This window comes from Mustelus asterias, assembly GCF_964213995.1.
Source record: "Mustelus asterias chromosome 26 unlocalized genomic scaffold, sMusAst1.hap1.1 SUPER_26_unloc_17, whole genome shotgun sequence".
In the NCBI taxonomy this organism is placed as follows: Eukaryota; Metazoa; Chordata; class Chondrichthyes; order Carcharhiniformes; family Triakidae; genus Mustelus; species Mustelus asterias.
The window spans coordinates 351587-639944 of record NW_027590084.1 but is presented as its reverse complement, the minus strand read 5'-3'; the positions used below and the strand labels follow the sequence as shown (position 1 = coordinate 639944).

The window sequence follows — 288358 nt, the reverse complement described above, 5'->3', positions numbered from 1 at the left end:
TCCGCAGCCGTTAAACTATCCTTGATTAACAACGCTACTCCTCCACCTCTTTTACCAGCTTCCCTACACTTACTTGAAACATCTATACCCCGGAACTTCCAACAACCATTCCTGTCCTTGTTCTACCCACGTCTCCGTAATGGCCACAACATCGTAGTCCCAAGTCGCAATCCACGCCCCAAGTTCATCCACCTTGTTCCGGATGCTCCTTGCATTGAAGTAGACACACTTCAACCCATCTTCCTGTCTACCGGTACCCACCCTTGACCTTGATACCTTCCCCAATACCTCACCACCCTCAACACTGACTTCTGGACTACAACTCCTTTTCCCACTCCCCTGACAAATTAGTTTAAATCCCCCTGAAGAGCCGTAGCAAATTTCCCTCCCAGGATATTGGTGCCCCTCTGGTTCAGGTGCACCCCGTCCTGTTTGTAGAGGTCCCACCTTCCCCAGAACGTGTTCCAATTATCCACGTATCTGAAACCCTCCCTCCTGCACCATCCCTGCAACCACATGTTTAAGTGCACTCTCTCCCTGTTCCTCAACTCGCTATCACGTGGCACCGGTAGCGTACCAGAGATGACCACATGTTTCGTCTTTGCTCTCAGCTTCCAGCCGAGCTCCCGAAATTCCTGTTTTAAATCCCCGTCCCTTCTCTTACCTATGTCGTTGGTACCAATGTGTACCACGACTTGTGACTGTTTCCCCTCCCCCTTAAGAATCCGGAAAACACGGTCCGAGACGTCACGGACCCTGGCATCCGGTAGGCAACAAACCATCCTCGAGTCTCTTTTGCTGCCACAGAACCTCCTATCTATCCCTCTAACTAACGAGTCCCCAATAACTATTGCCCTCCCGCTTACTATTGTTCCTGTACTTTCTGTAATCATTGGTGTCTTCATCAAAACGAAAGAGGTAGTGTTGGGCAAGAGATGGCAGGGGAAATAGCAAATGCACTAGTGGTAATTTAACAAAATTCACTGGACTCTGGGGTGGTTCCCGCAGATTCGAAAACAACAAATGTGATGTCAGTGTTTACAATATAAGGTAGATAAAGGCAGTTAACCATAGGCCGGTTAGCTCAGTTTCTGGAGTCGGGGGAATGCTTGAATCTACTATCAAGGTAGAAATAGCGAGACATCTGGATATAAATCGTCCCAATGGGAAGATGCAACATGTGTTCATAAAGGGCAGGTCATCTTGATCGAATCTGGTGGAATTCTTTGAGAACATTACGAGTGCAGTGAACAATGGGGAACCTGTGGATGAGGTGCATCTGAATTCCAGAAGGCATTTGGCAAGGCGCCGGACCAAAGTCTGCTGCATAAAACAAAAGTGCACGGTGTTACGGGTAATGTATTAGCATTAAGAGAGGATTGTTTAACTAACCGGAAGCAAAGAGCAAGGTTAAATGGGTGCTTTTTTGATTGGCGATCAGTGATGAGTGGTGTGCCTCAGGGATCAGTGTCAGGACCACAATTGTTTACGATTGACATAGAACATAGAACATTACAGTGCAGTACAGGCCCTTCGGCCCTCGATGTTGCGCCGACCAGAGGAACCAATCTAAAGCACATCTAATCTGCACTATTCCAATATCATCCATATGTTTATCCAATAACCATTTGAATGCTCTTAATGTTGACGAGTCCACTACTGCTGCAGGCAGGGCATTCCACGCACTTACTACTCTCTGATTAAAGAAACTACCCCTAACATCTGTCCTATATCTCTCACCCCTCAATTTAACGCAATGTCCCCTCGTGCTAGCCATCACCATCCGAGGAAAAAGGCTCTCACTATCCACTCTATCTAATCCTCTGATCATCTTGTATGCCTCTAATGAGTCACCTCTTAACCTTCTTCTCTCTAACGAAAACAACCTCAAGCCCCTCAGCCTTTCCTCATACGATTTTCCCAACATACCAGGCAACATTCTGGTAAATCTCCTCTGCACCCTTTCCAACACTTCCACATCTTTCTTTTAATATGGTGACCAAAACTGTACGCAAACCTCCAAATGCGGCCGCACCAGAGTTTTGTACAGTTGCAGCATGACCTCCTGGCTCCGAAACTCAATCCCTCTACCAATAAAAGCTAACACACCGTACGCCTTCTTACCAACCCTATCAACCTGGGTGCCAACTTTCAGGGATCTATGCACATGGACACCCAGATCCCTAGTCATCTATAGGTATGTCAGGAGTAAAAGAATGACTAGGGTAAGATTAGCGCAAGTCAAGGACAGTAGTGGGAAGTTGTGTGTGGAGTCTGAAGAGATAGGAGAGGCACTAAATGAACATTTTCCGTCGGTATTCACACTGGAGAGGAACAGTGTTGTCGAGGGGAGGACTGAGATGCAGGCTGTTGGACTGGATGGGATTGATGTTCATAAGGAGGAGGTGTTAGCAATTCTGGAAAGGGTAAAAATAGAAAGTCCCCTGGGCCGGATGGGATTTATCCTCGGAATCTCTGGGAGGCTAGGGAGGATATTGGCTTTGATCTTTGTGTCGTCATTGTCTACAGGAACAGTGCCAGAAGACTGGAGGGTAGCAAATGCTGTTCCCTTGTTCAAGAAGTGGAGTAGGGTAAACCCTGGTAATTATAGACCGGTGAGCCTTACGTCTGTTGTGGACAAAGTATTGGAAAGGATTATAAGAGACAGGATTTATAATCACCGAGAAAGGAATAATTTGATTAGGGATAGCCAGCACGGTTTTGTGAAGGGTAGGTCGTGCCTCACAAACCTTATTGAGTTCTTTGAGAAGGTGACCAAAGATGTGGATGAGGGTAAAGCGGTTGATGTGGTGTATATGGATTTCAGCAAAGCGTTTGATAATTTCCCCATGGTAAGCATTTGCGGAAAATACGGACACATGGGATTGAGGGTGATTTAGTGGTTTGGATCAGGAATTGGCTAGCTGTCAGAAAACAGTGTGTGGTGGTTGATGTGGAATATTCATCCTGGAGTTCAGTTACTTGTGGTGTACCACAAGGATCTGTTTTGGGGCCACTGCTGTTTGTCATTTTTATTAATGACCTGGATGAGGGCATGGAAGGATGGATTAGTAAATTTGCGGATGAGACTAAAGTCGGTGGAGTTGAAAACTGTGGAGGGAAGTGGCAGGTTACAGAGGGACATAGATAAGCTGCAGAGCTGGGCTGAGAGGTGGCAAATGGAGTTCAATGCGGAAGAGTGTGAGGTGATTCACTTTGGAAGGAGTAACAGGAATACAGAGTACTGGGCTAATGGTAAGATACTTGGTAGTGTGGTCGAGTTGGGAACCAAGTGTAGTGTGTCAAAATTCGCAAACAACACTCAAATGAGTGGCAGAGCAAAGAGCACAGAGCACACTGAAAGTCTGCAAAGGGATAGTGACAGTCTAAGTGAGTGGGCAGAAGTCAGGCAGATGGAGTATAATGTTGGTCAATGTGAGGTCATCCATTTCGGTATTCATAACAGCAAAATTGCCAATTATTTAAATGGTAAACAATTACAGAATGTTGTTGTGCAGAGGGACTTTAGTTTCCTTGAGCATGAATCACAAAAAAGTTGGTTTGCAAGTGTAGCAGGTAATTAAGAAGGCAAATGGAACGCTGTCCTTCATTGCTGGAGGGATGGAATTTAAAAAAAACAGCCAGTTTCTGTTGGTGCTGGTGAGGCCACACCTGGAGTGCTGTGCAGATTTTGATCTCCTTACTTGAGAAAGGATATACTAACATTGGAGGGGTGCAGAGGAGATTCACTAGGTTGATTCTGGAATTAAGAGGGCTGTCTTATGAGGAGAGATTGAGTAGACTGGGAACATTTACTGGAACGACGGAGGTTGAGGGGCGACCTGATAGATGTCTACTAGATTATGAGGGCTTGGACAGAGTGGGTAGTCAGAAGCTTTTTCCCAGGTTGCAAGAGTCAATTACTGGGGGCATATGTTTCAGGTGTGAGGGGCAAGGTTTAAAGGGGATGTATGAGGGAAGTATTTTACACAGAGGATGGTGGGTGCCTGGAACTCGCTGACGGGGGAAGTAGTGGCAGCAGATACGATCATAACCTTTAAGTGGCTTCTTGACAAATACATGAATAAGGTGGGAATGGACGGATATGGTCCACAGAAGGGTATGAGGTTTTAGTTCAGATGTGCAACATGGTCGGGGCAGGCTTAGAGCGCCGAAGAGCCTGTTCCTGTGCTGTAATTTTCTTTGTTCTTGTTCTTTATACTCATTGGAATTCAGAAGAATGAGGGGAAATGTTACGGAAACATATAAGATTATGAAGAGAATAGATGAGGTAGATGCATGGAAATTGTTTCCACTGGCAGGCAAAATTACAACTGGGGGCATGGCCTCAAAATATGGGGAAGCAGATTTCGGACTGAGTTGAGGAGGAACTTCTTCACCCAAGGGTTGTGAATCTGTGAACTTCCATGCCCAGTGAAACAGTTGAGACTACCTCATTAAATATTTTTAAGACAAGGATAGATAGATTTTTGAACAGTAAGGGAATGGAGGGTTGTGGTGAGCGGGCCCGTAAGTGGAGCTGAGCCCACAAAAAGACCAGCCATGATCTTATTGAATGACGGAGCAGGCTCCAGGGGCCAGATGACCCACTCCTGCCCCTAGTTCTTTTGTTCTTATGTTTATCTCCGGCACTCTAATTTCTTCATTCTTATTAATTTTTCAGACGTTCTTTGTTGTTTTCCATATGTTGCCAAATCTTCTCACCTGGCACTCAAGTTTTCTGAATGATAAGACGTTTCTTTCAATCTGATTCTCTAGTTAAGTTCAATAGTTAGCCACGGTTAGCCTCAGAGTCGTTTTACCTGGCTGGAATGTATATATTCATAATATTGTGACACATTTTTCCAAATATCTGCCACTTCATCTCTATGTTATATCTTTTAACTTTTTATCCAGTTGATTTTATTTGCGTATAGTCCCCCCTATCCTGTGAATACTGTTAGCCGACCTTGAAACCACCTCCACAAGTGAATTCTTACACTTAGGATTTCACAGCGATAGCGAAACAGATTTGAGATCCTAATTTCCAAAACTGTGATCAGTTCTCTCTATTTTCGCAATGATATTTTTATTTTACAGAATGAGCCCTCCAATTTTGCCCCAGCTTCTGGTCCATCCTAAATGCAACCTACGCTTGAATATTCAAATCACAGACTTTGTCATCTTAAATCCATGTATGTGTAATGGCTATCAATTCTGGGCTATTTATTTATATTTCGTTTCGTTCGTTTTTTTTGTTTTCTCCAGCATTATTTGCTTCTGCATTCTTAGGAAACTATGTTCTCTCCTGCCGCTCTCTGATTACATTTCCCTTATTGATAACCTGCTCTCTAAATTTTGTCTTCTCTTTTTAAATGATCCATCATCTCTGTGTCCGGCCCTTCTATTGTAATTCACACTCGGATCCAGCGTTGGGCCTTGTGACTGGCGGCCGATTAATACCCTCTGGAGCATTGCCCTGGGACTCGAATGGCTAATGCGGACACACCGAGTCACATCCCGTTGCCCATAACCCTGGCGTATTTACCACCATTAGTAGAGGTTGCGATGACCTGAACGTGTGGAGACATTGTCAATTGCCCACAAGGCAGATAAAAGTCTGAACACAAAAAAGATCCAACCTAATCCAAGATAAGGCACACGATGTTAGACAGTGCATTCCAAGGACAACCCTCTGAAGAAATTAAGCCCTATCTCTTTGAGACAGCTGGTCTTAGTGTCGAGGATGCAAACATGTTTTGGGGGTCCAAATAATTTGTTCCAGCCCCAGGATGGCGCCCAATATCAACGAGGCTACATAATGGGAGCATCAAGAAGGAAGATGCTCCATCTGGTGGCATGGTCTTGATTCTGACATGACAGACTTGTTTAAAAATGTGACCATCATTGGGAAAATCAAAAGTTCTCACTCTTAGCTTTCGTGCACCCATGGGAGTGGCCCTGCAGGGCCTGGGCTCATGTACCTGGGCTAAGTGCTTCTTTAGGGTTTTAGAATGAACTTTGATCTGGTTCGATTCTGGTCCTGCTTTCTCCAATACGATACGAGGGACCCATCGGGTCCATCCCCTAAATTCCGTACATGAACCAGTTCAGACATTGCAAAAAATGTTTTTGTCCTCACAGAATCAAAAATTCTCATTTGTTTTTCCTCTTGGGACTCCATCCACCCCGTCAAGTTTGGGAATAGTAGTCTCATATGGTCAGCATGGTCGCACAGTGCTTCGCTCTGCTGTCTCAGTTCCGGGTCCCGGGTCCATTTCCGGCTTCGGCAGCCTGTCTGTGTGGAGTTTGCACGTTCACCCCTTGACTGCTCTCGTTTCCTCCCACAGTCCAAAGATGTGCGGGTTAGGTTGATTGGCCATGTTCAATTGTCCCTCCTGTGAGGGAGACGAGCAGGCTAAATGCATGGGTTACAGAGATTGGCCCTGGGTTGGATTGTTGTCGGTGCAGGCGCGGTGGGCCGAATGGTCTCCTTCTACACCACGGTTCTATGGTATGAAGCTGACATCCCATTATCAGTTCCTTTGGGGTAACACGTCTTTTTGCGTGCGGTGTTGTCCTGTCATTCGGATCCACCCGCAGCACTGGCCAAGAAGATTGTCGCTGCCAGTGTTACTGCTCAGCTTGAAAGTAACTCTGCACTTGCTCCCTGGATAGTGAAGTTATGGACTGAGAGATGGAGGGTGAAAGTATTGGGCCTCCAGACTAAAGTAGAACTTGTGGATGAATCTGCATAGTAACCCTGTTTCTCTCTCTTTGATCAAGAAGGCCCCTTTTCAGTTTACAACTCATAACCCAGCCCCACCTTCAAAGGACCTCCGTAAAAGCAGCAAGCGATGGAAAGGATCTCTTGTGAGTGGAAGTGCTGGAGACGCACTGACCTGAGGGGTGGGGGTGATGTTGTGACGATCACGAAGGGCACAGGAGAACATCGGCTGATCTACCTAAGGGTTTCGTGGCGTGTGTGCAGCCTTATTGGCCGTGTAGAGACTCGCCCAATGGGAAGCAGCCAGCGGGGGATTTTAATCCAGTAACTTTACCTGGAGCAGAGTTGTAGGTTCCGTGGTGAAGACTCCCAGACTATAAACTGAAGGAGTGGTCTCTTCCATTGGTGTGCAATAAAGCTTTCGGTGATGGGAAACTGGCGCTTGGCAGAATTATTGCAGTAATATTCTAACATGTCTCTTTAAATCTCCTTGTGGCCTTGCACTTCCTCGAACTTCATTTCATCCAGTGCCATCAGCCAAAACCAGTAATCCTGGTGTGCTCTGTAGTTGCCTGCTACGGTTTGAGGAAGAATTCATTATTTTTATAATCCATTCCTTCTGAAACAAAGATAAACATTTACTTTGCTTTACCTATTACCGACTGAACCGGCTTTTTGTGATTTATGCACGAGTACCCTAAATATTTCTGTGCGGCAGGACTGCAGACATCTCCATTTTAAACATCTTCTGCTCATTTATCTTCCCACCAAAATGTATAACATCGCATTTTTCGACATTACAACCAACTGCCAAGGTTTTTCCCACTCACTCATCCGGTCTATATCCGTCTCTAAACTCTTTGTGCCACCCTCACCACTTGTCTTCCCAGCTGTGTTGGAGTGAGCAGGAGTGAGAAGATGAGAGATGTGAGGAATCAGACTCAGATAAATGATAAAGCCGCAAAGAGTGGTGCTAAATTGAAGAGACGGGATGGTGAAATTCGTTTGAAATGAAAGAGAGACAGAATCAGAAAGAGTAATTTGGGAAGAAAAGATGGCGAGGGAGCAGATGAAGAGAATTTGCGAAAATAATGAAAATCGAGATGAGGGATCGTTAATAAGAACAAGGACTGTGAAGGGAAATTTGTCAGCGAGGGGATTGGTCAAGGGAATCGAAAGCAGTGTCCATTTTTCAAATGTAAAATCCGTGGTGAAGGGCTTGGTTTGAAATCACCGACATTGCACAGTTGGCTTACAGTCAACATGTACCGCAACCCCAAAAGATTCATACGTTTTGCTACAATCCCTAATGAGATCGACAGAGAGAGAACAGCTGGTGTCAGCAGCTAGTTTGTTAACCAAACTGTGACTAATATCATTGGGGATGTGTGTATTTGTCATCACCAAGCAGCTATTTCACGATAAATAAACCCTTCATTTCCCTTCACTCTCTCAGTGTCCAGGAGGACTCTAGCACGGATCCTTAACGCACAGAAAATGCGTTGGACACCAATTTCAGAAGCAGCAGCTGTATACTATCCGATACTCGCAACTGTCGGAGTACCTGGTAAGTTACTTTGACCTCTTGAAGTTTTGAACTTGCTTCTGGTTTATTTTCTGTACCGGCTAAATATATTACGTTTGGCTGTGATTCTGAGTGAAACGTGTTATTGTTCTTTAACCTTGTTTATTTGAAGATAAGAATAAGCATCTGCTGTAGAATGATGTTCACGTAGATGTTTTGTCAATTCATCCCTTCGTACCTCTGCTGTTGTCTTCCCTACTGTGTTATAGTTTCATGTTGCTTTCCTTCCTTGCCCTTTTACATTTTGATATTAAAGTTTTCTTCTGAATAGTTATATTTTAAAATTTTTGAAGTATCTTTTCCTCCTCCCTTGGCACGTTATTGCCACTTGCCAGCTTCATTTTCAATGATAGACTGTCTTTATAATGTAGTGTAGTGTTTTCGTTCTGCTGCTTTAACCTCAGTTTCTTATCCGTTTATCCTGGTGGGTAACTTCTTCCCTGCTGCTTATATCATAGTTGTCTTGTTCCCTGGTGTTCTGTTCATCATTGGTAGTGTTTACTCCCTCAGCCCGTTGATCCTGGAGATTCCCACCTCTCCAGCTGTGCGTTCTGCTCAGTTTTATCTTAACCATTTGAAATAGCTAGAGATCGCCATCTATAGGCTCACACATAACATTGCAGCTGCAGGATGAGACATCACAATGTATGCCAACACCATGCACGAGATAGTCAGGATATTAACATAGAACGCCAGGAGTGGGGATTCCAGTACACTTAACTTCAAAAGAAAGTGATTCCTGCAGATTGCTTTAATTTTAGCTTCGACCAGTTATTGTAATGTCAATTCACCATTATTACCGGCCCAATATATTACTGTTTTCTCTTCTATTCCTCACAGTGAACCTCGTAACAATCGCCATCCTGTCGATCAAAAATTGTGGCCTGTCGAAATGCATCACCCGTTACCTGGTGGCGATGGCGACAGCGGATCTCATGGTCATTGTTTGTAATGTAATCTTACACCGCATTGCTCCAATGTATTTGTATGACACCAACCTGTTCTACACTCCCATTTGCAGATTCATTCTCTACATGTCCCCGGCTGCCATTGACATTTCTGTTTGGTTGACGGTCTCTTTTACCTTTGATCGCCTTGTAGCCATTTGCTACCAGAAGCTGAAAATAAAATATTGTACCGAGAAAACCGCTGCTGTGGTTATCAGCATTGTGACTTTGCTGTTCTGTTTAAAGAACATTCCCTGGTCATTCTCTTATTCTTCTTATTATAACTGGAGAGAGCACGGTTGCTTATTATCACCATTTTTTTATATTTTGCCCGCTTGGATAGCATTCTCTTGGATCGAGCAGATGTTAACCCCAGTATTTCCATTCTTACTGATTTTGGTATTTAACACTGTCACGGTCAAATGCATTTTAATAGCCAATCGTGGCAGAGTGAGGCTCCGGCATCACAACAATGACGGGCATGAAAAGGACCCTGAGCTGATCAATCGCAGAACATCCATTGTGTTATTATTTGCAATATCCAGCAGTTTTATCCTGCTCTGGATGACAGCAGTTATACATTTTTTATATTACAGAATTGCAGCAGCCTTCAATCGCAGATCTATATTAAATGCTTTCCCCATGTTCCAAGAGGCTGGAATTATGCTGCAGCTTCTGAGCTCCTGCACCAACACAGCTATTTACACAATAACCCAGCGAAAGTTCCGAAACATTCTACTCAATGTGCTCACGTATCCCTTTGCACTGATTTGGAAATCAATTAAAAATCGGGAGAGGGAACATCAGTGAAGACAAACTCCCATTCTCATTGTCACAGTAAAACTAGATCAAAATCATCGAATCCAATCAGCACAGTATCAAAATATTTTAAATGCGTGATTAAAATGCACTGTGTCTGTAAACGTAGCTCAACATTAAATTTACTATCACAGCAATGAAATAGATGGTAAATACATGTTATAAATTTATAAAGCAGACTAATTTTTCAACCTAGTTTCAAAACAATGTCAGAAATGTAATTGTCCACGTGGACTGCCAACGAGAGATATGTTTGTTTCCTCTAAACCAGTCGAAACATTTCACCCAATTTGCATCAATGTAGTGATTAATCCTCTTCACTCTTTCAGGACTTCCTTAATATGTAATTCGATGCCCGTGGTAATTTAAGAACCGCTAGTCCACTTCAAACCTGAAATATAATGTGTTAATCAGAGTCGAAATAACTTCCACTTTCAACAGATTGTTCTATCTTTGTTGAATAGTATCTGTTAAGTTTGAAGTCAATACTTTATTCAAAAGAGAGAAGTAAAATAGCACAAAGAGGAATTTCAGATGAGTAGATTGAACCAGCATGTTGCAGTCTATAAAAAATGCTGGAAATTTTCAGCAGACCTGACAGCATTTGTGGAGAGAGAATAGGGCTATTGTTTCGAATCTTGAGGACTCTTTGACAGAGCTCTAGTCTCTCTCTACAGATGCTGTCAGACCTGCTGAGATTTTCTCGCATTTTCTGTTTTTATTTCATGTTCCAGAATCCCCAGTATTTTGCCTTTAAATTATGATTCGGTTTATGTTTTGCTTTTTATTTTAAATGTGGGTGGAAATGCAGCAAGGCTGACTAGGTGAACAGATGGCATTGAAAAGAGGGGGATCAGTTTGGTTGGAAACATTGCCACAGAGAGAGTCATCAATTGATGAGGGTTGGAGGATGGAAGTGTGAGGAAGGTGGAAATAGGTTATTGAAGTTTTGATCTCTCACACATGGCAAACGATGAAGAGCCTTATATGTAATCAGTAATCACCGAAATAAACCAGACGGACAAAAATAAACTAGATGGCAACAGAGTGGCGAATGGAAATGTGAACGTTTTCAATAAGAACAGAGGTTCCTGAGCAAATGCATACTTTGTTGGTGGCAATGATCAGATGCGGGTTGTACGAAGAGCCTGAGAAACAGTATCACAGAGAAATGGAGCTGGGATGGATGTTGCATGATGAGTGGAGGATAGCAGTGGAGTGTAGAGGTGGCCATAGTACTGGTTGCAAGAGGTGGAGATAGGGGATAATTATATCATTGAATGGGCACCGGTATGATGGAAAACGTGTCGAGGATTTGATAGTGTGAAAGGCGGGGAGGTAGTGTGGGGAGGTCCTGGAATATATGTGGAGAGCAGAGTGACAAAGTAAGTGGTGGAATGAAAGGTTGCTGTTAAGGAGATGTTAAGGGTGATGTAAAAACTCAAAATAGTTTCGAGAAATTTGAAACAATTCGGGATTTAAGACATTAATAAATCACTAGCACTGGATGAAATGACCTCAGATCAGACTCACGGTCTAACAGGGGAACTATCTGCATGAAGGCAGCATGAACACAGTAAGAGATTTATAAACAAGTAAGAGATTTGAACGCGTATTTCTGATTTAAACATATATTTTGGATTTTAAAATATGCTTAGCTGTATTTTAAAAGACAGGTTACCGCACGGCATGATGAGATGAAGACTTAGTGAGATGCACGGCATTTATTGAAACAATGAAACCACAGAATGTGTATTGTTTTATCAGCAAAAGTTACGGATAGTATGATTCTGAAAACCACAGTATGAATAGGGCTGTTCGAGTTGCCCAGAGAAGACAGTGCTTCTCAGGCGTGAGAACTTTAAACATTTGGTTCGGCCATTGACATAACTGAGAGTTGGAACTTTGACCTTTGTATCTAAGCATCTGGGGTTGCTTAGCGACAGTGGGAAGAGCATTCAGATGACATGGACCAATGAAATCCCATGATGTCAGTGGGTAGAATATACTTGGCTAAGATATACCACAACTGTTAACAATGATTGATTGTAATAATAATGACTGGTTCATATCTACCTGGAAGGCGGGAAAAGAGAACTAGATGAATGTATAAGTGTTCTGGCGGATGCGTGGTAACCTCAGACTAGTACTGGAATGTCAGGGCCTTCTCTTCCAGAGAGGCCTTGGGCTTCCAATGCTAATCTCTCCCTTAGACCACTGGTCAAATAAAGATACGTTTTTAAATGGGACACTGAATTTCTGCGTCTTTGTATTGCCTAATGTCTTTGGTGATACATAGGGGACGATTCTCCCAAAAGTGCTGAATTGGCGGAAAAACTGTTCCAAATCCAGACTGTTCTGTCAGTTCAGTTTCTCACCTGAATCTCCGCACTCTGTGCACTGAACAGGACCCAGTCGTGAATTCGCTGGCCAGCCCTGACTCACCCCCCTCCCCCTCCCCACCTCACCCGTCCTGGAGCGCCCCAATGTCCAGGCCCCACCCCCCAGCAGTGGCGATCCCCCTACCTCCCTCAAACTCGCAGCCACCTCCCCCGCTGATCACCCCACCCCCCCCCCCACCCCCCCGGGGTCAGACACCCCAGAGGCAACCACACCCCTGGCCGACCAATCCCCGCTTCAGACTCCCCCAAAATCGCTGGCCTGCCTCCAGCCCCGACTGATCCTGTCTGCAGAGCGGCAGTGAGAACCCCGCCCCACCTATCGCCGTCGGCACCCCCCCCCCCCATAACAGGTCACGCATCCTTGGCATTGCCCGATGCCCGGTGGGCAGTGCCAAGGTGCCCCCTGGGCATGGGCACTTTGCGCCTTGAACAGTGCCGGGGGTACAGGCTGGCACTGCCAAGGTGGCCATGCAACGCGGGCAACCCCGACCCCCCACGTCCCGACCTCCTGGGGGGCCCGATTGCCCCCTCCCCCTTCATTCCAGCGGGGTCTCCCGCTACTTCCCCGAATGTGGGGAGCTAGTCTAAATCTCGCCAGAATTAAGTACTCCTGGCGGGGTGGGAGATTGGATCGGGATCTGAAAGGTCCCGATAATGACCTAATATGCATATTTATAACAGATTAAAAACCGATTTAAGTTACTTACCTGCCTTCCAGCCGGTTTCCAAAGTCGTCTGACTGCCGACTTTTTGCTGGAAGATGCACATGCATTCCAGGCGTAGGCGTGAATCCCTTTTCAATGCCTCGGATACGCGTGTCCCGCCGCGACCCGACAGAAAATTTGCGGGTCGCAATGGGAGAATCGCGGCCCTAATCTCTGAATATACCCCGTAAACAGTGGGTTTGGTCAAGAACTTTGTGGGTTGACATGTGACCATTTGTAGGGGTTGATATACTACTTGTATTTATGAAGCAGTGGGGTTGGTCGATATGGAGAGTCACGGGGATGATTGAATGGCAGTTTGCAGATTAGTTGGAGGAAAGTGGAACAAGTACGCTCAAGTGGTGCTGGATTTTCAACTTTGCAACACCTATGGACAGAAATCCAAAGCAACATTTTCCCATGACGTTGATATCCTCAGTGCCACCAAACGTCAGGGAGGTAAGCGGTGTGTCTGATGAAGGCCAGAAAGGGGAGGGTTTTGGTAGGGAGGCGTTCTGGGAGTGATTGGTAAGATTGAACTGGGGAATGTCTGAGCGATTGTGGACTTGTGGAGACGGGAATAAAAGCGATGGAAGGGTTGGAAATGTTAGGGGTGGAAAGGAAAAGTGATACTGAAGTGAGGGAAAATGTTTTGTAGAAACAGGATGCAGACGGGGGTAACGGCGTGAATAAGGGAATCCTGAAGTGGAGTTGAAGGTGGTACCTCTCTGGAGTTGCGCTGGGGGCGAGTGGAGAGGCAGCAAAGTGGTGTTAAGTAGGCAGGAGCAGTGTTGGAAATGTTTGGAATCGACAATCTGGACACGTGGAGCTGGACAGAGAGTGGGTGAAGTGGGAGATATGGAAATCAAAGTTGATGATTTTGAACAGGCGATGTGATGGTTGGGCGAACTGAGGGAAGTAGTCAGGGAGGCGATTGAGATTTTGATGGAGGACGGAATGGGGAAAATGCGATCAGAACAGATGCGCCCTTTCAGATGTTTCAGTGGGTCAGGGACATATGACGACGAGTGTCAGAGAATGATGGAAAATTGAAGTGATTTCTGAAGTGCGAAGAAACAGACTAGAAATTCCAAGGTGTTTTGTGAAGTTAGCCGAGAACCAAAGTTTTACATTCGATTTTTGGCATTGGTGAACATAAGGTTATCACTTCAGGTATGAATCAATTGACCCACTGGGATGCTTTTGACAAAGAAAGTTTATTTAAGAACATAGTTAAATTGAAACAAAATGAATTACCATAACTTTTACTAATTTCAAGAGTACAACACAACACAGTATAGTCCTTTAACAGGTACTTCACTATGTTTTTCCAAGGTAAAGCTACCCCACAGACCTACAGCCTTCATCGGGCGATGTTAGCACGACATGATCACGTGATGCAGGATTATCAACTTTGCAACACCGATGGACAGAAATTCAAAGCAGCATTTCCCCATGAGGTTTATATCCTCAGTGCCACCAAACATCAGAGAGGTAATCTTAATCTCGGACTCTTTCCAAAAACAGCCACACAAAGAACATAAACTCCAACTACAGAGACAGGAAAACACTCTGGTCTCTCTCAGCTTCAAGACACTTCTAACCTTGAATATTCTGTGGAAAAAACCCCAGCTTCCTCCGTCAGATGACCATGCCTTCCACTTATCACAATGAAACCCACCCTGAAAACATTCCAAGGGATCAGTTCAGATCAAAACAACATTCTAGCCATTAGAAACAATTAGGCTGCTGCAACGACAATGCAGCGTCCCAGTAGACTGGCCGGCACTGAGCGCATTCAGAACTGTTACAACAGATCCCGCATGAGTCAGGATTGAACTTGCTGGACCGCAGATTGGCAGACTCCTGCTCATATTCCTTATGATATTTTAAACGGCTACAACACTGATAGTATTTGTCCAATTCTACATAGAAACTTAAAATCATATAATCTACAGCACAGAGAAAAGCACTTCGGTCCAAACTGGTCCATGCCGATCAAAATGTCCATCTAACCTAACCGCATTTGCCTGCATTTCGGCCATATCCTCTAAACCTTATCCTATCCATGTATCTGTTGAAATGCCTTTTAAATGTTGTCAATGTCCCTACCTCTAACATTTCCTGGGGCAACTCATTCCACATCCGTACCACCCTCGTGTAAAAAAGTTGCTCCTCAGGTTCCCATTAATTATTTCCCCTCTTATCTTAAACCTACGCCCTCTCCACATTACACACTGTATCTGGCAGTGAATTCTGTATTTATTGCTGACAAATGTTCTCCTTGGAGAGACGAAGGATGAGAGGTGACCTGATAGAGGTGTACAAGATGTTGAGAGGTATAGATCGGGAGGATTCTCGGAGGCTTTTTCCCAGGGCTGAAATGGCTGCTACGAGAGGGCACAGGTTTAAGGTGCTGGGGGGTAGGTACAGAGGAGATGTCAGGGGTAAGTTTTTCACTCAGAGGGTGGTAGGTGAATGGAATCGGCTGCCATCAGTGGTGGTGGAGGCAAACTCGATAGGGTATTTTAAGAGGCTTCTGGTTGAGTACATTGGACTTAATAGGATTGAGGGTTATAGGTAAGCCTATATATAAGCCTAGGTAGGTAGGGACACGACCGGCTCAACTTGTGGTCCGAAGGGTCTGTTTGTGCTGTATTTTTTATATTTTCTCAATAACCTCACATTACACTGAAGCTGACTATCCTGTCACAGAGTGAGGCCAGACTGGGAAATCTGCTCCATTGAAAGTCCCTTGGCAGTGAGAGAATGAGACCAATTATTTCACACGTGTTCATTCCCAGACCGATACCCGACTCGGGAATTCGAATAGTGTCCCAAAGAATTTCGATATAAAGATTGTAAAACGTAAAAAATATTAAACATGATCAGCAAACTGTAAATCCTCACATGGAAAACACCTAGAAATTCGAAAGCCCAATAATCTCGTCAACTCACATCGAATCTCTGATTATACTTTGATAACTTTCCTCTGCATTGATGTTCATTCACGAAAAAAAAACACAGGTCCAAGTCTGTGTGCCTTGCTGCAATCTTTCAGTCTTTAACGCTTCGTAGTTCTTCACTTTCCCGCTCTATGAATCGAATACAACATTCGGAAAACACATACATTGTCACATTTCAAAGAGAAAAAGGAAGCATTTGTCAAAGCTCGGAGGCTGGGAACACATGAAGCAAATGTGGAATACAAGGAAAGTAGAAAGAAATTTAAGCAAGGAGTAAGAAGGGCTAAAAGGGGTCATGAAAAAGCATTGGCCAGCAGGATTAAGGAAAATCCCAGGGCTTTTTATACATATATAAAGAGCAAGAGAGTAGCCAGGGAGAGGGTTAGCCCACTCAAGGACAAGGGAGAGAATCTATGCGTGGAGCCAGAGGAAATGGGTGAGGTATCAAATTAGTACTTTACGTCAGTATTCACCAAAGAGAAGGACTTGGTGGATGATGAGTCAGGGAAAGGGTGTGTAGATAGTTTGAGTCATGTTGAGATCAAAAAGGTATTGGGGTTCTTGAGAAACATTAAGGTAGACAAGTCCCCAGGGCCTGATGGGATATACCCCAGAATACTGAGAGAGGCAAGGGAGGAAATTGTTGGGGCCTTGAGAGAAATCTTTGTACCCTCACTGGCTACAGGGGAGGGCCCAGAGGATTGGAGAATAGCCAATGTTGTTCATTTGTTTAAGAAGGGTCGCAAGAATAATCCAGGTTATTACAAACCGGTGAGCGTTACTTCAGTGGTAGGAAATTATTGGAGAGGATTCTTCCAGACAGGATTTATTCCCACTTGGAAATAAGTGGACGTATTAGTGAGAGGCAACATGGTTTTCTGAAGGGGAGGTCGTGTCTCACGAACTTGATCGAGTTTTTCGAGGAAGTGAAGAAGATGATTGATGAGGGTAGGGCAGTGGATGTTGTCTACATGGACTTCAGTAAGGCCTTTGACAAGGTCCCTCATGGCAAACTGCTGCAGAAGGTGAAGTCGCATGTGATCAGAGGTGAGCTAGCAAGGTGGATACAAAACTGGCTCGGTCAAAGAAGACAGAGGGTAGCAGTGGAAGGTTGTGTTTCTGAATGGAGGGCTGTGACAAGTGGTGTTCCTCAGGGATCAGTGCGGGGACCGTTGCTGTTTATAATATATATATAAATGATTTGGAGGGAAATGTAACTGGATTGATTAGTAAGTTTGCGGATGACACAAAGGTTGGTGGATTTGCGGATAGCGATGAGGACCATCAGAGGATACAACAGGATATTGATCAGTTGGGGACTTGGGCAGAGAGATGGCAGATGGAGTTTAATCCAGGCAAATGTGAGGCAATGCATTTTGGAAGGTCTAATACAGGTAGGAAATATACAGTAAATGGCAGATCCCTTCAGAGTATTGACAGGCAAAGGGATCTGGGTGTACAGGTACACAGGTCACTGAAAGTGGCAATTCAGGGGGAGAAGGTAGTCAAGAAGGCATAAGGCATGCTTGCCTTCATCAGCCGGGGTTTTGAGTTTAAGAATTGGCTAGTCATGTTGCAGCTTTATAGAAACTTAGTTAGGCCTTCTCATCTCACTCACATTCTGCCCCTTCCATTCACTCTGTGCTGCTTTCTGGAGGAGGGTGCCAGCTTTATCCGCCATAGAGCATCTGCCAACAAGAACATCAGATGAAACCTTCCATTCCCCAAGTCCCTCTTTCCTCTCTGCTCTTCGCTGTCTTTCCGGAGGAAATGGGATGGGAAGCTGATGGGAAAAGATTTGCAGGGCTCCAGGGACAAGGTGGAGCAGTGGGACTGGCTCGATTGCTCTAGCAGAGAGTCGACACCAGCTGAATGGGCTGAATGGCCTCCTTCATTCTGTGGCTATTCTATGGTTGACACACAATAGATAGTCAATATCTTTGCCCAAAGGTAGGGGAGCCTAAAACTAGAGGGCGTGGGGTTAAGGTGAGATGGGGGACATACAAAAGTGTCCAGAGGGGCAATCTTTTCACACAGAGAGTGATGAGCGTCTGGAACAAGCTGCCAGAGGTAGTAGTAGAGACGGACATAATTTTATCTTTAAAAAAGCATTTAGAAAGTTACATGGGTAAGATAGATGTAGAGGGATATGGGCCAAATGTGGGCAATTGGGACTAGCTTAGGGGTTCAAAGAAAAAGGGCAGCATGACAAGTTGGGCCAAAGGGCCTGTTTCCATGCTGTAAACATCTATGACACTATGACAACTTGTCATTTGGGTCTCAACTTCAAGTTTCTAGGTGTCCAGATCACCAACAATCTGTCCTGGATCCCCCATGTCAACACTATAATTGAGAAAGCCGACCAACACGTCTACTTCTTCAGGAGGCTAAGGGAATTTGGCATGTCAGCTACGACTCTCACCAACTTCTACAGATGCACCATAGAAAGCATCCTTTCTGTACCACGGCTTGGTATGGTTTCTGCTCTGTCCAAGACTGCAAGAAATTACAAAAGGTCGTGAATGTATCCCCGTCCATCACGCAGACTAGCCTCCCATTCATTGATTCTGTCTGCACTTCCCACGGCCTTAGAAAAGCAGCCAGCATAACTAAGGACCTCATGCACACATTCTCTCTTCCACCTTCTTCCGTCAGGAAAAAGATACAAAGTCTGAGATCACGTACCAACCGACTCAAGAACTTCCCTGCTGCCCTCAAACTTTTGAATGGACCTGCTACATATTCGATTTATCTTTCTCTACACCCTACCTATGACTGCAACACGACATTCTGCACCCTCTCTTTTATTTCTCCCCGATGTACTCTATGAACGGTATGTTTTGTCTGTCCAGCATACAAAAAACAATACTTTTCACTGTATCCCAATACATGCGACAATAATAAATCAAATCAAATCAAAATCCTCCCAACTCTTTCCTCCATGATAGATCGCAGCATTTAAAGAACACGCCCAGAGCCCAGTGCTGAGTCTGAGGGTATCTGACTGCAGTAAGGTGAGTGATACAGGAGGGTCTCATTGTCTGAGGGAGGTGAGTTTCAGCCGGGGGTGCATGAGTGACCCAGGTTAATCTGACACTCCAGGGACAGTTGGAATGGAGCTTTCCCCCGGGCTGTCCCCTCCCCGTGTCTGCGTGGGGTTCCTCCGGGTGCTCCGGTTTCCTCCCAAAGTCTGAAAGATGTGCTGGTTAGGGTGCATTGGCCGTGCTAAATTCTCCCTCAGTGTAAACCGAACAGGCGCCGGAGTGTGGCGACTAGGGGATTCTCACAGTAACTTCATTGTAGTGTTAATGTAAGCCTACTTCTGACACTAATAAATAAACTGAAAATGAAGGTCAAGGTGCTGCTGCGACAATGCACTCTTGGTTAAACACTCTGCAATGCTGAGACTGGGAGAAGTGACCAACAGGGGGCAGCATTGCAGCTTCTGTCCCCCTATTGAAACTGGGATTGTTGCTCCATCTGCTGCGCAATCCCAACCCCATCCACTGGGGGCAATCTGGACAATGGCCGCAGACAGACCTCACTGCGCACGCGCCGCAATGAAACCCCCCCCCCCCCCGCCGGCGGCCATTTTGCGTTGCCAAGGGAGACGGCCAGCGGCCATATTCCCTTGCCAAGGGAGGCGGCGGCGACCAACTTGCGGTTGCCAGGGGAGACGGCATCAGTGCGGCGGCGTCCCGCGCGCTGACCTCTGGGAGCATTCCCGTCCCGCACATGCGCACAGGCAGCCCCCGGGAGCGTTACAGCGACGCCTGGTGGCCGGGAAGGGAAATAGCAGCAGCACAGTCCCTGCCCAAAGGCTTCCCAATTCAGCTGCTCAGAGACACTGGGAATCTCTTCAAGTGGAAACTTCAGCTTCTCACATTCACCCCCTGTGTTCAGTCATTGTTTCATAGACAACCTCTGTAGTGACATCACTAACAACTTGTTCACATTGAAGGCCATGGGAATCTGGACCATTCGGCTTCAAAGCCATTGAGCTTTGAAATTTCAATTTAAATGTTGGAGATGAGAGTTTATAGATGCAAGTCATTTTGCATGTGGAAAGCTCATGATGCCGCAATTAGAGCGGTACAGACATCTCACAGGGTTGTGTGAGTGGAGGAGATGTCACAGATGGGGTGGTTAAATATAGAGGTACAGGGTCTGAAGCTAAGTTTTGGGTAAAAGATGGCAGTAATGATGTATATCTGCATGATATGGTGGAGTAGGTCCAATACCAATAGACTCATAATCGAGAAATCTGAACAAAACAAAGAACAATACAGCACAGGAAAAGGCCCTTCGGCCCTCCAAGCCTGCGCCGCTCATGTGCCCACTAGACCATTCGTTTGTATCCCTCTATTCCCAGTCTGTTCATGTGGTTATCGAGATAAGTTTTAAACGATCCCAGCATGTCCGCCTCAATCACCTTGCTTGGCAATGCATTCCAGGCCCCCACCACCCTCTGTGGAAAATACGTCCCCCTGACATCAGTGTTGAACCTTGCCCCCCCCCCCCCACCTTGAACCCATGACCCCTTGTGTTCGTCACCTCCGACCTGGGAAAAAGCTTCCCACTGTTCACCCTATCTATGCCCTTCATAATTTTATACACATCTATTAGTTCGCCCCTCATCCTCCATCTTTCCAGGGAGAACAACCCCAGTTTACCCAATCTCTCCTCATAGCTAAGACCCTCCATACCACTCAACATCCTGGTAAACCTTTTCTGTACTCTGTCGAAAGCCTCCACGTCCTTCTGGGCGTGTGGCGACCAGAACTGGACTCAGTATTCCAAATGTGTCCTAACCAATGTTCTATACAGCTGCAACATCATATGCCAACTTTTATATTCTGTGCCCCGTCCAATAAAGGCAAGCATGCTATATGCCTTCTTGACCACCCTTTCTACCTATGCTGCCATCTTGAAGGATCTGTGGACTTGTACACCCAGGTCCCTCTGTGTGTCTATACTCCTGATGGTTCTGCCATTTATTGTATAGCTCGCTCTTACATTAGATCTACCGAAATGCATCACTTCGTATTTATCTGGATTAAATTCCATCTGCCATTTCTCCGCCCAATGTTCCAGCCGAGCTATATCCTGCTGTATTCTCTGACAATGTTCATCACTATCCGCAACTCCTGCAATCTTTGTGTCGTCCGCAAACTTACTGATCACACCAGCTACATTTTCCTCCAAATTATTTATATAGATATATATATATATATATACATATATATCACAAACAGCAGAGGTCCCAGTACAGAGCCCTGAGTAACACCACTAGTCACAGACCACCAACCGGAAGAAGACCCCTCCACTGTTATCCTCTGTCTTCTATGGCTAAGCACAGTAAGAAGTCTCACAACACCAGGTTAAAGTCCAACAGGTTTATTTGGTAGCAAATACCATAAGCTTTCGGAGCGATGCCCCTCTGACGAAGGGGCATCGCTCCGAAAGCTTATGGTATTTGCTACCAAATAAACCTGTTGGACTTTAACCTGGTGTTGTGAGACTTCTTACTGTGCTTACCCCAGTACAACGCCGGCATCTCCACATCATGACTTCTATGGCTAAGCCAGTTCTCCACCCATCTAGCTAGCTCACCTTTTATCCCGTGAGATTTAACCTTTTGCACGAGCATCTGCCGGGATGGAGGTTCAAATTAAACCTCCGCAAATAGTGAAATTTAAATTCAATTCATAAAATGTTCAGTCTGTTTCTTTTTGAATCATTGGTGGGAAATGGGCGTCGCTGGCTGGCCAGGATTTATTGCCCATCCCAAGTTGCACTTTCAAAGGTGGGAGTGAGCCGCCTTCTTGAACCGCTGCAGTCTGTGTTGTGGGATTAATGTCGTTAGGGGAGGAATTCCAGAATTGCCCAGTATTTATTTCCCATGTATGCTGCACTTGCCAGGGAGGTGTTGTGCTGCCTTCCTGGATCACTGATTTTCACCCAGCAGCTGCGAAGGAAGGGCCATTTATTTCCAGGTCAGGACGATGAGTGGCTTGGAGGGGAACTTGCAGGTGCTGGGGTTCCCATGTAGGTGCTGCCCTTGTCCTCCTCGATGGAAGTGGTCATTATTACAATGGACCAAATAGTTTGCTTTTGACAGGAGACGGCGATTTCATGGTCATTATTCCGGAGCCTACGTTGTGTAACGTGACCATGAAATTGCCGTCTGGTGTCATGAACCTCGGCTAACACTCGACAAAATACAGACTATTTGGCATTCCCCACCATAACGATGAACATCTGTGTCAAGCTGAAGCGGGAGGGACTGATTTCCCAGACGGAGTTGCATGTCTTACATCACAGGTTGAGTGAATATAACAACTCAAATGAAAGGGATTGAATTGTGAAATTCCATTGAGAATTTAGGTCGGCAATTGTTGAAATATAGACTGATTTAATAAAACTTCACGCGAAAACACACATGAATCCGATTATTAACTGGCATTAATAGCACTTAATTGTGAATAAATACAGTAATACGGGTTGTAAAATGAGGAACATTCGCACCAATTACTGAGCAGCAGGATTAACCTTTAATTTACCAGACTCAATAGCATATAAAACACGTCACATGTGGAACAGATTTAACTTAAAACTAGCGCAGATCAGACAGCATAATCAAGCTAATTGTAAATGAAAATCACAGATAATACGAATGTCACTCCTCTCCCTTCTGTATTCTGTAGTTTCTGTCCAGCTCCTCTCCCCTCCACCCCCACCCCCACCCCCCGGGGGTCACTGTCCCCCGAGTCTTCAATCTCCAACAGTGCTCTTGCTCTCTTGCCGCCAGTTGTGGACATTTGCCTTCACTTGTCCTTTTCCTGGGGCACAAACACCTTGGTGGAGTGGGACAGCAGCTTCTGACCACTGCTGCCATCTGGCCTGTGATCTTTCCCATGACTCCTTCAGCAATTGGAGCAAACTCCTCAAGACCAGACGGATTGCGTCTGCATTGACAGTGGAGACAACATGAACCAGGAGCTCCTCTTCCAGCGGATCACTTGTTTCTGCAACAACTTCCTTCTCAGAAACTCTTTCAGCAAAGAGCCAGCCAAGATCTAGAAGCTCCTCTGTTGGATGGTCAGCGTATGTTTCTGTGCCTTCATTATCTCTGTTCCAGCCCCTCTGAGTAAGGAAGGTGAGAGACCTGCAATCTCCTCCTCTGGTCCAGTGGTTACCGGCTGCTCCAACCTTCTTGTGTAGAGCCAGGTTCAGTTATTTTCTCACTCAACGAGCCGATGAACAGATATTGGAAAGAAAAAGATTGGCGCAACATTAAACATGAGTTCAAAAATAAAGCTCAGATATAAAAAGAAACATCTTGCTGAGCAATGAACAAACAATTTTGAAGCAATAAATTGATAATGTTAAAACATGAGTAATAAATAATGATGACCATTCGGGGAAGAGTGTGTGTCTGTCCGTCTCACTCCCAATATCAGCGGGTGTGAGTGTGTGTTGGTGTGTGGCAATGCGGGTGGATGTGAACCCTCAGAGTGAGAGTTATCCAAAATATTATCACTCACTCACAAACACCTCCAACTTCCTCACATGTAAACACACACAAACACACTCTTACATTTACACATAAAGAGATACACACGCAAACATACTTCTCTCTCTTACGTACACACACACAAACACACACACACACTCCTCTCTCTTGCACACACGCGATCTCCCACACACACACACATTCTCTCTCTCACACATTCTCTCTGACACTCTCTCACACTCTCTCTCTCATGCACACAACTCTCTGACACACACACTCTCTCGCACACACGTGCTCTCGCACATACACACGCTCTCTCGTACACACACACTCTCACGTTTACATACTCTCACACACATACTCTCTCACACACACTCTCACACACACGGGCTCTCGCACACATGATCTCTGGCACACACTGTCTCTCGCACACTCTTGCACACACCCTCTGTCGCATACACTCTCTCTCTCTCACACACACTCTCTCGCACACACTCTCTCGCACACACTCTCTCTCGCACACACACACTCTCGCACACACACACACACTCTCGCACACACACACTCTAGCACCCACACACTCACACATGGACACACTGTCAGACATGCACACACTCTGTCACATGCACACACATCACTCTCACACACGCATGCTCACCCTCACATATGCTCACCGTCACACACACTCGCCCTCACACACGCTCGCCCTCACACACGCTCTCCCTCACACACGCTCTCCCTCACACACGCTCTCCCTCACACACGCTCTCCCTCACACACGCACTCCCTCTCACACACACAGTCAAGCACACTCTCAGGCACACACTCTCTTATGCCCACACTGTCACACACACTCTCTCCCACACACTCAGACAAACTCACACTCACTCTCTCACACACTCTCACACGCACACACTCTCTCACGCACACACTCTCTCGCACACACTCTCTCGCACACACACTCTCGCAAGCACACACTCTCGCACGCACACACTCTCGCACGCACACACTCTGTCATACGCACACACACTCTCTCTCTCACACACACACACATACACTCTCTCTCTCACATGCTCTACCTCACACGCACACTCTTTCTCAGACACACTCTCTCTCACACGTACCGCTCCCTCTCACACTGACTCCAGTCCCTCAACTCTCTCTCTCAGACACAAACATACCAGCTCTCTCACACACACACACCCTCCTCTTTCTCTCTCACACAAATATGCACGCATGCGCAGACACACACACACACACACACACACACTTCCCTCCCTATCTTACATTTACACACACATGCCAAAAATTGACACACATATACATGCACTCCACACTATCTCTCTCTCTCTCACACACACACACACACTCCTCTTTCATTCTTTCACACACACACACATCTTGTTTCGCTCACACATACAGGCTCACACACAGACTCTTCTCTCTCTCTCTCACACACACATACACAGACAGGCACATCTTGTTTCGCTCACCCATACAGGCTCACACACAGACTCTTCTCTCTCACACACAAACACAGCGCTCCATACTATCCCTCACACACCACACTCTCCTCTTTCTCTCTTTCACACACAAACACAAACTGTGAATGTGTGTGTGTGAGAGAAACAAGAGTTGCAATGTGGGTGAGCGAGAGTTTGAAAGGAGAGTGTGTATGTGTGTGAGAGACAGAGTAGAGCTGATATCTCTGTGTGTTTGTGTGTGAGAGAGGAGAGAGAGATTGGAATCAGTGTGTGAGCGTACATGTGTGAGAGAAACAAAGTGTGTGTGTGTGATAGAGAGTTGAGTGCTTCCATGTGTGAGTCAGAATGATGGGTGTGAGTGAGAGAGGGGGAGAGATTCTGTGTATATGGGTGTGTGTGTGATATAAAGAAAGACTCTCCTCCTTGCTCACACACATACAGACACAAGCTAACAAGCTGATCCCCAGTGTCCCTACCCAACCCGGCGCGCAGCACGGACTGGCCCCCCCACACTAACTCTGTCATCTCTCTCTCTCACACACACACCTCTTTCTTTATTCCACACACACACAGCCATACACACTGAATCCGTCTCACTCGCATCCCTCATTCTGACACATACATGCGCTCACCTCTCTATCACACACACACACACACAGTGTTTCTCTCACACATGTATGCTCACAAACTGATCCCAATCTCACTCCACTCTTCCATACACACACACACACATAAAGATACCAGCTCGCCTCTATCTCACACACATTCACACTCTCACTCACACACACATTGCAACTCTTGTCTCTCTCTCACACACAGATATTCACACTGACTCCACTCTATCTCACAGACACACACACACTCTGACAATTTCTCTATTTCACACACACTGACTCCAGTCCCTCACCTCTCTCTCTCACACACGCAAACATACCAGCTCTCTCACACACACGCACAGCCTCCTCTTTCTCTCTCACACACATACACAGCCTTCTCTTTCCCTCTCTCACACACACAGCCTCCTCTTTCTCTCTCACACACACACAGCCTCCTCTTTCTCTCTCTCTCACACACACACAGCCTCCTCTTTCTCTCTCTCTCACACACACATGCACAGATTGAGCTGGCCGAGCGCTAAAGGACACAGAGTGTCTGTGGCAAGTGAAGGAAACAACAAGAGGGAAAACGTACAAAACCTCTTCCTCACCAACCTGCCTGCCACAAATACATCTCTCCATGACAGCAGTGGTCGGAGTGACCATTGCACACTCCATGTGTAGATAAGTCCCATCTTCACAGTGAGTGCTGTGTGGCACTATCACCGTGCTGTATTGGATAGATTTGGGGTTTAGGATTGAAGTAAAAGTTCAGAATCTTGTTGTAAACTAATTTCTAATGAGAGTTACAGAATGATGGGGAAAGATCACAGACACTGCTTCTTAAAGGGACTCTGTGCTGGTTGGAGTCATACCTGACACATGGGAAGATGGTTGTGGTTGTGGGGCTCAGTCATCTCAGCTCCAAGACATCACTGCAGGAGTTCCTCAGGGTAGTGTCCCAGGCCCAACTATTATCTTTGCATCTAATTATAAACAATAAAAAGACAACCATTTCGGTCAGTATAATTAAAACAGGGAATAGTTTACTTAACGTCCTAATAGTTGCATAGTCATTCTAATACTGCTTCTCCAGCTTGTTCCCTGGGTCACCTATCCCGGTCTCTTAAAGGGGCTTAACACCCCAAATGACATATGTAACACTCCTCCCCTTTAATTTCAAAAAATCTCAGTAACAACATATGTACACAATTTTAAACATTATCCAGGCATTGGAGCGAACATATACACATGGTAAGAACTGCTTACAGGAAAACATGGAAACACATGGAAAACAACCACCCTCCACCTTAAGCATCATATCCAATCATTGGAGGACTTTGACATAACTACAACAAGGTCTCTCAACATCATAGGGCAGGGTGGGTGGGTGTTACTTGTTTCTTCGATTGTGAAGACCAATTCAAAGTATCTGTTCAATTCGCACGTCATATCCTTATTTCCCATTATTAATTCTACAGGCTCACTTTCTGTGGACAAACACTCACTTTCAGTCATTTCTGTTTAAAATATCTGTGGGAACTCTCAACATCTGTCTTCAGATTTGTGGCGAGCTTTCTACTGAACTCGAAACTTCCCCTCCTTATTCATCTTTCAGTCATTCTTTACTATTTTTGATAATCTGCCAAATCTTCTGATTTGTCACTCAAATATGTTTTATCTTTAACTTTGATACTGTCTTTATCTGTTCTAACTAACCACAGAGGGTGGGCCCTCCCCGGGAATTTATCATTTTTGTTTGAATATATCTAGTCTGTGGATTGTGAAATATTAAACTTATTTCAGTTGAGAATATTAGACTCAGATCCTCCCTCAAAATGAATGCTACATTCCATCACATTATGATGGCTGTTATCTCAGGGTGCCTCCACTATCAGGTAATTAATTAATCCTTATTTGTGTACTTTCCCAGGTCTAGTATAGGCTGCTCTCTCATAGGTGACAAAACATTTTGTTCTGATAGACTATCCTCAAAATATTTATCAATTCCTCACCTAGGCTACCTTTGTCCGTCTGATTTTTGTATTTATCTAGATTAAAATCCCGAATGATAATCACCCTCTCTTTCTGACAAACTCCTTTATACCTTGTTCCTACTGTGTGGTTACTGTTTAGGGGCCTGTCAATCCCACAAGAGACTTCTTCCCTTTATCGTTTCTCATAAATTTCTTCCTGAACCGTTTCTCCATCCAGGTTTCCTGAGCTTAGTCCATCCCTCTCTATTGTGTTAACACCATCATTAATTAATAGAGCAAGTCCTCCTCCACGTTTTCCTCACTTCCTGTCCTTCCCAAACATCTTGTACCCTTCAATATTCCGATCCCAATCTATGTCATCCTGCAGCATAAAACGGCTCAGATTATATTCATTTATTTCCATTTTTGTATTAAAAACAATAAAAACAAACAAAAAGCTAATGATCCAAAAACTGATGCTACTTCACAGTCTCACATTCACTCACTAACTCACTCTAGAAAGGTTACAGGAATAAAAAAGGAAATGTTCCCACACCACTTCTCTGATGTAATCTGATGATCGAAGTTGCAGTCCTGATGAGAGATTTCCTTTCGTGAAGGATCAGTGAAGGGGTTTTGACAGCCGGGGTAGAAGATGTTTGTTGGGATCCTCTTGAAAGGATGAAGTTGTTTTCTGGTCGTTTCTTCAATCGCTGAACAGTCAGTTCATGTGTGGGTTGAGGTTCAGGGAGAGATTCGTCTGCTCCTTGGTTTTTCACCAGAATGGAAGGATTCTTCTTGTGGTGTCCTGAGGCTTCAGAGACTGTGGCCAGAAAAGCAGTTTAATGGTTTTCCTGATGTGTCGTGTCTGGATCTCTTCCCTGGCTGTAGTCAGAATGCGTTTAATTGTTTTTACTCAAACCAATAACTAAGCTCAAACCAACAGTGATTGTGCTCAGATTTCTCCAGAATCTGCTGCTTCGCTCGGGCTGCTGTCACCGACAGTCGCATTCCCTTCTCTTTGTGAGGCAGTGAGTCAGTTCCCTGACTGGGTTCTGAGATCCACACAGCAGTGTCACCTGATGGTCAGAGGCAGTTTTGTGAACGCAGTGACCTCCTTTCTAACCTACCATTTTGACAGTTTCTCTGTGCAATGTCCATACTGAATAAGATCCATATTCTAACTGATGTGTGCCATGCCTTACATGGCAGCATCCTCTGTAGCTGGCATCAGACCAGCCCTGAAACCCAACCTCCCAGAGTGACCCCAAACTGATTGGCCGTGACCAGGGGTGATGACATGTCTCCAGGTGACATCACAAAGCAGCCAGCAGCCAATCACACGGCGGCCTGCAATGATGTCCTCAAGCGGCTGCAGTGGCCAGTTTGAATGGAGGGGGAGTTTGTGTCCGCTCCCAGCTCCAGGCACTGGACTCTTCAACAATCTCAAAACCATCAACAACTCAATGCAGCAAGAGATCCCTCACCCCTGACATTACTGGGCTGAGTGATGGTGTGTTTAAGAGGTTGCATCATCTCATTCACTGTTCCAAAAGGAAGAAAAATAAATTAAAATGGATTGAATTAAATTGAAAATTGAGTACAGCCACACAAAAAGCAGCACTCGTCAGCTTTTGATGGCTTCCCTCACAACGGCTCGTAGAGCTCTTGATACTTTGCTTTCAGAACAACTCAAAGGCCATTGTGAGGGAGTCCATCAAAAGCTGCTGAGTGCTGCTTTTTATGTCGCTGCACTAAATTTTCAATATCTAATATCTGTACTATGTTATCGATCTAGATAATAATATCGATATTATCTATTGGATAAAAACTGAGATCAGAAACCCAGACCAAACCAGTAGAACAGAGCATTACTCTGGGGACAATCTCCACAGGCTCCTTAACATCATGACTCATGCCCAAGGTCGTGGAATTGATGCCATGGTCATATCCTTCGAAGCTGAAAAGGCCTTTGACCAGGAATCATGGGTGTACCTATTTCAGACTTCAGACGAACTGGGGTTTGGACCCAACTTTGTAAGGTGGGTCCAGATCCTTTATTCAAATCCACAGGCCTCTGTCAGAGCGAATGGTCATATTTCTGAAGCCTTTGGTCTCAAGAGGAGGACACGACAGGATTGTCCTCTGTCCCCCCCTTCTGTTCACTATATGCATAGAATCCTGAGCACAAATGGTGAGAGACAGTCAGGACATAAAAGGTGTTCTCGCTGGAGAAGAAGAGCACAAATTGACATATTCTGATGACATCCTGCTATATTTATCAGATCCCACAACATCCGTATTCTTTCTGAAAAGAGAATATTATAAAGTTTGGCGATTACTCAGGTTACAAAGTTAATGTTGATAAAACCGAATAAATGGAAATAACTTCCTTGAAATGACTTCCCTGTTTTTGAGATCTGTGCCACAATTGATAACTTCCTCTGTAAATTTAGAAACCCTACAGTGCTGAAGGAGGCCATTCGGCCCATTGTGCCTGCACCGACAACAATCCCACCCAGGCCCTATTCCTGTTACCCCACATATTTACCCTACTAATCCCCCTGACACTAAGGGGCAATTTACCATGGCGAGTCAACCTAACCTGCACATCTTTGGACTGTGGGGGGAAACCAGAGCACCCGGAGTAAACCCACACAGACACGGGGTAATTCTCTCTGGACCCTCACCAGTGGTGACCAGAGCTGTACACTCAATCCTAACTGTGGTTAAATAGTGTTTGGTATAGCTCAAGCAGAACCTGCCCTGCTCTGGTAGTCTATACATCGGCCAGTAAAGGAAAGTATTCCGTCTGCCAGTCGCAACCACCTTATCGAGCTGTCCTGCTACCCTCAGGAATCAGTGGACACTCACTCTAAGATCCCTCTATTCACAAACAGGGAGATCATATTAGAGAGAGAGGGGGGGGGGATTGTTTTGGGAGATTAAAAGCCCAATGTGTCATATGGCCTCAATCTGATGTCTCTCTGCCTCAGAATTATTCAATACCGGCTCGGAGTGTGTGCATCACCAGAATCAAACACACACCGCTGTTCTTTACATCCAACTCTGTAGCTCGGCTGGTGTACCCTTTGCCACATCAGGGTGTGGTGTGAATTTGGATCTCTCCATCATATTGGGAGTCACCGGTAATGTCCAATTTCAGAATAAACTTCAACTTTGTTCCAATGATGTTTAACCTTGGACTGAGCCATTGTTTTAATGTAGACCTGATCACCGACCATCACTGAGATTGACCTGAACATGTCAATACATGTTCCATTGTTTTGTAAATAAATATTGTGACATTTGCAGCGTCTCTGCCTCTGGTTTGTGTCTCTGTTGGTTGTTCACAGTTGGCGATGGGGCAAAGTTAAATGGACAGTTTAATGGGATTGGATAACCATTTGGATTTATAAAAGTGTTGCCCCGGGGCTGGGGAATGGCGGCGATGGGGAAAGATTGGATTGGCCAGGGTTGCTTTGCTGGGAACACAGGAGGCTGAGGGGTGAGTGAACTGAGGTGTCCAGAATGGTGAGGGTGGGAGACAGAGTGGAGAGGAAAGGGCAGTTTCCCCCGAGCAGAGAGAGGTGACTTACCGGGGGGGGGGGGGGGTGGGGGCTGCCACAGATTGAAGGGGATTGCTGGCAGCATTAGAGGGGACATTAGGAAGAAGCTTTTCACTCAGAGGCTGCTGCCTGTCTGCAATTCGCTGCCTAAACTGGAGCTTCAGACACAAAGCCCTGGGCTTCACTCCATCAGCAGCCGCACCTGGAGCTGAAATGCTGCCAGCAGGAAACAGGGGGCTGGGGGCTGCCTGACTGGAAGCTGCGGTTACAATGGGCGGCTAGTTTCCATTCCCCAAGCTGCTGCCGCTCTGATGGGCTGAATGGCCTCTTTCTGCGCCGGGGGCCCGGCTTCCATTCCCGGTGTGCGGCTGCGCCACCAGCAATCACCGCCGGCGGCCATCTTGCGGTTGCCAGGGGAGACGGCCCGCGGCCATTTGCGTTGCCAGGGGAGACGGCTTCAATGCGGCGCCGGCCCGCGGGCGGCCCTCTGGGAGAATTCCCCTCACGCACATGCGCACTGTCAGGTACATGTTAATCCTTTTTTAAATGTTGATGGTTTTTATTCCTAATCCGCTCCCGGCAGAATTTGTGTTCATGCTCGATTCGGGAACGTCGCTTCTTTTTTTTAATTGCGTTTTTTAAAAGAATTCTGACCCGCGCGGTGCAGCCTGGGGGAACACACCGCGCATGCGCGGTCCCGCCCCGGCGTCTGGATATAAATATGGATTTGATTTAATTTTGATTGGGTTCCTGGCGGGGTTTCCTGCTCGGAATTTCTCTCACTTTCCCCATTGCTCAACACTCACTTTTTCCTTTTTATTTAAAAACAAACGGCGGCGGGGGAGGGGCTCGCCGTTACGTCCGGTCAACATGGCGGCGGTCCCGCCCCTCCACAGGCCCCGGATGTTCCGCCAACGAGCAGCGGCTCGGCCGGAGATGGCAGGAGACGACACTGGGAGGAGCAGCAGCAGCCGGGAGTGTTACAGCGACCCCTGGTGGCCAGGGAGGGAAACAGCAACAGCACAGTAGCTGCACAAATGGCTTCCCCAGTTCAGCTGCTCAGAGGCACTGGGAACCTCTTCAAATGTAAACTGCAGCGTCTCAAATTCTCCAATCCATCCATCTCACCCTCCCTCTATCTATCTCACTCTCCTTCCCTCTCTCCATCCATCCCTCTCCTACAACAAGAACCATTCATTCAGCATAACATCTTCCCGCTCATCATAGAAATCATAGAATCCCTACAGTACAGAAAGAAGCCATTCGGCCCATCGGGTCTGCACCGACCACAATCCCACCCAGGCCCTACCCCCATATCCCTACATATTTTACCCACTAATCCGTCTAACCTACGCATCCCAGGACACTAAGGGGCAATTTTATCATGGCCAATCAACCGAACCCGCACATCTTTGGAGTGTGGGAGGAAACCGGAGCACCCGGAGGAAACCCACGCCGACACGAGGTGAATGTGCAAACTCCACACAGACAGTGACCCAAGCCGGGAATCGAACCCAGGTCCCTGTAGCTGTGAAGCAGCAGTGCTAACCACTGTGCTACCGTGCCGCCCTCATTGCCCCAGTCTGTATTCCAGACTTTATCAAATCCACTCAGCTCCCAGATACTTTAAACCATTAGATATTACAATTCAAACATTATCATCTCTCCAATTTAATATTTGTCCAAGGCAATCACAGACAAAGGAAATTTGGCATGCCCACTACGACTCTCAACAACCTTTACAAATGCACCATAGAAAGCATTCTTTCTGGTTGTCTCATATTTTTTATGGCTCCTGCTGTACGTCTGAGGTCGCATTCCAACCCACTCAAGAACAGCTTCTTCCCAGCTGCCGTCAGACTTTTGCATGGACCGATCCAGTGGAAGAATGAGGTTCCCCCTCATTGTTCCACTGGAGCAAGCTGAGAGGGAGTGATTGGAGGCAGCAGTGCTGGTGAGAGATTAATTGAATTGTTTATTTATTTAATTAGTCAGCTAAGTGTGTGGGGTTTTTTTGGCCTTTACTTTTGCAGTAGAATTTTAAGTTTAAAGTGAAAACTGGAAGTGGGCTGCTAAGGAGTTTGGGAAGGGTTTTTTAAGCGCGTGAAGTATCAAAGGTAGGCTGCAGTATACAGCGGGCAGCGTCGGGAGCGGGCAGTGGAGTGTGTGGGAAGCAGAGTGTGAGCTATAAGGGCTTTGGCTCACAGGGCTTCGGCGAAGGCGAGGAAGGTTGTTTGTTTTTCTTCTGTTACACCCCCTTTTTTGTTTTATCTCCCAAAAACTAAAAAGGACATGGCTGGTATGAGTGGGAGGCCAGTATACTGCATTCGGTGTGGGATGTGGGAGTTCCTGGAGACAACTTGCCTCCCGGAACTCCATATCTGTGCCAGATGTGTGGAACTGCAACTCCTGAAGGATCGTGTAAGGGAGCTGGAGCTGATGCTCGATGAACTCAGTTTAGTTAGGGAAAATGAGAGATTAACAGATAAAAGTTATAGTCAGGTAGTGACACCAGGGTCTCGGAAGGAAGACACGTGGGTCACACTTAGGAGGGGTAATAGTCAGAAGGGTGATGTGCCAGAAAGTACCCCAGTGGCAGTCTCCCATAAAAGAAAGGGATGGGCAACAGATGGGAGAAGGGAAGGGAGTGAGCAGTCTGTGGAGGGATCCCGTGTGGTTGTCCCCCTCCAAAATAGGTATATTGTTTTGGATTCTGTGGAGGGGGATGACCCTCCAGGGGTAAGCCACGAGGACCAGATCGCCTCCACGGAGACAGGCTCAGGGGTCCGGAAGGGAAAGAAGGGGTTTAGGAGAGCGATAGTTGTGGGGGACGCAATGGTTAGAGGCACGGACAGGCGGTTCTGTGGGAGTGAACGAGAATCCAGGATGGTAGTCTGCCTCCCTGGTGCCGAGGTACTGGATGTCTCCGAGAGGGTAGGAAGCATATTTAAAAAGGAAGGTAGTCAAACGGATGTGATTATACACATTGGTGAAAATGATGCAGGGGGGTTATACGAGAGAAATTCAGGGAGTTGGGTGCTAGGCTAAAAAGTAAGTCCTCCAGGGTAGCAATCTCTGGACTGCTCCCGGTGTCTAGTGCAAGTGAGGCTCGGAACAGGGAGATTCTCCAGTTGAACGCGTGGCTAAAGGACTGGTGCAAGAGGGAGGGTTTTAAATTAATAGATAACTGGGAAATCTTCAAGTCAGGATGGCAACTTTACAGATAGGATGGGTTACACCTCAACTGGAAGGGAGCAAATATCCTGGCTGGGAGTTTTGCTCGAGTGTTTCGGCAGGATTTGAACTAGTGTGGCAAGGGGGTGGGGAACAAAACAGTAGGTCAGTAAATACTGAGGCTGGGGTTGAGCTGGAGGCCAGGGCAAGGATGGTTAAGAAGAAGAGCCCTCTGGAGGAGGATGACCTGAGTAGGCCTGGAGGTCTGGAATCCATCTGCTTCAATGCGAGGAGCGTAACGGGTAAAACAGACGAACTTAGGGCCTTAATGCTTATGCGGAATTTGGATGTGGTTGCGGTGACGGAAACTTGGTTAAAAGAAGGACAGGACTGGCAGCTGAATATTCCGGGTATGAGTGTTTTAGGCGAGACAAAGGAGGGGCTAAAAGAGGTGGGGGAGCAGCGATATTAGTTAAGGAGCATATTACCGCGGTGCAGAGGGTACACAACTTAGAGGGGTCATGTACTGAGTCGCTGTGGGTGGAACTCAGAAACAGGAAGGGTGCAGTCACTATGCTGGGGGTGTACTACAGACCACCCAACAGCCCACGGGAAGTGGAGGAAAGGATATGTCAGGAGATTCTGGATAGGTGCAGAAAAAATAGGGTTGTTGTAGTGGGGGACTTTAATTTCCCTGGTATAGACTGGAAAGTGCTTAGAGCTGGGGGTCCGGACGGGGAGGAATTTGTAAAATGCGTACTGGAAGGTTCTTTGGAACAGTATGTCGATAGCCCGACTAGAGAGGGGGCTATACTGGACCTAGTTCTGGGAAATGAGCCCGGTCAGGTCGTCAAAGTTTCGGTAGGGGAACATGTGGCAAATAGTGACCACAACTCTGTTAACTTTAGGATAGTAATGGACAAGGATGAGTGCTGTCCTACGGGCAGGGTGCTAAATTGGGGGAAGGCTAACTATAGCCGGATTAGGCAGGAATTGGTGGATGTTGATTGGGAGAGGATGTTCGAGGGTAAGTCCGCGTCTGGCATGTGGGAGTCTTTTAAGGAACTATTGATAAGGCTGCAGGATATGCATGTGCCTGTAAAAAGGACAGATAGGAAAGGTAGGATTCGAGAGCCGTGGATAACCAGGGAAATTGAGCATCTGATTAAAATGAAAAGGGAGGCGTATGTTAAGTCCAGGCAACTGAAAACAGATGGAGCTCTGGAGGAATACAGAGAGAGTAGGAAAGAACTCAAACGGTGAGTTAGAAGGGCAAAAAGAGGTCACGAGATGTTCTTGGCAGGCAGGATTAAGGAGAATCCTAAGGCATTCTATTCATACGTTAGGAACAAAAGACTTGTCAGAGAGAAAATCGGAACTCTCAGGGACAAAGGAGGGGAATTATGCTTATAACCCAAGGGAATAGGGGAGATCCTAAATGAATACTTTGCATCGGTATTCACGAAGGAGAGGGGCGACTTAACCGGGAGTGTCACGGAGGGAGGTGTTGACCCGTTAAAGAAAATCTCCTTTACAAGAGAGGAAGTGTTAGGTTTTGTAGGGAACATTAAAACTGACAAAGCCCCAGGGCCTGATGGCATCTATCCTCGACTGCTCAGGGAGACGAGAGATGAAATTGCTGGGCCTCTGACAGAAATCTTTGTCGCTTCTTTGGACACGGGTGAGGTCCCTGACGATTGGAGGATAGCGAATGTGGTCCCGTTGTTTAAGAAGGGTAGCAGGGATAACCCAGGAAATTATAGGGCGGTGAGCTTGACGTCCGTGGTAGGGACGTTGTTGGAGAGGATTCTTAGAGACAGGATGTATGTGCAATTAGAACGCAACAATCTCATTAGTGACAGACAGCATGGTTTTGTAAGAGGGAGGTCGTGCCTTAGAAATTTGGTGGAGTGTTTTGAGGGAGTGACAAAAACGGTTGATGAAGGAAGGGCCGTGGATGTCGTCTATATGGATTTCAGTAAGGCATTTGACAAAGTCCCACATGGCAGGTTGGTTAAGAAGGTTAAGGCTCATGGGATACAAGGAGAAGTGGCTAGATGGGTGGAGAATTGGCTTGGCCATAGGAGACAGAGGGTAGTGGTGGAAGGGTCTTTTTCCGGCTGGAGGTCTGTGACCAGTGGTGTTCCGCAGGGCTCTGTACTGGGACCTCTGCTATTTGTGATATATATATAAATGATTTGGAAGAAGGTGTAACTGGTGTAATCAGCAAGTTTGCGGATGACATGAAGATGGCTGGACTTGCGGATAGCGAAGAGCATATTCGGGCAATACACCAGGATATAGATAGGCTGGAAAATTGGGCGGAGAATTGGCAGGTGGAGTTTAATCCGGATGAATGCGAAGTGATGCATTTTGGAAGAAATAATGTAGGGAGGAGTTATACAATAAATGGCAGAGTCATCAGGAGTATGGAAACACAGAGGGACCTAGGTGTGCAAGTCCACAAATCCTTGAAGGTGGCAACACAGGTGGAGAAGGTGGTGAAGAAGGCATATGTTCTCCTTGGAAAGACGGAGAATGAGGGGAGATCTAATAGAGGTGTACAAGATTATGAAGGGTATTGATAGGGTGAACAGTGGGAAACATTTTCCCAGGTCGGAGGTGACGATCACGAGGGGTCACGGGCTCAAGGTGAGAGGGGCGAAGTATAACTCAGATATCAGTGGGACGTTTTTTATACACAGGGAGGTGAGGGACTGGAATGCGCTGCCAAGTAGGGTGGTGGAGTCAAGCACGCTGACATCGTTTAAGACTTACCTGGATATTCACATGAGCAGCCTGGGAATGGAGGGATACAAACGACTGGTCCAGTTGGGCCAAGGAGCGGCACAGGCTTGGAGGGCCGAAGGGCCTGTTTCCTGTGCTGTACTGTTCTTTGTTCTTTGATCTTTGATCTTGCATAGTGCATTGCTACACCCGAGCTATCACTGTAACACTACATTTTGCACTCACTCCTTTCCTTCTCTATGAATGTTATGCTCTGCCTGTCTTGCGTGCAAGAAACAATACTTTGCACTGTACGTTAATACATGTGACAGTAATAAATCAAAACAAAAGATAAATCATCAATTAAAATTCCAGCAGATGAGAAAGTGACTGGAAGCTGCATCTGAATCTCCTGTTGTTCGGTCAACCATGACTGACCAATCTGGGACATTGACATGTAATAAATGACTTTATCAGCTGAGTTTTATTTGTTAACTTCAAGGTCTTTGCCACATTTAGAAATTAAAATAATTTGTGCCACCAAAACCAGGGATGTACTGCTGAAGCTTTATAAGGCTCTGGTCAGACTACCTTTGGAGTATTGTGAGCAAATTTGGACCTGTATTAAAGAAGGTGCTGGCCCTGGAGAAAGTCCAGAAGAGGTTCACAAGAATGATCCCGGGAATGAAAAGCTGGAGGTTGGAGGAGCGTTTGAGGACTCTGGGTCTGTTCTCGGAGTTTAGAAAGGTGAGGGGGTCCTCATTGAAACTTACAGAATACTGAAAGGCCTGGATAGAGTGGACGTGAGGAAGATGCTTCCATTTGTAGGAGAGACTATGATCCGAGGGCACAGCCTCAGAATAAAAGGACGACCGTTTTGCACCAAGATGAGGAAGACGTTCTTCAGCCAGACGGTTGTGAATCTGTGCAATTCATTGCCATAGAAGGCTGTGCATGGCCAGTTCATTGAGTGTATTTAAGACAGAGATAGACATGTTCTTGATTGGTAAGGGGATCAAATGTTATGGGGAAAAGACAGGAGAATGGGGTTGAGAAACTTATCGGCCATGATTAAATGGCGGAGTAGACTCAATGAGCAGAATACCTTAAATTCAGCTCCTATATCTTATGGTCTTTTTAGTTTCACGCTCACTGTTAGCTACAGTATTTACACTAGTCCCCCGCTCTTTATTGGCTTCAGTGTATGCTTTAGTTTCAGCATTCCAACTGTGCAGTATTCAGTTCAAACTAGCACAGACCAGACAACACAATAAAGTTAGTTTAAATTGAAATAATAGACGACATGAAGAGTTTGTTCTGAAGAAATGATATTAATTTGAAAGTGATTAATTCATAGTCTTTGAAGAATTTCCCCGATTCAATGTGATGCTTTTGATAGTATAGAATATCTACCCACTATTCAGCACCGGCATCTGCAACTGTAGATGGATGAAAAGCAACAATCTGACAAACCCCAGGTAATATATGTCATGGTAAAATAAACAGTTTGATAAATAATGGTAATATCTGACATCATGCATCTGTCCTGAGATCTTTGGGATAATCCAAAATAAATCATACATTCAGAAATTAAATAAAGCTAAGGTGGGTGTGTAGGAACAGACTGCAATTGTGAATTCTACCTTTCTATGCTATAGCTCTGCATCTGCTCAGTGAGATATGAGAAACAAGGAAAGAGGGAATCGCATTTCCAAAGCTCTGATCCTGTGCAATGCTGCGCCAGTGTTGCTGTGTTGCTTTCGTTCTAGGGATGTCGGTTTCAGAGGAAATGCTATCACTTTTGTCCAACTTAAATTTACTTTGGTTACGGGGCGCTGAGAAGTCATTAACCGCTGTCGTGCATGAGTTTGTTCCTTGTAGTTTGTGATGTGTGTTTCTGTGGGTGTATGGCTGCGTGTTGTGTGTCTTTGAGAGATTCTGTGTTTCTCTCTCTGTAAGTCTCTCTGTCTATCAGTACATGGGTAAGAATGTGCAAGTGTCTGGGTGTGTGTGTTTGTGAGAGTGTGTTTCTCTGTGCCTGTGAGTATGTGTGTGTGTGTTTGTGAGTGTGAGGATGTCAGTTTGGGCCTGTGTGTCTGGAAATAGGTGCAGTTGTGTTATCTTGGAAACAGGAATTACAGAATGCAGCAGAGTTTACCCACTCCCATTCTGAATGGGATTAGTGTCTGATAACTGCACCAAATGTATACATTACAGTCTGAGATCATCCCCAACCACAATCTCCAGACAATATCTCCCATAGGGAATGAGGGAACAGAGTTCATGTACAGTGTCTGGTGATAAAAGGGTTAATTCACTAGCCGGGGTTCCTGCTGCAAACTCCAATCCATGTTAATATTGTTCAATATTCACACTGCAGTAACCGGTTCCCAGATGCAGACATGGGACTTCCTGAACTTGTCTGAGGCTCACAGAGAGCAGTGCCTGCAGTAGCTGTGAGCCGCCAGCAGATGGTGGCATTGTGTCACTTTAATCACCAGATAGTGAAAGAGGTTTTGAGGAGAGGCTGGTGGAGTCTTTAATTCATTCACAGAGACCGAGAGGAAACTCTGACAAGATTGACCAATCTGCCCTCTGCTGGGTACTGTCAGAATCACACACACTGTTCTCTCTCTGGAGAATTATCTCTGCTGCTCCCTTTTGAAATGAGGTTGAAGACTCTGTTGCTGAGAACACTGACAACACATTGCTGCTTAAACAATGGTTTGCAGCAATCTTTCCTTCAATGTGGAGACTAAAACTACAACAGTTTTCCAGCTGGGAAACCAGTGCCAGGCTGGAGGGGCTGATGGAATAGGGAGGGAGAGGGGCAGGAATGAAGGGTTTGGAAGGAGCTGTCGAAGATCTTCACAATTCAGGATTTCACTGTAACCGGTGGAGCAGCAATGTTTATAGATTGAAATGTTCACACTGTCACACTCAGTCCCCGTCTGGATCCCCGCAGCGACTCCAGATGTCTCTTCCCATTTGGACTGAACTGATTGCCGAGCAGCCTGAAACAGAGTAAAGATGAAACAGGAAATAAACAGATTGAACAACAGAGTAAACAACAGGAGACTGGAGTTAATGGGACAAATCTTCTGGTCTCTGGATCGCCAGAGACCAGACACACATCCGAAGATGAGCATCGGGACCCTGTGGATGTCCTGACGCACTGATCTACCTGGGAATTGTCCCAGAGGTATTAACTACTATTGGGGAACTCCCCTGCTGCAGTTAGAGTCAGATACTTGGGACAGATCCACAAAATTTACCTGGATTATTACTCAGGTTATGTTAGACAGCTCACCACCTGGGCTCATACCTGAATAGCACAACCGAGTCCCCCAATCACTTCCCACTGATCCCCATACCACACCTCCCACAATCTAATTAGACCCAATCATAGAGTCACAGAGGTTTACAGCATGGAAACAGGCCCAGCTTGTCCATGCCACCCTTTTTTTAAAAAAACCCTGAAACTAATCCCAATTACCCGCATTTGGCCCATATCCCTCTATACCCACAGTACCCATGTAACTATCTAAATGCTTTTTGAAAGATAAAATTGCACCTGCCTCTACTTCTGCCTCTGGCAGCTTGTTCCAGACACTCACCACCCTGTGTGTGAAACAATTGCCCCTCTGGACACTTTTGTATCTCTCCCGTCGCAACTTAAACCTTTGCCCTCTAGTTTTAGACTCCCCTACCTTTGGGAAAAGATATCAACCAACTAGCTGATCTCAGCCCCTCATTATTTTATAGACCTCAAAAGGTCACCCCTCAGCCTCCCACGCTCCAAGGAAAAAAGTCCCAGTCTATTAGCCTCTCCTTGTAACTCAACCCATCAAGTCCCAATAGCATTCTAGTAAATTTTTTCTGCACTCTTTCTAGTATAATAATACCCTTTCTATAATAGGGTGACCAGAATTGCACACACAGTATTCCAAGTGCACCATTTTGTATCTCTCCCCTCTCATTTCATACATTAACAGTCACAGTCAGAGCATCTAATCAGTGTCCATGGACACATCAACGGCACTGCCCTCATCTATCTTCTTGGTTACCCCTTCAAAAAACTCAATCAAATTTGTGAACATGATTTTCCACTCACAAAGCCATGCTGATCTTCCCGAATCAGTTCTTGCATCTCGAAATGCCTGCAGATCCTGTCCCTCAAAATGCCTTCCAACAATTTACCCACCACAGATGTGAGGCTCACTGGCCTGTTGTTTCCAGGCTTTTCCCTGCAGCCCTTTTTAAACAAAGGCACAACATTTGCCACTCTCCAATCTTCAGGCAGCTCACCCGTGACTATCAATGATTTAAATATCTGGGCGAGGGGACCCGCAATTTCCTCCCAAGCCTCCCACAACGTCCTGGGATATACTTCATCAGGTCCCACAGATTTATCGACTTTGATGCGCTTTGAAACTTCCAGCACCTCCTTCTCTGTAATATGTACACTCCGCAAGACATCAATATTTATTTCCCCAAGTTCCCTAACATCCATGCTTTTCTCAACAGTAAATACTGATGAGAAATATTCATTTAGGATCTCACCCATCTCTTGTGGATCCGCACATAGATTGCCTTGTTGATCCGTAAAAGGCCCTACTCTCTCCCTTGTTACTCTTTTGCCCTTTCTGTATTTGTAGAAGCTGTTTGGATTCTCCTTTGCCTTATCTGCCAAAACAATCTTGTGTCCCCTTTTTGCCCTCCTGATTTCTCTCTGAACTCTACTCCTCACCCCCTATACTCTTCAAGAGATTCACTTCATCCCAGCTGCCTATGCATGTCATGTGCCTCTTTATTACCCTTGACCAGGGCCTCAATATCCCGAGTCATCCAGGGTTCCCGACTTCTGCCAGCCTTGCCCTTCACTCTAAGAGGAATGTGTTTACCCTGAACCCTGGTTAACACACTTTTGAAAGCATGCCACTAACCAGACGTCCCTCTTCCTTCCCACAGACTCCCCCAATTAACTTTTGTAAGTTCCTGCCTGATACCATCATAATTGCCCTTGTCCCAATTTAGAATATTAACTTTTGGAACTAATCTATAATTCTCCATAGCTATCTTAAAACTAAAAGAATCATGGTCACTGGTCCGAAAGTGATCCCTCACTAACACTTCTGTCACCTGCCCTTCCTTATTTCCCAAGAGGAGGTCAAGTTTTGCCCCCTCTCTAGTCGGGCCATCCACATACTGAATGAGAAATTCCTCCTGAATACACTCAACAATTTTCTCTCCACCCAACCCTCGAATCCTATGGCTGTCCCAGTCAACGTGGGGAAAATTCAAATATCCGACTATTATCACCCTATTTTTCTTGGAGCTATCTGTAATCTCCTGACATATTTGCTTCTGAATTTCCCACTGACTATTTGGGGGACTATAGTACAACCCTATCAAAGTGATTTCCCCTTTCTTATTTCTCAGTTCCACCCATACAGACTCAGTGGCCGAACCCTCGGATATATCCCCTCTCAGCACGGCCGTGATGCTTTCCCTAATCAAAAGTGCAACTCCCTCTCCTCTTACCTCCTGTTCTATCTTTCCGATAGCATCTGTACCCTGGAACATTGAGCTGCCAGTCCTGTCTCTCCCTTAGCCATGTTTCAGTAATTGCTATAATATCCCAGTCCCACGTACCCATCAATGCCCTGAGTTCATCTGCCTTGCCCGCCAGGCCTCTTGCATTGAAATAAATGCAGTTTAATCTGGACTTCCCTTGCTCTCTGTCTTGCTTCTATCTGATGTGTCTGGTACTAGGATTACTGACACTGCCTTTACTAATTAATGTGCTCTCTTTAACTTCCGTGCTGTCCTCAAACTTCTCTTCTGTCTCCCTACTGCTTTGGATCCCACCCCCCTGCCAAACTAGTTTAAACGCTCCCGAGCTGCTCGAGCAAATCTCCCCGCCAGGATGTTAGTCCCCCTCCAGTTGATATGTACCCCATCCCTGTTGAACAGATCAGCCCTTCCCCAGAAAAGATCCCAATGATCCAAAAATCTAAATCCCTGCCCCCTGCACCAGCTCTCAAGCCAGTCATTCATCTGCCTAATCCTCCTATTCCTACTCTCACTAGCACGTGGTACCGATAGTAGTCCTGAAATCACGACCTTCGAGGTCCCACACGTTAGCCTTCTGCCTAACTTTCTAGATTCACATTTCAGAACCTCATCCCTTTTCCTACCTATGTCGTTGGTACCAATATGTACAACGACCTCTGGTGCGCACCCTCTCCCTTAAGAATGTCCTGCAACCGCTCAGAGACGTCCTTGACCCTGGCACCAGGGAGGCAACACACCATCCTGGGGTCTCGATTGCGGCCACAGAAACGCCTGTCTGTGCCTCTAACAAGCGAGTCCCCTATTACTACTGCTCGCTTGCTCTTTGCCCGACCCTGTCCCACAGCAGAACCAGCTGTGGTGTCACAGGCCTGACTACTGCTGGTATCTCCCCCTGACAGGCTATCACTCCCCTAAATCATCACTACCTCCCCTCCAGCCCGACTACCTCCCACTAGCCCTTGAACAAATCTGACTAAACCTCCCAACTTGGCCTCATCCGTCCCAACCTCTCCTGACCTGACATAGAAACATGGAAGATAGGAGCAGGAGGCGGCCATTTGGCCCTTTAAGCCTACTTCACCATCCATCACAATCATGGCAGATCGTCCAACTCAAAAGCCTAATCCTGCTTTCTCCTCATAACCTTTGATCCTGTTCGCCCCAAGTGCTATATGCAGCCGCCTCTTGAATACATTCTTGACTATATCTCTGACTTAAACTGAATATTCAAGAACCAACCCCAACCCACTACTCTCCAAAGCTATAAACCAATCTCAACCCCCGACCACGCAACCAAATCTAACTAGACACCCAACAACATTACCAACTCCCAGCCAACATCCAAACTGCTGATTAACCCTCCAACCCAACACAACACAACTCGACCACCCTCCCGGCACCCAGAACTAATCTTTGAACCTCTCCTCAGCTCCCTGACGAACCATTCATCCAGCGACACACCAACCCATTCACTCCCCCAATCAACTAACACTTCTGGAGACCCAGACACTGGCAGTGCCGAAGATCCTGGGAGAAATATGCAGCAGTTTCAGGTTGGGAGAATTTTTAAACGTACCGACAATCTGCTTACCATTGCTGCTGCTTGGAAGATTCAGGCCCATTTATATTTTAAATCCATTTATATTTTAATTCTTACACTAAATATTAACACAGACACCCACCAGATCTTCTCCAGACTCCTGCAGGTCAATATGAGGCGGCGGAGAGCAGGGGCAGATTGATCTGTGAAGGAGTTTGATTCCAGGGACAGAATCCTCAGTGACTGGTTTGTACAGAGAGTGGAGGCGAGATCCTCAGCACAAGAATCTGTGAGAGCGTTATCACTGAGACTGGAGACCAGAGAGAGGAATAACAGGAATGAGGCTCAATCCCCAGTGTTTTAAATAATACTGTTAATAACAATAATAATGTATTGTATCAGACATTCCAAAAACACAACCTGCATTTCTGTAGAATGAGGAAATACTCAAAGCTGAAAATGAAATGTAAATAAATTGGAAATGCTCAGCAGGTTAGGGAAATAGGGTTAGGGTGAATGTTTGAGCTTCCATTGGAACTGGGAACGGGCAGTGAATTGACAGGTTTGAAGTGACAGCGGTGGGTGGCTGGGAAAGAAACAAATAAAGGACAAACTGGAATTACAGGAGTGATTAAATGATAAAAGTGATGATGGGACAGGACCATAATCACAGGATCCCCATGTCCTTACTCGGAGTGGCTCGGGAGGGACATGGGATGGTCAGTGGTTTGGGAATGCAGTTTGTGGTGAGGTTGAAGATAATGCTGTGATTTTACCAGAAGCTCTGAAGTCCCAACATGGGAATTGGAAATGGGTGGTGTGTCCGTGTGGGCAGGATCGGCAGAGTTATGAAGGTGATATTGTCAGAGGGGGACAATTAACGGCTGGCAGGCGGGGGAACTGCCCACTGAGGCAGCCTGGGCAGGGGGCAGTCCCATTTCAGGCAATGCTGGCACTATCTCCAAAGGCAGCCAGCTGGACTTTCAAACACAGCAGGCCTGGAGGGAGCAGCGAGGGAGCTCTGCTTACTGAATGAGGGGCTGAAATGTCCGACAGCAGAGCTCGAGTTGTCACCCAATCATTAAGTCCTCCCTGGAGTGGCTCCTCCCGGCTGCTCGGGGTCAGCAGGAGGTCCTGTTCCCTCAGGATGGAAGGAGATTATCCCATCGGTACAAGCCAGTCTGGATGGAGATTGCTGGGAGGTGAGCAGGTTTCAGACACGTGGTTACAGAGTGGGAAAAGATCAATGTCCTGATGTGTTCTGCCACGGTGAGTGCAGCACAGCCTGATATGTGAATAAGGATGAGAGGGAAATTGTGGAAAGAACATCTCGACCCAGACACTGGCAGTGCAAAGGCAGCAGCATTGACTGTCAGAGACATGTCCGTTATGCTGGCACCAGCATAGGGTCGAGCAGGGTTGACCAACATATTCACTGGGCAAACACATGTCAATGTTTTTCTCACTCAAGGGGCCGATGAGTAAATTTCAGAATGATAAAGTTTGGCACAGCAGAAATTTCAATTAAAAACTAAACTGAGATATGAAAAGAAACAACTTGCTGAGCACAATAATGAGTAATAAATAAAGATGATTATTAGAGTTTAATCCTCATCAATCACAAATTGTTTCTCTCCCACATTTGCTGCAGATTGGCTCAAAATCCTATCAGCAGCAAACATGGGACAGAAACGGCATGTGAATGGAGTAGCAGCTCCATGCAGATTCTTCCATTCAAACTGAACTGTGTGACTGAGATTCTGGAAACTCGCTCCGGGGGCCGCATTGAGGGGCTTCGAGGGTCACATTCGCCCCTTGGTCCACACGTTGGACAACCCTGGGCTAGTGCATGTGTTTGATGAGTGAGTAACAATTTATGTATTTGGAAAGAGAGCAAAGATCATCAGGGAATGAGTGAAGAAGAGTGGAGACATCGAGATCTTGCCATCCTTACACCAGTGGAAGATGAAATGCTGGATCAGGAAGGCCTGGGGGCAGAGTGGGTAATTACTGCTGGTGAGATGGGTTGACTGGGTGGCCTAATGACTGGGCACGGAAGAACTATCGAGCTTGTCTGTCCATCAGTGGAGCAGACAGCAGTCTGAAGGACGTATTGGGATTACAGCAAAATAACAAGGAGTGGCAGAAGCCCTTTCAGCCCTTCGATCATACTCCATCACTAATTGTGATCTAAACTCTTTTCCCTGTCGCTCCCCCGTAACCCTTGATTCACTTCTCAATGCAAAATCATTCTGTACTCAGCCTTGAATATATTCAATGACTCTGCCGCCACTAGTCTCCAGGGAAGAGAATTCCACTGACCAGCCACCATCTAAAAAATAAATTGCTCCTCATCTCAGATTTAAGGGACTGACAATTACATTTTAAAATCTTTCCCCTTGTTCTGGTCTCTCTTACAAGAAGAAACAGCCTCTCAGCAACCACCCTGTCTAATCCCCTCAATGCGATCACCTTTTAATCTTCTGAACTTTCATAGATATTGCTCCAATCTGCTCACATTTTCTTCGTAAAATAAACTTCTCCATTCCAGGAATCAGCTGAGTGAACTTTCTCTGAACTTGTTCTAATACAATTCTATCCGTTAGGTAAATAGTACAACACTATATGCATTACTCCAGTTGTGATCTAATGAAGGTCATGTAAAGCTGCAGCAAAACCTTCCTACTCTTACCTTCCATTCCTATTGCAACAAGAACGTTAAGAAACAGGAGCAGGAGTCATCCATTATGTCCTTCAAATCCACTGCATCATTCAATGTGACCATGGCTGATCCTCTGCTTCACCACCGTTTATAGCATTATCCCTGCATTCCTTGATTCACCAGCATTCTAATGGGAAACAAATACCCCTCATCTCAGCCTAAATAACTGCCCCTTATTCTCAGACGGTGTCCCAGGTTTCAGAGCCTCCAGCAAGGGGAAACATCCTTTCTGCATTTGGCCTCTTGAACCCCGTAAAATAGTGTAGGTTTGAATACGTTCAGCTATCATTCTTCTGAAGGCCTGAGAATAAAGTGTTTTTTATTTCCCCATAGGACAACCCAACTGTCCCTGGACCTATTTTAGTGAACCTTCTTTACATGCCAAGTACATCTTTGCTTCGGTCAGGAGACCAAAACTGTTGACAATACTCCAGGTTGGCCTCAGTAAGGCTCCATATAATTGCAGGAAAACTTATCTTTCCTCAACTCAAATCCTCTTAGAATAGTGGCGAACATACCATTTGTTATCTTCATTGCTCGCATCTTAGCTTTCAGTGCCTCATGAACAAGGATGTCAAAATATCTTTGGAGTTGTCTTAATTTCTGTTTTTTTCTGCAGATTTAGATAACCTCACATTTTTCCACCTTTCAGTCCAGCTGGCAACCTTTTGGCCGCTCCCTGAGCCTCTCCACATCCCCTTGAAACATTTTTGCATCCTCCTCACAATTCAGATTTCCACCTAGTTTTCTATTATTCGCAAATTTGGAAATATTATATTTGATCCCCACATCCATATCATTGATATAGATTCTGAATAGCTGAGACCCAAACACTGATCCCTGCCGTACTCCACTAGTTAGTGGCTGTCAACCCAAAATAACCCATTCATTCCAACTCCTTGTTTCTGTCCACTAACCAGTTCTCAATCGATGCTGGTATATTCCTCGTAATCCTACGTGCTCCAATTTTCTTTAACAACCTCTTGTGTGTGAATCATCTCACTATAGAATCCCGAGTGTAGGAGGTCGTCATTCGGCCCATCGAGACACTCTGACGGAGTATCTTACCAAGGTCCGCTCCCCACAACCTCTCAAATTTACAAGGGCTAATCCACCTCACCGACACATCTTGGGACACTAAGGACGATCTTACTATGGCCAGTCCATATACCATGCATATCTATGGATTGTGGGAGGAAACCGGAGCACCCAGAGGAAACACACACAGACACGGGGAGAATGTAGAAACTCCACACAGTCACCCAAGCCTGGAATTGAACCTAGGCCCCTGGCTGTGATGCAACAATTTTAACCACTGTGTCACCGTGCCAGCCTTTCATAAATCCATGTTGGCCCTGTCTAATCCTGCCATTAATTTCGAACTGTTCTGTTATCACTTCCTTTATTATAGATTACTATAGGATTTCCATTCCATCAACGTCAGACTAATCGATCTGCAGTTGCCCGGTTTCCGGTAACCCCACATATTTACGCCACTAATCCCTTAAACCTACACATCTTGGACACTAACGGGCAACTTAGCATGGCCAATCCACCTAACCTGCACATTTGTTGGACTATGGGAGGAAACAGGAGCAGCCGGAGGAAACCCACACAGACAAGGGGAGAACTTGAGAACTCCACAGTCGTCCAAACCTGGAATGAATCTGGGTCCCTGACGCTGTGAGGCAGCAGTGCCAACTGCAGTACCACATCTTCGCTTAATCTAATGCAGTCCTTGAATTAGCAACGGCTGGAACACTTCTGCTGCTCTTCCCCACATGAGAGGAATCTATTTTTTGTTGGAAACGCCACACATTTGCACATCACCATGTCTAAAACAGTTTGTTTTGTGATTGGCACTGGAACGTGCTTCTCCAAGAAATTGCTTGAGTAGATTCTGTGAACTAATCTTCTATTCAACTTTTGACAATCTGAGCGATTTCTACAGTAAGTGGAAGAACCCATAGGAACATTGACCTACAGCGGGATCTGTGCGTACAAGTCTACAGATCACTGAAAGTGGCAATACAGGTGGATGAGGTGGTGAAGAAGGCAGACAGCATGCTTGTCTTCATCGACCGGGGCATCGAGTATAAAAGTTAGCAAGTTATATTACAGCTGCATGAAACTTTAGTTGGCCACATTTGAATATTGCTTGCAGTTCTGTTCGCCACATTATCAGAAGGATGTGGATGCTTAGGAAAGGATGTAAAGAAGGTTTACCAGAATGTTGCCTGGTCAAGGAGGTTAAAGTTATGAGGAGCGCTTGTATTAAGTCGGATTGTTTTCACTGCAAAAAAGGAAGGCTGAGGGGTGACCTGATGGAGGTATAAACAATTATGAGAGGCATCAATGTGATGGACAGTCAAAGACTTTTCTCCAGGGTGGAATGGTCAACTACAAGAGGGCACAGGATGAAGGTGAGAGGGGAAAGTTTAGGGGAGACGTGTGGGGAAGTTTTTCACACGGAAGGTGGTGGGTGCCTTGAATGCACTGCCAATGGAGGCGGTGGAAGTCGGCATGTTACCAATGTCCAACATGCATCTTTATAGACACATGAACGGGAGACGAACAGAGGAATAGAAACCGCGAATGGGCAGTAAGTACTGGGTCTGAATAAGGATTAGGAGTCAGGCTTGGTGGGCCGAAGGGCCTGTTACAGTGTTGCATGCTTCTTTGTTCTTCTTTGTATATGGAGATTAAAACCACCCGTGATTATTGCAGCATGTTTTTACAAGACCCCATTATTTTTCCTGTGGAGTGTCAGAGATTATTTCTATTGTTAGGGGCCTATAAATCATTCCACAAGTGACCTTTTAACTTTGTTAATCCTTATCTCTACCCAAACTGAACCTGCATCTCGATCATTGGAATTAAGTCCACCTCTCGCTGCTGTACTGACACCTGTTACTAACAGAGAGACTCCACCACCATGTCCTGTCCTCCATTTACTGTCATCCACTCAATCTCCCCCTTTTCACAAATCATTCGATGCTGTGTCTGGGGAGGGCTGTGCACATCTGAGGCGGAGGGGAGGACCTTGAAAGGTGAACCATAACATTATTCCCCCACACTCTCGACAAAGATTTGTGGGACTGACATCCTATTGCTCAGCGATCAGAGTGAGAAGCAACAGGAGTCAGAGTAAAAGCAATTTTCCTTATTCACAACTGACGCCAATAGTAATGGGCAGAATTTTTTGTACAAATACCAGTGGTGAAATTATATTGTTGAATATTCAGTTATTCTAGACACAATCTCAGAATCTGATACTTACTCCAGGTTCTGTATCTTACAGTCCGTATTCCTCAGAGCCACAGACAGCAGTTTCACTCCTGAATCTCCCAGTTTATTGTAACTCAGATTCAGATCTATCAGTGAGCGGTTTGTACTGAGAGCAGAGGCCAGGTCCTCGGCACAAGAATCTGAGAGATCATTATTCTGGAGACTGGAGATCAGAGAGAGGAAAATAACAGGTATCAGGCTAAATCCACAGTGTTTTTAAAAATCAGATCGTTAACAATAATAATGCACAGCGCGGGACATTCAGGAAACACAACGTCAGTTCATTCAGAAGGCAAAATAAGATTGATGCTGTAAATCTGAAATATGAATATAATATGCTGGAAACTCTCAGCAGGACAGGCAGTACCTGTGAAGATAGAAACAGATTTAGTTTCAGTTCAATTAGCTAAAATTAGAACTCGGAAGTAGCAGTGAATCAAATTTCTTTAAGTGACAGGGAGCTGGGGATGGGCGAGTGGCAAGGAAAGAACAAAATGGAAGTGCCGGAGTGATTAAATGTCAAAAAGGATTATGGTGAAAGAGAAAAGTACAGGATTCCCATGTCCTTACCCTGAGGGAGGGACATGGGGTGGTCAGTGGCTCAGGAATGGATTTTGTGGTTTTGTTAAAGATAACGTGAGGAAAACCTTTTTCACGATGCCAGTGGTACGGGTCTGGAATGTACAGTCTGGAAGTGTGGTGGAGACAGGCTGATTCGAGGCATCACAGAGGGCAATCGATGAACATTCGAATGAAACAATGTGCAAAGATACGAGGAGAAGGCAGTAAAATGAGACAAATTCCTAATCCTAGTTTGGTGAGCCGGTGCAGACACATTTAGCCTCGTGGTGCTCCGCAATAATTCTGTGAAGATAATGGTTGGAAATGTATCGGCATTGTAACTGGAAGCTGGTGATGTTGCAGTGTCAACAAGGTTAGGCAATTTAGCCAGTGTCCACAAAGGGCCATTGATATCTCTCTCAGATAGAATCAGAGAATTGTTACAGAGCAGAAGGAGACCATTCGGCCAATGCTCTCTGCACTGACTCTCTGAATGAACAATTTACTAAGTGTCATTCCCCCAAATTCTCCCCGTAACCCTGCACAATCTTCCTTTTCAGATCAGAATCCAATTCCCTTTGGAAATTTTCAACTGAACGTGTCTCCACCACACTCCCAGACAGTGAACTCCAGCCCTTAACCACTCGCTGCAGGGGAAGTCCCGGTTCAGGCAATGCTGGCACGGGCAGCACTTTGATAGGCGGCAGCCCTGGAGCAACCAGTGAGGAAGACCTGGTTACTGAACACAGGGCTGCAATGGGAGGAGAAAGGTTAAACTCTATTCAATGATGCACTTGGCAACACTCGGTACTGCTCCCCAAGGCTACGTGAGTTTGGAGCAAATTTCTGTTCTCTCCGGACTGGACAGTATCTGCCACATCAATCCAAGTATATCGGGATGGAGATTACTGGAGACCTGAGCAGGTGTCGGTTACGTGGTTGCATGAGGCAAAAGGATGAATAACTCGCTATGTTCTGACAAGGTGGTGAAGCATCTTATCCCATATAACGTGAGGCATATGGGGTTGAATGAGAATGAAAATGAAATTGTAGAAACGTCATCCCCACACAGACACAGGCAATGCCTAGAAAGCAGCATCGACTGTCAGAGACATGTTAGCCTCTCTCTGCAGGGTTCTAGTTAGTCAGATAACTCTAGCACTATGAGAATGGGATGGTCACAGGCAAGAGGCTTTCCCTGCGTAGACATGATGGTCAGTCAGGTTCTCACCAGCATAGGCTTGTGTCTTTGACGGGAGAGTAACAATGGAACTTTATGTGCCTGTAGACGAGAGCACGAAAAATCAGGAACTGAACTGAAAATGGTGGCAGCGTCCAGATCTTGTAATCTTTACACCTAGAATTAGCAGCGCTGCAGCTGGGAGACCAGCAGATAGTGTGGGAAATCGCTGATTGTGATACTGGTTGAAGTGGAGCTGAAGTGTGAAGTCGAATGGATAGGCACAGGAGACACTCTGGGACGCAACACAGCTTCCTTGCCCATCACTGGTCACACGGAACCGGCTGAGGAACGTGTTGGAATGTACATTTTGTTACAAACTATGCCTTCCACAAATATATTGAATATTGACGGATATTGAATTCGATGATCAGCCACAAACAAAATGATTGGTGGATCAGGCTCGAAGGGCCGAATGGCCAACTCCTGCTTCTAGTTTCTATTTGAATCATGTTTCTATGCAGGTTATGTTGTCGGCACGGCGCTATCTGTCGCCGGTTTCCTTTATTGTTACTGAAGCAGTATAATTGACATCATGTTGATTTTAATCTGAACTAATGCAGTGTTCTGTTGTTTCAGTGTTCCCCTGGGATGGCAGAGTAGCTTGATTGCGGGTGATTGACAGGTTATGTCATGTAACTGAGGGACAGCTATTTTTCACAGAGCATTCTAGTTTTAATTCTGCTTTCAGAAGCTGCTTGAAGTTAAGACAAACAGCAGTGCTGTTTCCCTCTCTGAAGTTGGAGTTTTTGCTGTTTAAGTGTTGCTGTGTCGGAAGCTGTCAGAGACTGGGGTTAGCTCTCTGCTGTTCGGAGGCTAAACACTTCCCTGAAAACAATTGTTGGTTGACTGTCTGGAAGTGTTAAAAAGCTGGAAATCGGCATCACGTGAGCTTACTTGTTTTTCTGCGAACTAATGTTGGAGAAGGGTGTATGTCTGTGAGTATTGCTTTATATTGGAAAAACAGAGATAGCTAGCTGTTAAGAGTTACACTGTGTCATGTTTAAGTCCTGCAATTGGTAATGGTTATGCTAATTCTTGTTGTTCTATTCTAACTGCATTCTTAAATAAACTGTGTTTGATAAAAGCAACCTAGTGCATCACTTGATTCATACCTGGAGTGAAACACCTCATGATCATCAATGCCAAAATCAAATGTAAAACCAAGGGTCCAGGCTAACTTCACAAAACACCTTGGAGTTTCTGGTCTGCATCTTAACAATTGCCTCCATTCACTCTTTTCTCTTCCTCAAGGGTTGTGTGACTGGGGGAAAATCAGTCCCCCTGTCAGCATGTGAACGGGTCCTCATAGAGTCACCGTCACATTATTCTCCTCCACCCAGGGCACAAAAATCAATGTGATTGACATTCCACTGCATTGGGATCAGAGAGAGAGGAATAACAGGAATCAGTGCAAATTCAGGTTCTGGTTCATAACGTCCAACCCCTGGGGCCTTTATAGAGTTTTTCAGCACAGAAAGAGGCCCTTCGGCCCATCTTGTCTGTGTCAGCCATCAAGCAGCAATCTATTCTAATCCATTTCCAGCACTTGCTCCATCGCCTTGTAAGCTGCGGCATTTCAAATGCTTGTCTGAATGCTTCTTACATGTTGCGAGTGTTCCTGACTCCACCACCCTTTCAGACAGTGAGATCCAGATTCCCACCACCCTCTGGGTGAAAAAACTTTTCCACAGAACCGTAGAATCCCAACTGTGCAGAAGACACCCAATCGCCTCATCGACTCTACACTGACTCTCCGAAAAAGCATCTTAACCAGGCCCACAGAACTGCTTAACACTGGAATTTAGCATTGCAAATCCACCGAAACTACACATCGTAGGACACGAAGGGACAATTTAGCACGGTCGATCCACCTAACCTACGCATCTTTGGACTTTGGAAGGAAACCAGAGTACCTGGCGGAACTCCACACACGTGGGGAGAACATACAAACTCCACACAGGCAAAAGGGACGGCACGGTAGCACAGTGGTTAGCACTGCTGCTTCACAGCTCCAGGGTCCCGGGTTCGATTCCCGGCTCGGGTCACTGTCTGTGTGGAGCTTGCACATTCTCCTCGTGTCTGCGTGGGTTTCCTCCGGGTGCTCCGGTTTCCTCCCACAGTCCAAAGATGTGCGGGTTAGGTTGATTGGCCAGGTTACAAATTGCCCCTTAGAGTCCTGAGATCCGTAGGTTAGAGGGATTAGCGGGTAAAATATGTGGGGGGTAGGGCCTGGGTGGGATTGTGGTCGGTGCAGACTCGATGGGCCGAATGGCCTCCTTCTGCACTGTAGGGATTCTATGATTCTATGAATCCTCTGAGGCCACAATTGAACAAAGTTCCCTGAGGTTGTGAGGCAGCAATGCTAACCACTGTGCCATCTTCAATTCTCCTCTGAAACTCCTGCCCAATACATTAAATCTATGCCCCTGGTTATAGACAGCGAAAACAAAGGGGAAAGGTTTCTTTCTATAAACCTATGTACGTCCCTATTAATTTGATACAACTCCACGATGTCGTCCCCCAGCCTTCCCTGTCTCAGTAAAACAACAGGAGCATTGACATACAGAGGGATGTGTGCGTACTGGTCCACATATCCCTGAAAGTGGCGACACAGATGTGTAAGGTGGTGAAAAAGCTATGCAGCAGCCTTGCTTTCATCGACCGGGGCATCGAGTATACAATTTGGCAAATTATGTTACGGCTGTATAAAACTTTAGTTAGGCCACATTTGGAATATTGCTTGCAGAGATGTGCGGGTTAGGTTGATTGGCCAGGTTCAAAATTGTCCCTGAGATGCGTAGTTAGAGGGATTAGCGGGTAAATATGTGGGGGTAGGGCCTGGGTGGGATTGTGGTCGGTGCAGACTCGATGGGCCGAATGGCCTCCTTCTGCACTTTAGGGTTTCTATGTTTCTGTTCACCACACTACCAGAAGTATGTGAATGCTTTGGAGAGGGTGCAAAGCAGGTTCACCAGAATGTTGCCAGGTGAAGGAGGGTTAAAGTTTGAGGAGAAGTTGGATTGTTTTCGTCACAGAAAGGGAGGCCAAGGGGCAACCTGATAGAGGTATACACAATTATGAGAGGCGCTGTCATGTTTGATAGTCAGAGACTTTTTTCCCAGGATGGAAAAATTAACTAAAAGAGGGAACAGGATGAAGGTGAGAGGAGCAACGTTTGGAGGGAGGTGTGTGGGTAACGTGTTCACAGAGAGGGTGGTGGGTGCCTGAAATGCACTGCCAATGGAGGTGGTAGAGGCAGGCACGTTTCCAATGTTCAAGGTATATCTTGATGGACACATGAACGAGAGACGAACAGAAGAATAGAAGCTGCGTATGGGCAGAAGTACTGGGTCTGAATAAGGATTCGGAGTCACCGCAGAGTTGGTGGACTGAAGGGCCTGTTACTGTGCTGTACGGTTCTTTGTTCTTCTTTGTTTATGAAGATTAAAATCACCCGTGATTATTACAGTATGCTTTTACAAGGCCCCATTATTTTTCCGGTGTATTGTGTCGGAGATTGTGACTGTTGTTAGGAGCCTATAAATAATTCCCACAAGTGATCTTTTAACTTTGTTAATTCTTATCTCTACCCAAACTGATTCTGCATCTTGACCATTTGAACTAATTTCAGCTCTCGCTACTGTAGTGTCATCTGTTACTAACAGTGAGACTCCACCACCATGTCCTGTCCTCCATTTACTGTCATCTATTCACTCTCTCCCTTTTCACAAATCAATGGATGTTGTGCCCGGGAGAACTGTGCACATCTGAGGAGGAGGAGAGGACCTCAGAGGGTGAAACATAACATTATTCCCCCACACCCTCGACATAAGGATTTGTGGGACTGACATCCCATTGCTCAGGGATCAGAGAGAGAAGCAACAGGAGTCAGAGGAAAAGCAATTTTCCTTATTCATAACTGACGCCAATAGAAATGGGCAGTGTTTTTTATATAAATACCAGTGGTGAAATTATATTGTTGAATATTCAGTTATTATAAACACAATCTCACACAGTCTGCTACTTACTGCAGTTTCTGTATTTTACAGTCCGGATTCCTCAGAGCCACAGACAGCAATTTCACTCCGGAATCTCCCAGTGTATTGCCACCCAGATACAGATCTATCAGTGTGCGGTTTGTACTGAGAGCAGAGGCCAGGTCCTCGGCACAAGAATCTGTGAGATCGTTGCTACCCAGACTGGAGATCAGAGAGAGAAAAATCTCAGGAATCAGGGTAAATCCACAGTGTTTTTAAGAATAAGCATATAAACAATAATAATGTACAGCGCGGGACATTCAAGACACAAAAGGCAAAAGTCTACTGATGCTGTAAATCTGAAATATGAATAAAATAAGTTGGATCCTCTCATCAGGTCAGGCAGTATCTGTGACGATAGAAACAAATTTAGTTTCAGTTCAATTCGCTAAAATTAGAAATTGGAATTAGCAGTGAATTAAATTGTTTTAAGTCACAAGGAGCTGGGGATGGGCGGGTGACCAGGAAAGAACAAATTGGAAATGCCAGAGTGATCACATGTCAAAAAGGATGATGGTGAAAGAGAAAAGTACAGAATTCCAGGTAAATCCAGTGTTGTAGCTGTACTGGAACAGCTTTGCTCGGGGAATGGCTAGTTTTGGAGCACAATTCTTCAGTACCATTGCTAGGGTACTGCCAGGCTGACAGATTTTGCAGTACGCAGTGCCTTCAGTCATCTCTTTACCTCACATGCAGTGAATCAAATTGTCATCTGTAATGTTGGGGACCTCAGGTGGAGGCCGAGATGAATCATTCTACTCAGCACTTCCGGCTGAAGATGGCACTGATGCTCTGGGTTCCCTCATCAGTAATGATGGAATTCTTGTGGCATGTTTATAGAATCATAAAATTCCCACAGTGTAAAAGGAGGCCCTTTGGCCCATTGAGTCTGCACCAATTCTTTGAAAGAATATCTTACCCAGGCCCTCTCTCTGTAACTCCACATATATGGCCCACTAATCCCCCGAACCTTCACACCCTCAGACACCTAGGGACAACTTAGCATAGCCAATCAACCGAATCTGCACATCTTTGGACTGAGGGAGAAAATTGGAGCAACCAGAGGAAACCCACACAGACACTGGGAAGATCTGCAAACTCTACACATAAAGTCACCCAAGGCCGGAATTGAACGCTGGTCCCTGGCGCTGTGAGTCAGCAGTGCTAACCACTGTGCCACCGTGTCGCCGAATCTGACCGGCATGTCCAACATTTGTGGCATGTTTAACACTACTTATGACTTGATATGACTGGATACAGCAAATCTCTGATCTGATCCATGAGTTTTGGTATGATTGAACTCGGACTATCATATGCTGCGTCTGCTCTCTGGTCTGGTGGCCATGTTTATCCATTTCTGGATAAACCCAAGTGTCATTTGGTAGTACATGGAAAGAAAATTAGTCATAGTAACACAGTACTGGTTGCTGGAGAAAGCCACTGTCAGCTTCCTATAAATGAAAAGTTACAGTTCACCTCTCCTGCCTGTTTCCTGTCACTCAGATAACTTCATATCCAGGCTGCCTTTGTCCCTTTTATTTCATGGCCTTCAACTTTGCTCCCAAGCTTATTATCTGTCTACTAATAGCGGGTAGTGTTTTAATAACACAAATACTATTAGCAATGGTACATTTAGTATCATTATTTGTGTTCTTAAAAACAATGTCTATTATTAATAGGGACATCATTCAGACTATTCTGCACTGTGATTACTGCCATTGCCAGCTGAGCTGTGCCTTGAACTGCTGGGCTGTGAGCTCTGGAATTCTCTTCATAACCCTCCCCACCTCCATCTCTGCATTCTCTTTTCAGATGTTCCTTAAGCTCCGTTTAACATAAATTTGAGAGTGGATACCTCGGCATAAAACTCATCAGAATTCAATGTAGTTTGTAATCTGCCTTACCAATATACAGCAGTTTTCTATGTTTAATCAAACGGAGAAGCCGACAGACATAAACATCTATAATCTGAATGACAAATTAAACTAAATTGAACATGTGACCAGCCATATCGGGGAATTCTATAAACATTTAAAAGTTTTCTCCATCTTTTTTATTCTCATGAATGGTTTTGAAAATAATTATAAATGATTAGTTAATTCTTTCACTCCTGAATCTCGCAGTTTATTGTAACTCAGGTTCAGACACATCACTGACTGGTTTGTCCTGAGAGCAGAAGTGAGAATATCTGAGGCTGTTACTCTCCAAACTGGAGATCAGAGAGAGAAAGGTTTCAGGAATCAGACTGAATCCGTGGTGTTTAACACGAATACTGACAGGAATGATGTGGAATGGTTATGAATGAAACTATTACTGACACTGAAAATAACTTACAGTGTCAGGCATCCACTGATTATTAACACAATCTCACACAGTCTGATACTTACTGCAGTTTCTGTATTTTACATTCTGGATTCCTCAGAGCCGCAGACAATAGTTTCGCACCTGCATCTCCCACTTTATTGCCACTCAGACTAAATGGAGAAAGTGAGAAACACATTGAATTCAGATTAATGTTCAGCAGGAAAAATAGCTGCATCCATGTGTCAGAAACTTTGCACCAGTGGTGAACTGATTCAAGTTACGCTACTATACCTCACCCAAGTTGATGTTTCTCCACACCCTAGCTGTGACTGTGAAACTACATTCTGAACTCTTTCCTTCCCTTCCCGATGTACGGTATGCTTTGGCACTAATAAAAGTAACAATATTAAGTCAAATAATATCAAACCCTTTCTGTTGAATGGAAAATGCAATAGTCAAATTTGAAAAATGATGAACAATTAACTCCCACTGGTTTGCCTACTGGGGGAAACCACTTTTACCCCTCTCAAAATGTATATTTTGTTTAATTGTCCATGGGATATGGATGTCGCTGGCTAGACCAGCATTTATTTCCCACTGCTAATGGTCCCTAGAGGAGGTGATGCCCACATCCTGTGAACAAGCAAGTCATTTTTAAACATGTTCCACATTCTGGTCTCATTTCCTGACCATCAGAATTACCCTCCTGATTCTCACTGACCCTGCTTAAGTTTCCGGAAATTCAAATCATTTCTGCTGTTACATAAATTCAGGATTTTCTGAGAATTGTACATTTTACTGAGGGTTAAATGATAAAGCAGTGAGAGTGGATCCCTCGGGATTCCCTGTACTTCTTAACTATTGACATTATAACATCTGTGTAATATTTCAGGGTGAGTTAAAGTGTGAAACTGTGCCAACTGTTGCTTTAAGGTCCATCCCCTAGGTTTTCTACAACAAGGAAAGATTATTCTCCCATTAGAAAGTTGAAATATTTATGTTTGATTAGTTTATAGGGGAGGTGTGTCTCCTGCTACATTCCACACTAAACAGGCTCTACATTTTCTGCAGGTATGGCTCGAGTTCTATTTCCGGGAGTTCCCTCTTCCCTGTAGACCCTCACATAGGAAAAGGATTATCAGAAAATCCTGTTTCATATCACTGACAGTTTGACTGGAGATTTTCCAGTAGCAGGTTTCCTCATTCAGGAAATTCTGGTTTCCTAGGCTCAGATGTAAGCTCTGCAGTCCTGCCACATTTAGCTGTGAATGATAGTGGATGATGAAACAACAGAAGGAGGAGGCTCCACAAATATCCCATCCTCATGACGGAGGAGACTCGCACATCAGTGCAAAAGATATGGTTCAAATATTAGTGACTAACTTCAGTGGCTGAACCATCCAGAGGGCCCCAACATCACAGATATCAGCTCATCCATTGACTCCACATGATGTCAAGAAATAGGTAAAGATAATGGATACTGCAAAGACCACAGGTCTTGACAATATTCCAGTAATTATACTGAAGATTTCTGCTCCAGATGTTGCTCTGTTCCTCGCCAAGCTGTTCCAGTAGAGCTACAACACTGATGTTTACCCAAAATAGTGGGAAATTGTCCAGATAACACAGTACACAAAAAGGAGAGAACAAATCCAATCTGTCCATTTACCACCCCATCAGTCTACTCTCGATCATCAGCACAGTAATGGAAGGCTAACGAGGTTAACAAGTAACAGTCAATTAGCCATGATCCTCTCGCTGACTCAGGGTCACTCAGCCCCCTACCTCATTGCAGCCTTGATGCAAACACGGACAACAGAGCTGAACTCAAGATGAGAGGGGAGAGTGTCTGCCTTGACATCAAGGCAGCATATGGCTACAAGTAGCAAAAAGGAGCCAGAGAAAAACTGAAGTCAATGGAAATGAGAGAATAAAACTATCTGCCGATTGGAGTAATACCAGCACAAAGGAAGACAGTTATGGTTGTTGGATGATCTACAAGATGCAGTGCAACAACTCACCATGGCTCGTTACACAGCACTGTCCAGTCTTGTGATTTCTATCCCTGGAAGGACAAGGGCAGCAGATGAATGGAAACATCACCACCTGGAAGTTCCCTTCCAAGATACACACCATCCTGACTTGGAAATATATCATCGTTCCTTCACAGTGACTGGGTCAAAATCCTGGGACTCCCTTTCTCACAGCACTGTGGGTGCACCTACACCACAGGAGTCCCGAAATGCAATTCCAGTGATATAATTGTGAGCATAGTTGCTTTCCAATACAGGTTTAATTCCCAGCTATCTCAGTTTGTTGGAGTGTGTGAAGACAGGGTCATCTCAATTCCAGGAAATGACTGCGGGAAGTTCTCAGGAGAGTGTCCTTATCCCAATCATCTTCAGCTGCTTCATCAATTACATTCCATCCATTTAAAGTCAGAAGTGGAGATGTTTGCTGCCTGCACAACGTTCAGCACCATTCTCGACTCTGCAAGATAGTGATGCAGGATGCGCCCATATTTAGCAAGGCTTGAACAATATTCAAGGATGGCTGACAAGTGCCAGGCGATGACCATCTCCACCAAGAATGAATACAATCATCTCCCTTTATATTTAATGGATTATCGTCACATGAATCCCGACTATCAGCAACTTGGATGCTACCATTGGCAAGAAACAGACTAGACATATCAATACTGTGGCTTTTAGAGAAGATTAAAGGCCAGGAACTTTGCGCAGAGTAACTCACCTCCTGAATTCCAAATACATTTCGAGCATCTACAGGACACATGTCAGGAATTTGATTGAATACCTCCACTTGTCTGCATGAGCGCAGCTCAAGATTCAGGAAGCTCATCACCATCCAGGATAACTCTGCTTGTTGACTGGTTCTCCACCCATCACCTTCAACATTCATTCCATCCACCACAGAGGTACAGAGCTAGCTGTGTGTAACATCTACAAGATGCAGAACAACAACTCCCAGTGGCCCGTTACAGAGCATGTGATTTCTAACCCTAGAAGGACAAGGGCAGCAGATAAATGGAAACATCACCACCTGGAAGTTCGCTTCAAAGATATACACCATCCTGACTTGGAAATATATAGCCGTTCCTTCACAGTGACTGGGTCAAATGTCCTGGGACTCTCTTTCTCACAGCACTGTGCGCACCAACACAACGAGTACCTAAGTGCAATGATGGTGATATAATAATGAGCATAGTTGCTTTCCAAGCAGTTGAAATGGATTCAATTCCCAGCTATCTCAGTTTGTTGGCGTGGATGAAGAAAGGGCCAGGAGGCAGTAACCACAACATAAGAGAGTGGGTCCATTTATTTTCGTCAAATCCGCGGCTCCAGACTGAAGCAGTAGTGTTAAAATTAGCCGAGGGTCGGAGTTGATCATTCAGCTACTCTGTGCCAGCCCACATTTAGTTCAAAAGGGAAATGGTGAATCTAATAGTGACACAGAGGAAAACTAAATTCATTGGTTAGTAAAAAAAATTGCCGTTTGCAACTTGCTTTATGTTGCTGTGAATTGGAAGATGCAACAGAAAGGGTCAATGACGGTTCTGCTGTTGATGTGGTGTACATGGATATTCAAAAATCATCTGATGCGGTGACACAACAGACTTGTGGCATAAGCTCATTAATAAAATGGGAAAGTAGTAACATGGATACAAAATTGGATGAACAAAGAGGAATGGATATTTTTAAAGCGAGAGGATGTCAGTAGTGGAGAACCCTATCGGTCAGTATTGGGATCCTTGATTTTCCCTGATATATATGATTGATCTAGGTGTTTGCTGTCTCGAGGAAAATTTCAAAGTTTGTTGATCACAGAAAAGTTTGAGGCATTGTAAATAGTGAGGAGGAGAGCTTGGTATAATAAAACAGACCATGGTGCAGTGTACAGATCGGTGGCAGATTAAGTTCAATGCAGAGACGGGTGAGGGTGATACTTTCAGGAAACATGCAATATAATCTAATCGGTAGAATTGTTAATGGATTGCAGGATCAGAGGGACTGAACACATATGTGCATCGATCATTGCCGTTGGCAGGGCAAGTGCAGGTAGCACTTAATAAAGAATACAGCATCTTGGGCTTTACTGTTTTGAAATGATTTACATTTGTGGGCATTCGAAAATAATTCATGAGTTTAAGTTTAATTTGTTTTTCTGTGCTTGTGAGCTCAGAAAGGGCCAAAACTTTAATTTCACTTCATGTTAAACAAAGCTGCCTGCCTGCCTGGTTTCACTTTAAACTGTGCCTGCATTTTAATTGAAGGTTTACGACATTGTCCGAGTTATAGTGTATAAAAAGGTTGCTAATATTCAGAGGCCCACAGTGAATGAAAGAAGCACTGAGTTTCAGTTGCAACCAGTTAATCCAAGAAACAAGACGGTGTTCACAGAGGCTGCCAGTAGAGGCAGCGCAATGCAGGGATTCAGAAAGCAGAAACCAAAAGATAAATTGCCATCAGAAACCAAGAAGGAACAGAGGAGTGCCAGGGACACAGAAGTCAAAGGGACAAAAAAACGTGAATCTGAACAATCTACAGATCCTGAATTTCAAGAGAGGAGCAGAGAGAGGCTCCCAGTTAAAGACAGAGCTGCTATGTGCGGACATGGTAAAGTTTGCTCACAAGAATCCAGATATCTGATATAATCCTAAAGTTGATCAAAGCTTCACACAGAGTATGAAACACTGGTGTCTGTTGGCATGGCTGAATATGAAGGAATAATGAAAGAAAACATTGAAATATTGGAGCGGGATCCTTGGTAAAGACATCTGAGAGAAAGGGTTGTTTGTGAAAAGATTCCAAAGGCTGCTTTTTTCATCTAGAGTGGAGCTTCTAGAGTGGAAGCAAGAGTCCCAGTGAGACTAGTTTTCTCACCGTGTGACAAACATTTGGAAGGATTTGAAGAAGAATCCACTGAAGTTACTTTGGGTGGAATCTGTCACTTTGTTTCAGAGCGTGGTGTATCTGACCACAGCTGGCTTGTTGGTTTACATTGACTGTGTGCTTACTGAAAACATTAGAGCATAAGATTTATTTTGTAACTTGTGTCATCCTTACAGATCTGTAGATATCTGTGAAGTTAGGTGGCGTGATGTAGTAGCGCAGCAATTTATTTATTTTTCAGTTAAATTTGGCTTAAAAATCGGAGGTGTTTTTCAAAACAGGGAGTAGGCCCAGGAGCAGCCTGGCGAAGGTTTTTTGGAGGGTTGAAAAGCAGGCGGCAATTTTGAGCGGGCAGCGTCTGGAGCGGGAAGTGGAGTGAGCAGGGAGCAGAGTGTGAGCTGTAAGGGCTTTGGCTCACAGGGCTTCGGCGAAGGCGAGGACGGTTGTTTGTTTTTCTTCTGTTACACCCCCTTTTTTGTTTTATCTCCCGAAAACTAAAAAGGACATGGCTGGTATGAGTGGGAGGCCAGTATACTGCATTCGGTGTGGGATGTGGGAGTTCCTGGAGACAGCTTGCCTCCCGGAACTCCATATCTGTGCCAGATGTGTGGAACTGCAACTCCTGAAGCATCGTGTAAGGGAACTGGAGCTGAGGCTCGATGAACTCAGTTTAGTTAGGGAAAATGAGAGATGAATAGATAAAGGTTATAGTCAGGTAGTGACACCAGGGTCTCGGAAGGAAGACACGTTGGTCACAGTTAGGAGGGGTAATAGTCAGAAGGGTGATGTGCCAGAAAGTACCCCAGTGGCAGTCTCCCATAAAAGAAAGGGATGGGCAACAGATGGGAGAAGGGAAGGGAGTGAGCAGTCTGTGGAGGGATCCCCTGTGGTTGTCCCCCTCCAAAATAGGTATATTGTTTTGGATTCTGTGGAGGGCGAAGACCCTCCAGGGGTAAGCCACGAGGACCAGATCGCCTCCACGGAGATCGGCTCAGGGGCCCGGAAGGGAAATAAGTGGTTTAGGAGAGCGATAGTTGTGGGGGACGCAATGGTAAGAGGCAGGGACAGGCGGTTCTGTGGGAGTGAACGAGAATCCAGGATGGTAGTCTGCCTCCCTGGTGCCGGGGTACTGGATGTCTCCGAGAGGGTAGGAAGCATATTTAAAAAGGAAGGTAGTCAAACGGATGTGATTATACACATTGGTGAAAATGATGTAGGTAGTAAGAGCAGGGGGGTTATACGAGAGAAATTCAGGGAGTTGGGTGCGAGGTTAAAAAGTAAGGCCTCCAGGGTAGCAATCTCTGGATTGCTCCCGGTGTCTCGTGCAAGTGAGGCTCGGAACAGGGAGATTCTACAGTTGAACGCGTGGCTTAAGGACTGGTGCAAGAGGGAGGGTTTTAAATTCATAGATAACTGGGAAATCTTCAAGTCAGGATGGCAACTGTACAGAAAGGATGGGTTACACCTTAACTGGAAGGGAGCAAATATCCGAGCTGGGAGTTTTGCTGGAGTGTTTCGGCAGGATTTAAACTAGTGTGTCAGGGGGGTGGGGAACAAAACAGTAGGTCAGTAAATACTGAGGCTGGGGTTGAGCTGGGGGCCAGGACAAGGCGAGCTAAGAAGAGGAGCACTCTGGAGGAGGATGACCTGAGTGGGCCTGGAGGTCTGGAGTGCATCTGCTTCAATGCGAGCAGCGTAACGGGTGAAACAGATGAACTTAGGGCCTTAATGCTTATGCGGAATTTGGATGTGGTTGCAGTGACGGAAACTTGGTTAAAAGTAGGACAGGACTGGCAGCTGAATATTCCGGGGTATAAGTGTTTTAGGCGAGACAGAGGAGGGGCTAAAACAGGTCGGGGAGTAGCGATATTAGTTAAGGAGCATATTACCATGGTGCAGAGGGTAGACAACTTAGAGGGGTCATGTACTGAGTCGCTGTGGGTGGAACTTAGAAACAGGAAGGGTGCAGTCACTATGCTGGGGGTGTACTACAGACGACCCAACAGCCCACGGGAAGTGGAGGAAAGGATATGTCAGGAGATTCTGGATAGGTGCAGAAAAAATAGGGTTGTTGTAGTGGGGGACTTTAATTTCCCTGGTATAGACTGGAAAGTGCTTAGAGCTGGGGGTCCGGACGGGGAGGAATTTGTAAAATGCGAACTGGAAGGTTTTTTGGAACAGTATGTCGATAGCCCGACGAGAGAGGGGGCTATACTGGACCTAGTTCTGGGAAATGAGCCCGGTCAGGTCGTCAAAGTTTCGGTAGGGGAACATGTGGCAAATAGTGACCACAACTCTGTTAACTTTAGGAGAGTAATGGACAAGGATGAGTGCTGTCCTACGGGCAGGGTGCTAAATTGGGGGAAGGCTAACTGTAGCCGGGTGAGGCAGGAATTGGTGGATGTTGATTGGGAGAGGATGTTCGAGGGTAAGTCCGCGTCTGGCATGTGGGAGTCTTTTAAGGAACTATTGATAAAGCTGCAGGATAGGCATGTGCCTGTAAAAAGGAAAGATAGGAAAGGTAGGATTCGAGAGCCGTGGATAACCAGGGAAATTGAGGATTTGATTAAAATGAAAAGGGAGGCGTACGTTAAGTCCAGGCAACTGAAAACAGATGGAGCTCTGAAGGAATACAGAGAGAGTAGGAAAGAACTCAAACGGTGAGTTAGAAGGGCAAAAAGAGGTCACGAGATGTTCTTGGCAGGCAGGATTAAGGAGAATCCTAAGGCATTCTATTCATACGTTAGGAACAAAGGAGTTGTCAGGGAGAAAATCGGACCTCTCAGGGACAAAGGAGGGGAATTATGCTTAGAACCCAAGGCAATAGGGGAGATCCTTAACGATTACTTTGCATCGGTATTCACGAAGGAGAGGGGCGTGTTAACCGGGAGTGTCTCGGAGGGAGGTGTTGACCCGTTAGAGAAAATGTCCATTACAAGAGAGGGAGTGTTAGGTTTTTGAGGGAACATTAAAACTGTCAAACCCCAAGGCCTGATGGCATCTATCCTCGACTGCTCAGGGAGACGAAAGATGAAATTTCTGGGCCTCTGACGGAAATCTTTGTCGCTTCTTTGGACACGGGTGAGGTCCCTGACCATTGGAGGATAGCGAATGTGGTCCCGTTGTTTAACAAGGGTAGCAGGGATAACCCAGGAAATTATAGGCCGGTGAGCTTCACGTCCGTGGTAGGGAAGTTGTTGGAGAGGATTCTTAGAGACAGGATGTATGTGCAATTAGAACGCAACAATCTCATTAGTGACAGACAGCATGGTTTTGTAAGAGGGAGGTCGTGCTTTTCAACTTTGGTGGAGTTTTTTGAGGAAGTGACAAAAACGGTTGACGAAGGAAGGGCCGTGGATGTCGTCTATATGGATTTCAGTAAGGCACTTGACAAAGTCCCACATGGCAGGTTGGTTAAGAAGGTTAAGGCTCATGGGATACAAGGAGAAGTGGCTAGATGGGTGGAGAACTGGCTTGGCCATAGGAGACAGAGGGTAGTGGTGGAAGGGTCTTTTTCCGGCTGGAGGTCTGTGACCAGTGGTGTTCCGCAGTGCTCTGTACTGGGACCTCTGCTATTTGTGATATATATAAATGATTTGGAAGAAGGTGTAACTGGTGTAATCAGCAAGTTTGCGGATGACACGAAGATGGCTGGACTTGCGGATAGCGAAGAGCATTGTCGGGCAATACAGCAGGATATAGATAGGCTGGAAAATTGGGCGGAGAGGTGGCAGATGGAGTTTATTCCATAAGACCATAAGACATTGGAGCGGAAGTAAGGCCATTCGGCCCATCGAGTCCACTCCACCATTCAATCATGGTTGATTTCAACTCCATTTACCCGCTCTCTCCCCATAGACCTTAATTCCTCGAGAGATCAAGAATTTATCAATTTCTCTCTTGAAGACGCTCAACGTCTCGGCCTCCACAGCCCTCTGTGGCAATGAATTCCACAGACCTACCACTCTCTGGCTGAAGAAATTTCTCCTCACCTCTGTTCTAAAGTGACTCCCTTTTATTCTAAGGCTGTGCCCCCGCGTCCTTGTCTCCCCTGCTAATGGAAACAACTTCCCTACGTCCATCCTATCTAAGCCGTTCATTATCTTGTAAGTTTCTATTTGATCTCCCCTCAACCTCCTAAACTCCAATGAATATAATCCCACGATCCTCAGACGTTCATCGTATGTCAGGCCTACCATTCCTGGGATCATCCGTGTGAATCTCCGCTGGACCCGCTCCAGTGCCAGTATGTCCTTCCTGAGGTGTGGGGCCCAAAATTGCTCACAGTACTCCAAATGGGGCCTAACCAGTGCTTTATAAAGCCTCAGAAGTACATCCCTGCTTTTGTATTCCAAGCCTCTTGAGATAAATGACAACATTACATTTGCTTTCTTAATTACGGACTCAACCTGCAAGTTTACCTTTAGAGAATCCTGGACTAGGACTCCCAAGTCCCTTTGCACTTTAGCATTATGAATTTTGTCACCGTTTAGAAAATAGTCCATGCCTCTAGTCCATAGTCCATTGGCTAGCGGATAGGAAACAGAGGGTGGTGGTTGATAGTAAATATTCATCATGGAGTGCGGTTACAAGTGGTGTACCTCAGGGATCTGTTTTGGGGCCACTGCTGTTTGTAATATTTATTAATGATCTGGATGAGGGTATAGTTGGGTGGATTAGCAAATTTGCTGATGACACCAAAGTCGGTGGTGTGGTAGACAGTGAGGAAGGGTGTCGTAGTTTGCAGGAAGACTTAGACAGGTTGCAAAGTTGGGCCGAGAGGTGGCGGATGGAGTTTAATGCGGAGAAGTGTGAGGTAATTCACTTTGGTAGGAATAACAGATGTGTTGAGTATAGGGCTAACGGGAGGACTTTGAATAGTGTGGAGGAGCAGAGGGATCTAGGTGTATGTGTGCATAGATCCCTGAAAGTTGGGAATCAAGTAGATAAGGTTGTTAAGAAGGCATATGGTGTCTTGGCGTTTATTGGTAGGGGGATTGAATTTAGGAGTCGTAGCGTTATGTTGCAACTGTACACAACTCTGGTGCGGCCGCACTTGGAGTACTGTGTGCAGTTCTGGTCCCCACATTACAGGAAGGATGTGGAGGCTTTGGAGAGGGTGCAGAGGAGGTTTACCAGGATGTTGCCTGGTATGGAGGGGAGATCCTATGAGGAGAGGCTGAGGGATTTGGGATTGTTTTCGCTGGAAAGGCGGCGGCTAAGAGGGGATCTTATTGAAACATATAAGATGATTAGAGGTTTAGATAGGGTGGATAGTGATAGCCTTTTTCCTCTGATGGAGAAATCCAGCACGAGGGGGCATGGCTTTAAATTGAGGGGGGGTAGTTATAGAACCGATGTCAGGGGTAGGTTCTTTACCCAGAGGGTGGTGAGGGATTGGAATGCCCTGCCAGCATCAGTTGTAAATGCGCCTAGTTTGGGGGCGTTTCAGAGATCCGTAGATAGGTTCATGGACGAAAAGAAATTGGTTTAGGTTGGAGGGTCACAGTTTTATTTTTTATTTTTAACTGGTCGGTGCAACATCGTGGGCCGAAGGGCCTGTTCTGCGCTGTAATGTTCTATGTTCTATGTTCTATTCTTTTTTCCAACGTGCAAGACCTCGCACTTGCCCACGTTGAATTTCATCAGCCACTTCTTGGACCACTCTCCTAAACTGTCTAAATCTTTCTGCAGCCTCCCCACCTCCTCAATACTACCTGCCCCTCCACCTATCTTTGTATCATCGGCAAACTTGGCCAGAATGCCCCCAGTCCCGTCATCTAGATCGTTAATATATAGAGAACAGCTGTGGCCCCAACACTGAACCCTGCGGGACACCACTTGTCACCGGTTGCCATTCTGAGAAAGAACCTTTTATCCCAACTCTCTGTCTTCTGTCTGACAGCCAATCGTCAATCCATGTTAGTACCTTGCCTTGAATACCATGGGCCCTTATTTTACTCAGCAGTCTCCCGTGAGGCACCTTGTCAAAGGCCTTTTGGAAGTCAAGATAGATAACATCCATTGGCTCTCCTTGGTCTAACCTATTTGTTATCTCTTCAAAGAACTCTAACAGGTTTGTCAGGCACGACCTCCCCTTACTAAGTCCATGCTGACTTGTCCTAATCCGACCCTGCACTTCCAAGAATTTAGAAATCTCATCCTTAACGATGGATTCTAGAATTTTGCCAACAACTGAGGTTAGGCTAATTGGCCTATAATTTTCCATCTTTTTTCTTGTTCCCTTCTTGAACAGTGGGGTTACAACAGCGATTTTCCAATCCTCTGGGACTTTCCCTGACTCCAGTGACTTTTGAAAGATCATAACTAACGCCTCCACTATTTCTTCAGCTATCTCCTTTAGAACTCTAGGATGTAGCCCATCTGGGCCCGGAGATTTATCAATTTTCAGACCTTTTAGTTTCTCTAGCACTTTCTCCTTTGTGATGGCAACCATATTCAACTCTGCCCCCTGACTTTCCTGAATTGTTGGGATATTACTCATGTCTTCTACTCTGAAGACTGACGCAAAGTACTTATTAAGTTCCTCAGCTATTTCCTTGTCTCCCATCACTAGATTACCAGCGTCATTTTGGAGCGGCCCAATGTCTACTTTTCCCTCCCGTTTGTTTTTAATGTATTTAAAGAAACTTTTACTATCATTCCTAATGTTACTGGCTAGCCTACCTTCATAGTTGATCCTCTCCTTCCTTATTTCTCTCTTTGTTATCCTCTGTTTGTTTTTATAGCCTTCCCAATCTTCTGACTTCCCACTACTCTTTGCCACATTATAGGCTCTCTCTTTTGCCTTGATGCATTCCCTGACTTCCTTTGTCAGCCATGGCTGCCTAATCCCCCCTCTGATAACCTTTCTTTTGTTTGGGATGAACCTCTGCACTGTGTCCTCAATTACTCCCAGAAACTCCTGCCATTGCTGTTCTACTGTCTTTCCCACTAGGCTCTGCTTCCAGTCGATTTTTGTCAGTTCCTCCCTCATGCGCCTGTAATTACCTTTATTTAACTGTAGAACCTTCACATCTGATTCTGCCTTCCTTCTTTCAAATTGCAGACTGAATTCTACCATATTATGATCACTGCTTCCTAAGTGTTCCCTTACTTTAAGATCTTTTATCACGTCTGGCTCATTACATAACACTAAGTCCAGAATAGCCTGTTCCCTCGTGGGCTCCATCACAAGCTGTTCCAAAAAGCCATCCTGTAAACATTCAATGAATTCCCTTTCTTTGGGTCCACTGGCAACATTATTTACCCAGTCCACCTGCATATTGAAATCCCCCATGATCACTGTGACCTTGCCTTTCTGACATGCCCTTTCTATTTCGTGGTGCATTTTGTGTCCCTGGTCCTGACCACTGTCAGGAGGCCTGTACATAACTCCCATTATGGTTTTTTTGCCTTTGTGGTTCCTCAACTCTACCCACACAGACTCCACATCGTCTGACCCTATGTCGTTTAGTGCTATTGATTTAATTTCATTTCTAATTAACAAGGCAACCCCGCCCCCTCTACCCACCTCTGTCTTTTCGATAGGTTGTGAATCCCTGGATGTTTAATTGCCAGTCCTGAACCCCCTGCAACCACGTCTTTGTGATGCCTACCACATCATACCTGCCAGTCACAATCTGGGCCACAAGCTCATCTACCTTGTTCCGGACACTGCGGGCATTTAAATATAGCACCTTTAATTCCCTATTGACCGTCCCTTTTTGTTTTCGTAGTGTGGTGGACCTTGGTTTACTGAGCCTTTCCAGACACTGTGTCATATTTTGTGAGATGGGGACTATCGTAACCTCTCCTGAGCGCTGTCTTTTCGTGATTTTTTGTAATCCTAAGCAGCTACGCTTCCCACTGATTCCTTCACCTCTTTGTTCCCTGACTTTCCCTTCCCCCCCAATCTCTCGTGTAAAGTCCTATTGACCACCCTATTTACTCTCTTCGCCAGAACACTGATCCCAGCTCAGTCCAGGTGGAGACCATCCCAACGGTATAGGTCCCCCCTGCCCCAAAACTGATGCCAGTGTCCCATGAAAAAGAACCCCTCTTTCCCACACCACTCTTTCAGCCACGTGTTAACTTCCCTTATTCTTGCCTCCCTATGCCAATTTGCACGTGGCTCGGGCAGTAATTCGGAGATTATGACCCTTGAGGACCTGTTTTTTAATTTGAACCCTAGCTCTTTATAATCTCTAAACAGGTCCTCTTTCCTAGACTTGCCTATGTTGTTGGTACCAACATGGACCACAACAACTGGATCCTCCCCGTCCCTCTCCAGTATCCTTTCAAGCCGGTCAGAGATGTCCCGCACCCGAGCACCGGGCAGGCAACATACTATGCGAGACACTCTATCCTGCTCACAAAGGATACTATCTATCCCCCTGATAATAGAATCCCCTACAACTACAACTTGCCTATTTACTTCCTCCCCTTGAATGGCCTGCTGAACCATGGTGCCTTGGTCAGCTGACTCATCCTTCCTGCAGCCCTGTTTGCCATCCACACAGGGAGCAAGTGCCTCGTACCTGTTGGACAGGGTCAAGGGCTGAGGCTCCTGAGTTCCTGACTGCTGGTTCCCTTTACCTGCCTGACTTGCAGTCACACCCTGCTGTCCCTGGCCACTGGCAGGATTTAAACTATTTACTCTGACAGGTGTGACTGCCTCCTGAAACACAGTGTCCAGGTAAGTCTCCCCCTCCCGGACGTGCCTCAGTGTTTGAAGCTCAGACTCCAGCTCATCAACTCTGAGCCGGAGTTTTTCAAGCAGCCAACACTTACTGCAGATGTGGTCGCTGTAGCTCGCAATGGGATCATAGAAATCATAGAAACCCTACAGTGCAGAAACAGGCCATTCGGCCCATCGAGTCTGCACCAACCGCAATCCCACCCAGGCCCTACCCCCATATCCCTACACATTTACCCGCTAATCCCTCTAACCTACACATCTCAGGACACTAAGGGGCAATTTTAGCATGGCCAATCAACCTAACCCGCACATCTTTGGACTGTGGGAGGAAACCGGAGCACCCAGAGGAAACCCACGCAGACACGAGGAGAATGTGCAAACTCCACACAGACAGTGACCCAAGCCGGGAATCGAACCCAGGTCCCTGGAGCTGTGAAGCAGCAGTGCTAACCACTGTGCTACCGTGCCGCCCCACTGTGCTACCGTGCCAGCTCCCACATCAAGCAGCTCAAGCACATCACCTGACCAGCCATCTCTAATTAATTAATTAGTTTAATTTAAGATTACGAGTTTAGCTGTGTTTTTTTTAAAATTTGGGGCAGATTTGCTATCAACCAATCAGATCACAGCTTCCCTCTGACGTCACTTTTGAAGAAAGAAAAAGTGGAAAACAGGAAGTTACCGTTAGGTTTTTATACTCACCCAGAGACTGCTCCTCCTCCTCCGAACTGCTCCCGAAACTAGGCCTCGATCCCCGGGTTAACATGAGTTTTTATACTCACCCAGAGACTGCTCCTCCTCCTCCGAACAGCTCCCGAAACTAGGCCTCGATCCCCGGGTTAACGTGAGTTTTTATACTCACCCAGAGACTGCTCCTCCTCCTCCGAACAGCTCCCGAAACTAGGCCTCGATCCCCGGGTTAACGTGAGTTTTTATACTCACCCAGAGACTGCTCCTCCTCCTCCGAACAGCTCCCGAAATTAGGCCATTCCGGATGAATGCGAAGTGATGCATTTTCGAAGAAATAATGTAGGGAGGAGTTATACAATAAGTGGCAGAGTCATCAGGAGTATAGAAACACAGAGGGACCTAGGTGTGCAAGTCCACAAATTCTTGAAGGTGGCAACACAGGTGGAGAAGGTGATGAAGAAGGCATATGGTATGCTTGCCTTTATCGGACGGGGGAAAGAGTATAAAAGATGGAGTCTGATGATGCAGCTGTATCGAACGTTGGTTAGGCCACATTTGGAGTACGGCGTCCAGTTCTGTTCGCCACACTACCAGAAGGACGTGGAGGCGTTAGAGAGAGTGCAGAGAAGGTTTACCAGGATGTTGCCTGGTATGGAGGGTCTCAGCTATGAGGAGAGATTGGGTAAACTGGGGTTGTTCTCCCTGGAAAGACGGAGAATGAGGGGAGATCTAATAGAGGTGTACAAGATTATGAAGGGTATAGATAGGGTGAACAGTGGGAAGCTTTTTCCCAGGTCGGAGGTGACGATCACGAGGGGTCACGGGCTCAAGGTGAGAGTGGCGAAGTATAACTCAGATATCAGAGGGACGTTTTTTTACACAGAGGGTGGTGGGGGCCTGGAATGCGCTGCCAAGTAGGGTGGTGGAGGCAGGCACGCTGACATCGTTTAAGACTTACCTGGATAGTCACATGAGCAGCCTGGGAATGGAGGGATACAAACGATTGGTGTAGTTGGACCAAGGAGCGGCACAGGCTTGGAGGGCCGAAGGGCCTGTTTCCTGTGCTGTACTGTTCTTTGTTCTTTGCATTATAGTTATTTTTAGCAAAGATTTCAGTCTATTGTTAATAGTTAATTGACTACCTTGTTATTCTGTTCATCTACATTTCTCAATATTAAAAAAAATAAAGTTACGTTCTACTGATCCGGTGTTCTGCTCTTAGACCTGACTGTCCAGTATTCACCTGGGATCATAACATTGTCAATAGGGGCATAGAGTACAAGAGCAAGGAGGCTGTGCTGAACCTGTAAAATACATCAGTTAGATCTCACTTCAGCGCGTCATACTTTAGGAATGCTCAGAACACATTGGAGAGAGTGCTGACGAGGTTTACAAGATTGGTTACAGTGTTGTGAAATTTTAGCCACGCGGTTCAATTGGAGAGGTTTTCACTGCTATTCTTGGAGGGAAGAATGTGAAGACGAGATTTGATAGAAATGTTCAAGGCAATGAGGGTGCTGGAGAGAACAGGTAGCAAAAAGGTTGCTGCTTGGACAAGGATCAAGAACAAGCTTTAACGTGGTTTGTGAAAGAAGCAAATGTGATGCGGGAAAAGCTTATTTGCTTCACACAGTGAATGGTTCAGATCTGGAGTGCACTGCCTTGAATTGAGGTGCAGGAGGTTTTACGAGGCTGTAGTCAGAAGCATTGTGCACAAAAACTCATGGGTTGCTGTAACTCAACAGGGAGGTTTGTTTTCACAAACCTTACGCACATAAGTACTAAAGCATAAGGTTTAGTACTTATCTCGCAGGGAGAGTCAATGATCAGGCACGCTGATCTCCCAGTATGAGGCTATCGCATTGCACTCTGGGTGTGCTGACCCATGCGATGTCCCAGTGCCGGATATTCGACTGCAGAATTTGTGGTAGTGGGGGACTGCGTTCGCACTCTGCCCCATTTATTTCAGGCAATGCTCGCACCATCTCCAAAGGCCGCCAGCAGGACTTTCAAACAGACCAGTTCTGGAGGGAGCAGTGAGGGAGCTTGGCTTACTGAATGAGGGTCTGAAATGACAGAAAGCAGAGCAAGGGTTGCTCCCCAATCACTAATTCCTCCATGGAGGGGCTCCTCCCGGTTGCTCAGGCTCAGAGGGAGGTCCTGTTCCCTCAGGATGGGAGGAGATTATCCCATCGGTACAAGCCAGTGTGGATGGAGGTTGCTGGGAGGTGAGCAGGTTTCAGACACGTGGTTACAGAGTGGAAAAGGATCAATGTACTGATGTGTTCTGCCACGGTGAGTGCAGCACAGCCTGATATGTGAATAAGGATGAGAGGGAAATTGTAGAAAGAACATCACCACCCAGACACTGGCAATGCAAAGGCAGCAGCATTGACTGTCAGAGACATGTCCGTTAGGCTGGCACCAGCATAGGCTCGAGCAGGGTTGACCACCATATTCACTGGGCAAACATACGTCAATGTTTTTCTCACTCAAGCGGCCGATGAGCAAATTTCAGAATGATAAAGTTTGGCACAGCGGAAATTTCAATTAAAAACTAAACTGAGATATGAAAAGAAACAACTTGCTGAGCACAATAATGAGTAATAAATAAAGATGATGATTAGAGTTTAATCCTCATCAATCACAAATTGTTTCTCTGCCACATTTGCTGCAGATTGGCTCAAAAACCTATCAGCAGCAAACATGGGACAGAAACGGCATGTGATTGGAGGAGCAGCTCCATGCAGATTCTTTCATTCAAACTGAGCTGTATGACTGAGATTCTGGAAACTCGCTCCGGGGGCAGCATTGAGGGCTTCGAGGGTCACATTCGCCCCTTGATCCACACGTTGGACAACCCTGGGCTCGTGCATGTGTTTGATGGGTGAGTAAGAATTGTGTTTGGAAAGAGAGCAAACATCATCAGGGAATGAGTGAAGAAGTGGAGACATCGAGATCTTGCCATCCTTACACAAATGGAAGATGAAATGCTGAATCAGGAAGGCCTGGGGGCAGAGTAGGTAATTACTGCTGGTGAGATAGGTTGAGTGGGTGGCCTAATGAATGGGCACAGGAGAGCGTCTGGTGAGGACAAAACATAGAGCTTGTTTATCCATCACTGGTCACAGAGAGCAGTCTGAAGGACGTATTGGGATAAGAACAAAATACCTAGGAGCAGCAGAAGGCCATTCAGCCCCTCGAACATACTCCATCACGGCTGTTCAACTTGTAGTCACAATTATTTTCCCACTCACTCCTCTGTAACCCTTGATTTCCTTTGCAATCCAAAATCATTCCTAACTCAGCATTGAATGTATTCAATGATTCTGCCTCCAGTAGTCTCCACGGAATAGAGTTCCACTCATTAGCGACCATCTAAAAAATAAAGTTCTCCTCATCTCAATCTTAAGGGACTGACAATTACATTTTAAAATCCATCCCCTTGTTCTATTCTCTCTTGCAAGAAGAAACAGCCTCTCAGCAACCGCCCTGTCTCATCCCCTCAGGATATAATTCCTCTCAATGCGATCACCTTTTAATCTTCTGAACTTTATAAACATTGCTCCAATCTGCTCACATTTTCCTCGATAAATAAACCTCTCTCTCCCCGGAATCAGTCGAGTGAACTTTCTCTGAACTGGTTCTAATACAATTCTATCCTTTCTTATGTGAAGAGTCCCACACTATAGACATTTCTCCAGTTGCATTCTAACGAAGGCTGTGTAAAGCTGCAGCAAAACTTCCCTCCTCTTACATTCCATTCCTATTGCAATAAAAATGCATGAAGAAACAGGAGCAGAAGTCAGCCATTCAGTCCTTCAAACCCACTCCAACATTCAATGTGATCAGGGCTGATCTTTTACTTCAACACCATTTTCAGCATTTTCCCTACATTCCTTGAACAAATACTCCTCATCTCAGTCCTAAATAACTGCCCCTTATTCTCAGACTGTGTCCCAGGTTTCAGACCCCCCAGCTCGGGGAAACATCCTTACTGCATCTGGCCTATTCAGCCCCGTAAAATAGTGGCTGTTTGAATGAGATCAGCTATCATTCTTCTAAAGGCCTGAGAATAAAGTTTTTTTTGTTCCTCATTGGACAAACAATCTGTCCTTGGATCTGTTGTAATGAACATTTTTTACATGCCAAGTACATCTTTCCTTCGGTCAGGAGACCAAAACTGTGCACAATACTCCAGGTGTAGTCTTAGAAAGACTGCATATAATTGCAGTCAGTCATATTTTTCTTCAACTCAAATCCTCTTAGCATAATGGTTAACATGCCATTTGTTATCTTAACTGCTCTTATCTTCGCTTTCACTGCCTCATGAACAAGATATCAAAATAAATTTGAAGTTGTCTTAATTTCTGTAAAATTGGATAACCTCACATTGTTACGCACTGTCGTCTACCTGGCAAACGTTTGGCCATTCCCTGAGCCTCTCCACATCCCCTTGAAACATGTTTGCATCCTCCTCACAATTCAGATTTCCACCTTATTTTCTATTAATCACAAATTTGGAAATATTATATTTGATCCCACATCCATATCATTGATACAAATTGTGAATAGCTCAAACTCAAACACCGATCCCTGCCGTACTCCACTGGTTAGAGGCTGTCAACCCAAAATAACCCATTTATTCCAACTCCTTGTTTCTGTCCATTAATCAGTCCTCAATCCGTGCTGGTATATTACACACAATTCCATGTGCTCCAATTTCCTTCAATAAACGCTTGTGTTTGAATCATGCAACTATAGAATCCCTAGGGTACGAGGAGATCATTCGGCCCATCGAGACACTCTGATGGAGAATCTTACTAAGGTCCGCTCCCCACAACATCACAAATTTACTGGGGCTAATCCACCTAAACTACATATGTTCGGACACTAAGAGCAATTTTACCATGGCCAATCCAGCTACCCAGCACATATTGGGAGTGTGGGTGGGACCAGAGCACACAGAGGAAACACAGGCAGATGCGAAGAGAATGTACAAACTCCACAGCGACGGTCACTCAAGGCTGGAATTGAATCTCGGTCCCTGGCGCTGTGATACAGCTGTGCTAACCGCTGTGTCGCCATGCCAGCCTTTCATAAATCCATGTTGGCCCTGTCTAATCCTGCCATTAATTCCTCTGTGTTCTGTTATCACTTCCTTTACTATAGATTACTGGAGCATCAATGTCAGAACATCAGATCTGTAGTTGCCCGTTTTCCCGTAACCCCACATATTTACGCTGCTAATCCCCCTAAGCTACACATCTTGGACACTAACAGGCAATATAGCTTGCCAAATCCACCTAACCTGCACATTTGGTGGACTATGGGAGGAAACAGGAGCACCCAGTGGAAACCCACGCAGAAACGAGGAGAACATGCAAACTCCACACAGACAGTCGTCCAAAGCTGGAATGAATCCGGGTCCCTGACGCTGGGCAACCGCAGTGCTAACCACGGTGCCACATCTTCGCTTCATCTAATACAGTCCTTGAATTAGCAACGGTTGGAACACTTCTGCTGCTGTTTTTCAAATGAAAGGAATGTATTTTTATTGGAAACGCAACACATCTGCACATCACCATGTCTCAAAACAGCTTGTTTTGCCTTTGGCATTGGAACATGCTTCTCTAAGAAATTGCTTGAATAAGTTCTGTGAACGAATCTTCTTTTCAACTTTTGACAATCTGATTCATGCAAAAGATCTAATTCAGAAGCGCATTATACAGTAAATGGAAGAATCCATCAGAGCATTGACCTACAGAGGGATCTGTGTGTACAAGTGTACATATCCCTGAAAGTGGCAACACAGGTGGATGCGGTGGTCAAGAAGACAGACAGCATGCTTGTCTTCATCGACCGCAGCATCGAGTAGAAAAGTTGGCAAGTTGTGTAACAGCCATATGAAACTTTAGGAAGGCCACATTTGTAATTTTGTTTGCAGTTCTGTTCGCCACACGATCAGAAGGATGTGGATGCTTTGGAGAGGGTGCAAATATGGTTTACCAGAATGTTGCCTGGTCAAGGAGGGTTAACGTATGAGAAGAGGTTGGATAAACACGGATTGTTTTCTCTGCATAAAGGGAGACTGAAGGGTGACCTGATAGACATATACACAATTATGAGAGGCATCGAAATGTTGGATAGTCAGATACTTTTTCCCAGTGTGGAATGGTCAACTACAAGAGGGCACAGGATGAAGGTGAGAGGGACAGAGTTATGGGGAGATGTGTGGGGTAAGTTTTCATACAGAGGGTGGTGGTTGCCTGGAATGCACTGCCAATGGAGGTGGTGGAAACAGGCACGTTACCAATGTTCAACATGTATCTTGATAGACACATGAACAAGAGACGAACAGAGGAATAGAAGCTGTGTATGGGCAGTAAGTACTGGGTCTGAATAAGGATTAGGAGTCATCACACTCTTGGTGGGCCGAAGGGCCTGTTACTCTGTTGTGTGGTTCTTTGTTCTTCTTTGTATATGGAGATTAAAATCGCCCGTGACTATTGCAGTATGTTTTTACAAGACCCCATTATTTTTCCAGTATACTTTGTCAGAGATTCTGAATATTGTTAGGGGCGGTTAAATCATTCGCACAAGTGATCCTTTAACTTTACTAATTCTTATCTCTCCCCCAACTGAATCTGCACCTTGATCATTGGAACTAAGTTCCCCTTTCGCTGCTGTACTGTCAACTGTTAACTAACAGCGAGACTCCACCACCATGTCCTGTCCTCCATTTACCGTCATCCACTCACTCTCCCCCTTTTCACAAATCAATGGATGTTGTGCCCGGGGAGAGCCGTGCACATCTGAGGAGGAGGAGAGAACCTCAGAGGGTGAACCATAACATTATTCCCCCAAACCATCAACATAAAGATTTGTGGGACTGACATCCTATTGCTTCGGGACCAGAGAGAGAAGCAACAGGAGTCGGAGTAAAATCAGTTTTCCTTATTCATAACTGACGCCAATAGTAATGGACAGAGTTGTTTATACAAATATCAGTGGTCACGTTAAATTATTGAATATTCAGTTATTATAGACACAATTTCACACAGTCTGTTATTTACCGCAATATCTGTATTGTACAGTCCGGTTTCACGAGAGCCACAGCCAGCCGTTTTACTCCTGAATCTCCCAGCTGATTGTAACCCAGATTCAGATCTATCAGTGAGCGGTTTGTACTGAGAGCAGAGGCCAGGTCCTCGGCACAAGAATGTGTAAGGTCATTATCATTCAGACTGGAAATCAGAGAGAGAAAAATAACAGGAATCAGGGTAAATCCAGTTTTTTCAATAAGATCATTAACAATAATAATGTACAGCGCGGGATATTCAAGGAACAGAACTTCAGTTCATACAGAAGTCAAAATACTATTGATGCTGTATATCTAAAATATGAATACAATGTGTGGAAACTCTCATCAGGTCAGGCAATATCTGTGAAGTGAGAAACATATTTAGTTTCAGTTCAATTAGCTAAAATTAGAAATTGGAAGTAGCAGTGAATTACATTGTTTTAAGTGAAAGGAAGCTGGGGCTGGGCGGGTGACAAGGAAAGAACAAAATGGAAGTGCCGAAGTGACAAAAAGGATGGTGGTGAAAGGGAAGAGCAAGGATTCCCATGTCCTTACCCTGAGTCACAGGGAGGGACATGGGGTGGTCAGTGGCTCAGGAATGGTGTGTGTGGTGGGGTTGAAGATGATGAGAGAGAAACCTTTTTCACACTGCCAGTGGTTCGGGTCTGGAATTCACAGCCGGGAAGTGAGGTCGGCTGCATCGAAGCAGTCAAAAAGTAATGAGATGATTATTTGAATATAAAGAATGAGCTAGGATACAAGAAAAAGGCTGGAGAATGACACAAATTCCTAATGCTAATTTGGTGAGCTGGTGCAGACACGATGGGCCAAATTGGCTCATTGTGCTCCATAACAATTCTGTGAAGATAATGGTTGGAAACGTATCGATATTTCAACTGTTGCTGCAGTTTGGACAGCGTTAGTAGCCAAAATCCTCAATGAAATATGAGTATTGCTCTCCAATAGAGCGAGACAATTTTTTACATGTACCATCAGGGATACAACTTAGTGAAAGCAGGGCAATGTGAGGAGGTGGCACTCCATAAACCCCCACAGTCACTACGGGGATCAAACCCACGACACGAGCATCATTCTATATCACACTCAAGGCACAGAAACAACCAAACTAACTTTACAATATTGCCAGAAGCGGCACATTAATATCTGACAGGCGAGGGGAATCCGTCCACTCAGGCAGCACAGGCAGAATCACAGAATTGTTACAGAGCAGGAGGAGGCCATTCGGCCCACTGTGTCTGCACTGACTCTCCGAATGAGCAACTCACCAAGTGTCATTGCCCCACCTTCCCCCAAAACCCTGTGCATTTCAGAGCTTAACCACTGGCTGCAGGGGAAGACCCCATTCAGGCAATGCTGGCACCAGATTAAAAGGCAGCCAGCAGCACTTTTAAAGGCAGCAGCTCGAGAGAGACCAGTGAGGGAGCCCTGGTAAATGAACAAAGGGCTGAAATGGCAGAAAGCAGATTAAACCCAATTCACTGACACTTCCCTGGAAATTCTCAAAGCTATTTCGGTTTGGAGGGAGGTTCTGTTCCCTCAGGACTGGAGGAGGAGTCCTGTCACATCAACCGAAGCAAGTCTGGATAGAAACTGCCGAGGGCCTGAGCAGGCAGCACGTGGCTGCAGTGAGGCAGATGGATCAATAACCTGATATGTTCTGACAAGATGAGCGTTAAACTTACAGGCTGATATGTGAATAAGGATGAAAGAGAAATTGTGGAACGAACATCTCCACCCAGACACTGGCAATGTCCAGACAGCAGCATCAATCTTCAGGAACATGTCAACCTCTCTGTGAAGGGTTCCGGTCAGTCAGAGATGACTGTTGCACTGCTGACGCTGAGTGACGAAACTGGTGGTCCCATGATGTTCAGTCTGGCAGCATCATAGGCTTGTGTGTGTCTTTGATGGGTGAGTAACAATGGAAATTTATGTGCTTGTAGAAGAGAGCACAGAGCGTCAGAGAAGGAGCCAAGAGTGACAGTGTCTGGATTGTGTCATCCTTATGTCAATGGAAGATGCAGTGCTGGAGCTGGGAGACCTGGAGGCTGGGTGGGCAATCGCTGATGGTGAGATGGGTTGTGGATCCAGAGAGAGAGTGAGTGAGTGAATGGATGGACACAGGAGAGACTCTCTTGCTGAGTCCATAACTTGGCGCTTGTGCGTTCATGATTGGTCACATGGAGCTCTAGGTTAGGAACAGTCTGCAGGACATGTTGGAATGTGCATAACCCTCTAACATTCTTCACTCTCTTGCACAAAACAACAGCTGCGATGAGCGGGAGACGGGCGTGCACCTCTGAAGATGAGGAGCGATCGTTAGATGATGGACTGTCATATCATTCCCCATAACATCTGACAGAGCAGACACTGTCTCACACGAGTCGCAAAGGGGTTCCAATCTGGCAGCAAAGAGCAGCACAGACAAACCCGAGCAGCTGATGAAGGCAGCAATCACTGAGTTCACTCACACTCTCGAGAGGACAGGTCATTGTCAGCTTCAGGAGGATGAAATGTGACTGGTGTCTTTAACAAGGCGGCAGATACTGGAGCTGCAGCGTAAGGTATTTTAACATCTGGTGGAGTTTCCAAAGGCTGTGTGTATCCATACACAAAGGATGGGGGAGTCAATCCAGGCCAGCAGTGTTACCATGTCTCAGGTATGAGCACAAATAGCATCCTCCACAGAGAGATTGGTGACTTTTATGGAGAGTCACATCCAACATATCACCCACAGGAAATCCACATTATCCTGCATGTTCTCAACACCTCCATGAGCTCTGTGAACATGGACTGCGGGAGAGGTGGGAAAATGTGCCTGGAGTAACTGTCAGGACCTCCCCAGCTGAGCAGGGAGGGTCCCGTTTGCCCTGAATGGATAGAGGAGCGGCTGCCTGCAGCATTTGGGAGCTCCTCTCAGGATGCCCCTGGTGTGGGCAATGGGTCCTCTTCTGCTCCGACTGTGACACGAGCATCTCACTAAGCTATGATGACAGAGACAACTCCAGCATCTGTGCAGAGGAACCGCAGTCGGTCGGATCCTTCCAGGACTCAGGAAATCCGAGGACAAAGGCCACGGTCATCGAAATTCCCAAAGGAGAGAGGTAAGATGCTGCCTGCAGCTCAGCGGAAAGTGCGGGGAAGGCAGTCGTTGTCAGGGTCGAGTTGTTTCCTTAGGTTTCACAGGGTTTTACTTTGTTGTTATCTGGCACCTTGTTATGTGTGTGGTTTTCATAAATTCAGAGATGGGGAACCACTGAAAAAATCCTTCACCACATTACAGGGTCTTTCACAGTTCACTGGGAATGGCAGATGGGAAATACAAGACTGAATGAGGTCAGTACATTTCCAATGTCCTTGTCACATGCAGTTACGTCTCCAGGGAAATTGTAAAACATTCACAGGAACAGCAACAGTGCTGGACATGGTGGAACATTTGTTACACTGAATGGCTGTGTGAGTTAAGGCTCATGGAAAACATGTCTGTATTACATATCTTGATCCTCACTGACATATATCCCATGTCCCTGGCCTGTGGTCCATGGGGTTCCTCATCATGAAGCATTGGTCAACATCATATGGCATCAGACTTTGTTCAAAGCTTCTCCACTCTAACTCCAGGTTATATAGAGCACAGCAAAACACCAGGACATTTCAGACCCTTGCTGGGTATATTGAAGGGTTGCACCAGATCTATCTTCAGAAACCCTCTGACCTGCTCAATGGTCAGTCAAGTTTCCCTGTCGCAGCTGTTGCTTCTCTCCTCTGTGACTATGTTTGGGTTACACAAAGGCACATTTACCCATCCCTTCAATGGGTAGCGCTGGTCTTTATTAATTATTGCATAGGATGATGGCATCACTTGCAATGTCACCACTTGTAGACCATCCCCAATTGCCCTTGAGAAGTGGGTGGTGAGCCATCTTCTTAAATTCTGCAGACTATCTGATACAAAGCCTTTCGGAAGGGACATCCGGAATTATGATCCCGCATCAGTGATGGAAAAGCAATATATTCCAAGTCAGAATGGTGTGTGGCTTGGAAACCAATCTGAAACTGGTTGGTGTTCCATTCTTCTCATATCCTTGCCAATCTCGGTGGTGGATAGTGCCTGTTTGGATGATGCTGGCTCAGGAACATTGGTGAGCTGCTACATTCCACCTTGTATGTGGCAAAATACTGCCACTGTCCGTCAGTGGGAGAGACAGTCAATGTTTATTTTGGTGAATGGCCAGCTGATCCAGTGGGCTCCTTTTCCATGGATGAGCTGCTTCAGTGTTTTTGAAGCTGCAGTCAATCCAGCAAGATGAGCGGATTCCATCACACTGCTGACTTGTGCCTTGGAGATGGTGGGCAAAAATTTGGGAGATAGGAGGCGAGTTCCTCATTTCCGAATTCCCAGACTGTGATCTACCCTTGGAGCCATAGTGTTTACAGTTCAGTGTCTGTTCAATGGTCCCAGTGCGCCCCTACCACTCAGGATCTTGATGGTCGAGGATTCAGCGATGGTGCTGCCATTCAATGTAAAGGGAATATGGTTAGATTCCCGTCTGTTGGAGATGGTCCTTGCCTGGCATTTGTGTACTGAAACATTACTTGCCATTTATCAGGTTAACCCTGAAGTTTCTTCAGATCTTCAGACGCCAGCTCTGTTGAAGAGTCATCCAGACTCGAAGGGTTAGCTGTTTCTCTCCACAGAAGCTGTCAGAACTGCTGAGCCTTTCCAGCATTTACTGTTTTGTTCAGGTCTTGCTGTTTATAGACATGGACTGCTTCAGTCTCTGAGGAATTGTGAACAGTACTGAGCATTGTGAAATCATTAGTGAGCATCCTCACTTCTGACATTATACTGGAAGGAAGGTCGTAAATAAAGTAACTGAAGGCGGTTGGGCTTCGGACATCACCCGAAGAAACTCCTGCAGTGATGGTAAAGAGGCAGTGGAAGGATTCCACATTTTTTGATGATCAAGAGCAGACTGATGGAGTAGCAATTCATCAGATTGGATTTGCCCTGCTTTGTTCCACATTGTCGGGTCGGCACACGTTGTAGCTGTACTAGAACAGCATGGCGAGGGGAATGGCTGGTTATGGAGCACAATTCTTCAGTACCATTGCTGGGGTACAGCCAGGCTGACAGAGTTTGCAGTATGCAGTGCCTTCAGTTATTCCCTTACCTCACATGAAGTGAATCAAATTGTCATCTGTAATGCTGGGGATCTCAGGAGGAGGCCAAGATTAATAGTTCTACTCAGCACTGATGGCTGAAGATGGCACTGATGCTCTAGGTTCCCTCATGAATAATGATGGAATTCTTGTGGCATGTTTATAGAATCATATAATTCCCACAGTGTAGAAGGAGGCCCTTTGGCCCATCGTGTCTTCACCAATTGTTTGAAAGCATATCGAACCCAGGCTCTATCTCTGTAACACCACATATATGGCCCACTAATCCCCGTAACCTACACATCCTGAGACACCAAGGGACAACTTAGGATAGCCAATCAATGGAACCTGCACATCTTTGGACAGTGAGAGAAAATTGGAGCACCCAGAGGAAACCCACGCAGAGACTGGGAGAACGTGCAAAATCCAGACAAAGTCACCCAAGGCCAGAATTGAACCCAGGTCCCTGGCGCTGTGAGGCAGCAGTGCTGATCACTGTGCCACTGTCGCCTAATGAAATCAGCATGTCCAACATTTGAGGCATGCCTAACACTGCTCATGACTGGATATGGTAAGACTGCAGATCTCTGATCTGATCCATTGGTTTTGGTGTGATTGAGCTCGGTCTATCATATGCTGCGTCCACTCTGTGGTCTGGTGGCCGTGTGCTGGAGCTTCACCAGGTTCACATCGCATTTTTAGATAAACCCAAGTATAACTTGGTGGTATATGTGAAGAAAGTTAGTTGTACTAACACAGTACTGGTTGCTGGGCAAAGCCACTGTCAGCTTCCTATAAATGAAAAGGTACAGTTCACGTCTCCTGTCTGTTTCCTGTCACTCAGATAACTTCATGTCCAGGCTGCCTTTGTCTCTTTTATTTCATGGTCTTCAAACTTGCTCCCAAGCTTATTATGTGTCTAATAATAATGGACAGTGTTTTTAATAACTGGATAACTGATAGGAATGGTTTATTTATTATCATTATTTGTGTTCTTAAAAACAATGTCCATTATTAATAGGGACATCATTCAGACTATTCTGCACTGTGACTTTTGCCATTGCCAGCTGAGCTGTGCTTTGAACTGCTGGGCTATAAGTTCTGGAATTCTCTTCAGATGTTTCAGAAGGGACAGGGTGGGAGGCAAAAGAGGTGGGGGAGTGGCACTGTTGATCAGAGATAGTGTCACAGCTGCAGATAAAATGGACACCGGGGGGGGGGGGATTGTGGGTGGAGGTTCAGAACAGGAAGGGGTCAATAACTTTACTGGTTGTTTTCTATAGGCCGCCCAATAGTAACAGGGATGTTGAGGAGCAGATAGGGAAACAGATCCTGTAAACGTGTAATAATAACAGAATTGTCGTGATGGGAGATTTTAATTTCCCAAATATTGATTGGAATCTCCCGAGAGTAAGGGGTGTAGATGGGGAGGAGTTTGTTAGGTGTGTTCAGGAGGGTTTCTTGACACAGTATGTAGATCAGCCGACAAAAGGAGAGGCTGTACTTTATTTGGTTTTGGGAAATGAACCTGGTCAGGTGTCAGATCTCTGTGGGAGAGCATTTTGGAGATAGTGATCATAATTCTATCTCCTTTACAATAGCATTGGAGAGAGATAGGATCAGACAAGTTAGAAAAGTGTTTAATTGGAGGAAGGGGAATTATGAGGTTATCAGGCAGGAAATTGGAGGCTTAAATTGGAAAGAGGTTTTCTCAGGGAAATGTACGGAAGAAACGTGGCAAATGATCAGGGAATATTTGTCTGGAGTTCTGCATAGCAACGTTCCAATGAGACAGGGAAGTTATGGTAGGTTACAGGAACAGCGGTATGCAAAGGCTGTAATGAATCTAGTCAAGAAGAAAAGAAAAGCTTCCAAAAGGTTCGGGGAGCTAGGTAATGTCAGAGATCTAGAAGAGTATACGGCTGATAGGAAGGATCTTTAGAAGGAAATTAGGAGAGCCAGAAGGGGTCATGAGAAGGCCTTGGCAGGCAGGATTAAGGAAAACCCCAATGCATTCTACAAGTATGTGAAGAGCAAGAGGATAAGACATGAAAGAATAGAACCTATCAAGTGTGACGGTGGGAATTTTTTTATGGAACCGGAAGTAATAGCAGAGGTACTTAATGAATAGTTTACTTCAGTATTCACAATGGAAAAGGATCTTGGTGGTTGTAGTGCAGACTTGCAGCGGACTGAAAAGCTTGAGCATGTAGATATTAAGAAAGAGAATGTGTTGGAGCTTCTGAAAAGCATAAAGTTAGATAAGTCGCTGGGACCGGATGAGATGTACCCCAGGCTACTTTTGGGAGGCAAGGGAGCTGATTGCTGAGCCTCTGGTGATGATCTTTGCTTCATCATTGGAGATGGGAGAGGTTCCGGAGGATTGGAGGTTTGCGGATGGTGTTCCTTTATTCAGGGAAGGGAGTAGAGATAGCCCTGGAAATTATAGACCAGTGAGTCTAACCTCAGTGGTTGGTAAGTTGATGGAAAAGATCCTGAGAGGCAGGATTTATGAACATTTGGAGAGGTATAATATGATTAAGAATTGTCAGTATGGCTTTGTCAAAGGCAGATCATGCCTTACGAGCCTGATTGAATTTTTTGAGGATGTGACGAAACACATTGATGAAGGAAGAGCAGTAGATGTAGAATATATGGACTTCAGCAAGGCATTTGATAAGGTGCCACATGCAAGGCTTATTGAGAAAGCGAGGGGGCATGGGATCCAAGGGGACATTGCTTTGTGGATCCAGAACTGGCTTGCCCACAGAAGGCAAAGAGTGGTTATAGATGGGTCATATTCTGCATGGAGTTCAGTCACCAGTGGAGTGCCCCAGAGATCTGTTCTGGGACCCTTACTATTTGTGATTTTTATAAATGACCTGGATGAGGAAGTAGAGGGACGGGTTGGTAAGTTTACTGATGACACAAAGGTTGGAGGTGTTGTGGATAGTGTGGAGGGATGTCAGAAGTTGCAGCGAGGCTTTGATGGGATGCAAGACTGGGTGAAGAAGTGGCAGATGGAGTTCAACCCTGATAAGTGTGAGGTGGTTCATTTTGGCAGGTCAAATAGGATGGCGGAATATAATATTAATGGTCGGACTCTTGGCAGTGTGGCAGGTCAGAAGGATCTTGAGGTCCGAGTTCATAGGACGCTCAAAACAGCTGTGCAGCTTGAGGCTGTGGTTAAGAAGGTGTACGATGTTCTGGCCTTCATCAATCGAGGAATTGAGTTTAGGAGGAATGTTGAGATAATGTTGCAGCTATATAGGACCCTGGTCAGACCCCACTGGGAGTACTGTGCTCAGTTCTGGTCGCCTCATTACAGGAAGTATGTGGAAGCCATAGAAAAGGTGCAGAGGTGATTTGCAAGGACGTTGCCTGGGATGAGGAGCATGCCTTATGAGGATAGGTTGAGTGAGCTCGGCCTTTTCTCCTTGGAGAGACGAAGGATGAGGGTGACCTGATAGAGGTGTATAAGATGTTGAAAGGTATTGATCGAGTGGACAGTCGGAGGCTTTTTCCTAGGGCTGAAATGGTTGCCACAAGAGGACAAAGGTTTAAGGTGCTGGGGAGTTGGTACAGAGGAAATGTCAGGGGTAAATTTTTCACTCAGAGGGTGGTGGATGCATGGAATGGGCTGCCATCAACGATGGTGGAGGTGGATTCGATAGGGTCTTTTAAGAGGCTTTTAGATAAGTACATGGAACTTAGTAAGATCGAGGGTTATAGGTAAGCCTCGTAATCGCTAAGGTAGGGACATGTTCGGCACAACCTTTTGGGCTGAAGGGCCTGTATTGTGCTGTAGTTTTTCTATGTTCTAACCCTCCCCACCACGATCTCTGCATTCTCTTTTAAGATGCTCTTTAAGCTCCGTTCAACATAAATTTGAGAGTGGATACCTCGGGATAAAATTCATCAGAATTCAATGTAGTTTGTAATCTGCCTTACCGAAATACAGCAGTTTTCTATGTTTAATCAAACTGAGAAGCCGACGGACATCAACATCTATGATCTGAGTGACAAATTAAACTAAACTGAAATGCGACCAGCCATATCTGGTAATTCTATGAACATTTAATTGTTTTGTCCATCTTTTTTATTCTCATGAATAGTTTTGAAAATAATTATAAATGATTAGTTAATTCTTTCACTCCTGACTCCCGCAGTTTATTGTAACTCAGGTTCAGACACATCACTGACTGGTTTGTACTGAGAGCAGAGGTGAGAATATCTGAGGCTGTTACTCTCCAAACTGGAGATCAGAGAGAGAAAGATTTCAGGAATCAGAGTTAATCCGTGGTGTTTAACACGAATACTGACAGGAATGACGTGGAATGGTTATTAATGACACTATTACTGACACTGATAATAATTTACAGTGTCAGACATCCACTGATTATTAACACAATCTCACACAGTTTGATACTTACTGCAGTTTCTTTATTTTACATTCTGGATTCCTCAGAGCTGCAGACAATAGCTTCACTCCTGAATCTCCCACTTTATTGAGACCCAGACTAAATGGAGAAAGTGAGAAACACATTAAATTCAGATTCATGTTGAGCAGAAAAATAGCTGGATCTATTTCTGTGTCAGAAACTTAGCACCAGTGGTGAACTGATTCAAGTTACGATCCTATGCCTCACCTAAGTTGATCTCTCTCTGCACCCTAGCTATGACTGTAACACTACATTCTGGACTCTTTCCTTTCCTTCCCAATGTACGGTATGTTTTGGCACTAATAAATGTGACAATAATAAATCAAATAAAATCAAACCCTTTCTGTTGAATGGAAAAGGCAATAGTCAGCATTGAAAAATGAGGAACAATTAACTCACACTGGTTTGCCTACTGGGGAAACCATTTTTAAACCTCTCAAACTGTATATTTTGTTTAATTGTCCATGGGATATGGATGTCGCTGGCTAGACCAGCATTTATTTCCCACTGCTAATGGCCCCTAGAGGAGGTGACGCCCACATCCTGTGAACAAGCAAGTAATTTTTAAACATTTCCCTCATTCTGGTCTCATTTCCTGGTCATCAGAATTACCCTCCTGAATCTCACTGACCCTGCTAAGTTTCCGGAAATTCAAATCATTTCTGCTGTTACATAAATCCAGGATTTTATGAGAATTGTACATTTTACTCAGAGTTAAATGATAAAGCTGTGAGAGTGGATCCCTTGGGATTCCCTGTGCTTCTTAACTATTGACTTTGTATCATCTCTATAATATCTCAGGGTGAGTTAATGTGTGAAACTGCGCTAACTGTTGCTTTAAGATCCATCCCCGAGATTTTATACCACAAGGAAAAAGTATTTTCCCATCAGAAAGCTGAAATATTTCTCTTTGATTAATTTATAGGGGAGGGGTGTCTCCCGCTACATTCCACAGTAAACAGGCTCTACATTTTCTGCAGGTATGGCTAGTGTTCTATCTCCGGGAATTACCGGGAGTTCCCTCTTCCCGGTAGATCCTCACATCAGAAAAGCGTTATCTGAAAATCCTGTTTCATATCACTGACAGTTTGACTGGAGATTTTCCAGCAGCAGGTTTCCTCATTCAGGAAATTCTGGTTTCCTCGGCTCAGATGTAAGCTCTGTACTCCTGCCACATTTAGCTGTGAATGGTAGTGGACGATGAAACAACAGAAGGAGGAGGCTCCACAAATACCCCATCCTCATGACGGAGGAGACTCGCACATCAGTGCAAAAGGTATGGTTCAAATATTAGTAACTAATTTCAGTGGCTGAACCATCCAGAGGGCCCCAACATCACAGATATCAGCTCATTCCATTCACTCCACATGATGTCAAGAAATAGTTAAAGATAATGGATAGTGCAAAGACCACAGATCTTGACAATATTCCAGTAACTGTACTGAAGATTACTGCTCCAGAAGTTGCTCTGTTCCTCGCCATGCTGTTCCAGTAGAGCTACAACACTGATGTTTACCCAAAATAGTGGGAAATTGTCCAGATAACACAGTACACAAAAAGGAGAGAACAAATCCAATCTGTCCATTTACCACCCCATCAGTCTACTCTCGATCATCAGCACAGTAATGGAAGGCTAACGAGATTAACAAGTGACACTTAGTTCGCAATGATCCTCTCTCTGACTCTGAGCTTGTGCTTACTCAGGGTCACTCAGTCCCCTACCTCATTGCAACCTTGGCAAGAACACGGACAACAGAGCTGAACTCAAGATGAGAGGTGAGAGTGTCTTCCCTTGACATCAAGGCAGCCAGCCAGGTCTTAAAGATACAGGCAATGTGAGTGGAGGGAGCATTAAGCACAGGTTAAAGAGATGTGTATTGTCTCCAGACAGGACAACCAGTGAGATTCTGCAAGTGCAGGAGGCAAGCTGTGCGGGTTACTGATATTGTGACATAAACCCAAGATCCCGGTTTAGGCCGTCCTCATGTGTGCGGAACTTGGCTATCAGTTTCTGCTCAGCGACTCTGCGCTGTCGTGTGTCGTTAAGGCCGCCTTGGAGAACGCTTACCCGAAGATCAGAGGCTGAATGCCCGTGACCACTGAAGTCCTCCCCAACAGGAAGAGAACAGTCTTGCCTGATGATTTGCGAGCGGTGTTCATTCATCCGTTGTTGTAGCGTCTGCATGGTTTCCCCAATGTACCATGCCTCGGGACATGCTTTCCTGCAGTGTATCAGGTAGACAACGTTGGCCGAGTTGCAAGAGTAGGTACCGTGTACCTGGTAGATGGTGTTCTCACGTGAGATGATGGCATCCGTGTCGATGATCCGGCACGTCTTGCAGAGGTTGCTGTGGCAGGGTTGTGTGGTGTCGTGGTCACTGTGAGAAGCTCCATGCAGATTCTTCCATTCAAACTGAACTGTGTGACTGAGATTTTTGAAACTCGCTCCGGGGGCCACATCCACCCCTTCGTCCACCAAGGGTTGGACAACTCTGGGCTAGTGCATGTGTTTGATGAGTGAGTAACAATTTATGTGCTTGGAAAGCGAGCAAACATCATCAGGAAATGAGTGAAGAAGAGTGGAGACATCCAGGTCTTGACATCCTTATACCAATGGAAGATGAAGTGCTGGATCAGGAAGGCCTGTGGGCAGAGTGGGCAATTACTGCTGGTGAGATGGGTTGAGTCGGTGGCCTAATGAATGGGCACAGGAGAGCGTCTGGAGAAGACAAATCTTAGAGCTTGTGTATCCATCACTGGTCACAGAGAGTAGTCTGAAGGACGTATTAGGATAAGAAAAATAACTAGGAGCAGCAGAAGGCCATTCAGCCCCTCGAGTATACTCCATCACAACTGTTCTAATTCTAGTCACAATTTTTTTTTCCACTCACTCCTCTGTAACCCTTGATTTTCTTCTCAATCCCAAATATTTCCGAACTCAGTTTTGAATATATTCAATGACTCTGACTCCACTCGTCTCCACGGAATAGAGTTCCACTCACGAGCGGCCATCTAAGAAATAAAGTTCTCCTCATCTCAATCTTAAGGGACTGACAATTACATTTTAAAATTCATCCCCTTTTTCGAGTCTCTCCTGCAAGAAGAAACCGCCTCTCAGCAACCACCCTGTCTCATCCCCTCAGCATATTATTCTTCTCAATGCGATCACCTTTTAATCTTCTGAACTTTATCGACATTGCTCCAATCTGCTCAAATTTTCCTCGAAATATACATCTCTCCATCCCCGGAATCAGTCGAGTGAACTTTCCCTGAACTGGTTCTAGTACAATTCTATCCTTTCTTATGCAAAGATCCCAACACTATAGACATTTCTCCAGTTGCATTCTAACGAAGGCTGTGTAAAGCTGCAGCAAAACTTCCCTCCTCTTACATTCCATTTCTATTGCAATAAAAAAACATGAAGAAACAGGAGCAGAAGTCAGTCATTCAGTCCTTCAGCCCCACGCCAACATTCAGTGTGATAATGGCTGATCTTTTACTTCAACACCATTTCCAGCATTATCCCTACATTCCTTGATGTTTTTAATCAGTAGAACTATATCCAGCTCAGTCTTGCACAAACTAAATGACTGTTCCCCACAGCTCTCTGGGGCAAAAAATCCAAAGGTTCACCAGCATTCCAATGGAAAAGAAATACCCCCCATCTCAGTCCTAAATAACTGCCCCTTATTCTCAGACTGTGTCCCAGGTTTCAGACCCTCCAGCTCGGGGAAACATCCTTTCTACATCTGGCCTATTCAGCCCCGTAAAATAGTGGCTGTTTGAATTAGATCAGCTGTCATTCGTCGAAAGGCCTGAGAATAAAGTTTTTTTTTTGTTCCTCAAAGGACAAACCATCTGTCCCTGGATCTCTTTTAGTGAACCTTCTTTACATGCCAAGTACATCTTTCCTTTGGTCAGGAGGCCAATACTGTACACAATACTCCATGTGTCGTCTTAGAAAGGCTCCATATAATTGCAGTAAGACATCTTTTTCCTCAACTCAAATCCTCTTAGCATAATGGCTAACATACCATTTGTTATCTTAACTACTCTCATTTTAGCTTTCAGTGCCTCATGAAAAAGATATCAAAATAACTTTGGAGTGGTCTTAATTTATTTTTTTCTGGAAAATTGGATAACCTCACATTTTTACGCACTGTAGTCGACCTGGCAAACGTTTGGCCACTCCCTGAGCCTCTCCACATCCCGTTGAAACATATTTGCGTCCTTCTCACAATTCAGATTTTCACCTAGTTTTCTATTCATCGCAAATTTGGAAATATTATATTTGATCCCCACATCCATATCATTGATACAAATTGTGAATAGCTGAGACTCAAACACTGATCCCTGCCGTACTCCACTAGGTAGAGGCTGTCAACCCAAAAATAGTCCATTTCTTCCTACTTCCTGTTTCTGTCCATTAATCAGTTCTCAATCCATGCTGGTATATTATACACAATTCCATGGGCTCCAATTTTCTTTAATAACCGCTTATGTTTGAATCATGCAACTATAGAATCCTTAGTGTAGGAGGAGGTCATTCGGTCCATCGAGACACTCTGACGGAGTATCTTACCAAGGTCCGCCCCCCACAACATCACAAATTTCCTCGGGCTAATCCACCTAACTTCCACATCTTTGGAGTGTGGCTGGGAACCAGAGCACCCAGAGGAAACACAGGCAGATGCGGAGAGAATGTACAAACTCCACACCGATGGCCACCCAAGGCTGGAATTGAATCTGGGCCCCTGGCGCAGTGATACAGCTGTGCTAACTGCTGTGTCGCCATGCCAGCCTTTCATAAATCCATGTTGGCCCTGTCTAATCCTGCCATTAATTCCTCAGTGTTCTGTTATCACTTCCTTTACTATAGATTACTGGAGTATCAATGTCAGACTAACAGATCTGCAGCTGCCCGTTTTCCCGTAACCCCACATATTTACGTTGCTAATCCCTCTCAGCTACACATCTTGGAAACCAAGGGGCAATTTTGAATGCCCAATCCAACTAACCTGCACATTTATTGGACTGTTGGAGGAAACAGGACCACCCGGACGAAAATCACACAGAAACGAGGAGAACATGCAAACTCCACACAGACAGTCGTCCAAAGCTGGAATGAATCCGGGTCCCTGACATTGTGCGCAGCAGTGCTAACCACGATGCCACATCTTCGCTTATCTAATACAGTCCTTGAATTAGCAACGGTTGGAACACTTCTGCGGCTGTTTTTCAAATAGAAGGAATGTATTGTTGTTTGAAACGCCACTCCAGGATATTGCTTGAATACATTTTGTGAACTAATCTTCGATTCAACTTTTGACAATCTGATTCTTGCAAAAGATCTAATTCAGAAGTGAATTATACAGTAAATGGAAGAATCCATCAGAGCATTGACCTACAGAGAGATCTGCGTGTACAAATGCACAGATCACTGAAAGTGGCAACATAGGTGGATGAGGTGGTCAAGAAGGCAGACAGCATGCTTGTCTTCATCGACGGGGGCATTCAGTACAAAAGTTGGCAAGTTATGTAATAGCCATATGAAACTTTAGTCAGGCCACATTCGCAATATTGCTTGCAGTTCTGTTCGCCACACTATCAGAAGGATGTGGATGCTTTGGAGAGGTGCAAAGAAAGTTTACCACAATGTTGCCTGATCAATTAGGTTGAGGTATGAGAAGAGGTTGGATAAACACGGATTGTTTTCTCTACATAAAGGGAGATGGAAGGGTGACCTGATAGAGATATACACAATTATGAGATGCCTCGGCATGGTGGATAGTCAGAGACTTTTTCCCAGTGGGGAATGGTCAACAACAAGAGGGTACAGGATGAAGGTGAGAGAGGCAAAGTTTAGGTGAGATGTGTGTGGTAACTTTTCACAGAGGGTGGTGGGTGCCTGGAATGCACTGCCAATGGAGGTGGTGGAAGCAGGCACATTACTAATGTTTAAGGTGTATCTTAATAGACAGTTGAACAAGAGACGAACAGAGGAATAGAAACCGCGTGTGGGCAGTAAGTTCTGGGTCTGAATAAGGATTAGGAGTCACCACAGGCTTGGTGGGCTGAAGGGCCTGTTACTGTGCTGTGCGGTTCTTTGTTCTTCTCTGTATAGGAAGATTAAAATCACCCGTCATTATTGCAGTATGTTTTTACAAGACCCCATTATTTTTCCTGTATACTTTGTCAGAGATTCTGAATATTGTTAGGTGCCTATAAATGATTCCCACAAGTGACCTTTTAACTTTGCAAATTCTCATCTCTACCCAAACTGATTCTGCACCTTGATCATTGGAACTAAGTTCACCTCTCGCTGCTGTACTGACATCTGTTACTAACAGTGAGACTCCACCACCATGTCCTGTCCTCCATTTACTGTCATCTATTCACTCTCCCCCCCTTTCACAAATCAATGGATGTTGTGACCGGGGAGAGCCGTGCACACCTGAGGCAGAGGAGCGAACCTCAGAGGGTGCACCATAACATTATTCCCCCACTCCCTCAACATAAGGATTTGTGGGACTGACATCCCATTGCTCAGCAATCAGAGAGAGAAGCAACAGGAGTCAGAGGGAAGGCAATTTTCCTTATTCATAACTGACGCCAATAGTAATGGGCAGTGTTTTTTATACAAATACCAGTGGTGAAATTATATTGTTGAATATTCAGTTATTATAAACACAATCTCACACAGTCTGCTACTTACTGCAGTTTCTGTATTTTACAGTCCGGATTGCTCAGAGCCACAAACAGTAGTTTCACTCCGGAATCTCCCAGGTTATTGTCACCCAGATGCAGATCTATCAGTGACTGGTTTGTACTGAGAGCAGAGGCCATGTCTTCGGCACAAGAATCTGTGAGATGATTACTTTTCAGACTGGAGATCAGAGAGAGAAAAATAACAGGAATCAGGGTAAATCCCCAGTGTTTTTAAGAATAAGATCATTTTCAATAATAATGTACAGCACGGGACATTCAAGAAACACAACTTCAGTTGATACAGAAGGCAAAATTCTACTGATGCTGTAAATCTGAAATATGAATAAATGTTGGAAACTCTAAGCAGGTCAGGCAATATCTGCGAAGGCAGAAACAGCTTTAGTTTCAGTTCAATTAGCTAAACTTAGAAATTGGAAGGAGCAGTGAATTAAATTGTTTTAAGTGACAGGGAGTTGGGGATGTTCGGGTGACAAGGAAAGAACAAAATGCAAGTGCCGGAGCGTTTAAATGACAAAAAGGATGATGTTGAAACAGAAGATCACAGGATTCCCATGTCCGTACCCTGAGTCACAGGGAGGGACATGGGAATGTCAGTGGCTCAGGAATGGAGTGTGTGGTGGGGTTGAAGATGATGTGAGAGAAATCTTTATCACACTGTCAGTGGTTCGGGTCTGGAATTACAGCCGGGAAGTGTGGTGGAGGTCGGCTGCATCGAAGCAGTCAAACATGAATTAGATGATTATTTGAATATAAACAGTGAGCTAGGATAGGAGAAACTGCTGGAGAATTACACAAATTCCTAATGCTAATTTGGTGAGCTGGCGCAGACACGATGGGCCAAATGGCCTCATTGTGCTCCGTAACAATGATGTGAAGATAATGGTTGGAAATGTATCGATATTTCAACTGGAAGTTGGTGATGTTGCAGTGTGGACAGTGTTAGTAGCCATAGTCCTCAATGAACTGTTATTATTTCTCTCCAATAGAGAGAGATAATTTGTCACATGTAGCTTCAAGGATACAACTTAGTAAGTGTGGGACAGTGGGAGGAGGTGGGACTCCGTGAACTCCACAGCCGGTACGAGGACCAAACACTCAACATTAGCGGCATTCGACATCACACTCGAGACACCGAACCAATGAACTAACCAACTCTACACTATTGCCAGAACAGGCACATTAATATCTGACAGGTGACGGGAATCCGTCCACTCAGGCAGCACAGGCAGAATCACAGAATTGTTACAGAGCAGAAGGAGGCCATTCGGCCCATTGTGTCTGCCCTGACTATCCGAATGAGCAATTCACTAAGTGTCATTCCTCTAACTTTTCCCAAAACCCTGTGCATTCCAGAGCTTAACCCACTGTCTGCAGGGGAAGACCCCATTCAGGAAAAGCTGGCATCAGTTTTAAAGGCAGCCAGCGGCACTTTTAAAGGCTCTGTAGGGAGCAGTGAGGGAGCCCCGGTTAATAAACAAAGGGCTGAAATGGCAGAAGGCAGATTAAACCCAATTCGCTGACACTTCCCTGGAAATTCTCAAGGCTATATTGGTTTGGAGGGAGGTTATTTTCCCTCAGGACTGCGGGGGGAGACCTGTCACATCAACCCAAGCAAGGCTGGATGGAAACTGCCGAGGGCCAGAGCAGGTAGCACGTGGCTGCAGTGAGGCAAAAGGATCAATAACCTGATCTGTTCTGACAAGGTGAGTGTTAAACTTACAGGTTGATATGTGAATAAGGATGAAAGAGAAATTGTCGAAAGAACATCTCCACCCAGACACTGGCAATGTCCAGACAGCAGCATCAATCTTCGGGAACATGTCAGCCTCTCTGTGAAGGGTTCCGGTCAGTCAGAGATGACTGCTGCACTGCTGACACTGAGTGACCAGCCTGGTGGTCCCATGATGGGCAGTCTGGCAACATCATGGGCTTGTGTGTCTTTGATGGGTGAGTAACAACGGAAATGTATGTGGTTGTAGAAGAGGGCACAGAGCGTCAGAGAAGGAGCCAAGAGTGACAGTGTCTGGATTGTGTCATCCTTATGCCAATGGAAGATGCAGTGCTGGAGCTGGGAGACTTGGAGGCTGGGTGGGCAATCGCTGATGGTGAGATGGGTTGTGGATCCAGAGAGAGTGAGTGAGTGAATGGATGGGCACAGGAGAGACTCTGCTGCTCAGTCCAAAACCTGGTGCTTGTGTGTCCTCCATTGGTCACATGGAGCTCTGGATTAGGAACAGTCTGCAGGACAAGTTGGAATGTGCATTACCCTCTAACATTCTTCACTCTCTCACAAAACAACAGCTGCTGCGAGAGAGAGAGACAAGTGTCTACCTCGGAAGAAGAGGAGGGGTCCTCAGAGGGTGCTCTGTTACATTATTCCCCATAACCTCCACCATAGCAGATACTGCCTCACACGATTAATGAAGGGATTGCAATCTGACAGCACAGGGCAGCACAGACAAATCCGAGCAGCTGATGGAGGCATTAATAGTTGAGTTCACCCACACTTCGAGAGGAGAGGACATTTCCAGTTTCAGGATGAAATGTGACTGGAGTCTTAAACAACGCAGCAGATACTGGAGCTGCAGTGTCAGATATTTTAACATTCGATGGAGTTTCGAAAGGCTGTGTGTATCCATACAGAAACGATGGAGGAGTCACCCAAAGCTGGAATTGAACCATGGTCCCTGGCGCTGTGAGGGAGCAGTGCTGACCACTGTGCCATCGTGCCGCCTAATGTTAGCGGCATGTTCAACATTTGTTCCATGTCTAACACTATTTATGACTGGATATGGGAAGACTGCAGATCTTTGATCTGATCCATTGGTTTTGGTATGAATGAGCTCGGTCTATCATCTGCTGCTTCCACTCTCTGGTCTGCAAGTGGCCGTGCGCTGGAGCTTCACCAGGTTCACATCCCATTTTAGATACACCCAAGTCTCATTCGTTAATATATGTAAAGACAATTAGCCATAGTAACGATGTACTGATTGGTGGGGAAAGCCAGTCTAACCTTCCCCTAACAGAAAGAGTACAGTTCGCCACTTCTGTCTGTCTCACAGATAACTTCATATCCATGCCGCCTTTGTCTGTTTCATTTCATGGTCCATAATTTTGCTGCAAAGCTGGTTATGTGTCTATTAATAGCGAACAGCGTTTCTAACACGAATATTTATCTCTATGGTATGTAATATCATCATTTGTGTTATTAAAAACACTGCCTATTATTAATAGGGACATAATTCCGACTACTCTGTACTGTGATTATTACCATTGGCAGCTGAGCTGAGCCTTGAGCTCATAAATTCATGAGTTCATCAGATACAGGAGCAGAATTAGGCCATTCGGCCCATTGGGTCCGCTCCGCCATTCGATCATGGCTAGAACGCTCCTCATCCCCATTTTCCTGCCATCTCCCTATAACCCTTCAACCCATTACCAATTAAAAATCTGTCTAAATCCTTCGTAAATTTACTCACTGTCCCAGCGTCCACCGCACTTTGGGGTAGCGAATTCCACAGAATCAGAACCCTTTGGGAGAAGTAGTTTCTCCTCAACTCTGTTTTAAATTTGTTGCCCCTTATCCTAAGACTAGGACTTCTCGTCCTAGGATACCCCACCAGCGGAAGCTACTTTATCCATACCTTTTATCATCTTCTATATTTCAATTTGATCTCCCCTCATTCTTCTAAATTCCAGAGGGTCTGGGCCTGAACTGTTCAATCTCTCTTCATACGAAAAAACCCTCATCTCTGGAATCAATCTCGTGAACCTCCTCTGAACTGCCTCCAATGCCACTACATCTTTCCTCAAATAAGGGAACCAAAACTGTGCACAATACTCCAGGTGCAGCCTCACCTTGTATAGTTGTAACAATACTTTCTTACTTTTATATTCTACTTCTTTAGCTATAAATGCCAACCTTAAATTCACGTTTTTAATTATCTGCTGTAGCTGCATTCTAGTTTACTGGGACTCAAGACCAAGGACATCCATATTCGCTGAGTACATCAACCAAGACGACAATGAGGTCCCAGAGGAAGACTTCCTAGGGAAGGAAAACATCCGCTCATGTGGAGTAGCGTTGGTTGCCGTACACAGGAGGGACCGGATGGAATGGAGCACATCAGAAAGTACCTCTTGCCAACGGGAGACTGGAAGACCCTTAGACTTCAACGCCAGTAAGACGGCCTTCCAGACTGTAGCATTTTCTCTTTTAACCTGCCCGTTATCCCTGGGGTTGCAACTCGTAGTTCTACTTGAGGCAATCCCTTCTGAGAGCAGGTATTGCCTCAAGTCGTCACTCATAAATGACGAGCCCCTATCTCTGTGGATATAGCTGGGGTAACCGAATAGGGTGAAAAGATCCCGCAATGCTTTGATAACCGTGGCAGCGGTCATGTCTGAACAGGGAATGGCAAAAGGGAATTGTGAGTACTCGTCAATCACGGTGAGGAAGTACACGTTCCGATCTGTCGAAGGAAGGGGGCCCTTGAAGTCCACACTCAGTCTTTCAAAAGGGCGAGTGGCCTTAATGAGGTGTGCCCTGTCAGGCCGATAGAAGTGCGGTTTGCATTCAGCACATACCTGGCAGCTTCGGGTTATTGACCTGACATCATCCACTGAGTAGGGTAGATTCCGGGCCTTTACGAAATGGAAGAGCCGAGTGATCCCCGGATGGCAGAGATCATTGTGGAGGGCCTGTATCCGATCCTCCTGCACACTTGCACATGTTCCACGCGACAGGGCGTCTGAGGGCTCATTGAGCTTCCCCGGACGGTACATGATATCATAGTTGTAGGTGGAGAGTTCGATTCTCCACCTCAAGATTTTATCATTTTTGATCTTACCCCGTAACATGTTGTTGAACATGAACGCCACAGACCGCTGGTCCGTGAGCAGGGTGAATCGTTTTCCCGCCAAGTAATGGCGCCAATGCCGGACGGCCTCCACAATGGCCTGAGCCTCTTTTTCCACCGCGGAGTGCCGAATTTCAGGGCCTTGGAGGGTGCGAGAGAAAAAGGTGACGGGCCTGCCTGCCTGGTTAAGTGTGGCGGCCAGGGCAAAATCCGATGCATCACTCTCCACCTGAAAGGGGATGGACTCATCGACAGCATGCATCGTGGCTTTCGCGATGTCAGCTTTTATCCCTTCAAAGGCTAAGCGAGCCTCTGCTGCTCGGGGAAAAGAGGTAGACTTTATGAGCGGACGGGCTTTGTCCGCATAATTGGGAACGCACTGTGCATAGTATGAAAAGAAGCCTAAGCATCTTCTCAGTGCTTTGATGCTAGTGGGTAGGGGAAGTTCAAGGAGGGGACGTATACGGTGTGGATCAGGGCCAAGGACCCCGTTTTCCACCACGTATCCGAGAATTGCTAGGTGGTGCTCGCTAAATACACACTTCTCCCTGTTGTAGGTCAGATTCAGGCGAGACGCAGTGCGTAAAAATCTCAGGAGATTGGCATAGTGGTCCTGCTGGTCATGGCCGCAAATAGTGACGTTGTCCAGGTACGGGAAGGTAGCCCGTAGCCCGTTTTCGTCCACCATTCGGTCCATTGCACGCTGGAAGACCGAGACCCCATTCGTGACGCCAAAGGGAACCCTTAAAAAGTGATAAAGACGACCATCCGCCTCAAAGGCCGTATATTTTCGGTCCTCTGGGCGAATGGGGAGCTGGTGGTAAGCTGACTTCAAGTCAATGGTGGAGAACACCCGATACTGCGCAATCTGGTTGACCATGTCCGATATGCGCGGGAGAGGATACGCGTCCAGCTGCGTGTATCTATTAATGGTCTGACTATAGTCTATGACCATCCGGGGTTTGTCTCCAGTTTTAACCACCACAACTTGCGCTCTCCATGGACTAGTGCTAGGTTGAATGATGCCTTCCCTGAAGAGCCGCTGAACTTCAGATCGAATAAAGATCCGATCCTCAGCGCTGTAACGCCTGCTCTTAGTTGCGATGGGCTTGCAGCCTGGCACGAGATTCTTGAATAAAGATGGTGGGGTGATTCTGAGTGTCGAGAGGCTACACGTGGAGCACGCTGGGCAAATTGGAGGCTGCTGTTCTCCCACTGAAAGTGGAGGGAGTGGCCCATCGTACTGCAGGGTTACACTCCTCAGGTGGACCATAAAGTCTAGTCCCAGGAGTATCGGAGCACAAAGGTGCGGTAACACGAGGAGCCTGAAGTTCTCATAAACTGTGCCCCGCACCGTTAGGTTGACCACGCAGCTTCCCAGCACAGTAACAGGTCGGGACCTCGACGCCATCGAAATTGTCTGTCTGACAGTCCGTACTCGGAGACCGCACCGTTTCACGGTGTCAGGGTGAATGAAACTCTCCGTGCTCCCGCTGTCAAACAAACAATGAATTAGGCGTCCATTTACCTCTATGCCCATCATGGACTTGTCGAGTCTGTGAGGCTTGGCCTGGTCCAGGATGATTGACGCCACCGTTGGGTCTTGAGTGCAACTGCAGGCAGCTGAGATGGCTGATGATGATGACCCCTGCTGGACGTCTGCGGTCGGTGCCGACCAAAATGGCTGCGCCCATGGATCGCACGTGGTCGGTGGCGCTAAAAGTGGCGGCCCCTGCAGGTCGCACGTGTCTTGCGTCTTTGTCGTCAGGAATGGCGGCGCTCGGGAATCGCACGTGGTGGTAGACCTCGAAGAAGCTGGAGACAAAGAGACAGGCTCTGGAGAATCACCCGCCGTGCTGCTAAGCTCCGAGGGTGGTTTAGCTCTGCATACTTTGGTATAGTGCCCTTTCTTCCCACACGCGGAGCAAAATACCGTTCTGGCTGGACATCGCTGCCGAGGGTGTTTCGCCAATCCACAGAAATAGCACCGCGGGCCTCCTGGAGCTGCCGCCGTCGTCAGGTCCGAGGTTGAAAGCACAATCACGCAGTTTTTCGGAGCCGCTGGGTAGAGTTGAGTCAGTGGCTGTATTTGCCACGATGTTCCCACATGGTCGGTGGGGTAAGTTTCTAGACTTCTGGAGGCCGTTTCCATCGTGTCAGCCAATTCCACTGTCTTAGCTAGGTCTAGGTTACCTTGCTCTAGCAGCCGCAGGTGAATATAAGATGAGCCGATTCCCGCCACGAACGCATCTCAGATCAAGTTGTTAGTATACTGGGCCACCGACACTGGCTTGCAGTTGCAGGCTTTGGCTAGCTGCTGAAGTTCGCACAGGTACTGTCCTGTCGTTTCGCCGGGCTGCCGCCGTCGAGTGGCTAGAAGGTGTCGAGCATGAATCTCGTTTGGCGGTTTGTTGTACAGTTTCTTAAGTAGTTCGATGGCCCCTTTGGAGTCTTGGGCATCGCGGATTGATGAGTATACAGTGTCGCTTACCCTTGCGTGGAGGACCAGCAGTTTATCGGCGTCATTTTGAATGGCTGTTGAGGCATCGATATAGTCTTGAAAACACTTCAACCAATGGTCGAAAGTGTTCGACGCTCCCGCTGCACGTGGATCTAAGGTAAGCCGGTCGGGTTTCAACATTTGCTCCATGGTTTTTTTTTACCAAAATTTGTTACTAATAAAATTGATGCACGATTAAATCACTCGGGAGGCTAGATCGTACCCGGGAAATAAATGCTTTTATTCGGAACAAGAATGGAGCATGCTATATAACAATATAATCCCAGACTAAAGGGTCACCAGGCAGTGCAGAGACCTTTATACTCCCCCAGGTAGGCGGAGCCAACTGGAGTGTACCACAGAACAATATCAACAGGTAGAACACCCCAACCCTAACCCCAACAGTGACAACAGTAACATATCTACAAGTACCCATAGTGCTGACCATTTATGGTTCAGTACCCATAGTGGTAACCATCTATGGTTCACCACACCTTGCCATTTTTCCAACCAAAATGCACGACTTCACACTTATCCACGTTAAAGTCCATCTGCCACATTTTGGCCCACTCTCCGAACCTATCTATATCCATTATTATTTCTGCATTGCAACTTACTGTCCCGCCTCCGGGGGTGTTAGAACTCATGCGTTCTAAACTCTGGAAATCCCTTCCTAATCCTCTCCACCTCGATCTCTGCCTTAACTTTTAAAATGATCCTTCAGCTCCGTTCAAAACACATTTGAGAGTGGATCCCTCGGGATACAACTCATCATATTGCAATGTCATTTGTTAACTGCCTTACCGATATACAGCAGTTTTATACTTTTAATCAAACTGAGAAGGTTACAGACTTAAACATCTATATTCTGAATGACAAATTAACTAGTTTGAACATGTGACCTCCCATCTATGGTATCTCTATAAGCATTTAATTGTTTTGTTCATCTTTTTTATTCTGATGAATGCTTTGAGAATAATTATAAATGAATAAGTAAAGCTTTCACTCCTGAATCTCGCTGCTTATTGTAATTCAGGTTCAGGCACATCACTGGCTGGTTTGTACTGAGTGCGGAGGTGAGAATATCTGTGGCTGTTACGCTCTGATTTGGAGATCAGAGAGAGAAAGATTACAGGAACTAGAGTAAATCCGTGGTGTTTAACAATAACACTAATACTGACAGGAATGGTGCGCAGTGATTATTAATGACACTATTACTGACACTGATAATAATTTACAGTGTCAGACAACCAATTATTATAAACAATCTCACAAAGTCTGGCACTTACCTCAGTGCCTGCATTTTGCAGTCTGGATTCCTCAGAGCCGCAGACAGTACCTTCACTCCTGAATGTCCCACGTTATTGCGATCCAAGCTAAACGGATAGAGTAAAAAACACAATAAAATCAGCTGAATTTTCACCAGGAAAAGAAACTGGGCCTATTTTTGTGTCAGAAACTTAGCACCAGTGGGGAACTGATTCAAGTTACGATGCTACACCTCAACCAATTGTCATTTCAGCTGAATGGAAAAGAAAATGATCAGCAGTGGAAAATGATTAAAACAATCGCTATCACTGGTTTGCCTCCTGGTGAAAACCACCTTTACACCTCAACATACATACTTTTGTTCAATTGTTCATGGATATGCGTGTCACTGGCTAAACCAGCATTTGTTGCCCACTGCTAATGGTCCCTAGAGGATGTGAGGGTAATTAGGGGCGGACAATGAACACCGGTCGAGCCAGCGATGTCCACATCCTGTGAACAAGCAAGTAATTTTTAAACATAACCCTCATTCTGGTCTCATTTCCTGATCATCAGGATTACCCTTCTGAATCTGATTAATCCTGCCAAGTTTCCGGAAATTCAAATCACTTCTGCTGTTACATAAATTCAGGATTTTATGAGAATTGTACAATTTTTCTGAGAGTTAAATGATAAAGCTGTGATTCCCTGTACTTCTTAACTCTTGACATTAGATTAATCTGTAAAATATCTCAGGGTGAGTTAAATTTTGAAGCTGTGCTAACTTTTGCTGGATGATCCATCCCCTGGATTTTGTACAACAAGGAAAAATTATTCTCCCATTGGAAAGCTGACATATTCCTGCTTGAACAGTTGATGGGGGAAGGAGTGCCTCCCACTTTATTCCACATTAAAAAGGCTCCATATTTTCTGCAGGTATGGCTAGTGTTCTATCTCCGGGTACTCCCGGGAGTTCCCACTGCCCAGCAGATCCTCAAATCGAAAAACGATGATCAGAAAACCCTGTTTCATATCACTGACAGTTTGACTGGAGATTTTCCGGCAACGGATTTCCTCATTCAGGAAATTCTGGTTTCCTCGGCTCAGATCTAAGCTCTGCAGTCCTGCCACATTTAGCTGTGAATGGTAGTGGACGATGAAACAACAGAAGGAGGAGGCTCCACAAATATCCCATCCTCATGACGGAGGAGACTCGCACATCAGTGCAAAAGGTATGGTTCAAATATTAGTAACTAACTTCAGTGTCTGAATCATCCAGAGGGCCACATCACAGATATCAGCGAATTCGATTCACTCCACATGGTGTCAAGAAATAGCTGAAGGTACAGGATACTGCAAAGATCATGGGTCTTGTCAAAATTCCAGTAACTGTACTGAAGATTACTGCTCCAGAAGTTGCTCTGTTCCTCACCAAGCTGTTCCCGTACAGCTGCAACACTGAAATTTACCCAAAATAGTGGGAAATTTCACAGGTATGACCATACACAAAAAAAGAGAACAAATCCAATCTGTCCATTTTCCATCCCATCAGTCCACGCTCGATCATCAGCACAGTAATGGAAGGCTTCATCGAGACTATCAATTGGCATCGAATTAGCAATGACCTGCTCGCTGACTCTGAACTTGTGCTTAGTCAGGGTCACTCAACCCCCTAACTCACTACAGCCTTGATACAAACACTGACAGCAGAGCTGAACTTAGGATGTGAGATGAGAGTGTCTGCCCTTGACATGAAGTCAGAATGTGACCACATGTCGCAAAAAGGAACGAGAGAAAAACTGAAGAGGTAGGAAATAAGAGAAAAAAACTCTGCCAGTTGGAGTTACACCAGCACAAAGGAAGATAGTTGTGGTTATTGGACCATCTACAAAATGCAGTGCAACAACTCACCATGGCTCGTTACACAGCACTGTCCAGTCTTGTGATTTCTATCCCTGGAAGGACAAGGGCAGCAGATGAAGGGAAAGGTCATAGCCTGGAGGTTCCCTTCCAAGATACACACCATCCTGACTTGGAAACATAACGCCATTCCTTCACATTGACTGGGTCAAAATCCTGGAACTCTCTTTCTCACAACACTGTCGGTACATCTACATCACAGGAGTCCCTAACTGCAATGATGGTGATATAATAGTGAGATAGTTTCTTTCCACACAGTTGATACGAGTTTAATTCCCAGCTATCTCAGTTTGTCGGAGTGGGTGAACAGAGGGTCATCTCATCTCCAGGAAATCACAGCAGGAATTTCTCAGGGGAGTGCCCTCGGCCCAACCATCTTCAGCTGCTTCATCAATTACATTTCCTCCATCATCAGGTCAGAAGTGGAGATGTTTGCTGATGACTGCACAACGTTCAGCACCAGTCTCGAGTCTGCAAGACAGTGATGCAGGACCTGTCCATATTTAGCAAGGCTTGAACAAGGGAAGGGCTGAGAAGTCCCAGGCGATGACTATTTCCACCAAGAGAGAATACAGTCATTTCCCTTTCCATTCAATGGGATTATCATCCCCATGAATCCCCAACTGTCAACATCTTGGGTGTTACCATTGATCAGAAACAGATTAGCCAGATCAATATTGTTGCTAAAAGAGAAGGACAAAGGCCAGGATTTCTGCGCAGAGTAACTCACCTCCTAACTTCCCAAATACATTTCCACCATCTACAAGACACATGTCAGGAATTTGATTGAATACCATCCACTTGTCTGCATGAGCGCAGCTCAAGATTCAAGAAGCTCGCCACCATCCAGGATAACTCTGCTTGTTGACTGGAACGCCACCCATCACCTTCAACATTAATTCCATCCACCACAGAGGTACAGAGCTAGCAGTGTGTACCATCTACAAGATGCAGTGCAACAACTCCCAATGGCTCGTTACACAGCACCTTCCAAACTTGTGATTTCTATCCCCAGAAGGACAAGCAGATGAATGGAAACATCTCCACCTGGAAGTTCCCTTCAGGATACACATCATCCTCACTTGGGAATATATTGTCGTTCCTTCACAGTGACTGGGTCAAAATCCTGGGACTCTCTTTCTCACAGCACTGTGGGTGCACCTACACCACAGGAGTCACCAAAGGCAGTGATGGTGATATAATAATGAGCATAGTTGCTTTCGAAGCAGTTGATACGGGTTTAATTGCCAGCTATCTCAGTTTGTTGGAGTGGATGAAGAGAGGGCCAGGAGGCAGTAACCACAACCAAAAAGAGTGGGTCAATCCAATTTAGTCAAGTCTGCGGCTCCAGCCTGGAGCAGTAGTGTGAAACTTAGCTGAGGGTTGGAGGGTCAGTTGATCATTCAGCTACTCTGAGCCGGCCTACGCTGAGTTCAAAAGGAAAATTGTAAATTTAATAGCGAAACAGAGGAAACTAAATTAATTGGTTGGTAAAAAAAAATTGCCGTTTGCAACTTGCTTTATTTTGCTGTGAATTGGAAGATGCAACAGAAAGGGTCAATGATGGTTCTGCTGTTGATATGGTGTACATGGATATTCAAAAATCATCTGATGCAGTGACACAACAGACTTGTGGCATAAGCTCATAAAATAAATGGGAAAGCGGCAACTTGGATACAACATTGGATGAACAAAGAGTAATGGATATTTTTAAGGCTGGAGGATGTCGGTAGTGGAGAACCCTATCGGTCAGTATTGGGATCCCTGCTTTTCCCTGATATATCTGAATGATCTAGGTGTTTGCAGTCTCGAGGAAAATTTCACAGTTTGTTGATCACAGAAAAGTTTGAGGCATCGTAAACTGTGAGGAGAAGAGCTTGGGTTTGAAAAACAGACCATGATGGAGTGTACAGATAGGTGGCAAATTAAGTTCAATGCAGAGACGTGTGAGGTGATACGTTCTGGTGACATGCACATGAACAAACAAAATAATATAATCAGCAGAATTGTTAACAGAGGGACTGAACGTATGTGCGCATTGATCATTGCCGTTAGCAGGGCAAGTGTAGGTAGCAGTTAATAAAGAGTACAGCATGTTGGACTTTACTGTTATGAAACAGTTTATGTTTCTGGGCATCAGATAATAATCCATGAGTTTAAGTTTTATCTGTGTTTCTCGGCTTGAGTGCTAAGAAAGGGCAAAAACTTTAATTTCACTTCATGTTAAACAAATCTGCCTGACTGTGGGGTTGTGCTTTCATTTGGAACTGTCCCTGCATTTTAATTTAAGGTTTACGACGTTGTAAGAGTTATAGAGGTTTAAAAAAATGGTTATTTATATTCAGAGGCCCACAATGAATGATAGAAGCACTGAGTTTCAGTTACAACCAGTTCATCCAAGAAGCAAGACGGAGTTCACAGAGGCTGCCAGTAGAGGCAGAGCAATGCAGGCATTCAGAAAGCAGGAACCAGAAGATAAATCGCTGTCAGAAACCAAGGAGGAAAAGAGGAATGCCAAGAAGACAGAATTCAAGGGACAACAAAACCTGAATCTGAACAAGCGACTGCTCCCTGAATTTCGAGAGAGGAGGAGAGAGACTCCCAGTTAAAGACAGAGCTGCGAGATGCAGACATGGTAAAGTTTGCTCACGAGAATCCAGACATCTGATATAGTCCTAAAGTTGTTGACACCTTCATACAGCCTATGAGACGCTGGTACACTGTTGGCATGGCTGAGTATGGAGGAATGATGAAAGGAGACATTGAAATATTGGAGAGGGATCCTTGGTGAAGGCATGAGAGAAAACGTTTTTTGGGAAAAGATTCCAAAGGTTGCTTTTTTCATCTCGAGTGGAGCTTCTAGAGTGGAAGTAAGAGTCCCAGTGAGACTTGTTTCCTCAGTGTTACGAACATTTGGGGGGATTTGAAGAAGAATCCACTGAAGTTACTTTGGGTGGCATCTGTCACTTAGTTTCAGAGAGTGGTGTATCTGACCACTTGTTGGTTTACATTGACTGTCTGCTCACTGAGAATATTAAAGCAATCTTATGCTATTTTGTAACTTCTGTCATCCAAACAGATCTGCAGACATCTATGAAGTGAGAAAGGGTGAAGTAGTGGTGCATTATAGTTATTGTGTTAACAAAGGGTTTAGTCTTTTGTTAAAAGTTAATCGAATACTTTGTTATTCTGTTCATCTGCATTTCTAAATAATAAAAAAAATCAAATTATGATCTCCTGATTCGGTTTTCTGCTCTTAGACCTGACTGTCCAGTGGTCAGCTGGGATCGTAACATTGTCAATAGGGGCATAGAGTACAAGAGGAAGGAGGCTGTGCTGAACCTGTAAAATACATCAGTTAGATCTCACTTCAGCGCGTCATACTTTAGGAAGTCTAGAACACATTGGACAGAGTGCTGAAGAGGTTTACAAGATTGGTTCAGGGTTGTGAAACTTCAGTCACGAGGATCGATTGGAGAGGTTGTTCTCCTTGGAAGGAAGAATGCTAAGAGGAGATTTGATAGAAATGTCCAAAATAGTGATGGTGCTGAAGAGAACAGGTAGCAAATGAAAATGTTGCTGCTCGGACAAGGCTCAAGAATCATATTTAAAGTGATTTGCAAAAGATGCAAATACAGAGAGAAAAAAGCTATTTTTTAAACGCAGCATGTGGTTCAGGTCTGGAATGCACTGCCTGGAATTGAGGTGGAGGCTCTTTTATACTGGGCCTTTTATGAGGCTGCAGTCAGAACCATGGAACAGAAAACTCGTGGGCTGCTGTAACCTAACAGGGAGGTTTATTTTCATAACTGCACACTGTAAGACTGAACCTCCACTGCGATCCTGACTGATGTTACCAGTGATCACATGATTTGTAAAGGGACACTGTCCCGTTATAACACACGCCATCTATAAGACAGAACAGAGGCATCATGCAGGAAAATGATCCTGATAATAATTAGCCACAAACGGTAGGTTGTACCGAACACAAGAGAAACAAATTTCTTTCGAGCATCATTTCGAGCAGTCACTATGCTGGAGGTATACTACAGGCCGCAACAGCAACAGCCCAAGAGAAGTGGAAGAACGGATATGTCAGGAGATAATGGATAGGTGCAGGAAAAATAGGGTTGTTGCAGTGGGAGACTTTAATTTCCCTGGTATAGACTGGAAATCGAGTAGGGCTGAGAGTCTGAATGGGGAAGCATTTGTATAATGTGTACAGGAAGGTTCTTTGAAACAACCTGTAGATAGCCCGACTAGAGAGGGGGCTCTACTGGACCTAGTACTGGGGAATGAGCCCGGTCAGGTCTTCAAAGTTTCTGTCGGGGAACATGTGGCAAATAGTGACCACAATTCTGTTAGCGTTCGGATAGTGATGGAAAAGGATGAGTGGTGTCCCAAGGGTAAGGTGTTGGATTGGGGGAAGGCTAACTTTATTGGGATCAGGCAGAAATTGGCAGCTCTTTATTGGGAGAGGCTGTTTGAGGGTACGAGAACCGTGGATAAAGAGGCAAATTGAGAGATTGGTCAAAAAGAAAAGAGTGGCGTACGTTAGGTCCAGGCAGCTAAAAACGGAGGAAGCTCTGGAGGAATACAAAGAAAGTAGGAAAAAACTCAAACGAGGAATTAGAAGGGCAAAAACGGTTCACGAAATGTCCCTGGCAGACAGGATTAAGGAGAATCCCAAGGCATTTTATTCATATGTTAGGTACAAAAGGGTTATCAGGGAAAAATTCGGACCTGTCAGGGACAAAAGTGGGGAATTATGCTGAGAACCCAAAGAAGTAGGGGAGATCCTAAATGAATACTTTGCGTCGGTATTCACAAAGGAGAGGGATGTGTTGACTGGTAGTGTCTCGGAGGGGAGTGTTGACCCGTTAGAGAAAATCTCCATTACAAGGGAGGAAGTGTTAGTTTTTTTTTTAGGAAATATAAAGACTGACAAATCCCCAGGCCTGATGGAATCTATTCCAGGCTGCTCAGGGAGACGAGAGAATAAATCGCTGGGCCTCTAATGCAAATCTTTGTCTCGTCACTGGACACAGGTGAAGTCCCAGAGGACTGGAGGATAGCTAATGTGGTCCCGTTATTTAAGAAGGGTAGGAAGGATAACCCGGGAAATTATAGGTCGGTGAGCTTGACATTCGTGGTCGGGAAGTTGTTGGAGAGGATTCTTAGAGATAGGATGTATGCGCATTTAGAAAGGAATAAATTCATTAACGATAGTCAGCATGGTTTTGTGAGAGGGAGGTCCTGCCTCACTAACCTGGTGGAGTTTTTTGAAGAAGTGACTAGAATGGTTGACGAGGGAAGGGCCGTGGATGTCGTCTATATGGACTTTAGTAAAGCGTTTGACAAAGTCCCTCTTGGTAGGTTGTTGCAAAAGGTTGGATCTCATGGGATAAAGGGGGAGTTGGCTAGATGGGTGGAGAACTGGCTTGGTCACAGAAGACAGAGGGTGGTAGTGGAAGGGCCTTTTTCCGACTGGATGCCTGTGACTAGTGGTGTTCCGCAGGGCTCTGTATTGGGACCTCTGCTGTTTGTGATTTATATAAACGGTCTGGAAGAAGGTGTAACTGGGGTGATCAGTAAGTTTGCGGACGACACGAAAATGACTGGACTTGCGGATAGTGAGGAACATTGTCAGAGGCTTCGGAAGGATTTGGATAGGCTGGAAAAGGGCAAAGAAATGGGAGATGGAGTTCAATCCAGATAAATGCAAAGTGCTGCATTATGGTGGAACGAACGTAGGGGGGAGCTATACATAAATGGCAGAACCATAAAGGGCGGAGATACGCAGAGTGACCTGGGTGTGCAAGTCCACAGATCCTTGAAGGTGACGTCACAGGTGGAGAAGTTAGTGAATAAGGCATATGGCATGCTTGCCTTTATAGGACGTGGAATAGAGTATGAACATTGGGGACTGATGTTGCATTTGTATAGAACGTTGGTTCGGCCGCATTTGGAATACTGCACCCAGCTCTGGTCGCCACACTACCAGAAGGACGTGGAGGCTTTAGAGAGAGTGCAGGGGAGGTTTACCAGGATGTTGCCTGGTATGGAGGGGCTGAGTTATGAGGAGAGATTGGGTAAACTGGGGTTGTTCTCACTGGAAAGATGGAGGATGAGGGGTGACCTAATAGAGCTGTATAAAATTATGAAGGGCATAGATAGGGTGAACGGTGGGAAGCTTTTTCCCAGATCGGTGGTGACGTTCACGAGGGGTCATAGGTTCAAGGTGAGGGGGGGTGTGGAGTTTAACACGGATATCAGAAGGACGCATTTTACACAGAGAGTGGTGGGGGCCTGGAATGCGCTGCCGGGCAAGGTGGTGGAGGCAGACAAACTGGGAACATTTAAGACTTATCTAGATAGCCACATGAACGGAGTGGGAATGGACGGTTACAAAAGAATGGTCTACTTTGGACCAGGGAGCGGCGCGGGCTTGGAGGGACGAAGGGCCTGTTCCTGTGCTGTATTGTTCTTTGTTCTTCTTTGTTCTTTGTATACATAATCAAACGGTTTCTGTTGGGAGAGTGAAATATCCTTCTTTACAATTTTGTAGGGAAGCCTTTGAACCTCTAATTATTTAAAATTTATGCCAATAATGCTTTTATTCACTCAAGGAATGTGATCATCGCTGGTTATGCCAACATTTAGTGCCCATGCCTATTTGCCCATGAGAATCTGCCTTCTTGACCTGCTGTAGTTTTATCAGACAATCAGATTTATTACAGGTTCAGGAGGAGGCCAATCGGACCATCATGTCTGCAGCTGCTCTCAAATGAGCATTATTACTTTGTGCCATTCTCCCACACTTTGTGACCATTGGACATTGTTTCTCTCTTGACTTCCTCAACTGAACATGCCTCTGTTTTATTTGGAACAAACGAAATGGCTTCTCAATGAAAATACCAGGGACGAGACCAAACAAACAGTTACCTCAATTCCTGACACTTGTGCAGAACGGGTCCCAGCCGCTGGAGCCCTTCACACTGAATGTAACATCGCTGTAGATCGAGGTGTTTTATTGTATCACAGAGTCCAATGACATGAGACAGGACCGCACAGTCAATCGGGGTCAGTCCCAATCCACGAAATGAAAGTGTTCTCAGAGATCCCACTGTGTTCCGAGCCAGTGCTTTATTCTGAGACTCAAACAGGTAGTGGAATGCGTTCAGGAGGTTCCTTTTCCCAGTTCTACTATTTGTGTTTGTAATCTGCCCTTCAACCTTCTCCTTCACCCAGTCAATCACTCGGCAGGTTGTTTGATGAAGAAATGGACCCAGAAATTCCTCCAGGGGTCGAGCTGACTGTGGGGAGGACAGACCAGCAACAAAACGGAGAAATATCTCAAATCGCCCATCTTCCTTGCTGTGGGCTTCACTGAGGAGTTTCCCGATCTCCCCGGGATCTGGAGTCAGGAATTGTGAGAGTGCAGCTACAAACTCTTGGATGGTGAGGTGTGGGAATGTGTAAACCACACTCTGGGCAGAATCATCTTTCTCCAAAAGTTCCATCAGGAACCCAGACAGGAACTGGGAAGGTTGCAGATTGTACTCAATCAAATCTCCATTTCTAAACACAATCTTCTTCTCGGAGACTCCTGTGTGGGCCATCTCACCAAGCTTCAGTAACACATCACGGGGGTTTTCAATCTCTCGGCCATGGTTTTTCAGAATGTTGTAAATATAGTAGGAATATAGTTGGGCGATGGTCTTGGGAACTTGCTGCTGTTTCCTGTCTCTTTGTGTAAAGAAGGGACCCAGTGACAGGCCGAGGATCCAGCAGTAGGAAGGGTTGTAACACATGGTGTACAGGATCTCGTTCTCCTCCACGTGTTTGAAAACAGCTGCTGCCACCGTCTGATCTTCAAAAAACTTGTTGAAATATTCCTTCCGTTCATCACCAACAAATCCCAGGATTTCAGCCCAGACACTGATCTCAGCCTTTTCCAATAAATGCAATGCAGTGGGGCGGCTGGTCACTAACACTGAACATCCTGGGAGCAGCTTGTGCTGTATTAAACTGTACACAATGTCAGACACTTCACACCAGCATTCGGGATCTGTGCACATGGACTGAGGTTCTGTATTTCTCCGATTGTCAGCAAAATCAATCCTGTCCTTGAATTCATCCAAACCATCGAATATAAACAGCAATGCCTCTGGGTTCTTCCAGAGCTCTCCCAGAATATTCCCAAAGTAGGGATACCGATCCAATATCAGATTCCTCAGGTTTATTCTACAGTTAATAGTGTTCAAATCCCGGAATTTAAAACTGAAAACAAATTGAAAGTGTGGGTATATTTTCCCAGTGGCCCAGTCATAAACAATCTTTTGTACCATTGTTGTTTTTCCAATTCCCGGCACTCCGCTCACTGCTGCTGAATTCCCAGATTTGGATTCAGAATGGGATTCCTGGAATAATCTCCTAATTTTCTGCAGCGAACTGCCCGTCAGGGAAAAGCTACTCTGAAACAATTGATCAGTTCGGATTTTTTCCAGTTCTCTCCGGAGATGTTTCTCTCTCCATTCTTCATGGTCTCGGCCTCTTGCCAGCAGTTCATGTTCGACAAGTGTCCGATCTCGAACAGTAGAAATAACCGTTAGCTCAGCGTATCGATCAACCAGCTGGAAAATCTTAACCTTCTCCTTTATGAGGATAGTGTTCACTCTCAGTGTTTCAGTTTGTACCCGGAGTGTCGCCTTGTGTTTCTGCTGAAGATCTTCAATTAGAACAGAGAGAAAATGTTAGTTGCATTAAAACACCATCTTTGCTGAATTGCGAGACTTACTTTACAGTGTCAGTCAAGGTTTGTGCAGGAATTGAAATTAAGTTATTGGAAACCTCGCTTGACAAACAACAATTTTCAATTAAAGTTTCAGACTTAACGCTAATATTTCCATAACTTGTCCATTTTATAAAGGTGATGTTTCCTCTCTGATGGTTAATGCTTTCCAACCTGCCCTTAATACAGACACCTCACTGGGAGTCTGCAAGGATCATGGTTACGTGACAGACGATTTTCAGGTCTATCAGTCTGTGAACTAGTCGGTGTTCCCAATCTGCTGCAGAAATGGTAAATGGGATATTGGGTATGAATGGCAGATGGAGAGATTGTAATTGTTCAGGAGTCTCACTGTGACTGCATCCCACCTTCAACAGGTTCCCTTTCATACTGTGTGAGCATTGGAATACCAACAGTTTTGAACATGGAAAGTTTTCCTATTCTATCAGGCTGTTGCCTCGTCACCCATGTTACTGGGGAGCCGGTTGGCTCAGTTGGTCAGATTGTGGGTCATATTGTGTCAGCAGCATGGGGTCCGAATCCCCGTTGTATCTGGGGCAAATTCAGGACCTCACTCCTTACCTTATCCATGCCGGAGGTCATTTAGCCGTGGTTCAAACCTGCCTTCAGACAAAAAATTCAAAGAATACCCACCGCTTTGTTGTAGTGTATTTCAGTAATCATTAACTATTTTTCAGCAGTTGTACATGTAGATACATTAACTGTGTTTTGATAACCGTTCTGCCATGATGGCAACAAGAAACAGAACAAGGAACTACATTACTAAGTGTAATATGAAATCAGTAAACATTCACCGTTCATTTGAACTGTTTAACAATAATTATAATGCACGGTTAATTATGATTCTTGTTTACTATAACATAGCTTTGGGAAATGGAAAATATATTTATCTTAGTTCTTACATTGGGTTTGAAGGAAACCCCTGAATTAAAGGATTATTCTTTCAGTAGAATAATGTACTCTAACTACCATTAGGAAACTAACCAGTAATTTCGCATTAAGCCTAAATGTTCCCTTTTCCTCAGAGACATTCTTCAGATTAATTTTCAATTGTACGAACACGTGTAGATATTCTCATTTTTATCAAAGATTTTCTGACCTCTCAATCTGTTCTGATATGGTAAAAAATTATTGAGGGCGATTCTCCCATCCCGGACGCGCTAATCTTTTTGCGCGGTGGGTTGGGAGACTCACGTGTGGGCCGATTTGCAGGACTCTCACGTGCTTTCCCAACGCGTGCGGATCTCTGAGTGCCGGATATCCGGCATGGTCGGGACCGTGCCAGAAACCAGCAAGTGATTTTAGTCTAGTTTTCATCTCACTTCAATGTCATTAACGGGACCGGGACTGATGTCTCCGGACCCGTGAGCATCTCCCACCCCATCAGTGCAAATTCACTCCGGCAGGGTTCGGACTAACTCCCTACTTTCGGGGAACCAGTTGGCGAACTCCCGGGAGTGAATGGGGCCACTCGTGGGGCCCCCTGGGGGTCTGGCAGCAGGGGTTGGTGCCCCTTGGGCATGGGCACCCTGGCAGTGCCAGCCTGTGCCCCCGGCACTGCCAAGGGGGCCTCTGTGGGTGGGGTCATTGCGTCGGGGCGGGGGGGGAGCGGTGAAGATCTAGGCACTCTGGGATGGGAGGGGGATCGGGGCTGGCCCGGGAATAGACGGGAGGCTGCAATCGGGCTGTGGGCGGCGGAGAGGGGGCGGGGGGCGGTGGCGGGCAGCACTGTGAGGGTCCCGGGCTGACCAGCAAACTGCAGGCTGACAGTTCGGGGCCACAGCGCATGCGCATAGTTCAGAAACTGTCAGCCTCTGGTGTGAAGAGGCCCCGACCCCGCCAAACTTTTAATGAGATTCACGGTTGTGACCTCTGCATTGAGCAGAGGGCGGGAGATTCGAGTGCGACTTCCCACTGAAAAAACAATCGTGATTTACACCAGCTTTCCAGCCAATAATAAGAGCTGTTCTTTATGATTTTTGCGAAAGGGAAAAGACCATAAGAAATTCACAACAAACTTTCACGATTTTCCCTAAACGTTTAGCCCTACATGGGTAAATCGGAGCTGGGAAACGATCAACCTGGCGTTCGTTACCAAGTGGACATTGCAAGGGATAATATAAAGTTTTCTTTATGATCACTGGGAAAGGGAAGAGACCGTTAGAAATTTACAAAACAACTTTAAAAAAGTTCAAACTGCTGGAGTTTGAGGAAGTGAGTAGAATCGTAAATGATGGAAATACAGTGGACATTGTTTCCCTAGATTTTTCAAAAGCCGTTGATAGGTTTCCTTGCCTAAGAATATTATACCAGTGGAAATTTGAAACTCTGCTTTAGATTTCGTCTTCAATGTTGCAACTAAAACTCAGTGGACCAGGTGTAGTTTGGCTTGAAGACATGTCACAAATGATCTGAACAGAAAACGTTGGATAAGATCAGCATCCATGGAGACAGTAATTATCATTTTGTTTACATATGACGCTACTTCAGAACTCAGTCACATTGGACTCAAACTGTTAACTATCGTTCTTTCTCCACAGATACTGCCAAAACTAAGTCTATCTCACATTTTTTTAATTTTACTTCAGATTTCCACCATCCATATATTTTACTGAAAATGATCTTCTGTGGGGAATTAGCCCGAGACTCACTACTCATCACAGTCTGATATTCAAGAGCTGAACAAGGTTGAACATATGAACTAGGAGCATGCAGTATTAACGTGATGTGTCTACAGTAAGTCTACAGATGCCAACAATACTTATACAGGATTAACATAGTAGAAGGAGTGAGATAAAGAAACATTTAGATCTGCGATCACAGTGGGTGCACATTGTTCATAAGTTCATAAGATAGAGGAGCAAAATTAGTCCATTCGACACATTTGGTCCACTCCGCCATTCGATCATGGCTGGTATGCTCCTCATCCCCATTTTCCTGCCATCTCCCCATAACCCTTCAACCCATGATCAATTAAAAATCTGTTTAACTCCTCCTTAAATTTACTCACTGTCCCAGCATCCACTGCAATTTGGGGTAGTGAATTCCACAGATTCGAAAAGCAATGTTTTATTAAGATAAATGTATCTCAAACATAGTGGTCGAGACAATATTGAACAGATGGATTCTTTGTGTGAAAGATAGTAAAAGGGCTCGGTGCTAATGTACACATATCACTGGAGGTGAATGTTGAGAATCTGTAGTTAAAGGTAACACAATATTTGGTTACTTTAATGGAACCAATTCGTATTAACGAGAAAAACGGTACCTAGAGGAGAGTAAGAGGAGAGGACAAGGGCATTCAACAGCCTTTAGTGGAGAGGACGAGAAGAGAACACTGGGATATTGTGACAGACCACACAACCTAGAGGAGAGTGTTAGAGGAGGACACTGGGAGAGGCAGTCAGCAGCACCTAGAGGAGAGTGAGAGGAGAGAACACTGGAATACTGGGATAGTCAGCAGCACCTAAAGAAGAGGGAGAGAGGAGGACACTGGTTCAGCAGCACCTAGAGGAGAATGTGAGAGGAGGACATTGGGTCATCGGGACAGATAGTCAGCAGCACCTAGAAGAGAATGAGAGAGGAGGACATTGGGTCATCGGGACAGATAGTCAGCAGCACCTAGAGGAGAATGTGAGAGGAGGACACTGGGTCACCGGGACAGACAGTGAGCAGCACCTAGAGGAGAATGTGAGAGGAGGACAGTGAGTCACCGGGACAGACAGTGAGCAACACCGAGAGGAGAATGCGAGAGGAGGACACTGGATGACCGTGGCAGATAGTCAGCAGCACTAGAGGGGAATGTGAGAGGGGAGCAATGGGTCACCAGGACAGACAATGAGCAGCACCGAGAGGAGAATGTGAGAGGAGGACACTGAGTCACCGGGACAGACAGTGAGCAGCACCGAGAGAAGAATGAGAGAGGAGGACACTGGGTGACCGGGGCAGATAGTCATCAGCCCGAGAGGAGAATGTGAGAGGAGGACTCTGGTTCACCAGGACAGACAGTGAGCAGCACCGAGAGAAGAATGAGAGAGGAGGACACTGGTTCCCCGGGACAGATAGTCAGCAGAACATAGAGGAGAATGTGAGAGGAGGACGCTTGCTGACTGTGGCAGATAGTCAGCAGCACCTAGAAGAGAATGAGAGAGGAGGTCATTGGGACAGACCGTCAGCAGCATCAAGAGAAGTTTGAATATAGAGCAAAGAGTGCAGTGAGAAATTTGAAGCTTTGAGTTTGGAGATGCAGTGTTGACATCAGGATTCAAAAGTGGAGCGGGGCCAGGGGAAGCAGCTGATTGGGTAAATATGATCGGGTAAGTTTTTATTGGTTTTATCACTTATGGTTTCTAAAGTCTTTATTTTGTGGTTTCTCGCTTGTCCGTACCATTACGCAGAAACAATGAACCGAGAAGAAGGCCGCAGAGTAATTGCAATTATTTAAATATCATTCAAAAGTTAAAGGGCTAGGTCATGGCAGGAGATCTCAAAGCCATGGTGTGCTCCTTGTGTTCCATGTGGGAGGCCCACGTGTACAGCAAGTGGCTCCAGCTGCAGCTCCGTGTTTCAGAGCTGGAGGGCGGCTGGGACACTATGGAGCATCCACAAGGCAGAGAGTATTGAGAATGGCACATATAGACAGATGGTGACACCGCAGGCTAAGTTACAACAATCAGGAAGGGAATGGGTGACAACCAGACAGAGCAGGAGGAGTAGGCAGGCAGTGCAGGAATCTCCTGTAGCCATTCCCCTGCGAATCAGGTATACCGCTTTGGAAATGACCTCTCAGGGGAAAACAGAAACAGACAAATCTGTTGCACCATGGTTGGCGCTGCTGCATAGAGGAGGAGAAAAAAGTGTGGGAATGCAATCGTTGTAGGGAATTCAATTGTATGAGAAATAGATAGGCCCTTCTGTCGTCACAGACAAAATTCCTGGATGATATGTTGCCTCCCTGTCTCAAGAGTCAAAACGTGTTTCATGGACAAGTAAAAAAAGACAGTAAGGGGAATAAGAAAAGCGATCGCCAGATAAATCAGTGGCCAAAATCAAACAGGGCCACAGTGAAAAAATAGTAGGAATGGGACAATTGACAAATTGACAAAAATACTTTGTGCTTTAACGCACAGAGAATTCAAAATAAAGTGGATGAATTAATTGTGCAAATCGATGCAAACAGGTGTTATGTAATCGGGAATACGCAGACATGACTGCAGGGTGACAAGCGATGGGACATCCAGCCATGTTCATTATCTAGGAAGGACAGTCGACAAGGAAAAGATGTTTTGCTGGTTAAAGAGGAAATTAGCTAAATTATGAGGTAGGATATTAGCTCTGGGTAGTGCTGAAAAGGCTCAGCGATAACACAATTTTAACGTGGATAAGTGTGAGGTCATGCATTTTGGTCGCAAAAATGGGGAGGTGACTTATTATCTAAATGGGGAGAGACTTCGGGGTGCTCCGTTGCAGAGGGATCTGGGTGTCCTCGTTCATGAGTTACAGAAATCTGTGGGTACAGCAGATAATAAAGAGAGCAAATGGAATGTTGGCATTTATAGCTAAAGGAATAGAATATAAAGGGAAGGCAGTATTGTTGAAAATATACAAGGCATTGGTGAGGCTGCATGTGGAGTATTGTGCACAATTTTGCTCCCCTGATTTGAGGAAAGATGGAGTGGCATTGGAAGCAGTTCACAGGAGGTTCACTAGATTTATTCCAGAGATGAGGGGTTTGTCGTATGAATACATTTTGAACAGTTTAGGCCCATACCCTCTGGAATTTAGAAGAATGAGGGGAGATCAAATTGAGGTATTCAAGATGATTAAAGGTATGGATAAAGTAGACATGAAGCAATGCTTCCGCTGGTGGGGCATTCCTGGACAAGAGGCCATAGAATTAGGATATGAGATAGCAAATTTAAAACAGAGTTGAGGAGAAACTACTCCCAAAGTGTTGTGAATCTGTGGAATTTGCTACCCCAAAGTGCGGTGGATGCTGAGACACGAGTAAATTCAATGAGGAGTTAGATAGATTTTTACTTGTTAATGCGTTGAAGGGATATGGGGGAAAGGCAGGAAAATGGGGATGAGGAGCATATCAGCCATGACCGAATGGCAGAGCAGACTTAATGGGCCGAATGGCCTATTTCTGCTCCTATATCTTATGAACGTATGCAAAATGCTAATGCGGGTTCTAGATAGACCCACAAACTGTAGTGATGAGGCTGGGGATGGCACTAAACAGGAAATTCATGACGCATGTGATAAAGGAACATCAGTAATTGTGGGTGATTTTAATCTGCATGTAGACTGGCCAACTGAAATCAGACACAATAACGTAGAGAAAGAATTCCTGGAGTGTATACGGAATGGTTTTCTGGAACATTCTATTGGCAATGGGGACAGTGCTATAGTTCATTAATAGCAGAGCACTTAAAAACAGTGGCAGGATCGGACAGAGTCAGCATGGATCCATGAAGCGGAATTCTTGCTCGACAAAACTACTTGAATTTTTCCAGGGAGTAACAAGTAGAGGTGATGAAGGTGAGCAAATGGTTGCGATTTATTTGGACTTTCAGACGGCTTTTGACACGGTCCCAGGTAAGAGATGAGCATGCAAAATTCAATACATTGATTTGAGGGCAGTGTATGGAGATGGACAGAAAATAAGCTGGCAGGCAGGAAACAGAGTAGCAATAACTGGGTCTTTTTCCAAATAGCCGACTGTGGCTAGTGGGATACCGCACGGATCGGTGCACCGCACGGATCTGTGCTACGACCCGACTGAAAGGGGTTAATAATCACACAAGCTGCGATGAAAAAAAAGTTATTCTGATAAAAGTTTTCACAGAGAAGCAACAAGAAAAGTAGTTTAAGGTGACTGTGATTGGTTTTAATATCTGAATGATGTGAGCTTAATTAATAACTGAGTGGATTGAGGTAACTCCAAAAATGTGATTGGTATATGCTAATTACCCGTGACTGAATTTGAAACTATAATTGTTTATATATTTAGGAATTCTGTATTCTGGCTCGTTACAGACTGTGACCTGTGACTTTCCAGAGTCCTCGCTGTACAGATGATTAAAACAGCTGTCAAGAGAACTCCGTGACTTGGTCCAACTACTTGAAAGACAAAGTTATGATCAATTAAAAGGCGGATATCAGTTATCACAAAACCACTTATTCAAGATATATATTAAGAATTTAGACGAAGAAATTAAATCTAACATCTCCAAATGTGCAGACTACACAAAACTGGGTGGGAGGGTGAGCTGTGTGGAGGATGTGGGCAAATGGCCAACTCCTGCCTCCATTTTCTTTGTTGCTGTGTTTCTCTAAGGTTCATGCTAAGATTTACAGGGTAGCGGGATTCTGCAAGGTGTACACAAGACTTCCAAAATAATAGCAATCAGCAACTTAATTAAGTGGAAAAATGCAACGATTACAAGAGAAATCCTGTGTACTGGAATGAATCTTTGTTTAGTTGAGGATCAATGACAAACCCCAATCATGTTCAGCACTGTTACCCCAGGCTTTAACTTTCTAATTCCCAGATTTTCGCAACCTCTTAAACAAAGGTTGTAATCAATCATTCAGATTCTCAGAAGTGAAATAGTTTATAATCTCCATTTTATCTCTTACCTTTCAGGTGACTGGATAATTCAGATAAACCATGTGTGACGTTCATATAATCAAACGAATCACCACCTGTTTAAATAAATGAACTTCCATGAAATGAGCTCTGTGTAATATTACAGTGATATCGACAGTGTTTCAATGTGAAATTTAATTCACTGTGATTTTACCGTACCAAGCTCCTGTATTTCTTTCAGTATTTTATTCAGCTTTGGGACTCCGTGACGCATTTTCACAAAGGATTCCCACATCAGCCTTCGAGCCCGAGATCCTTTTCCCATCACCAGATTGAGGAGAAGTTTGGAACTGTCCGCCCGGTTTCCCTTATCCACAAGCTCAGTGACTTTCTACGAAGAATAGTAATGAAGAATAATGAGACGCAGAGTGAAAGATAAACACTGAGAATGAGAAGGAAAGGATCTGCTCAGTGATGGGATTTCCCAGTTGCATCAGCTCAGAAATCAGTCACTGGGCCGGGTCCTGATCCATAACGAACACGGACTGAAAATCTCCTCACATCTTACTGCAGTCATTAACGACAAACAAATGTGAATTAACTAAACTAGAATCAAAAATATATTTGCAGAGAGTGAGGAATCACTGAGATTCTGCAGCATTTTAATGTAATTGTTTGCCTGTCTCTCAGTGTCTGACTTGATATCAGGCTCCTGATGAACAATTTGACCCACTTTTCGCTGAAGCCTAATTCCTGCTGCCTCACTGTGTGATTTACTCAGAAATCCAGAGGTGATGAGGCAAAGTCTATTTTCTCTGAGATGGTCAAGAGTCTTTGGAACTCTCTTCCTGAAAAAATGATGGAAGCAGAGTCTTTGAATGTTTCTCAGACAGAGGTAGATGGACTCTTGGTATCAAGGGGCTGATATGTTACAGAGGATAGGGGGGATGCAGATTTGAGGGTATTATTATAAGCCGAAAGGTTATTTAACAGCAGGATAGTATCGAAGAACGAAGTGGCCTATCCCTGTCCCCCATGTGTATGCGAATAAAACAGCGCAAATTAGAACTCAGATGGCAGAAAAATGATTATTCTGATCATTAAGTTATTTAAGTAGCAGGAATTGTAAAATGAAATTTGACTGATAAAGTACCATTGACTAATCCAAGTACCGACTGATGATTTATGTCAGGGAAATGAGCTAATAATAATGGTGAAAAATCTAATCACTTAATCAGTTCTGCACAGTAACTCAAATGCCAGAGACAGAACTTTAAAAAAAAACTAGTCTGTATGAAAGCTCAGTAAGGACGATTGAGGAGTTAGATACTTTTTGACAGATAATATTTAGCTCCTATTCTGGGGCGTGAAGGAGAGTCTGCTGCACAATGTCAGAGTCAGAGCAATGGAGAATTTCAGACTGGAGTTTACAAGAAAGGAAAGGTTCAAATTCATTGACTCGGGTCAAATAGAAGAATGGACATTTTAAATCGAAGGCATCTGAGGACTGGAGCCTATTATAGGTTTATGAGCACACAGTGTTATCTGGAGCATAGTGGGAACACAGTAAAGGCAGCAGAATCTGAGTGGCTGAAGATAAGACGGAATGTAGGAAAACATTGGAACAGCTGAATCTGGGGTGAACAAAGACATGGAACAGGATTCAGCAGGCGCTGTGCTGAGGTAGGGGTACAGACTTGCAGTGTTACGTGCAGAGAATAAGGATATTTCTGCACTGGCAATTATGCAGGAAATGGAGTTCTGCTTGATACTGTATGCTGAAATCACAGATAGTCTGGCTCGGTCTCAGTCAGAGTCTGGGAGAGGAATACAATCAAGTGGTTTGGAGATGGAGTCTGTCGGGGGAACAGGGAATGGCTTCAATCCTTCCCATGTTTAACGGGATTGGGGGAGGGGGTATATAACGTTCCCAAAGCAGAAAATCACAGTGAATAAATTCAATTTCCTGATGTTCCCCCATGAAGAGTGAATTGCCACGATGAGAGCACAGGGACAGCATTTTTTTAAAAAAAATTTCACAAGATGTGGGCATCGCTGTCTCGACCAGCTTTTGTTAGAGCAATATTGATCAGTTCATTCCTTTTCCGCTACATCCTGACTTTTTCCTCTGGTCTCTCCAGTCCCACTCAAACTCTTGCCTTTTTTCTGCCAGTCCACATGAGAGTTAAACCTGAACTGTTCCCCTGTTCTTTGTACAGATACCGACAGATCTATTGTCACCTTTCCATATTGTTTCAGATTCACAATATGTGCAGTGTTATTCACATTTTGTCCTATTTTCCAGCTTCTATTCTATAAAATTCTGAAATTAAAAGATTATTAATACCACTTGTCACTTTGGGAGTAAACTTAATGTTGCGATGTATTAAAAGAGCAATATTGAACCAAGAAACTGAGATACTCCTGTCTCTTCGTTAAAAACATTGGTGGGATCACATTTAGAATATTACATTCAATTGTGTTTAACTCAATACAACAAGCTGATTGCAGCTTCTGATGAGAACAACTCGAACCCATGAGACAATGGTGGGGGTGAGTGGGAGCCAGTGTGTAAAGTGAACATGTCCTCACTGGAAAATAAAAGTTTGAGGGGTGATATGATTGCTGTTTTCCATTGAGTCCAGTTTTTCCAAAACTCAGATGCTACATAATTTAAAACGCTGTCTTGATGTGAACGACAGGCACTATCATCTGTAATTCTTTTAGCCACGTCTGAACCAAAGGAGCTCTGGAGCAGACTGCAAACTCCGTATCTGCGAGCAGGTAATTGCTGAGCAAATACCACTTCAAAACACTGTCGATATACCTTCCATTGTTTTGATAACTGTAAGTAGACGAATAAAATGGTAATAACTCGATTGCATTTGCTCTTTCTATCATGGTCTTTCCTGGGATTTTTTTCCATATTATTGGGTAAATGCCAGTGTTGTAGCTGCACTGAACAGCTTGGCTCACATTGTGACTAGTCCTGGAGCACGAACCTACAGCATTACAGCCAGGATGTTGTCGGTGTCTCTGCACATCATGCCCTCAGTCAATCCTTTATATCATGTGGAGGGAATTCAATTGGCTGAAGACTAGTTTGTGCACTGATGGGGATCTCAGGAAGAGGCGGAGATGAATCACCCAGTAAACACTTGTGGCTGAAGGTGGTCGTGGATGCTTCAGTCTTGTCAGCCACGAGCTGGGATCTGCTGTTTCTGATGTCAATGTTTGTGGAAACCCCCCCAACACATTTGTTGTCTAATTATCTAACATCATATGACTGACATGGCCGGACTGCAAAGCTTTATGCTGTTAGTTGTGGCTCAAGTTGTTTCTCTCTCTATTCCATTGTGGCTGGTTGTAGATTCACCAGGTTGCCACATCATTTTTGTATATTCCTGGTGCTGTTCCTGCAATGCTCTCCGACACAACTCACTGAACCAGGACTGAGCCTCTGGTTTGATTGTAATGCTGGTTTGGTGAGTGTGCTATGCTATTATCTAATAGATTGTGGGGAAATACAATATTGTGACTGATGGCCAACTGTCAGTTTAGAAACAGTCGATATTCAATATCTATTAAATTTAGCACGGGGATAACATCGCAAACAGCAGAACCACTTGTCAGTTTGAAGACAGTACTTCATCTCCGCCAAGGACTGTGCGGTAAGTCTCACTGATACTGTCATGGACTGGTGCATTTGCGACTGCCAGATGGATGGGAACAAAACTAGGATTTTCCACGTTCACTTGCCAAGAGCCACAAGCTCAGTCTGGCTGATCTGACTTTCAAAACTTGTGAAATTCAGTCAGTAAGTGTGCTACTAAACAATCTTGACTGGAAAAATTAAACCCTCTATCCACCGCCCTGCCCCGTCAGCCCCACGAGTAAATTTTGTGCCTGTTATTTTTTTTATCACTTTGTCATGGAAAAGTCCATTTTCATCAACTGAAGGAAGGCAGTGATCAGTAGGAGGTTTTCTTGTCTAAGTTTGACCTCAGGACATAATATTTTGTGGGCTCCAGAGATAATATTGAGGACTCTCCACGTTTATACAATATCACTGGGCTGTAATTTCTGGCAGATCCATCTGGTGGGAACATACACATCCAGGAACAGTAGGGGAGGAGTCTGGGACATTGTTTGATCATCATAGTTACAGGATCATATTGAAAGCGGGTTAGAGCTTGACATGTCTGCGGGATGGGTTCTGCAAAATGTGCTACAAGTCCACAAATGTTAGTGAGGACTTTGCAGGGTCGACTGGGCCATGTAACCGAATCCAGTCCAGCGTGGTGCACCCAGTTTAGTTTATTATATCTTACTGTAGTTAGTTTGCCTCATTTTCTAGGCCATTTCAGAGGTCAGTGAAGAGTTAACTGTGTTACTGTGTATCTGGAGCCACATACAGGCCAGGTTGAGTAAGTGAAGCAGATGTGTTTTGTAATTAACTTTGTTCAAATTCGCAAACAATGAGATTGAACTTGCGTCTCTGGATTATGTGTTCAGATCTCCGTTTGTTCATCCAGTAACATAGCCACTCTGCTGCTGTACCCGTGTGGGGTAAGTTGTGCATCCTTAGAAGAAACTGATGGCTTTAGGTTCCCAAAGCTGTCCATCTCTGAGGTTGTCCTCACCTCATACCTGGGTCTGGTGCAGACTAATAACAGGATTTTCACTGGTCAATAACTTCATTATCAGTGCAGCATCTGATTCCTTGTCTGCTAGAAGATGATGTAGACAGAACTAGCTCTTTCATCATCATTTGTTAATACATCCTGACCTCCTCCCTCCCACTTACCCGATGTTCCTGTCCAGTGAAAATCCTCTCGTATGTTAACGATAAGCTGAACCAATCCACTCCTCCTTCAATCGCCTGTTCTAGTCTGTCCCGGTAGAATTTGGTCAATTGGAACAGTTGGTAATCATCACATTTTGTCAGGAACTGAGTGATTGCGGAGTTCGGATCTGAAAACACAGGTGGAGAAAAATAAACACATTTCTGTCAATGAAACTTCCCTTTACAGGAAGCAACTGAAGGCTCGTGAGCCTCATTATCGAACACCTGTGGGAATACAGAAACATTCAGCAATAACATATTTCACCTTACTCCCAATAACCACCTTTGCCCCAGACCCATTAGTACCCATGGTTAACAAGAGACTACCAATTTCAAAAATAAATTCAATATTTTTTAAAAATCAGTCACTGGATGTGAGGGTTCCTGGCAAGGGCAGTTTGTTGTGAATCCTTAATTGCCATTGGAAAGCTGGTGAGGCACTGACTTGAACCGCTGCAATGTACCTGGTGTATGTACATTCAATTTTGGTGGGAAGGTAATGACAGAATCTCTATCCAGTGACAGTGAAGGCATGGCTCTCTGGTTCCAAGTGAGGGTGTTGTGTGGATTGGAGGAAATCTGTAATCAGTGAGAGTGATCTTCCCATCTTTCTGCTGTTATTGTCCTTCTGGTTGGGCAGAAATCGCAGGATTGGAAAGTGTTGTTAAAGGCGATTTGGTGAGTTGCTGCAGTCCATCCTGTAAATGATGCATATTGCTATCTTTGTGCATTGGTGGCAAAGGCAGTTATGTGGAGAATGGGCTGCTGATCAGGTGGGCTACAATCTCCTAAGTGGTGTAGAACTTCTTGTGTGCTTGTGAAGTCACAGTTATCAGGCAAGTTGCAAGTTTTCCATTACACCTCAGTTGGGCAACACAGTGGCGAACACTCCTGCATCACAGTGCCAGGGACCCAGGTTCGATTCCCGGCTTGGGTGATTGTGCGGAGTCTGCATGTTCTCCCCGTGTCTGCGTGCGTTTCTTTTGGGTGCTTCGATTTCCTCCCACAATCCGAAAGACGTGCTGGTTAGGTGCACTGTCCATGCTACATTCTCCCGCAGTGTACCTGAACAGGTGCCGGACTGTGGCGAGCAGGGGATATTCACAGTAACTTCATTGCAGTGTTAATGTAAGCTTACTTATGACACTAAAAAAATAAACTTAAAAGAAACATTGTACTTTGTGGATTGTTGACTCTAAGGAGACAGGAGGTGACTAACTCTCTGCAGAATGCCCAGACTCCAACCTGCTCTTGTTGCCACAGCATTTATATAGCTGATTAGTTTCTGGTCAAAGGCAAGGTGACCAACTATGAGGTAAGGAAATAGCTTCGGCATCAGAATGGGGGTGAGGGTGGGGGGAAGGATGCTTCCAAATCTCTAGTGCTGGGGCAGGTATAGGGGGATGGGGCAGGTCACTCCCAGACATGTCAGAGCTACCTAGAACATAGAACAGTACAGCACAGAACAGGCCCTTCGGCCCATGATGTTGTGCCGAGCTTTATCTGAAACCAAGATCAAGCTATCCCACTCCCTATCATCCTGGTGTGCTCCAATTGCCTATCCAATAGCCGCTTAAATGTTCCTAAAGTGTCTGACTCCACTATCACTGCAAGCAGTCCATTCCACGCCCCAACCACTCTCTGAGAAAAGAACCTACCTCTGACATCCTGCCTATATCTCCCACCATGAACCCTGTAGTTATGCCCCCTTGTAATAGCTCCATCCACCCGAGGAAATAGTCTTTGAACGTTCACTCTTTTTATCCCCTTCATCATTTTATAACCCTCTATTAAGCCTCCCCTCAACCTCCTCCGCTCCAGAGAGAACAGCCCGAGCTCCCTCAACGTTTCCTCATAAGACCTACCTTCCAAACCAGGCAGCACCCTGGTAAATCTCCTTTGCACTCTTTCCACATCCTTCTTATAGTGAGGTGACTAGAACTGCACACAATATTCCAAATGTGGTCTCACCAAGGTCTTGTTCAGTTGGAGCATAACCCCACGGCTCTTAAACTCCAACCCCCTGTTAATAATCCCTTAATAATCTCTCCACTCATGCTGTTTTCTTTCTTAAAGACTTGATTAGTTGTAAGTATTCGCATTCCAACCATTATTCATGTAAATTGAGTTTGTGTCTTTATATGCTCTGTTTGTGAACAGAATTCCCACTCACCTGAAGAAGGGGCTTGCAGCTCCGAAAGCTTGTGTGGCTTTTGCTACCAAATAAACCTGTTGGACATTAACCTGGTGTTGTTAAACGTCTTACAATAACAGCTAACACACTATAGGTCTTCTTCACAGCTCTAGCCACTTGAGTGGCAACCTTCAGAGATCTGTGGATGTGGACCCCAAGATCTCTCTGTACCTGCCAGAAAAGCTGCACCTCGGTTAACACACACAATGCATGTGCTGAATTTGAAGCACAAATTACAGGACAACAAGCGTCCAAGCAGGAGACAACCCAGAGACACAGGGTTCATATATGCGACGGTCCCGAAAATCTGGGATGGTTGGTCACCCTGGTCAAAAACAATGCCCAGAATATCAATAATGGCCAATATAGTGATGGTAATGCTGAATTGGCTGCCAAGTGGAGGTGGCATGTAACATTTGTGTCACACAAGTGCCATGGTGTAATGATGTCTAACAAGAGAGAATCTGAGCACATGCATTCCCTCCTGAACCAAGGCAATATGTGGCATCCACAAGGTGTGCTGCAACAACTCACCAATGATCCATAGAACCATAGAATCCCAACACTGCAGAAGGAGGTTATTCAACCCATTGAGTCTGCAGCAACTCTTCGCAAGAGCATACTCCTTTGGACCATTGCCCTATCCCTGTCATCTCACACATTGATCATCGCTAATCCACCGAACCTAAACATGACCAATCGACCTAACCAGCACATCTTTGGAGCGTGGGAGGAAACCAGAACATCAGAAGAAAGCCGCACATACACGGGGACAACATGTAAACTCCATACAGTCACCCAAGGCTGGAATCGAACTTGGGTCTCTGGCGCTGTGAGGCAGCAATGCTAATCACTGTTCGATATCATCTTCCAAAACCATGACCTCGATCTCCTGGTAGCGCAGCGGAGGCATGGGAACACATCACCTGAAGGTCCCCTCCAAGCTATATATCCTGACTTGGAATTATATCCTGCCTCACTCCCTGTTACTTGGTCAAAATCCTAGAACTCCTTTTTCAATATACCGTGAGTGTCCCTGCACCACATGGACTGCAGCATTTCAAGGTAGTGGCGGTGAATCATCACCACCTTTCAAGGGAAGATAAGAGGGGTAATAAATGCTGGCCTCATTATCAAGGCTCAGATCCCTATAATGAATCCGAGAAAAATGCCTCACCTGCTTTGCGGACGGCAAAGTGGTACAGTGACAAGCACTGCTGCCTCACAGCGCCAGGGTACTGAGCAAACTGCAGGAACTATGGACTGACAAATCTCCAGGTCCTGATGGACTTCATCCCAGGATCTTAAAGAGGAGGCTAATGAGGCAGCAAATGTGTTGCTGTTAATTTCCTACAATTCCCTAGCTTCTGGAAAGATTCCATCAGGCTGAAGAACCAGTAAATTTAACCTGTGTATTCAATAAGAGATGGAGGCAGAAAACAGGAATCTACAGGCCAGCTAGTTTGACGCCTGTCGTGGGTAAGGTATACAAATCGATCACTAAGAAGATTAGAGCCGGGTATTTGAAAAACTCAAGGAAATTTGAAAAACTCAGGATGGTTTTGTGCAAAGAAAGTTGTGTTTAACTGATTTATTGGCATTCTATGAAGGAGTAATGTGCTCTGTAGATAAAGCAGACCCTGCAGACACGCTGCACTTGGATTTCCAGAGCCCATTTGCGAAGGTGCCATGTCAATGTTTTGCAGAAAATAAAAGCTCACAGTTTAGGGGGTAACATATTAGTATTGACAGAAGATTGGCTGACAGAAAACATAGAATATTTATGAATGGGTGTTTTTCTGATCGGCAGGATGAGACAAGTGGAGTCCCGCAGGGGTCTGTTCTGGGGTCTCAACTTGTTACAATTCAGATCATGCAATAAATGAAGTGAAGGCATCACGGCTAAATTTACAGAAGACACAAAGATTGGTGGGAAAGTATGTTGTGAAGGATTTCCCTGCCATGCTCGCCCCAATGCCGGAAAATCCCGCCTGAGGTCAACGGACCTTTGCATGATCCATGTCCCGCCTGCTCCGATTCCTGTGACAGGCAGCACGGGAAAATTCCACCAAAGGAGGTTGCGCATAGTTGAGTGAGTGGGTTACATCTGACAGATGGAATATTATGTGGGAAAATGCAGAGTTGTTTGTTTTGGCAGGAAGAATAAGAAAGCAGAGTATTGTTAAACAGGAGAATGGTTCCAAAATTTAGAGCTGCAGACATGAGTCACAAGAAGTTAATATGTAGGTGCAGCAAGTAATGAAGGCTAATGGAATGTTCTCCTTCATTACGAAGGGAATTTAATTCCAAAAGGATATTATGCCTTAGCCATGCAGGGAATTGGTAAGACCACATCTCGAATATTGCATGCAGTTTTTGGGCTCCTTATTTAAGGAAAGGATGTAAAAGCATTCGAGGCGATTCAGAAGAGGTGATTCCCAGAATGAGCGGGTTGTGTTATGAAGAATCGTTGCATAAACTGGGACTGTTTCCACCAGAGTTCAGAAAAGTGAGCAGTGACTTAACTGAAGTATTTAAGATGCTGAACAATATTCTCAACAAGGACATGAAAATGATTTGTAATCTTCTGGGGAAGTCCAGAACTCGGGGGCACTGTTTTATCATTAGGATCTGGCTTTTTACGTCAAAGATGAAGAGATTTTTTCTCTCAGAGCTGATGTGGCCCTCTGGAACTCTCTGCCTCAGAAGTGGTTGCAGGTGGCCGGTCATTAGATATTTTAAATTGGAGGTGGATACATTGTTGTTCTGCAAGTGAGCCAAATGTTATTGAGGATAGATGGGAATGTGGATTTCAAAACACGAATAGACCAGTGAGCTTATCCTCCCGGCCCCGCCGCACCTGCCCAACACCAGCCTTCAGCACACTGTTCACTGCTCCACCAATGATAGATTGCTTCTCTCCTTCGTTAGCTGCTGATGCTCTCACTAGTCGGCCGATCAGCAGCAAAAGGGGGAGAGAAACAACCTCTGAATTTTAATTGGAACTCAGCTGCTTGACAACAATTTGAAAATGGTCTCTGGAACCATGTAGAGGAGCTTCACGGGTCACACCCGGCCCCTGGGCCAAACCTTGGTTAAACCTGCTCCAGATGGTCACGCACTCCAACTTTCTACTCAGTCCCTGTCCCGTTCCCTCTTCCTGTGTGAGCTGCAGACAGGATTGGAATTATATTTGTATTGCTTTGTGATCCTACCTGTGTCCATGCCAATTCTTGTTGAAGATGTTTGATATTCTCCCCTGTTTGAAGCTTCAGCCATGATATTGACAGACGTTCCCTGAATCTGAGACTCTGTAATGAGGATAATATCAATGTCAGGGTCAGATGTTAATACGAAATCAGAAGCAGAGGGCTGAGATCTTTACTGGTGTGTAAGATATATTTCAGAATATTACAATCTTACGTGTTACCGCGATATTAGTAGCAGTGGTAGCGGCGCAGTGGTTAGCACTGCTGCCTCACAGCACCAGGGATCCGGGTTCATTTCCCGGCTTGGGTCACTGCACGGTCTGCACTCCAAAGATGTGCAGGATAGATTTCTTGAGAACCTGTAAACCGATACAATTTACAGCTGCCTTGGCAGCACGGTGGCACAGTGCTCACAGCGCCAGGGACCCGGGTTCAATTCCGGCCTCGGGTGACAGTGTGGAGTTTGCACATTCTCCCCGTGTCTGCATGTGTTTCCTGCGGGTGCTCCATTTTCCTCCCACACTCCAAAAGATGTATGGGTTAGGCTGATTGGCCATGCTAAGTTGCCCCATAGTGTCAGGGGGATTAGCAGGGGAAATATGGGATAGGGCCAGGGTGCAGGCTCGATGGGCTGAATGGCCTCCTTCTACACTATTGGGATTTTATGTTCTCCCAATGTCTGCATGGGTTTTCTGCGGGTGCTCCGGTTTCCTCACACAGTCCGAAAGATGTGTGCTGACTTGCGGACTTTCACAGTAACTTCATTACAATGTAACGTAAGCCTATTTGTGACAACAATAAATAAACTTTGAAAACTCTGAGATTTGACAGCAGTTTCACAAAATACCAGTCGTTCTCATCAGATTCCTTGAAAAATCCACCCTTCACTCTGACAAGCCATTGTCCCATCTCCAGTTTCCCCTTCCCTCTTCCAAGTAATTGAACATGTTGTTACCTCCCAAATCCATGACTATTTTTGCAATAGCACCACCCAGTCATGTTTATACCCTGTCACAATGCCACCACTCCTCTTAAAATCACAAATACTATCGTATCCGACTCTGACAAAAGCCAATGAAATATCTTCATTCACCCGTCTGCAGCCTTTACCATGCCAACCTTCTCCAATGCCTGTCTCTTGTCGTCCAGCTGAGTAGAAATGCATCAAAGGCACTTGGTTCAATTTTTACCTGTTACTTTCCATCCAGTGAATCAGTAACACTGGTCTCTCCCACACCATTATCTTTATCATTGGCCCTCTTCTATTTCTCATCAACCTGGAAGCAGGTTCCACATGTAAGCTGCTGATATCGAGCTCTACAGTCTCACTGCTCTGAAACTCTGCTTCCTGAATCCTAACTCGCACTAAGTCTCATTCCCTTCACCTTTATACACCACTGACACTGACTGACAGCCTGACAACATTTCAATTTTAAATGCTCAAATCTCTCCACGGCCCATCCATTCCTATTCACGTCATATCAACAGAAAATGCTGGAAAATCTCAGCAGGTCTGACAGCATCTGTGGAGAGAGAACAGAGCCAAAGCTTCGAGTTTGGGTAACACTTCAGAGCTTTATTCAGGAATTGTTAACACTATAGGGTGTAATGTTGCATTGCCCAGTTACCGATCCAAACGGCAGATAGCATCATCCCAATGACGTCATGCAATTAAGAACATAGGACATAGAACAGTACAGCACAGAACAGGCCCTTTGGCCCACGATGTTGTGCCGAGCTTTATCTGAAACCAAGATCAAGCTATCCCACTCCCTGTCATCCTGGTGCGCTCCATGTGCCTATCCAATAACAGCTTAAATGTTCCTAAAGTGTCTGACTCCACTATCACTGCAGGCAGTCCATTCCACACCCCACCCACTCTCTGCGTAAAGAACCTACCTCTGATATCCTTCCTATATCTCCCACCACGAACCCTATAGTTATGCCCCCTTGTAATAGCTCCATCCACCCGAGGAAATAGTCTTTGAACGTTCACTCTATCTATCCCCCTCATCATTTTATAAACCTCTATTAAGTCTCCCCTCAGCCTCAGTGTATAAGATGGACAATTACTCACTTAAAGTGCCCTTGTTCAGCTGCAAGGCTGCTGATATGAAACAACTAAAATACTAAGAATATAAACCAGTAACTGACATCAGCCCTGCGACATCTCTGCCCTCCAACTTCCCCAATCTGACATGTTGAGGATAATTTGTCCACAATTGAGAGCAAATTCTGAGCTCTGGAATTCACTCCCTAAAACCCTCGGCCGCTTTTCCTGTCCCTCCTCCTCTCAGGTTTGCCTTAAAAAGATGAACAAAATGACCAAAATTGGTCACCTGCCCAGCTGCTCCTTTAATTGTCCCGGGGCCTTTGCTTCCCATTGAATTTTCTCTTGGAAACTGACTTGAAACATTTTACTACTCTGATGTCTAAAGAGGGTGGGGATTGTGATCGGCAGAGTGGAGTTCACTCATTTCAACAACTCACACAGTTATCAACATCCAATAATAAATATGAACATTTATTGAAAGGAATTCAGATCCTCAGCAAAACAGAAAAGAAAGGAAATAAACACCGAGCTCACCTTTGATCCGAACTTTACACACAATGGCCGGAGTTTTACTGCCTCGCCCGCCCCGGAATCGGAATCTCGCCCGAGCCAGGTTGTAAAATCCCCCCAAATATACCCTTATTTAAACTGGGACAGCTAACCAGTTTCCCAGGGAAAGACTCAACACAGTGTATAACATGTACAATCAGATTACCAGAGCGGATTCTCATACAGATCAAAGTTTAACCCAAATGAGGGTTTTCACATAGTCCAAGGTCAACAACAAAACACATTCCGCTCACAGCAAATTCTTCACTCTCCCAGGCACCATCCTCACATTCACTCAGTCTCCTGCCTCTTTAGCAAGACTCAGTGCTCTGCTTATATAGTCCAGCAAGGCAACACAGCTAATCCTCATTGCACTGATCCCTGATAGGGATGCTCCTTCAGTCTGCCATGTGGCTTCCAGGTTGCATTCAGTGGGCATCTTGGCAGTGGACCCAGTCAATAAACTGGAGAATATTATGGGAAAGTACTGCCCTTCTACACACAGCCACTGGTGACATAATATTTACGGTAAAGGTGCTATACAAATGCAAATTGTTGCATTTTCTCTATTTGTGTCACTGTCGAGCCCTATAGCTGTAACCCATTCAAACTCAGTCTCTGTCCTCTCCTTCCACTGTTGTGGAAATGTAAAAGTGAGTCAGCTCATCGAACCAGCCCCACACACCAGCCCCGCCCTCCGCCGACCCGGCCTCACACCCTGACTGAGCCTCGCTCCCCGCCGACCCGGTCCCGCCGCCTGCTGACCCTACCCCGCCCCCTGCCGACCCAGCCCTGCCCCCTGCCAAAGCGGCCCCGCCCCCTGCAGTCCCAGTCCGGCCCCCTGCAGTCCCAGCCCCCCCCCCGCTGACCCAACACCGCCCCCTGCCGACCCAGCCCCGCCCCCTGCCAAAGCGGCCCCGCCCCCTGCAGTCCCGCCCCCTACAGTCCCAGCCCCCCCCCGCTGACCCAACACCGCGCCCCTGCTGACTCAGTCCCGCCCCCTGCTGACCCAGCCCCGCCCCCTGCTGACCCAGCCCCGTCCCTCCGCCGACCCGTCCCGCCACCTGCTGACACAGCCCCGCCCCCTGCTGACCCAGCCCTGCCCCCTGCCAAAGCGGCCGCGCTCCCTGCAGTCCCAGCCCGGCCCCCTGCAGTCCTAGCCCCACCCCCTGCTGACCCAACACCGCCCCCTGCTGAATCAGTCCCGCCCCCTGCTGACCCAGCCCCGCCCCCCTGCTGACCCAGCCCCGCCCCCCCCGCTGACCCAGCCCTCCCCCCGCTGACCCAGCCCCGCCCCTTGCTGACCCAGCCCCGCCCCCCCGTTGACCCAGCCCTCCCCCCCGCTGACCTAGCCCCGCCCCCTGCTGACCCAGCCCCGCCCCCTGCTGACCCAGCCCCGCCCCCCGCTGACCCAGCCCTCCCCCCCGCTGACACAGTCCCACCCCCTGCTGACCCAGCCCCGCCCCCCCGCTGACCCAGCCCTCCCCCCCGCTGACCCAGCCCCGCCCCCTGCTGACCCAGCCCCGCCCCCTGCTGACCCAGCCCCGCCCCCCGCTGACCAAGCCCTCCCCCCCGCTGACCCAGCCCCGCCCCCTGCTGACACAGCCCCGCCCCCCGCTGACCCAGCCCTCCCCCCCGCTGACTCAGTCCCGCCCCCTGCTGACCCAGCCCCGCCCCCTGCTGACCCAGCCCCGTCCCTCCGCCGACCCGTCCCGCCACCTGCTGACCCAGCCCTGCCCCCTGCTGACCCAGCCCTGCCCCCTGCCAAAGCGGCCCCGCCCCCTGCAGTCCCAGCCCGGCCCTCTGCAGTCCTAGCCCCACCCCCTGCTGACCCAACACCGCCCCCTGCTGAATCAGTCCCGCCCCCTGCTGACTCAGCCCCGCCCCCCCGCTGACCCAGCCCCGCCCCCCCGCTGACCCAGCCCCGCCCCCCGCTGACCCAGCCCCTCCCCCTGCTGACCCATCCCCGCCCCCCCGCTGACCCAGCTCTCCCCCCCGCTGACCCAGCCCCGCCCCCTGCTGACCCAGCCCCACCCCCTGCTGACCCAGCCCCGCCCCCCGCTGACCCAGCCCTCCCACCCGTTGACCCAGTCCCGCCCCCTGCAGAACCAGCCCCGCCCCCCCGCTGACCCAGCCCTCCCCCCCGCTCACCCAGCCCCGCCCCCCCGCTGACCCAGTCCCGCCCCCTGCTGACCCAGCCCCGCCCCCCCCGCTGACCCAGCCCCACAATCTCAGGTGGCAGCGTACATGGACAACACAGGAACTTCGGGACATGAGCTCCTTGCGAACATGGAAAAGGTCCAAAGGCAAGTTTTGGAGCTTTTGGAATGCATGAAAAGGGACAAATATGTCTTCCAAACAACCGCGCTGTCCCACCCAGGCTATGGAGTGGGTGGCAAGAGTGTCCATCTGGTGGAAGCGAAGGCCAGGTCGTGCCTGCTCCAACAAACCCCATAGAATTGAATTCCATCCTGGGATTAGTGAATTATTACAGGATGTTTATTCCTAATTGAACTTCCCTGTTGGGCCCTGAATGTCCGACCATGGTCTGGTGGCTGGGAGGGGGTGGTCTGGGGGCTGGGAGGGGGTGCTCTGGGGGCTGGGAGGGGGTGGGGTGTGGGGGGGGGGGTGCGAGGTGGCGGCGATGCAGCTGGAGGTTAAACAGCAACTTTTGTCCTCTAATTCATTTTGACTCCAAATAGGACCTTACTTTGACATGCGATGGTTTCCCTTAACCTCAATGCCTTTGCCGGTATCCAGGACTGGACACAAAAAGACCCAGTCCCCTGAGAATTGAAAGCATAATCCTCTGTGGGCGATTCAGTGGGCAGCCCTGAGACAATGTGATACACTACTGGACAAGGAAAGACAAACTCAGTGTTGAGGATGGCATCATCCTGTGGGTTCCACATAGTTGTCGCTCACCCAGAATGATATCGGATCCTTATGGAATTACACCACAGCATGCCGAGATTTAGCAGCACGCCGAGATATCGCTGCACCCCACGATTTCGCAGGACCCTGAGATTTTGCAGCCCTCCGAGATATCGCAGCCCCCCGAGATTTCAAAGATGGAAACGCTCGACTGGAGCTACGTATGGTGGCCCGGGCTTGACACGGGTATTATTGACTTGGTTCAACACTGCGAGTTGTACCAGGAGAATCAAAAACTGCCACGAAGCCTCCCGACATCCATGGGAGTGGTCTGTTAGGCCCTGGGTATGGTCCAGTTAGACTCCGCTGGGCCTTTTTTTGGGCCCAATGTTTCTGATCATGGTCAAAGCACATTCCAAATGGTTGGAGATACATCAGATGAACTCCACCACTTCCCAGGTTACCACTGAGAACCTACGACAAAGTTTCAGCACGCACAGGATACCTGAAATCCTGCTCTCTGACAATTGCACTGCCTTCACAAGCATCGACTCTCACACCGTCATGCTTTCCCATGGCATCAAACACATTAGGACAGAACCCTATCACCCATTATCAAATGGTGCAGACTTTTAATCTGGGCATTAAGAAGCAACCTGCGGTGTCCATAGAGACCAAACTGGTGCGATTTCTATTCAACAACATGCCAACCTCTCATACAACAACTGGAATCGCCCCAGTGGAATTATTAATGGGACGGAGGCTTCAAACAAGACAAAGGTTTATTTTCCCAAACCTGGCAGGGAGGGTGGAGTCCCAACGGAAGACCCAGAAGAAGAACCAGGATTCTGTGCAAACAGAAAGAGCATTTAAGACATGTGGCCCAGTACATGTCAGGAACTTGAAGGTCAACATCCATTGGGTCCTCAAGATTATAACAGAAAAGACAGGGCCCATGTTGTACAAAGTCCAAGTGCAGGTCAAGATAATCAGGAAACTGATGAACCATCACCGGAATAGGGAACCTGTGTCAGTACAGGCGTCAGTACCAGTCACAGGCATGGCCACTGCCAGCGACGAGCCACAGATGGAGATCAGCCGGGGCGGCGGGGGGGGTGGGGGGGGGGGGGGGTTGAAAATCAGTTGGCTCCACCCAGGCCAGCAGTTGTAGACTCAGGGCCTATTTACACTCTACAGCAGTCGAATGGCACTCAACTGCCACTGTAAATAAATGGGTGTTTGGTGATGGAAAACTGGCCTTGGTATCATTACTACTGTGGTGAACTATCGTTGGTTCCCACTGGATAGTACTGAGCCAGGGTCTGGCCAGTACTACAAGGATGTACATATGTTACTGTTGGGTTGTGCTACTTGTTGCTGTTGGGGTTAGGGTGGGGTTGTTACACCTTTGTACTGTAGTGTTGTGGTACATCCCAGTCGGGCTCCGCCTCCTGGGAGAGGTATAAAAGTCCCTGCTCGGGCCGGGACCCCTTCAGTCTGGGATCGTGTATATAATTACTGGCTGCTTCATTACAGTAAATAAAAGCCTTTCATTTACCGAGCTCCTGGCCTCGTGTTTGAGAAGCGCATCAACTACACCTTGATATTATTTATTTTCATGGATATTAAAATAGTTTTAAATTCAATGAGCAGGCTCCGATATCTGCACTGGCTTTTTGTGAGAACAAGGTTAAAGTTTTCTCACTCTGCGTATTCTTTCTTCAATCATTGATCTAATTCCATTGAAGGATGTCGGGTTCTGTTCTGAACCGCTGCCCAAACCATCCCCTCCCAGTTTAACGCACTGTTTGATCTAACAATTTAATCCTGATGGTACCACAAGTAACCCGTTGTGTGTTACTGAATGGGTATTTGTTTCCTAACCACACAATCCTTCAGAACATGAACAGTGCTTGCTTTCCTATAACAGGATTTAATATCATTTTAATGAATGGAATTGACAGGATCTTACAGAGAAGGAATTATCAGTTGAGGTAAATCAACAAATGGGGGCAGCATATTAAATTATACCCAATGCTGATTTAGTCTCAGAAATATAACCAGTTGAACTAGTCTATCAGCAGCTCAGTCCTTTCATCTCAGGTATTAACCAAACAATACAGCTCAGCTCCACCTGGAGCCATTGTGGATGGCTGGAAAGGAATTCAAAGCGGAACACTGTGAGCTCCAACTAACCTCATGATAGTGGCCTGTAAAAACATATTCAAACTGAATCCAACATTTACTGATTTCTGTACCAAGAATCAGTCTCAGCATGGCCATCTGTCATTAATGTCCTACTCAATTCAAATCTGTCGCTTTTAAATCCAAAGTGTATTATCTCACATTGTGCCCCAAGAAGCTCCTCCCACAATCTCGTCATTCTGTCTGTGGAGATCCTGTGCTCCCTGTCCCTGGTTAATCGCATCACCTCTTATTCAAAATGAGAGGGATGGTGGGGAATAGAAACAAGTTGAGCTGTGAGGGTCCCAGTGTTGAATAAACTGTTTCTCAGTTACTGTCTGAGCTCACAGTTAGATAATAGCTACAGCCACAAAGGATGGATTCACTGCGGGGAGCTCACAGTGAGATAACAGCTAAAGCTGCAAAGGATGGATTCACTGCAGGGAGCTCACAGTGAGATAATAGCTACAACTGCAAAGGATGGATTCACTGCAGGGAGCTCACAGTGAGATAACAGCTACAGCCGCAAAGGATGGATTCACTGCAGGGAGCTCACAGTTAGATAATAGCTACGGCCGCATAGGATGGATTCACTGCAGGGAGCTCACAGTTAGATAATAGCTACAGCTGCAAAGGATGGATTCACTGCAGGGCGCTCACAGTTAGATAATAGCTATAGCCACAAAGGATGGATTCACCTAAGGGAGCTCACGGTTAGATAATAGCTACAGCTGCAAAGGATGGATTCACTGTGGGGAGCTGAGGTGCATAATCTCCCTGGGAGGAAACACATTTAAATGGGAGGAAGAAAGAGATACTTCACAATCAGTTCAGAAACTACATTCCCACTCTACCTCAATCACACCGGGTTTACAGTCACTGTGCAGGTCCTGCCTTTGTCAATTCACTGCAGCCAATTCCTGGTTATCTCAGTAGAAATCATACCGATCATCTGAGCTGACCCTGTTTATAAAACCTGTGTCTGAGTTTCACCCTCTGGTAAAAGCTGTTATGAGATATTTAGAGATTCTATTTATAGGATAGATAAACCAATTGAACCAGTTTGACAAGTACGCACCCAATTTAGCTGGAAACAAAGTTTAAGGCTGGTTAGAAAGGTTATCATTTCCAAATCAGTAAGTGCAGTGAATTTCTATCTGTAACATTACAAAATGTCACAGTGTTCATCTGATATTTTGACTTTCAGCCAAACACTTGAGCGTGCGTTCATTACCCGAGTATTGGTTGGAGCAGGGAGATGCAGACTGTGCAGCTAAACTCTGTATGTTGAGGGCACCAGAACTCCTAAAACTAATTACCTGTAATTTCAAAAATGAAACCTTCCCCAAAAGATACAGTAAATGTTCTGGTAAAACCCATATCGAGGAAGGTCCAGGGCCCAGCCCGGTCTGAACTGGGATGTGGGAATGTTCTGATTCACCTCATTCCATCCCTCTTGAAAATGAAAAATAATGGTGTGGAACAGGAGTGGTCTGATTCTGGGAGCCTCACTGTTAAACAGATCACCTTCATCACTGCTCCAGCTCAGTCACTGTATAAAACCACAAGGAAAGGGAATGGCTACAGCAGCCCGTGTGACATAGTCTGACTGAGAAAATGGTTTAAAATAAAGAAATACATAAAGTACAGGAGCAGACAAATCTTACCTTGACCTGCAGATTCTCTGCTTCCGTGTGGAGTCAGCTAGTTTTCTCTTTGTAAACTCTTTGCTACCAAACATAATGTTGTTCCTGGTTTTCTTTCAGCAAATCACAGTTCAGTAATTGGATCTGATCTCTGTAATTTGAGATTTGTATTACATCCCAATGGGTTGAATGGTTCCTGCTGTGCTGAAACGACTCTGACTCTGTCTCCGTCCTTCGACTGGTCGTTGCGATTTAGAAAATACATCATTGAGCCAGTTTAAAAACTCTTTGAACTATGACCAAAGTTATTTCCAAACAATTTGTAATTAATTGCCGTCACACAGTGAGTTCAATCGGAGTCACAGAGGTCATAGAGGTTTAGAGCATGGAAACAGGCCCTTCAGCCCAACTTGTCCATGCCGCCCCTTTTTTAACCTCGAAGCTAATGCCAATTGCCCACATTTGACCCATATCCCTCCATACCCATTGTGGCCATGTCACTATCTAAATGCTTTTTAAAAGACAAAATTGTACCCGCCTCTACTACGACCTCTGGCAGCTTGTTCCAGACACTCTCCACCCTCTGTGTGAAAAAATTGCCCCCTGGACACTTTTGTATCTCTCCTCTCTCACCTTAAACCTATGCCCTCTAGTTTTAAACTCCCCTTCATTTGGGAAAATATATTGACTACCTAGCTGATCTGTGCCCCTCATTATTTTATACCCTCTATAAGATCACCCCTCAGCCTCCGACGCTCCAGAGAAAAAAGTCCCAGTTTGTCCAGCCTCTCCTTATAACTCCATCCGTCAAGTCCCGGTAGTATCCCAGTAAATATTTTCTGCACTCTTTCTAGTTTCATCATATCCTTTCGATAATAGGGTGGCCAGAACTGTACACAGTATTCCAGTAGTGGTCTTACCTATGTCTTGTACAACTTCAACAAGACATTGCAAACCCTGAATTCAATGTTCTGACCGATGAAACCAAGCATGCCGAATGCCTTCTTCACCACTATGTCCACCTGTGACTCCACTTTAAAGGAGCTATGAACATGTACCCCTAGATCACTTTGTTCTATAACTCTCCCCAACGTCCTACCATTAACTGAGTAAGTCCTGCCCTGGTTCAACCTACCAAAATGCATCACTTCGCATTTGTTGGAGAAGATTCTTAGAGATAGGATGTATGCGCATTTAGAAAGGAATAAACTCATTAACGATAATCAGCATGGTTTTGTGAGAGGGAGGTCATGCCTCACTAACCTGGTGGTGTTTTTTGAAGAAGTGACCAGAATGGTTGACGAAGGAAGGGCCGTGGATGTTGTCTATATGGACTTTAGTAAAGCGTTTGACAAAGTCTCTCATGGTAGGCTAGTGAAAAAGGTTGGATCTCATGGGAAAAAGGGGGAGGTGGCGAGATGGGTGGAGAACTGGCTTGGTCATAGAAGACAGAGGGTGGTAGTGGAAGGGTCTTTTTCCGGCTGGAGGCCTGTGACTTGTGGTGTTCCGCAGGGCTCTGTATTGCGACCTCTGCTGTTTGTGATTTATATAAATGATCTGGAAGAAGGAGTAACTGGGGTGATCAGTAAGTTTGCGGACGACACAAAACTGGCAGGACTTGCAGATAGTGAGGAACATTGTCAGAGGCTACAGAAGGATATAGATAGGCTGGAAATTTGGGCAAAGAAATGGCAGATGGAGTTCAATCCTGATAAATGCGAAGTGATGCATTTTGGTGGGAATAATGTAGGGAGGAGCTACACGATAAATGGAAGAACCATAAAGGGTGTAGAGACGCAGAGGGACCTGGGTGTGCAAGTCCACAGATCTTTGAAGGTGACGTCACAGGTGGAGAAGGTGGTGAAGAAGGCATATGGCATGCTTGCCTTTATAGGACGGGGCATCGAGTATAAAAGTTGGGGTCTGATGTTGCAGATGTATAGAACGTTGGTTCGGCCGCATTTGGAATACTGCGTCCAGTTCTGGTCGCCACACTACCAGAAGGACGTGGAGGCTTTGGAGAGAGTACAGAGGAGGTTTACCAGGATGTTGCCTGGTATGGAGGGGCTTGGTTATGAGGAGAGATTGGGGAAACTGGGGTTGTTCTCCTTGGAAAGACGGAGGATGAGGAGAGACTTAATAGAGGTGTATAAAATTATGAAAGGCATAGATAGGGTGAACGGTGGGAAGCTTTTCCCCGGGTCGGTGGTGACGTTCACGAGGGGTCATAGGTTCAAGGTGAAGGGGGGGAGGTTTAACACAGATATCAGAAGGACATATTTTACACAGAGGGTCGTGGGGGCCTGGAATGTGTTGCCGGGCAAGGTGGTGGAGGCGGACACACTGGGGGAACGTTTAAGACTTATCTAGACAGCTATATGAACGGAGTGGGAATGGAGGGATACAAAAGAGTGGTCTAGTTTGGACCAGGGAGCGGCGCGGGCTAATTGTTCTTTGTTTCTCGTTTTAAGGCTTCATTCTATGATCATCTTGCTGGTGCCAGATAGTTGGGAACCTGTCTCGGGGGCAGGGAATTCAGATGGTGTTCGTAAAGCAGAAGTGGAAATGAATAGGGTTGGGAAGCATTTTCTGATCAGGGCCAGTGTGATCTCCTGGACTCGTTTCGATCGCCACAGGGGGTCGGAGAGGAATTTCCCAGATTTTCTTTTCCCCATATTGGCCCTGGGGTTTTCACTCTGGGTTTTCGCCTCTCCCTGGAGATCACATGGTCTGGAATGGGGGGGTGGTGGTGAGTTAATAGGTTGTGATGAACAAAGCATCGTAGCTGTGAGGGACAGCTCGGTGGATAGGATATTAGGATGTAGATAGGCTGGAAAATTGGGCGGGGATCCTGGATTCAGGATTCAATCCTGGACCGGGGAGCGGCGCGGGCTTGGAGGGCCGAAGGACCTGTTCCTGTGCTGTATTGTTCTTTGTTCTTTGTCTAAATTAAACTCCATCTGCCATTCGTCAGTCCACTGGCCCAATTGATCAAGATCCCATTGCAATTGGAGATAACTTTCTTCACTGTCCACTCTGCCACCAATCTTAGTGTCATCTGCAAACTTACTAACCATGCCTCCTATATTCTCATCCAAATCATTAATATAAATGACAAATAACAGTGGACCGAGCACTGATCCCTGAGGCTCACCGCTGGTCACAGTCCTCCAGTTTGAAAAACAATTCTCGACAACCACCCTCTAGCTTCCGTCAAGAAGCCAATTTTGTATCCATTTAGATACCTCACCCTGGATCCCGTGAGATTTAACCTCATGCAACAACCTGCCATGCGGTACCTTGTCAAAGGCCTTGCTAAAGTCCATGTAGACAACATCAACTGCACTTCCCTCATCTACCGTCTTGGTTACCCCTTCAAAAAATTCAATCAAATTGTTGAGAAATGATTTTCAACTCACAAAGCCATGCTAACTGTCCCTAATCAGGACTTCCATCTCTAAATGCCTGTAGATCCTGTCTCTCAAAATACCTTCCAGCAATTTACCCACCACAGATGTGAGGCTCCATCGATTTTCCTCATGTTTAGACTTTCAAACTGAGGGCCAGTGTCAGATATTTCAATGCAGGATCTGATAACTTAAAAGGTGAACACATTAACTGTTTAACTGCTGAATGAAAGTGTGGCTGCACAGAGAGAAATTTATTTCCCCATGCTCACTCATATTTTGAAACTGGATCTTATTCACTCCAGGCTGCCTGTCGACCCTGCCTCCTGTGCTCACTGAGCAACATTGGGATTCAGTCCGGAATTGCCTTGATTTTAAAGTTCTCATTCCCATATTCAATTTTCTGAATGATCTCACCCCTTCCGATATCTTTAACATTCTCCAACGCTGGAACCTTCCAAAGTTCCGGCGTTCTTTCAATTCTGCGTCCCTCATTTCTTTCATCCCTCCATTGTCAGCCGTGCCTTCATCTGCCTGGGTCCAGAGCTCCAGAATTTACTCCCTTCTGTCCCTTAGAAATCTTTTACAAATCTGCCTCTTTTATCAAGCTTTTACCCTCCTGTCAGTAAGGACAGTAAGACAATAAACTTGCCTGATTTTGCTCCAGTGAAGGACTTTGGAATATTTTATAGCATTAAAGGAGCTATAAGAATGCAAATTGCTTTTGTTGAAATAAAGGCAAAATACTGTGGATGCTGGAATGTGAAACAAAGGGTGGCACGGGTGGCCCAGTGGTTAGCACCAGCGACCCTCAGTGCTCGAGACCAGGGTTCGATTCCCAGCTTGGATCACTATGTGTGGACTTTGCACGTTCAACCCGTGTTTACCTGGGTTTCCTCCGTTGCTCCGGTTTCCTCCCACAGTCCGAAAGACGTGCTGCTTAGGTGCATTGGCCACGCTAAATTCTCCCTCAGTGTAACCCGAACAGGCGCCAGAGTGTGTCGACTTGGGGATTGTCACAGTAACTTCATTGCAGTGTTAATGTAAGCCTACTTGCGACACTAATAAATAAACTTAAACAGAAAACACTGGAAAATCTCAGCAGGTCTGACAGCATCTGTGGAGAGTGAATAGAGCCAAACGGCCCTCAGCAGAGCTGACCATGGTCCTTGCGGGCATTCCCAGAGGTGAAATGGAGCTCGTGGCGACAGGCTCTGAACTTTTGCACAAGACAAACAGATCGCCGCTCTCTCCTCGATTTGGATATCGAGCCCTGACCACCAAAAATAATTTCTTTAATAACTCAGCTTTCCTCTGGAAACTTGACTGACGATATTTTATGGTATGTCTGGCTGTGAGAAATGGAATCCCAGTATGAGGCCCAAAAACATTGTTAGTGACCAATTATCCATTAATTCAGTAAATTTCCTTCCACATCGGTGTTGGCCTGATTCTGAAAATGATTCCTGGAGCTTCCTTTTGTTTGTGTGCATAGTTCATTCCTGCTCTGTTCAAGGTCTTGGTGCAAAAGCTATCGGCTTCTCTTTCCAATCGGGCATTGTGTGAGAAACTGCTGCCTCCATCCCATAAGATGATGCGTTATGTGCCAGTTGCAAAGATAAATTTGGATTAAAGTGTGTCAGGACATCTGACTTTACTAGTACCTCTTTAGCTTGTACGAAGGCTTTCTCACACACATCCACCCATTTCCATTTCCGTTTCCTCTTATGACACAAAAAGTTGTGTAAATGTTTAAGAATAGACGCTAGATTAGTGACAACCCTTTCATGAATAATACTTTAATGAGCCCAAAGGAGAACTAAGATGATTGATGTTGAGGTGCAGGTGCCTCAGAAATGGCTTTGACTTTTGAAGGCAATTTGTGCAGTCTCTTTGCATCTAGAGAAGATTGGAAATCTTTCGTATTTATCTTTCCGTACTCTTAATCCATGATCTTCTAGTCTCTGGAGTGTGGCATCTAGGTTGTGGAGATGTTCTTCTTCATTCTTTCCAGTAACTTAGATATGACCTATGAAACACTGGACTCTTTCTAATCCGCTTAGAATTTGATCCATGGCACATTGGAACAGCACAGGTGCAGACGTGATGCCAAATGGAAGTCTTGTATATCTGAATAGCCCTTGGTATGTCACAATAGTCAAATATTGTTGTGAATCTAGATCCACATTCATCTGGAGATAAGCATGACGAAGATCAATTTGCCTGAAGTGTTGCCTTTAGCCGAACCAGTGAATAAATCCACCTTTCCATCATACAACATCTGTTAGCTCTGGGATCAGGCATTTCCCAAGAGTTATCATTAACTCTCCACATCAGGTGTGACACCGACAGCTGCCCAGTGAAATCCAGAGAGTCCCACTGATCTCCACAACCTGGATCCAGGTGGGATCCTGTTCACTGAGACTCCACACTGGGAAATCCCATTGGTTAAAGATTTAGCCCCAGTGCAGAATGAAACCAGACTAATTCCCATGGCAGAGAATATTCTCAAGGGAAATGTGGAGTTTGGTGATCAATGGTGAATTAAATGATCCTTCACTTGGTTTCTAACAGCCTGGCAGGGTTGTACTATGTTAACATTTATGTTTGATGTGTTTGATTTGATGGAGTTTTGATATTAAGCTCTGGTAATATATGAATTATATCTCTGCACTTATACATTATAAGTGGATATGATTCCTCTGGACAGTGACAATCTCCATGAGATGAGTGCCCTGGTTGAAGCTCTAACTTGAATGTAGTTACCAAATTTCTCATTGTGTCAGCAGTTGACCAATGAACACTGTAGGAGGTGAAAGTATTTACCACTCTTCTACTAATATTAACATCAATGTATAATATTGTCATTCATAAAGGTATCATCAAATAAGGTCATATGGATTGAACTGAAGAACAAGAAAGGGACACTGACAGTTCTGGGAGTATAACATCTACCCCAGGCAGTCAAAAGGAAGTCAAAGAGCAAATATGTAGTGAAATTGCTGAGAAGAATGTACTCAAGAGGCGGCTGGATATAGCATATTCATGTGCTTCTCTAATAGCCTATTAAATTCCCCGATTGTATCACCCCTGGCAACGCGTTCCAGACACCTACCACCATCACCCCTGGCAACACGTTCCAGACACCTACCACCATCACCACTGGCAATGTGTTCCAGACACCTACCACCATCACCCTTGGCTACGCGTTCCAGACACCTACCACCACCACCCCTGGCAATGTGATCCAGACACCTACCACCACCACCCCTGGCAACACGTTCCAGACACCTACCACCGCCACCCCTGGCAACGTGATCCAGACATCAATCATTGCCACCCTTGGAAACGCATTCCAGACACCTACAACCGCCACCCCTGGCAGCGTGATCCAGACACCTACCACCGCCACCCCTGGCAACGTGATCCAGACATCCATCATTGCCACCCTTGGAAACGCATTCCAGACACCTACAACCGCCACCCCTGGCAGCGTGATCCAGACACCTACCACCAAAACCTCTGGCAACGTGTTCCAGACACCTACCACCATCACCCCTGGCAACGTGATACAGACATTTACCAGCACCACTCCTGGCAACACGTTCCGGACACCTACCACTGAGTAAAAAACGTGCCTCTCGCATCTCTGTTGAACATTCCCCCTCTCACGTTAAGTGCAAGCCCCCTAGTCGTAACTCTCGATAGAAAATTCTGACTGTCAACCCTGTGATCTCCGGAGCCTCCACACCTCTCCTGTAATGTGGCAACCAGAATTGAATACAATACTCGAAGTGCAGCCGAATCAATATAAAGCTGCAAAAGGACAGCCTAACTCTTAAACTCAATGCCCCGACCAATAAAGGCAAGCATGCCATACGCTTTCTTTCCCATCATATCTACTTGTGTAGCCACTTTCAGGTAGCAATGGACTTGAATCCCAAGATCCCTTTGTACATCAATGCTATGATGTGGAGATGCCAGCGTTGGACTTGGGTAAACACAGTGAGAAGTCTTACTTGGACTTTAACCTGGTGTTGTTAGACTTCTTACTGCATCTATGCTGTCCAGGGTCCTGCCATTAACTGTGTACTTACCCTTAACATTTGACCTTCCGAAGTGCGGCACTTCACACTTGCCCGGATTAAACTCCATCTGCCATTTCTCCGCAAATATCTGCAACTGATCTATATCCCGCTGTAACCTTTGACAACCTTCTACACGATCCACAACTCCACCTATCTCGGGTCGTATGCAAATTTACTGACCCACTCATGTTATCATCCAAGTCATTTATATATATCTGAAAGCGATAGGTCCCAGTGCGGATCCCTGTTGGACATAACTAGTCATGGACCTCCAGCCAGAGAAACACCCTTCTACCACAACTCTCTGACTTCTTTGGGCAAGTCAATTCGGAATCCAAGTGGCCAAGTCACCGTGGATCCCATGCATCTTAATCTTCTGGATGAACCTACCATGAGGGACGTTCTCTAAAGTCCATGTAGACAACATCCACTACTCTACTTTCATCGATCACCTTCACGACCCCTCAAAAAAAAACAATCAAGTTAGTAAGACATGACCTGTCCCACACAAGCCCATGCTGACTTTCGCGAATAGGCCTGGCCTTTCCAAATACAGAAACAAAATGGCAGCGATCAAAGTGGATTTCAACTGTCCCAAAATTAACTGAGATGAATTGAGGTTAGGGGGCAAAGAGCAATTAAAATGTATTTGTCCAGCAATATACCCTATACATTAGGTTTATAAAAGTATATTACAAGACTACTCAAAGCTGACAGCACACAAAGTGCAAAACAAATAAGTTTATTCCAATTCTGTATGTTACTCATTCCATTCACAATCACAGTTAACATTTAGCGTGAACATATGTCAAAGATGTAGCCTGAGGGTTTATTTTGAGTTTCCATTCTCTCGCTGAGGGGTCTTAAAAAGCAGCCTTTTCCCTTTGTGGGAGCTGCCCCAGATTTTACAGTGGCCCCCAGTACGTTATCCTGAACCTGGGAATGTGTCAGTCTGCAATTACAGAGCTGGAATTAAAAAGGAACTTGGAAAAGCAAAGAGAGGGCAGGAATCAATAAGGGGGCAGTAAAAAAGGAAAGACAAAATATATTTTATAAAGACAAAAAATGCCAACAGATAACTCAGACAAGAATACCAAGCATTAAAAAACAAAATGGAAACTTGTGGATGGAGAGAGACGAAATGCACATGGTTCTTAATGATCTGTGTGTCTGTTTTCACAAAACAGGGAAGCGAAGCAGACCTCTCAGTTAAAGATGGGGGTTGTGAAAAATTGAATGTGTTAAACTTAGTGAGGGAAGAAGTGTTGAGATATTCACCATCTTTGAAAGTGAATAAATCACCAGATCTGGATGAAATGCATCCCAGGCTGCCAAGATGAGTAAGGGAATAAAAAGAATCAGCTTTAACCATCACTTTCCAGTGCTCTTTGTCGACAGCGTGATGTTGTCAGATTGGAGAACTGCTAATGTTGTACAGTTATTTAAAAAGCAGCAAGGGGTAATTACAGGTCAGTCAGGTTGATTTTGGTGGGCAAATTATTCAAAGACCTTCGGACAGTTATTATAAATTATCCTTTGGAAAGGCATCAATTCGGAAAAGACAGGTGATGTCTGACGAACCTCAGTGAATTTTTCTCAGATTAGAGAGACACTTGTTGATGCAGTCTACATGGGTTTTAGTGAGGTTTTTACTGACAACTGGTCAGAAAAGTAAAAGCCATTGGATCCAAGGGAAAGAAAGTGGTCATTTGGATCCAAAACTGGCTCAGTGGCTTGAATCAAATTGTGATGGTGGATGGATATTTTTTGTAATTGAATGACTATCCAGTGAGGACTCCGTACTCGGCGCCTTGCTGTTTGTGGTAAATATCAATAATCCAGTCTTAAATATAGCAGTGATCGGCACAACGAAGGTCCTCTGCTTATTTCTCCACTCTTCACAGTTCTGAACATTCCCCTGTAGTTATTCGTCAGAGCCTCCCATTTCCAACTTCAACGAGCAATAATCTGAGCGAAAGGCGTGAAGAAGTTTCCTGACTTCCTGTAAACTAAACACAAGTCCTCTTCCTGAAGAGTGCTCCACCCATAAGCAGCCATTGTACCTCGGGGTTCCAGCACTTCCAATATTGCGATCAAACATTTACTGGTTCCATCACCATTGGCCAGGCATCATAAACCCGACATGGGAGACTTAATTGGGGCTGGAGTGAATTGCAGAAGAAAAATCTTCCTGAGATTGCAAATGATCCTCCTACACTGACTTAAATATAAGAGTCATGATTAAGAAGTTTGCAAGTTATATGAAAATTGGTTGAGTCGTTAACAGTGAGACAGAAAGCTTTAGAATGAAGGAAGATGTCTGTGGACTGAACAGCTGGGCAGAAAAGTGTCAAATAAAATTAATCCAGAGGAGTGTGAGGTAATGCATTTAGAAAAGGCAAATAAGCTGATGAAATACACAATAAATGGATGGATTGGGGAAAGAGAGACCAACGAAACAGAGATATGTTGGAGTCCAGGACAAGCTGCATGTACAGAATATTGGTCAAGGCATTAAATGTAAGAAGTTACATTAATCTTATCTTCTGTCTGCAAAAAATCCCTGTCTCTTCATTTCCGTGTAGTCTGTGTAATTTCTATCCCTGATCCTCTGCATCAATGAGATAGAAATTTCTTGCAACTTGCTGAAATGAAACAAATTGGAAATGTGATTGTCTCCCTTTTCAGTGAGGCTCACAGCTTTACCCTCTGTGTGAAAGCTGCTGCCCATCCCCAGCATGGAATTCAATTTAAACATTCCCCACTTACTGCAGAGAAGGGAGCGGCCCCATTCCAGGCATCAAATTCAACCAGTTTGACAACCTGCGGCTAATTCAACTGTCAACAAGTTTCATTTGAAATTTTACTTTAACTCTTCTTGTTCCAGAGATGTTCAGTAAATCCGTCAAATGATAAGAAACAAATTCCAACTGGGACTTCGGAATTTTGAGCAAACATTGATTTCCTGATATTTGTGGTTTCACCCCAGAGCCCAGGAGCCAGTTCCTTGTCAATGAGCTGAGAGAAGGACTGTTTCTATACATGGAGATTAACCGTTTAACTTCCAAACTGAATGATCTCTGAGCAACAATGGCTGCAGCTGTTGGGCAGTGAGCACGAACACTCCAGTTACATTTATTATTGTAAACCAGCAACAGAGACACCAAACACGGTGGATTCTGACCCAATGGAGTTATTCAAGAAGATGCTCAGAATTTCATTCACTCAGGATGACAAGTGAAGTGAATCTATGGCAGGTCATCGTCAACTGTCCTTATCGAGGATGACATCTACTCAGGGTAAATGGAGTTAAGATGCAGATGAGGCAAAATATAATTAATTAGAGGAATAGGCTCAAGGGGCAGAATAATTGCCTCCTGTAACTGTATTTAAATGTTGGTTGAATAATGAAGTGTGAAACTTCTGGAGGATTTGCACCTCCCTTTTAATCAGTTGATCTTGGATTGTTTATTTCAGATGGTGCAACATTTTTATTCAGAGAATGATCAGATAATCGGTTTCAAAGGTCAAACTTTAGAAACCATAGTTTGGCAAAAACACTTGCAATGTTCCATCCTGTGCCATTTATAGAATCAAGCCCCTAAACTTACTGATAGTTTTATTCTGGGTTCAACCAAAATCTCTGAACAAGAGATTTGCTGTCGATTGGTTTTATATATACATATTTGGAAATTACTGATTTATAACCTGACCCAATATGCTGAAGATTCTAGATCGGATCCACAAGGTTAAATATCAATTTTAATGTCAAATTGATAACAGTAAGACAGGTGAGAGCAGTGTGCTCTCTAACACTGCTTCCAACTCTCCATCTCTGTTGGGCGAGTCCCACTGGTTCTCCTGCACCCACCTGGCAGGACAAGACAACAACTCAGGTTGTTGTTTTACTGTGTGTAAATTACAGACAGTGTGGGTCTCCAAATGAAAAGAGAGAATCGAGCCAAAGTTTTGAGTCAGGATGACCCTTCATCAGAACTTTTATTTTAGCTCATACTTTAACATCCTAAGGCGTTCTATAAATATGTGAAGAGTAAAAGGATGAGACATGAAGGAATAGGGCCTATAAAACGTGAAGGCGGGAAAATCAGTACGGAACCAGTATAAATGGCAGAGGTGCTTAATGAGAATTTTGTCTCGGTTTTCACAGAGGAGAAGGACATGGGTGGATGTACTGTGGGCATGCGATGGACTGAAAAGATTGAGTATGTGGACTTTAACAAAGAGGTTGTGCTGGAATCTTTGAATGGCATCAAGAAAGATAAGTCGCCGGGTCCGGATGGGATGTACCCCAGGTTACTGTGGGAGGCGAGGGAAGAGATTGCAGAGCCTCTGGCGATAATCTTTGCATCGTCGATGGAGATGGGAGAGGTGCCGGAGGATTGGAGGATTGCGGATGTGGTTCCTATTTTCAAGAAGGGGAATAGGGATAGCCCAGGAAATTACCGACCGGTGAGTCTAACCTCAGTGGTTGGTAAGCTGATGGAGAAGATCCTGAGGGACAAGATTTATGAGCATTTGGAGAGGTTTAGTATGCTCAGGAATACTCAGCATGGCTTTGTAAAAGGCAGATCGTGCCTTACGAGCCTGGCGGAGTTCTTCGAAAATGTGACTAAACACATTGACAAAGGGAAAGCGGTAGATGTGGTTTATATGGATTTTAGCAAGGCGTTTGATAAGGTCCCCCATGCAAGGCTTCTAGAAAAAGTGAGAGGGCATGGGATCCAAGGGGCTGCTGCCCTGTGGATCCAGAACTGGTTTGCCCAAAGGAGGCAGAGAGTGTGTATGGATGGGTCTTTTTCTAAATGGAGGTCGGTCACCAGTGGTGTGCCCCAGGGATCTGTTCTGGGACCCTTGCTGTTTGACATTTTCATAAATGACCTGGATGAGGAAGTGGACGGATGGGTTGGTAAGTTTGCCGACGACACGAAGGTTGGTGGGGTTGTGGATAGTCTGGAGGGATGTCAGAGGTTACAGAGGGACATAGATAGGATGCAAGACTGGGCGGAGAAGTGGCAGATGGACTTCAACCCAGATAAATGCATCGTGGTCCATTTTGGCAATTCAAATTGGATGAAGGAGTACAATATTAAGGGAAAGACTCTTAGTACTGTGGAGGATCAGAAGGACCTTGGGGTCCGGGTCCATAGGACTCTAAAATCGGCCCCGCAGATGGAGGAGGTGGTTAAGAAGACGTATGGTGTGCTGGCCTTTATCAATCGAGGGATTGAGTTTAGGAGCCCGGGGATAATGATGCAGCTCTATAAGACCCTTGTCAGACCCCACTTGGAGTACTGTGCTCAATTCTGGTCGCCTCACTATGGGAAGGATGTGGAAAAGATTGAAAGGGTGCAGAGGCGATTTACAAGGATGTTGCCTGGATTGAGTGGCATGTCTTATGAGGATAGGCTGAGGGAGCTCAGTCTTTTCTCCTTGGAGAGACTTAGGATGAGAGGAGACCTAATAGAGGTATATAAGATGTTGAGAGGCATAGATCGGGTGAACTCTCAGAGGCTTTTTCCCAGGGTGGAAATGTCTGCTACGAGAGGACACAGGTTATAGGTGCTGGGGGGTAGGTACAGGGGAAATGTTAGGCGGAAGTTTTTCACACAGAGGGTGGTGGGCGAGTGGAATCGGCTGCCGTCAGTGGTAGTGGAGGCAAACTCAATAGGGTATTTTAAGAAACTCCTGGATGAGTACATGGGACTTAATAGGATGGAGGGTTATAGGTAGGCCTAAAAGGTAGGGATATGTTCGGCACAACTTGTGGGGCCGAAGGGCCTGTTTTGTGCTGTAGTTTTCTATGTTTCTATGTTTAAGTTTCCTGACCTACTAGCTGTAATTGAATTAGAATTTGACTGTATTTAATTCTTAGAAATCAGGAACACAGAGAGACTAAGTGAGTTGGTAAAGCTACAGCACAAAAAAACCCTGCAAATCTATGAATAGTCAGTGTGAGGCCATCCACTTCAGTTCTGATGTTCTAGTAACAGCTAACTGCATTCTAATGTTCCAGTGCAGAGTTAGCTGCGTTCTAATTCAGTAGTTCCAGTGCACTTAGTTACAGGAGCTAAGTTCAGACATAATTGCCCCACTCCCATGAAGCACCTCAGCACAGCTCTGTGCAGTCAGGGTCAAGTGTGGGTCAAGACTGGCAGGCCCCTGTCACATTAGGATCTTCTTTGGGGTATGGATTTCTGGGGACACTATCCCCAGGGGGCACCGCAGGGGTGATCAGTGCCAGTAATAGGAATTTCTTCAAATGTGGACTTACCATCTTAGGAAACAACACCCTCCAAGCACTGGGTGCAATTGACCAAGAACTCGCAGAACTCAGACTATACACACAGCAAGCGAGATATGCAGTAGACTATCAGCTAGCCAGACAAGGAGGGGTATGCACCATCATCAAAGGAAAATGCATCACATATGTACACGACGAGACATTAAACATAACAGCAGCCATGTCCGGGATACAAAAGCAATTGGATAGCTTTAAACAGGGATTTACAGGGACTGATGGGTGGTTAGGGTGGCTGTTTAACACAGTTTGGGGAGCATACATTATGACGGGATTAATTTTAGTAGTAGCCATCCTGTTCACACTCTGCCTGGGCCTAACCTGTATTAAAGTGATATGTGCAAATATTGCATCAAGAATGCTACCCACTGCCAGTATCCAGATGCAAGAATTTAACCACACCACAGAGGAAGAGGAACAACGGCAAGGACGACATCTGTACAAGTCACTGTACCTCTCAAGATCGTCCATGGGGGGTCAGCCATGAATGGGACCCCCTGGACGAGAGGAGGGACTGAAGTAGGCCATTTTCCAAAAGCCATATTTTTATTATCTCATCAATATTCACCTCATTAAACATATTCATTTATTGGACTGATTGGCACCATTTATAACGTGCCCACAATGCAGAGGGGAACACCCGAATGGACATTCGTTTAAATCCCCCTCTGCACAGCTGAGAGACCTTTCATTTCAAAGCCGACAAAAGCTTTGCCCAGCAACAGCACGAAGCTGCATTTTAAACCGGCCTTTGGCCAGAAGATCGGGATATCTGCGAGTCAAGGCCTGGAGTGGGTTATATGGCATAACCGGACTGTCAATAAAATATTACAGGAATAAAATGGCCAAGGCAGGCAAAGAAACTTAATAAACTAGGATAAAAAGAATAAGAGATTAGATTAAATCCCCCTACACACAGCAGGACAAAATGACATTAACACCTAATCTCGCAAGCATAGAATACAGACACAAAACAGTAGAGATCGATGTAGATAAGGGGACACATCGAGAGGATAATGGGAAACACATTAAAACACCGGGGCAAGAACAGGCAGTCCCATTAACACGGACACACACCATACAGATGCAAATTGACAAGTCTCTCCGGGAACTTCCTGACCAGACAGGCCATTTTATAAATATTGTAAAAATGTATGAGCAAATGTTCCCGCTCGAATTTGGATTCCTATAAATATCCAGAGCAAATGTATAACCATTGAGATCAACGTGGCCAAGCACTGTTTCTAAGCTGGCTACAGGGGTCTCCCTGGGTTCCCAGTAATTGTACATGAAAGAAAAACGCTTTGAACCTTGCCTTGCGACTCGACTTCCTTGAATGCACTGGTACAAGGGACTTTTCCCTACAACAAGATAGAGAGAGAGTAACAGAGAGAGGGAAGGAAAGGAATGGAGTGAGAGTCACAGAGAGGGAGAGGAAGTGATTGAGATAGAGTGTGTTCGGCAGAGTTCCTGCAATGCTGAGTACAATGGCCTTTTAAAGTACCACGCAGAACACAACAAATAGGAGCAGAAGTGGGCCATTCTGCTCCTCCCATTGATAAGATCATGGCTGATCTGACTGTGGCCTGAACTCTACTTTGCTGCGTGTCTCCCCATAATGCTCAACTCACTCTCTGGGGAAAGTGGTTAGCACTGCTGCTTCACAGCGCCGAGGACCTGGATTTGATACCCGGCTTGGGTCACTGTCTGTGCGGAGTTTGCATGTTCTCCCCGTGTCTGTGTAGGTTTCCTCCGGGTGCTCCGGTTTCCTCCCATATTCTGAAAGACGTGCTGGTTCGGTGCATTGATCCGAACAGGCGCCAACTAGAGGAATTTCACAGTAACTTCATTGCAGTGTTAATGTAAGACTGACTTGTGACCAATAAATGAATTTTAACTTTGACTTCTAAACACTAACCACCCCCTGAGAGAACAAATTATTCCTCCTCATCTCCATCTTTAATGGGAGCTGTATGAATTTTAAACTGTGCCCTCCCTGATACTAGATTCCCCCATGTTGGCCCTGTTCTGTGATAATACAGATGTTTAAAGATTATTCAGTAGTTCTTTAAGGATAGCAGACACAGGGAAAGAAGAAGTGACTCTGTACACAACAGATATATTTCAAGGGTATATATATGAGTGGGCAGTAATCTTCTCTCAGAATCAGACAGATTGTGGGTTCAGCTCAGAGCCTCAAATACTAGGCCCTCAGCATCGATCAGAGACTCCGAACACAGCATGATGGGAGAGCGGACAAAGGAAACTGGTGTTGAATTTGTGAGCCTTGCTTTGTGGGAAGCTTTAGTGCTTGGGGAGAATGTCAACTTCTGAATGGACCTACCATCTATTAAGCTGATCTTTCACTACACACTATCGGTAACTGCAACACTATATTCTGCACCCTTTCCTCTCCTTCTCCCCTGTGTACTCTATGAACGGTATGTTTTGTCTGTATAGCGCACAAGAAACAATACTTTTCACTGCATCCCAATACAAATCAATCAAATCAAATCCAATTAACACGGTGAAGTTTGGACCCTGTGGGGTGACAGTTGTCTGAATACAGATTCTATCTTATTGTAACATTCAGGTACCACGTGTACTGAGCTCACCAGCGTTCTGTCTGTATTGTGTGAATCCAGTCTTGAAATATCCACTAATATTGCTAATTCTGCCAAAACAGAAACAGAAAGAGTGTTTGAATTCTCCGTGATTAGAGCCCTTAATGATAAACAACATGGTGGATGAGAGGGATAGAGAGAGAGAGGAAGAGATACAGAGTAACAGAGAGGTCGGGAGAATGAGAGAGAGCAATGCAGAGAGTAACAGTTGTCTGAATACAGATTCTATCTTATTGTAACATTAAGCTACCACATGTACTGAGCTCACCAGCATTTGCAGAAGCCATTATATAAATACTGTTCTGTCTGTATTGTGTGAATCCAATCTTGAAATTTGCACTCATGTTGCTAATTCTGCCAAGACAGAAACAGAAAGAGTGTTTGAATTCTCCGTGATTAGAGCCCTTAATGATAAACAACATGGTGGATGAGAGGGATAGAGAGAGAGAGGAAGAGAGAGAGAGATGGAGCGATGCAGAGTAACAGAGAGATAGGGAGAGGGAGCAATGCAGAGAGTAACAGTTAGACAGTGAGGAATAGAGATTAATTCAGATGGATAGTGAGTGACAGGGGAGTCCGAGACACTCCATAAGCAAGGTAAAGATTTGAAAATGGAGGAGTGTTTCTTATCCACTTATAATAGATAATCCACACTCACACCACTCACATTTCACACTCTCTGCTCAGTCCTGTGTTGGGGGGTGTTGAGTGTCGGATCAGTGTTTGCTTTTCTCAAACCGCACTGATATTCCCAACAAGGGCAAGAGGTTTGTGTTTAAAAATGTAAACATTTAAAAGCAAAACTAGACCGGATTTGGTTAAATCTCATGGGATCCAGGATGAGGTGGCCAAATGGATACAAAATTGGTTGATGACAGAAGACAGAAGGTGGTTGTCGAGGGTTGTTCTATTTTCAAACTGGAGGCCTGTGACCAGCCTCAGGGATCGGTGCTGGGTCCCCTGCTATTTGTAATTTATATTAATAATTTAGATGAGAATTTAGGAGGCATGGTTAGTAATTTTGCAGATGACACCAGGATTTGTGGCATAGTGGACAGTGAAGAAAGTTATCTCGGATTGCAACGGGATCTTGATCATTTGATCGAGTGGGCTGATGAATGGTGGATGGAGTTTAATTTAGATAAACGCAAGGTGATGCACTTTGGTAGATCGAACCAGCGCACTACTTAGTTAGTGGTAGGGCATTGGTGAGAGTTATAGAACAGAGATCTAGGCGTACAGATTCATAGCTCCTTGAAAGTGGAGTCACAATGGATAGAGTGGTGAAGAAGGCATTCCACATGCTTGGTTTCATTGGTCAGAATACTGAATGGGATTTGGGACATCATGTTGAAGTTGTACAAGACATTGGGTAAGGCCACACTTGGAATACTGTGTACTGTTCTGGTCACCCTATTATACCAAGGATATTACTAAACTAGGAAGTGTGCAGAAAAGAACTACTGGGATACTGCAGGGTCTTGATGGTTTGAGTTATAAGCAGAGGCTGCAAAGACTGGGACATTTTCTCCTGGAGCATAGGAGGCTTCGGGGTGGTCGAACAGTGGCCTCGCTGGATTCACTCTGTCCTTTCAGATTCAGTCTCACAGGCCTGGCTGTGTTCACTGTGTCCTTTGAGATTCAGTGTCACAAGCCTGGCTGGGATCACTCTATCCTTCGAGATTCAGTGTCACAGGCATTGCTGGGTTCTGTCTGTCGCTTGAGATACAGTCCCATATGCCTGGCTGGATTCACTCTGTTCTTTAGGATTCAGTGTCACAGGCCTGGCTGGGTTCAGTGCCAGGTTCACAGGAGTGCCCGTGTCAATTAGTAGTTCCCTCTCGCTCGATTTGAAGTCCCAACTATCTCAATTTGGAGTGCCCCCTATCTCGATTGCGAGTGACCCTCTAACGATTAGGAGTGTCCCATCTTGATTTGGAGTGTCCTGATCTGCAATAAGGGAGTCTTCTATCTCGATTAGGAATGCCCCCCTGTTTAGATTTGGACCAGTGACTATTTCAGTGAGGTGTGCCCCCCGTCATTTCTGAGTGTCCCCTGTCAATTAGGAACGCTGCCTACCTCGATTAGGTCTGTCCCTCCCTCGATTAGGAGTGCCCCGTATCTCGAATGATGGAGCCTTCTTTATCAGTTCGGGGTGCCTCCTATTTAGATTTGGAGCAGCGACTAATTCAATTAGCAGTCCCCCCCCCATCGCCATTGGCAGTGCCCCCCTCCCCGTTGCCGTTAGCAGTGCCCCGCCGTCGCCGTTAGCAGTGCCCCCCTCCCCCCGTCACCGTTAGCAGTGTCCCCCCGTCACCGTTAGCAGTGCCCCCCCCGCCGCCGTTAGCAGTGCCCCCCCGCCCCTGTCACCGTTAGCAGTGACCCCTCCCCCCATCGCTGTTAGCAGTGCCCCCCCATCTCGATTGGGAGCACGCCGTATCTCGAATAAGAGAGACTTCTATCCCGATTAGGTGTGCTCCCATTTAGATTTAGAGCAGTGACAGTTTCAATTCTGAGTGCCCGCATATCAGCTCGTAGTGCTCCTGTCAATGAGGAGTGCCCAGGTGAATCACAAGTGCCCCCAATTTCAGTTTGGAATGCCCCCATCTTGATTACATGCGCCCTTATCTCGATTAGAAGGCCATGGACCAAATCCTGAGTGGAATGACAAGAATCCAGACTTACCTGGATGAGATCTTGCTCATGGATTTGACTATTTTCCCAGTACTTGGAGAATACCTTAGAGGTTGCAGGAGCACGGCCTGCAAATCAAGAGAGAAATATGAGTTCTTCAAGGACTCCATTGAATGCCTGGGTCATGAAATGGATTGCACAAGGCCCAAGATGGAGGTCATCATGAAAGCCCCAAGACCAGACAATGTGTCCCAATTCAGGTGATTTTTGGGTCTAATTGTTGTACCTGTTAATCTCAGATACTTTCAACCAGTTTACTTACTCCAAGGTTTTACCCCGGTGCCCTTATTTGCAAGGTGGACAAGGACAAACATAAGTAAAGATTCAACAAGTTTATTAAATAACACTATTAACCCTTAAATTACCCACATAAAACAAGAGGATACCCCAGCAGATTCAAGTATACTACCCGTAAAGATGCTTTGGTTAAACTGCAGGCCCGATTCTCTGAGTCCCTCTGGTCTGTCGTCACGAAGGTGAGTCTCGATGGCCGCTTCTTCCTTCCTTCCTTCCTTCCTTCTCTGGTCAGTCTTCCGAATGGTCACGGCTGTCTCCCCTGTCGAGTCTTCGCTCCTTGTGCCTCTGAGTGTGTCCCTTTATCCCCAGCCTGCTTGCCTTTCCAGAAACTTCTCTGGCTTCTGGCCAATGAGGTCCCAGGAGGGGGTTCCAATACCCAGTGGGTTTCTTGATGTCTGCCTGACAGGACACCAGGGTCCGCCCCGCAGGTGTCCATCTCCATGTTGTTAAACTTGTTATCAGGTAAGCTTTCTACAGGATCTCTTGGTGACAGAAAGTCTGGCCCGATCTGGGCTTCTAACAATAGACCGATGCATTTCAATGAGGTGCCATGATCTCCTGCTAAGTCTCAAGTAGAGTGTAACGACCTTTGATGGGTGGTTGATGGGTCAGGCCCAGACACATTTGTGTATTGTACAATTGGCCTGCCTGCGGTGTGACTGTGATTGATTTCAATGTGCCCAATTCTTCAATTTAGGATATCCAATTTTATCAGCCTTAAAACTAGGCCCTGTTTATATCACCACATAATCAATTACTATGACAAGCTCATTCCGGATCTGGCGACAGCATTGAAACTGATGCTCCAGTTGCTGGTGAAAGGAGAGCCGTGGAAGTGAATTAAAAATAGGAGGCTTCTCTGGTGCTAAAGCAGGCTTTGAAGAGATTGGAAATGCGAGTTCAATTTAACCCAAAGTTACCGCTGCACCTTAAATGCGACGCCTCGCCCAATGGGATTGGGGTTGTCCTGTCTCACGTTATGTCAAACGGAGTGGAAGATCCATAGTATTCGCTTCTAGATCATTGACGAAAGCTGAGGAAAAGTTTGCTCGGGTGGAAAAAGGAGGCTGAGGCATCGTCTTTGCATCAAGAAATTAAAAGCTCTGCCATGATGATGTTGTGACGGAGCTCGAAGGGCTGAATTACTGACTCCCATTCATAATTCCTAAATTTTATCTTCCATCCTTGGACTATTCACTGGGATACCGTCCATGGCAGCAGTTTGATTGCAGAGGTGGGTGTTGGTGCTGTCAGTCAGAGAAACACGGCAATGCGGATGCTCTGTCAAGGCTGCCTTTGCCTGGAGATAAAGATGTTCCCGCTGGAATGTGCACACAATGCATTTCACACAAGAAGATAAAGTTCCGGTAACCGCTAACCAGTTACCCGGAATGATCCGGTTATGAGGCAGGGTGTGCAACTTGTCCAGAGAGGGACGACGAGTAGAAAGCACCTGGAGTTACAGCGGTAAATGTGCGGAAGCTGGGAGTTGTCGGTGTTGCTGGATGTTTATTCTGGGCTATGAGAGCCTCAATCCCCCATCATTAAGAGGAAAGGTGCTGGAACGGGAGCACCAAGAGCACCCGGGGGTGCTGCCAATGGAAGAAACAACAAGAAGCTGTATGTGGTGCTGGGGTTGAAAGTGGGATGGTGCGAATGCTGCGCTTGGGGACGGAAGGTGCCGCCCTTGCTGCCTCTTGCTGGCTGGAATGGCAGCGAATCCACAGCGAGTCGCTGCTTCATCACAATCTGCCCGACTCCACCCACACTGGCTGTCAATCATTCTGCTGGAGCGGCTTCCTATTGGCTGTGTTCAGCTGATGGACAGCAGAATGGACCAATGGAGAATGAGGGTGCAGTGATGGATTGTGCAATGAATCAATAAGGCTTTTGACAAGGTACCACATGGCAGGTTGTTGCACAACCTACATCATGGGACCCAGGGTGAGGTAGTTAAATGGATACAAAATTGGCTTGATGACAGAAGCCAGTGAATGGTTGTCCAGTGTTGTTTTTCAAACTGGAGGCCTGTGACCAGCGGTGTCCTCTGGGATCAGTGCTGGGTCCACTGTTATTTGTCATTTATATTAATGATTTGGATGAGAATATAGGAGGCATGGTTGGTAAGTTTGCAGATGACACCAAGATTGGTCGCACAGTGGACAGTGAAGAAGGTTATCTCGGATTGCAATGGGATCTTGATCAATTGGGCCAGTGGGCTGACGAATGGCAGATGGAGTTTAATTTGGACAAATGCGAGGTGATGCATTTTGGTAGATTGATCCAGGGCAGGACTTACTCAGTTAATGGTAGGGTGTTGGGGAGAGTTACGGAACAAAGAGATCTCGGGTACGGGTTCATGGCTCCTTGAAAGTGGAGTCACAGGTGGACAGAGTGGTGAGGAAGGCATTCGGCATGCCTGGTTTCATTGGTCAGAACATTGAATACAGGAGTTGGGACGTCTTGTTGAAGTTGTACAAGACATTGGTAAGGCCCCACTTGGAATACTGTGTACAGTTCTGGTCACCCTATTATAGAAAGGATATTATTAAACTAGAAAGAGTGCAGAAAAGATTTACTGGGATGCTACCGGGACTTGATGGATTGAGTTCGAAGGAGGAGTTGGATAGACTGGGACTTTTTTCTTTGGAGCGTAGGAGGCTGAGGGGTGATCTTATAGAGGTCTATAAAATAATGAGGGCACAGATCAGCTGGATAGTTCATGTCTTTTCCCAAAGGTCGGGGAGTCTAAACCTTAGAGGGCAGAGGTTGAAGGTGAGAGAGGCAATTATTTCACACACAGGGTGGTGAGTGTCTGGAACGAGCTGCCAGAGGGAGGAGTAGAGGTGGGGACAATTGTCTTTTAAAAAGCATTTAGTTAGATGGGTATAGAGGGATATGGGCCAAATGTGGGCAATTGGGACGAGTTTAGGGGTTTAAAAACAGGGGCAGCCTGGACAAGTTGGGCTGAAGGGCCTGTTTCCATGCTGTATGTAAATCTGAATGATGACGCAATGAGGTGCCGCCCACTCAGTGACGTGGCTGGAAGCGGCCGTTAAACGGTTTCCGCGCGCGGCTGGAGGGGGCGTTCTGACGTCACTGCCGACGCACAGCACGTGACCTGGATCTGGCCAATCGGCGAGCGGACAAACAGCCGCCGCCGTCTCGAGTGCGGAGTTCAGGCGCCGCGCCGTTTCTCACTGCGTGTGCGGGGCTTTCCCAGCGGCGTTTCTCACTGCGTGTGCGGGGCTTTCCCAGCGGCGTTTCTCACTGCGTGTGCGGGGCTTTCCCAGCGGCGTTTCTCACTGCGTGTGCGGGGCTTTCCCAGCGCCGTTTCTCACTGCGTGTGCGGGCCTTTCCCAGCGGCGTTTCTCACTGCGTGTGCGGGGCTTTCCCAGCGGCGTTTCTCACTGCGTGTGCGGGGCTTTCCCAGCGGCGTTTCTCACTGCGTGTGCGGGGCTTTCCCAGCGGCGTTTCTTACTGCGTGTGCGGGGCTTTCCCAGCGGCGTTTCTTACTGCGTGTGCGGGGCTTTCCCAGCGGCGTTCACACCGAATTTTTGAATAACGGTAAGGAATTAAATAAGAGAAAAAGTCTCCACTTCAGCGGCGCCGACTCTCGCTGACTGGGATTGTCCCCAGTGGCAGCGAGTCGCTGCTTCATCACAAGCTGCCCGAGTGCGCCCCGCACTGGCTGCCAATCATTCTGCTGGAGCGGGTTCCTATTGGCTGTGTTCATTTGACGGACAGCAGAATGCACCAATGGGGAATGAGGATGCAGCGAGGTCCCGCCCACTCAGTGAGAGCGGCTCGCGGTCACGTGGGAACGGCCGTTAACGGTTTCTGCGCGCGGCTGGAGAGGGGGGTCTGAAGTCACTGCCGCTCACAGCACGTGACCGGGATCTGACCAATCCACGAGCCGAAAAGCAGCGGCCGCCGACCGGAGTGAGCCTGCGCGAACTTCACTCCGGGAGGGTGCGGTCCGCTTCCTACTGCGCGCAGGCGCACTGCGGTTTTTTCGCTGCGTATCCGGGTATTTCCGGGTCTGTGAATCACGGGGAGGAATTAACGGCCCAGAAAAAGTTTGAACTCCAACAACATTCAGCTTGAGGATTAAAATGTCGGTTTCCTGTGTAAATACAGCCTGTCTTTGTATCATATTAACAGAGCGGGGACGGTCAGTTACATTGTGGGCGGCGCGGTGGCTCAGTGGTTGGTGCTGCGGTCTCACAGCGCCAGGGAGCCGGCTTCAATTCCCGGCCTTGGCTCACTGTCTGTGTGGAGTCTGCACATTCTCCCCGTGTCTGCGGCCCTTTCCTCACACTCTCCAAACATCAGCAGCACAGGGGGCACTGGCCAGGCTCAGTTGCTGCTCAGTGTCAGGGGGATTAGCAGAGTCAACACGGGGATAGGGTCTGGGTGGGATTGTGGGCGGTACAGACTGGATGGACCAAATGGCCTCCTCCTGCACTGCAGCAATTGGATGATTCAATGTTTCACAGAAAGATCTGTTATTACAATTGAGGCCTTGTCTGTGTAAACACTGTACAGCACCATCAAAATTATTACAGTTCGATTAAGCAGACGCAGCATGGATTCTGCTTGACGAACTTGTTGGATTTTTATGAAGATGTGACTAGTGTGGTTGACGGAGGGGAACCGGTGGATGCCGTGTTTTTGGATTTCCAAAAGGCGTTTGATAAGGTGCCTCACAAAAGGTTGCTGAAGAAGATTGGGTCACATGGAGTTGGGGGTAGGATGTTAGCGTGGATTGGGGATTGACTATCCGACAGGAAGCAGAGAGTCGGAATAAATGGGTGCTTTTCTGGTTGGCAGTTGGTAACGAGTGGTGTGCCGCAGGGATTGGTACTGGGGCCTCAACTATTTACCATTTATATAGACGATCTGGAGGAGGGGGCTGAGTGTAGGGTAACGAAGTTTGCAGACGACACAAAGATAAGTGGAAAAGTGAATCGTGTGGACGGCGTAGAAGGTCTGCAGAGAGATTTGGACAGGCTGAGTGAGTGGGCGAGGATCTGGCAGATGGAGTATAACGTTAACAAATGCGAGGTTATTCACTTTGGAAGAAATAATAGCAAATTGGATTATTATCTAAATGGAAAGAAATTACAACATGCTGCTGTGCAGAGTGACCTGGGGGTCCTTCTGCATGAGACGCAAAAACCCAGTCTGCAGGTGCAACAGGTGATCAAGAAGGCAAATGGGATGTTGGCCTATATCGCAAGGGAGATAGAATATAAAAGCAGAGATGTCTTGCTGCATCTGTACAGGGCATTGGTGAGGCCTCAGCTGGAATACTGTGTGCAGCATTGGTCCCCTTATTTACGGAAGGATATATTGGCCTTGGAGGGAGTGCAGAGAAGGTTCACCAGGTTGATACCAGAGATGAGGGGTGTTGATTATGAGGAGAGACTGAGCAGATTGGGTTTGTATTCGTTGGAATTTAGAAGGCTGAGGGGGGATCTTATCGAGACCTATAAGATAATGAAGGGGCTGGATAGGGTAGAGATGGAAAGATTCTTTCCACTTAGAAAGGAAACTAGAACTAGAGGGCACAGCCTCAAAATAAAGGGGGGTCAGTTTAGGACAGAGTTGAGGAGGAACTTCTTCTCTGAGGGTGGTGAATCTCTGGAATTCTCTGCTCACTGAAGTGGTGGAGGCTACCTCGTTGAATATGTTTAAATCACGGATAGATGGATGCCTGATCGGTAAGAGAATTAGGGGTTATAGGGATCAGGCGGGTAAGTGGAACTGATCCACTTCAGATCAGCCATGATCTTGTTGAATGGCGGGGCAGGCTCGAGGGGCTAGATGGCCTACTCCTGCTCCTATTTCTTATGTTCTTATGTTCTTACAATCTAGTGCTTGTATGAGTAAACGCAGCAACAGATCTCTTTTAGTTAATTCAGTCTGGGCCCTGTATGAGATCATGAAACTAAATTGCTTTTACAGCCGCACATTCAGCAAATGCACGGAAATTGATTGAGAGCTTGATTGAAAACGAGGATATGTGCACATTCAAAGTGCAACACGTGTATTGCCACAGCAGCCCCAAATCCCAAACTCTATCTCTAAAGAGAGAGAAAAGAACTGGTACCCACAATGTTTGTGCCTCATGGAAATCCCCTCCCTGCTCTTTTGCCCTGTCTGGGCTTCTACTGCGCAACTTTCACCTCACTGACTTTGTCGGCCTTGGCTCACTGTCTGTGTGGAGTCTGCACATTCTCCCCGTGTTTGCGGGGCTTTCCTCACACTCTCCAAACATCAGCTGCATAGGGGCACTGGCCATGCTAAGTTGCTCCTCAGTGTCAGGTGGATTAGCAGGGTAAACACGGGGATAGGGTCTGGGTGGGATTGTGGTTGGTGCAGACTGGATGGACCAAATGGCCTCCTCCTGCACTGCAGGAATTGGATGATTCTATATTTCATAGAAAGATCTGTTATTACAATCTCGGCCTTGTCCGTATAAATACCATTTAAATTGTATGAGTAAACACAGCAACGGATCTCTCTCAGTTAATTCAGTCTGGGCCCTGTATGAGCATTTGACAAGGTGATCCATAACAGGATGGCGCATCACGGTAAAGCTCATGGAATTGGAGGAAGTGCGTTAGCGTGGATTGAAAACTGACACGCAGAAAACAGAGTTGGAATAAATGGCTCCTTTTCAGACTGGAAAGGTATAACTAGTGCAGCACCGAAGGGATCAGTTCTTGGCTGACAATTGTTTTGTGACCTGGCAGAAGGAACAGAATGTAAGGTTTCCAAATTTGCCGATGATACCAAGTTAGTTGGAAGGGCATGTTGTGATGAGGATATTGTGATGCTGCAAACGGATACAGATAGACTGGGTGACTAGGTGAAAACTTGGCAAGTGGAATTTAATGTGGGCAAGTGTGAGGTCATGCACTTCAAGTAGGTGGAATCAAAAGGCAGATTGTTGTCTAAAAGGAGACAGACTGCAGGTGAGTAAAGTACAGAGAGATCCAGGTATTTCATTACATGAATCACTAAACGTTAGCTGGCATGTCCATCAAGGGGCAACAAGGTTTTGATTTGATTTATTATTGTCACATGTATTAACATACAGTGAAAAGTATTGTTTCTTGTGCACCATACAGACAAAGCATACCGTTCATAGAGAAGGAAATGAAAGGGTGCAGAATGCCGTGTTAAAGGCATAGCTTGGGTGCAGAGAAAGATCAATTTAAAGCAATGTCCATTCAAAAGTCATGGCAGCAGGGATGAAGCTGTTCTTGAGTCGGTTGGTGCATTACCTCAGTCTTTTGTATCTTTTTCCCGAGGGAAGAAGGTGGAAGAGAGAATGTCTGGGGTGCAGTGGGGTCCTTAATTGTGCTGGCTGCTTTGCCGAGGCAGCAGGAAGTGTAGGCAGAGTCAATGGATAGGAGGCTGGTTTGCGTGATGGATTCGGCTATATTCACGACCTTTTGAAGTTTCTTGTGGTCTTAGGCAGAGCAGGAGTCAAACCAAACTTTGATGCAACCAGAAAGAATGCTTTCTGTGGTGCAATTGTAAAAGTTGGTGAGAATTGTAACTGACATGCCAAATTTCCTTCGTCTTCTGACGAGGCATTGGTGGACTTTCTTAACTATAGTGTCGGCAGAGGGAACCAGGACAGGTTGTTGCTGATCTGGACACATGAAAAATTGAACCTCAGGATCCTTTCTACTTGCCCAGGTTGCTGTAGACAGCGGCACGTTCTCCTCTACGCTTCCTGAAGTCAATGACAATCTCCTTCATTTTGTTGACATTGAGGGAGAGATTATTGTTGCCGCACCAGTTCACCAGATTTTCTATCTCATTCCTGTACTCAGTCTTGTCATTGAGATCCAACCCACTGCGGTGGTGTCATTGGCAAACTTAAAAATCGAGTTGGAGGCGAATTTGGCCACACAGTCATAAGTGTATAAGGAATATAGTAGGGGCCGAGAACACAGCCTTCTGGGGCACTGGTGTTGATGAAGATCGTGGAGAAGGTGTTGTTGCCTCTCCTTACTGATTGTGGTCTCTTGGTTAAGAAGTTCAGGATCCAGTCGCAGAGGGAGGAGCCGAGGCCCAGGCAACTGAGTTTGGAGATGAGTTTTGTCGGAATAATGTTGTTGGAGGCTGAGCTGTAGTCATTAAATAAGAGTCTGATATAGGTGTATTTGTTATCTAGTGTTCCAGCGTTGAGTGCAGGGCCAGGGAGATGGGGTCTGCTGTGGACCAGTAGTGGTGGGAGGCGAACTGTTGTGATCCACGCAGTCAGGAGGCTGGGATTGATGAATGCCATGACTCGCCTTTCGAAATACTTCACAATGATGGATGTCAGAGCCACTGAATAATAGTCATTAAGCATGCTGCAAAGCTTTTCTTTGGTATTGGGATAATGGTCGTTTTCTTTAAGCAGATAGGGACCTCAGATTGTTGTAAGGACATGTTGAAAATGTCTGCGAATACCCCCACCAGCTGATCTGAGCATGATCTGAGTGCTTGTTCCGGTACCCCATCCGGCCCAGTCGCATTCCATCAGTTGACCATCGAGGAAGCTGCTCTCTAATCTGCAATGATGACCTCAGATACAGCTGGTACAATGGTTATAACACTGCTGCCTCATAGCACCGAGGAACCAGGTTCGATTCCCGGCTTGTGTGACTGTCTGTGCGGAATTTGTACATTCTCCTCGGGTCTGCATGGGTTTCCTCCAAGTCCTCCAGTTCCTTCCCACACTCCAAAGATGTGCAGGTTCTGTTGATTTGGTCATGCTAAATTGCCCCTTCGTGTCAAAGGGATCAGCAGGGCAAATACGTGGGGTGACAAGGATGGGTGGGATTGTGATTGGTGCAGACTGGATAGACTGAATGGCCTCCTTCTGCACAGTAGGGATTCTATGAGGTGTTAAGAAGGAAAATGGCATTTTTGCCTGTATTGTAAATAGCTTGTTTAAAAATAGGGAATTTCCACTTTCTTTCTGGCTAAGATGGAGTCAGCGAGATCAGACAGTGTCTCACCCGGGGAGGATGGAGCCATTGAGATCAGACGGTGTATTACCTGGGGAGGATGGAGGCAGTGAGATCAGACAGTGCATATCCCAGGGAGGATGGAGCCAGTGAGATGATCGTGTCTAACCCGGAGAGTGTGGAGTCAGTGCAATCAGACAGCGTGTAACCCAGGGAGGATGGAGCCTCTGAGATCAGATAGTTTGTGAACTTCATGAATGTGTTGATGAAAATACAGTAATTGAAACATTTCTAACACTCCTGTTGAATCTTCTTTTGATGTCAGGTAGGTGGGCTAATCTAGGTCCAAGCAACGGGAGTTTGGGTGGGTCGTCCAGTTACCCATCGACTGCAGCTATAAGAACATGAGAACTAGGATCAGGAATAGGCCATCTGGCCCCTCGAGCCTGCTCCACCATTCAATAAGATCATGGCTGATCTTTTTGTGGTCTCGGCTGAATTTACTCACCCACTCACCATAGCCCTTAATTCCTTTTATTCAGAAATGTATCTATCCCTGCCTTAAAAACATTCAATGAGTTGGCCTCAACTGCTTCACCGGGCAGGGAATTCCACAGATTCACAACGCTTTGTGTGAAGGAGTTTCTCCTCAACTCAGTCCTAAATCTGCTGCCCTTATTTTCAGGCCATGCCCCGTAGTTTTAGTTTCACCTGCCAGTGGAACCAACTTCCCTGCTTCTATCTTATCTATTCTCTTCATAATCTTATATGTTTCTATAAGATCATTCTTCAGAATTCCAGTGAATACAGCCCCAGTCTACTCAGTCTATCCTCATAAGCCAACCCTCTCAACTCTGGAATCAACCTAGTGAATCTCCTCTGCGTCCTGTCAATATGTCTTTTCTCAAGTAAGGAGACCAAAACTGTACAGTGTTCTAGGTGTGGCCTCACCAGCACCTTATACAGCTGCAACGTAATCTCATTGTTTTTAAACTCCATCCCTCCAGCAATGAAAGACAAAATTTTATTTGCCTTAATTACCTGCTGCACCTGCAAACCAACTGCTAGTGATCCTTGCATAAGGACACCCAGGTCCCTCTGCACAGCAGCATGCTCCAATTTTTTACCATTTAAACAATAGTCCATTTTGCAGTTATTCCTATCCAAATGGATGACCTCACATTTACCAACATTGTACTTCATCTGCCAGACACTCGTCCACTCACTTAGACTATCTATATTCCTTTGCAGACTTTCAGCGTCCTCTGTGCACTTTGCTCTGCCACTCATCATGGTGTCAGCTGTGAATTTTGACATACTGCACGGTCCCCAACTTCAAATCATCAATGTAAATCGTAAACAATTGCAGTCCCAACACTGATCCCTGAGGCACATCACTAGTCACTGATCGCCAACCAGAAAAACACCCATTTACCCACACTCTTTTCTTTCTGTTAGTTAACCAATCCTCTATCCATTACATTACCCGTAACACCGCACACCTTTATCTCATGCAGCAGCCTTTGGTGCGGCACCTTGTCAAATGTTTTCTGGAAATCCAAATACATCACATCCACAGGTTCCCCACTGTCCACTGAGCATGTAATGTTCTCAAAAAATACCACCATCTTAGTCAAACGTGACCTGTCTTTCATGAACCCATGCTGCATTTTTCCAATGGGACAATTTCTATCCAGATGTCTCGCTATTTCTTCCTTGATAGATTCAAGCATTTTCCCGACCACATAATGCATTTGCTATTTTCCCCACCATCTGTTTTAGTACCCTGCGATGCATTCCATCAGGGCCAGGACACTTGTCTGCCTTTAACCCATTAGTTTGCCCAACATACCTCTTTTGTGATAATGGTAGTTTCCAGGTCCTCCCTGCCATAGTCGCCTTGTCATCAGTGATCTGGCAGCTATGTTCCCTGCCAGGTGTGCCTCGAATGGGAGAATGCGATATCTCCCTGAAACATAAAAGCTTTCCATACCTGGTGGAGAGGACCAGAGTGTGTTTGAACTCATTTCATCGTATTTTGCTTTGTTTAAGTTTTCTTTGAGATTCTGCTCATTTTTAAGAAGCCACATTTGAAGTTATCCCTTTGTTGATCTGGTCTATTTTGTTAAGATGCATGTTGCAAGATGCAGAATTTCACTGGCATTTCAATCTCTGAGCTTTTCCCTCGCATGCCAGCGCACCACAGTCTAAGTCACTTTGCAGAAATGTCCCCCCTCATTTTAGCAAAGAACAGAAGGTTTTCCTGTGTCAGCAGCTGCTGCACCCCTGGGAGGGAGAATAGGGAGAGGGAAAAGGTGAGAGAAGAAGGGAAAGGGAGAGAGGGAGTGAGAGGTGGAGGTGGGAACCAATTGTGGTTTTGAGTGGTTAGAAAAAACAAATTGTGCAAATGTATGGTTTCTGAAATTGATAATTTTCAGCAAACTGAGCAGTGGATGTTCGGTGAATTATCAACCTGGTAGATTGTGTTCAGTAACGGGTGAACAATCATCTCATTGAATGAAAATGAATGTTCACTTACTCCTCTTCCTGTAAGTTTGTAAATACCTGGTGTGGTTCCTTGATGGGGTGAGGTTCCTCAATTAACTCCTGCTGATGTTGGAACAGAGTCTGATCAATGAAAAGTAATATTGTCCCACACAATTGGTCAGAGCAGTGGAGAATAGGAAAAGTGAATGGGGAAGATTGAAGAGAGAGGGAGGGAGTCAGTCACAAGGTGTTTGGAAGGAAAGGAGGGAGGAACTCCTTGGTGCCATGGACACCAATGGATCTTGGCACAAGGACAATGAGAAGATGAGGCTTTATCAATTTCCGTTTAAAACTTTCCTCTTTGAACTGTTCTCTCTCTCTCTCCGCCTGAACTGTTACCTGTTTCTTTCTCTTATTTTTCTTTTCTGTTTTTGTCTCATATTTTCTGGATTTTGTTTTGTGTCAGTCAGTGACCAGAATGAGACTGAGCTTCCTCGCTGTTTAAGGGAGGGTGATTGACACCGAGATCCATCAATCAGAGAAGGGGAAGCATCGAAGCCCCGGCCTTGGTGTTAACGGATGTGCACGGACCATCATGTCCAGCACTATGCATGTGCATGACCAGAGTGCCCTCCAAGCTTGCACCGACCATGCTGTCTGAACTAAAAAAAAACCTACTCTTCTGGGGGCCATATACCTCTATCCCCATCCTATTCATGTATTTGTCAAGACGCACAAAGAACAAAAATTACAGCACAGGAACAGGCCCTTCGACCCTCCAAGACTGCACCGGCCATGCTGCCCGACTTAACTAAAACCCCCTACGCTTCCGGGGACTATATCCCTCTATTCCCATCTCATTCATGGATTTATCAAGACGCCCCTTAAAAGTCACTACCGTATCCGCTTCCACTACCTCCCCCAGCAACGAGTTCCACGCAACCACCACTCTGTGTAAAACATCTGCCTCGTACATCTCTCTTAAACCTTGCCCCTCGCACCTTAAACCTATGCCCCCTCGTAATTGACTCTTCCACACATGGAAAAAGCTTCTGACTATCCACTCTGTCCATGCCTCTCATAATCTTGTAGACTTCTATCAGGTCTCCCCTCAACGTCCATCACTCCAGTGAGAACAAATCAAGTTTCTCCAACCTCTCTTCATAGCTAATGCCCTCCATACCAGGCAACATGCTGGTATATCTTTTCTGTTCCCTCTCCAAAGCCTCCACATCCTCTGGTAGTGTGGCGACCAGAATTGAACACGATATTCCGAGTGCAGCCTCACTCGGGTTCTGTAAAGCGTCAACATGACTTGCCAATTTTTAAACCCAATACCCTGGCTGATGAAGGCAAGCATGCCATATGCCTTCAGGACTACCTTCTCCACTTGCATTGCCACTTTGTGACCTGTGTACCTGTACACGCAGATCCCTTTGCCTATCAATACTCCTAATGGTTCTGCCATTTATTGTATATTTCCTATCTGTGTTAGACCTTCCAAAATGCATTACCTCACATTTGTCCATCTGCCATCTCTCTGCCCAAGTCTCCAACTGATCTATATCCTGCTGTATCCTCTGATGGTCCTCATCCCTATCCACAAATCCACCTACCTTTGTGTCATCCGCAAACTTACTAATCACTCCAGTTACAATTTCCTCCAAATCATTTATAAATTACAAACAGCAAAGGTCCCAGCACTGATCCCTGAGGAACACCACTTGTCACAGCCCTCCATTCAGAAACGCACCTTTCCACTGCTACCCTCTGTCTTCTTTGACCAAGCCAGTTTTGTATCCACCTTGCCAGCTCACCTCTGATCACATGCAACTTCACCTTCTGCACCAGTCTGCCATGAGGGACCTTGTCCAAGGCCTTACTGAAGTCCATGTCGACAACATCCACTGCCCTCCCCTCATCAATCATCTTCATCACTTCCTCGAAAAACTCGATCAAGTTCGTGAGACACGACCTCCCCTTCACAAAACCATGTTGCCTCTCACTAATACGTCCACTTATTTCCAAGTGGAATAAATCCTGTCTCGAAGAATCCTCTCCAATAATTTCCCTACCACTCATGTAAGGCTCACTGGCCTATAATTACCTGGATTATTCTTGCTACCCTTCTTAAACAAAGGAGAAACATTGGCTATTCTCCAATCCTCTGGGACCTCCCCTGTAGCCAGTGAGGATACAAAGATATCTCTCAAGGCCCCAGCAATTTCCTCTCTTGCTTCTCTCAGTATTCTGGGGTATATCCCATCAGGCCCTGGGGACTTGTCTACCTTAATGTTTCTCAAGAACCCCAATACCACCTCCTCTTTGATCTCAACATGACTCAAACTATCTACACATCCTTTCCCAGACTCATCATCCACCAAGTCCTTCTCTTTGGTGAATAAACCTTGAAAGTCACTGTCGTATCCACTTCAACTACATCCCCTGGTAGCGAGTTCCAGGCACCCACCACCTGTGCAAAAAAACTTGCCTCGTACATTTCTTTTAAACCCAGCCCCTCGCACCTAAAACCCATAGCCCCTAGTAACTGATTCTTCCACCCTGGGGAAAAAGCTTCTGACGCAGCATCAACACTGAATATATCTGGGTGATGTGGTCTGAATACAGAGAGCATTATAACAGAGTATGTTTGGGTGATTATAGAATCATAGAATCCTACAGTGCAGAAGGAGGCTATTTGGCCCATCGAGTCTGCACTGACCACTATCCCACCCGGGCCCTATCCCCACAACCCCATGCATTTATCCCAGCCAGTCCCTCTGACACTAAGGGGCAATTTAGCATGGCCAATGCACCTCACCCGCACATCTTTGGATTGTGGGAGGAAACCGGAGCGCCTGGAGTAAACCCACGTGGACATGGGAAGAATGTGCAAATTCCACCCAGACGGTGACCCAAGCTGGGAATTGAACTCTGGTCCCTGGCACTGTGAGGCAACGGTGCTGACCACTGTTGCACCGTGCAGATTCTGGTCTGAATACGGACAGCATTATTACAGAGTATATCAGGGTGATTCTAGTCTGAATACAGACAGCATCAAACTGAGTGTTTCTGGGTGATTCTAGTCTGAATAGGCACAGCATTATAACACTGAGTATACATCCTGTTACTGTTACATTTTTCAAACACACGCTGTTTCTGTACATCTATCCTCAGCTCGGAGAGCAAATAGCCAATTTCCACTTTTCACCCAAAATGTGAACAGACCCGGGACAGAAACATGGGGAAAGTAGTGAAATATCAGACGGTGTGTAACCCGGGGAGGATGGAGTCAGTGAGATCAGACAGTGTGTAACCCGGGGAGGATGGAGTCAGTGAGATCAGACAGTGTGTAACCCGGGGAGGATGGAGTCAGTGAGACCAGATAGTGTTTAACCCGGGGAGGATGGAGTCAGTGAGATCAGACATTATGTGACCCTGGGTAGATGGAGCCAGTGAGATCAGAAAGTTTGTTAACTAGGCAAGATGTCGTGATTGAGATCAGACAGTGCCCAACCCGAGGAGGGTAGAGCCCATCGTTATCATTCAGACAGACACAATCCCAGGTTGAGGGTTCAAAATATCGGAATCCTCCTCACCATGTGGACTTGCGTTGGAGGGATGTTGCAAGGAGCAATCACTTAGAGCTGTCAGTTGCTTCTGTTCACACACATTCGCAGTTCTTGCTTCATTTGAGGCATTTAGGATTCCATGGAACACTTTTACGGGAAGTTCTCCTTGACTACACACATTTTCTGAAAAGCATGTAACTTAATTTTTGCAGTTCTGCCCCCTGTTTCCGATCTCGGTGCACCCACAGTAGATGAAGCGAAGGGGGGAGTGGTGGAAGTGAAGATGGGGAGGATGTGCGGTAACAGGAGGGAAGCCCCTCCCGTTCCTGCTTTGGCCTTGTAGGCTATTACTGGCTCCAGGAAGACCAGATTCGATAGGGTTCTCCTTCAGATAATTTACTCATTTTCTGTGGCCAGGTTTACTGCTGGTTTCCCTGGAAGGGGAGCGTGCCATGTCCACCGGCACGAGCGAGAAATTCCTTCCCTGGAGGGCATTGCAAGGTCTGGGATAGAGATTGAATCTCTTTACAGAGATTGTGTTTTGACGTTTCAATTTTCTCCTGATAGTCTACCTACTTGATGCCTTATCCCAAGGTAAGTAGTACAAGGAAGGACACCCAGAAACCTCACAGAAATAATAGAAACCCCACAGTGCAGAAAGAGGCCATTCAGCCCATCGAGTTTGCACCGACAACAATCGCATCTTGGACTTATCCCCACAACCCCACGCAGTTTCCCCATTAATCACTCTAACTAACACATCCCGCCACACTAAGGGACAATCTTGCATGACTAATCAACCTAAGCCACACATCTTTGGACTGTGGGAGGAAACCGGAGCAGCCTGAGGAAACCCACAATGATACGGGGAGAATGTGCAAACTCCACACAGACAGTGACCAAGCCGGGAATCGAAGGCAGGTCCTTGGAGATGTGAGACAGTAGTGCTAGCCACTCTGCCACTATATCTCCCAATGCTAAACCAGTTTGTTCAGATCCATAGCTCTTAATGAGTATCTCAATTAAAGAAAGGGTTCCACAGGCTGGAAGATGTTTGGGATGAGTATTCCAGAGTGTAGTCTCTTGGCAGCTGAAGGCAAGGGGCCCATGTGTCGAAGAATCCAAATAAGGGCTGGTCAAACTTTCAGGAGTGCGGAAATATTGCCAACATCTAAGGCTGGACTATAATATCTGGCTGGGACGTGTGAGTCAGTGGATATATTTGAAAAGCTCGATTGAGGTTCCAGATGGTGTACAAGGATCTAGGGTTAATGAGACATGGTGCAAGTTAGGATACAAGAAGCAAGTTTCAGGGCAGTTAGTAAGATCATCTTGCATGTGTAACACTTTTTTAAATTTGCTGACAAGCAATATATTTATGAGAAACAGATAGCCCACTGGTGGGACTCCAGAGAATGGGATAGGGAAGATAAACCAATGCCAGTGATATGTGCTCTGCGATTTACTGGATAAGCAAAAAGACAGGGATAATTTCCACCCAGCTGGAAGGCAGTGAAGAGGATGATCATGTGATCAACTGTGCCAAAGGCTTCAGAGACGTAGAGTCGGCTGAAGATACTTCACTGACCATTTTATTTCTGCTAGAATGTAATGTTTGACTTTGATAAGAGCTGTTTCAGTATTGTGGCATAGGTGGAAACCTAGTTAGATGTATTCAAACAAGCTCCAAGAAAGTTGTGTCTACATTTAGCAGGTAAAGTTATGGTCATGTGTTTTGGAGAAAAGGGAGGCTGGACATGGGCCAGGGATTTTCAAGGGCAAATGAGATCAAGATGATTTTTTGAAGAGGCAGTACCAACAGTCCCAAGGTGGTGGGGTCACCGTCAGATCTACCAGTTTTTTATATATATATATACATGGTGTTTGTGAGATTGTAAATATCAAAAGATCGTCCCCATATAAAATTTGGAATTCACATTGCTGCTTAAAGATACAAACAAGGCATTTTCACTTCACAGTTTCCATTTAACCCTGTTGTGGATTTATTTATTTCAGAGCACCAGAATCGAAAACACCTGTCACAAAAATGGCTGAAGGTTTCAACAGCGGAGTATATCCAATATCTTCAAAAAGATTGACATTGGACAATGGTAGGTTCAGAAAACACTCCCAAGTTTTCACCGTCCTGTTAATGAATCCAGACCTCATTCATGAACCTGCAGTTCACACAAGGAACAGAGAAGAATATAGCAGCAGCAAATTATAAACCAGTAAAGCTGATACAATGAAGTTGTGCTGAAAGCAATGTCTAGTGCATGTCGATAGGCATTGCTTACATAGACATCCAGCAGGCATTTGGACAGAGTTTCTTAAAATGTCTGTCATGCAATTGAAGGCACATTTTTGACCTCATTGTAAAATTGGTGGAAAAGCAAGGGATAGAGATGAGGCAAATGGACATTTAGGCTGACTGTCAGGATGCAACTTGCTGTGTTCCAGAAGCATCTGTGTTAGGCTCACAATTACTAACCAAATTTATTGACAGCCTCGATGATGGAATAAAAAATTGGATATATAAAACTGATTATGACACAAAGTTATTGAAACATCGTAGTCAGTACAGCTGGCAATATGCAAAGAAATATCAGTAAATTAAGTGAACTGGCACATTTGTGGCAAATAGATTAAAATGCAGGCCAATATCAGGTCCTTCACTTTCAATAAGGGATAGAACAGGGCCCTTTCCAAATGTGGAAAACCTAGAAACTTGGAAGCTCTACAGAACCTTGAGAATCCCTGAATATAGATTGTTAAAATATCGTGAAAAGGGAGCAAAAAGTAAAACAAACAATTTAATGTTGGATTTTATGTCCAGAGAACAAGAGCATGTAGGGATAGAAGTTATGTTACAAGCGAGACAAGCTCCTGAATAGACCAATCCCGGCTGTGGCGATTGCAGTTAAAATAAAGGCAAAACCTTTCAGGAATGAAATTGGAAAATGCTTCTAAACGCAAAAACATTTCCTGCAAAAAGTAATTGATATTGGTAATTTAACGTGAATTGCTTCTTACTAACCAGGGGTATGAAGTGATTTGGAGGTCAGCTGGATATATGGGTTTTATTCACAAATGAGATAAATATCACGAATGTTTTCTGAAAGATAGTTGATAACATGGCTCACGTGACATTTCAGTGGGTTGTTTTAAGTTTACGGGAAATTAAAACAGCCTGTATAGGAACTCATTGTGTTTCATTTTTTTCCAATTTCTGTTCACAGATCCAAACTCTAAAATCACTGAGTTCTTGACAAACTGTGAAGATGACCAACTGTTGTTGTTGACCAAATTCTACCAGGACAGACTAGAACAGGCGATTGAAGGAGTGGCGAGACTCTGTCTGATGTTTACAGCATGCGATCATATTGGTGTGAAAGAAAGTCATGTAAGTCCAGGATATAGTGGGTTTAGTGATTTTGTCCATTTTCACATCGCAGACCTGATGAAATTAGAGGAAGAATAATTTGCTGAACAATAAGAAGCCATGGTCTCTCTTGCTGCTCTCCTAAAAAGACAACTGTTCCAATACAGCTACAATGCTGGCAACATGGAATACACCCAACAACGTGTAAAAAAATGTCTATCCCATTTGCCCAAAACAGGACAAATCCATATGGAAAATTTGCACCCCACAAGCCTCCTCCCACTAAGTGGCAGAGATAAAATGAGTAATTACCAGTGACTTAAAGTTGCAGATACTTTGCAGTATGGGACGGCAAAGTGGCACAGTGGTGAGCATTACTGCCTCATAGCGCTGGGAACCCGGGTTCGATTCCTGGTTTGAGTCATTTTCTACGTGGTGTCTGCATGTTCTCCACGTTTTAAAGTTTATTTATTATTGTGAAAAGTAGGCTTGCATTAACTCTGCAAAGATGTGACTGTGAATATCCCCCAGTTGCCATACTCCAGCGCCTTTTCGGGAACACTGAGGGTGAATTTAGCATGGCCAATGCACCTAACCAGAGCACCCGGAAGAAACCCACGCAGACACTGGGAGACTGTGCAGATTCCACACAGTGACCCAAGCCGGGAATTGAACCCAGGTCCGTGGCGCTATGAGGCAGCACTGCTAACTACTTTGGAACCGTGCTGCCGAGTTTTTGTGTGCGTTTCCGTCGGGTGTTCAGCTTTCCTCCTACAGTCTGAAAGATGTGATGGTTAGGTGCATTGACCATGCGAAATTCTCCCTCAATGTACCTGAACAGGCGCTGGAGCGTGACAACGACAGGATTTCCTCGGTCACTACATTGCATTCTTAATGCAAGCCTCTATGTAACATGAATAAATACACTTTAAGCATTTAATAACATGATAATTGAAGTTCCTTTTAGGTACTGCCAGTATCACTTGCCTCCTGATCTCATTAAACCCTTGGTCCATTCATGGACCAACACGAGTGTCTGCCTCTGACGTCACAACATTATTTGATTGAACTCTGTCATGGAATGCTAAGGCGATAGAAATGAATGGGAACTGCGCTAAATCTCTGCAATGGCTGCAGTCATACCTAGCACAATGATAGTCATGATTGTTTGAGGTCAATCATGGCAGACCCATGGCCCTGATACTAGAGTTCCTCAACGTCCTGTGTTCTCTGAAAATATATCCAGCTGTTTCATGACCTATCTGCTATCAATTGGTCAGAAGTGGAGGTGTTTTAGTATTGATTTTAAAATGTACAACTTAATCTGTAACTCCTCAGATATCAGGAACTGGACAATATCCAGTCTAGTAAATGGTCAGTGATATTCCTGCCACACAACTCCATCCCTGTTTGACACTAAGTCACATTAGCATTGCGGAAACCCCCTTCAACAACCATGAGAGTTACAATTGAAAACAAACTCAACGAGAAGAGTCAGAGGCTGGGAATTTTGCTGCAAGGCTCACTTCCTGAATTCCCAAAGTCTGCAAATAATCCGCAAGACAAAAATGGGCAACGTGACGGAATACACTCCACAATCATGGATTATTGTGTCCAACATTATCTAAGCAGCTAAACACTATCTAGAATAAAGCTGCCCACTTGATTTGCATGAAATTTGTTCTTAAAAATATTTCCTCCCACGTCACAATGTCAGCATGTGCACCTCGTAAAAGATGCACTGCAGCAAATCACTAACACTCCCTTAACAGAACGTCCAAAGCCTACGCCTCTACCACCTTGCAGGACAATGGGTGAAAGATAGGTCCTGTGTACCCAAGAGCTACTCATCTAGCCCCTTCATCCAACTGCCTCCTTCAATAATTATTTTGTACTGAGGCATCTTCAATTACACAATCGTATAAAAATATTTTGTGTTTAAAAATTGATTCATGTCGACCAAGCATCTCCAAACTCCTTGTATTCAATGAAGTAGTTTTGAGTTGCTGTCGTTGTATTATAGGAAACATGTCAGGCAATTTTCATACCATAAGACCATAAGACCATAAGACATAGGAGCGGAAGTAAGGCCATTCGGCCCATCGAGTCCACTCCACCATTCAATCATGGTTGATTTCAACTCCATTTACCCGCTCTCTCCCCATAGCCCTTAATTCCTCGAGAAATCAAGAATTTATCAATTTCTGTCTTGAAGACGCTCAACGTCTCGGCCTCCACAGCCCTCTGTGGCAATGAATTCCACAGACCCACCACTCTCTGGCTGAAGAAATTTCTCCTCATCTCTGTTCTAAAGTGACTCCCTTTTATTCTAAGGCTGTGCCCCCGCGTCCTAGTCTCCCCTGTTAATGGAAACAACTTCCCTACGTCCATCCTATCTAAGCCGCTCATTATCTTGTAAGTTTCTATCAGATCTCCCCTCAACCTCCTAAACTCCAATGAATATAATCCCACGATCCTCAGACGTTCATCGTATGTCAGGCCTACCATTCCTGGGATCATCCGTGTGAATCTCCGCTGGACCCGCTCCAGTGCCAGTATGTCCTTCCTGAGGTGTGGGGCCCAAAATTGCTCACAGTACTCCAAATGGGGCCTAACCAGTGCTTTATAAAGCCTCAGAAGTACATCCCTGCTTTTGTATTCCAAGCCTCTTGAGATAAATGACAACATTACATTTGCTCTTGAGATAAATGACAACATTACATTTGCAGATCTTTTGCAGATCATACATCAAATTCCCATAGCTAACAATGTGATAATGAACATATAATGTATCTTCTTACGATGTTGATTGGGGCATAACTCTGACTCTTTTCTAAAATGGTGCTGTGCGACATTTTTCATCCACTGCAATGGGCAGATTGTACCTTGTGTAAACGTCTCATCTGAAAGACAGCACTTCCAAAAATGTAATCCTCCTCACTATTGTGGTTGAGTGTAATCCTAACTTCTGCGTCCCAAAAAAGAAAAGATCTGATTGCAGGAGGAGGAAGGATTATCTCACTGATTCAAATCAGTATTTCGTTGTTAAATACATAATACCACATAATTTTATTCCCACGCTACTAATGATAATGAATGCAACAAGATCTTTGTAGAATTTGACAGGAAGGAAACTGGAAAATAGGAAAGAAAAGGAGACACATAGCAAGTATTGTGATCTCAAAACGATCTGCAGAGGTGAAAATAGCCAAAGGATCTAGAATCATAGAAACCCTACAGTGCAGAAGGAGGCCATTCGGCCCATCGAGTCTGCACCGACCACAATCCCACCCAGGCCCTACCCCCACATATTTTACCCGCTAATCCCTCTAACCTACACATCCCAGGACTCTAAAGGGGCAATTTTTAACCTGGCCAATCAACCTAACCCGCACATCTTTGGACTGTGGGAGGAAACCGGAGCACCCGGAGGAAACCCACGCAGACACGAGGAGAATGTGCAAACTCCACACAGACAGTGTCCTGAGCCGGGAATCGAACCCGGGACCCTGGAGCTGTGAAGCAGCAGTGCTAACCACTGTGCTACCGTGCCGCCCATCTGTGAAAAGGAAACGGTTTGGGTATAATTCTGAAAAAAAAAGAAAATGGTGTTAGTGGCAGTGAAAAAAGTAGAGTGAGAGGTAACAAAGGCAGGTGGGAGAAAAGCAGCTTAAAACACAAAAGAGTTGGAATGATGGAAATGTGTCAAACAAAAACTGGGAAAGGGACACAAATGAAAATTTTGGGAACGAAAAACCCAACTGCTCCCCATTGTTGCTGTATATTGATTTCATTACTTGCTTTCAGCATCTTGAAAACTTGCACCAACACATCCTGTATTCTGCTCCGCCCGAGTGGAATTATTCCAACATTCACAAATTCTCACATTAACAATAATTGCTCAACTCTCGTAACATCCTTGTTTTGACTGCATGACAACTTAACATTGAAATGTTAAAACTGCATACAACCAGGTAAAGTTCCTTACCCCTTTCTCCTCAATCCCCAACATCAACAAGTTGAGCTTCTCTTTCTTTAATTTATACTTTCCTGGATGTGCGTGTCACCATCCAGGCCAGGATTTATTTATTTATTCCTAATTGACTGTGTTGATGATCTGACGTCATGGAGTGCTGCAGCCTATGTGGGGTGTAGAAGTTAAGGTGTTAAACACGAAATCCAGAATTCATGCAATAAGGGTCCAACTGAAATCATGGATGACTTAAATTTACACAGAGATTGGACAAACCAAACTAGCAATGGTATAGTAGAGGAGGCATTCCTGGAGTGTTCTTTTTAGACAAATGCATTGAGGAGCCAACCAGCGAACAGGCTATTCTAAACCAGATACTGTGCAGTGAGTAATGAAGGATTCATTCACAATCCTGTGCCGTTCCCTTGGAGAAGAGCACCTATTAAATGACAGAGTGTTTCATTAAGTTCGAGAGTTAAATATTTGAATCTGAAACTAGGGCTCTGAATCTAAACAAATGAAATTAAGAGTGTATGTGAAGCGAATTATCAAGGATAAATGGTGGAACCTTACTAACGTGGTTGATGGTGGATAGGAAATGGTTTATTTTTAAACAACGTTTTCATGAATTACAATAGTGCTGACTTCCTGTCTGGCGCAAAAGAACCTGATGAAATGTGGCTCAAACGTGGCTTATTCAATAAATTAGGGATAATATTAAAACCAACGTGGAGCCATATAAAATTGGCATAGAAAGGCAGCAAGGCTGATGATGGGAAATGTTTTGAATTCAGCAAAAGAAGATTAAAAAATGATCCAGCGCAGGAATTAGATTATGAGATTAAAATTGCAGACAAGTAGAAACGAACAGTAAAAGCCTCAGTAAATATGCGAAGAGAAAAAAATAAATAAAGACAATGGAGGTCCCTTCTTATCAGAAGCAAGGACATTTGCAATGGAAAATAAAGAAATGGCAGAAGAATTGAACATAAACTTTCATTCTGTCGTCACAAAAGAGGGCACAGAAAAGAAAAAAGCAACTTCCAAATATGTTAGGGAACCAAATGAATATATGGAATTGAACGAAATCTGTATTTGTAAGAAAAATGTGATGGGAATATTAATGGGTTTAAAGAGCGGCAAATCACCAGCACCTGATACTCGACATCTGAGTATTAAAGGAAGTGGCTCTGAAAATATTGGATGCACTGGTGGTCATTGTCCAAAATGATATGAGCCCCTGAAGCAGTTCCTACAGAATTGAGGGTTGTAAATGTAATCCCACTATTTAATAATGTAGGAAGAGAAAAAAGAGCGTTACACACCAATTAGCCGGACATCAGTCGTGGGGAAGTTGCCAGAAAAATTTTAAAAACTAATTCGAAAACATTAACGGGAACGAAAAAAGCCAGCATGGGTTTATAAAAGGCAAATAATGCTTTAAAAATCGACAGGAGTTTTGAGGATGTAATTAGTAGAATAGTAAAGAGAGAACCAGTAGAACAATCGCTTTTGTGCTTTCAGAAGGCTTTTGATATGATTCCTCATAAGTCAGTGGGCAAAATTAAAGCAGCTGGGTTAGGGGATAATTTGTTAGTGTGGATCCAAATTGATTTATACACAAGAAAAAGAGAGTGAGAATAAATGGCAGCAGTGACTTGTTCGGTACCACCGGTATCAGGGCTTCACACCAGCTTTTCTCAAAACATATAAATGATCAGGATGAGGGAACCAAATGTAACAGTTTCAAATTTACTGATGAAACAATACTGGGTGGGATTAAGGGAATGGAGGATACAAGGAGTTGTCAAAGTGGTTTGGACAAGGTGAGTGGGTGAGCAGATGATTGAGTGGCAGATGCAGTAGAATGCCACTAAATGTAAGATTATACACTGTGGTGTGGAAAAACAGGAGAGTATTATTCAAATGGTGAAATAATCGGAAGGGTAAACAGCCAGAGGGATCTGGGTGTCCTTGTACACCAATCAGTGAAAGTGCACAGGCAGATGCCTCAAGCAACTGGGAAGGTAAATGGAATGTTGCCTTCATTGCAAAAGGACTTCTGATCATAATTAGACTTGTCCATCTGCAGCTGTACAGCGCCTTGGCAAGACCACAGCTGTCGTATTGCGTGCAGGTTTGAAAGGATATATTTGTCATAGAGAAAATATAGCGGAGGCTGACACAAGAGTTGCCCGCACTGTCCGAAGAGGGGGGATTTGTTCAAGTTTGCCAGTTTCACTACAGTTCAGAAGGATGAGAGGAGATCTGATTGAAATGTATACAAGTCTAACAGCACTGGACAGACTACAGTTTTCCATGGTTGGGGAATCTAGAACCAGGGGGCACAGTCTCAGGATACGGGAGACTATTTAGGAGAGGAGGAGAACTTTTTTCACTTAAAGGGGAGTAGACCTGTGGAATTATCTGCCATTGAAGGTTGTGGAGGCCAAGTCACTGAATATATTCAAGAAAGAAATGCATTTTTAAAAGATACGGATAGAAGGCGAGAATATGGCATTGAGATAGATGCAGTAAGAAGTCTCACAACACCAGGTTAAAGTCCAACAGGTTTATTTGGTAGCAAAAACCACTAGCTACGAAAGCCATTTGCTACCAAATAAACCTGTTGGAATTTAACCTGGTGTTGAGACTTCTGACTGTGTTTACCCCAGTCCAACGCCAGCATCTCCACATCATTGTGATAGATGGTCAGCTATGATCTCAATGAATGGCGGAGCATGATCGGAGGATAAATGTTCTTCTTCTGCTCCTGGTTTCCATGTTTCTACATATGCACAGGTAACCCTTGCAGAATTCGCAGCCTCTAACCTGCACTTGTTGCCAAATTACCACCACATCCCTTCCTCAATGTAGATAACGGCGTTGACTAATAATGCATAGATCCAGGCTAATACTGTGGGCACATGCTTTCAAATAACCAGTATGGAAGATTTTGGAAATGAAAATCAACTAATACATCTTGAATTGAAATCTAGTTTCGGTAATGCTGACCATGAAAACATTATCCATTGATGTAAAAACCCATACCAACCAATAATGTCGTTTGTCGACTGAGATCTGCTGTCCTTGTCTGGACTACGTGTGACCCCAGCTCTAAAACAGTGTGATTACGTCTTGAAGAGTCTAACAGGCAACTCAGCTTTATTAAATGGCTGCAAAGTCTAAAAGTATTGAAACCGAATGATTCACCCGGAAATTACAGTTACATTCCCAACCCTGTCGACCCTACAAATTTCATCATGTGGGGCCAGTGCTAAGATTCGGAAAGCTATCCCACTGACTAGTCAACCAGTTCCCTGAAACAATGAACCTCTCAACATCATACTTGCAGACAATGTCCCAAATACAACCATCATCATTGTTGGGTATGACCTGTCCCGCTGACAGGAAAGACCAACAAGACATCCAGTGGGGGGTGGATTGCCCTGGATGTCCTCAACATTGAGTCTGAACTCCCTGAAGTCTCATTAATCCGGTTGGAAGCGTGGCAATGAAATTGCCTGCTGGTTTCATCCTCCCATGCCCACTATCTGATGAACAAGTGCTCCTCCATGTAACACACTGTTTGGAGGAAGCACTGAGGGATGGCAAGGGCAGGAAATATACTCTGGGTGGGGACTGAAATATCCATCAACAAGTCATGCTCAGTAGCGCCACCATTGAATGAGCTAGCAACGTCCTAAAGGGCATAGCTGCTGCACTGGGTCTGCAGCAGGCGGTGAGTGAATCAACAAAAGGTTTAACTTATTTCACCTCCTCCTGATCAGGCTGTCTGTTCCAGATGCACATGGTCAAAGTTGTCGGAGTGACCAACAAACTTTCCATTAGGAGGCAAAGTCCTGACTTACCTTCAGGTGTTGTGTGGATTTACCAACGAGTTAAACGTGATAGGTTTTGTACAGATCAGTTGAGTCAAAACTGCGCAGCCATTAGACAGTGTGATCAATCAGTAGGAGCAGCAGAATTGTATTCGACCTTAACGGCCCAGCATATCATCTGCTCTGCTATTGCCAGTGTATCAGTCCTAGTGAATGAACAGTGCAGGGGGGGATGCCATTGATAGCGCCGGGGGTACCTCAACAACAGGTGTCAAACTGGTGAAGGTTCAACGCGGGAATGCTTTTATAGCAAACAGCAGAACAAGCATGAGGGAATTGACCCGAAAACTAATTAATCGGATCCAAAGCTCTGCATCCCTGCCGGATTCGACCATGGCTGGTGTGATTTATTAACTAACCATCTGGAGTATTAGGCGCCCCAAATATCCACGTCCTTAATGAAATATGTTTCAGTGTGTCTGAACATTCCAGTACAAAAGATAAAGCTGAAACATTGGCAAATATTATTTGCCAGAAGAACGCAGGAGCTGAAAGAAAGAATTAAAGCAAAATAGTGCGGATGCTGCAATGTGAAACAAAAACAGAAAACCCCGGGAAATCTCAGCAGGTCTGACAGCACCTGTGAGGAGAGAATAGAGCCAACGTTTTGAGTCTAGATGACCCTTCATCAGAGCTCTGACGAAGGATTATCTGGGCACGAAACTTTGGCTCTATTCTCTCTCGATGTGGAGATGCCGGCGTTGGACTGGGGTGAACACATTAAGAAGTCTCACAACACCAGGTTAAAGTCCAACAGGTTTATTTGGTAGAAAATACCATAAGCTTTCGGAGCGCTGCTCCTTCGTCAGATGGAGTGGCAATGTGCTCTCACACAGTGCACAGAGGCACAGAAATCAAGTTACAGAATACTAATTAGAATGCGAATCCCTACAACCAGCCAGGTCTTAAAGGTACAGACAATGTGGGTGTACCTTAAATGTGTCTGTACCTTAAAGGTACAGACATTGTCTGTTCCAAATTCCACCCCTCCCTCCTTGGCGGTTGAATTTCATTACAATCATTGAATTCCCCACTATCACGATGCTGGGGGGCGGGGCGGGGGGGGGAGGAGTTGCGGCTGACCTGAAACTGAATTGTACCAGGCACAAAATACTGGTGACGAGAGCAGGTCAGATTCTGTGGAGTGTGACTCGCTTCCTCATTCCCCAAGGCCTATTCATCGTCTAAAAGGCAGAGTCAGAGTGTGATGGAATCGTCTCCAGTTGCCTGGATGTGCGCAGTTCCAACAACTTTCAAGATGCTCGACAGCATCTCGGACAAAACAGCCACCTGATTGACACCCCACCTCACCAACATCAGCATTCACACCCTCCACTATCGACACACATGGCGGCGGTGTTTGCCATTTACATGATACACTGCCACAGCATAATAAAACAGTGGATCATATAGTCTATCAGTAATCTGATGTCATGTTGGGCACGGAAGTTCAGATGAAATTAATCCCATTGAAATTATTGCTGGTTCTCTGGAATTTCTCACTCTCTTTGAAAATTATTTTAAATTAAAAATTGGTTTATTCATATGTCGTTTAAATTAAGGACGGAATCAAAATGTGATCTATATTCAGTTTTCAGAACGGATCAGGACCCAGTCCAGGGACTGCCTCCTGTCCTCAAAACACCTGGGAAATCCCTGAACAGATCCTTTCCTTCTCATTCCCAGTGCTTACCTTTCACTCTGTTTTCCAATACGCTCCTTATTTTTCTTTACAGAAAGTAAATGAAATCGCAGACAGTGGGAACCTCGCGGACTGTTCCAAACTTATCCTAAATCTGGTGATAGAGAAAGGCCCTCGGGCTCTCAGGGTGATGTGGGAATCCTTTGTGGAAATGCACCGTGGGTTACCAAAGTTGGAGAAAATACTGAGAGAATTACCGACACTTGGTACAGTAAAATCGCACAGTGAATTAAACATTGCAGATTTTTCTGATATTGCACATAGCTGATTTCATGATTGTAATTCCTTTAATCAGGTCCTGATGCATTTGTTTACATGAACATCCCACAAGGTTTATCGGAAGTACCCAGTAACCTAAAAGGTAAGTGATGACAGTGAAGATTGCAAACTAATTATTTCACTTCTCAGAGTCTGAATAGTTAGTTGTCAGAATTTGGAAATCAGAAAATCGAAGTCTCGGAATCAGGGTTAAATATTGTTTGAATTTGTCGACCATCCTCATCTGTTCTGGATAGGTTCAAGTTTGCAATTCATCCGACCATACACATTAGGAGCAAATGTTGACCTCTCGGTCCCTCTAAACTGCTCCACCATTGAACAAGTCCATGGCTGATCGCATCACAACCTTCACATTGCATTCCTGTTTTTCCCAATCATCTTTCGTCTGTTGTGCTTTATATTTTTTCACTGAACCAACTCTAAATTACCAGAACCTCATTTTCTTGTTCTGTGTATTTTCCACCATAGTCCATAAATATTTCGAATGCCTGAACTTCACTGAACCCCTGCCAAGTTTGTTTTTTCAAGTTTATTCTTTAAATAGTTCAAATCCTCAGTTAACTAATCCATTTAGGGGGATTAGCGGGGGTAAATATGTGGAGTTATGGGAAAGTGCTTGGGTGGGATGTTCTGTCGGAGAGTCGGTAGAGACTCGATGGACCTGGTGGCTTCCTTCCCCACAATCAAGGCTCGCCTTGTTAACATGCTCGTAATGTCTCTGTTTTGCAATTCTTAAACACCCTTCAACTTGTTCTGAAAGCCAAGTATCGAGAGCTCGGCGTGCCTTTGTGAGGGTGACCATCAAAGCTAATGAGTGCTGCTTATTGTGTTGCTGTTCTAAATCGTGAATTACCTTTTTACATTTGATCACTTTAATTTATTATTCTTCCTTTTGGAACAAGTAAATGATATGATGCGGCCCCTTAAATGTTCCTTTACGCTGTTTCATAGGGTCAGGGACAGTATTAAGTTATAGACAACGTTGTAATTATTTTCTCATCATTTAAGGAAGATGCATTCAAACGCCATCTCTTTGCAGTAGATTTTTGACCCAGGTCACAAGCCTATGGACTTATGATCAGAGAGAGTTATAGTGAGAATGTCACTGTCAGTGATTCTATGAGACTCTGACTCAATTGTAAATAAATAGTCAATGCGAGAGTGAAAGCAGTGAGTTTTGGAGTAAAATATAAAGTCTCTGTTAACTCTCTCGTCTGAAGAAGCTTCCATCTGTCCAGCAGCCCAGATTCAGGAACATGATTTCTCAGTGATTTGCTTATATTGGAGCACGGGTTTGATGATGCTGAGAGCCAGTCTCCCATTTGGGACAGAACACAATTCGAATCTCACCCAATAAGAACAATCCTGTACTTTTAGCTGAGATAAGATTGAAGATTAGCTTCATGAATTGTGGGTCATTCTCATTTGGGGCACATGAATGACAGTTCCGTGCCTTCTCCTGTTCCGTTATGCAATACGAATTTGCCTTCATTGTCCGTATGTTGTAAGTGGACACAAAATTTCACCAGTCTGTGAAATACGATTGTTAAACCCCTTATTCCCCCTGATGGGTGAGAGGAAAAGAAGACCTGGTTTGCCCAAGATCTGCCCAACTGCTATGTTCTTTATCTGACAAATGTGTTTCCTTTAAAAATGCAATTTTGCAGCTTTGATGTTTCAGCTGAGAGAGCATTTTTCCCTTAAGAGGTTTATATTACCCTTTTACATTCTAGCTAATTACCTTGAACACATCCATAATAATCTGCATTTAATTGATCTGACCGGAGTATCCAGCTCGGCAAGTAGCCTGATATCAGAGAAGAAAGCATTGAGAGAGGGGGAAGGAGAAAAATAAAGAAAAATGTACTGCCAATACAATGGCTTTTACATGGTTCCCTTGGGATCACTGTGATAAAAACTATATACATAAAACGTTTAACTGCAAATTTGATCCATTTCCAAGTGCTGAAAACCAAATGTGCTTAAACCAACAAAAGTGGCTCGCTATTCAACCCATCAAATGTCTACTTGAGTCTCATAACTATAATTCTCCAGAGAAGATGTTCCGACTCTGAGGCCTATAGCTCCATTGGTGATAAGCCACATGAGTTAACTCTCCCGTCGAAACAAGCGCAGCCGTGTCCATGGATACGGTCAGCTGAGACTGCTCCATCCCGCCCATCAAAGTGTTCATATCCCCACCCGTTATGTGAACTGGCTAAAACTTTCTGAACATCACTGAATAAAGCAAAGTGCATATAAAAAATACATCTCTGCCACTTGGAAAATGATAGCAGCAAATAACATGCGATGTGGTGCAAGGTTCGCTCCAGCTGCTTACCCTCCAATCGGCTCGCACTGATGCCCAGATGTTGCAAACCCTCTGCAGCCTGCAATGCAGATGAAAAAGATTTGCTTGCATCCTTGAGGTGGACTCTCACCCTCACCGGTTAATGTTTTGAAACCTTATGCTTTTCTCCCTAAGCTGCTTTTTAATAGCTGTATATTCATATGTTTACCACTCCAGATGTGGTGAGTCGTCGTTGTCCAGCATGAATCGCCTTCCTTTCAATTGGAGATTTTTCTCACCTCAAGCCTTGGTGAGAATATACTCTTGTGTCCGGAATCTGAGCAATTTTACCACCGATTATCTCAGGGTGCATTAGGATTCAACGGCTTTTATTGCAGCGATCTATGAACCCGCTCTTGTTGTAGTAGAACATCGACTGGCAGTTTCTGTAGCTCATTGAAAGAGCTTTTGACCAAATGGATAATGTCCCCGCCTTCTGAGTTTTCTGGCACCCATAAACTCACAGGGGATTCTGTCTCCTGAATTTTTCGAGGTACTCACATCTGTCCTCTAACTGCCTATTTCGATAGAGTAAATGAAAGAGTAGCTTGTTGTTGCTGATGTTGTTATCCTCAAACTTTCTCATTCTGTTCTCAGACTCCAGTAACTGCTTTGAAAATCCGCTGACAGTTTGTTCCAGTTCTGAGATTGAATTAATGCTTTTCTCAAGGACCTCATTTACGGAATGTCTGAATGTTCTCAGTTCAGGAAAGTGCTCAGACCAGACCTTTCCATACCTGACTTTTCTCAGATCGATCAGCATGGGGTTCTGCTCAGACTTCTCAATACCGGATGTGGTGCTCAGGCAGCCCTGATGCTGCCATGCGGAGAGGGGTGGCGAATTCTCACTTCTTTGTTTCAATCTTCCTTAAACACTTTGCATTCTTCTCTCTTCTGTCTCATAGTTTGGCTCTTGTGTCTATATCTATAAGTGGTAATTGTTTGGAGGTTATTTAATAACTGGATGGCGATGGATTTTTGTTCGGCTTGAACAGAGAAATACACAGTCGGCAGCGATTAATTTCTCCAGCTCCCTCTTGTGTCCAATTTCCCCACTTTTTGAAGAACTTGGCTGTCAGACAACCCTTGCAATTTTAAGTGTTTCGCTGGACTTTCAATAATTTCACCTTTCCTTTCCCCGACAAGTCACTCTCATTCCAAATTATCTGCCAATTCAGTAAACGAAGTCTTAGTTACTTTCTGTAAACCCATCAGTGTTACACCTTCCATTTTCAGGAACGTCTAAGCAATTTCCAACGGGATTTTGCATTCCAACTGTGGTACAATCAACACCAAAATAATTTTACCGTTCAGCATCCAGTAACTGGCCCTCCATGTGTGAAAATTTCCACTGAATTTTTACTAAGAATCCAATTACCCTTTCTCGACGTTTTGAAATTCCAGGCAGGTCCCCACTTGTGTAACAATTCCAGTCGATGTTATAACAGGATGGGATAATCCCAGAATGAAACTCTGGCTCAAAGGATTGCAATTTTTAAGAAGAAAAAATAAATAAACGTGGACTCACAGAGTCACAGAACCACTACTTAGTTTTAGCAACAAGAAAGGAACATTTATTAAAAAATGAAAAATGGATTATAATAAAATACACCTTTACTCCTCATTTAGGTCATCCAATACACACAAGTTCTAAGAAGAACACGAATGACAATGTACAATTGCAGGAAACTATGATGGTCTCATCAGCCCACAAGATACTGTTTGCTATTTCTCCTCAGAATCCGCTCAGGTGCTTGTCATTTGCGAGTTTCCAAACTCCACTCCCCAAAAAAATGCTTCATGTCTTGTAGTATATCTCACATCGACTTTCTTGCACAAATCGTCTCTCGCACACATCCTCTCTGGCACACCCATCCTCTCTGGCACACCCATCCTCTCTGGCACGCACATCCTCTCTGGCACGCGCATCCTCTCTGGCACGCGCATCCTCTCTGGCACGCGCATCCTCTCTGGCACGCGCATCCTCTCTGGCACGCGCATCCTCTCTGGCACGCGCATCCTCTCTGGCGCGCGCATCCTCTCTGGCGCGCGCATCCTCTCTGGCGCGCGCATCCTCTCTGGCGCGCGCATCCTCTCTGGCGAGCGCATCCTCTCTGGCGCGCGCATCCTGTCAGGCGCGCGCATCCTGTCAGGCGCGCGCATCCTGTCAGGCGCGCGCATCCTGTCAGGCGCGCGCATCCTGTCTGGCGCGCGCATCCTGTCTGGCGCGCGCATCCTCATCTGGCACACATATCCTCGATGTGGAGATGCCAGCATTGGACTGGGGTAAACACAGTAAGAAGTCTCACAACACCAGGTTAAAGTCGAACAGGTTGATTTGGTAGCACAAGCCAATTTGGTAGCACAAGCCACCAGCTTTTGGAGCGCTGCCCCTTCATCAGGTGAGTGGAGTTCTCTGGCACACACATCTCTCCGGCACACACATCCTCATCAGGCACACACATCCTCATCAGGCACACACATCCTCTCTGGCAAAAACATCCTCTCTGGCACAAACATCCTCTCTGGCACAAACATCCTCTCTGGCACAAACATTCTCTCTGGCACAAACATCCTCTCTGGCACAAACATCCTCTCTGGCACAAACGTCCTCTCTGGCACAAACATCCTCTCTGGCACAAACATCCTCTCTGGCACAAACGTCCTCTCTGGCACAAACGTCCTCTCTGGCACAAACGTCCGCTCTGGCACAAACATCCTCTCTGGCACAAACGTCCTCTCTGGCACAAACCTCCTCCCTGGCACAAACCTCCTCCCTGGCACAAACCTCCTCCCTGGCACAAACCTCCTCCCTGGCATAAACCTCCTCCCTGGCACAAACCTCCTCCCTGGCACAAACCTCCTCCCTGGCACAAACCTCCTCCCTGGCACAAACCTCCTCCCTGTCACAAACCTCCTCCCTGGCACAAACCTCCTCCCTGGCACAAACCTCCTCCCTGGCACAAACCTCCTCCCTGGCAAAAACCTCCTCCCTGGCACGAACCTCCTCCCTGGCACGAACCTGCTCCCTGGCACAAACCTCCTCCCTGGCACGAACCTCCTCCCTGGCACAAACCTCCTCCCTGGCACAAACCTCCTCCCTGGCACGAACCTCCTCCCTGGCACAAACCTCCTCCCTGGCACGAACCTCCTCCCTGGCACGAACCTCCTCCCTGGCACAAACCTCCTCCCTGGCACGAACCTCCTCCCTGGCACGAACCTCCTCCCTGGCACGAACCTCCTCCCTGGCACAAACCTCCTCCCTGGCACAAACCTCCTCCCTGGCACAAACCTCCTCCCTGGCACAAACCTCCTCCCTGGCACAAACCTCCTCCCTGGCACAAACCTCCTCCCTGGCACAAACCTCCTCCCTGGCACAAACCTCCTCCCTGGCACAAACCTCCTCCCTGGCACAAACCTCCTCCCTGGCACAAACCTCCTCCCTGGCACAAACCTCCTCCCTGGCACAAACCCCCTCCCTGGCACAAACCCCCTCCCTGGCACAAACCTCCTCCCTGGCACAAACCTCCTCCCTGGCACAAACCTCCTCCCTGGCACAAACCTCCTCCCTGGCACAAACCTCCTCCCTGGCACAAACCTCCTCCCTGGCACAAACCTCCTCCCTGGCACAAACCTCCTCCCTGGCACAAACCTCCTCCCTGGCACAAACCTCCTCCCTGGCACAAACCTCCTCCCTGGCACAAACCTCCTCCCTGGCACAAACCTCCTCCCTGGCACAAACCTCCTCCCTGGCACAAACCTCCTCCCTGGCACAAACCTCCTCCCTGGCACAAACCTCCTCCCTGGCACAAACCTCCTCCCTGGCACAAACCTCCTCCCTGGCACAAACCTCCTCCCTGGCACAAACCTCCTCCCTGGCACAAACCTCCTCCCTGGCACAAACCTCCTCCCTGGCACAAACCTCCTCCCTGGCACAAACCTCCTCCCTGGCACAAACCTCCTCCCTGGCACAAACCTCCTCCCTGGCACAAACCCCCTCCCTGGCACAAACCCCCTCCCTGGCACAAACCCCCTCCCTGGCACAAACCTCCTCCCTGGCACAAACCTCCTCCCTGGCACAAACCTCCTCCCTGGCACAAACCTCCTCCCTGGCACAAACCTCCTCCCTGGCACAAACCTCCTCCCTGGCACAAACCTCCTCCCTGGCACAAACCTCCTCCCTGGCACAAACCTCCTCCCTGGCACAAACCTCCTCCCTGGCACAAACCTCCTCCCTGGCACAAACCTCCTCCCTGGCACAAACCTCCTCCCTGGCACAAACCTCCTCCCTGGCACAAACCTCCTCCCTGGCACAAACCTCCTCCCTGGCACAAACCTCCTCCCTGGCACAAACCTCCTCCCTGGCACAAACCACCTCCCTGGCACAAACCTCCTCCCTGGCACAAACCTCCTCCCTGGCACAAACCTCCTCCCTGGCACAAACCTCCTCCCTGGCACAAACCTCCTCCCTGGCACAAACCTCCTCCCTGGCACAAACCTCCTCCCTGGCACAAACCTCCTCCCTGGCACAAACCTCCTCCCTGGCACAAACCTCCTCCCTGGCACAAACCTCCTCCCTGGCACAAACCTCCTCCCTGGCACAAACCTCCTCCCTGGCACAAACCTCGTCCCTGGCACAAACCTCCTCCCTGGCACAAACCTCCTCCCTGGCACAAACCTCCTCCCTGGCACAAACCCCCTCCCTGGCACAATCCCCTCCCTGGCACAAACCCCCTCCCTGGCACAAACCTCCTCCCTGGCACAAACCTCCTCCCTGGCACAAACCTCCTCCCTGGCACAAACCTCCTCCCTGGCACAAACCTCCTCCCTGGCACAAACCTCCTCCCTGGCACAAACCTCCTCCCTGGCACAAACCTCCTCCCTGGCACAAACCTCCTCCCTGGCACAAACCTCCTCCCTGGCACAAACCTCCTCCCTGGCACAAACCTCCTCCCTGGCACAAACCTCCTCCCTGGCACAAACCTCCTCCCTGGCACAAACCCCCTCCCTGGCACAAACCCCCTCCCTGGCACAAACCTCCTCCCTGGCACAAACCTCCTCCCTGGCACAAACCTCCTCCCTGGCACAAACCTCCTCCCTGGCACAAACCTCCTCCCTGGCACAAACCTCCTCCCTGGCACAAACCTCCTCCCTGGCACAAACCTCCTCCCTGGCACAAACCTCCTCCCTGGCACAAACCTCCTCCCTGGCACAAACCTCCTCCCTGGCACAAACCTCCTCCCTGGCACAAACCTCCTCCCTGGCACAAACCTCCTCCCTGGCACAAACCTCCTGCCTGGCACAAACCTCCTCCCTGGCACAAACCTCCTGCCTGGCACAAACCTCCTGCCTGGCACAAACCTCCAGGCTGGCACAATCCTCCAGCCTGGCACAAACCTCCAGGCTGGCACAAACCTCCAGCCTGGCACAAACCTCCAGCCTGGCACAAACCTCCAGGCTGGCACAAACCTCCAGCCTGGCACAAACCTCCAGCCTGGCACAAACCTCCAGCCTGGCACAAACCTCCAGCCTGGCACAAACCTCCAGCCGGGCACAAACCTCCAGCCTGGCACAAACCTCCAGCCTGGCACAAACCTCCAGCCTGGCACAAACCTCCAGCCTGGCACAAACCTCCAGCCTGGCACACAGCTCCAGCCTGGCACACAGCTCCTCCCTGGCACACAGCTCCTCCCTGGCACACAGCTCCTCCCTGGCACACAGCTCCTCCCTGGCACACAGCTCCTCCCTGGCACACAGCTCCTCCCTGGCACACAGCTCCTCCCTGGCACACAGCTCCTCCCTGGCACACAGCTCCTCGCTGGCACACAGCTCCTCGCTGGCACACAGCTCCTGCCTGCCACACAGCTCCTGCCTGCCACACAGCTCCTGCCTGCCACACAGCTCCTGCCTGCCACACAGCTCCTGCCTGCCACACAGCTCCTGCCTGCCACACAGCTCTTGCCTGCCACACAGCTCCTGCCTGCCACACAGCTCCTGCCTGCCACACAGCTCCTGCCTGCCACACAGCTCCTGCCTGCCACACAGCTCCTGCCTGCCACACAGCTCCTGCCTGCCACACAGCTCCTGCCTGCCACACAGCTCCTGCCTGCCACACAGCTCCTGCCTGCCACACAGCTCCTGCCTGCCACACAGCTCCTGCCTGCCACACAGCTCCTGCCTGCCACACAGCTCCTGCCTGCCACACAGCTCCTGCCTGCCACACAGCTCCTGCCTGCCACACAGCTCCTGCCTGCCACACAGCTCCTGCCTGCCACACAGCTCCTGCCTGCCACACAGCTCCTGCCTGCCACACAGCTCCTGCCTGCCACACAGCTCCTGCCTGCCACACAGCTCCAGCCTGCCACACAGCTCCTGCCTGCCACACAGCTCCTGCCTGCCACACAGCTCCTGCCTGCCACACAGCTCCTGCCTGCCACACAGCTCCTGCCTGCCACACAGCTCCTGCCTGCCACACAGCTCCTGCCTGCCACACAGCTCCTGCCTGCCACACAGCTCCTGCCTGCCACACAGCTCCTGCCTGCCACACAGCTCCTGCCTGCCACACAGCTCCTGCCTGCCACACAGCTCCTGCCTGCCACACAGCTCCTGCCTGCCACACAGCTCCTGCCTGCCACACAGCTCCTGCCTGCCACACAGCTCCTGCCTGCCACACAGCTCCTGCCTGCCACACAGCTCCTGCCTGCCACACAGCTCCTGCCTGCCACACAGCTCCTGCCTGCCACACAGCTCCTGCCTGCCACACAGCTCCTGCCTGCCACACAGCTCCTGCCTGCCACACAGCTCCTGCCTGCCACACAGCTCCTGCCTGCCACACAGCTCCTGCCTGCCACACAGCTCCTGCCTGCCACACAGCTCCTGCCTGCCACACAGCTCCTGCCTGCCACACAGCTCCTGCCTGCCACACACATCCTGGCTGCACACACATCTTCACTGGCACATAGTTCCACTTTGGCACTCACGTCCTTTCTGGCACACACATCCTCTCTTGCGCACATGCATTCTTCTGTTGATTCCTTGACAATCTCTATCACTTTCATAAGAACATAAGAACATAAGAAATAGGAGCAGGAGTAGGCCATCTAGCCCCTCGAGCCTGCCCCGCCATTCAATAAGATCATGGCTGATCTGACGTGGATCAGTACCACTTACCCGCCTGATCCCCATAACCCTTAATTCCCTTCCCGATCAGGAATCCATCCATCCGCGCTTTAAACATATTCAGCGAGGTAGCCTCCACCACCTCAGTGGGCAGAGAATTCCAGAGATTCACCACCCTCTGGGAGAAGAAGTTCCTCCTCAACTCTGTCTTAAACCGACCCCCCTTTATTTTGAGGCTGTGTCCTCTAGTTTTAACTTCCTTACTAAGTGGAAAGAATCTCTCCGCCTCCACCCTATCCAGCCCCCGCATTATCTTATAAGTCTCCATAAGATCCCCCCTCATCCTTCTAAACTCCAACGAGTACAAACCCAATCTCCTCAGCTTCTCCTCATAATCCAAACCCCTCATCTCCGGTATCAACCTGGTGAACCTTCTCTGCACTCCCTCCAATGCCAATATATCCTTCCTCATATAAGGGGACCAATACTGCACACAGTATTCCAGCTGCGGCCTCACCAATGCCCTGTACAGGTGCATCAAGACATCCCTGCTTTTATATTCTATCCCCTTCGCAATATAGGCCAACATCCCATTTGCCTTCTTGATCACCTGTTGTACCTGCAGACTGGGCTTTTGCGTCTCATGCACAAGGACCCCCAGGTCCCTTTGCACGGTAGCATGTTTTAATTTGTTTCCATTGAGATAGTAATCCCATTTGTTATTATTTCCTCCAAAGTGTATAACCTCGCATTTCTCAACGTTATACTCCATTTGCCATATCCTCGCCCACTCACTCAGCCTGTCCAAATCTCTCTGCAGATCTTCTCCGTCCTCCACACGATTCACTTTTCCACTTATCTTTGTGTCGTCTGCAAACTCCGTTACCCTACACTCCGTCCCCTCCTCCAGATCATCTATATAAATGGTAAATAGTTGCGGCCCGAGTACCGATCCCTGCGGCACGCCACTAGTTACCTTCCTCCAACCGGAAAAACACCCATTTATTCCGACTCTTTGCTTCCTGTCGGATAGCCAGTCCCCAATCCACTTTAACACACTACCCCCAACTCCGTGTGCCCTAATCTTCTTCAGTAGCCTTTTATGGGGCACCTTATCAAACGCCTTTTGGAAATCCAAAAACACCGCATCCACCGGTTCTCCTCCATCAACCGCCCTAGTCACATCTTCATGAAAATCCAACATGTTCGTCAAGCACGACTTTCCCCTCATGAATCCATGCTGCGTCTGATTGATCGAACCATTTCTATCCAGATGCCCTGCTATCTCCTCTTTAATAATGGATTCCAGCATTTTCCCTACTACAGACGTTAAGCTGACCGGCCTATAGTTACCCGCCTTTTGTCTCCTTCCTTTTTTAAACAGCGGCGTAACATTAGCCGTTTTCCAATCAACCGGCACTACCCCAGAATGCAACGAGTTTTGATAAATAATCACTAACGCATCCACTATTACCTATGACATTTCTTTCAATACCCTGGGATGCATTCCATCCGGACCCGGGGACTTATCCACCTTCAGTCCCATTCGTCTACCCAGCACTGCCTCTCTGGTAACATTAATTGTATTAAGTATTTCTCCTGCTGCCAACCCTCTATCGTTAATATTTGGCAAACTATTTGTGTCCTCCACCGTGAAGACCGACACAAAAAACTTATTTAAAGACTCAGCCATATCCTCATTTCCCACTATTAACTCCCCCCTCTCGTCCTCCAAGGGTCCAACATTCACTCTAGCCACTCTATTCCTTTTTATATATTTATAAAAACTTTTACTATCATTTTTTATATTAATTGCTAGCCTAGCTTCATAGTCTATCCTTCCTTTCTTTATCGCTTTCTTAGTCTCTCTTTGTTGTTTCTTAAGTTTTTCCCAATCACTTGTTTCTCCACTATTTTTGGCCACTCTGTACGCAGCTGTTTTTATTTTAATACTCTCCTTTATTTCCTTCGTTATCCACGGCTGGTTCTCCCTTTTCTTACAATCCTTGTTTTTTGCTGGAATATATTTTTGCTGAGAACTGAAAAGGATCTCCTTAAAAATCCTCCACGGTTCCTCAGCTATCCTACCTGCCAGCCTGCTCTCCCAGTCTACCTTAGCCAATTCATCCCTCATCCTATCATATTTCCCTCTGTTCAAACAGAGGACACTGGTTTGGGACCAAACTTTCTCCTCTTCCATCTGAATCAGAAATTCGACCATATTGTGGTCACTAGACCCAAGAGGGTCCTTCACAATAAGATCCTTAATTCTACCTACCTCGTTACACAATACCAGATCCAAAATAGCTCGTTCCCTCGTCGGTTCCGTAACATGCTGTTCAAGGAAACTATCCCGACAGCATTCTAAGAACTCTCCCTCCATTCCACCCTTACCGACTTGAGTCTGCCAGTCAATGTGCATGTTGAAGTCCCCCATGATTATTGCCGTTCCGTTTTTACACGCATCCCTTATCTGCTTGTTTATAGCCCTCCCTACCTCAACATTATTATTTGGGGGCCTATATACCACACCTACTAGTGTCTTTCTCCCTCTACTATTCCTCATCTCTACCCATAATGATTCCACGTTTTGTTCCTCAGAGCCTATGTCATCCCTCAGTACTACCCTGATATTATCTCTTATTAATAGCGCGACCCCACCACCTTTTCCTTCCTGTCTATTCTTCCTAAACGCCTGATACCCCTGGATATTCATCTCCCAGTCCTGGTCACCTTTCAGCCACGTTTCTGTAATGGCCACTAGATCGTACCCACTCGTGCTGATTTGCACCATCAACTCATTTACCTTGTTCCGAATGCTTCGTGCATTCAGGCAAAGTGTCCTTATTCCAGCTTTTATCTGGACCCGCTTTGATGAGTCGCGAACACGCTCTCCCTCTACTCCCTTATCTAAATTACCGCCTTCATTCACTTGCACCCTCTCCTCTACCATTAATTTTGTAATTCCCCTTACCCCTGCATCCTCCACCCCATCAATTAGTTCCTTGATCCTAGTCAACTCTTCTAGCTCCCCTCCCCCCAACCTATCTAGTTTAAATTCTCCCCAGTAACCTTAGCCAACCTACCGGCCAGGATATTGGTCCCCGTGTGATTCAAGTTCCACCCGTTTTTTGTATACAGATCACCCCTGCCCCTAAAGAGGTCCCAATGGTCCAGGAACCTGAATCCCTGCACCAGTCCCTCAGCCACACATTCATCTTCCACCTCACTCCATTCCTGCCCTCACCTTCCCGTGGCACAGGCAGTAATCCTGAGATTACTACCTTTCCTTACCTTTCGCACTCTCTCACTCCATAACTCATTCAGTCACTCTCTCTATCACATCCTCCATCTCACACCCATTCACACACTTGCAAACTCTCTCACTCACTCTTTCACACTTTCCCACACACCTTCAGAACCTCTCTCACAGGTTATCTCTCTCTCTCTCAAACTTACTTTCTCTCACACCGTTTTTCATACTATGTTTCTCACCACTTCTAATTCACACCCACACATTCTGCTCACTCACTCTCGCTCGCACACTCTCTCTCATTAAGGTAATAAGGATCCACTTGTCCCGTAAAATGCTCTTGTCTTACCGGTATTACCCAATTATAGTTTCTGCCGGCCTCTGTTTATTGCCTCGTGTTCCTTAACTGCAACAGTTCTCTGGTTTGCGCAAAGTTGACCTTTTTCCCATCATGCTCTGCAGACATTTCGCTGTAAGTCCCCCTTTGATCAATTGAGCATTAGCGAATTGGAGCACAGTTGCGCCTCATCAAACCTCACTCTTGTCATGCAGCTTTAATATAAACACATTCCAAGCATTTCATTTAATGAGGCAAACAAGGACTGCAATTCAATTATTGCTTCATTTTACACTTCTCGTACCAATTCAAACATAAACAGTTGCAACTCATTAAATCTTCACTCTACTTTAACTAACTGAACATCAACTTTCAACTGAACTTTAACCCTTAAACTGCACTTTAACTTTAACTGAATATCAACTTTAACTAAACGTCAACTTTAACTATTTAACTGAAAATAGATACTACCCAGTTGAGGAAAACATTGGCCAAGAAATATCTTCGATGCAGAATCTATTTTCCCCTTCTCTGAAGCATCCTTCAGGGTACAAGTCTACTTGCGATGGTCGTTCTCTTTGAGTTATCGCTGCCAAACAAAGGACTCACATGGCTTTTTATCCACAATTCTTCACTCGCCTCCAGAAGATTATCTGTCATCCAGCCAATTGTGTAACCAGAAACCGATCACATGGCTCGAACATCCACTGAAATTACTTTTGAAAGACGCCTTTACGCTTAGTTCATTTTATATATCCCATACATAACAGCTATATAAATCAGAGACGCAGTGTTTCTGTTAATGTAAACAACTTCCCTTATCTGGGCCAATACAGGAATTTCAGAACACAGCTCCCAGACCAGTCTCTTTACGTCCGGTACCTCGTTTTAATCTATATGTTGAATAAAAATCCCAGCATGCTTCTCTCCCAGCGAGAATACCCTTTTTCCAGTCACTGTTGCCATTATTCTTGTTAAGTCATTGTGGTAGCCGTTCTTTCTCCGTCCACACCCTGTTTAAGCAGATACTCAAATCCATGTCATGTTACATTCGAAGTATATCGATCAGTAGTTCGGGCTTTCTTATGTACAATTATGTTTCTAACTTATTTTCCATTTCATCTCTCCGGAATTCAAATGATCAAAGTATGCATTCGTTACTTTAGCGTCGAAACGACAACAATAATTGCAACATGCAAAGTAATTCTTATCCATTGATGTATGTGTACTTTTGCACCCCAATTCCAAAATTCATCTCACCAGTTGGTTCCGTTTGTTGCTGCAATCAGTTGCCTGGTTTCCCCTCTTTGTTGAATGATTTGGGCAATAGTTTGGTGAATTGTATTTGTTTCTTGATCCATTGCCAGTCTTTATGTAAAATTACAATGTTAGTTTCACACTTATCATCGTAATTGCCCAAAGTAGTGTTTGATTCTTCAGTGACATTATTAATGTTTTCTTCCAGTTTATCTCTGTCGACCAGCTTGAGGTGGGCTCAGCATGATGGGATCTGGGCTTTAAAGCAAAGGATGGTGTTAGCAATGGGAAAAGCTCTCACAGCCATATTCCTATTCTTTCAATTAGGTGGTAATACAATATTCCCCGTTTCCCTTATAAGGAACTTGGACACTGTCAATATCGAGGGTTCGGATTCCCATTGTACAATTCAGATGTTTGTCTGTTTTAAATCCACACAAGGCTTTTACGCTGGGATATACAAGATCATACATCATAGATCATAGAATCCTACAGTGCAGAAGGACGCCATTCGGCCCATCAAGTCTGCACCAACCTCAATCCCACCCAGGTCCTATCCCCATAACCCCATGCACTTACACTAGTTACGCACCCTGACACTAATTGGCAATTTAGCAAGGCCAATCCACTTCACCCGCACATCTGGACTGTGGGAGGAAACTGGAGCACCCAGAGGAAACTCACGCAGACACAGGGAGAATGTGCAAACTCCACGCACACAGTGACCCAAGCCGGGAATCGAACCCGGATCCCTAGTGCTGTGAGGCAGCAGTGCTAACGTGCTGCCCATCATAAGATCATAAGATCATGAGAACATCAGACCGTAAGAAAAACATACAGACGTAGGTTGTTCAGCTCCTTGGGCCTGCTCAGCCATTCAATAGAATCATCTGATCTGACATTCCTCATGTCTACATCCCCGCCATTTGCCATAACCCTTGATTCCCTTGCTGATCAAAAATATGTTTCTCAGCCTTAAAAATACGCAATAATTCTTCCGCTGCAGCTCTCTGTGGAAAAGAGTTCCAAAGACTCACAACCCTGTGGGAGAAGAGTCTTTAATTGGCGTCCCTTTATTCGAAGTCTATGCATTCTTGTCCTAGAGTGTCCCATGACTGGAAACATTCCCTCAGCATTTAGCCTGACAAGCCCCTTAAGAATCCTATCTGTCTCAATGAAATGAGTTCTCATTCTTCTAAAGTCCAATGAGTAGAGTCCCAACCTGCTTAACGTTTCTTCATAAGACAATTCCTCCATAGGTTCTGTGAAATGCCGTGAATTAAATCACATATTCCTTAAATAAGAGGACCAAAAATGTTCACAGTACTCCAGATGTGGTCTCACCAACACTTGCACACTTGCAACACGACTTCCCTACTCGTACTCCAACACCATTGAAATAAGGGCCAACATTCCAGTAGATTTCCTGATTACCTGCTGCACCTATGTGCCAGATGTCTGTGCTTCGTGCTCAAGTACCACCAAGGTACTTTGTCTTGTGACTTACTGCAGTTTTTCTCCATTTAGATAATACGCTTTTCTTTTGTTCTCCCTTCCAAAATGAACGACTTGTGTGGGATAGAGGGAAAGTTGGCCGATTGGATAGGTAACTGGCTATCTGATCGAAGACAGAGGGTGGTGGTGGATGGAACATTTTCGGACTGGAGGCAGGTTGCTAGCGGAGTGCCACAGGGATCAGTGCTTGGTCCTCTGCTCTTCGTCATTTTTTTAATGACTTAGAGGAGGGGGCTGAAGAGTCGATCAGTAAATTTGCTGATGACACCAAGATTGGTGGAGTATTGGATGAGGTGGAGGGCTGTTGTAGACTGCAAAGAGACACAGGATGCAAAGCTGGGCTGAAAAATGGCAAATGGAGTTCAACCCTGATAAATGTGAGGTGATTCATTTTGGGAGGACAAATTTAAATGTGGATTACAGGGTCAAAGGTAGGGTTCTGAAGACTGTGGAGGAACAGAGAGATCTTGGGGTCCATATCCACAGATCTCTAAAGGTTGCCAGTCAAGTGGATAGAGCTGTGAAGAAGGCCTATAGTGTCTTAGCTTTTATTAACAGGGGGTTGGCGTTTAAGAGCCATGGGGTTATGCTGCAACTGTAGAGGACCTTGGTGAGACCACATTTGGAATGTTGTGTGCAGTTCTGGTCACCTCACTATAAGAAGGATGTGGAAGCGCTGGAAAGAGTGCAAAGGAGATTTACTCGTATGCTGCCTGGTCTGGAGGGTAGGTCTCATGAGGAAAGGTTGACAGAGCTCGGGCTGTTCTCTCTGGAGCGGAGGAGGTTGAGGGGAGACTTAATAGAGGTTTATAAAATGATGAAGGGGATAGATACAGTGAACGTTCAAATACTATTTCCTTGGGTGAATGGAGCTATTACAAGGGGGCATAACTATATTGTTAATGGTGGGAGATATAGGAAGGATGTCCGAGGTAGGTTCTTTACTCAGAGAGTGGTTGGGGTGTTAAATGGACTGCCTGCAGTGATAGTGGAGTCAGACACATTAGGAACATTTAAGCGGTTATTGGATAGGCACATGGAGCACACCAGGATGATAGGGAGTGGGATAGCTTGATCTTGGTTTCAGATCAAGCTCGGCACAACATCGTGGGCGGAAGGGCCTGTTCTGTGCTGCACTGTTCTATGTTCTATGTTCTGACTTCACATTTTCTCAATTTATGCTCCAATTGCCAACTTTTTGCCCTCTTACTTAGCTTGCAATAAAATATTTATAGGTTATTTGAATCCATCTTGCAACTTGCCTTTCCACCTATTCTTGTATTGTCTGTAAATTTGGCTACAAAACATTAATTTCCTTCATCCAAGTCATTATTATATATTGTAAAGATTTGCAGTCCCGCACTGATCCCTGTGTAAACCCACTGTTTATAGGTCACCAACCTGAAAAGGAAACCTTTATGCCACTCGCAGTTTCCTGCCCACTAGCCAGTCCTCGATCCATGCCAATACACTGCCTCAAACATCATGGGCTCATATCTAATATCTTGAACTTTTTTGACGTACCTTGTAAAACGCCTTCTGGAAGTCCTAATGCATCACATCTACTGCTTCCCCTCTCTCCACTCTGGTTGAGAGTTCCTCGAAAAAGTCTAATCAATTAGTCAGACATATTTCCCTTTCATGAAGCCATGGTAATGCTGTTTAATTAGATTATAATTTTACAAATGTGCTGCTATTGCTTCCATCATAATTGATTCCAATCTTTTTCCACAATAGATGTTTGGCTATTCGGCCGATAGCTACCTCCTTTTTGCCTCCATCCCTTTTTGAATAGGGGTGGCACATTGGCATGTGGGGAAGGAGCAGGCAATTATCTTGTATCTTTGATAGAATTCTGCTAATGTGGTACCCACCAGCTTTCCCTTCTACTGTCGTTGACTATTTTTCCTTTAGTTCGTGAATAGCGTGATTGGCGCAAACTCTGTATTTTATTCTTCTTTTAAGGTTTTGAATTCCATTCCATAACTGCAGACAATTAAATGATGGAAAAATCTTATCATCTGTTGCAACTTCATTGTCATTCCCAATATTTAACTTCATCTTCCTATCTGCAGATCATCTCATTCCTCTACACATAACAGCCCTAAAGTGTTATTGTAAAATTACTTTACAGTCATTAATTTCTAACATATTAGCATTTAATTAAGTATAACTTCAGCAACATATTTTTCATGCCTCTGTATATGTTAGCTGAGTTTACATTAACATTGCTCCGCATGCACAACACACAAAAAACTTCATATTACCTTTAGAATTTGAGGCCAAGATTCAAATTGACCGTAAGCTGAGAATATGTTTAACTCATCACTTTTCGAACAACAAAAAGGTCTTGAAACTCAAAAGAAACATATAGACTAAATCATATTACTCCTTTTTTCTGAAAAACAATTTTAAAAAATGTTTATTAGCCTCTTAAACAGGATATAACTTCTTAAATACGAGTTGCTAATATCCATACAATCAATTTATTTAAACAGTTAAATATACAGGGATGGCAGTTTTAAGAGAAGGGTTAAATTATCAGTTGCAGCAGTGCCTGAGTTGAAATGGAAGTTAAGTGAATTTAAGCACAAATTCTTTAATTCGAAGGGTAACAAATTAGTTTAAATGTGTTCACCTTTTCTACAAAAAGACAAAGCCTTTACATCCCCAATTATCATTATGTTGTGATAAACAATCTTGAAGTCTTGAAGCTGGTCGACTTCCTTATTGTCTTGTGCTTCATGAGATATATATTTGAAAAAAACACAAAATATACATTTGGCTTGGAGCCAAGTTAGTTAATACAGTCCAGATATATCTGTCTATTTGAGAAAAACTGAAAGATAAAATCTGCTCTAAATAAAAAATCGCAATCCGTATATGAGATGTGCAATAAATTTAAACAGAGAATTGTTAAGTTTTTGCTCGTTGGAAATGAAAAAAGAACTAAAATTTTCAGAAGTAGTTACATCATTACTGCCCATTTAAAAAAAAATACAAATAAGTTATCAGCAACCGTGCCCAGGATTAAGGAATTTCAAAGTTTTGCCTGGTTTTAAATTTCATTTTTCATTCTGCTCATGACCCACATTTGATTATAAACTGTTTATTGAAACTCTTATTACAAAATCGTAATTAAGGGAAACAAAACATTAAAGCTACCAAGACAGCAAAGAAAAATCCATACCAGTGTTTTATTGGACATACAGACTCATCGGGCATGAATGCCTTGCATTCACATATCCTCTGCACAGCATTAAACTTTGCTTTCATTCATTGTTAACGATTTATAACTGAAAATAGAATATTAAAATAAAATAAGGGAATAGATTCAGACAGGAGTCATCATTCTTCTTTCTACAAAAACTGCAATTATCCTCCAAGCTAAAGGTAAATTCTGAAGAAATTATAAACAATGCCTTTCTGGTTTAACAGTCAATCTCTCTAAGCCATTGATAGGCTTTGAAGTTAAACCAAAGTGTAAATAATTATATTTATTGTCCCATCATCACCACTCTCCCGCCAAAACAAAGCAGGTGCTTTAAAAACTCCAGTATCATTTTATCACAGTTATCCTCTCCTTACTCAACCTATTTCAACATACAACAGCATGCATTTACCGAGAAACTTTAAACCAGCTAATGGAACCAAATCTCAGAGGGTTAACCAGCACAATTCAATGCCACAGACAGGAGGCACAGATTCGCTGGCAAGAAAAATCACACGGACCTGTCACACAACACAGAAACTTACTCAAACAAAAGTTTCCTTTTCAACGCACATTGTGTTTTAAATGTGCATTCAGAATGCTGTGATTCAAAGCCTTTTTTCCAGATTGTTAGTTAGCTTATCTATACAGGCGTGATATGTTTTATCTTTGACCTGAGCCTCCCACCAATTTACAGCACAGCAGCGGATCAGTATGAACCTCCGCTTGCATTTGCCTCTTGCCAATTTATTTACAACATTTCCAGGTGATGTTTCCAGGGGGTTTAAACTAATTTGTCAGAGGAGTGGGAAAGGGAGTTGTAGTCCAGAAGTCAGTGAGGGTGGTGAGGTATTGGGGAAGGTATCAGGGTCAAGGGTGGGTACTGGTAGACAGGAAGGTGGGTTGAAGTGTGTCTACTTCAATGCAAGGAGCATCCGGAACAAGGGAGATGAACTTGGGGCGTGGATTGGTACTTGGGACTACGATGTTGTGGCCATTACGGAGACGTGGGTAGAACAAGGACAGGAATGGTTGTTGGACGTTCCGGGGTATAGATGTTTCACTAAGTGTAGGGAAGCTGGTAAAAGAGGTGGAGGAGTGGCATTGTTAATCAAGGATAGTTTAACGGCTGCGAAAAGGCACTTCGTGGGGGATCTGCACACTGAGGTAATATGGGCTGAAGTTAGAAATAGGAAAGGAGCGGTCACGTTGCTAGGAGTTTACTATAGGCCCCCAAATAGTAATAGAGATGTGGAGGAAGAGATTGCTAAGCAGATTATGGATATGTGTGGGGGTCACAGGGTAGTTGTCATGGGGGACTTTAACTTTCCAAATATTGATTGGAACCTTTGTAGGTCAAATAGTTTGGATGGGGCAGTTTTTGTGCAGTGTGTGCGGGAGGGTTTCCTGACACAATATGTGGATGGGCCGACAAGAGGTGAGGCCACATTGGATTTGGTACTGGGAAATGAACCGGGCCAAGTGTTAGATTTGGTTGTGGGAGAGCAATTTGGAGATAGTGACCACAATTCGGTGTCTTTTGTTATTGCAATGGAGAGGGATAGGGCCGTACGGCAGGGCAAGGTTTACAATTGGGTGAGGGGTAATTATGATGCGATTAGGCAAGAATTAGGGGGCATAAGTTGGGAACAGAAACTGTCAGAGAAAGGAACTAATGAAAAGTGGAACTTTTTCAAGGAACAAATACTGGATGTCCTTGATAGGTATGTTCCTGTCAGGCAGGGAGGAAATGGCCGAGTGAGGGAACCATGGTTCACAAAAGAGGTGGAATGTCTTGTGAAAAGGAAGAGGGAAGCTTATGTAGGGATGAGGAAACAAGGTTCAGATGGCTCGATTGAGGGTTACAAGTTAGCAAGGAATGAGCTGAAAAAGGGGCTGAGGAGAGCTAGGAGGGGACATGAGAAGTCCTTGGCGGGTCGGATCAAGGAAAACCCCAAGGCTTTTTACTCTTATGTGAGGAATAAAAGAATGACCAGGGTGAGGTTAGGGCCGGTCAAGGACAGTAGTGGGAACTTGTGTATGGAGTCAGTAGAGATAGGCGAGGTGATGAATGAATACTTTTCTTCAGTGTTCACCAAGGAGAGGGGCCATGTTTTTGAGGAAGAGAAGGTGTTACAGGCTAATAGGCTGGAGGAAATAGATGTTCGGAGGGAGGATGTCTTGGCAGTTTTGAATATACTGAAGGTCGATAAGTCCCCTGGGCCTGATGAAATGTATCCTAGGATTCTGTGGGAGGCAAGGGATGAGATTGCAGAGCCTTTGGCGTTGATCTTTGGGTCCTCGCTGTCCACGGGGATGGTGCCAGAGGACTGGAGAATGGCGAATGTTGTTCCTCTGTTTAAGAAAGGGAATAGAAATGACCCTGGTAATTATAGACCGGTTAGTCTTACTTCGGTGGTTGGTAAATTGATGGAAAGGGTCCTTAGGGATGGGATTTACGACCATTTAGAAAGATGCGGATTAATCCGAGATAGTCAGCACGGATTCGTGAAGGGCAAGTCGTGCCTCACAAATTTGATATAATTTTTTGAGGAGGGAACTAAGTGTGTTGATGAAGGTAGGGCAGTTGATGTCATATACATGGATTTTAGTAAGGCGTTTGATAAGGTCCCCCATGGTCGGCTTATGATGAAAGTGAGGAGGTGTGGGATAGAGGGAAAGTTGGCCGATTGGATAGGTAACTGGCTGTCTGACCGAAGACAGAGGGTGGTGGTCGATGGAAAATTTTCGGATTGGAGGCAGGTTGCTAGTGGTGTGCCACAGGGATCAGTGCTTGGTCCTCTGCTCTTTGTGATTTTTATTAATGACTTAGAGGAGGGGGCTGAAGGGTGGATCAGTAAATTTGCTGATGACACCAAGATTGGTGGAGTAGTGGATGAGGTGGAGGGCTGTTGTAGGCTGCAAAGAGACATAGATAGGATGCAAAGCTGGGCTGAAAAATGGCAAATGGAGTTTAACCCTGATAAATGTGAGGTGATTCATTTTGGTAGGACTAATTTAAATGTGGATTACAGGGTCAAAGGTAGGGTTCTGAAGACTGTGGAGGAACAGAGAGATCTTGGGGTCCATATCCACAGATCTCTAAAGGTTGCCACTCAAGTGGATAGAGCTGTGAAGAAGGCCTATAGTGTGTTAGCTTTTATTAACAGGGGGTTGGAGTTTAAGAGCCGTGGGGTTATGCTACAACTGTACAGGACCTTGGTGAGACCACATTTGGAATATTGTGTGCAGTTCTGGTCACCTCACTATAAGAAGGATGTGGAAGCGCTGGAAAGAGTGCAGAGGAGATTTACCAGGACGCTGCCTGGTTTGGAGGGTAGGTCATATGAGGAAAGGTTGAGGGAGCTAGGGCTGTTCTCTCTGGAGCGGAGGAGGCTGAGGGGAGACTTAATAGAGGTGTATAAAATGATGAAGGGGATAGATAGAGTGAACGTTCAAAGACTATTTCCTCGGGTGGATGGAGCTATCACAAGGGGGCATAACTATAGGGTTCGTGGTGGGAGATACAGGACGGATATCAGAGGTAGGTTCTTTACGCAGAGAGTGGTTGGGGTGTGGAATGGACTGCCTGCAGTGATAGTGGAGTCAGACACTTTAGAAACATTTAAGCGGTTATTGGATAGGCACATGGAGCACACCAGGATGATAGGGAGTGGGATAGCTTGATCTTGGTTTCAGATAAAGCTCGGCACAACATCGTGGGCCGAAGGGCCTGTTCTGTGCTGTACTGTTCTATGTTCTATGTTCTATGTGTAGGGACATAGTTCCTTCCCCTCCCAGTTCTGTAACATCGCGCAATCACTTGCTCACTCATTTGTTTTGGTGCAAATGGTCCCTTGGGTTTCTTTGCAGTCCATGTGAGGTTCGTGATCATGGGTGCAAGTGGACCTGATGGTTTCACCAAATACGCACCATAACCCCGTCCCTGTCGCTGTCTTCATCCAGCTCCATATTCCCAAATGTGCATAACAACCCACCACAGGTGACAGTAGCAAATTCAATTTATCACTGATTCCATCCACCCCATGGTTCTCAAAACTGCACATCATACCATTTGAGCTGAGAATATAGACACCAATTTATCACTCTATGTTTGCCTCGATTTCCGTCTGACACGTTGTGTGGTTAGACAATTTTTGACTGTTCTGTGTTTCACTTCACAGTTGCCTCGAATTTACTATATTTCTGCACTATCTCCCCAAATTCTTGTTTGCTGCATCCCTCTATCACAGCTCTCTTTCTCATTATCGTCCTTCTCACAGTGTGTATGAAAGTGACTCACCTGTAACACTTGCATATCATTATTTCGTTCAACTTCTGAGGTCATATGTCAGTTTCCAGTTTTGCTTCACTAAAACTGTTTTAACGTTGCATTTTCCAGCTGCTCCCCCTATGCCGTCTCACACCGGGTTCGATTCCTGGTTTGGGTTACTGTCTATGTGGAGTCTGCACGTTCTCCGTGCGCCTGCATGGTTTTCCTCCGGGTGCTCCTTTTTTCTCCCATAGCCCGAAATACGTGCTCTATGGTGCATTGAGTTCAAGAAGGCAGCTCATCACCAGAGTCGCAAAGGCAATCGGGGACGGGCAATATATGCTACCCTAGCCAGTGACATCCCGATTCCGTAAATGATTTTTGAAAAACTATCCCATGGACCCTGTCTCACAAACTATTGCACAATTTCTGTCACAGTACACTCTCTCTCCCTCACACACACACGCTGACCCACATACACAGTTATACACATGTTCTCACATACACATTCTCATACTCACTGTCACTCACTTGCGCGCACACTCTCACACTCTATCCCTCACAGAGACTCACACACATGCACTCATACACACATTCTCAGACTCATCGTCACTCAGTCACACACAAAATCTCTGTCACATAATCTCTCGCATTGTCTTCCTGTCACATCCTTCTCACATACTCTCACAATCTCTTTCTTATCTACATCCACAACACCCTTATTCTTCCTCTCACACGCACTCTCTTCCACACACGCTGTGTGTTTCGCTGTTACATTTTCTCTCTTTACCTTACAGACATAGACATTCTCACTCTCACCTGCTCACTCTCACAATATTATCCTCTCGCTTTTTCTCACGCACACTATCTCCCTCTTCATCGCTTCCTCTGTCATTCTCCCCAACACAGTCTCACTCTCTTTATCCCTCAACCTTTCCTCTGTTATTATCGCATTCTGTTTAACACCCACAGTCTCAGGGAATTTTTCACTCTCATGTTCCCTCCCACACATCCTCTGTCAGTTTTTCTCCTTCTCTGTCACTCTCACATAATCTCACACACCCTCTCTCACACACTCTGTTTCTGTCTTTCTCCATCTCTCTCTCTCCTCTCTCTCTCTCTGTGCACTCACTCACACATATTTATGCACACACAAACACCCCACTCACGCGCAGTAAGTATTCCTCAGGATTCTCGCCCTTTCTCTGCCCTGACCTGAACTCTGCTATTCGCTGTCGTGATACGACCTCTGTAAGCTTCAAATTGAAATAGGAAAGTGGAGTTGTCAACACTTTCCTGCTTCTCCAATCACAGCCTCCTTTCTCCCTATATTTTCTTCATTTGTGGCCTAATGCTGTTACATGACAAATTACTTAAAAAGAGAAGATTGCGGAAAAACTTTGCAGATCTATGGAGGCAGAAAGGGAGACGGTGCTGGGATCAGAGTTGACTTCTGCAGAGCTGAGCATTCCGGCCATATTTATTGGACTGAATACACACAGTTCAGGGGCTGAATTTGGCCCATGGGCCATTTGTTGTAAAAGCCAGTTGTACAAAAATCTAAGTTGGAACTGAACTATTGCCTGCAATATTTTATGGATTGGTCAATTTTACCGGGATGTTTGTAAAATGCCAATAGAACTAACTTTCTCTCCGTTCTTATTGAAGATCTCCAACAGAAACACAAGGAGACACTCCGGGTACAAACTGAAACACTGAGAGTGAACACTATCCTCATAAAGGAGAAGGTTAAGATTTTCCAGCTGGTTGATCGATACGCTGAGCTAACAATTATTTCCGCTGTTCGAGATCGGACACTTGTCGAACATGAACTGCTGGCAAGAGGCCGAGACCATGAAGAATGGAGAGAGAAAGATCTGCGGAAAGAACTGGAAAAAATCCGAACTGATCAATTGTTCCAGAGCAGCTTTTCCCAGAGAAAATCCAAATCTGGGAGTTCAGCAGCAGTGAGCGGAGTCCCGGGAATTGGAAAAACAACAATGATACAAAAGATTATTTATGACTGGGCCACTGGGAAAATATACCCACACTTTCAATTTGTTTTCAGTTTTAAATTCCGGGATTTGAACACTATTAACTGTAGAATAAACCTGAGGAATCTGATTTTGGATCAGTATTCCTACTTTGGGAATATTCTGGGAGAGCTCTGGAAGAACCCAGAGGGATTGCTGTTTATATTCGATGGTTTGGATGAATTCAGGGACAGGATTGATTTTGCCGACAATCGGAGGAATACAGAACCTCAGTACATGTGCACAGATCCCGAATGCTGGTGTGAAGTGTCTGACATTGTATACAGTTTAATACAGCACAAGCTGCTCCCAGGATGTTCAGTGTTAGTGACCAGCCGCCCCACTGCATTGCGTTTATTAGAAAAGGCTGAGATCAGTGTCTGGGCTGAAATCCTGGGACTTGTTGGGAATGAACAGAAGGAATATTTCAACAAGTTTTTTGAAGATCAGACGGCGGCAGCAGCTGTTATCAAGCACGTGGAGGAGAACGAGATCCTGTACACCATGTGTTACAACCCTTCCTACTGCTGGATCCTCGGTCTGTCACTGGGTCCCTTCTTTACACAAAGCGACAGGAAACGGCAGCAAGTTCCCAAGACCATCACCCAACTATATTCCTACTATATTTACAACATTCTGAAAAACCATGGCCGAGAGATTGAAAACCCCCGTGATGTGTTACTGAAGCTTGGTGGGATGGCCTTCACAGGAGTCTCCAAGAAGAAGATTGTGTTTAGAGATGAAGATTTGATTGAGTACAATCTACAACCTTCCCAGTTCCTGTCTGGGTTCCTGATGGAACTTTTGGAGAGAGATTATTCTGCCCAGAGTGTGGTTTACACATTCCCACACCTCACCATCCAAGAGTTTGTAGCTGCACTCGCACAATTCCTGACTCCAGATCCCGGGGAGGTCGGGAAACTCCTCAGTGAAGCCCACAGTGAGGAAGATGGGCGATTTGAGATATTTCTCCGTTTTGTTGCTGGTCTCTCCTCCGCACAGTCAGCTCGACCCCTGGTGGAGTTTCTGGGTCCATTTCTTCATCAAACAACCTGCCGAGTGATTGACTGGGTGAAGGAGAAGGTTGAAGGGCAGATTGGAGACACAGAGACTGAAACTGGGAAGAGGAAGCTCCTGAACACAGTCCACTACCTGTTTGAGTCTCAGAATAAAATACTGGCTCGGAACACAGTGGGATCTGTGGAAACATTTTCATTTAGTGGATTGCGACTGACCCCGATTGACTTTGCGGTCCTGTCTTATGTCATTGGACTCTGTGATACAATAAAACACCTCGAACTACAGAACTGCGACATTCGATGTGAAGGACTGCAACGGCTTGGATACATTCTGCACAAATGCCAGGAGTTGAGGTAAGTGCTTGTTTGGTCACATATTCAATTTTTGTATGGTTGTATCATTTATTATGTGACACAAATACCTTCCAGTTGGAGCAAAGATGGACAATCAGAAAACAACTTGACAAAATAAGATGAACGTAAAAATGCAAGGTGGAAAATAAGAATGATGCCCTTGCTAAAAAAAATTATAGACTTAATGATAACTCGAAGAGATTAAGTATTGCAATTAAGATGGACTAAATTAATGCCAACTAATTAAAATAACAAAATATTGAGATTCTAAACATAATAAACACATGAAGGTAAAAATCGTTAAAATTAACACACAAAATATACGCTGTACCGATCACAAATGATATCGTGATTGACTGCGTAAAGAAGTTTGTTGAAGGGCACATTGGAGACAGAGTGAAACTTGAAAAAGGAATCCCCTGAACCCATTCCACTACCTGATTGAGTCTCCGAATAAAACACTGGCTTGGAATACAGTGGGATCTGTGGAAACACTTGCATTGATTGCTCCTGACAACGATTGACTTTGTCGTCCTGTGTCATGTCATTGGACACAGTCATGATGTGGAGATGCCGGCGTTGGACTGGGGTAAGCACAGTAAGAAGTCTCACAATACCAGGTTAAAGTCCAACAGGTTTATTTGGTAGCAAATGCCATAAGGTTTCGGAGCGATGCCCCTTCGTCAGATGGAGTAGTTATCTGCTCTCCAACAGTGCACAGACACAGAAATCAAGTTACAGAATACTAATTAGAATGCAAATCTCTACAGCCAGCCAGGTCTTAAAAGGTACAAATAATGTGGGAACATTAAACACAGGTTAAAGAGATGTGTATTGTCTCCAGACAGAACAGCTAGTGATGTTAATATCACTAGCTGTTCTGTCTGGAGACAATACACATCTCTTTAACCTGTGTTTAATGTTCCCACATTATTTGTACCTTTTAAGACCTGGCTGGCTGCAGAGATTTGCATTCTAATTAGTATTCTGTAACTTGATTGCTGTGTCTGTGCAATGTTGGAGAACAGATAACTACTCCATCTGACGAAGGGGCATCGCTCCGAAAGCTTATGGTATTTGCTACGAAATACACCTGTTGGACTTTAACCTGGTATTGTGAGACTTCTTATTGGACACAGTGACAGACTAAAACAATGAAATGTTGCATCATTATTAATCAGATGGTTTCGGCTGGCGAACGTGGAGTATCTTAACTTTTTTTATTTTGTCGCAACGGATTTTCAGGTCTAATTATTTAAAATATCTTCCAAGTATATATATTTTTATTGATTCGAGTGATATGGACGAGATCAACTTTTATTGTCCATTCTTAAATGCCATTGAGAAGCTGACTTCTTGAACCGCTGTAGTCCATATCTTAGAATCATAGATTTAGTACAGTTACAGAAGGAGGTCATACAACCATTATGTCTTCATCTGCTCTCAAATGAGCATTCTGACACTGTGCCCTTCTCCCGATTTTTTCCATATCTCTGCAGATTTGTTTTCTGTTCAAATAATCATTGAATGCCCTCGTCATTGCCTCTATTAAACCTGTTTCCTCTTCCTTTGCAGGCGGTGCCTTTCAGAGCTGAACCATTTTGCTTTCTTTGCAAATCAATTTAAATGTTGTTCTTGATCCTTTTCCAAGTGGCACCAGTTTCTCACTATCTGCCCTGTCGCTCTCATGATTCTGAACATGTCTATCAAATCTCCTTAGCCTTCTTCTCTCCAAAGAAAAGAGTCCGAAACTATCAAACCCATCCTTGTTACTGAAGTTTCCCATCCCTGGAACTATTTGTGTAAACTTCCCCTGCTCTCTCTCCAATGCATTCACCTCCTTCCGAAAGTGAGGCACCCAGAACTATAAACAATACACCAGCTGAGGTCTAAATAATGCCTTTTATCAAAATAACCTCCTTGTTTTTGTAAAATAAGCCGCTGTTGATAATGTCATGATTCCAGCTGGACAGTCAGGTCTCAGAGCTGAAATTTGGCTCAATGGATCATAACTTTTATTTTGCTGTTTAGAGATCTTGAGGAACAAAATCACAGCTCTGCTTCCTAATCTTTAACAAAAGATGAACACCTTTATTAAACAAGAAAATTTCACTATAATACCTTTTTACTTCACCTCAGTTATTTTATAAAATGTACGCAAATTTGTAAGGATAACACAAGTTACAGTGTAGAACGTATACCTTAATGTTCATAGGAAGCACGCAATTGTTGTAGACCAACATGCCAACTGTGGTACGACACCACACACTTTCAAACCAAGTGACAGATACCACCTAAAGAAACTTCAGTGGATTCCTCATCAACCACCGAGATAGTTGTCACAATGTCAGCAAACTACTCTCACTAGAACTCTGACTTCAACACGCGTGTGTCCAAACTCTACCCTTGAAAAACACGCTTTGGAATATTTTCCCTACCAGCGCTTTCTCAGGTGCCTTCACCAAGAAATTACCTCCAGGATCCATAACTGTCCTTTCACTATTTCTCTGTTGTGGTTTGCCTCGTCCATTAAGCTTCCACAGACCCATCAATGCCACAGAACACCATTGCTTCACAGGCTGTATGAAGTTGTCAACAACCTTATGATTACTTCAGATGGAAAGCGTACAAAAGATTCAGAGTAATTGGCGAAGATCAGGATCTAGATGAGTATACGGCTTGTAGGAAGGGACTAAAGAAGGAAATTAGGAGAGCCAGACGGTGTCACGAGAAGGCCTTGGCAAGTAGAATGAAGGAAAACCCTAAGGCGTTCTATAAATATGTGAAGAGTAAAAGGATGAGAAGTGAAGGAATAGGGCCTATAAAAGGTGAAGGCGGGAAAATCAGTACGGAACCAGTAGAAATGGCAGAGGTGCTTAATGAGTATTTTGCCTCGGTTTTCACAGAGGAGAAGGACATGGGTGGATGTACTGTGGGCTTGCGGTGGACTGAAAAGATTGAGTATGTGGACTTTAACAAAGAAGTTGTACTGGAATCTTTGAATGGCATCAAGATAGATAAGTTGCCAGGTCCGGATGGGATGTACCCCAAGTTACTGTGGGAGACGAGGGAAGAGATTGCAGAGCCTCTGCCGATGATATTTGCGTCGTCGATGGAGACGGGAAAGGTGCTGGAGGATTGCGGATGTGGTTCCTATTTTCAAGAAGGGGAATAGGGATAACCCAGGAAATTACCGACCGGTGAGTCTAACCTCAGTGGTTGGTAAGCTGATGGAGAAGATCCTGAGGGACAATATTTATGAGCATTTAGAGAGGTTTAGTATGCTCAAGAATACTCAGCATGGCTTTGTCAAAGGTAGATCGTGCCTTACAAGTCTGGTGGAGTTCTTCGAAAATGTGACTAAACACATTGACGAAGGGAAACCGGTAGATGTGGTTTGTATGGATTTTAGCAAGTCGTTCGATAAGGTCCCCCATGCAAGTCTTCGCGAAAAGGTGAGAGGGCATGGGATCCAAGTTGCAGCTGCCCTATGGATCCAGAACTGGCTTGCCCAAAGGAGACAGAGAGTGTGTACAGATGGGTCCTTTTTCTAAATGGAGGTCGGTCACCAGTGGTGTGCCCCAGCGATCTGTTCTGGGACCCTTGCTGTTTGTCATTTTCATAAATGACCTGGATGAGGAAGTGGAGGGATGGGTTGGTAAGTTTGCCAACGACACGAAGGTTGGTGGGGTTGCGGATAGTCTGGAGGGATGTCAGAAGTTACAGAGGGACATAGATAGGATGCAAGGCTGGGCGCAGAAGTGGCAGATGGACTTCAACCCAGATAAATGCGGAGTGGTCCATTTTGGCAGGTCAAATGGGATGAAGGAGTACAATATAAAGGGAAATACTCTTAGTACCGTAGAGGATCAGAAGGACCTTGGGGTCCGGGTCCATAGGACTCTAAAATCGGCCCCGCAGGTGGAGGAGGTGGTTAAGAAGGCGTATGGTGTGCTGGCCTTTATCAATCGAGGGATTGAGTTTAGGAGTCCGGGGATAATGATGCAGCTATATAAGACCTTCGTCAGACCCTACTTGGAGTACTGTGCTCAGTTCTGGTCGCCTCATTCCAGGAAGGATGTGGAAAAGATTGAAAGGGTGCAGAGGCGATTTGCAAGGATATTGCCTGGATTGAGTGGCATGCCTTATGAGGATTGGCTGAGGGAGCTCGGTCTTTTCTCCTTGGAGAAACGTAGGATGAGAGGAGACCTAATAGAGGTGTATAAGATGTTGAGAGGCATAGATCGGGTGGACTCTCAGAGGCTTTTTCCCAGGGTGGAAATGGCTGCTACGTGAGGACACAGGTTTAAGGTGCTGGGGGCGGGGCGGGGTAGGTACAGGGGAAATGTTAGGGGGAAGTTTTTCACACAGGGTGGTGGACGAGTGGAATTGGCTGCCGTCAGTGGTGGTGGAGGCAAACTCAATAGGGTCTTTTAAGAGACTTCTGGATGAGTATATGGGACTTAATAGGATGGAGGGTTATCTGTAGGCCTAAAAGGTAGGGATATGTTTGGCACAACTTGCGGGGCCGAAGGGCCTGTTTTGTGCTGTAGTTTTCTATGTTTCTCTGTTTCTATTTCTGAATTCTCGTTCGCTAACTTTACCCGGTTTGCACCACTCAGCTCTATCTTTTACTGAGTGCCTCTCTCTCTGTCCTCCTCTTTAACTTCACTAAGCAGAACCTTCATTAGATTTTGGTTGTCTCTCCCTTTGCCTTCATTTTTCCTGGCACTCCTCTGTTATTTCCCTGCTTTGTTACTGCTAGTTAGCTCTTGGGACTTCTTTCTACATGGCTGTATTGTCAGGCATGTACCGGCAGTCTCTGTGGTCTTTCTGCATGGGCTACTTGTTTCCGATTGAGCACAAACGCTTCTATCCTTCAGTGTGGGCCTGTGGTTACAAGCAGATGCTTAGTTTTTCTGACCTCAATGACTGTTTCTTATGTCTTAAATATTTAGTTACAATGCAGGCACAGTTTAAAGTGAAAGCAAAACTCACACACATCTATAGACCAGGCAAATTAAAATCAGTGGCAGAGAAATTTCTAGAAACAACTATTCAGGATAGGATTAGTAACAGGGACAAATATGGGTTAATTCTGAAGAACCAACATGTATTTCTAAAGGGGGAACCGTGTTTAACTGATGTACTGGACCTTTTTGAAGAAGTAACAGCAGGGATGATGAGGGTAATGCTGCTGACGTGGATTACATAGACTTTCAAAAGTCATTCGATACAGTTCCACACAACAGAATTGTGAGGAAATTTCTTGGAATAAAATAGCAAGGTGCAGAATAAAAATAGTTGAATAAGCAATGAATAATGATCAATGGAATTGTTCAGATCGGAAAACGTTTTGTTGTGATGCTCCCCAGTGTTTGGTAATGGACTCCTTTTGCTGATATATACTAATCTATGGAGTGTCGAGGGCAATTTAAAAAATTTATGGATTGCCAGAAAATTGAAAGCATTGTTAACTGTAAGGATGAAAGTGTTGACCTTCAAAACGGACATAGGCTATCTTGTGGAGTGGGCAGATAGCAGCCTTGCTTAACAAAATGCTGAACTAAAGTTGGAATCCTTTATTAGTGCACACATACAGAAACACGAAGTGAGCTTAAAAAATTAAACTCATGCTATATTTCTAATGTCCACAGAGATATAGCACTTAAACAGGGGTTATAACATAACAGTAAAGCCCAGGATACGGCATGCTTCATTAACTTTTGCTTACACCTTCCCTACTAACTCCAATGATCTATGCCTGTAGACTTACAGGTCCCCCTGCTTCTGCACTCCTTTTCAGAATTCTTCCTCTTACGCTGTATTGTTTGTTCATGTGCATCCTAAAACAATGCATCACCTCAATCCTCTCTGCTTTAAAATTCATCTGCCAAATATCTGCCCATTTCACCAGCTTGTCTAAGCCCGTTTTGAAGGTCTACACTTTCATCCTTACAGTTAACAATGCTTTCAACTTTCTGGCAATCCATAAACTTTGAAATTGCTCTCTGCACTCCATAGATTTATATCATTACTACATAGCAGCAAAATGGGTCGATTAGCAAACCCTGGGGAGCTTCACAACAAAACCTTTTCCGACCTGAAAAATTCCATTGATCATTACTCATTGCTTATTCAACTGTTTTTATTCTGCACCTTGCTATTTTATTCCAAGAACTTTCCTCACAATTCTGTTGTGTGGAATTGTATGGAATGACTTTTGAAAGCCTATGCAATCCACGTCAGCAGCATTACCCTCATCAACTCTGCTGTTACTTCTTCAAAAAGGTCCAGTATATCAGTTAAACATGATTTCCTCTTTAGAAATACATGTTGGTTCTTCAGAATTAGCCCATATTTGTCCATGTTACTAATTCTATCCTGAATAGTTGTTTCTCGAAAGTTCTCTGCTCCTGATTTTAATCTGCCTGGTCTCTCGATGTTGGAATTATCCTGTTTGCAATTCGACAGTCCTCTGAACCCTCTCCTTACTTTCAGTAGGGCTGGAACATTTTCTTCAGTGTCCCAGCTTTGGCCACTCTAGTATCCTTCAATATGCTTGGATGCATCTTATCTGGCCCTGGTACCTTCTCAACTATAATTACAGACAGTATGTCAAACAATTTCTCCTCATCAATTTTGAGCTATCCTAGTGACGACATTTCCTTCTCTGTCACCATGCCCTGGGCAACATGTAGATCATTGTTAAAGGGTGATGTTATGTATTAATTTAAAACCTCACCCCGCCTCCATTTGTACCTTCCCTCTTAGCTCCCTAAAAAGTATTTCCTGTCTGTTTACCAGCCTCTCCTATTTATATGCTTACAGAATACATTCGCTGCTAAGAGCATAGCTAATATTAATTTCTTCGGCTTTGCAAAACCCAGAAGGTTTCAATTCTTACTCTTAAGTGCATTTTTACAATTTGTTTAATGTGAGGAAAGATGTGAAGACCAGTGAAGAATGTCTCAGACTCTTTTGTGATTATTTTAAACAAAGCAAATATTTATTACACAGTAAAATGCACAACAAGAAAGTCAGTTAAATAACAGAAATGAATGGTTATCCAAAATATATTTACATTTACATGGTTCCAATTCTTATATATTACTGAATTCCTAGTTAAATTTTAACTTTTAAAACTACATACAAAATCCAGCAATGGGTGGTTTTTGATGCAAGGAGTCTGGATTTGTTTGCCCGACCTTTCCCTTTAAAGGGAAGATACTTCGACGATACCTGAACTATTTTTTAAAGATTGCCCAATGTTCAGCTAAGTTCTTCCCATAAGTTGTTGCCAATAGTTACCAGTAATCTGCAATACCCTCTGAATTGGAGTAGGGACAACTACTTTCTCAAAATTGACTTTCTCCAGACAGAAGTTTTGTGAGAGTGGATACAGCTTCCTGATGTGTGGGCTGCGATCTGAAAATGATTCCCTGCATAGGGCGAATTTGGCTCTGATATGCTGTCTTCATTTTTGATCTTCCCTTATCTGAAATTACCTGTTTAGAATTTACATGTAATTACCTTTATTGCAGGAGCTCAACTTTTAAAATTTCAATGTGAAATCCGCCCCACCTTCCATTGTTACCAAACATGGCTGAGTAAACACTTGTTCTGTGTCGCTATGCTGATCAGCAGATCTAAGCTGTAGTTCTATCAACTCAAAATCTAATTTTGCCATCTTAATTAATAGCTTGTGTTACCTTGAACCATAGACCCCACAGAACACATTCCCAATCATACAACTTCTTATTTGTAACAGGGAAATCTCCTTTATCTTGGCTGTCAGTCTTTTCTCAAAATCCTTCTTCATTTCTTCAATATAATTTTTCACTTCCACTCTGAACACTCTGAATTCAACCTCAATTGTATGTTTGCACCTGACACCTGTCAAAAATAAACCCTTTCTTTGTTTTCTTAATTTCTATCTTCATTTTCATCCAATGAACTCTGGATTTCTTTGTCCCACCTTTCCCCTGTGAAATAATATATTTTGACTATGCCCAACTCATTTCTTTTTAAAGTAGCCCATTGTTTATCTACGGATTTCCCTTCTAAGTATTCGTTCCAGTCGCTCCAGTCCAGCTCAGTTCTTGTCCCAATGAAGTCAGCTCCCCCCTGGTGAATTATTCTAGCTCTAGATTTCCCATTGCCCTTTGCAATCAGGGCATTCCTTCTTGGGATAATGAAAACAAGAACAAAGAACAGAACAAAGAACAATACAGCACAGGAACAGGCCCTTCGGCCCTCCAAGCCCGTGCCGCTCCCTGGTCCAAACTAGACCATTATTTTGTATCCCTCCATTCCCACTCCGTTCATATGGCTGTCTAGATAAGTCTTAAACGTTCCCAGTGTCCCCGCCTCCACCACCTTGCCTGGCAGCGCATTCCAGGCCCCACCACCCTCTGTGTAAAATACGTCCTTCTGATATCTGCTGCTGTGCAAAACTCTCCAGCAAACATTAGGAATGTTGTTTCCCTCTGTATAACATTTGGTTAATTGAAATCCCCTATTGCACTTATGAAATTTGTTTGCATCTCTCTCTAACTTACCTGTAGCTTTGTTCCACAACATTATTTCCACTCGTTGGCGGTTTATAGATCTCATCAAGCACAGCAACTGCACTTTGTTCCCCTTATATCTAGACAAGTTGATTCTGTCCTTGAACACTCTGGGACATGGCTCTCTCTCCAGCAATGCAATGCTTTCATGGTTTTAGATGGTGTTGTCGAACGGTCCGTGGTGAGTTTCTGTTTGGCACCTTGTAGATGGTACACACTGCTTGCATTATATATCTGTGCCAGGAGGAGTAAATGTTGAAGGTTTTGTGTAAAGTAACAGTCAAGGGAGATGCATTGTGCTAGATGTTGGCAAGCATCTTTATTGGTCCTTTGGAAATCGGGAGGAAAATTAACCCCCACTGGATTCCTGGCATCTAACCTGCTCCTGAAGCCACAGTATAGAAATGGCTGGTCAGTTTCTGGTCATGATAACACCGATAATGATGGTGGGGCATTCAGGACAATGAAAATGTCAATGTCAAATGAGATCGTTGGATTCTCTCTTCGTGTGACAACACTATGACATCGAGAAATGTATTTGTGTCACTTTTATAGTGCAGGAGTTTTTTTTAGCACTTGGTTCCATTATTGATGCCGCTTTCTTTGTAACCGGCAGCCCATGTTGAACCTGCAGAAGCATAATTGTTCCTATTTGCTGGGCTAATGCAGTTTTGTTTTGTAGTTTAGTCTTTTCCTCTGGCGTTTGCAGATTAGGGCTTGATTAGATTGATCGACCCGAAAATTCGCGTGACTGGGAGGGTCTAACCTCACAGAGGGCAAACAAGCTCAGTTGTTTCCTAGAAGCGGTGGCAAGAAGTAGCTCTTTCTCCCTCTGAAGATTAGAGACTGGGACCTGCTCGAAAATAGATCTCATTCTCTGAATTTCTGCTGTTTGTATTTATTCCTTTCTCTCGAGATTGCTGTATGTGTGTCAGAAAACAAGTGTCTATCTGGATCTTTATCCACATGAGCTATATGTTCTTGCTCCAATTGATTCTGAAGAAGGAGATATGTCTGTGGGGAAATTGCTTAAATTGAAACGATAGAGATAGTTAGCTGCTAAGAATTATAAGGCGTCGTGTTTAAGTATGTCAATTCATAAATGTTAAGCTAATTCTAAATTTTAACTGTTGTTAAATAAAGTTTTTTTTTAAAGAAACTACCTCATGCTCGCACTAATGCCCAAAACAAATAACGTTTGGGTTTATGCTAACTTAATAATATACCTTCCAGTTTCTGACCCGGTTCCGAACCCTCAGTCTATTCTGAGAGATTGCCTCTCAATTGTTAGTCCGAGTGACTGAGTGATTGCCTCTCATTTGTCAGCCCGTCCCTGAGTATTGTCCAATGCTTGTTCCATATCCTGATGAGTTGGGAATGGTGCTGATTGTCGAAAATTTTTATTATTTTTTGCAGGATATGGGCATCGCTGGCAGGGCCAGCACTTATTGCCCATCCCTACATGTCCTACATTTCAGACGGCATATAAGAATCAACCACATTGCCGTGGGTCTGGCATCATATGTAGCCCAGACCAGGTAAGGATGGCAGATTTCCTTCCCTGAAGGACACTAGTAAGCCAGAGAGGTTTTTACGACAATTGACAAATGTTTCATGGTCATCACTGGACTTTTAATTCGAGATATTTTAATTGAATTCAAATTTCACCATCTGCCACGGTGGTATTCGAATATAGGTCTTCACCCTGCGTCTCCGGACTGCCAGTCCCGTGATAATACCACTACACCATTGCCTCACCTGAAAACCTCTCACTTCATGATAGAGGGAATGTTATTGATGAAGCAGTTGGAGATGGTTGTGCCAAGGGTACTCCTCTGAGGAACTCCAACAGCGAGGTCCTAAAGATGAGATGACTGTCCTCCAACAAATACAACTATCTTCCTTTGTTCTGGTATTAGACTAAGTGGCAGATAGTTTCCCCCCTCATTACCACTGACTCATTTTTTCACGGGCTCATTGATGCCGCACTGGGATAAAATGCTGCCTTGATGTCAATGACAGTCACTCTTGCTTCACCTCCTGAGTTCAGCACTACTCTCCTTAGTTGCATCAAAGCTGAAATGAGGTAGGGGGCTGACTGGCCCTGACGGAACACAAGCTCAGAGTCAGCGAGCAGATTGTTGCCAATTACCTACCACTTAGTAGTTGTCTCGATGACGCCTTCCATTACTTTGCTGATGATTGAGAATAGACAGAGTGGTGATTATTTTTCTGTAGAGGACATAGCTGGACAATTTTCCACATGATCGGATAATTGCCAATGCTGTACCTGCACTCGTACAGGGATATGGCAACTTCTGGAGCAGAAATCCTCAATACAATTACGGAACGTTGTCAATACCCATTATCTTTGCCTTATTTAGTGCCTTCAGCTATTTATTGACATCCATTGGAGTGAACTGACTTCACTGAAGACTGGTATGTGTGATGCTGGGGACCTCTGTATGGGTCAGCCACTCGCACATCATGGCTGAAGATCGTTTGAAATGCTTTTACACTGATGTGTTTGTCTACTCCATCATGAGTATGGAGATATTTACGCAGAACTCCTGCTGTTGTTTTCTCATCCACTAAAATTCACGATTGAAAATGGTAGGGGTGCAGAGCTCAGATCTGATCCGAGGAAACCTGAATTTCCTGAATTAGGAAAATAGCTGCTGTTTTAAAGACACAAACTTCTCCATTACCCAATTATACCCAGGATAAAGGCACACACTGGACAACCGGGAGGAATGACCAGGAATCTGTTCCACGGACTGATTCTCACACGCAGTGGAATGTCTCCACTAAAACTGTCAGTGAGATGTAACAAGATTTTCCAATATTCATTTCCCTATGTGTGGATCTTGCGGGAGGAGGGAAGTCCCGGCAATTTCAGAAATAAAAAGAAAGCAGCCGTACCTGCCGAAAATGCAAATCCTGTTTCATGGGGAATAAAGTGGTGAACACCCCTCCCATAGAAACTAAGAGGACAGGGATATTTCAACTTTGTTATGGGAGAATAAACATTCCTTGTCTAAAATCCAGTGGGATGAATTTTACAGCAGCAGTTCGCACACTTTCTCAACATAACTCACTCCGAGGTGTTGCACAGATTAATAGAATGTAACGAGTTACAAAGTACAGGGAATCTCCACTTTATCATTTAATTCTCAGAAAATTATACTTTTGCATGAAATCCCGGATTTAAGTAAAAGCAAAAATGATTTAAATTCCTGGAAACTTGGCAGGAACAGTCATTGAGATTCAGGAGGGTTGTTCTGATAATCAGGAATTAAGACCAGAATAAAGGACATTTTTCTTTTAAATTGGTTAGTTCACGGGATGAAGGCATCGCAGATTAGGCCAGCATTTATTGACCAAAACTAAATACCCTCACCTTGTCAAGGGCAAATAGCAGTGGGCAATAAATGCTGGTCTCGCCAGTGATACCCATATCCCATCGACAATTCAACCAAAAATACATTTTGAGTGGGATGAAAGTGGTTTTCACCAGTTGTTCATCAATTTTCACTGTTCACTATTTTCTTTTCCATTTAATTGAAAGGAAAATCCAGCGAGGCATAATATTGTAACTTTAATCAGTTCCCCACTGGAGCAAAGTTTCTGATTCAAATATTAATCACGCTCATTTTTTGCTGGTGAAAATTCAGCTGATTTTAATGCATTCCTCTCTCTCTCCATTTAGTCTGAGTAACAATAATTTGGAAGATTCAGGAGTGAAACGACTATCTGCCGCTCTGAGGAATCCAGACTGTAAAATACAGAAACTGCAGTAAGTACCAGACTGTGAGAGATTGTGCTTAGAATAACTGGCTGTCTGACACTCTAAATTACTTTTAGTATCAGTAATAGTGTCTTTAATAAACACGGCATATTATCCTTACTCTCAGTCCGAGTGTTATAGGTAAAAAAAAACACGGAATTAATTTTGTTCCTGTAATTATTTTCTGTCTGATCTCCAGGCCGGAGGGAGCCTCAGATGTTCTCACCTCTCCTCTTATTACAAGCCGGTCACTGATGGGTCTGAACCTGAGTTATAATACACTGCAAGATTCAGGAGTGAATACTTGAAATATTCAATTGAAATTATGCAACAGAATAAAGAGATGTGGAGAACACTTAAATATTTATTCAATTCCAATATATACCATGTCACACGTTGAATTTAGTTGAATTAGTCATTCAGATGATAGATGGTTACGTCTGTAAGCTTTTAATTTTGCTTGAAAATCGAAAACTGCTCTACATTGGAAAAGCATTGAACAAACTACATTGAATTCTGTGAGTCACAGCACAAATTTCTGTTGGATGGAGCTTAAGGATCTTCTTAAAACAGAGGGGAGAGATCAAGGTGGAGAGGATTCGGATGGGAATTCCAGAGCTTACAACCCAGGAGCACAAATGTTTGGCTCACCTGTCAATGACAATTTTCACAGAACAGCATAGTGTGAATTATGTTCCAATTAACAATGGACAGTGTTGTTCATGCAAATGATGATACTAAAAGAACCGTTACTCTCAGTATTTGTGTTATTTAAAACGCTATCCATTATTAATAGACGCACAGGTTTGCCAGCCAAGCTGAAATAAAAGAGGTAGCATGGATTATGAAGTAATCTAGGCTACAGGAAACAGACAGTAGTGGTGACGTCGTTCTTCAATGGGTGTAGCATGCAGTGGTGTTCCCGAACTGTAAGTGCAGTGTTGGTGCGACTATGTTTCTTTTCGTATTTGAATAACTTAGACTTGGATATATCTGAAAATGAGGTGTGAAACTGCAGACGTTTACAGCACATGGCCATTTGCATACCAAACAGCCGAAACAACATATCATAGACCGAGCTCAATCATACCAAAACCATGGCTGAGATCAAACTTCTGCAGTCCTGCCGCATCTTTTCATGAATGTTGTTCGACATGCCAGAAATGATACACGTGCCTCTAACATGTTACAAATATCAACATTGCCACTGATCAGGGAGCCCAGAACATCAGTGCAAACGACGAGACTGAACAATTAGCAGCCATCGTCAGCCAGAAGTACAGAGTGGATGGTTAATCTCAGCCTCCTACTGAGACGCTGAAAATTACAGATGCCAAAATTCAGCCAATTAACTTTGCGATATGAAGAAATGATTGAAGGCACTGTACCCTGTGAGCAAGAGCTCACGACCCACGCTCCAGAACTAGGCCTTCACCTAGCCAAGATGTTCCAGTACAGCTAAAACACTGTATCTACCTCACAATGCGGAAATACGCAGGGCAAATCCAATCTCGCGAATTACTGTCACATCTGTGTACTCTTGTTCATCAGAACAGTGTCATTCTTCCAATGCTTTGTGAACATCACTGCATGAGTTCCTCAGGATAATGTCCTCACCTCAACCACCTCCAGCTTTTGATCAATGACCTTCCTTCCATCATGAGGTCAGAAGTGAGGGTGTTCACTGATGAATGCACAATGCTCAGTACTAATCACAATACCTCAGAGACTGAAGTTGTCCATGTCCATATCAGCAAGGACGGAGCAAAATTCAGAACTGATTCCCTGCACAAGTATCAGCCAATTATCAGCAAGAGGGAATCTAACCACCACCCCCTCAACGTTCAATGGCGTTGCCATTTCTGAAATCCAGCCCCCTCCTCCTCCCCTCACCCCCAGCATGAACATCCTGGGTGGTAGGGATCTCACTGTAACCCTTGACCAAACACTGAAATGTAAAAACTATGGTTCCAAGAGGAGCTAAGATTCTGGAAATTCAGGAACAAATAACTTTTCTCCTGTGTTCCAAATGCATGTCCACCGCCCAGAAGGCACACTCAGCAGTGTGACGGAAACCTCTCCGCTTGCTTTCAACTCCAGTAGGACTCACCACCATTTGGGATGGCACAGTCGCACAGTGGTTAGCACTGCTGCCTCAAAACGCCAGGGACCCGGATTCAATTCCAGCATCGGATCATTGTCTCTGTGGAGTTTACACATTCTCACCATGTCTGACTGGGTTTCCTCCGGGTACTAAGGTTTACTCCTGAAGTCCAATAAAGTGTGGGTTATATTGATTGGCAATGCTAAATTGACACTAGTGACAGGTGATCAGCAGTGTAAATGTGTGGGTTTACGGGAGTAGGGCCTGGATGGGATTGTGGTCAGTGCAGATTCGGTGAGCCCAGTGGCCTCCTTCTGCACTGTAGGGAAACTATGATTCTCGAGGGTAATCATTGCCTACAAGATTTGGTTTTGCCAATGACTCCATCATCTCATGAAAGCATTAAGAAAGACAAGCGCTACCCACTGAAGAGATGGGTAATTGTGTCTGTGTGTAACCTAAACAGAGTCACAGCGGATAGGTACAGCAGCTACTACAGGGCAACTTGAGACACAATTGAACAGGCCAGAGGATTTCTGAAGTTAACGTGTTCCTGCCTGGATTAATCGAGTGGAGCCCTTCAATATACTCATCGAATGTCTTGAATGTTCTGGTACTGTGCTGTGCTCACTAGAACCTGAATGGACAAGGGGAGAAGATTTGAAAGATGGGGATGTCGTTGAGTGTAATGACTCTTCTATAATGAGGATATGGATGTTTACCAGACGCTGCAAGATAAGGAACCCCATAGAACAGAGAAGGGATCCCCCAATGACGTGGCTGTTGTCCTCCTTGTTGCCTGAGTCAGGGAAGAGTCCGGCAGACTGCGGACCTTCTGTACAGAAACTGGAGTTGTCTCTGTCATCGCAGCTTTGTGAAGTGTTGGTGTCATGGTCAGAGCGGAGCACACCAGAGGCATCCTGAAAAGTGTCCGAGATGCTGCAGGCAGCTGCTCCTCCATACATTCAGGGCAAACTGGACCCTCAATGCTCATTTGATGGGTCAGAGGACCTGACAGTAACATCAGGCACAATTTACCTCTCTCATAGAAATTCATAGAAACCCTTCAGTGCAGAAGGAGGCCATTCGGCCCATCGAGTCTGCACCGACCACAATCCCACCCAGGCCCTACCCCTACCCCCACATATTTACCCACTAATCCCTCGAACCTACGCATCTCAGGACTCTAAGGGGCAATTTTTAACCTGGCCAATCAATCTAACCCGCACATCTTTGGACTGTGGGAGGAAACCGGAGCACCCGGAGGAAACCCACGCAGACACGAGGAGAATGTGCAAACTCCACACAGACAGTGACTCTCCCAGCCATTGCTCTGCAGAGTTTATTGAGGTGGTGAGAACATGCAGGTTCATGTGTATTTCCTGTGGATGATATGCTGGATGTAACTCTCCATGAGGTCATCACTCTCTCGATGGGGAATGGCATTTGTGCTCATTCATGAAAACTGGTAACACTGCTGGCCTGGATTGACTCCATCATCCTTTGTGTATGGATACACACAGCCTTTGTAAACTCCACGGGATGTTAAAATACCTTACGCTGCAGCTCCAGTATCTGCTGCGTTGTTCAAGACTCCAGCCACATTTCATCTTCCTGAAGGTGGCAATGCCCTGTCTCCTCGAGAGTGTGAGTGAATTCAGCTATTACTGCCTCCATCAGCTCGCGTTTCTCTGTGCTGTCCTGTATTGCCAGATTGTGAACCATCTGCTAATCGTACGAGGCATGATCTGCTGCAGTAGAGGTTATGGGGGAATAATACGAGATTCCACTCTGTGCTTCCGTCCAACTCTTCCGAGGTGGACATCTGTCTCCTGTCTAGAACAGCTGTTGATTTGTGAGAGAGACGGAAGAATGTTGGAGAGGGATCAACATTCCAACATGTCCTTCAGAAAGTTGCTAACCTGAAACTCCATCTGAACAATGGTGAGCACACATTCACCAGAATTTGGATTCGTCAGTGTCTCTGCTGTGCCCATGTGTTCAGCTACTTAGTCTATCTGGGATCTACAACCCATCTCATGATCAACGATTGCCCATCCAGTTTCCACGTATCCCAGCTGCAGCACTATTAAGGAGGAGGCATTTGCAGTCTTAAAGCGCATTAAGGTGGATAAATCCCCTGAGCCTGATTAAGTGCATCCTCAGGTTTTGTGGCAGGTTAGGGAAAAAATTCAGAAGACCTTGCAGAGGTATTTGCCTCTGTTCTTTCCACTCGTGAAGTTCTGGAAGACTGCAGGATGGTTAATGTAGTTCCGTTGTTTAAGAAGGATAGCAAAGACAAGCCAGGGAATTACAGGCCGGTGAGCCTGACATCAGTGGTGGGTGAGTTACTGGAGGGAATTCTGAGACCTATCAACATTTGGATAGCCAAGGTCTGATTCCGGATAGTCAGCATGGCTTTGTGTATAGGAAGTCATTTCTGACAAATCTTGTAGACTTTTCCGAAGAGGTAACCAAGAGGATGGATGAGGGTGGGGCAGCAGATTTTGTTTATATGGACTTTAGCAAGGCCTTTCAAAAGGTCTCGCATGGCAGGCTAGTCTGTAAGGTTAGGTCCCATGGGAGTGAGGGGAAGCTAGCAAATTGGGTCCAATATTGGCACGATGGTAGGAAGCACAGGGTAATGGTCAAAAGTTGTTTGTCGGACATAAGGCTTATGACTAGTGGTGTGCCTGGGTTCGGTGTTGGGACCGTTATTATTCGTAATTTATGTAAATGATTTGGATGTGAATATACAGGGCATGGTTTGTACGTCTGCAGATGACACTCAATTAGAAAGTATTGTTAATACCGATAAGCATAATCAAAAATTACAGGGCGATGTTAATCAGCGAGGGAAGCGGGCTGAGGATTGGCAAATGGATTTCACGACAAGAAAGTGTAAGGTATTGCATTTTGGAAAGTCAATCCAGGGTAAGAGTTATACGTGAACGGGAGGAATGTTGATGGACAGAAGGACCTGGGAGTACAAGGACATAGTTCATTGAAATCGGCGTCACAGGTAAACAATGGTGAAGAAGGAGTTTAGCATACTGGCCTTCATCAGTCAGGGCAGTGAGTAGAGGAGTTGGGACATTATGTTACAGTTCTATAAGTCGTTAGTGAGGCCGCACTGCATTGTACTGCAGTGGTCGCAATATTACAGGAAAGACGTTGATAGAGTGGAAAGAAAATTTACGAGGACGTTGACAAGACGAGTGGTCCTGCGTTATAGGTAGCGGTTGGCAAGGTTAGGGCTTTTTTCCTTGAAACGTAAGAGAATGAGGGGTGACCTTATTGAGTTGTGTAAAATCATGATGGGCAGAGATAGGATGAACGCATAGCCTTTTTTTCCAAGGGTAGGAGAATTGAAAACTAAAGAGCATAGGTTTAAGGTGAGAGGGGAAAGAATTAAATGGGAACTGAGGGGCAACTTCTTCACGCAGAGCGTGCTGCGTATAAGGAATGAGCTGCACGAACAAGTTGTTGAGGCAGGTTCAATAGCAACATTTAAACAGCACTTGGATAAGTACGTGCATGGGAAAGGATTAGAGGGATGTGGCCTAAATGCAGACAATTGGGACTAGCTGGGAGGGCACCTGGTCGGTATGAACTGGTCTGGCCGAAGGGCCTGTTTCCGTGCTGCATTGCTCTATGACTATGGATCACTGACTCATCTTCCATTGTAAGAAGTTTAACAACACCAGGTTAAAGTCCAACAGGTTTATTTGGTAGCAAAAGCCACACAAGCTTTCGGAGCTCTAAGCCCCTTCTTCAGGTGAGTGGGAATTCTGTTTACAAACAGAGCATATAAAGACACAAACTCAATTTACATGAATAATGGTTGGAATGCGAATACTTACAACTAATCAAGTCTTTAAGAAAGAAAACAATGTGAGTGGAGAGAGCATCAAGACAGGCTAAAAAGATGTGTATTGTCTCCAGACAAGACAGCCAGTGAAACTCTGCAGGTCTAGGCAACTGTGGGGGTTACAAATAGTGTGACATGAACCCAATATCCTGGTTGAGGCCGTCCTCGTGTGTGCGGAACTTGGCTATCAGTTTCTGCTCAGCGACTCTGCGCTGTCGTGTGTCGCGAAGGCCGCCTTGGAGAATGCTTACCCGAATATCAGAGGCCGAATGCCCGTGACTGCTGAAGTGCTCCCCAACAGGAAGAGAACAGTCTTGCCTGGTGATTGTCGAGCGGTGTTCATTCATCCGTTGTCGCAGCGCCTGCATAGTTTCCCCAATGTACCATGCCTCGGGACATCCTTTCTTGCAGCGTACCAGGTAGACAACGTTGGCCGAATTGCAAGAGTATGTACCGTGTACCTGGTGGATGGTGTTCTCACGTGAGATGATGGCATCTGTGTCGATGATCCGGCACATCTTGCAGAGGTTGCTGTGACAGGGTTGTGTGGTGTCATGGTCACTGTTCTCCTGAAGGCTGGGTAGTTTCCTGCGGACAATGGTCTGTTTGAGGTTGTGCGGTTGTTTGAAGGCAAGAAGTGGGGGTGTGGGGATGGCCTTGGCGAGATGTTCGTCTTCATCAATGACATGTTGAAGGGTCCGGAGGAGATGCCGTAGCTTCTCCGCTCCGGGGAAGTACTGGACAACGAAGGGTCCTCTGTCCACTGTGTCCCGTGTTTGTCTTCTGAGGAGGTCAGTGCGGTTTTTCGCTGTGGCGCGTTGGAACTGTTGATCAATGAGTCGAGCGCCATATCCTGTTCTTATGAGGGCATCTTTCAGCGTCTGGAGGTGTCTGTTGCGATCCTCCTCATCCGAGCAGATCCTGTGTATGCGGAGGGCTTGTCCGTAGGGGATGGCTTCTTTAACGTATTTAGGGTGGAAGCTGGAGAAGTGGAGCATCGTGAGGTTATCCGTGGGCTTGCGGTACAGTGAGGTGCTGAGGTGACCGTCCTTAATGGAGATGCGTGTGTCCAAGAATGCAACCGATTCCGGAGAGTAGTCCATGGTGAGTCTGATGGTGGGATGGAACTTGTTGATGTCATCATAGAGTTGTTTCAGTGATTGTTCAACATGAGTCCAAAGGAAGAAAATGTCATCGATGTATCTAGTGTATAGCATCGGTTGAAGGTCCTGTGCGGTGAAGAAGTCTTGTTCGAACCTGTGCATGAAGATATTGGCACATTGAGGTGCGAATTTGGTCCCCATGGCTGTTCCGTGTGTCTGGATGAAGAACTGGTTGTTGAAGGTGAAGATATTGTGGTCCAGGATGAAGCGAATGAGATGTAAAATTGCATCTGGAAACTGGCAGTTGTTGGCGATGAGCACTGAGGCCGTTGCAGCAATGCCATCGTCATGGGGGATGCTGGTGTAGAGTGCCGAGACATCCATTGTGGCAAGGAGCGCTCCTGGTTCAACTGCTCCATGTGTGCCGAGTTTCTGTAGGAAGTCCGTCGCGTCGCGACAAAAGCTCGGGGTTCTTTGTACAATGGGTTTCAAGATGCCCTCGACATAGCCGGAGAGGTTCTCGCACAGGGTCCCATTGCCCGATACGATGGGACGGCCGGGTGTGTTTGCCTTGTGTATCTTCGGGAGGCAGTAGAGATCATCCCCACACCCCCACTTCTTGCCTTCAAACAACCCATCCCCACACCCCCACTTCTTGCCTTCAAACAACCGCACAACCTCAAACAGACCATTGTCCGCAGCAAACTATCCAGCCTTCAGGAGAACAGTGACCATGACACTGCACAACCCTGCCACAGCAACCTCTGCAAGACGTGCCGGATCATCGACACAGATGCCATCATCTCACGTGAGAACACCATCCACCAGGTACACGGTACATACTCTTGCAATTCGGCCAACGTTGTCTACCTGATACGCTGCAAGAAAGGATGTCCCGAGGCATGGTACATTGGGGAAACTATGCAGACGCTGCGACAACGGATGAATGAACACCGCTCGACAATCACCAGGCAAGACTGTTCTCTTCCTGTTGGGGAGCACTTCAGCGGTCACGGGCATTCGGCCTCTGATATTCGGGTAAGCGTTCTCCAAGGCGGCCTTCGCGACACACGACAGCGCAGAGTCGCTGAGCAGAAACTGATAGCCAAGTTCCGCACACATGAGGATGGCCTCAACCGGGATATTGGGTTCATGTCACACTATTTGTAACCCCCACAGTTGCCTAGACCTGCAGAGTTTCACTGGCTGTCTTGTCTGGAGACAATACATATCTTTTTAGCCTGTCTTGATGCTCTCTCCACTCGCATTGTTTTCTTTCTTAAAGACTTGATTAGTTGTAAGTATTCGCATTCCAACCATTATTCATGTAAATTGAGTCTGTGTCTTTATATGCTCTGTTTGTGAACAGAATTCCCACTCACCTGAAGAAGGGGCTTAGAGCTCCGAAAGCTTGTGTGGCTTTTGCTACCAAATAAACCTGTTGGACTTTAACCTGGTGTTGTTAAACTTCTTACTGTGTTTACCCCAGTCCAATGCCGGCATCTCCACATCATCTTCCATTGACATAAGGAAAACACGGCCTGGACACAGCCACTCTTGGTGTATTCCCTGATGTTGTGTGTGCTCTCTTCCATAAGCACATAAATATATATTTCAGATTTACAGCATCAATAGTATCTTGCTTGCTGTATGAACTGAACTGTTTCTTGAATGCCTCACGCTGTATTTTATTATTGTTAATAATCTTATTCTTAAGAACGCTGAGGTTTACACTAATTCCAGATTTTTTCCTTTCTCTGATTCTGCAGGCTGGAAAAAAACGCTCTCACAGACTCTTGTGCTGCGGATCTCTCCTCCGCTCTCAGTACAAGCCCCTCCCTGAGGGATCTGAACCTGGGTGAGAATGCACTGGGAGATTCAGGAGTGAAACTACTGTCTGCGGCTCTGAGGAATCCAAACTGTAAAATACAGAAACTGAGGTAAATGTCAAACTCCGTGACATTTTTTTAAAACAATAATGAGATACCTAATGGTATATTGCACACCCTATTATTAGAATAATAAATAAACACAGTCCATTATTATCTGTAAGAAGTCTTACAACACCAGATTAAAGTCCAACAGGTTGGAATTTAACCTGGTGTTGTTTGACGTCTTACTGTGTTTACCCCAGTCCAACGCCGGCATCTCCATATCATTGTTGTCAGTGTCAGGGATAGAGCTGTGCGGAGACAATCAGTCAGATTGTCACTCCACACCCAGCTATTGACGTTCAAATGCGGCCTTATCTTTCTCGCCCCATCTTCTGAATCGGGTCAGGTAGGAATGTGTAGCGCAGAGGGTTCGAGAGCCCTTCAGTCACGGGCAGGAAAGTTTAACGTAAGGAACCATGACTGCAGTTTTGCAGAGTTCAGGGTGCATTTAGGCAGAGGGGTGTAGACAGTACAGTGTGAGTATGAGTCAGCGAGTTGGGGTGTAGTCTGGGGGGTTGTATTCAAGCAGTCAGGGCAATTGGGGGAGTCTCTTGGGAGATGGGGCCAAAGGGCCTCTCCCTGTGCTGTAATAATCTATGACATCCCAGGGATCGGAACTCATATACCAAAAACTGCATTTTCGCTGACTCCTGTGATTTCTCTCTCTGATCCCAAGGCAATGGGATGTCAATCCCACACATTTTTGTGCCGAAAGTTTGGGGGAAGAATGTGACGGGTGTACCCTCTGAGGACTTCTTCACCTGCTCAGAGGGGTACAACTGTCATCCAGTCGCACAGACCTTGGTTTGTGAGAGAAAGAAGACTGAATAGAGACGATGTATAATCCAACACGTCCTTCAGGCTGTTCCTTGTGACCAGTGATGGACACACATGCTGTACGTTTTGTGCTCACTAGAGGGCCTCCTGTGTCCATCCATTCGAACACTCACTGTCAGCCCCACAGCCCTTCTTATTGTCAGCAATTTCCCAGTCTGTCTCCAGGTCTCTCAGCTGCCTTATATGGACGCAAGGGTGGCAAGACCTGAACGCTACCACCATATTTAGTTCATTCCCTGACGTTGTGCGCTCGCTTGTACACACGCATAACTTTCCATTGTTACTCACCCATTAAAGACGCACACTAGGCTAGGCTGGTTGCAGCCTGACTGTCCATCATGTCTCAACAGGGATGCCACCTGCACGCGACCGCTTCATCCTGACAGTGTACCTCTGACTGATTGAGACCCTCCACAGCGAGGCTGACTTGTCTCGGACAGTCCATGCAGATGGCTGGATATTGCCAGAGTCTGGTTGGGGTTAACCTTCCTACCAATTTCACTTCCTTTCAGATCTGACCACAAATGCCTCACATTAAATTCTATAAGCTGCTTCACTCATCTTGTCAGAACAGATCAGTTATATAATAAAGTCATCAGGTATATATTGAAGTAAAGGGAATTTGTGTTCTTCACAATGAATGATTTGTTAACATTAATAGGCATAAATATATAAGCTAAGTGTCTAACATAATTACTCTCTTCTACTCCCTGGCTCCAACGGAGGTTTCTCCCCATCCCAGAACGTGCCACCATGCTCCCATTTGGCTCAGCTTCCCGCCTGGCCTCTCCATAGTATCAAGCCCAATACTCAAAATATCGCCCCCTTAAAGGAGCCACGCACCTTCCCTCGCACCACCCTCCCACCAAAACCACAAACTCCTGAGACCGCCTGTGAATGGACCAGAAGTTGCATCATGAAACATAGGCTTGCATGACACAAGATTACACCAGAAACATCCCAGAGAAAACTCATCACAAAGTGACTTGATCTGGAGACTTCCAGACTCTGGAGATTTGTCGCAACTCGGTACTGGGTCCTTTGGTCAGTAAAGAATCTGGGTGGAGACGCACAATGCAAATGCATCAATCCGGGATGGACAACCTCCTCAGTAGCCATGATGTGCCCACCAGCAGCCTGTACCAGTCCAACGCCAGCATCTCCACAACCTGTTGGACTTTAACCTGGTGTTGTGGGACCAGTTACCATCCTCAGTAGCGGCTGCCGCGTCTGCTTTGGAAACTGTTGGTTGCCTCGGCTCTACATTAAAAACACTAATCGCTGTATCAGCAACTGGCAAACGCAAGTCCACCACAGGACACACCTGCTGGGTTCCCGTATCCCTGCCACTCTCTTCCTCAGATGATCCATATGCTTTTTTATGTGGCGACCATGTACTTCGGCAAGAAGTCTGATCCAGTTTTTCAGAATGAGCATCAACCACAATGAAATAAGCCCCATGAACTGTCCTGTGAATTGTGCATGCAGTCTTGACGACGACTGTCCCAACCACTCCCATGTATGTATATTTGTTAGTGGTGGCAATGACTCCTGGTCTTCACACCTCATGCACTGGCTGGCTATTCTTTCGATTTATCGATGCCTGGCCACAAATTATAACTTCAAGCGAGTGATTTCATCCTACTTTGTCCAGTGCTTGTGTCATGCAATTCGTGTAATAATAGCTGTCGCCCTTGTGGTGGCACTATAACACGAGCCTGCCCAAAACAAAAACACGCCAATCCTGACTTGTTTTCGCCATCCTCTGCTACAGGTATGGTCTGATTTGCTCTGACTTATCGGAGCGTCATCCTTGTGACACAATCCTCTTTACTTTTGATAACACCGGGCCCCTTTTGGTCCAAATATTTATATGAGTAGTTGAGACCGGTAAGGTTTCTATTCGGCGCAGCACTGACAGTATTGCTTGTGGTACAGATGTTGACGGCACAGCCTGTGGCATAGGGAGGTGGCCGAGCATGTCCCTATTCGGTATTTACGTCCCGGGCCTATGCTGGAAAGACTAGCTGTACGCAGATAGCAATATGCCCCATCTCTGCAGCCTCACAGACGGAATTGTTGGCACTGGTTTATCTTTTTGGTATAAACCCGTCAATTATTTGTGATCTGATGCTATGTGGAAATGGCTACCAAATATATATAGATGAATTTCCTTCACTGCATGAATTACCGCCATGCTTCTTTGTCAATCTACGTACACATTTTTCAGTTGATAACGTTCGTGGCAAAAATGGGATTTGGCTCTCTGTTACACCTGACATCGTGTGGGATAAGACTGCTCCCACGTCGGATTGTGATGCATCACAGCTAAATACTAATGGTTTGGTTGGATAAAAATGTGTCGATGACACTGTAAGGCTTTGTTTAATTTTGAAAATGCCTCTTTTTCTGCTTCTTCCCATTTCCAGCACTGTTGCTTCCTCGAAAGCTGAAGTGGTGCTGAACTTCTATACACGTTTTCTAAGAATCTGTCGTAATAATTCACCATTCCTGTGAAGGATTTTAACTCCGATATATTTTTAAGCCATGGTTACATTCTTAAGGGTTCAACGATATCCTCCAAAGGATACAGACATTTGGTGTCTATCCTGAAATCGAGATCTGTAATTTCATCTGCCTGGAGAATACATTTTCTCTCATTTCAAACGGACCATTGAGAACTGCCTCTAAGTTTGCCCTGTTCTCTGCAGGGCGTGCTCCCGTAATTAGGACATCATCCCGGAACACCACTACTTGAGGAATTCCCAGCAATAATTGTTTCTTTTTACGATGGAAAATAGTACTGGCTGATGAGACTCCAAAGGGTAAACATGTGTACTGTTTATCTCTTTGTGGGCGCTGATAGGAACTAATTGCTGGGAATCTTCATCCAACTCGAGCTGCTAGTTGGCGCGACTGAAATCGAAATTTGTGTACTTAAAGCCCGCTGCTAGTTTAGCATTTGGTCATCAAATTTTAAAGTTTAAGGCTAATGTTTATTGATTAGTATCACTAGTAGGCATACATTAACGCTGCAATGAAGTTACTGTGAAAATCCCCCAGTCATCACACTCCGGTGCATGTTCGGATACACTGAGGGAGAATTTAGCATGGCCAGTACACCTAACCAGCACATCTTAGACTATGGGAGGAACCCGGAGGAAACACACGCAGACACGGGGAGAAGGTGCAGACTCCGCAGTACTTTGCCAACCCTCTCAATCTATCAATCAGACTGGAGAGAGTCTCCGTTGGCTGCTGGAATGCAAAATGAAATTGCTGCCTCAACATGAAGTCGAGGGTTAAAATAATCTTTCACCATTTCGACGATCTCGTCAAAAGACTTATGACTAATATCAGGCGATGTTGGATACCTCACTAACCTGAAATGTGTTGGACACAAACTGTGAGCAGTATCACCTTTTGCTTTTCCTCCACAACGATCTCATTAGCGGCAAAGGAATAATGCACCCTTTTGATATGCTGTCCCCAGTTTTCCAATGATGGAAAATGGCTCAATCGTTCCGATGAAAGGCATTGTAAATGTCTCTTCTTAGCTTCGACCCTCACTCTCCTCCCACTCTAGCTGCGCACTGCAACCTCCTGATGAATAAGAATATTTTACCTCATCGCTAGTGTAGTAATATCGGAGGTGACATCATTGTGGCGTCAAGTAATTACTGGTTAGAAATAATATTTTTTACATAGGGCCTGACGTAACCGCAATACACGACTACACTCTCCTCCTCCCTGGCTTCGACTGAGGCTCCTCCCCATCCCAGGACGCGTGCCTTTGCTCCCGATTGGCTCAGCTTCCCGTCCAGCCACTCCTTCGGGACCGACCCGATCGTGACCTTGAAAAGATCGCTCCTCAAAGGAGCCACATCACCACAAGGTTATTGATGTTTCTGCCTCACTGCAAACACATACCTCATATCTGCTCAGGTCTTGGCAATCTCCACCCAGGCCTGCTTGGGTTGACATGGCAGATCATCTCCTGAGGGAACTGGACCTCACTCTGAACCCGTGCAGCCTTGAGGAGGACTTCCCATGGATGTATCTTTGAATTGAAGTTTTATCGTCTCCTGCCATGTCAGTCCTTTGTTGGGTTACCAGGGCTCCCTCACTGATCCCTCTAGAGCTGCTGCCGTTGAAAGCGCTGCTGGCTGCCCTTAAATATGTTGTCAGTATTGCCTGAAACGGGACTTGCCCTGCAGTGAATGATTAAGATCTGGAATGCTCTGTCTGTGAGTGTGGTGGAGACACGTTCAACTGAAGCCTACCAAAGGGAATTGGATTGTTGCCTGAAAAAAGCAAGAATGTGCAGGGTTACGAAGGGAAGGTGGGGGAATGACACTTAGTGAACTGCTCATTCATAGATTCTGTGCAGACACCATTGGCTGAATGTCCTCCTTCTGCTCCGCAACAATTCTATGATTCTGCTTGTGCTGCTGGAGAGAATGGCATCCTCGCCTCTCAGATACTAAAGTACCGGTTCTGGTTAAAGTGTGGAGTTGGCTAGTTCAGTCATTTCGGTGTCTGGAGTGTGATGAAGAATGACGCTAATATCGAGGGTTTGATCCACATATCTGCTATGGGGGTCTATAGAGATCCACCGCCACCCATTCTACCACGCTTGCTATGTTGTGTCCCTGAAATATCGGTGAATCTCAAGCTTTTACCGTCATGAAATTGTTACGGTGCCAAAGGACGTCATTTGGCCCATCTTGTCTGCACCAGTTCTCTAAACGAACATGATGAATTGTATCCTTATCCTGCCTTTTCCTCGTTTCCTTAAACATTGCTTCTATTGAAATATTTATCTAATTCCCCCGATTCAATCTGCCTCCACCACAGTTCCGGGCTGTGCATTCCAGACCCCAACCACTGGCAGCGTGAAAAACGTTTTTCAAACATCATCTTCAACCGCATCGCATCACTCCGGGGCCACCGCTTATCCAATCTCCCTCCCGAGTGACTCAGGGTAAGGACGTGGGGATCCTGTACTTTTCTATTTCATCAATGTCCTTTAGGGAAGGAAATCTCTCACCCTCACCTGGTCTGGCCTACATGTGACTCCAGAGCTACAACAATTTTATTGACGCTCAACTGTCTTAAAAGGGCAACTGGAGATGTGCAATTAATACTGGCCAGCCAGTGATGCCCATGCCATAGAATCATAGAATCCCTAGAGTACAGAAGGAGGTCATTCGGCCCATCGAGTCTGTACTGACCACTATCCCACCCAGGCCCTATTCCCGTAGTTCCGCATGCTTACTCTGCTAATCCCCCGGATATTAGGGTCAATTTAGCATGGTCAATCAACCTAACCCACACATCTTTGAACTGTGGGAGGAAACCGGACCACCTGGAGGAAACCCACAAATGAATAAAGAAAAACATCGTTTTTGACATTTAATTACTCCTGCGCTTCCATTTTGATCTTTCCTCGTCATCCATCCATCCCCAGTTCCCTGTGACTTAAAACAACATAATTCCCTGCTATTTCCAAGCACTAAGGAAAGCTAATTGAACTCCAATGAAAGCTAATTGAACTGAAACTAACTCTGTTCCTCACTTCACAGATACTGCATGACATGCTGAGAGTTCCCAGCATATTGCTCTTATATTTCAGAATTTCAGCATCAATAGTATTTTGTCCTCTATTAAGTGAAGTCTGTTTCCCGAATGTCTCACGATGTAATGTACATCACTATTTTTAATAATGGTATTCTTAACGAAGCTGGAAGTTCACTGATCCCGTTACTATTAACTCTCTGATTTCCAGTCTCCATAGCAACAGTCTCACAGATTCTTGTGCCAACGACCTTGCCTCTGCTCTCACGACAAACCAGTCACTGATAGATCTGAATCTGGGTGATAATAAACTGGGAAATTTAGGAGTGAACCGACTGTCTATGGCTCTGAAGAAACTGGAATGTAAAATACAGAAACTGGAGTAAGTATCATACTGTTTAAGATTCTACTTAGAATAACTGAATATATTTTGTATTCGTATAAATAAGCGATGTCATTACTGTTGGTGTCAGTTATTAATAAGGAAAACTGCATTTACTCTGGTTCCTGTTATTTCTCTCTCTGACCTCTGGGAAATGAAATGCCCGTGCTATAGTATCATTGTCCGCGGACTGGTAATTCAGAGACGTGGGATAATGCTCCGGATACGTTGGTTCAAATCCCACCATGGCCAGTGGTGAAATTTGATTCAATAAAAATCTAGTTTAAAGAGTCTAATATTGACCATGATCATATTGATCCTCTTGCCCCACTTGTGAATATGATCCTCTTGATCATATTGACAAGTGGGGCAGGCTCAAAGGTTCAAATATTCTAATCGTCCTCTTTTCTATGTTTCTAATAATGGGAAACAAATAATTATGAGAAGAGTTAACAGGAATGTTGGGCCTTCATTCACTGTAGCATACAAAGAAAACATCGCAAGAATATTTGAAAAACAGGAGGTAAATGGGGAGTAAAAACGTAAAACACAACCATTCGGCTGGAAAAACCTACTCAGAATACAATTAGAACTGAAACTTGACAAGTTTATCACTAGGGTCTTAACACAAGTGGCTGCAGAGATAGTAGATGCATTCGTTATGATCTTCCAAAATTCCCTAGATTCTGGCAAGGTCCCAGTGGTTTGGAAAATCAAAAATCAAACACCTCTATTCAAGGAAGAAAGGAGACAGAGAGCAGGAAAAAATATAGTTTTCTGAGCCCATCGCCTCTCAAAGGGGATGTTTGAGAACAGAGTGTAGAAAATGATAATTCAATCATGCAGTCAACACGTGAAATTGAAATCATGTTTGACTGAACTATTTGATATATTTGAGGAAATAACAAACAAGGAGAACCTGTAGGTGTGCTTTACTTAGATTAATGCATGGTATTCAGTAAGGTGGCACATCAATGGTTACTGTACATGATTGATAGAGAATTGTTTAATTTTATTCAGTGGATGTGGTTGGACTGTGATGTGGATTGGCTGGACCAGTTTAATTGAACTGAATGGTTTGTTTGACCATTATAGAGCGAATTTTAGGAGTCCTAATATTTGTGAATCATGATGCAGATTGCCTTCCCTAAAGGACATTAGTATATCAAGGTTTTTTATGACGAAAATTCGACTTTTTAACTCGTGATTTTCATTGAATTCAAATTTCGCCATCTGCCATGATGGCATTCAAACCCGGATCCTCAGAGCGTTACCCGCAAGCTCTGGATTACTAGTCCAGTGACATTGACAGTATATCACCATTTTCCCCATAAACTAGCAACAAGCAGAGTATTGTGTAAAATGGATGATTTTCATTTTGGCAAAGCTGGTGCTAATGGAGTACCTCAGGGGAGAGTGCTGGGGCCTCAAATATTTACTATCTGTACAATGAATTGGAAGAAATGGCCGAATTTGTGCAGCAAGATTTACTGATAATACAACAATAGGAAAGTAAAGAATCAAGAGGCTATAACTTGACGAAATCCCTTTGTGGATTATTTAAGTTAATGTGAAAAAATATTAGCTGAAGGACTTTAATGTGAGAAGGTGGAGCTTGTCCACTTTGTCAGGAAGAATAGAAAAGCATTAGACAATTGAATGGAGAGAGATGGCAACTCTCTGATACAAAGGGATCTGGGTGTCCTGCCACGTCAATGACTAAAAGTTGTTAAGCAGTTCAGCAAGTGATCCGGAGCACAAATAGCACGTTAGCATTGCGACAGCTTAGCCAATTAAAGTGTCTGTGTCGAAAAAATATATCCTAAGTTCACATTGATCCGAATTCCCATTGAGGTACGTAAAAGGTGTAGCGTTTTCAACAAAAATACATTGATTTAATGTGATGAAAATCAACAGAAGTGTTCCCACCAATGGTGATGAATAAAATCAAGGATTGTGTTAGATGAAAAGAAGATATGCTAAAATCATAAGGCTGAGAATTCTGCAAGGGTGGAGCAAGAGAAAGTTCAAGGAAGGAAAAATAGAATATGAGAGTAAACTAGTGAGAAACATTAAAAACAAACTCTGAAAGATTTTATACAAACATAAATATCAAAAGATTCGCGCAAACAAATGTGGATCCAACACAAACGAAGTCAGTAAAATGTATAAAACGAATAAAGTAATAGCAGAGACTCAAGTACTTACTTTGGGGGGCGATTTCACCGTTGTGCCGCACCGGCCGATGCATGGGCCGAGCCGGTAAGATGCTGACAGGGCAGAAAAGTAAGGTTCACGCCCGATTTCGCGCCTCTCGCGATCTTATCAGTACCAGATATCCAGCGTGATCAGCCATTTCTGGAACAGGGTTGATTTTTTAAAAAATAACATTTAAACCTCATTTTCCTTGAATTAATGAGTCTAGGAAGAAAATATCCGGGGTCATTTTCCTCTGTGACCCTCAGACGAGAGTTTGTCTCCGGTGAGAAACAAAGCTAGTCCCCACCAATGGTGACCAGCGTGATGCCCACGCCGGTAGAAGTGGAAACCATTGAGTCCCCTGGGGCCGCCGGGGACAAGGGGCGCGGAGGGGGGGGGTGCCATTTTGGACGTACCAGCTTGGCACCACCAACCTGACAACCTTGCAATGTCCACCAGGCGCCAGTCTGTTTCAAGGGGGCAGGGGCAGACCGGCGAGGTTGGGCGCCATCAGTCGTTGGGTGGGGCGTGGGGACACGCTGTGCACTCTGCATTGGGATCTGTGAGATGGAGGGAGGGCGGAACCGCTGTGTATTCTGCATTGGGATTGGTGGTAGAGAGAGGGGGTCAATCAGGAATGGCCATGGGTGGGGCTTGGACCAGCGATCGTGTTGGGGGGAGTCAGGCACCCTATTAAGGGGTGAGGGAGGGTTAAGATGGGTGGCCGATCATGGGGGGAGAGAAGTGAAAGGGTACTGTTCCCGGTGGGTCGTGGGGTCAGGATTGGTCGCGTGCCATCGCAGTAGGTGGGGAATGGCGGGGGGGGGGGGGGGGAGGCGGTGTTTCAGCCATTCAGGCTGGCTGAGAGCAGCATAGACTGAGTGACAGATTTGTGATGCTTGAGACCTGCGCATGCACAATGACGGCCTTCCCTGCTCTCAGCCAACGTTCAGATGACATAAGCCCTGTCCACCTCCATCTACAGGTGAGAAACCATTACTGTTTATTCATGTACTGAGTGCATATGATGGCAGATTTGAACTCGCACAGAAAACGGATCTGATCCGCTCCCATTTTCATGCCCGTCCTGGACTTGGATTTTTTATTGTAAAGTTCAGCCCTTTTGTGTCTGCATTCACCGTGGAAAATGTTTTAAAAGTCCCAGAAATAATGGAGCTTCAATGGACTGGTGTGAATGAGGAAAGGGCAGTTGTTTATATTAGTGGAAAAATTGCACTCGGGAAATTAATGGGACTTAATGCCTGATTATCTTCATTCCAGAGAGTTGAAAGAGGTGTTTGTAGAGATACTACATGCATTGATGGTCATCGTCCAAACTTCTATAGATTCTGGAAATCTTCCTGTAGATTAGAAAGTGACAATGTAACTCTGCAATTTAAAAATGGATGTTCAGAGAAAAATGGAAAGTACAAACCGGTTCGACTGATAGCAATAGCAGGGCAAATCCTATACTTCTGAAATGAAAGATGTCATACCAGAACACTTAGGAAACAATTGCAGGATCAGTCAGGGTTAACATGACGTTATGAAAGCTGTTGGATGTTCGGAGGGATGTAACCAGCAGAATGGATAAGGGGGAACTTATGCATGTTTTTTTTTTCATTTTCAAAGTGTTTTTGCAGGGTCAGTGAATATGTTCAAGACTGAGTTAAGATAGATTTCGGATTGACAAGGGTATCAAAGTTTATAGGGGAGAATTAGGAAACGAAGTGTGAACCACAGTAAGATCAGCCAATAAGCGATCAAATGATGGATCTGAAACGAGGGGCTGAATGGCCTATTGCTACTCCTAGTTATTCTGTTATTATTACAAAACATCCTTCAGACTGCTCTTTGTGACCAGTGCTGGACACACAAAAACTATTACTTCTCCTCACAAGAGGCTACCTGTACCCATTCATTAGGCCATTCACTCTCAGCTCCACAACCATCTCACCAGCAGCGATTGTCCGCTGTGCCCCCAAGCTTTCCTGATCCAGCAACTCATCATCCTTTGGTGTAAGGATGGCAAAATCTGGACGTCTCCAGTCTTCTTGGCTCGTTCCCTTGTGTTCTTTGCTTTCTTTCCAAACACAAATTTCAATTGTTACGCACATGTCTAACACGTGTACAAGCCCATGGTTGTCCAACGTGTTTACGAAGGGATGAATGTGACCCTCGAAGCCCCTCAATGAGGCCTCCGGAGCATTTTTCCTGAATCTCAGTTACGCAATGGATTTTGAATACAATAATTTGGATGGTGCTTTCTTGTTTGTTAATGTGATGTGGCCGTCGCTGGCTGGGCCAGCATTTGTTGCTCATCCCTAATTGCCGCTGACCGGACATTTAATAGTCAACCTCGCGGTTGTGGATCTGGAGTCACATGTGGGCCAGACCAGGTAAGGAATGGCATCAGTGAACCAAACGGTGTTGAACGACTATCGACAACGGCTTCGTGATCATTAGAGTGTTAATTCAAATGTTGTATTGAATTCACATTTCACCTTTAACAGTGGCAGGGTTGAATCTGTGACTCCAGAGCATTACTATGGGGCACCAGTCCAGTAACATACCATTATGCCACCACCTCCCCCGATAGAACCAAAATGTGACTTATGACGATTAAATTGAAATACTCATCGATATTTAATACTCGTTATTGTACTCAGCAGGGTATTCACCTTGTCAGAATACATCAGGACATTGATCCTTTTTCCGCACTGCAACCACTTTTCTCACACATGTGCACCTCCTCAGCAATCTCCTTCCAGCCAGGCTGTGTCGATGGGATAATCTCCTCCCATCTTGAGGGAACAGGACCTCCATTCGAGCCCGAGCAGCTGGCAGGAGACCCTCCAGCGAGGCAATATTAATTGAGGGGCAGCGTTTGATCTGCATTCTGTCATTTACGCCCTTCATTCAGTTAGCAGAGCTCCATCCTTGCCCCCTCCAGAGCTGAAACTCCTGCTGGCTGTTTTGGAGGTGGTGCTGCCATTGTCTGAACCGGGACTGCCACCTGCCCACGCTGCCTGAGTGGACAGCTCCTCTGCCTGCCAACTGTTACTTGTCCACCTGTGACAGTATCACCTTCATAGCTCTGCCTATCCTGCCCACACGGACACACTCCCCATGTTGGGATTTCAGAGCTTCTGGTAAAATCACAGCCATTATCTTCAACCTCACCACAAACTGCATTCCCAAACCACTGACCATCCCATGTCCCTCCCGAGCCACTCCGACTAAGGAAATGGGAACCTTGTGATTTGGTCTTGTCCCATCATCACTTTTCTGTCACTAAATCACTCCTGTAATTCCATGTTGTCCTTTCTTCATTTCTGCCACAGCCACCCACCGTTGTCACTTCAAACCCCTCAATTCACTGTCATTTCCCAATTCCAATGAACGCTCAAACTTTCAACCTGTTTCTTTCTTCACCAGTATTTACCTGCTGAGCATTTCCAGTTAATTCTACTGATGTTTCATTTTCAACATTAAGAGTATTTCCTCATTCGAAAGAAATGCAAATTGTGCTTTTCAAATGTGTCACAATATTCATTATTATTGTTATTAACAGTATTATTTAAATGACTTGTGATTTACTCTGATTCATGTTATGTTTCTCTCTCTCTGATCCCCAGTCTGTATAGAAACGCTCTCACAGATTCTTGCACTGAGGATCTCGCCTCCGCTCTCAGCACAAATGAGTCACTGAAGATTCTGAACCTGGGATCAAACTCATTCACAGACCAATCTGTCCCTCCACTCTGCCGCCTCATACAGAATTGCAGGAGTCTACAACTGATTGGGTGAGTTTATGTTATTTAAAATAATCATTAAAATTTAAATTGGATTTTAAAATGTAAATCGACCTGAACTTTCAAAGCAGATTGCCGCTGTGCATGAACATTCTCCCAATCTGAAACTGCTCCATTTCCCACTCAAGATCTCCTGCACAGAGACGCTGGGGAACTCCATTAGAGCAGAGTCAAATCAAATCAGGTGGGAGAAAAGAGAGTAGACACCATATTTAGAGCACAATGACCCTGAGTAGATCCATTGGTGTGGAGATGCCGACGTTGAAGTGGGGTAAACACAGTAAGAAGTTTAACAACACCAGGTTAAAGTCCAACAGGTTTATTTGGTAGCAAAAGCCACACAAGCTTTCGGAGCTCTAAGCCCCTTCTTCAGGTGAGTGGGAATTCTGTTCACAAACAGAGCTTATAAAGACACAGACTCAATTTACATGAATCATAGTTGGAATGCGAATACTTACAACTAATCAAGTCTTTAAGAAACCAAACAATGTGAGTAGAGGGACCATCAAGACAGGCTAAAGAGATGTGTATTGTCTCCAGACAAGATAGCCAGTGAAACTCTGCAGGTCCACGCAACTGTGGGAGTTACAAATAGTGTGACATGAATCCAATATCCCGGTTGAGGCCGTCCTCGTGTGTGCGGAACTTGGCTATCAGTTTCTGCTCAGCGACTCTGCGCTGTGCTACCCTATTTACAGCAGTGACCCCGGGGAGCTCCATCAGAGCAGAGTAGAGTCGGAGAAGAGAGAGAATACACCCTATTTACACGACAGCGCAGAGTCGCTGAGCAGAAACTGATAGCCAAGTTCCGCACACACGAGGACGGCATCAACCGGGATATTGGGTTCATGTCACACTATTTGTAACTCCCACAGTTGCGTAGACCTGCAGAGTTTCACTGGCTGTCTTGTCTGGAGACAATACACATCTTTTTAGCCTGTCTTGATGCTCTCTCCACTCACATTGTTTTGTTTCTTAAAGACTTGATTAGTTGTAAGTATTCGCATTCCAACCATTATTCATATAAATTGAGTCTGTGTCTTTATAAGCTCTGTTTGTGAACAGAATTCCCACTCACCTGAAGTAGGGGCTTAGAGCTCCGAAAGCTTGTGTGGCTTTTGCTACCAAATAAACCTGTTGGACTTTAACCTGGTGTTGTTAAACTTCTTACTGTGTAGCTCCACTGGAGCAGAGTAGAGTTAGGGAGGAGAGGGCACACACCGTACTTGCAGCACATAACCCCGGGGAGCTCCATCGGAGCAGAGTAGAGTCGGGGAAGAGAGAGAATACACCCTCTTTAGAGCACAGTGACCCCGGGTAGCTCCTCCAAAGCAGAGTAGAGTCGGGGAAGAGAGAGCACACTCCCTATTTACACAACAGTGACGCCAGGAGCTCCATCAGAGCAGAGTAGAGGCGGAGACGAGAGAGAATACACCCTATTTACACAACAGTGACGCCAGGGAGCTCCATCAGAGCAGAGTAGAGTCGGAGAAGAGAGAGAATACACCCTATTTACAGCACAGTGACCCCGGGGAGCTCCATCAGAGCAGAGTAGAGTCGGAGAAGAGAGAGAATACACCCTATTTACAGCACAGTGACCCCGGGAGCTTCATCAGAGCAGAGTAGAGTCGGGGAAGAGAGAGCACACTCCCTATTTACACAACAGTGACGCCAGGGAGCTCCATCAGAGCAGAGTAGAGTCGGGGAAGAGAGAGAATACACCCTATTTACAGCACACTGACCCCGGGGAGCTCCATCAGAGCAGAGTAGAGGCGGAGAAGAAAAAGCATTGATCCTATTTACAGCAGTGGCTGCAATATGGTCAGATTAATGAATGTTATTTGATGGTTGAAGGAAGCGGTTTGTTGATAGGGTGGGTGAGGAAGGTAAGTGGGTGAATGGTAAGTTGACGGATGACGAGATGGCCAGTGTGGTAGTTGCAAAATCTTGGATGGTCAGTTGGGTGAAAGTGAGGACAGTGTGCAGATAGTCCCTGGTCAGGAGACTATTCACTTGCATTTGGGTGGTTGTGTTGGGGGATGTTGACGGGGTGATTTTCATTGGTAGGAGGCTGGTTGGGTATTTAAGTGTGGGGTTATGGGTCATATTAGAACATCAAGGAATTGGATCATCAACATAGGCGTGGTTGCAGTCAGATAGAAAGTGCAGTTAGGTCGTTGGTTAGTGGACGGCTAGTTGAGGTGGATGAAGGGTGGACTGGTGGTGTGGTTTTATTTGGTCATGGTGGTAGTTGCAGGGTATCAGAAGTAAGTAGGGTTGGAGGAGGTAGTTGAAGTGGATTAGGGGTAGGCGCGGGGGAGGGGTGCTAGTCAGGCCGATTTGGGCTGGTTAGGGACTCGGATTATGGATTTATTTAGGTTTTACACTGACGAACATTTCCTGTGTCACTATCTAGGTAAGTTCTACAGATCTAGAATCATACAGATCTACAATCGGTACAGAATGAGGCCATTCGGCCCATCGGGTCTGCACCGACCACAATCCCACCCAGGCCTTAGTCCTGTAACCTCACACATTTACCCTGTTAATCCTCCTTGACACTAGAATTAATTTAGCACGGCCAATCAGCCAAGCTGCACATCTTTGGACTGTGGGAGGAAACAGCACCACCCAGAGGAAACCCGCACAGACACGGAAAGAACGTGCAAACTCCACACAGGCAGTTACCCAAGCCGGGATTCGAACCTAGGCCCCTGGCGCTGTGAGGCAGCACTACTAACCACCGTGCCACCAATCTATCCCTGGGCCAGAATTTGAATTTGCTCGTGCGGGCGGCCACCCACCCTGAAAGTTCCTGCAATTGGGTGAAAAGATGTGGGGTGTGGATTTCACCATCATCGCACAGTAGCACAAAGCTTCGTTCGTTAAATAGGAACAAGAATCACACTTGTTGTCAATAAAGACGGCAATTCAGCCCAAAAAAGGCCAATTGAATGCAATTTGTCATGGCCCATCTACTTTCGATACAGTTGACGTTCAACCGAGGGGCCAGGCAACCTTTACTTTCTTGGTTCAACCTTGGTGGAGTGGAGGAGGGGGAATGAAGTGTCTAGGCTGAAATGCAATTTTTAAAAAATGTGCCTGGGGACTGAAGTTTGTATTTGAATGTTTTGCCTGGACTCTGACTGCATGGTTACTGCATGGCTATTAATATTTCACACTTCTGCTGCTCCCTCAGACAGCTGTGCAGCGGATGCCACCCACCCTCCCCATACCCCCAACCCAGAGCAGCACAGTAGAAGCGGCAGCCCCACACCCTCACTTTTATCCCATTTTCGTGCCCACTCTAGCAATCCTCATTCTGTTTTTGGACCAGCCAGTGTGAAATTGTGCTCTCGAAACCACAGTGGGCAGGAGCGCGTTTCGCATTCAGGGTCAGCGCCCACTGAAAAGAAATCATCAGTCACACATACCCGAATGTATCTCAGACATTCACACAGAGTGCTGAGCAGCCGAGAAATTCCCCATTAGAAACTTGAACCGCTGGGACAATGCCCAAATCGATCTGTGTGTCAAGATGTCAACAAGGTCCCCATATCAGCTTCTGAAGATTTATCCCATCAACTCCATTCTCCTTTTATTTACACTTGTTCAATCCGTTTATTTCATGTTTTATCTTGAATCTGTTTCAGGCTGGAATGGAATCAATTCAGCTTAAATGGAAGAGATGAGCTGAAGTCGCTGCAGAGATTCAGACCAGGACTGAGGGTGGAACTTATTAACATTCCTACTTTTGCTCCCTGAACATTTCAATGCATAATGATTGCTGCTCTCATTCTGGGAACAGTTCAATTTATAAACGTCGCTGCTCTCATTCTCAGAACGTCTCAATTTTTAAGCATTGCTGCTCTTATTCAGTGAGCATTTCAATTTTTAAACATTACTGCTGGCATTCTCTGAATATTTCAGTTGACAAACTGGGGTGTGGAATGGACTGCCTGCAGTGATAGTGGAGTCAGACACTTTAGGAACATTTAAGCGGTTATTGGATAGGCACATAGAGCACACCAGGATTATAGGGAGTGGGATAGCTTGATCTTGGTTTCAGATAAAGCTCGGCACAACATCGTGGGCCGAAGGGCCTGTTCTGTAAACATTGCTGCTCTGATTCTTGGAACAATTGATAAACAGAGACTCAGTGAAAGAGTCATAAGACTCATCCGCCCAGCTCCACAGCCCTGCTAGTGCTGGATATCTGGGGTTGTAAGCTCCCCAATTGGGCACTGGGCAAATATACAGACAGAAAAAAAAACAGTCTGTGTGACACTGACAATTATACCCAGTATTCCTATGTTTTTGCGTAATACATCCAGGGTTCGTGCTCAGTATCAGCGCCCAGTCACCCTGCTGGGAATTGAACATGGCGCGAGTTCAGGATGGAGACAGGGTCTGTTCAGCTGGGATGGATCCCACTCTCCAAAAGGGACAAGCGCCCAAAGAACGCCTGACCCAGAGAGTGTGTCCTGTTGGGGAGGTTCCAGTAGATTGTGCAACTGGGGAATTAGACTGAAAGTCTCAATGTTTTTCTAATTTCACTCAGTAAGAAAGCTGTGAAACTAAAAACTGAATCAACTTACCCTTACTTGCTGTCAATAAGCTCGATCCACAGCAATGATTTGCTGCGAAGTCTTTTCCGGCCTGAGAAGGGGACAAACCTCCTCAATACTTGAAAATATTAATCAGACTTAAGACATCAAGAATAGGAAGCAATTTGTAATCATGAATGAGCGGATTAGAACAACAAGCTCACACAAGAAAGATGAACCGCTGTCAGATATCACCTGGGAGCACAGGCTGACTGATCAAAGGACAGAGGGATAAGACTCTACGGTTTAATCTAAAAAAAATCACAACTCAGAAATGTCAAATTCATCACGAAAGAGTGATCAGAAATTGATACATTATATAGTGGAAGGAACAGGTGCTAGGAAGAAAATAAATTATTTTTATAGGTTTTCACGTACACCAGAAATGCAGCCACTGGCACCCACTTATTCCTTATCACGAATTCTAGCTGACACCCTCTCTGATTCATTGTGCTACCTACCTGTCTATTAATTGTATCTGATTAATATTTCTGAGTGACCCTGACTACAACTATTTTTATTGGTTATGTGTATGCTCCTTGCTAAAATTATGATAATTATTTTATTGAGCTAAATAAACATTACCAGCGGATGATTTGCTAACGGACTTGTTCTCTCCAGATTTGACCAGGAAGTCCCAATTCATTCACACTGGAGCTTGTGGGGATTTGAATTCAGGGTTGAAGTTAACTCAGACTCAGTGGGAACTGGGTGTTATCAGACAATTCAGTCAAAAAAGATTATTCACTTCTAGACATAGTTTAGGAGGTGAAACTCAGACAGGTCTACCACTGTGAGAATAACTCTCACTTTATCCTATTTGAGATTGTGGGAGCAGCTTTCACCGAGTCCTGAGCTGAGATCGGGGGAGAAACTGTTTCCTTGCTGAAGACTCCACTGAGCTGCTGACTTGAAGGATCCATCGTCCTCAGGTTCGAGACCCAGCAATTTTCATGCACTAGTCACACTGCTCTGGCCCAGTTGATACCTCCCCTGTGAAAGGTTATCATCAGAGAATGAAATCTTACACTGTCAGTGAGCTGGTCTGACAAATTGTACCTGGATCCCAGAGTGGAGATCCATTATCTGTAGATAGGTAGGTGTGGGTAAACTTCCCACGTGCTCAGATATAAAACGTTTTACTTGAAAAAATGCTTTTATACATTGCAGGTGAGAGATACGAAGTATTTTTGTTGCTAACCGGTGTTGAGTTAATCCACACCCGGGGATCTCTCTGTTTGGTCAGAGACTGAGCCCAGAACTCTGGACTATAATCTATGTTCTGACTCTAGTCCAGAGAATGTATTCTTAATCTTATTACTTTCTCAGAGGGCAACCAGGAGATGGCAATAAATGTTCATTTCAGGAATGCAGACAACTGATCAATTATTTATTTGTTAAATACGTTTCGTCCAGGGGTTGAGGTCTCACTGTGTCCAAATGTTTCAGCATTTTTGTGTTATCTAATAATAGCAGGAGCGAGCGGGCAGTTTGATGCTTCTTCTCGATAGAAAATTAAAAAAATTAAGGAGTGAGCTGAGAAGGACTTTTAAAATGATGTAAGTTTTTAATTGGAGCAGAGAAGATGTTTTCACTCATGGAGGAGACTGCAAGTGTGAATGAAAACAAAAACAATCACAATAAACCCCCCCAACAAATTCAGGAGCCATTTCCTAACAAAGAAAATGGTGAGGTTCAATAAATCAATGCATGAGGGAGAGATGAACAGGATATGCTGCCAAGCTTTAATGAACTAAGGTGGTATTTTCTGTTTTCCAGCCTCCGCAGTATTTTGTTTTTCTATTAAGGTGGACTGGGACATCTGCAGAACAGACACACCAGCAGAGTAATTTCACCGAATGCCCTGGTTCTATGTCAGAAAGGCAGTGAAAATTGTATGTAATGTTTTGGTGATGAACGATCAAGGTCGAGTGCCGGAGCCCTCGACCCCAGCATGCTTTGAGTGCAGTGAACAACAGGATTCAATCTACTCAGGACTCTCTGCCGTCTCTTGTGATTAAAGTGATACCACCATCTGCTGGCGGCTCATAGCTACTGCAGCCGCTGCTCTTTGTGAGCCTCAGACACGTTCAGTAACTCCCACGTCTGCTTTCGGGAACCGGCTGCTGAAGTGTAAATATTGATCAATATTGACAGGGATCGAATTTTGCAGCAGGAAACTCCGCTGTTGCATTCACCATTTTATCGCCAGACATAGTACATGAAGTATGTTCCGAAATAACTCATGATGTGGAGATGCCGGCGTTGGACTGGGGTAAACACAGTAAGAAGTTTAACAACACCAGGTTAAAGTCCAACAGGTTTATTTGGTAGCAAAAGCCACACGGAGCTTTTGCTACCAAATAAACCTGTTGGACTTTAACCTGGTGTTGTTAAACTTCTTACCGAAATAACTCCTCAGAGGCCGGTGTCCCTTTACTAGATTGCCTTTATTTACAAACTCTATTCCACTCCTCGCGTCTTTCTGGAACACAGTAAGACTCCAGACTGTCAGAAGTCCTGACACTCCCATCTTTCTACGCAGGGGTGGCTTCCTGGTTGGACAGGCATTCATTACCTCAATCAGGGAGTTCATGCTTCGAGAGTACAACCTCATGTACCTTGTTGAATTCATTACACCTCTCCCCCCCCTCCCCCAAATCCGAGGAATCTTGGCGGTTCATGCGCCTCATGTGTTTCTTGCGTCGTTTCAACGCTGGGTCCGGTTACTCCAAATCGGTATCCAACATGGCACAAATGTATGTACAGGTGCTTATCTCGTACAGCGCGAGCGCCAGCAGTCTCATTGCCATCTTCCTCCGGCGGCAGAGGAGTATCCGCGGCTTCATCTGCAGTGTGCTCTTCAGACTCCGTGACCCTAACAACGGGGGATGGAGAGGCAAGGCTTGCCGGTCTGCGAGGGCCCTCCTCGGTTCTCGGCCCACTTGTCATCGTTAGCTCCGGAACCAACTGTGATTTCAAGGCCCCCACCTGGTCCACATGCTTTTCTTTCAGGATGGCCTCAGCCACACGTATTAGGTTGGATTCTGTCTCCGTCCTACACTCGACCGTTCCAGGAAACCATTTGCCCATTTGTCAAAATCGTGGGGAGAGAGATAGAGCCTGGTAAGATGCACTGTCAGAGGGTCGGTATTGACTAGAGGGGGCGAATAGTCACCTGCGCGATTTAGTTTTTGTGTTTTATGATAGGATAATATTTGCTACTTCAGAGGTTGGAGACACTTTGTAGGAATGAGTGGACAGGTGATATGTGAATTTCAATTCATTTTGTTAGGAATAACATGGGAGAGTGTGTAAAATAAAGGGTACATATCAAAAGGGGGTTAAGAGCAGAGCCTATGAAGGAAAGCTTCCAAGTGTTGTTAAAAAATCAAAGATCTAATGTCATTAATGGTGGCAATGTTTAGAAGAGTGAAGAGTTTGGGTTGAATGTTTGTAAGTCAGATGTCAGCTCGATGATGTGCTGCATTTTTGGTAAGGAATTTCGGTTGGATAAAGTAGCGGAACATTTCAGGGAGGGAGGGCAGGGGGAGCGGGGGGGGAGGGGAGGAGGCAGGGGGGGAGGGTAGCAGGGAGGCGGGGGGGGGAGGGTAGCAGGGAGGCGGGGGGGGGAGGGGGGTGGGGAGAAGCGGGGTGGGAGAAGGGGATGGGGGAGGAATCCATTTAAAATAGTTGCTAGAAACAATTATGAGATAATTATAACTTTCACACAACAGTAGGTGGAATGTAAACTACAGTGCTGAAATTCTCCTGAATGCAGGTTCAATTGAAGCATTCTAATGGGTCTAAACTGTTTTCTGAAGTAAGCGGATAGTCATGGGGTGAAAGTGGGAATATAGAAATTAGCAAGTTTCTCATTTAGAGAAGACAGAATGAGCCAAATGGATTCCTCTGCTTTGTAGAAATTCTATGTTCCTCTTCACTGGGAAGCTCTTATTCAGCACTCTTCATTTGTGCTGCTTCAATTGAAATCAGTACATTACAGATGCATGGCTATTATAGAGTCATAAAGGTTTACAGCATGGAAACAGGCCCTTCGACCCAACGTGTCCATGCCGCCCTTTTTTTAAACCCCTAAGTTCATCCCAATTGCCCGCATTTGGCCCATATCCCTCTGTACTCAACTTATCCATGTAACTATCTAAACGTTTTTTTAAAGACAACTTTCTACCCGCGTCTACTACCACTTCTGACAGCTTGTTCAAGACACTCACCACCCTATATGTGAAAAAATTGCCCCTCTGGACACTTTTGTATCTCTCCCCTTTCACCTATGCCCTCTAGTTTTAGACTCCCTTACGTTTGGGAAAATATATTGACTATCTCGCTGATCTGTGTCCCTCATTATTTTATAGATCTCTATAAGACCACTCCTCAGCCTCCTACGCTCCAGAGAAAAAAGTCCCAGTCTATACAGCCTCTCCTTATAACTCAAACCATCAAGTCCTGTTAGCATCCGAGTAAATCTTTTCCGTCGTCAATATAAACTGCAAGGTTTATTTTAATTTGCTATCTATATTACTGCGACCAAGAAAGATTTCAAGGAAGAAAAATAGAATATGAGAGTAAACGTTCAGATGACATAAGCCCTGTCCACCTCCATCTCCAGGTGAGAAACCATTACTGTTTATTCATGCACTGAGTGCATATGATGGCAGATTTGAACTCACACAGAAAACGGATCTGATCCGCTCCCATTTTCATGCCCGTCCTGGACTTGGATTTTTTATTGTAAAGTTCAGCCCTTTTGTGTCTGCATTCACCGTGGAAAATGTTTTAAAAGTCCCAGAAATAATGGAGCTTCAATGGACTGGTGTGAATGAGGAAAGGGCAGTTGTTTATATTAGTGGAAAAAATTGCACTTGGGAAATTAATGGGACTTAATGCCTGATTATCTTCATTCCAGAGAGTTGAAAGAGGTGTTTGTAGAGATACTACATGCATTGATGGTCATCGTCCAAACTTCTATGGATTCTGGAAATGTTCCTGTAGATTAGAAAGTGACAATGTAACTCTGCAATTTAAAAATGGATGTTCAGGGAAAAAGGGAAAGTACAAACCGGTTCGACTGATAGCAATAGCAGGGCAAATCCTACCTTTTTGAAATGAAAGATGTCATAACAGAACACTTAGAAAATAATTGCAGGATCAATCATGACTTTATGAAAGGGAAAACATGTTTAGCAAAGCTAAATACAAGAGTGTGCATGGTGCTTTCTTGTTTGTTAATGTGCTGTGGGCATCGCTGGCTGGGCCATCATTTGTTGCTCATCCCTAATTGCCCCTGACGGGACATTTAATAGTCAACCTCGTGGTTGTGGATCTGGAGTCACATGTGGGCCAGACCAGGTAAGGAATGGCATCAGTGAACCAAACGGTGTTAACCGACAGTCGGCAACGGTTTCCTGATCATTAGATTAATAATTCAAATTTTTTATTGAATTCAAATTTTACCTTTAACATTGGCGGGATTGAATCTGTGACTCCAGAGCATTACTATGGGGCACCAGTCCAGTAACATACCATTATGCCACCACCTCCCCGATAGAGCCAAAATGCGACTTATGACGAGTAAATTCTAATACTCATCTCTATTTTATACTCTTTATTGGACTCAGCAGGCTATTCACCTTGCCAGAATACATCAGGACATTGGTCCTTTTTCGACACTCCAACCACTTTTCTCACACATGTGCACCTCCTCAGCAATCTCCTTCCAGACAGGCTGTGTCGATGGGATAATCTCCTCCCATCTTGAGGGAACAGGACCCCCATTCGAGCCCGAGCAGCTGGCAGGAGACCCTCCAGCGAGGCAATATTAATTGAGGAGCAACGTTTGATCTGCATTCTGTCATTTAAGCCCTTCATTCAGTTAGCAGAGCTCCATCCTTGCCCCCTCCAGAGCTGAAAGTCCTGCTGGCTGTTTTGGAGATGGTGCCGGCATTGCCTGAACAGGGACTGCTCCCTGCCCACGTTGCCTGAGTGGACAGCTCCCCCTGCCTGCCAGCTGTTACTTGTCCACCTGTGACAATATCAACTTCATAACTCTGCCTGTCCTGCCTACACGGACACACTCCCCATTTCCAATCTCCATGTTGGGACTTCAGGGATTCTGGTAAAATCACAGCCATTATCTCTATCCTCACCACAAAGTGCTTTCCCAAACCACTGACCATCCCATGTCACTCCCGAGCCACTCCGACTAAGGAAATGGGGACCTTGTGATTTGGTCTGGTCCCATCTTCGTTTTATTGTCACTAAATCAATCCTGTAATTCTATTTTGTCCTTTCTTCATTTCTGCCACAGCCACCCACTGTTGTCACTTCAAACCCCTCAATTCACCGTCATTTTGCAGTTCCAAAGAAAGCTCAAACTTAAACCCTGTTTCTTTCTTCACAAATATTTACCTAACCTGCTGAGCATTTCCAATTTATTCTACTTATATTTCATTTTCAACGTTAAGAGTATTTCCTCATTCTATAGAAATGCAAATTGTGCTTTTTAAATGTGTCACACTATTCATTATTATTGTTATTAACGGTATTATTTAAAGGACTTGTGATTTACTGTGATTCATGTTATGTTTCTCTCTCTGATCCCCAGTCTGGATAGAAACGCTCTCACAGAATCTTCTGTGGAGGATCTCACGGATGAGTTGTAAAATTGCATCTAGAAACTGCGGACTTCCTACAGAAACTGGGCACACATGGAGCAGTTGAACGAGGAGCACCCTCGTCACTATGCATGTCTCGGCACTCTACACCAGCATCCCCCACGATGATGGCATTGCTGCAACGGCCTCAGTGCTCAGTGTCGACAACTACCAGTTTCCAGGTGCAATTTTACAACTCATCCGCTTGATCCTGGACCACAATGTCTTCACCTTCAACAACCAGCTCTTCATCCAGACACACGGAACAGCCATGGGGACCAAATTCGCACCTCAATATGCCAACATCTTCATGCACAGGTTCGAACAAGACTTCTTCACCGCGCAGGACGTTCAACCGATGCGATACAGTAGATACATCGATGACATTTTCTTCCTTTGGACTCATGGTGAACAATCACTGAAACAACTATATGATGACATCATATGCTACCAAATAAACCTTTTGGACTTTAACCTGGTGTTGTTAAACTTCTTACTGTAATACAATAAGAGGACAGGGAATAGTTCCGTCACTATGGTAGCAGAACAGGGACTGGGACCAGCAATGTTGTATAAGAACAGGGAGTGGGCCTGTCAACTTGGTAATACTGCAGGACTCCGTCTATTTCTATTGCATCAGATCAGCGCCTGTTCCTGCCACCAAGTAACCTAACAAGCACATAGACCAAAAATGCAGTGAAGGACCTGCCACGGGTTCTGTCACTTTGACGACAGTGCAGGGATTTTGTCGGACACTGGTACCAGAACCGGGACTGTGCCTGTCAGTATGGCAAAAGTACAAGGACTGATACTATTACTTTTGTAAACAGAATAAGGATCAGGTATTTCACTACGATAAGAGATTAGAGACTGTGGTTGCCACTATTGGGAACATAGAAGTGACAGTTCTTGCCATTGGTGTAAAAGATTAGGGGATCGATACAGCAGTTCGGTAACAGGTCAGGCACTTGAGCTGCTATTGTTGCCAAAGATCAGGGAATGGACCATCGCTATTGTAACAGATCTGGTAAGTGAACCTTGTTTCCTCTGCTGGTCAGTTTTCTTATTCCCCTTTCTGTCTTTGATGTTTATCGTTGATTCTCCCTCCTGTGACTCCTTGCGTCCTTTTCCATACACCTGACATGTTATTTTAAACCCTTCAAAACCACTCGAGTAAATCCTTCCATCGGACATTAGTGTTGGTCCAGCCCAGTATCAATGGTCCTGTTTATATTGGTCGCATTTCCCCAGAGCCTGTCCCAGTGCCCCAGGAATCTGAAACCTACCCCTCAAACTACCCCTTTAGCTGCATATTCATGCAATATATCATGCTACTTCCAGACAGAATATCACGAGGCTGGTCGTAATCATAAGATTACTATCTTTGAGGTCGAACTTCTAAACTTTCTTTCCAACCGCTATATTCTACTTTTAGGACTTCTATGTCGCTGGTACAGATGTGAACCACATGCATTCGTCGTTCACCCTTCAGAATGTCCTGCAGCTCCTCTGAGCAATTCTGACTCTAGCACAAGCTACATACCAGCCTGGAGTGTCATTTTCGGCTATAAAAACTTTTATCAATTCACTTTAAACTGTAGATGGTGACAATTAGACAGGAAGCGGAGAGACGGTGATATAGATAGAGAGAGGGAAAGAAGAGGGAGAGAGAGATAGACAGGAGGCAGACAATGACAAAAACTGGGAGAGAGAGATTGAGGAATACAAAAAGGACATGGAGATACATATCCCCTAAATCTATTTCAGTAAGTGCTAAGTGCCCTCCTGCCCCAAACACATGCCCGCGAGCACAGACGCTGGAATCTTGTTGAATTGTAGCTATTATTATGAACTCCCACAAACACCAATGGCAGAGTGCGCAGTGAATCTCTGTAATGATGTTGGTAGATGGATGAATACTGTTCCAAGGCCACGGGGAGAACACTTGAACACTTCTTCAGACAACGTTTTCAGATTCTGAATGTAGGATATTCGGTTACAACTATGCTAACCAGGGGACGGTGTTGTTTAGGGAGTATCAGTATATTAGCTTTCCAGGGTTCTAGGTTCATGCTCCTGGGATGTGATTTAAAATCCATCACAGTTGGTGTATTTAAAATTCATTCGATACAACCCTCAATTCAAAGGTAATCTCAGTAATGTGAACCATGGCAATAATGTTGGTTTCGTGAAAAAAACAACCCAGTTCACTGTTACCCTTAATGGTAACCTGTCCAGTTTGCTAAATGTGTTTAAATGCAATTATGGGCACACATCAACCTGGTTTACCTGCAAACGCCGTGTGAAGTAACCAAGTCTCTCACATCAGGACCATTGCTGTGCACAAAATGCTGTCTCTTTTGGCCACGCCCACACCCCACGAAATAATGAAAATGAAGTGGAATCAAGGTGAAAATAACTCATTTTTATTTAGCTGAGGAATTTTACCTTTAACACAACGATTTAGTGTGATCTGGACTTGCTGCCTGCAAGGATAATGGAAGAGATACGATATTAACTTTGTCAATGGGAATTCCACCGACAAATCAAAGGGAACATAATGAATGAGCTCTTGAAAAGGGAACAGAGACATCATTCGGCTCAGTAAGCAAAGAGCCAGCGGGCACACGCTGGGCCGATTTTCCTCTTACCTGCAAAATAATTTTTCTTTAAAGCTGTGAACAATTCCTCTCAACCAGCACTTTTTCAATCACTTCACAGTGATTGTGGATTTATGAAAACCAGGCACGGGAGACACATTTATATATATATATTCCTGTGTCGCTTTATCTCAGTTAGTAAACAAAATCTAAAACATGTCCAAATAAGTTGTCTATGTTTGAGCCAGTCCGCAGTGCGTGTATGTGTGGTTATTAACTGTGTGATACTCTGCGATTATATAAAGAGCATCGGTGTTCCAGTCAGTTGATTGTGAATCTGAGAAGCTCAGTGCAGAATGAGGAAGCCTCTAAATTTTCTGTTTTTCTTCACGGTGCTGCTGCAGCCCATCACTGCCGAGAGAGGTGTGAATGCGAGGATTGTACTTACAAGTGAGGAACTTTCTCATGACAAAATATAATGCCCCCTGAAATCTGTGCTGCCACTCGATTCGATCATGGCTGCAAGTGTCTTAACTGCATCCACCGATCTTGGCTCTTCAACTTTAATGACTGTTTCCACGAATCCTCACTCGAATGTTTAATATTTTTTCCGACACTCCCAGCGCCTTAATATATTCTGTCAATCATAGCTCATATTTGCTATTCCCTCCATGGCCTTGCCTTAATTCTTTAATCACATCCAGCCCAAAATTCAATCGAAATATTTTTGTTCCCAACAATCTAGCCTCCCTTGCAATCTAAGAGTTTGACAAATCTACAATTTGCAACTGTTTAATTTCCTCCACAAAGCTCACCACTTCCTCTTGCTTATACTTCAAGATGGTCTTTGATAGCAAACTCTTTCAGAACGATTTGGTCACCTATCTGGAAAATTGGCTCATGAAACTCAGTGTATTTTTCTTCCAGGCCACTCTTCTCCCTTCAAAGCACAGTATCAGTTTCATCATTATCGTTGTAAACAGTTCTTCTGCGTATCAGGCGTTGCTGGGCCATAATTAGAAAGTGTGAAAAATAACATTTCGCTCTGATTTCTTTTGGATTCATTGAGTAAACGTTGAATAGTTCAGTGTATTGTGTTCCGAAGTTAGACGACATAAGACCGGTGATCATGATCTATTTACTTCGCTTAGAATACACTTTAAGAACTTTAAACTGTGAAGCTGTCTATAAGACTCGGTTGGCGACATTGAGAACATCGGGCACAACCCAATTCTTCATATTCTTATTCGAAGCAGACCTGGTATCTCGAGGGCACTGACGAGTGGCATCAATGAACATTACTTGTTTCACTCTTTCCAGGATATGGCAAGAATGGAGGGATTTGCAGAAGAGGCTGATGTCAGGATGATGAGGTCGAGGGTACCAGGGAAATGTTGCAAAGGTGAATGAGATATGCATATGCAATGCGCCCTCTGCGGAACCCGTCTGAGAATCAGACTGACGCTATCTGTAAGTTGTGTAGTGCAAACTCCGCTACGTTGTGCAGTTTCAATGTCACCTGGCCCACTGCTTTCTGAATTAGTCCAAAAAAATAAAAGTTACAGCATTGAACACAGCATTTTGTCACATCTTTTTGTCACCATTTTGTCATGGATGGAAGGGTAGTTGGAATGTGTCAGAGCCGCATTGACATGTTGCAGCGGCAGTATATCCAACAAAAATAATCTTACAACCAATTTCCCAGGTTCTTCGAGCACTATTCCTGGGATTATCCTGCGAGCAAGAATATAGAGCGACCAGCAGGTGAGTGAACAGTGACATTTAATGGTACGTGATGGATCCTGGGTCCCCTCTGCTTTGACCCCAGACTCTATGATCCTTCGAAGCATCAGATCAAACACAAGAAAAGAGAAGGCGTACTTGGCCCCAGCTGTCACCACCCCAGCTGATTCACATGTACCACTTCCAAGTTATGTTAAAATGATTTGGAAGGGATATTGAAAGTAACAGTACACAGTTGCTGCAGTTATATGCTGATCAGCACGAATGCATCAATCACACAGACACCAAGAAACCCATAAGGCCATAAGACGTAGCAGCCAATTTTGTTCATTCGTTCCATGGATTTTATCCTGCCGTTCAATGAGATGGTGATCGATGTGATATGATGAATATTAAGGACAATATCCCGCCTTTTCCCCCATTCGATTTGCTTGTTAATTTAAAAAAGTCCACCTCGTGCTTAAAAATACTTTGCGATCTTACTGGCAGTGCAATCAATACATTTGCAGATTCCACATTTAATATTCAAGTTTGAAAAACATCATGCCAGGGGATGTATCTGCCTGAAATAGTTTCTTTTGTTTTACCCCTGTACATTTTTTTCACCAGTGATCATTATTGTACTAAATTCCTGCCCCACATTTCTTTCTTGAATATGTAATATTTTCATACTGATATTCTTGTGCTCTCCCGTGAAGACAGAAGAAAAATAATAATTGTTCTCCGCTGTCATTTGCTAGTGCATTCTTATTATGTCACCAGTGTCATTCTTTGAGTGTCCTTTGTTCAAATTGGAAATCATATCCTTTTTGGGGTAATGTGCTGGAATTTCTGAGGAGATTTGAGAAAACCCTTTTTCACTTACAAGGTGTTGTGAATCTTGAATTAGCTGCCTGAGAAGATAGTGGAGAGTCTGGAAACATTACAACCTTTGAAACATATTTGCATGATTTTTGATTTGATTTGATTTATTGTCACGTGTATTAGCATACAGTGAAACGTGTTGTTTCCTGCACAGTATACAGACAACGCATACCGTTGATAGAGAAGGAAACGAGAAAGTGCAGAATGTAGTGCTACAGTCATACCTCGGGTGTAGAGAAAGATAAAATTAGTGCAAGATAAGTCCATTCAAAAGTCTGACGGCAGCAGGGAAGAAGCTGTTCTTGAGTCAGTTGGTACGTGACCTTCGACTTTTGTATCTTTTTCCCATAGCAAGAAGGTGAAGAGAGTATGTCCAGGGTGTTTGGGGTCCATAATTATGTTGGTTGCTTTGCCGAGGCAGCGGGAAGTGTAGACAGAATCGATGGATGGGAGGCTGGTTTGTGTAAAGGATTGGGCGACATTCACGACTTTTTTCGTTTCTTGCCGTCTTGGGCAGAGCAGGAGCTGACATGCCAAATCTACTTCGACTTCTGAGACAGTGGAGGCATTTGTGTGCTTTCTTAACTCAAGTGTAAAGCAGTTCAAATACACCATTCAAAAATAAGGTACAATTTCAGGAGAATGGGATTAGCGTGAATTCAATGGTCGTTATTGTATGTGCAGACCCGGAAGGTTGAAGGACATTTCTTTGCATTCTATGCCTCTATGTCTTTGGCTCTTTTATTGCAGCTCTCTTTACAGAATAATTCTAACAGACAGAATAGTCGATAATTATTCTAACCTTGACTTGGCAACTATTGCACGCTTCAATCTCTCCGAGGATTAATTATAGACTTTGTTTCCAGTGTCTGTTCATCTCAGTAAACGGCGCCATTAATGTTTCCAAATAATCTCTTTTGTGTGTGTGCTGATTAACGTAAAAAATATGTACGGACACTTAAAGAGCCTCCTTGCGCCAATCATTTCACTGGGGAGATCAGCAAAGAATGAAGGCAGTTCTTTTGTTGCTACAGGGGATCCTGTTGCTGCTGCAGCCCGTCACTGCCGATGGAGTTGACAGTGCAAGTTTTTTTATTCGGAGTTCAATACCGTTCTCAGTAAACAATCCACAGAAACATCGATTGGAACTGGTGAAGACCATTCATGCCTTCAAGTCTGTTCGAATATTTAATCACAACAGGATTGGTGCGTGTGTTATCCCTCTCTGCACATCATGTTTCAGTAACATTTTGAATATTTCCAATTGACAAGCTCATAATCTCAGTTTCCAAACTTTCTTGAAACCATTACACGTTTGATGTAAGTTACCCCAAACTCCGTCGAGATTTATAAATTGTAGTAATCGTGTAACATGATTTCAAGTTATTTCATGGCCTTGCCTTACTACTGTTAACTTTCCCAACCCACAAACACTTCGAGATACCGGTGCTCCTCCAATCCTGGTCTAGAAATTCCAAGCGTTTATCCAATCGACCAGTGGCTGCCACCACTTCTGCTCTGTGTCCAAATTGGGGGAATTCAATCGATAAACCTGTCCACTTTCTCATGTAATACATACTTCAAAACCAATTTTTTTCAGCAAATATTACTCAACTGTCCCCAACTTGGGTTTATCCAGCTCAGAGTATTTGCTTTTATCACACTGCTTTACGGCAACTTGTACCGTTCCCATATGTTGAGACCACCGTATCAATTCCAAATGGCTCTGGTGCCCATCGTGCTTCATTGGAATACAACAGAAGAAGGCTGCATATTCCTGGCATACTGATATCTCAGGTAAACTATATCATAGAATCATAGAAACCTACAGTGCAGACGGAGGTCATTTGGCCCGTCGAGTCTGCACCATCCACAATCCCACCCAGAGTCTATCCCCGTAAATGTATCCTAACTAGTCCCCCCGACACTAACGGACAATTTAGCATGGACAGTCCACTTAACCCCCACATCTTTGGAGTCTGGGAGGAAACCGGAGCGCCCAGAGGAAACCCACGCAAACACGGGGAGAACGTGCGAACCCCACACAGACAGTGACCCGAGCCGGGAATCGAACCCGGGTCCCTGTCGCTGTGAGGCAGCAATGCTAACCATTGTGCCACTGTGCCGCCCATATGGAAGCAGTGTGCACTGTTCCGGTCTCCAGATATTTAGAATAGATTATACATTGAGCACTGTTTTGAGCTCAATACACATCGCTGAAGGAAATCCTGATACACACTCTATTCTTTAGGCTCGATATTCCTGGGCACGACAGCATTACGAGTACAATCCATTGCTTTGTCTTCCATTTACCAGGGTTAGATCACACACTTGAAGGAATATGAACAGTTAAGCTCAATTAAGGCCTTGGTTAGACCAAACCTGGAGCAATGTGAGCATTTCAAGATTCCATATATTCTGTGAAAGCAGTCTTGATCTGTGGCGGGTACTGTGCAACAGCATCAATAATAGTTATTATTTTGCTTTTCCAGACTGTGATGGTGAAAGTGCGATATGCCAAAGACATCCATGTGAATCAGACGAAGTTGAAACTTCTCAGAAATGTTTTGTTATTTTTCAAGTGGTGCGTGGCCGAATGAGAGAGAAATGGAAGATGGACATGACTTATCCACGTCTGAGGAACAGACGAATGCTGGTTATAATCTGTGTAATTAAGTCTCAGCTAGATTCTGAATTTCCAATTATCCCTGAGCATCTGTATTCTCAATCTTGCCAATAAAACTCGCTCCATTTATCACCTCTGCTCTGTGTTGCATTTACATTTTGGCTCTTTTCATCGCAATTTTAAACTGGAGGGTGAAGGATGCCAGAAAGCGGCAGGGCCGCATTAACGCATTTTATTTCCAAATCACATGATCATACCTTACAGCCAATATTCCAAAATTGTTGATCGGCATTCATAAGAAAATGCTGAATCGCTGATAGTATAGGCATGCAAATATGTGATGCGACAGTTGCATAAAATTTGGAGAGGTTGCTCATTTGCAGTGTGAACAGTGGGTCCAGATTATATGATTCTCCAACGTCTGAGGGAAAACACAGGGATAGACATCAGCTCTGACGAAGAGTCCTCCTGACTCCGAATGCTGGCTCTATTCTCTCTGCACAGATGCTCTCAGACTTGCTGAGATTTTAAAGCATCTTTTCATTTTCGTTTCACATTTCAGCATCTAAATATTTTGTCTTTATCTCAGAGGAATGGACCACTTTTGCTGAATAAATCATGCAACCCAGTCTCCATGAATTGATCTGCAGTTTTTTTCGAAACACGGTTGGAAGAATTATTGGAGGCAGCAGGTCACAGAATGTACTCTAGCTGTAGGACCTGCATGTCTATTAGAAGGAGTCCAGAGAGTATCTGACCAATGCTGATCCTTCCTGAGGACTGTATCATGTATTCCCCAGAATCTGTCTGTGGCAGATGCTTACAGACTTGTAAGTAATGCAGATGCTTCGCTGCACTGCATTATTTGTAAGTGTGGTCATACAATGACTTTGTTAACCTTAATCCCTCTCTTCACACTGAGATATTTCCCATAGTGCTGTATGGTAGTACAACTGTCATAATTGATAGACATGATGTGGAGATGCCGGCGTTGGACTGGGGTAAACACAGTAAGAAGTTTAACAACACCAGGTTAAAGTCCAGCAGGTTTATTCAGGCGAAGAAGGGGCTTGGAGCTCCGAAAGCTTGTGTGGCTTTTGCTACCAAGTAAACCTGTTGGACTTTAACCTGGTGTTGTTAAACTTCTTACTTTAATTGATAGAGGCAGAAATGGTTTAGCAGAAAGCATTTCACGCATTGCTGTGAAATGATACACAATGTACTTTAAGGTTGCTGATGTTAAATTGTTGTCAAGCATGACCATACAGAAATGTTATCGTGTGGTATGTCCCAGACTCGATTTCTGCCATCACACAAAGAAGAAGGCATCAGTTCCAGTTAAGGTAGTTCACTTCTGTGTGCGCCTGATTACTATAAGTCTACCTGATCCCAGGTTTATGCAGGAACAAAGAGTAAACATCAGTCTCCAAATGTTGCATGGAGAGGAAGTCCTGATACAGGGATACAATGCTGCTGTTTGCGGCCTGCAGGGTACACCTGGCAGATGTGTGTTTTTAGTGCGGACCTTTAGAGTATAAAACATTGCACAACGGAATGCAGAATACTAAGCCAAACAGAAGCATTGCCCAAAACTCCTCATAGCAGGCAGTAGAAAAGATTTACACAGCCAATCTTTAACTCTGAAATAGGAACTAGAAAGCGAGTTAAAGATTCTGTTCAGTGACCGCTCATCAGTACACAGAAAATGTGAAATGTAATCAGCTTAGAAGAAGTGAAATTCGGGATATGAGCAGGAATGAGCTAAATGACACGTATGAAATCGTGTGCATGATCGGACACATTCATGGGAAAATGATTTCACCATACAAAATCCAAATAGAGGTGTAACTAGTGAATTTAAAAAAGTGTATTTCTAGATCCTGTGTGAATGACAGGATAGGAGAATTCCAAGAAGAAAATATAGGAATTAAGGATGAAAAAATGTAGCATTTATTAAGAAAACAAGGTAAGCAAAATAAGGCTGCAGCCACGATGTTGTTTATGTTGAGTGTATGGAGACCAATGTTCCTGAAGCTCTTGTTGAGATTTTTGGAAACACGCTCACAGTGCAAAGGTAAAACGGCCAGAATAAGAAATCATGAGTGTTGAGCTGACAATAGACAGGGGATTGGTGTTATACATTAGGAAATATAGGTATTCTCCTCTTAGCCGTCACACTATCTGAGCCTGGTATACCGAGTGCTGGGATCCCTTTCTGTTTACAACTTGCATCAACGGTTTGGAATGTGGATACAAGCTTAGATTTCTAAATCTGTAGAAATCACAAACGCGGTAAGATTAGTCAATAGTTGACTCCACAAATTACAGGAGCGCAGTACAAAATTTGTAAAATGCATCGGTAATTACTGAATTAGATTAACTCCAGGAATTTATCAGGCCATATATTAAGGTAGGAAGGTAAGGAAGGCCATTTCATTTAATATGGAAGTTTCAATTTGTTGCAAGAAAAAAACGGATTTTGCAGTGAGACATTAGTCACTTACTTTTGTTGTCTACAGGTTTGCCACAATAAAAAAAACAAAGCACTCGTCATTATTTGCAAAATAATTGGAATATTGGGAAATATTGCTCAACGTGTATTGAAACTTAGCTGTAGTCTTGTTTGTCGGATTTTGATTTCAAATAAATAGTCATCTGAAAGGAGGTGAAATAATTTGGAAGAATGTTGTCAGAAATATTATTTGAGCTGATACAGACCTTCTGATTCCATGAACCTCATTTTCATAAATATTGAGAGTTATGAAATGCATGCACATTGAGCAAGGTGACCAGTGTTTTTCCAAACGAGTGGAGTTTATGCAGCATTTTTGGAAGGAGTGAAATTCACAGAGGCGCAGTGAGGGGATTTCTGACATTTGCATCTAGACAGATGATGACACGGCCATGGATTCGAGTGAGATGGAACAGAGGAACAGGAACAAGGCATTTACAGATCGTACACTCTGCACCATACACCTAAATTAGGGCCGCTCATTTAACGCAACTGAGGTCATAGAAAGCTCAAGGTGTACATATGGAACCTGATCAGAGACCTTGGATAGTCCAGGCAGCGGGCATCATAGAACTGTTTATGCTGGGGTCTGTGGGGAGATACCTATCTGCATGATCATGAAAAGAGGTCACAAGAGTTGGGTGACAAGCATTTGCTTCCGATATTACATGAGCTGCAAGCAGAAATGCACTCTCCAACTTGGACAGAAAATTAAACATGACCATGTTTCCTACTTTGCAACAGTTCTTACACTTCACACGTGTCTCTTTGGCTGGGAAACATTTTACAAGCTGTTCTCAGTCGAACATTTTACAAGCTGTTCTCAGTCGAACAAAATATATCTAAGGTGCCGAAGAATAGCTACAAGGAACTTGAAATGTTCACGTTGCCTCTCACTCCAGAGGGAAGAGTATCCGAACCTGAATATATAAAACGGATGAGAGTTCCATGGAGGACAAAGGACACTCCAGGATGTCACTGGTGAAATAATAAGTGCTCAATTGGCAATGGCAGTGGAGCAACATAAGTACATTTTTTTCTGTGTTCATGGAACAACACAGGAATATCATTCCAAAAAATATATTAAATATTCAAGGATAAAACGAGGGAAGGGAATTCTGTACAATAATGATCATGACTAAAAAAAATACTCGGGGAAAACAAAATGCGTACCGGCCGATATATCCCCTGGGATTCATGCTCTGCATCCTAGGGTATTAAAGGCGGAAATATTACTGGATGCATTGCCACTAACATTGCTAAGTATTTTCAAGCAAGAGATGGACAGTTTTTAAAAAAAAATTAGTAAGTGAATCAAACGGGGAAAAGGCGGGATAGCGGAGTTAATGTTTATCATACCACCTCACTGAATGTTGGAACAGATTCTCTGGACCGAATGACTAACGTCTGCTGCTACGTCTTATGACTTTGTGCGTGTGTCGGTGTCTGTGTGGGCAATTCACTCGTGGTGATGAGTATAACTGCGGCAACCAGTGCCCACGTTGTGTACTGCTCCTTTAAGTAGCTCCTCCAACTCAATTTAACATTGCTTGGATGTAGTACGTATGAATCAGCTGGGCTGGTCATAGCTGAGGCCAAATAAGCCTTTTCCTTCCTTGTGTTAGATCAGCTGCCTTGAGGCATCATAGGTCGTGAGTCAAGGTTGAGGGGACACAGGGCCAGTCCTGCACCATTACATGACACTATTCACTCAAGGGCTGGTGGATGTGTTCTGCCAGTCTCTCAGGATAATCTCAGAGTATTACTCGATGAAGCTGGGAAATTGAATGTAAGTTTGTTTTTGGGAGATATACTGGTGCTGCGACATGCAAATATGGGCCTGAAGCTTTCCAACCACCCTTCCATCCATGACAAATGGTGGTAGAAGAATAAGACATAGAAGTGCAACGCAAGGCTGTGTTCAATGCGTTGAATGTTATTTTATTGGAATGATTCAGAAAACAGAGTGCCAGTATCATTGGAATTAAACAATGCAGCAGAGCATCTGCTGAGTAACTTCTCAACAACTTATAATGAAACATACATTTTTTCACATTTCCAGTTTTGGTCCAGTAACACCTGATGTACAGATGAATTATTTACGGCGAGAGCGATGAAACTGCTCCTGTCCCTTGAATGGAGGAGCACCCTGTTTGGCTCGAGGTTGCTTTGCGCAATGAAATTATCCCGAATATATTCAATTAGCTCACAGTCCCAGGCTACCATTTTACCAATCTACTTTGCCGATGCTGTGTGTATGTTGAAGAACCTATGATAGTTGGAATGTTATTTTTGTATCTCTGTTGTGGGGTAATTTGAGATGGCCAATTATGTTTTACTTAAATAATGCAAAGCTCACCAGGCAAGTATCACTGCATGAAGAAGTAACATTTATTTAAAAGAAAGCATAATGGACAGCTGCGTGTAGAGATCATCAAAAGGGTTCAGAAGTTCTGGATTTGAACAGCAAAACCTCTCCGATGAACCTAACGTGTACAACCAGAAACTGATAATATATAGATTTTCTTATCGATCATTCACACCTCATATTAGTTTTACATCAATTACATTCAGTCTACATATATCATAAGTTCATAAGATAAAGGAGCAGCATTAGGTCCTGTGGCCCATCGAGTCTGCTCCGCCATTCAATCATGGCTGATATGCTGATGATACACTTTATCCTGCAATCTCCGAAAAACCCTTCAACCCATTACCAATTAACAATCTATCTGACTTATCCTTAAATTTACTCACTGTCCCAGCATCCACCGCAAGTTGGGGTAGCGAATTCGACAGATTCACAAGCCTTTGGGAGAAGTGGTTTCTCCTAAACTCTGTTTTAAATGTGCTATCCTTATCCTAAGACTATGAGCTCTTGTCCCAGAATCTCCCTCAAGAGGAATCATTCGCTCCACATCTACTTTATCCACAACTTTCATCATCTCATATACTTCAGTTTGATCTCCCCTTGTACTTCTAGTTCCTGAGGGTACAGGCCTAAACTGTTCAATAATATTACCTGACATATCCCACAGTCAATTGCATTTTATCATTCAGCATAACGATATTTTATTTGTCCATTCATCCTGGACACTAACTCCTGCCTTGGCTGAACTCATTTCCCTATTGCTAAGTAACTATATGCTCTCATAATAGAGGTAAAAGTGAAAATTCCCACCGGCTCACTGCCAATTTCAATTGACATGTGTTCCTGCTCCAGGTACGTATCTATTCTATGCCTAGGCAATGAATGTCCCTGTTCATAAAATTGCAAAAATATGTTTCCTCACAAGAAATTTCTGTTAAGAATTCTGCTAACTGCTCGGAGTCCAAGGCCTTTGGTTCTGAACGCTTCACATTTGCCAGAACCCTGCTCTTGGCTGAAATGAACAATGATTCATAGAATACTTAAAATGCATTTCAGTAATGTTTTAAAATAAGTAATTACTTGTTTGATTCTATTACTGCGTGTATACATGTGTAAAGCATTTGTCTCATTAGCTTTTGAAATTCACTTCAAGAATCATTTAACTCTTTACTGGTAGTACTGTCAGTGCCTTGTATATTTTGCTTAAACCTTAGTAGCTGGTTAAAAAATTCCCCCTCCAATGTCACAACAATTTATTTGTCTATATGCTATACTTCCGTGTTCCTAACTTTACACAGTCAAGAAACTATCCCTGCGGATGCTTCCTAACATGCTCTATTTCTCATCTCCAAGGAACCATGCTTTACTTCCAGCTTTTTGTAGCGAGAGCCATCTCTCACCACAGGTCAAATCTAATCGTTAATTCAGGGGCTAATCGGCCAGATGTGCTTCCTATCATGCTAAAATGTTAATTACCTTTCACTAGTTAGGTTCGATCACCCAATGTTCAGAATATAAAAAATGTAGGTAACCTGTGTGAGAGAAAAATAAATGACCCTTCCATTAAATTATCTTTGCGTAATGATCATATACATTTAACTCTCTCTGCGAGAGGTTTGATTGAACTGATAAGAAGTGGCCACCTGCAGACAGCTTGCAACATGACAGAGTAACAAGTTGTACGTGAGATATATCAGTCAGGCGAGTTAAGTTTCGAAACCAAAATATTCACCTCCAGAAAAATCTACAGACGTTCCTAATTTCACAATGTCAGAATCGCCGTCATTTAATATCCTTTGCGACTCTGACATATGCAAGTTACCACAATATTCCCACTGTAACCTCACGTTAGCAGTTGCTTGTTCAACTCGGCAGTGTGTGCACGTATATTGCACATGAGGCCTTTACAACTTAGAGGTCTTAATTGTGTTTTATCACCCCAGTGCAAGCAGCAAACATTCAGCTTATACCTTATACCTGTCTAAAATGTGTATCTCTCTTATTAGGCACAACATTTTGAACATTGTTAACTGTCCCCTAGAAATTGCTGGTGACCTATCTTCCTGTATTCCAGAGTTGGAGCATATACACTCACAGTGGATTTGGAGTGCGAGCCATATGCCTGAGCATGAAATTACAGTTTGCATTTGTAAGCAATAATGTTGCTTCTTTATGTGGCTCATGGTCTCACATGGATGTCCACTGTACTCTGTTGGACACAATGGCAATATCACACAACATGATAGAATATATCCTCAGTGTGCGGACAACACTTTGTCTCTGAACATACTCCGTACCAATCACAACTTGCAGTAATATCATCGACATATTATTGATGCAAAAGCGAGATTTGAAAGGAAAATACAATAAATGGATGTTTCCTCCTCTTCTGGATTTATTCAGAGCCTGGCGCTGGGCCAGTCTGTCTAATATAATTTTTTCTCTCTCAGAGCTGAGCCATGCTAGTCATCAATGTTGTTACCGAGCCAGTGTGACACTTGGGCATTGACGTTCTCCCATACGATGTGCAATTCGTGCCGGTGTTACTGCAAATTATTCTAAAAAGCATTGCTGAACTTCAATGCATCAGCTAGTCAGTGTTAGTTGGAAAATTGCAGCTTTTTCATCAGCTAAAGTAAGGTGATTACTGTGAAGCAGCAGGAGTTTTATCTGTGTCACATTTGATCTTATTCTGAGATTCCACGGGGCGTTGAGCCGACGTAGAAAATGAAAATGCTTGCATTCAAATAGCAACATTCAAAAGTAATGGATGACGGCAATTGTGCCACAATGATAAGCGCTGGTCTGTTAGCGAGAGGGGAAGGTGCGTTAGGGAGAGGTGAGTGAGTTTTACTGAGATAGGAGGCAGTATTATAGAGAGTTGAGGGAGTGTCAGGAAGAAGAGAGGAAGTGTTAGTAAGAGGGCACTGGGCAGAATGGAGGGTGGGTTTAAGAAAGGTGACCAATTGTTTGAAGCGATGGAAAGAAGCATTAGAAAAATCCGAGTGAGTGTTAGAAACAGGAGGTGGAGTGACAGAAAGAAAGTCGGGAACTTTAGGGAAAAGGAAACGTAAGGCAGAGGGAAGGCAGAGTTATAGATACGCGAGGGACTGTTCGACAGAATGAAAGCGATTATTGGGATAGTGGAGGGTATGCGAGGGACAAGGAAAATAATGATTTCGAACGTTAACCTTTGTTAGGGGGAGGGTTTGAGAGTTAGGGAGAGTGTTGGGTGTATAACGAGTGGGGAGGAAGTAGGAGAGAGGAGAGAGTGTGGAAGAGACGTGTGTGTAAGGGAGAGTTGAGGAAATATTTATTTGTAGGGGAGAAATTGTTATGGAGCCTGGAGGGAGAGCAAGATTCAAATGAAATAGAGAGACAGATAGACGCATGAAGGGGGGAAAAAAGGGGAGGGGAATGGGGAACAACATAAAATAGGAGAGAGAAACTATGGGTGACGAAGACAGAGAATGGAGGGCAGGTCCCAATGTGTGGTACTTCGGCGAGACCATGCAGACGCGAGGACAACAGACGAACATACGCTGCAAAGCAATTGCAAGACAGGAGTGTCCCCTTCCAGCCTGGGAGCACTTCAGCAGTCAAGGGCATTCAGCCTCCGATCTTCTGGTAAGTGTTCTCCAAGACGGCCTTCAAGACACATGACAACGCAGAATCACTGAGCAGAAACTGATCGACAAATTCCGCCTTTAATGAGCATGGCCTCAACCGGGATCTTGGATTCCTGTCAAACTACTTGTAACCTCCACCATACTGCTTGGGTTTGCAAAATCTTACGAACTCCCGAGGCTTGAGGCAATTCACATCTCTTTAACCTGTGATTTTCCCTCTCTCCACGCATACTCTTTGTACCTGAATGTATTCGATTGCCTGTAAAGACTCACGTCCCAACCACTGTTCACAATCCAGCCTGATTGTCTTGAAATTGTGTATTTTCCTACACATGCCGTGTTGATGAATTAACCTTCACTGAACAGATGAAGGAGCAGCACTCTGAAAGCTCGTGATTCCAAACACAGCTTTTGGACTCGAGCCTGGCGTTGTGAGACTTCTTTCAGAGAAAATGGAGAGAGGGAGAGAGAGATAGAGAGAGATAGAGAAAGACCGAGAGGAGTGGTGGTGGGACGGGAACGAGCGAGAGAAAGGGAGAGAGAGATGAACACTCAAGCAATGTGCATAACTGTGCAGTGGCACTGAATTTCTATTATGTATCATATATCGTGATTACTTTGGGAGTACAAGTTGTCTCATTTACTTTGCCACTTTCAGACCTTCCTCCCCTCTCAGGCAATATGCTGAAGCTTCGATTCAAGTAAGAAATGAGACATGGAAAAGAGACCTTGATCAATGAAGCTAGTTTTATTCACATGTTTCAGAAAGCAGTGGGTCATGGGAACTATATAAGGTAACAGAACCAGAAATTACAGAAATCACAGTCGGTGTCAGATGGCTGTCGCTGTGGGACTTGTTCGTTTTGGTCACTCTTTAATCTTGCAGCACTTCAATATCTTTAAGCATGTTTCCTCCAATCGGACCTCGTTTCTTTTGCAGCCATTCAGTCTGCATCTCGCTCCAGCTTCTGAACATGTCAAACCGCGCCCTGGGAAATAAAAAACAAGACTTCATTGATAACAGAAGTCAGCTGATAGCGCACATATTCTTAGCAGCTGTGACCCAATTGAATGTCAGCTCGGGGCTGCTCAGCTGATGTCCATCTCGTGTCGATCTGAATATGTAAAGACACTTTGCACTGAGTGATAGACAAACCTCCGATTCGAAGTGATGCACTCACTCCTCCATCGGCAGCTATGGGCTGCATGAGCACCAGGAAGGCTATTACGAGAAGCAGCAGCTTTATCATTCTCCAATGATCAGCTCAGGATTAGAATGCGATAGCTGAACACCGGAGCTCTCTTTATGAACGTAGGGAGTGTTGTGTAGTTAATAATCATACACACAGGGCGCCGCTTGTCTTCGCCTTGTAAATGTTGTGAGGACATTTCAGTAACTGAGTCGAAAATTAACTGGCATCAACTGTGTTACTTATCAGTTGGTGGGACACGTCTGAGTAATGATGTCTGATGTGGAGATGCCGCCGTTGGACTGGGGTAAACACAGTAAGAAGTCTCACAACACTAGGTTAAAGTCCAACAGGTTTATTTGGTAGCAAAAGCCACTAGCTTTCGGAACAGGCATGGTACATTGGGGAAACCATGCAGACGCTACGACAACGGATGAGTGAACACCGCTCGACAATCACCAGGCAAGGCTGTTCTCTTCCTGTTGGGGAGCACTTCAGCCGTCACAGGCATTCAGCCTCTGATATTCGGGTAAGCGTTCTCCAAGGCGGCCTTCACGACACACGACAGCGCAGAGTCGCTGAGCAGAGACTGATAGCCAGGTTCCGCACACATGAGGACAGCCTCAACCGGGATATTGGGTTCATGTCACACTATCTGTACCCCCCACAGCATGCCTGGATGTGCAAAATCTCACTAGCTGTCCTGTCTGGGGACAATACACATCTCTTTAACCTGTGCTTTATGCTCTCTCCACTCACACTGTCTGTACCTTTAAGACTTGATTAGGTGTAAAGACTCACATTCCAATCATTATTCATGTAAATTGAGTTTGTGTCTTTGTGCCCTGTTTGTGATCAGAACTCCCACCCACCTGACGAAGGGACAGCCTGTTCCGAAAGCTAGTGGCTTTTGCTACCAAATAAACCTGTTGGACGTTAACCTGGTGTTGTTATACTAATGATGTCTGACACACCCTTACCAGAACACTGAGTTGTATTTTAAAATAAAATACTGCATGAGTTATAAGTGGTAATTGGGCCCATTGTGACTCTTTAAAAATGCTGTCAAATTATCATCTATTCCCCTTGACCGTTATTCCTCGCCAGGCAAAATCTGCCCTCCGTAAATGATCAAATTCTGCATTTGAAAGAGACTGATGATTTATTTTTTCATTGGCATTGCAGTAGTGGAGTCCCAGAGGTAAAAGAAAATATTTTCGTTAAAACAAACATGTTTACCTTCAATTTATTGCTTTTGAAAATGAAAAAGATCTGTGTCTACTGGTTCCCCAATCTCCCACCTTCCAAAATCTCCAAAGGCCATTATTTGGAGAAGAGTTGTGGAGCTCACCCTAACGTTATGGCGCAATGTGTACCCCTTCTCCAAAACAACCAGCACAGATTTCCGAAGCTGAATCGCATTGCTATTGGCGGCAGACTGCTGTGCGCCAATTGACTGTATCATTTCCCACATAAGACATAAGACATCGGAGCAGAATTAGGCCACTCGGCCCATCGAGTGTGCTTCACCATTCAATCGTGGCTGATATATTTCTCATCCCCATTCTCCTGCCTTTTCCCCATAACCCCATGATCCCCTTATTAATCAAGAACATATTTATCTCCGTCTTGAAGACACTCAATGAACTGACCTCCACAGCCTTCTGCGGCAAAGAGTTTCACAGATTCGCCACTGCCTGGCTGAAGAAATTCAGCCTCATCTCTGTTCTAAAGGATTTAGTCTGAGATTTTGTCCCCTGGTTCTAGTTATTTTTTTCGTATCAGTGGAAACATCCTGTCCACATGAACTCTTTCCAAGCCTCGCAGTACCTTTGGGAAAAGATATTGACTACCTTTGGGAAACGATATTGACTATCTACCTTGTCTATGCTCCTCATTATTTTATAGACCTCTATAAGTTCACCCCTCAGCCTCATATGCTCCAGAGACAAAAGTCGCAGTCTATTCAGCCTCTCCTTATAACTCAATCGAACAAGTCCCGGTAGCATACTGGTAAATCGTTTCTGCGCTCTTTCCAGTTTAATAATATCCTTTCTATAATAGGGTGACCAGAACTGCGCACAGTATTCCAAGTGTGGCCTTACCAATGCCTTGTACAACTGCAACAAGACATCCCAACTCCTGTATTCAATGTTCTGACCGATGAAACCAAGCATGTCGAATGCCTTCTTCACCACTCTGTCCACCTGTGAATCCACTTTCAAGGAGCTATGAACATGCACCTCTTCATCTCTTTGTTCTGTAACTCTCCCCAACGCCCTACCATTTACTGAGTAAGTCCTGCCGTGGTTCAATCTGCCAAAATGCATGACCTTGCATTTGTCTAAATTAAACTCCATCTGCCATTCGTCAGCCCACTGGCCCATTTGATCAAGATCCCTTTGCAATTGAAGATAACTTTCTTCACTGCCACGAATCCAGGTGTCATCTGCAAACTTCCTAACCATGCCTCTGATATTTTCAACCTATTCATTAATATAAATGACAAATAACAGTGGGCCCAGCACTGATCCCCGAAGCACACCGCTGGTCACAGGCCTGCACTTTAAGAACATAAGAACTCAAGAAATAGGAGTAGGCCATCTAGCCCCTCAAGCCTGCCCCGCCATTCAATAAGATGATGGCTGATCTGAAGTGGATCAGTTCCACTTACCCGCCTGATCCCCATAACCCCTAATTCCCGTACCGATCAGGAATCCATCTATCCGTGATTTAAACATATTCAACGAGGTAGCCTCCACCACTTCAGTGGGCAGAGAATTCCAGAGATTCACCACCCTCTGAGAGAAGACGTTCCTCCTCAACTCTGTCCTAAACTGACCCCCCTTTATTTTGAGGCTGTGCCCTCTAGTTCTAGTTTCCTTTCTAAGTGGAAAGCATGGCTTTGTCAAAGGCAGATCGTGCCTTACGAGCCTGGTGGAGTTCTTCGAAAATGTGACGAAACACATTGACAAAGGGAAAGCAGTAGATGTGGTTTATATGGATTGTAGCAAGGCGTTCGATAAGGTCCCCCATGCAAGGCTTCTCGAAAAAGTGAGAGGGCATGGGATCCAAGGGGCTGCTACCCTGTGGATCCAGAACTGGCTTGCCCAAAGGAGGCAGAGAGTGTGTATAGATGGGTCTTTTTCTAATTGGAGGTCGGTCACCAGTGGTGTGCCCCAGGGATCTGGGATCTGTTCTGGGACCCTTGCTGTTTGTCATTTTCATAAATGACCTGGATGAGGAAGTGGAGGGATGGGTTGGTAAGTTTGCCGACGACACGAAGGTTGGTGGGGTTGTGGATAGTCTGGAGGGATGTCACAAGTTACAGAGGGACATAGATAGGATGCAAGACTGGGCGGAGAAGTGGCAGATGGACTTCAACCCAAATAAATGCGTAGTGGTCCATTTTGGCAGGTCGAATGGGATGAACAAAGAACAAAGAACAATACAGCACAGGAACAGGCCCTTCGGCCCTCCAAGCCCGCGCCGCTCCCTGGTCCAAACTAGACCATTCTTTTGTATCCCTCCATTCCCACTCCGTTCATATGGCTGTCTAGATAAGTCTAAAACGTTCCCAGTGTGTCCGCCTCCGCCACCTTGCCTCGCAGCGCATTCCAGGCCCCCACCACCCTCTGTGTAAAATATGTCCTTCTGATATCTGTGTTAAACCTCCCCCCCTTCACCTTGAACCTATGACCCCTCGTGAACGTCACCACCGACCTGGGGAAAAGCTTCCCACCGTTCACCCTATCTATGCCTTTCATAATTTTAAACACCTCTATTAAGTCCCCCCTCATCCTCCGTCTTTCCATGTAGAACAACCCCAGTTTACCCAATCTCTCCTCATAGCTAAGCCCCTCCATACCAGGCAACATCCTGGTAAACATCCTCTGTACTCTCTCGAAAGCCTCCACGTCCTTCTGGTAGTGTGGCGACCAGAACTGGACGCAGTATTCCAAATGCGGCCGAACCAACGTTCTATACATCTGCAACATCAGACCCCGACTTTTATACTCTATGCCCCGTCCTATAAAGGCAAGCATGCCATTTGCCTTCTTCATCACCTTCTCCACCTGTGACGTCACTTTCACGGATCTGTGGACTTGCACACCCAGGTCCCTCTGCGTACCTACACCCTTTATTGTTCTGCCATTTATCGTATAGCTCCTCCCTACATTATTTCTACCAAAATGCATCACTTCGCATTTATCAGGATTGAACTCCATCTGCCATTTCTTTGCCCAAATTTCCAGCCTATCTATATCCTTCTGTAGCTTCTGACAATGCTCCTCACTTTCTGCAAGTCCTGCCAATTTTGTGTCGTCCGCAAACTTACTGATCACCCCAGTTACACCTTCTTCCAGATCATTTATATAAATCACAAACAGCAGAGGTCCCAATACAGAGCCCTGCGGAACACCACTAGTCACAGGTCTCCAGCCGGAAAAGACCCTTCCACTACCACCCTCTGTCTTCTGTGACCAAGCCAGTTCTCCACCCATCTAGCCACCTTCCCCTTTCTCCCATGAGATCCAACCTTTTTCACCAGCCGACCATGAGGAACTTTGTCAAACGCTTTACTAAAGTCCATATAGACGACATCCACGGCCCTTCCCTCGTCAACCATTTTGGTCACTTCTTCAAAAAACTCCACCAGGTTAGTGAGGCATGACCTCCCTCTCACAAAACCATGCTGACTATCGTTAATGAGTTTATTCCTTTCTAAATATGCATACATCCTATCTCTAAGAATCTTCTCCCACAACTTCCCCACCACAGACGTCAAGCTCACCGGCCGATAATTACCCGGGTTATCCTTCCTACGCTTCTTAAATAACGGGACCACATTAGCTATCCTCCAATCCTCTGGGACCTCACCTGCGTCCAGTGACGAGACAAAGATTTGCGTCAGAGGCCCAGCGATTTCATCTCTCGTCTCCCTGAGCAGCCTTGGATAGATTCCATCAGGCCCTGGGGATTTGTCAGTCTTTATATTCTCTAACAAACCTAACACTTCCTCCTTTGTAATGGAGATTTTCTCCAACGGTTCAACACTCCCCTCCGAGACACTCCCAGTCAACACATCCCTCTCCTTTGTGAATACCGACGCAATGTAGTCATTTAGGATCTCCCCTACTTCTTTGGGCTCCAAGCATAATTCCCCACTTTGGTCCCTGAGAGGTCCGATTTTTTCCCTGACAACCCTTTTGTTCCTAACGTATGAATAAAATGCCTTGGGATTCTCCTTGAACCTGTCTGCCAAGAACATTTCCTGACCCCTTTTTGCACTTCTAATTCCCCGTTTGAGTTCTTTCCTACTTTCTTTGTACTCCTCCAGAGCACCCTCCGTTTTTAGCTGCCTGGACCTCACATACGCCTCTCTTTTCTTTTTGACCAATCCCTCAATTTCCCTGGTTATCCACGGTTCTCGAATCCTACCCTTCCTCCCCTTCTTTTTTACAGGCACATGCCTGTCCTGTAGCCCTAACAACTGTTCCTTAAAAGACTCCCACATGCCAGATGTAGATTTACCCTCAAAAAGCCTCTCCCAATCAAGAGCTGCCAATTTCTGCCTAATCACACTAAAGTTAGCCTTCCCCTAATCCAACACCTTACCCTTGGGACACCACTCATCCTTCTCCATCACTATCCTAAAGCTAACAGAATTGTGGTCACTATTTGCCACATGTTCCCCTACCGAAACTTTGAAGACCTGACCGGGCTCAGTGCCTAGTACGAGGTCCAGTATAGCCCCCTCTCTAGTCGGGCTATCTACATATTGTTCCAAAGAACCCTCCTGTACGCATTTTACAAATTCCTCCCCATTCAGAGTCCTTGCTCTCAGCGATTTCCAGTCTATACCAGGGAAATTGAAGTCTCCCACTACAACAACCCTATTTTTCCTGCAACTATCCTGTATCTCCTGACATATCCGTTCTTCCACTTCCCTTGGGCTGTTGGGGGGCCTTTGGGGGAGTACGATATAAAGGGAAAGACTCTTAGTACGGCAGAGGATCAGAAGGACCTTGGGGTCCGCGTCCATAGGGCTCTAAAATCGACCCCGCAGGTGGAGGAGGCGGTTAAGAAGGCGTATGGTGTGCTGGCCTTTATCAATCGAGGGATTGAGTTTAGGAGTCCGGGGATAATGGTGCAGCTATATAAGACCCTCGTCAGACTCCACTTGGAGTACTATGCTCAGTTCTGATCACCTCATTACAGGAAGGATGTGGAAAAGATTGAAAGGGTGCAGAGGAGATTCACAAGGAGGTTGCCTGGATTGAGTGGCATGCCTTATGAGGATAGGCTGAGGGAGCTCGGCCTTTTCTCCTTGGAGAGACGTAGGATGAGAGGAGACCTAATAGAGGTATATAAGATGTTGAGAGGCATAGATCGCGTGGACTCTCAGAGGCTTTTTCCTAGGGTGGAAATGGCTGCTACGAGAGGACACAGGTTTAAGGTGCTGGGGGGTAGATATAGGGGAAATGTTAGGGGGAAGTTTTTCACACAGAGGGTGGTGGGCGAGTGGAATCGGCTGCCGTCAGTGCTGGTGGAGGCAAACTCAATAGTGTATTTTAAGAGACTCCTGGATGAGTACATGGGACTTAATAGGATTGAGGGTTATCGGTGGGCCTAAAAGGTAGGGATATGTTCGTCACAACTTGTGGGGCCGAAGGGCCTGTTTTGTGCTGTAGTTTTCTATGTTTCTAATCTCTCCACCTCTACCCTTTCCAGCCACTTCATTATCTTATAGGTCTCTATAACATCCCCCCTCAGCCTTCTGAATTCCAACGAGTCCAAAACCAATCTGCTCAGTCTCACCTCATAATCAACACCCCTCATCTCTGGTATCAACCTGGTGAACATTCTCTGCACTCCCTCCAAGGCCAATATTTCCTTCCGCAAATAAGGGGACCAATACTGCACACAGTATTCCAGCTGCGGCCTCACCAATGCCCTGTACAGATGCAGCAAGACATCTCTGCTTTTATATTCTATCCCCCTTGCGATATAGGCCAACATCTCATTTGCCTTCTTGATCACCTGCTGCACCTGCAGAGTGGGTTTTTCCGTCTCATGCACAAGGACCCCCAGGTCCTTTTGCACAGTAGCATGTTGTAATTTTTTTCCATTTAGATAATAATCCAATTTGCTATTATTTCCTCCAAAGTGAATAACCTCACATTTGTCAAGGTTATAATCCATTTGCCAGATCCTCGCCCACTCACTCAGCCTGTCCAAATCTCTCTGCAGACCTACGCCCTCCACACGATTTACTTTTCGACTTATCTTTGAGTTGTCTACAAACTTTGTTCCCCTGCACTCAGTCCCCTCCTCCAGATCGTCTATATAAATGGTAGACTTTTGAGGCCCCAGTACCGATCCCTGCGGCACGCCACTAGTTACCATCCGCCAACCAGAAAAGCACCCATTTATTCCAACTCTCTGCTTCCTGTCGGATAGCCAATCCCCAATCCACGCTAACACCCTACCCCCAACTCCGTGTGACCCAATCTTCTTCAGCAACCTTTTGTGAGGCACCTTATCAAAGGCCTTTTGGAAATCCAAAAACACTGCATCCACCGGTTCCCCTCCGTCAACCGCACTAGTCACACCTTCATAAAAATCCAACAAGTTCGTCAAGCACGACTTTCCCCTCATGAATCCATGCTGCGTCTGCTTAATCGAACCATTCTTATCCAGATGACCTGCTATTTCTTCTTTAATGATGGATTCCAGCATTTTCCCAACTACAGACGTTCAGCTAACCGGCCTGTAGTTACCCGCCTTTTGTCTATTTCCTTTTTTAAACAGCGGCGTAACATTAGCCGTTTTCCAATCCGCCGGCACTACCCAGAATCCAACGAATTTTGATAAATAACCACTAACGCATCCGCTATTACCTCTGATATTTCTTTCAGTACCCTGGGATGCATTCCATCCGGGCCCGGGGACTTGTCCACCTTCAGTCCCATTAGTCTACCAAGCACTGCCTGCCTGGTAACCTTAACTGGATTGAGTACCTCTCCTCCTACCAACCCTCTATCGTTAATATTTGGTAAACTATTTGTGTCTTCCACCGTGAAGACCAACACAAAAAACTTATTTAAAGTTTCAGCCATTTCCTCATTTCCCACTATTAAATCCTCCCTCTCGAAAAACAACTCTGTACAACCATCCTCTGGCTTCTGTCAAGAAGCCAACTTTGTATCCAAGAAGCCAATTTTGTACCCAAAGTACAA

At 45.2% G+C, this 288358-nt stretch overlaps 2 protein-coding genes, 1 long non-coding RNA gene and 1 other non-coding gene across 5 annotated transcripts; 2 read left to right on the top strand and 2 right to left on the bottom strand.

Moving 5' to 3' along the window:
* Positions 1 to 56255: 56255 nt before the first annotated feature.
* Positions 56256 to 142734, bottom strand: LOC144482107 (NACHT, LRR and PYD domains-containing protein 3-like; the record flags this gene model as incomplete). The annotated part of the gene is made up of 9 exons (XM_078201343.1): positions 142717 to 142734; positions 133396 to 133491; positions 127948 to 128114; positions 123360 to 123531; positions 123191 to 123256; positions 113677 to 115462; positions 104853 to 104939; positions 96191 to 96361; positions 56256 to 56322 (listed from the first exon to the last, which is right to left on the bottom strand). Coding segments are annotated over exons 2-9 (2580 nt in total), but the record flags the coding sequence as incomplete, so codon positions are not given.
* Positions 74564 to 74724, top strand: LOC144482110 (U1 spliceosomal RNA). The gene has a single exon (XR_013495860.1). It is a non-coding gene; the product is annotated as a U1 spliceosomal RNA (small nuclear RNA).
* An 11512-nt stretch (positions 142735 to 154246) lies between the features above and the next one.
* LOC144482108 (NACHT, LRR and PYD domains-containing protein 3-like) lies at positions 154247 to 256497 on the top strand. 2 transcript variants are annotated; one of them, XM_078201344.1, is made up of 11 exons: positions 154247 to 154660; positions 179178 to 179272; positions 180401 to 180564; positions 190155 to 190326; positions 190416 to 190481; positions 215383 to 217120; positions 229400 to 229486; positions 238325 to 238495; positions 245115 to 245285; positions 251123 to 251290; positions 254953 to 256497. In XM_078201344.1, exons 1-11 carry the CDS (start codon positions 154605 to 154607, stop codon positions 255062 to 255064), a joined length of 3000 nt encoding a protein of 999 aa, XP_078057470.1. In that variant the 5' UTR covers positions 154247 to 154604; the 3' UTR covers positions 255065 to 256497. The 2 variants fall into 2 exon arrangements, with proteins under 2 accessions (XP_078057470.1, XP_078057471.1); XM_078201345.1 differs by lacking the exon at positions 154247 to 154660 and adding an exon at positions 165607 to 165691.
* On the bottom strand, positions 159069 to 162375 carry LOC144482109 (uncharacterized). Its single transcript, XR_013495859.1, has 3 exons — positions 162237 to 162375; positions 161819 to 161895; positions 159069 to 159183 (listed from the first exon to the last, which is right to left on the bottom strand). It is a non-coding gene; the product is annotated as an uncharacterized LOC144482109 (long non-coding RNA).
* Positions 256498 to 288358: the final 31861 nt, after the last annotated feature.

Bases quoted from the DNA above. Each gene is read 5' to 3' on its own strand.
- LOC144482108 (XM_078201344.1), top strand. From the start codon at position 154,605: ATGTGGTTCCTATTTTCAAGAAGGGGAATAGGGATAGCCCAGGAAATT. The intron at 154,661-179,177 runs GTGAGTCTAACC...TATTTATTTCAG, and splicing joins GCCCAGGAAATTACCGACCG to AGCACCAGAATCGAAAACAC. The intron at 238,496-245,114 runs GTAAATGTCAAA...TCTGATTTCCAG, and splicing joins TGTAAAATACAGAAACTGAG to TCTCCATAGCAACAGTCTCA.